The sequence below is a fragment of the Brachionichthys hirsutus genome, chromosome 18, assembly GCF_040956055.1.
Source record: "Brachionichthys hirsutus isolate HB-005 chromosome 18, CSIRO-AGI_Bhir_v1, whole genome shotgun sequence".
Lineage (NCBI taxonomy): Eukaryota > Metazoa > Chordata > Actinopteri > Lophiiformes > Brachionichthyidae > Brachionichthys > Brachionichthys hirsutus.
This window is the reverse complement of record NC_090914.1, coordinates 7,476,622-7,740,526: the sequence shown is the minus strand read 5'-3', so window position 1 is coordinate 7,740,526 and position 263,905 is coordinate 7,476,622. Positions and strand designations below refer to the sequence as shown.

At 44.1% G+C, this 263,905-nt stretch overlaps 5 protein-coding genes across 9 annotated transcripts in view; 3 read left to right on the top strand and 2 right to left on the bottom strand.

The window, feature by feature from the left end:
* The first annotated feature begins 22,103 nt into the window (after nt 1-22,103).
* Nucleotides 22,104-23,270, top strand: ptafr (platelet-activating factor receptor). The gene has a single exon (XM_068752348.1). It carries the CDS (start codon nt 22,104-22,106, stop codon nt 23,268-23,270), a length of 1,167 nt encoding a protein of 388 aa, XP_068608449.1.
* A 37,825-nt stretch (nt 23,271-61,095) lies between these two features.
* pacrg (PARK2 co-regulated) lies at nt 61,096-145,840 on the top strand. The gene is made up of 5 exons (XM_068752268.1): nt 61,096-61,239; nt 73,401-73,535; nt 104,998-105,169; nt 108,504-108,653; nt 145,381-145,840. Exons 1-5 carry the CDS (start codon nt 61,171-61,173, stop codon nt 145,539-145,541), a joined length of 687 nt encoding a protein of 228 aa, XP_068608369.1. The 5' UTR covers nt 61,096-61,170; the 3' UTR covers nt 145,542-145,840.
* Nucleotides 145,841-154,828: 8,988 nt separating this feature from the next.
* Nucleotides 154,829-204,804, top strand: qkia (QKI, KH domain containing, RNA binding a). 5 transcript variants are annotated; one of them, XM_068751737.1, is made up of 8 exons: nt 154,829-155,269; nt 172,572-172,714; nt 178,787-178,903; nt 182,627-182,770; nt 197,363-197,450; nt 199,214-199,513; nt 201,103-201,177; nt 202,463-204,804. In XM_068751737.1, the coding sequence occupies exons 1-8, from the start codon at nt 155,125-155,127 to the stop codon at nt 202,477-202,479; spliced, it is 1,029 nt and encodes a 342-aa protein (XP_068607838.1). In that variant the 5' UTR covers nt 154,829-155,124; the 3' UTR covers nt 202,480-204,804. The 5 variants fall into 5 exon arrangements, with proteins under 5 accessions (XP_068607838.1, XP_068607836.1, XP_068607839.1 ...); XM_068751735.1 differs by having other exon boundaries at nt 199,214-199,654; XM_068751738.1 differs by lacking the exon at nt 202,463-204,804 and having other exon boundaries at nt 199,238-199,513; nt 201,103-201,959.
* A 51,795-nt stretch (nt 204,805-256,599) lies between these two features.
* ctsl.1 (cathepsin L.1) lies at nt 256,600-259,166 on the bottom strand. The gene is made up of 9 exons (XM_068751786.1): nt 259,120-259,166; nt 258,773-258,873; nt 258,422-258,564; nt 258,111-258,308; nt 257,834-258,025; nt 257,453-257,618; nt 257,267-257,372; nt 256,975-257,078; nt 256,600-256,860 (listed from the first exon to the last, which is right to left on the bottom strand). Exons 2-8 carry the CDS (start codon nt 258,870-258,872, stop codon nt 256,979-256,981), a joined length of 1,005 nt encoding a protein of 334 aa, XP_068607887.1. The 5' UTR covers nt 258,873; nt 259,120-259,166; the 3' UTR covers nt 256,600-256,860; nt 256,975-256,978.
* A 4,461-nt stretch (nt 259,167-263,627) lies between these two features.
* vgll2b (vestigial-like family member 2b) overlaps nt 263,628-263,905 on the bottom strand; it is a 4,465-nt gene continuing 4,187 nt past the window's right edge. Inside the window, exon 4 of the mRNA XM_068751758.1 lies at nt 263,628-263,905. This exon is cut by the window's right edge and continues 789 nt beyond it. The gene's annotated coding sequence lies outside the window, so the exon portion shown is untranslated.

The window sequence follows — 263,905 nt, the reverse complement described above, 5'->3', positions numbered from 1 at the left end:
GCCTCGTCTACTGCAGCACCATGTTCAAAGATCGCCTCTCTGACGTTAGAGCCCACGCCACAAAGAGACTACTGTAGTTTTCCTTTACATTAAATAACATCTACTGCAGTAAAACATCAACCGACGCAGTAAATCGTATTTCTTTTTATCTGCCTGTGGTTACATGATGTACAACAAGGTACAACCTCAGCAAAGGGTCGCATATCGTTGAAGCCCACACTGCTCGCCCCCGCAATTCATTAAATGTCTTGTGTAAACAGAGCAGCGAGCTTTGAAAGTCAATATGGGAAGAATTAGTTTATGAAACACAGGTTGTGAACTTGTTTAGCTGTATTATTTTAATTATTCATTTATTTCATGAGGTCTGGTGGTTAGTAATATTCTCAGTGAAGTGCGAGACTTAAAAGGACGCATACAAACATTTTAAAGATAGCTACAGTGTTCAATTCAGTAAAGCTTGTCACGCTGCAGCCACCGAGGGAGGCTCCTTCATCAAGGATCGCTACATTTTATTTCCATTCGTCTTTAACGTGTTTTCTGTTTATCCAAACGTCGATATTGGAGTCATTTCAATTAGTATGAGTACACAAGTATAGTATTGATTGCCATATTTGTATTGCTGCATCCCTCGAAATAGTTCAGGCTATATAAAAAAAACACTCCAAATAGTAATAGAGTAAATTCAGGTGTTACTTTAAGGTGCACGACAAACGTCAACTGTCCCTCTCGCATCTTGCGAGAACATGGCGTCGCGGTCCTGCAGCACCAAAATCACATTACCTTGTGAGTTAGATGGATATTGACGATCGCACAAAAACCGAAAGAGTATTTGAGGAAAAACCTCTGCGGTCTGCTGAACGCGACTTTGTGAGTTTCATTTAAAAAACAAAACAAAACAAATAACAGGGACTGGCCGAACGAGAGGGAAGGAAGGACAAAGAAAAGAAACCAAACAAACTAGAAGTTTAAGTTGAAGAAGTCCATCTCTTGCTTTCTGTCTCACACACTCGCTCACACACACACACACACACACACTCACACACACACACAACCGAAGGTTACAATCATACACCATATCATTAGGGCTTTAGCCACTCGCTTCCTGCCTGTTGCCTTCAGTACATTCTGTTCTCTCCATGAAAGAGAAGGAAGGAAAGAAAAAAATTCCCCCTCTATTGCACTTGACGTTACGTTGGAACTTCTGGGTTTGAAGCTCTTCTGCCTCATAAACCATAGTTAATAACGGGCCCTCGTCCAATCAAAATGGCCCAACCACATCTTTAGGTGGAAATATCATTGCCAGTTTGTGTACCTAGATGTGTGACCAACGCTGTGTGTGTGTGAGGAGGGACGATCGCAGTGGATTGATACTGGCACCGGACTGGAAGCCACAGGATGAAGACCTGACTCTCGGCCTGTATTTTTCCATTTTTATAAGAAAGAAAAAAAAAGCCCAGCATCTCAATGTTCGGTTAGCAGTTTCCTCTCCTGTCATGTTAATTATTTTCACCTTTTTTTTAGTTTTTACTTCTGGAAAAAAAGTCAAGAAATTAAAGTCTGTGTTTGCATTTCAGCAAAAAAATAAATAATGTAAAGGGATCATCAGAGGGAACTGAAAGGAGATGGGAATTCCTACAAGGAAACGACACAGAGTATTAATATTCAAGCATTGTGAAACAGCAGCACATCATATTGTTGTATTTTGCAGAATAATAGTTTTGAATAAATCAAACACAATATTGCTGTAAAGACAAAGACAATCCTCTTTTAGGGCAGCGATACTCGATGTGTAGCTATTCCATAATGACATTCGGCTGCTTCCACTTTCTTCTTTTCATTAAAATAGACAAAGTAGAATTGAAATCGAGTCGTTACTTCAGTTTTGCTCCTTGTTTCAGTTGTAATTGTCTGCCTTTTGTTGAAAGTCGAGTTGCTCTGGATATAAATAAAAAGAATATATATATATATACATATACTTCATATCAATTAATGAAGAGGCTTATTGATGCAACAAAAGCAAACACAGACCAAGCAGGTTATATCAAATCATAGAGAACATCCATCCATTTTCTACATCTCCTTATCCCTACTTATCAGGGTCACGGGGTCAGACCAGAGGGGTCGACGGTGAGGCTTCGCGTGAGCGATATCTGTAAGACAAATATTTATGTGGACATCGTGGCCAGATTATCTCGTGCTTGTCTTGAAACACTCTTCTGTAACCCAGACTCTTTCTTCGACCCCCCCCCCCCCGCCCCATCCTCCTGTCCTTTTGATTCTCGTTGCTGGGGCTTAAAGCCAATGCCCTACTTGTGTGAGAGGGCATGATAACTAGAGGAGGGAGAGGGGGATGAGAAGTAGCAGAGAGGTTTACAGAGAGGGTAAGTCGGACATGGCAGGGTCAGGAAGGAATTCCAGTGACTCGGCTTTCATTCCGGCACCACGGTTCTCCACATACACTAAGTTCTGGCTTGTCTGTTTACGGCCTTATTGCGGCTCTAACTTTGAAGAGGTTGAATTACACACAAAGCCCTCAGAGCTTTGTGGCTTGGTTTGGTAGCATAACAGCAAATTAGGGCAAGTTCTTGATTGACTATCAGCCTTAGACTGAGGATTACACGGAGCAGTCATGATTGATGTGGCCAAGAAACAGCAGAGGAAAGAGGCCGGTAGACACTCTATTCGAAAAATGGCTCCGGAAAGGAGCCGTCGGCCGGTCGCTTCTCATTTCCCAGGTGTCTGCATGTGATCCGTTATGAAACCAGATACCCAGTTCCTCGGATGGATTGATTATCCAAGGCGTGACTCGGTCTGAAACATGTTGGCGAGGTCCTGATGTCGCTGATCTCAGGCCTTCGTATCGATCGGGTTATAGATTTGGATCATGCGAGGCCTTATCAAAATGCTCAAAGTCTGTCTGGAGTCTAAAGGCTTTGACCCTTTCATTGATCCTTGGCTGTACTGAATATATATTATTTATTTTCTTCAAACTCTCTTCAAACATTTGAACATCAGTCTTCATTTAATAGTTTTGACCTGGGCAAAACACATCTGCTAATCAGTGATTTCTATTATATTAGTTTGAACATATTGGTTAACACACGTCCATTGTCAGACCATTAATGGCCATCGAAAAACTTTACTATGATCAATAAATTTTACTCCAACAATTTACTCTAAAACGATTTACTACATGCATGTAATACTCTATAAATATATCAGCCTTTCAGATACAAGTTAGAAAATGCTCATTATTGATCGAGACAGAAAGATTGATGCCCCGTGTGACGTCCAGCGTGTCCTCAGCCTTCTGCACTCTGTGTCTGGGATCAGAGGTCGCCGGGGCAAACAGAAACCAGGTTCTGATTAGAGGAGGCCGCGTCTTGTTTTGTACCGGGACTCGGACAGACAGAGCTGAGCTGAGCTGCGTCAGCAGAACTCGTGCAGATAACAAGAAGCGCATCAGATACGTCTGAACTATACACATCCCTCCAAAGCAGCTACCATCACCCCCCCCTCCAAAAAACAACAATAAAACTTTATGTGACATGAAAGAGTCTGCAAAAGCTATGGCGGCTGTGCACGACTGCTGCTGCAGGAATGTGCACGTGCGTCACTCCATAGTGATAAGAGAACGTGAAAACAGTCGTTCGAGTCAACACCGGGTAACTAACCGCCTGCGTGGATAAGTGTGAGTCAGGCAGAGCGGCGGCGAGGCCGACAGACAAAGGTGAAGAGAGAGATAAAGGGTGATTAGTAGAGGAAGACGACAGACGGATGACTTAAATCTGGTGGATGTAAAAAAAATAAATGCTTTTCTCATCCATTAAAAATACTAAAAATAAAAATTGACAGCCTTATAGATCACTGAAGGTTCAAGCCTATTCTCCCCCACTGCAAAACAAACGCCACACTCCATTTGCAGTGGGACGATTGCACACGGCCACACACTGCGTGTGAGGCGCATCATTGACCACCGACACCGAGAGCCTCCCACAGACACTCCGAAGCTGTGGGGAATGGAACTACACACCAGGTGCCACCAAGCGCACAAATGCATTAGCAGGCGTGGAGAAGCGGCGAGCTGAGATTTATGGCGGAACCGCTACCTCGCATCCGCTCCTCACACACTAATCCCAGGTGGACGGGGTCGGACAGCGTGGAGGTGGAAACCAAGAAGAGTTCTCAGCTTATCGGTCTACAGGAGTCGGTGATTTTCAAATACAATTGGGGGGGGCGCAACTAATTGTAGCTGGCGAGGCGAGACACGCCGTCTCTCTAATAAACCTCTGCTACGAGACATTTGGCTTATAAATGTCAATCGCTGAGGCTGAATCAAACAAGCAAACAAATAAAACTTTAAAAGAACTTTGAAGAACTTGTGAAGCTCTTTTCGGGACAAGCAGCCGAGGCGATTAACCTGCAGCGCGGCGTTTCAGCGACGCCTATTGCTACGTGTCCTTTTGTATCCCAGTCTCTTTTCATGTCACGCGTTGATTTATACGGATTTCGTTCCTTCACGAGTGGAGTTCTCACGGTGTTCGAGAGGTGTGGAAGCGCCGCTCGAGCAGTAAATACCCACCGTCAAGGAAAGAATCTGCGCCTTTGTTGATGTCACTGGAGGCACATTCATTATGACTCATCCAAATATTCGTGTCACGTCATGGGATCACTGCCATGAACTTAGCAGCAGTTAACCGGCTACTCGTGTTAGCACTGTAATGGATGTGAAAAAAAAAAAGGTCTATATTTATCTGGTTAAGTATAACTTGTTTGTTTGGCTGCGCACTGCTGCACTGCTGGGGGGGGGGAGCGCAGGGTTGATGGAGGAAGAGGCGCAGCAATCAAACCCAACCCAGTCCACCAAGTATCTGAAAATGTTCAGTCACGCGAGATGTGCATCCTCCCTTTAACAAAACCGTTTTGGAACAGGCATTGCACCGAGCGGAGCCTGGCTCCGAGTATCCGTCCAACCTGTGAGGCAAAAAGACGCCATAGAAACGCAAAATGACTGAACTGTTCTGATCGATAGCCGACCCAAATGAAAACGCGCTGCTGAACATGCAACTTCCAGCTCATGCACGCTCTGTAAGCTTATGGCGCCATGCCCCCCATTGGTTCGTTCAGTGTAAACAAACAAAGGCTGGCAAAGACGAGAGTCTTGGTTGCAGAGCTACTGCACAAAATGGCCAATGTCACCTCTTGTCCTCATCATCCTGGCCCCGCCCGTATTCTGCAACTGCATTCCATCAGTTTCCTTCCCTCTGCCCTTCTTCCTCATTCCCCTGCCTTCCTGTTGCACCTCTCTGTCCTTCTGACTGTACCTTAGAGAGGAAGAGGATGGGAGGTGATCAATCATTCCTGTGATGATGGATCGTGCCTTTTACCAGGCTGGCTCCTCCCCAACGGCTCAAACCCACCGCCAAGAAGCGCTTCCAATCCAAGCTCTCAACACAACCCTTCAACCTTCTGCCCGACATTCTCATTCACTGCTTTCCCATTCCAACACAGAGGACACACACACACACACACACATTGGCAGTGCTTGGAAGTACCTCATCAGCTTGAGCCTTGGCATTAGCTGCCTGCTGCGGCTGAATGGAGACGTCTGAGACTCTCTGATGAGGAAGAAACAGAGCAGAGATTGAGACAGAGGCAGCGGATTAGCCAAAGTAAATGTGCGGAGAAAAATGCATGCAATAACGTGAAGAAATATTTTTTTTTATTCTAAAAAGGTACCAGGAGAAAAAAACAGACACGGAGGAAAAAGAAAGAAAGGGATGAAGGGGTGAATCAGAGCAGGGTCGATTACTGCAGCAGGAATGCAGCACAGGATGGAGGATGGAGGGAGGCAGAGAGCAGGGGAGGGTAGAAGAATGAAGGCATATGTCTGGAGAGAGAGAGAGAGCAGGAGCAGAATCAGCTGAGCAGGCAAAAAAGCAGTGCGATCCCAGGTGGAGCGACAAAAGAACGCCACCGTGAACCGTCACGACACCCTCGTTTTAAAAATCAATCAGATTCTAGGGTACTCAATCGATCTGCGAGAAGCTCCCAACGCCTTTAAAATGAATTCTCATCTCAAGATAAGATAAGATTCGAGATTTGTCTTTTCTGCGCAGACATAACCGATAGCCACCTTTAAATATAAGGACATGACAGGGCGCTGGTGATAGAAGCTCCTTTTCCTGCTTCGCTGCTGGATGACATGGTTTCTGTTCGAGATGAATTCAGCACAAGCAGGATGTGAACAAGCATCCGGAATAATAAACGCATGCAAATGTGGCTCTGGGAAGACGCACAAAACACGCCTTGGCTACATATTGACCTTGGGACTCCAGTGTGAACAGACAGCACGGTAAATACTGGTACGACAGACGTGCTCCGCCGGCGGCGATTAACCTATGCCACATGATCGCATCCCCATGAAGGGTCATACGTGTGATACACAAGATAAAGCATACAATACACAGTACAGTATATATACTGGATATCTGTGCGCCACTCTGTGACTACAGCTACAAGAAAGGAAGTGTGGCGCCGGTGTTTGCACCCAAAAGGAAACACACACACACACACGAAATATCAGAGGAGGGGGCGGAAGAGGGCCGGGAGGTGATCTAGAGCAGAAGAATAGAGCGGGAAGAGAGGAAAAAGAATCAATAATAGTCATGTGACTCTCTCTGATGCTCTCAAATAGCAGGAACAGGAAACTCCGGGTGTGAGAAAGTACTTCTTGTTCGTCTCGGTTCTTTCTTAATATCACAAAGAGGCGGCTAAATAAAAATGAATCATTCAATCTGTTGGGAAATGGACCGAAGCGCCAGTCAGGACTTACATTTCAGATTTTCATCCTTCAGTCGGAAGCTCCTTTTCCAAAGTGTCCATCCTGGGAAAACAAAAAGAAACACCAGGATGAGTAAAACTGGACTCGCATGTCGTCTCAGCATCAGGACACACAGACACACACTTCCTGCCATCTAGCAGCATCATTATGCTTTGGCAGACCCACAATGCCCTCAGTGTAGGGGAGGTCGTTAGCAGACAAGCTAACGGGCTACGGACGAGCTAACTGCTCAGATATGGAGCACAGTCAGAGGATCATGCATGAGCAGACAAGCGGCGCTTGGCAGCGGCAACAGAAGGCCCCATTCACTTCACACACACAAACACCCTCATCATAATCATCTTAGTGGGCCCTCATCTGCTTCAAAACATGTGCATGGCTACACACACACACACACACACACACAGCATTCCACTACAGTAGCATTCCATATGTTTGGTTAAGCAGAGAATCCAGATTTAAGACTGGAGTCTGGACTGAATTTAAAGGATGAAGGGTTGGGGTGTGTGTGCGTGGGGGGGGGGGGGGGGGGGATGTTAAGGACAAATATAACATTCCAATGAACTGTAAGAAGCAAGAAATCCCGCTGGTACCCGAAATATACAACATACTGCACAGTATGAGTGGAGACGAGCCATCCTTTATGCCAAGATGTGCACAAAACAAAAAGGTAAACTGGAGCATATTCGCTTTCCAATCATCCAGATATCTGCTAATTCTCACATCTAAGCAACTGGAAGTAAAAGAAACCAAAAAAGGATACAAATAAATAAATAAAGCATTAAAATAACTGCTGTCTTTCATGTTGGATGGATCATCTATTTTTCTCCAAGGGGTATGAAATAATGAAATAAACTCGGGCGGCTCAAGTGTACTCTTGTAGCTCTGATCCACGTCGGACGCTGCCGACTGGCAGAAAGAATCCAGACATCTCCTCTTCCCAGGAAGGATGAAGCCCCGCTGCGTCTCCCGAAGCACCGTCGTGTTAAATTTACGAGTTCAGGAGCGTGACACACGGCACACAGGTTCCGCTGCAACATCCGTCATCGTCCCGCAACACAAAGCTTCTACGACTCAGTAAATCTAGCATGTAATTCCCCATTCAAAGTATTTTTGGGGGGGTTTGGGGGGAGCACTGCACGATCAATAAACGAAGATTTAATGACCGTGTAATAAACAGCGGACAGAGTCACAGCTAGTCGTTCATCCAGACCGGCCAGGACAGCTGTCGCCCGCTCATCCCTCGCTCCCACTCTCACACAAAAGCATATCAGGGGGAGGAAGGCTAATCACACAACTCGCCCCCGAATCAACAGTTGTCATCTCATCTCACAACTATTTATCCCAAAGAAGGAGTTATTTCCGGGTCATCCGAAGGCCGAAATCAAGCAATGGATGACGAGTGTGTGGACAATCCAACAACAGACATACAGCAGTAAAAAAAAAGTTAGTTTAAAAAAAAAACATTCCTATAATGTGAGGAAACCAGAGAATAGGTTTCCTCACATTCAACAAGGTGGAAAATATCTGGCATCCATTGAAGTGGATGCATTCAAATGCAGCGTGGAAAAAAGGCGTGTCAAAAGAAATCGTGTCAGGTAGAAACAAGGGAGCATGAAAGACGGAGGGGAGAAGAGAGATACAGGTCTCGTTTGCATGGGAGCCCATTTCCTGTGTGTGATTATCAGAGGAGTGTGTGTGTGTGTGTGTGTGTGTGTGTGTGTGTGTGTCGGTGGCAGTGAGGGGTCCGGCGTTGTTTTGTCTGCTCACAGAGGAAAGGAATGCCCAAATCAAACACGGTGAACAGGACGCCTGGAGAGAGGAGGAAAACGCCGATGCCCTTTTTTTTTTTACACAGAGAACATAAAAAGTCACCAGAACGAACTCACGAAAGAAAAGAGGGAACGTCAGAGGATGGACAGAGGTGGATTTTTCATTCCCTGCTTCTGTAGACTACAAACGACATTCCGCCCTGTGCTCATTGCATTCCAGCCAAGCGGCAAAATGGAGGAGGAATGTTTTGTGCGAGCTGACGAGCTGTCAGACGGATAACAATTATCCTCTTAAACTTCGCCGTGAACCTGCAGAACCCGTCCTGACTTTCAAAGACCGGTGGCGCTCCCAGCCCTCCCCTCTTCCACCAACGACAGCCGAGGCCTTTCACACGCACTCCTGCTGACTATGCAGAGTAGCGTGGACTCGTTGGCATTTACGCAACATCACGACAACACGACATCAACGCACGTCGCAGAACACGCCTGAAGAGAATGCAAAATGCAAGCGGGCTTTCAAACAGACTATTTTATCTAGACCGGGTTTACCTCCAGATCCCGATTACATGCCGTGCTAGAATTTACCCAGACAGGTTTGCAAGAGCCAAACTTCTGCCCCTGGTGATACTGGAATCCGGATTAAGGCCCTTTATTAATTTACAGCAGGACAAGACTGCCGTTTCCCAGTCTCAAAGTTCAGTTTGGAATCACTTCCCTGTGCTGTGCGAGCTGGACCCTGCCCAGGCAGCGCCGGGCCGTTCCTGGAGTGGCGGAGCAGAATTGATGTGGCCGCTATTGTTTCCTTTTAAGGTCAAATGTGCCGTCAGTGCGAGGTAAAAACGGAGGAGCAGGAGCAGCTGGCTGGCAGGAGAGATAAAACTAATTTAGCTGCATTCTTCGGCTCAGTCCACACCTACAGAGTGAAAGAGGAAAGGGAGGCAGGGGAAACCGATGCCGTGACTGAGAGCCGAAGAGGATTTAAGACAAGAAGCGATGGGAGAAGGAACCGGAGGTAAAACGGGAAGAGTTATAAGAAGCTTAGATGGAGAGAGAAATGAAAAGGAGGTAAAAACTAAAGCCGGCGTGGATGTCCAAGTGGGTGGGCGTCTGCGTTTGCCACGGGGCTCTGGTGTGGCCTCGTTTGCCCTGGTAGTCAAAACACACAACCATGTGTGTGTTTGTCAAGGCCGCGAGAGGAGGGGATACACTGATATACATACATGCAAGCATGTCCGACCGCACAGAACGGTCTGAGAAACAGTGTTCCAAATGCGCCTGAGCAGCAAACGCAGAGTCGAGGTGTGGGCTTAACGTTGCAGCTGAAAGAAGAGGTGGTCCCGGCTTCAGGAAAGGAGGAGCCGGCCGAAGGTTGGAGGATAAAATATGCCTGGTATTCCCAAAATGCTCCGCAGCACACAAATAAACCACTCAGGAGTGTTTAATATTCCTCTGAGGTTCCTCCATGTCCACATGGGTACCTTTTTTTTTACTAAAGCCAGAGCAAAATAGAACCGAAGCAGTGAAAAGGGAAGAATGGCTACCGGAAACTAGCCCGGAAGTCGGGGTCTGGACAAACTAATGTCAAGCTTGCTAATGCATGGACAGATGGACGGACGATGGAGGGGATGCAACAAAGATATCAGCTGCAAAGGGCTCGCTGAAGGAAGCAAAGAACGGTCAAAAGACCAGAGACACGAAGTCAAGCAGAAACGAAACAGACGAGGACGGGAAGCGAGCGATGGGCAGGCCACCGTGGAGTCCGAGCATTCCTCTCTCTGAGAACATGTATATTTTCTGATCACAAGAAAAATAATCTACAGAAGGAATTTAATTTTGAGAGCCGCCCTGTAGATCCTAGGATTAGAGCAGGTCAGACAGGAGTCTGCGTATCCCCGTTACAGTCGAGGCAGCGGGAATACGGCGATCCAGGGCCGGACTGCCGGCGTCACGAATGAATCCTAACCCTAATCCAACAAGTCAGAGTTCCACTACACAATCTTTGTTGTTGCTGTTACGTTCCTCTGGTGACGGGAACTCCAACGTCGAGCACAAAGCCTCCACGAGAAGCTCGAATTTGAAGGACGGGCAACATTCCCAAGATTTTTTTGCTCATCCGCCATTTTAACGATGTGGTGGGATTTTTGTTTATACCGTTAAAGTCTGCCACAGGTGTTGGTTTGAGTCGAGATTTATTGACTCGCATCGCTTCCATGCTCCCCTGAGGCCTCCGCTCTTTGAGCATCTGCTTTTGTAGCAATCCCTTTTGCATCTCCTTTAATTTGCCTCATTTGAGGCGGTTGCCTCGTCCGCGACTTCCGACCAGGATCAAAACACGGGAGACTTGAGATGTGACGGAACACGAGACAGACCGCGGGGCTTTTATGTCGTCTCTTTGGGCCTCACCCAGAAACAGACGCAATCAATGCCATTTTCAAAAAGTTTCAGAGATAAAAAGGACGAAACGTGGAAAGTTTTGCTCATCGGGCAAACATCTGTTCGCTGGAGACCTCGCGATGAACCCGCTGGACCGGTGTCGCCACGGCGATCTCCTGCCAGCCGCCGTCACATCAGTCAGCAGCCCGTCTGACTGCAAATAACAGGCTGAGGCTTTAGAAATTCTAGGGGACAGAAGCTGTAACCGTAATGCTGCAGAGGAGAGGTTGAAAAAGACATATTACTCCGTGCATATAAAACACTTCCCAATTGTAGCGATGGTACCCAAGACATACAAACCCCGCTGCTGGCTGAAGGACTTTGGCTCGACACATTTAGCCTTTTCTGGATTTGCGGAGGCTGTGGACTCGATGGAGGTTTGCACATCTGTGTGAATTTGTAGGTGGCATCGTGTGGGATTCTTTTAAGCTCCAGCCGAGCAAGGCATGTGTAGTCTACTCCGTCCTCCACAGCCAGCGTCGCTGGCCTGACGGGACGCGTGATGTTCACGTTACACCAAACCCGCACCTCTTGATCTTCTTCCGTCTGGCTGCTCAGTCAGATCGAGGAGGAAGAAAGCATTTTGAACCAGACTGGAATGGCTCCTGAAATATGCCAAATATGCCCCTGACCCCCGCCCTCCTATTCCTGAAGATGTAGGGCTGCCCCCCCCCCCCCACACCCCACCCCCCCCAAACCACGCAGCACTAAATACTTTAGATCACAGATGACCCACTCCCACAGAAAAAAGCTTTAGGACATTAATAACACGAGTTTCCACCCAGCTGACCCAGACATGCCTTTTAGGGGTAAGCGGTTTAGATTTCTCTTTTCATTAACTTCCAAAAATACCCCTGGACCAGGCAGGGCAAGGGGGGAGTGACAGGAATAGGGAGGTGGGAAGGGGAGGGTCTCGACTTTAGAGAGGCGAGATAACAATCGCAAGGGGAGAGGGGAAATATTGACCTGTACAGGAGAACAGCTAAAAAAATAAATGCGGCTGAGGAATTTACAAGAAATGTCTTTAACTTCAGTTCTCCTCCGCCTTACACCATCCCCCCCCCCTCCCTCCGCCCAGTCTCCCGCCTCGCTGTTCCTCCCACATGCTTTTGAAGTCAGTTTTCCCCTTACACTTCTTTCCACTTTTCTTCCAGGATCGACAAGGTAGCCATTTTTGGTAAAAAAAAAAAAAGCAACAGAACAAGAGCACCGGGGTCTGTAAAACAACTTAATGGAGGCTGAAACATCCAACAGAAACTTCAATCCCACGCAAGCACCGGCTGGAAAGAAGGCAAATCCCAAACTGAAGAGAAGGCGATGGTTCCAGGTCAACCATACAGCGCATGCATGTAAAACACAAACATGTGGACTGGCCCACATTGAGTGATCCAAACTGCAGCCATGTGGGGGCAGCCGGGCTGCAGATTAAACATTAGACGCCTTGTCATATCAGGGTATACCGAAATGCACACAAATACAAACTCAGCAGGAGTCCTGAAGGAGCAGGATTCAAATAAAGCGACATTACGCGTGGAAGGGAGTGGGTGTCAGAGAAATAAACAGCTGGATTCCAGACAGGAATCATTATTTACATCCAGGAATCTAAAAATCGGCCATTACTGTCTGAGACGCTCAAACTTCAAAAGGTGACTCACGCGGGAAAGCTTTGAGTCAAGTCTGAAGGCTGAATTAACTCACCGACATTTAGTGGAAACAGAAGTGGAAGCGGCGGCAAAAATGAACAAACATGCAAACAATTAATTAAAAAGTGCCCTAAATAAAATTCATTACACTCATCACTTCTAAAGACGAGGTGTAAACTATGTCTCTGCTCCCGTGTGACCAACAATGACGGGAAAGCCAGAAAACAGGAAGCGTCCGTGCTGATAATTCCACCAAGCATTTGTACCTTATGCTACGCTCGCCTTTATCCTCTCAGTTGGAATGCCATTATAAAGACAGATCAATTGTAATGACCAGAAGAATGTGCAATAAAAAGGAAAAGGATGCATCATTCAGATGCAGCTGTCGGGAGGGAGCAGCGCTCCGATATGGGATCTGATGAAAGAAAAATGTGCTGCAAGATATCCTCAGATCCTAACTTCATGATTCACTCGGAGTTTCGGGGACTTTTTTCTAGAGGGATCAAATATAAAAGGGCAGGATGCAGCGATTTCTGAAATGCATTCTGTGACTACCTGAGGCAGGAAATGACACAGATGGTCCTCACGTACCGACGTACTCATTTAACAACGACTCGGGCTTTCTGAAATTTAAGAGTCCGTGTTTATTGACAAGAAATCACTTTTACGACAAGCAGAATGTACTTTTTTGTTCCCCACTTTCATGTCCATTTTATCTGCCTTCTGGGTTACGGGTGTCGCTGGAGCCTATCCCAGCTTTTATATGAGCGAGAGGCGGGAAATAAACCGGAAGCGTCGCCAGCGCGTGGCGGGGTAGAGGGATCAATCGATGACAAAATAATTTAGAGCATCTGGAATGAGGAGGGCAAACGCGCTTCAAGGTCACCAAAGCGGAGGATTCTTTCACACGCATGCAGAAGTTGCGTGAAACGAATGCACACGTCTGTATCCAGGGGGGGGGGTGCACTCCCGCCCGCAACCCGATGAGCGATCGACACTCTCAGACCCTCGTATCTGACGACGGATCAACGTGGCTGACAACATCACTCGGGGGGGGGGGGAGTGCTTTGGCATGCACAGACAGCAAAGTCACGTATGCACGAAAGGTTCAAGTAGCGTGAACTCCAGCTGAAACCAGAGCCCTCCCTCCCTCCCTCGTCTCTGGGCGGCCACCGGTATGGAAAGCTGGCAGGGAGGAGAGGAGAGGGAGAACCCAAAGAGGAGGTGATGATGGAGAAAGGAGATCTTTACTGTAAAGAAATAAATACAAAAGTTCCTTGGTAAATGAAACCCTTTACCACTTGACTGACGGATTAAACAGCCATTTGGGCTCTTTCCATCTCCATTAAACAGACACTCCAGAGACACTCGCTCTCATTTCAAAAGACACAGCGTCTTTATGGCATCAAGCCATCCATCTTCCTGCAGGTCTGCTAACAGACAGCATCTCCAGCTGCTCTGCGGATCGTCGGCATCGGCCTCCGTCCCGGATACTGAGCCCATTATTGCGTTATCACAAAACACACACACACACACACACAGACACACACACAGCCTCACAAAAGAGACAGACCGCTCGGCTGTGTGTGGGCTTTAATACCAGACCATGATTCATCTGTACTATTTAAAGCAGGCCCGGGGTCTTCCACTAAAAATAACTCACACCAGGTTCTGTCTGGGCCAAACGTCACAGAAGCCTTTTTGTCCTTTCCCATTTCACATCCGGTCGCATCGTGTGACGTCAACACCCACCCGTTGCAGCATGACACTGATGTGACAGTCCTGTGCTAACAGAAGGGGCTATGCGTGTGAACCTTGTTGGGCGACGTGACGGTAAAACAACCGCCGACGGGCTGGGTCCGACATTCCCGGTGGTTTGATTCTCCCAGGCAGAAAATCGCAATATTTTAATTTAATCCCCCGAGCAGTCATTCAGCCATTCCATAATCCCCAGGTTCAGTGCTTAGTCTGATAATTACCCTTATTGGACAGCCATAATGATTAGTCTCTGGTTTCACCCAAACAGTGGAGGCCGTTTCACCGGGCGGTCGTTCTGCAGAGTGGGAAACCAATCATGCGTGGCTCAGCCCGGGTTATAAAAGAAGAGAGAGGGGTATGATTAGTCTTTGCTCCCGGATGGGAGGAACGGCTCAAACTCCATCTTTGCGTAACTTTCACTCATCGGCATCGAGATCTCTTTAAATATCACAGAAGCATCAACGTTGATGATTAGCTCCGAGCCATCATACTCAGTTACCGGGATGTGCAAGTCAAAAGGGATGCATCCACTCGGAATGATCCGTTCCCGGGGCCAACGCAAACCAAACGCAGCCTGGGAAATAACTCCCCAAGACTGTAAACGCACGAATCAAGCAGTAATCAGAGAAAACGTAGACGTCCCGCTCATCACTCCCGTTTAACTTTCCTTTTACATTTCTCACAACATTTCCAAACTGACAGCATGAATTGCAGACACCCCCCCCGAAAATACCGTAGGAAACACTTTTCTCCTCTACACTGCCGTGACAAGCAGCCATGCATGTGTCTGAGCAGGCAGAAAGCGGCTTCGGGGCGGCAAACGATGGCAGCTCAACTGGCATAATCCACAGCTGGCTGGGAGGCCGAGACTTACTGGCAAAGTCAGACATTTTTTTTTGGTCTCCTTCATGTCTGAGACAGGTCAAGGCAGGTCCCCCCCAATCGCCTCCCCTCCCCGGCTCCTCTTTGGGGGCCTCACCTGGCAGATTAGTATTCCTAAACTACAGCTACAACTTTTTGCTTTTCACACACACACACACACTCTCCCTTTAACATTTGGGTGAAGAAACACAGGCCACGTATTGTTTAGACTACTGGTGCCATACATGCATGTGTAGCTTTTACACATTCCACCTCATGGGGAGGATAACAAACATACAAAAACGTTCAAAATGAACAGCATGCTCTTTTTGGACTATTTGTTGGCACGAGCAATCAAAGCGAGGCTGTCGCTTCTGATCAGGAGTTGATTTTTTGATGTGACGACTTCAATTAATGTGAAACATTTTTGTAAAATATCTGTCAAGGTCGCTTTTTGTGGTCGAAAGTAGCAGAAATATTAAAGTCAAATGAACACAGACGATTCATTGATCCTAACATCCTTTGCGTTATTCCTTGATTAATTAATGATGCAAGTATAAATTAACCTTTCAATTTTCAATGCAACGCTAATTGACTTTTATGTCATCCACCCAGAAAACTGACCTCCGTACTCGGATCATGTGCACGATCGATTTATGATGGCAGTTTCACATTTGCTACATTTAGTGATCAAGCTTTCATTCTTATCCAGAATCAATATCGTTGCAATTTTAAAGTCAAATTGCAACGATAATGAAAATGCATCAATTTCATTAGTGCCCACCTCCGGACTGGCTATGTTATGTTGCTCTGATGTAATAACAACAACAGAATATATCTCATTGCAACAGACAATATTACTTTGGGCTTTTGCAAACTTCAGTTAATCCGCTGCTTCGGTATTTCAAACTGCACCTTCCTGGGGCACCAGTACTTCATTCCGGGGGGCTTATGCCCCCACGAAGGGCGGTTCTAGGAGCGCCTCTGCTTCACCCCCATGTTCTGGACGACACAACAAACCGTGATGTTCGTTCAAGCGGCAGCCTGCGTGGAAAAGGCCTGGTGGAAGTGCGCAGACAGAACCGGAACGCAAACACGGAACACGCAGCCGAACGCGCTCTGCGACAAACGCTGCGTCGCGTCCACGAAACGCGCCGGACATGATAAAAAAAAGCACCCAGCAGTGGACGAGGAGGAGGAGGAGGAGGAGGCAGAGGAAGAGCAGGTTTGAAAACTTGCCGCAGTCCCAACTCGAGAAGCCGCTGCGTGGATCCTTCAACGCGTAAAGTGGAACTTTACCTTTAATTGGTCCGCCGCCGGGCCCCCACAACGCTTTTACATCCACAACTTCACAACGGCTTCAACTCATGCGGAGTCGCTGCGGCGGCGGAGACAAGTTCATCCGCATATCCTCGGAGCGACCGGAGGCTTGGAGGAGGCGGATGGGAATGCGCGGTTTGGGTTTCCACCGTCCCTAAAGCGCACTCGTCGGTTCTTTCCACTCGGATGTTCCCCTCCCTTGCTCGGCTGAGATCAAACCATCGCATTCCATCGCGTCCTTAACAATGAAAGAAGGTGGGCTTTCCTTCTCTGCAGCCGGAGGACCCTCCCCCCCCGGGATGACTCTGCCCGGCCTGACCGCAGAGAGCACGCCCTTCCCGGCTGCGAGGTCCCGCCTCCCTTCGCTCCACATCCCGGGTCTGGCCGGTGAAGAGGAGTCCTCAATGCAGGCGCGCAAACTTTACGCGCATCTTTCTGTGCAGACACAACCTCCCCAGCAATATGATTTATTGCTTTATTGTACAATAATGTCCACAGTTACACAACAGTATATGTAGTATAGTAAGTTATATATGTATGTACAAGTAGAATTAAATACAACATGTTACACTTCACACTCAATATATATCAATGTTACAGTCAAAGTGAGCTAAAGAGGTGAAAATGTTCCAAATATGAATTTATTTTCCAGTAGCATGCGTCTCAAAAGCTCATTAAGATGGGCTGAATAGGATTTATGCCTCTGAGAACTATATATATGTTTCGCTAGAAGCAGCACAAATGTGTAGAAGCCCTTGAAAATGACACGTAAACTACTTCAGACCCTTCTCAAGACTCAAGTGGTTTCAGTAAAAATGATTAAAACTCTCAAGCTCAATTTCAGCCCAAAGTGAACAATGCAGGAAAATACAATATATATCTTTGCAAAACATTTCAACAATAAACCAATAAAAGATTAAATACAACAGAACAATAAACAAACTATTACAAGAGGGTATAATGACACTATTTTTGGGACTGTCTCTGTTGTATTGTCAAAAATGCTACTCAAGAAACACATCGGCAGCACATTCCTGAGCTCCGTGAAAGGGAACAATTCCGTTATTGGATGTTAACAGCCTCCAGGACGCCACCGCAGGAAATCCAGGTGTATGTGAATACACGTCAGGTATGTTTCTTAATGCATCTTAGAGACACAGCAGCTGTAGAATATGAGCGTGTTCCTCATTTTCCAGAGTTGCTAGTCTGTTCTAGACATTAAAACAACTCTTGATCTACGACGAAGCAAAGCACGACAATCCCTTTGGGAAATATAAAGAGTGAGTTGGGATATGGATACAGACAGACATGGAAGATACCTCTTTTTTTTATGTGTCGTTCTTGTCTCGTGGGAACCCCAGACGGCTGACTCATGCGCAGAAAACATCTTATCATTTTTGAGAACCGCCTTCATGAATCAAATTTTATGAATGAAAATGCACGACGAATGAAAATGTTCTGTTTCAATTTTTTCCTTCCAGCAAACTAATCTCCAATAATCCTGTGTAGATTACCAAAATTTAGAATCAAGTTTTGACGTGGGGACTTTATGTCTTAGTTCGGAAATACTCAGGATACCATGCAAGAGTGGGAAAGAGCTTCAAATCCTTTGATTCGGATACAAAATAACATGTCCTGTATTATACTGAGGTACAGATGCCTCGGCCTGTCTAGCTCACCCTTTTATGTCCCTCTCTTTCTCACTGCAGGGGGGGGCATTCCTCAAAAATCAGACTCTGGCATGCTGTAAACCTGCCAAGGAAAAAAAAAAAAGAGAGAGAGAGAGACACCTACTCCCTCTGATGCGGCTGGAACCCTCTGCCAGACAAGGCGGGCAGCCGAGCACAACCTGTAATCAGTTCTCAGCCTCATGTTTGATCCCCGTTCTTCATCACGAGTGGCCTGAGCGTGCAGCCGCATCCGAGCCTTCCACAAAACAAGCTGCAAAGGCCGTTTCATGTCATCCAGACGCTGTGAATCAAGCAGAGGTTAAAAGGCAACTGTAAAAATGGTGTTAATGATCCCAGAAGAGCTCCGCGCAGGCAGGTCCCACCCTTCCTGCCTCCCCGAGGAACCCGGGACGCCGACCTCCGATGATAGCTCCTCCACAACGCTCAAATTGTGACTCAGTTTGGTCAGTTTATTGCTGTGTGGACATAGTGGGGGTAGTTAGCATCCAAATAGGGAGATCGTTCTCTCAGAGTGGGTGGAGAACAAACAGAGTTGAAATATAGTGTTAAATATTTTTGATTAAATGCATGAGATTAACAGCAACTCAACTCCGAATGAATGATCTGCTGGGTGAACTACAGATAGCGAGCAGCTAGTTTAATGTGTGACTCAGCCAGTTTTCAGTCATAATGAAAGATCATAATGAAAGATTTAACCCCCAAACAAACATGTGCTAGGAAGTATGCTAACACTTAGCAATGCATTCATTCAGCATCATGTTGTGAGAATGTTTAAGATGTCTCTTTTTAAAAAAAAACATTAACATGGAATATTTAATCACTTGCTAAAATGATTATACGTCCAGCACCGTGCTTTAGAACCAAACCACATCTCACATGAGCTGCTCTTCTTTTTCGTTGCTGGGATAAATCGCAACTCATTTGCTGTGGAATCTTTTGAATCCACACCCAAATCGTGCAGCAGCATTGAGAATGTTTTTTTTTTTTTTTTTTTAAATAGTGTGTACTCAGCAATGGGAAAGAACTTCTAGCAGTCACGCAGGAACCAAACCACCAAAGAGCTCTGCTGTCCCACTGCCAAGCCATAATAACAGCAATGAGGCTGGGGAGGCTCGTTAACCTTAATCCAAGAATTATACTGTGGCACCAGAGAGAGGAGGTTGTGTCATTTGCTTGTATGTAGGAGCTGGAATTAAACGTTTACCACAGGGGGAGGCTGAGGCTGCTGTAAACCATTGCAGAAAGTGAAAGTGATAGTTGGTGTGGTTCTCAAGATTGTGCAAGGATCCTCACCTGGATTAAAATCACTTGTTTGAGAAATCCTTTTCTATTTATTAGCCTTTTCTTCCCTCTTGTGGTTAAAATGCATCGGTGCTTACTGGCTTCAGTGGCTGAAAAGAAGAAGTTTTATTCTCTGACTCTTAATGGGGCACATGAGACATTTAAATTAGACAGGTGGAGGCCTGTTACAAATTTGAGAGTATCTTCCACCCGGGAGGATGGAGTTTTCTTCATCCTTAAATATCAGTAACACATTTTTATCAATGTGACCCCAATAAAGAAAATCGTAGGCCAACTTTTTGTGTCACTTACGGTGTAGAAGTCCCAAAAACTCTGAAAGGCCAAGTGTATAAAATATAATAGACTGGGTTTTAAAGGGTTAATAATTTATAGTCAGTGACTTTTTAACCTGACGTCACTGATGAACACCAACGAAGCTGGGACTGCGTCATGACCTACAAAGCCTGCAGATGTTCCATTTAAGATGTGAAGGTGGAGACACGCTGGTCTGGAAGAGAGAAAGATACATTGTTCTGATTGAAGCAGGAAGTAAAGGAAACAATGTTGCAGGAGACTCATGGAGCCCTTTGGACCGTTTGAGCTTCACTACGGAGGAAACAAAGTAACTAAAGGAGCTGAGCTGCTGCAGAACGTTATAGATACATTCTGAGGTGTCAGAAGTAGGTCACACACACACACACACACACACACACACACACACCTACACACACACACACACCTATACACACACGTTTTACACAGTTAAAACAGCCTGGGGTTAAAATGACACCAATGAGTGCAATACTTTTTTAGCACATTGAAAACAAATCATCATGATCATTTTATGCTCAATTGTACTCATCAAATTAGGAAAAGTCATAAAAAAGTGAACTATTATTATTATTTCAGAGTCAAATTGACCCCGAGGATAACAGGAGGGGGACAGAATGACAGAATTGTCGAGTCTCTTATTTTATAAGTCCAAGGATGGACACACTCACAGCGACGATTATTTTAAGCTGAGCTGCATTGCTGGATAAAAGTTCTGAGTGCAAAAAAAACCAAAGCATGTAATCTGATATTTGTGTGAGTTGTGCAATGTTGCGGCTGGGAGAGGCAGTCAGGGATTTATCATCGATCTGAAACCGGATGCACCAGCTTGTGATTCATTTTTGAAATATTTACCTTCCACTTCTTTAGTGGTCACATAATATATCATACTACATATCAATACATTATGTTAAAGACGGAATGGGAGTTTATGGACGGGAAGCGCATTTTAGCGCGAGGACAGATTCTTATATATTCATCCTCACACTTGTGCGTGTGTGTGCGGTGTTGTATGCACCCACTTTTTTAAAGATGCGGACAGTGCACTGCGCACCAGGGTGTCCCTCAGAATGAAAACAAGTGATCAGGGCATATTAATGACGTTAATTAAAAAACAAACAAACATAAGTATTGATCATCATTCAGGTTGACAGTCACAAACCGTGACTCTCCAAGATGACTTGTCTTATTGGACCGGAGATGAGTTGTTTATTTCCCCTCTCATGATCCAAGTAGCTCCTGTTGCGATAATAGATAGAAGATAGAAAGCCTTTATTGTCCTTGCATAGTGGCTACACAATGAGATTAGGAATTAGGAGATTAGGAATTAGGAGATTAATGACTTCATATCATCGCGATGCGAGGCAATGGAATTAATTCCTTCAAATATTCGATAATTGATTTCTAGCTGCAACCTGAAGAAAAACAGGCCTCAGACCTGTTGAGACCTCCCTGTCTGAGCAGACGAGCCGTGAAACTCCAATATTGCTTCAAAGTGGGCATCTTTTCTCATTTTGACAATCAGGAACCAACGCGCCCGAGACAGGGATGTGCCGGTTTGCGTCACGTGGGGGTTTCCCTGCAAGAAGGTTACCTCCTTCTTCATTTTGAGCACACACACCCACACCCACAAACATATATATGGTAGTTGTGCAGCTGCTGAGGTTTTATTCTGTGACTTGTTAGAGAAGAAGAAGCATTCTGGTAGGTAGACAATGTTCTCAGACTGAGGCTGGTTCATCAGATTGAATATTAGCGCTCTATTAATACTAATCAGACTCATTGTTTGTTTGTTTTTTGCTCGAGGCTGGGACACTGTATGAATAGTAAAACATGATGTTAGAGCTTTGTGAATCTTTTTTTGTCTTTTTAATAGCTGTTAAAGTTGTACGAGTTGGGGTGAGGCAACAAAGGAAGGGTGAAGTTGAAGTGTCATACTTCACATGCAAACCAGTTGACTGGTAACGATTGATAGTGAAGTGCAGGCGTGTAAGTCACCCGGTTGTGAACCAGCTGTCGAGTAATCTGCAAGTAATTGCTTTTTGTTTTCCTATTTTAAACAGTGTCCCGGTTTCTTCACAGTTAGGGTTGTAATAAATGAGATTACGGTCTTTACGTTGTGATCACATTTTAGACTGATGCTGATGTGTTTTTTCTCAAACAGACAGAAATGCGGGCCTCAATGACGGGGAACGTTTCCATGAAAGGAACTGGTGGTCTAGGTGCATCGGCTATGAATGAGGCAGGCTTCCTGGACTCAGAATTTCGTTATGTCCTCTTTCCTGTCATCTATGGCATCATCTTCATCCTGGGCCTTTTCGCTAACGTCTACGTACTTTTTGTCTTGCGTTGGCTGCGTGAGGCTAAGGCCATGGGCGAAATCCGAATCTACATGACAAACCTGACCATCGCTGATCTCCTTTTTGTGTGCGCCCTTCCCTTTTGGATTGGCTATTACAGTCGCCACGGTAACTGGATCTACGCCGACTTCATGTGTCGGCTGACTGGCTCCTTCTTCTTTATCAACACCTACTGCTCCATCCTCTTCCTCGGAGCCATCAGCGTCAACCGGTACTGGGCCGTCACCAAGCCTCTGGATGCGGCCTCATCCGACCACAGACGCCGTGGGATCATCGTGAGTGTTGCCATTTGGGCGTTGACCATAGCGATGGCTGTTCCTCATCTGATAGTCTCAGGGATCAACACCGATGAAAACAACGTCACCCGTTGTTTCGAGGGGTACCAGAATGAGACTGATTCAGAGAAGACAATGGTGGCCACCACGCATTTTACAATAATTGGATTATTTTTTGTCGTCTTTTTTCTTGTTGTGATATGTAATTCCCTCATTGCTCGAGCATTACTGTCTGAAAAACCTGTGGGAGAATTGCACCCTGATCAGGCTGTATCGGTAAGGTCCAACAGATCGTCGATGCCTGAAAGGTCCAGGGCTGTGAAGCACAGGGCTCTGCAGATGTTGTGGGCCGTGGTCGGGGTGTTCGTTCTCTGCTTCGTGCCCCACCATGTGATTCAAGGCCCTTGGGTGCTGGCGGTGTTGCAGATCGAGGAAGGATGGGGCCACATGGTTTGGGACCAGAGCACTCGCCAGGCACTCAACGACGCACATCAGATCACCTTGGCACTCATGGGCCTCAACTGCATTTTGGATCCAGTAGTTTATTGTTTCGCGACAAGGAAGTTTAGACGGTTCATCATTGCCCACTTGAAAAAGTTGGGAAAACGAGAGGGCTGTTCCCATACGGTCACCTCGAGCCTCTCCATGGATAGCAGGAATCACAGCCAGAGATTTCAGGAACATCTGTTTAATGCAGACTGATCTGACCGCATGTTATACATCTATAAGAACATTTCCTTGTGTTGACTGGTGAAAACTCAAACTGTGTTCTACCTGAAACTTGTGGCTTGTGTTATTTAGTAGCTCCAGATTCTTGCAGTTTTTTTACTTTGCAACAGGAACTGTCTCAGTTGCGCCAGTCTTCCTGCTCTTCCGGTCTTGTGTGTGAAAACAGAAGTTTTTCAAGCAGAAGTACAAAAAGATCTGACTGAGTATTCTGTTGGAGTTAAAAACATCAAATTCCCTGACTTGTATTGCTCTAGTATTGGACCTAGTCAACTCCTTTTGGGCATCTCATTAGATTACACTCACAGTTAAATAAGTCAATAGCGTGAGACACAAACATTCAGGGTAGACTCGCGTACAGATCTTCCCCCGTCATACTGATGGGGTTCAGATCAGTGTAGATCTGCTCAGTGCTGGCGGAATTCATGTAGAAGTCTCCGTCACCGTCCGTTTTTGGAAAACATTCCCTGGTGTGGAGAAATATGAGACGAGACGGTCGGACATAGAAAATGTCAGAACCAACTCAATCAGCATAAATGACTTTTCTTCCTGCACAGACTTACTTTGGCGGTGTTCCTGTTCCGGTGAAGCCTTTAGAGACAACAAAGAAGTCACCTACAGATCATATGCACTCAAATTCCGAGAGGAAATGGTCTTTGTTACTGATTACCATTAGCTGCAGCGTCGAGGGCGGTGTTACCAAATCTCCAATAACCCAGGACAAGAATGGCGAAGCAGATGATCAGAGCGAGGAAAGACAGGGAGAAGCCAGCTATTCCTAAATGCTGAACCACGGCTGTAAATCCAGCAGCTAACACAGAATGACAAGGGAACTTTTATTTGTATTTTCCAATATCGTTTGCTTAACAAAAATGCCATTATGGAAATGCTAATGTATAATTGTAAATTTGTCGCCAGTGACATTATTGTGTTTTAGTTAAAAAAAAAACACACCTAAGGAACTATTGCTTGATTTGACATTAAAATTGTCACAAATTTTACATTTGTATGCTTAAAAAAAGAATTATCACCGCTTGCAAAGACTATGTGTTTCAAATCTGGTTTGTTTTTTATTTTATTTTTATCTTAATAGGCTCATGAATCCTAAAAACTCTTTAGGCTTAAACTTAAATTAAAATTCAAGGTAAAGGTTTGAACATTTTGATATGAGAACACAGAATAGGGAAAACACGTTGAAAGCCTACATCACACTTCTATAGCAGTTTAAACGTCAACTTGAAAGCAATGTCACATTGATCATCAAGCATTAAGCTAATATAATATACATTTAATATAATATATATAGTGTATATCTTCACACAGATGTCAGTGGGACTTTAGATTCTTCATTTTTCATTTTACCTTCTGTAGTTGTAAAGTTAGTTGTTTCCTGGAAGGAAATATTACTTGAAAGAGCCGTTGCAGCCGCTAACATGCAAGAAGCAGAAATAAATGACAAATCATATTTGAACCCCACACAATTGATTCTGTTTTTACCTTCACTAATAAAAAAATATCCTTACCTGCCCTCTCATATAAAGACAACAGGAGAAACCAGCTGAACAACATGCTGTTTAGAGATGAACAAAAGTCAAATGGCATATTCACTTCAGGGTTCGGGCTAGAATGAATGGAGGCTGTAAGCACAGGTAAGGGAGGAGGAAGTGTGGGACAGGGAAACATAAAGAAACAGAAGTTTTAAGTTCCCTTTTCCAAATATAAAACCAAACAGATCTAAAATTATTGTTATCAGACAACACAGTCTTGTATAGCTCTCTGTTTGAAATAAATACAACTCTTTAGCCTTTCTAGGGTCAAAGGTCATGGTCAAAGTAAGAAATAAAACAAAATTAAACCGAAACCAAAAAAAACAACAAAGTAATCATTAGAATCATAATCAAACAATTCAGTCTGTAGCATTTAAAATCCGTCAATCGATTCATGACCTGCAGAGAAACAGCTAAACCAGACTGCACACAAATTCGGCTTTGCGATAGACCTTGCGATGATTGGTCAGCCGAAAGCAAACTGGCGTGGAAGCAAGCAATGCATGATATGTTGTACCTAAGCACCAAACGGAGCAGCACTCCTAATCTCATTGTATATCCACTATGCAACGACAATAAAGGCTTTCTACTCTATTCGATTTCTATTCTATTGTATACAAACAGTGGTCTGCGGTCGTCACTCGTCATCATATCTAAGCAAATTTATCCACCAGGTGGCAAAAAACGGAAGAAGAAAAGAAACACGGTAAATATTTAATGTTGTTTTGTGGGACATTGCTGTGACTCGGTTGATAGAACGGTTATTTGTGCGTCGGGCCCAACATGTGACCTTATAGTCACTGGTTATGACATAATGCGCCTCCTGCAGCAGCCTGGATGACACGCAGTACATCAACCTATCCAGTAGGTGGCGCGCGATACTCACATTTTCCAGTCTCTTCTGTCGGATTGAAGCCTCTCAATGCAGATTGAACAGCAGCCCGACTGATCCATAGCATGACGCTGCAGCTGCTTGGGATGAACGGCTGCACGTCAGGAGCCGACCAAGTTTATGAACCAAGGAAGAGTTGATCAGAGATTTTATTGAAGAAGATTGGAAATTACAGCAGAGATGTACAAATTATGTGTGCTTTAAAAAAAAAAAAAACGGTGATATTATTTAGTTATATCACAATTTAATTAATTCAAATTCACATAATTTTTTATTTTTCAAGGTTGATGCCCTCTAAATTAATTCTTGCTTCTGCGTGAAGCACAATAACACAGTCATTGTCAATAACATTGTGACGGCCTGCGGCTCTGAGGTGGTTTTTAGTTGATAATTTAATTGCTGTTGCCCCCATTCTGTTTGTCTTTGTTCTCTGTGGGGGGGGGGGTTACAGCCACTTTGCTGGGAGGAAAACACATCATTGTGTAGCTGAGTGGGGAAACTGTGCATCCAATCAGAGTTTCCCTCTTGGAGACAGTTGTTACTAATCCCCCAAATGAAACATGATGTGTGTGTGTGTGAGCATCATTCTTTGATTCTCTCTCGCTGCTAAATAATAAGGACATTGAGAACAGCAACGGCGGTGACACGAGCTATTGCAATAAGACAACGCAGGACAGGCGGCACTCGTCTCCAGATGGGTTCTTCCTGTGCCAGGCAGGAAATGGCACCGCGCTCCCACACCATCATATTTCATTTTAGAAGAGAACAGCAATGATCACTTCACTTCATCTTCGGCACATCCATCCCCCCCCAATGAGTTAGGAGTAAATTCACTTCAATATTTCTGCTCTCTTCTCTGCGTGGATCCCACTTGGGTTCTTGTCAACATTGGCGAGAGATACTGGCCGTTCCAACTTGCCGCAAAGCGCTTCCTCCGCCTGCTGCGGCGTCTCTCTGAGCGGAAAAGACGATTCCATCACAGCTGACCACACACACGCAGACGTGTGCAGCTGCACGGCGTGCGTGTTCATATATAAACACACTTTAACGTGCATGGAGAAAACACAAACTCTCTCTCCATCCTGACACACTAACCTTTCCATGATATTTTAATTAAAAGTTCACTGATTTGACTCATGAAGATCACTTTACTCATCCGCTGCCGAGGAGGTTTTGAACTCACTGGACCAGAGCGAACCGAGTGTAGATTCTGTGCAACATTGGAGAAGTTCTCACCCACCAGGCGGAATTTAATTCATTTGGTTGAATTATATGCTTGTTTGTTAGATGGGTCACAATATGGTGTAAAAAACAACAGCAGCAGAGTTTGGATCCCTCATCCAGAGAAAACAGACATGCAACAAATGGACAGAAATAACAACAGGGACAAGCAAAGGAGAACTCTTGAAGTGCATGTAGTGTGTGTGTGTGTGTGTGTGTGTGTGTGTGTGTGTCTACATCATCCCTGGGCAGATGATGTGCTCAGTTCTGCTGTGTAGGCCCTGTGTTGAACAGATGTCGTGGATGCTGATACTCTCCCTGTTCTGAACGGGAACAAATTATAGGGACACGCACGCACACACACACACACACACACACTCCAAATTTAACCTTCAGATTACAGATGGCCCCTATCAGCGGCTGCCGGCTGGATTTACAAGATGTAAATATTGAGATGTTAATCCAGCACGGGACAGAGGGGTTGTAACATGGGGCGGGACGGGCAACAGATGGCAGATATGTGTGTGCTAGAAAGAATATTAAGCACGCTGAGGCTCTGACATTGGGATTATGGTAGTCTGTTCCACAAATGGAAATAGTTTTGTTCTCCGTTTGAAATGCAGGTGGATTTTACCCCTCAATGTGAAACTCCCCCCCACTTCTCACCCCATATTTGCCCACACTGTTCCGTGTGGCACCCTGTGGTGAGTGATATCAAAGAGAACCAAAGAAATGCAAACCGGCAAAGAGGAAAAAAGGGGAAACGGTGTTGTCATGTAAATGAGACCTCATTTAATCCTTTGAATTGCGGAGGGCAGAAGCCAATCAAACTGGCATGCTACGACACAGTGTGCCATCCTGGGGAACATCCTTTTTTATTTCACCTCCTCCCGTACTCCTGTCTCATACATCTGTTTTGTCCTTGCCGTAATTTCATCTCTGTGCATGTCATTAGCAAGCTGGCGCCTAATGAATTTCTTATCTCTCTGAATTCAGTGACTATTTTGATAACGCTCATTGTGTTCAGTTTTAATATTCCCCACATCGTCTGTTGGGGAGAAAGAGAAGAGGGAAGGGGAAAGGAACAGAAAGAGGAGAGGCAAAAACAAGCAAGACAGAAGCAGTGGCAAAGACGGTTGTTGCATTTGTGTCATCCTGTATTTAAGCTTAAAATGTGAGCATGAAATAAAGTATTGAAATGTATGAGTGTGTGAGACGTGGAGGTGGATGGCGGTAGAGATTGACAGAAAGAGGAAAGGAGAAAATGGAGAAGCGGAAAAGGAAGAGCTGATTGGAAACGGATTCGGGGAGAGAGAGAGAGAGGCGGAGGAAGCTTAGAGATGATTAAACAAGGAGGGCAAAAAGGATGGAGGCCGATCGAAGGACGGAGGGGCGGCAGATGGGCCTGTTCTGGTCTGGTACTAATGTTCCCCAGAAGAATTAAAGTCCAAAAAGAGGTTAGCAGGCACTCACTGGCTCGTACAGACATGCTGCCCGGTGTAGGTGTTAGCCAGGGCCCCTGTAAACATCAGAAACCCCCTACTGGCTTTACCTCGACAGTAGTTAGTGACCCATGCAATCCTCCACACACCGACATGAGCTCCTGTAGCAGCGCCCGGTCGGTACAAAGTGTCACCTCGCTAAATACACACACACACACACACACACACACACACACACACACACGGACACACACAGACACGCAACTCAACACAAGTGTTGAAAACATTCTTCGCTGAACAATAGCTTTGCACATCATGCGATGTTTAACATGTGACCATTCACAGTAGGGTGCAAATAAAGGTTGCTCACTCCGAGTTGAAATATAAAATAAAGACTCGTATCTGTCTTAATGTGGCTCAAAGGTTGCATAACTTTCTGAGCTTCGCTGGCAAATTCTGTCTATTTATTCAAGTAAACTTGGCACAAAGGAAGCAAATCTGTTACAAGTTATTCTGAGAACCAACCTACGCCTGCATCTGATTCCTTCCTTCTGATGAAATGTGACTTTTTCTACAAATATGAAAGAAAGGGATTTGTTGCAGAGCTGTTAATCCACCGATGCTCCTTCTAGTAAAAATACTGAAGTGTAGCTTTGTGCATTTTAGCTAAACACAGCATCTGATGTTCGCTGTATGGTTCTCTAATGCAGAACTGCAAGGGTCAGTGGGTTTAAATACCAGCGCTTTAGTTAGTGTCAAACAAATTGGGCTCTTGTGATCTGACTGCTCCGAAGGAAATAAAGGAAGAAACTGTAATTCCAAGATAAATACATGGGCAGCGAAGAGAGGTGACGCTTTTACATGTGCAAAAGTAAATCTCTCCTCACGGTCAGAAATATGAAAGGTATGACGTGTGTGACAGTTCTAACCTGAGACGATGTTTAATGAGGCAGAAGCAGACAAGTTAAGGCCCGGTAACAGGCCTGCAATTACTACTTTTAAAAGTTTCTTTCTTTACACATGCAGTTTGTGTATATTTTGTCCTCTTGCGAAAAGCGCTTCCGCACCTCAACAAATCAGTTTTGCGCCGGAAGCTCAGGCAGCCATTGTGCATGGGGTAGCAGATCTACACAAGGAACCGGAAGCATCATTACACTCCCAGTCTTATCACAGCGCACGCAGCCAGAAGGCAGCCACTGCGCTCGGTGCTGCAGAGCTTGCCAACTGTCCACATGTCCTGGGTCGGGCTGAAGTGGGCTCGTCCTGCGGAGAGATGCTTAACTGCCTGAGCAGGAACATCAGGAAAACAATTCTGCAAGCTGTCCCCACACATATGGCCCTGTTTTTCATTAGGGGGGGGGGCGTTGACAGTGGAAAAGAGAGGAGGTTGCATGAATGCTTTGAAATTTCGCGTGAAAAATGTGATGGAGAGACAGCGTCTGGCCTGAAAAAGAAAGAAAGACAGAGCGAAGAGACAGATAACCAGAGTGGGAAGAAATGAGTAATTGAGTGAGATCGAGAGAAAGAGGTTGAGAGGGTGTGAAATGCAAGAAGAGAGTTTAATGTGTTTTTTCGGCAGTGTCGTGCCGTCACAGAAATGTGTTTACCAGCCCCTGCTTTGCCATTAGTGACACTCAGGCGCTCCCGTTGAAGAAACCAAATAGGTTCATAACTGCCTCGCGTCTCCTCCAAATGTCCCTGTAGCTCGCCGTCTGTTGGACTGCGTCAGTCCGTATGTCTCCTCTCCTCACTTCATCCACCGCCCCACTTCTCCTCCCTTTTGTTCTTGTTCCTTTGCCCCCTCACGCTCACACTCTCGCCCAGTAAGAACCGCCGCCTGCGGTCGTGACAGAAGGCTGACCCAGAAGTGCCACTGTGCAATGAGGGATAGAGGGCTGGAGAGCATGCAAAGGAGAGAGAGAGCAGGTCAGATGCAGACACCGTGTCTCGTAGGGCCGCCTCCGAGTGACAGATGTGGACATCTTGTACGCTCCAACAATGAAATAGTGCACAGAGGACCATCATGGCAGAGCAAGTTTGCCCATCTCGCCTTTGACAAGCCAAAACCAGCCTATGCCAATAGGATTCGTAATTTCCAAAGTTTCTACAAAGAAGTTGCGCTTGAGAAGTCAACACAAAACATTGCCGTGATGATTTGGATGATTTCAGTCAATAGATGGGGAATTGTAGGGCGAATGAAATACGAGAAAAAGTGAGAAAAAGGAAAACTCTGTTCTGTGGGCATACCTGTATTTAATTATGCATGAGCGTTTTTCAGTGCAAGTTAACAAAGTCTTTGCATGCATGTCTAAATGTATGCGTTTGAGTCTTGGGAGCAGCTTGTGAATGCGATCTTGGGAGGAAAAGCTACTGGAGGTAATCTTGCAGCCTACAGCTGAAAAAAGCTTCCCACCTGGAGCCTGGACCACCATCAATCGACCAAATGTCCTTCAAGCACGGAAGCACAGAAGGGGAGAATGACAGAGCGGGTGTGTTTGAAGAGCCATGACGTAATGCAATAATGAGAATGCTAACAGTACAGTATGCATCAACGGATTTGTTCTATCTTCAATACCCGACTGCACTGAGGTGCTTCATGGAGGTCTGCGCTCTCCGAGTACTTTTTTTTTGAGTAAAACCTTTAATGGAGCTCACCTACATGAGGTTTGGTACCCTCTCCTGGTAGGATAACTGCAAGTACAGCAGTAGTATCCTGTGAAACTAAATTTCTTTACAGATCTCTTTTAACTCTGCCTCCTTGAATGCACCACTGGATGAACGTGAATAAAATTCTTAATCATTTCCACCAGCATTGCTTTAGATGCAGTCGGTAACACATCAAATGGCCTCACTGTGTGAGTTTGTATGCATACGTATGTGTGAACGTCTGTCTGTCTGGTCCTAGCCTAATGGGCCTTCATCCCTTCCACTGCTGACAGAAAATCAATGACCCACTCAGTAGGTCCAATACTGCTACCTCCATGCACAGACAGAGAGAGAGAGAGGGGAAGAATGACGGGTGGTGGACATTTGACCCACTGTAAACACTATGGATTCATGTCAGTGGATTATGACAGACTTGTCACACATCTCTTCTCACCAAATCTTGATTTCCATCTCTCTCTGGGATCTCATCCTCGCACATAACCAATGCAGAACTTAAATTAGCACACCACATGGCACTTGTATTTCTGAAAAGCATCACGTCAGAGACTTCCACGATATTCCACAATTGAGCGGTGCTAATCGACCTGCTAACTATTAGATGAGAACTTTGGAAAAATGAGGGAAAATGATAGAAGGTTAACAGAATGAAATCGTATAAGATTGTGTCGTGGCTCATGGTGCAGTCTGACAGATAAACGTGGATCTTCCTGTATCTGAAACAAGGAACATGGGATGGGACGTGTGGCATTCTGCAGGGAAGGTTTGAGGTATAAAGATTATACCCCTGAAATTAACTTGATGAAGACAATTCCGGGATCAGGAACAAACCAGGCGAAGGTGAAAACTAAATGAATGAGGCAGTAACTCCTTCGGAAACCTCGGCCTCTCACTGCTGTGTGGATTTCCCAGCAAAATACTGGATCACAGGGTAATCTCGCTTTAATACACAAATCCCCAACCCCAATCCAATCAAACCTAATACCCTCGCTGGACTGGACCAGGCAGACCAGGGCCCACCTACTCCCCATCCCTCACATCGTCTTATCCAACATCTATCGCTCTATCGCTCCATGTTTGATTATCCTTGTCGGGCTGCGCGTGCGAGATGTTGCTAAGGAAAAACTTCTATCTGAATAACTTTTAATGAAAAAAAAAAGGTGCAAACTCAATAATAAAAATAGAGCTTGAATGTATTCATATAAATGAATGCACATTCTAAATTAAAGAACTGCAGCAAGAGAGAGAATATGTGTGATTCTAATGCCCAGTCAGTGTTTAATGCAGGCCCAGAGGGTTTTAATCCAGATTATCAGGCCTACAGAGTCACTGAGTCGCCCTCTCAGCTTCGCATAGTCATCTGCTTAGTGCTCAACACACACACACACACACACACACACACACACACACACACACACACACACACACACTTTCAAGCTTTCAGCCCTTGCTCACACACACACATGCACACACCCAAGGTGCAGCGTCTCTTTTCGACCGTCCTCTAGGGGGTGCTGTGTATCCAGACAGGAAGCCTCGGTGCACTCTCCTCACAGATGCTGCTCCCCCCTGCTGCGCAAAGACCTCCGATCAACCGCACTCCGCTTGACCCACTTCAACACATTCACAACGTTTTTATTGCATCGTTTGACATTATATGATGCCTTCTCCCAGGAGATCAGTGCAGACGTGGTTACGCGTATGCTACTGATGCTGGACTAAAAGCACACAGCTGGGGATCCATCCACCTTACAGACAGCTGCTCCGTCATATACTTCTGTGTGATTGGCCAGTTGGTGCAGATTCATTTCAGTGTGTTTAATCCCATGATGGAGATTGATTCTTGTGGCAGGCTCGCCCCACTAACACATCCCTTGACAGGCAGTCTGATTGGATCACAAACAGTCATTTTGCATGGTCAGAAATCCAGGAGGGACTGCAGCCTCTCCTCCATCTCCTCTCTATAGCAACACCGTCTTCCCTTTAGCTCTAATCTTCACCTTGATCTTGCAGCTTTATTCTCCCTGTTTTGGATTCTCTCTGCATGTTTCTGGGCACTCTGTAAATTAGGCTGAAAATGGAAGATTAACCTCTGGGAATGAGAAGCCTCTTATTAATGCGGCCTGTACGTCTCACACCCATTCTCCTTTCGGTAAACTACTGCGTTACAATATTATTTAATCAGCTGGAAAGCAGAGACTCTGGGTGGCCAACCCTCTATGAGCCCGTGAGTTTCAAACATGGAGGATCATGTTCATTAAGAGACTGTGATGCAGAAGCTGTTGGGTTTGCGAGTGCATGGATTATGAGAACTTTGAAGTGGGGGGGGGGGGGGATTTGCAGCGGGTTTGCTTTTAACGGTGTCATGGAAGCCTGTCCTGTTTTGTTCCATCGGCTGGTCTTTATTATTGAGATTTAGAGAGTGAAAGGAATACGTCCAGAGTTGTGACATGTTCTTATTTGAATATGTATTCTGAACAACGCCCAGCCGGCACCTTACCCATTTAAAGTTTGGGAATAGGTTGATTTTATTTGGGCTTCAAGACCTCTGCTCATTTTGGTTGGAAAATACAACTGCAGCGCGGCAGCTTTCCTGAGGGAAACATCAGGGAACCAGCCATTAATTGGTTTGATTGCTCTTTTGCTGCTACTCCCAGGTCAGACAACTGATTTGCATGGGAAGATTGCTATAAGTCTCCACCAGAGATTCCTCTGGCGTCACCCTACCCAGGCACGGTTCACCATCTTATGGGACTGTTACTCCACCTCCATGATAGGGTGGGGGATATGGGCCGTTGCTGTGCCTGTACAATATTACATGTTGATTTATTCTGACTTCATTCTTATTTTGTGTTACATGATGGTTAAGCAAATGGCTGGATGGATGAACGGACTCATTAGCATGCTAACATGCTCATTATTCTAACAGGGTCCATTACCTATACCTGTCATTATGAGTGTGTTAGCATGCTGATATCAGCATTCAGATAAAAGCATAATTGTGAACTGTTTGTTTTGCTAAACGCCTAAAGCAGAGCTTTCACCTTATTATTTGTGTCTATCTTGATAAGAGTCCAGGTGATGAAGATGAGTGAAGAAACACATTATATTTGTGTCAAACAAAACATGAATTCGGTGACTTGCAAGGAGGAGCTCTGTGTTTGACAGAAACTCAAAGCTAACTCAAAAATGAGGCCATCAGCGAACAAAGCTATCACGCTTTCTTTAAGCGAAAGGAAAAGTATCTTCCTTTAATGTGAGCATTTAGCACACGCAGCACAATCGCTGCCATCTGGACTGGTGGCACCACACCGCTGGCATCCAGAGATACTGAGCTGCATGCCCTGATTAATAAAGTGGCATCAGCTGCAGATACTCCCCACAATGGGTGAGGAAAGGAGGGGAGGCGAGCCTGGAAGATGCACGGACACACACACACACACACACACACACACACACAGTAGAGGAGATTAGTTAACCGCTAATCTACAGCATGTTTGTGTTCCATTCATTCATTCATCTTTTACTGCTTTTCCGCTTTGCGGGTCACAGGAGTTGCTATCCCAGCTTGCTATGGGCGAATGGCGGGGTACACCCCGAATCCTTCGCCAGTGCATCGCAGGGCCACACGGAGACAGACAATCGCTCACTTTTCTGACACTCAAGGACAATTTGATCACCACTTGCACATCCACATTCACCTCCAACTAAAACCTGCAAGAAATCAAATTCCAGGACAATTTCCAGCAGGAATCTCTTGTGAGATTCCACTTGCCACTAAATACTAACATGGATCGAGATGACTTTGGTGTCAGCAGCAGCAGTGATGTCATAAGCTTTCCTCCTCGTGTCAAGCACCTCAGAACCATCTATCTGTTTGACCTTTATCCAGGTCCCAGGCCCGTCGTAGACACATCGTTTTTCTGCATTTCCTTCCTGCTCAACAAGCCGGCTCTGACAAAGAGTTTTGGGAGTTTGTGAGACAGAGAGAGAGAGAGAGCGAGAGGATGGGAGAAACTTAGGAAGACGCAGAGATAGAGAGGAAGAGGCGCTGCCCCTGAGTGCATTCACGTAAGATCCGAGGCCACCTGAGAGCAATGGAGCACGGAGTAGTGAAGATGAGAGAAAATTAAGAGACAAAAGCACTTCCCTGGTGTAATTATGCTCTCATTTCATGGCCAAGTATCCACATGCTGTGCCTCGCATGCAGAGATACTCATTAGATCTATTGCACGGCAGAAATGTAACTGACATCTGCCTGTAGAGGGCATGGGTGCATGCAAAGTGAAGGTAAAATGGCAAAAATAAGTTCAGGTGCCGACGTCCAAACAGCTTCTTCACGATAAAGATGTGCTTTTTTGCCAGACTGAAAATCCTGTTTCGTTTTATTTATATACAGTACAGTTATGGCATGCCGTTCAGGAACTTATTATATATATATATCAAAAGTGCTGGAATATATGGACCGAACTATGAAAAGTCTGAGAATATGGACCGAACTCTGGAATATATATACGAAAAGTCTGAGAATATGGACCGAACTATGAAAAGTCTGAGAATATGGACCGAACTCTGGAATATATATACGAAAAGTCTGAGAATATGGACCGAACTATGAAAAGTCTGAGAATATGGACCGAACTCTGGAATATATATACGAAAAGTCTGAGAATATGGACCGAACTATGAAAAGTCTGAGAATATGGACCGAACTCTGGAATATATATTTTGATATATATATTCAGACATTTTCATAAATATATTCAGACATTTTCATATATATATTCAGACATTTTCATAAATATATTCAGACATTTTCATATATATATTCAGACATTTTCATAAATATATTCAGACATTTTCATAAATATATTCAGACATTTTCATAAATATATTCAGACATTTTCATATATATATTCAGACATTTTCATATATATATTCAGACATTTTCATAAATATATTCAGACTTTTTTCGGTGCACGGGAATATATATTTGAAAGCCGCGGTGTAGTGGTTGGGGTTCCGCGCTCACACCCCAGTCGCGCCCGTTCGGTTCCCGGTCGGGCAGCCAGATCGATCTTGTGTCATAAATGTAGTCAGCTCGAAATCTAGTGCCGGCAATCCTCAATGCGGAGATAATGAACGCCCTGAAACGAATCCGCAAGGGCTTTTTTGAAACGCTCCTCTTAGACAGGATGTTTGACTGTATTTGTAGTGTGATGCATGCTGTGGGTGTCCGTCTGACGCGCGACAAGTCACGTGATGGCTGGCGTGCCGACAGCTGATCGTCACGCCCCCTCGCTGGTCAAACTGTTCTGACCTGATACGGCACTTGACAGGTCACGTGACGGGGTCGAGGCTGCCTGCCCCGGAACATGCATAGCGCCGTTCTGGCTTTATACGGCGCTATGCATGTTCCGCCGTATAAAGCCAGAACGGCTTTATGCACGGCGATATGCATGTTCCGGGGCAGGCAGCCTCGACCCCATCACGCGACCCGTCAAGTGCCGTATAAAGCCAGAACGGCGCTATGCATGTTCCGGGGCAGGCAGCCTCGACCCCATCACGGACACTTATAGCATGTATTACAGTACAAGTACAATCAAACATCATATCTAAGAGGAGCATTTCAAAAAAGCCCTCGCAGATCTGTTTCAGGGCGTTCATTATCTCCTCATTGAGAATTGCCGGCACTAGATTTCGAGCTGACTCGCTCAGTGATGACGCAAGATCGCAGCTGCGCCGTGATGATGATGAATATATTTATTAGATAGAATGTATTTATTAGATAGAATGTTAGAGTACACGTACAGTCAGACAGCAGCATGTCTTACAGTACAAATATCCTGTCGAAGTGGAGGATTTTAAAAAAGCGCCCGTGGATTTGTTTCCGTTGAAAGTCATAAACTAGTTTGCCCGACCGGGAATCGAACAGGGGCAACAGGGGTGTGAGTGCGGAGCCCTAACCGCTACACCGCGGCTTTCAAATATATATTCCCGTGCACCGAAAAAAGTCTGAATATATTTATGAAAATGTCTGAATATATATATGAAAATGTCTGAATATATATATGAAAATGTCTGAATATATTTATGAAAATGTCTGAATATATATATGAAAATGTCTGAATATATTTATGAAAATGTCTGAATATATATATCAAAATATATATTCCATAGTTCGGTCCATATTCTCAGACTTTTCGTATATATATTCCAGAGTTCGGTCCATATTCTCAGACTTTTCATAGTTCGGTCCATATTCTCAGACTTTTCGTATATATATTCCAGAGTTCGGTCCATATTCTCAGACTTTTCATAGTTCGGTCCATATTCTCAGACTTTTCGTATATATATTCCAGAGTTCGGTCCATATTCTCAGACTTTTCATAGTTCGGTCCATATATTCCAGCACTTTTGATATATATATATAATAAGTTCCTGAACGGCATGCCATATACAGTATATATATATATATATATATATATATATCTGTGTCTGCGTTCAGCTTTGTCGTGTCATTCAGTATTTGCACTTTCAATAACTCGGAGTTCACGCTTCAGTCTAGACTCAGTTTTCACTGAGTTTTCTTACTTTTGTGAGCGGTATCTTTCATGCATGTGTCTGCATCTGTGCTTCGGTCTGCTGAGCATATGCGCCATTTTCCAAAAGACACGCCACATCCGGATGGTAAGTGAAGCTATTCCCCATTCCCAGACAAAATAATTAAAAACATATGGAAGAAGATAAATAGTTAGGCTTCTCCTTTCCTTCTCACCTCTTTTTAAAGTGAGAAATCATGAGAGAAAATGTTTGATTATTTCAGGAGGATTTCAGCTCTCCTGGAAACAATGCTTTATTTCGACTCCATCAGATAGTCCAATTGTCTTGTACAAATTGTTGTGAGCTTGACAGCAAGGGGAGGGGGGGAATTCAAAAATAAATTTGGTCTGCTAATTAAACAATTTGTGGGCAGTAAACATTGACTTTGACCTAATAGATCTATGGTCCATGAATAAAAATGCAGTAACTGAAACCCAGAGCTTTTACTTTTGTTCATACCATGCTGATATATTTATAGAATAAATGTTAATAATAATGGTTTCAGAAATTGTGTATCCTGTTTTGTGTCAGTAATCTTGCCTTGTTTTTGTTTTCCGTTCTTTCAAAGAGGTCACATCTCATTTCTAAAGCATGACACACACACATACACACACAATCAAAAAAACTCCTAGTGTATCTCCATGCTATTACAGCAGCAGCATCCTGATGCTCGGATCAATGTTGCAACAAATAGCAGTGATGTGTCTGACTGTGAACTCTGTCATGCCCTCCCTGATGCACTGCTGTGGAGGACTGGGATGCTAATAGAGTTAAATCTTCACACTCATTACTGCAGCGGGGACTCACTTCATTAACAGCTCCCTGCTAATGTGCCTCCACTTCTTGTGCTTTTGTGTGTTTGCCAGCGTCGGTGTGAAGCATTAATAGACAGGCGGCTAGATGGACAGATGGAAAAAGACACGGCCACTGCTTATATCAATCAATCAATCAAATCTTTATTGCAGACAACGGCGTCAACGGAATAATCAGGACATCAAACTCCTTTTGTGTGGTCAGCTTCATCCGCATCTCGACTGTCTAAGCGTCTTTGTCAGAGTTTCTGCGTGGCCTTCATGCAGATCTCTTTCTTTGTCACTAATAAAGATTGAAGGGATTTGCAGGAAATAAGCCAGGAGTAATAGGTTTTACTCAAAGTAATCTCATAATTATACTTCATAGGAATTATAAGGACACTAATGGTCACTCTATAAAGGAGTTTCTTTCCTCAGCAGGGCCCCACGAGTGGTTCTTACAACACAAGGAGTTTTTACTGGGGAACACACACACACACACACACACTCCTCTCTCACCAGTGCCTAAGAATCTGACAATTAATGGGCCGGTAAATGAGATTGTTACTGATGTGTGGTTGGGAGGCGAGCGAAGGGTGTGGAGAGGTGATGGAGGGAGACAGGGGGGAAGACACATAATGGGGGAGTGGAGGCGTAAAGATTTTATGATTCAAATTAGAAACTTTTAAATTATTTATTTATTCAAATTGAGCTGGCAGGCTTGGAATTCGACTTATATGTACCCCGGCACAACAGCTGCAGCAACATGAAGTATAAAATCTTGTGTTTGCATGAATTTTTTATGCTATTTAATAAAAAGCTTAACAATTAATTCCGCAGTCATGAATAATAAATATGATAGAATATTAAAAACATGGTAAGTATTCAAATTGCACTCTTAACAGACATATGCATAAGCTTCCCCTCCTCAGCTGTTATCTGCTTCAGATAAAAAATTCTATTAAAGTCCCCATGCAGCGGCATGTGCGGCTGCACACAGCAAGAGCCAACAAAACTAAGCTTCAAATCATTTCAGTGTTTCATGGCTCCCTATCCGACGGCTGATCATTTTCCTGCTTCTATAGCCCAAATATTCCCCATTAGGCCACGACTGTATACTACAATTGGTCAAAAAACAAACAAACAAAAACCCATACAGATGCTGGTTCGTTTATGTAATACACGCACAAGGTTTTTTGGATGTGTGGCTGGCGAGGCCTGCTGCTTTTATATCACCGTATCTGCCAGTGGTCTGTGAGACAGCTCACAACAAATGCCTTCAATCTGCTGTCTAATCGCGGCTAAAACCGGGGGAACACTAACACGCTGGCATCATGCAGCAGATGACGGTGAGTCTGCTCTGCTCTCGCAGGGCTCCGCCGGTCTGTTCCAAAGTCGAGGAATAGAGCAGAAAATCCCCCCACTCAAGTTTAGCTTCTTAAAAGTGAAAGTCATCAGCAAAAAATTAAGCCCAATAATTTAGAGGAGCTGACGGTTCATATTTCACAAATAGCAATTATATAAAAAACAAATTTCAAGCGCTGTAATTTAGGATGAAAAACAGGCATAAAACAGTCTTTGGAATAATTTCTCCCACTGGTTTTGTCATTATTCCCAGAAAGATGGCAGCGTTCATTTGGCGTTCCATTTACAATGTGTTCCTGCTGCGACTGAAAATACAGTTCATTTACATGCAGTTATCATGGGGGAGAAAAATGAATGGGAGCCGCACATGCATAATACATTGAATATTTGAACTGACTGGAACCATGTTTTATCTATAGGGCCAAGCCTTTGGTGTAAAACTGCTTCTCTAACATCAGCCTTGCAGCACACAATTGTCACTTAAATGATGTTATGACAAGGAAAGACGTCTAACCGGGAGCAGGATCAATTGGATATGGTGCAAATAGTAATTGAGGTCGAATCAATATGCATCATGTTCTTTGTTTTAGATGACTATTCCTTAAAGTGAGTAAGTGAAGCATGATGGCACATTTAAAACGTTGCCTTCACCCCCCCCCCCCACACACGGCTTTGAGAGTGGAACGCCTTCAGCCGAACAATCTGACCCGTTGAGCGAGGCGGCGCCGTGACCTTTTCAGACACGGCCGTATGGCGTGCTGCTCGTTTGACATGTACTGTATACAACTGAATGCTGGTTGAATAGGCCGAGTCTGAATAAATCGCGACCTTATTCCTGATCATCTAATGCCGTTTTCTGAATCCACTTGTAGGAGATCCCAAATTAAAGGACTGATCTTCATAGGTTTTGGTGGGAATGGTGGGATAAGTTCGGCGGAATTGCAGAATGGAAAAGGTAATATATGGCTGGATGATAAGCGAGCGCGGAGGAAATAACGGCTCCAGGCTCTGATTTAAAGTCCTGATATAGAGACAGGAGCAAGGGAGGAGAGACTCTGAGCTAACTGGCTGTTAGCCACAGACATGCTGTTGGTCATTTCCATAATATAATGACATATTGGTGGGATTAAGGACAGTTGACTGACAGATTGCACCTGATTTTAAACTGCAATGACAGCTCATTCAAGAGTGACATCGTTACCAGCAGACAAACCTTACAGGTATCATTTCTTCATCTGTCAGTTTCTTCTATTTCCTCTCCTGCCACCCCTCTAGATAATAGTTCCTGTCCCATTCTGTCCACAGAGACGGAGCAGAATTTGATCTGACATCCTACAAACACCCCGTGACGACCAAATGAACAGAAATGAGGAGACAAATAGTTCGGTCCGAACCTAAATGTCTGCTTTAACGACGGGTTTGGTGAGGTGTCATGTTCACTTCCTCAGCCCTCAACGGTTTCTCACCATTTCCCTCCCTGTCTCTGCTGGATAATAAATGATGTGACACTATTTCAGCATGCTGTGTGTGTGTGTGTGTGAGTGTGTCTACATGTATGACGCAAAGTTGATTGATGGATGGATAGATGATGACGGGGCTGTGATGCAAGAGTTGTCATGGATTTTTCTATTTCTTTTGTTTGATTTGAAATTGACGAGAGAGACTCCCATCAGAGCCCCAAAACACGACACAACTATCTCCACAGGCTACGTGGTATTTGTCCTAATGGTTATCCTCTAACAGAAGGAAATATAAAGTGGCCAAGCGGGGAACGAAAGAAAGAAAGGAGGAGAAAAAAAAAGGGCACCTCTTCTTTCAACCAACAGGCAAGCACAGCAGCCAATCACAGCTCTGCTTATCACAGCGACACAAAGGGTAAATGTTAAAGCGGCGTTAGCTTCATACGACGTGTCGCTGAAAACGCATCAGGAGACATCCCATTCCAGCCATCTCCCTCCGTCTGAGTTTCCCCTCTTCTCCCCCCCCCCCCCCCCCCCATACTCCTCCCAAACTAACACACATGCACACACACAAACCAATACTCATTACAGCCATCCTCATTGTCCAGGAAGTGGAAGCGATGGCTTTTTTTCTTGTTATTTCCATCACCTCCTCTAAGATAATACTCATTTATCCCACAGGGTGTTTACACAAGCCATTCAGGTTAAGTGACTCGCTGAGAGGAATGACAGACAGCAGCTTTCCTTTATTCAGGGGGAAATTGGATTCATCAACCACTGCTTAATGGTTGCATTTACCCCACTCCAGCACTTTAGTGGGTGTTTGTGGTGTATTTAACTGTGTGTTTGCTCAAATGTATACCCGAATAAGCACCTAGACCTTATAATCTAAATAAGGCAAAAGGGCATTAGATGAATATGCTATTGGTTTTTGCTATCGGTGCTCAGCAACCATAAAACCTGAAGCCTTGGCTTGTAAAAATTATTCTGTATTCACCGTCAGATATTACAGTTATTTACAGCCCTATAAACACTATGTTAATATGGAGTCTCAGTGGAGTGACAGCCGTCGAGGTCATTCTAATGCACTTTAATTTGAGCTGCTCTGGAGGTTATTGTAGAGGGGCAAGCATCGGAGGCAACTTTCACCTCAATGCCATCAGCAACATGGTCCTTGAATCCAGGCGTTATTAGCTTTTGACTGAACTCCTATTGATATCGGCTTCATTGAACTCTGGTCGCCTGAATCCAAATAGGTCGGTGATATTGTAGCATTTAAAATGCCCAGGAATGGAGTGCTTATCTTTCTGGTTAAGTGAAAATGCTGCGAGCAGGTTTGTAAGGTTAAATAAGTAGGTGGTGTTACTCAATTTGAATGAACTCATGAAATCATGTACGGCATGATGCAGCAAACGGCCTGATGAGGAGGAGGAGGCATGAGCTCCTTCTGTATTTTCTAGTTTACTTCAATAAAAGAAAAGTTTAACTGGAGGATTACCAGTGAACTTCATACACATTACTTTGTATTTCGTAGCACTCAACATAATCTGGATGTATTGTCTAGAAATTATTAAGAAATTATTAAAGGGAATAACTGCCTTTAAAGGGTTAATAGGCCTCCCCTTATTCTTCCTAACATGCACGCATTTCAAACGGTGAGCCAATTCATTCCTGTTTGCTGCACTGGTAGACAGGCTCTCTCATTGTAATACGTTTCCATGGGACAACAAACCATTGCCAGCGCGTTCCTTGTTTCTGATTTATGAAGCATTTAAAAGGTTGCAGGGGGAGAACAAAAAGACAAAAGGCCCCCGACTAAATAAAGCGGGGCTCAACCGAGCTCTGAGAGCCAACGTCAGAGAGGGAGGAAGTGAGAGAGGACTCGTGATTAACTTTCATTTCCTATGCCTTATTATTCCTTCCTTCCGCAAATGAAATTTCAGAGGAGGAGATAAATCTTCCAGCACTGGGTGCACACCTTAATGTCCAGGAATAGCTGCTGCTCACCACCGTTCAGCTTATCGCTTTAATTCCAGAGCAAAACTAGCTGTCTATAGCTTGACCTGGCGATATGAACCCCCCCCCCCCCAGTAAGGGTTTGCATGAAGTGATCAATAGAGTTGAAAACATGAATGATAAAGCCTTTAAATCACTGTACACAATTCAAATGAAGTGCATTATAAATAAATGAACGCGACTCTTTGACCACATAAGCAGAAGAGAATAAGCAAACATCCACTTGTAGTTTCTTGCTGCTTTCTTGCTGCTTGCATCCTTGTTACTAACGGGGTCAAGCACAGAAGACAGTTATTTTTCCACAACCTTCTGTGTTTCATGTGAGTTTCAAATCTTTGCTCTTGTTTTCGAGGGAACAGCAGAAATACATAATCTGCATTATGGTTGGGAAGCAAACCTGCAATCATCCACACTGGAGTGACGCACGCTGTCGAGCCGCTTCACATCAGACAAGACTCAAATTATTAGCACAATCATTACATTGCGCAAATCGAGATTGTGCATGATGCATTAGCACAATCATTAGCATAATTAATGTTCTAATGACTTGTTTATCCAAACAGGCTGATATGATAAAAAACAAATTAAACTACAACAGCCTAGATTTTTATCGTTTCATTGTATAACTTTTCACAATTTTTTTTTAAACACTGTACCTTCAAAGGAATGCACATCCTTCTGTTCTTGCTACCACGCTATTAATTCTGAATGCCAGCATGGCCCTGCTTGGGTCTCAATAGTATTAAGAGAAGAAAGCATTTGATTAGGATGCGATTGCAAATGTGAAAATGATAATGAAGGCACAGTGAAGAATTAAACAGGACAGCCACCGTGGGCCTTGGGAAATTCTGTGGTCCATTTTTTGTGTGTGTGAGAGATGCTGGAAATCCATTTGCTCAGTTTCACGAGGACAGTCATATTCCCCAGATATCATTGATATTCTATTTTTTTTTGCCTGAGATGGAGCCATTTGCTCGGTTTCTCTGCCAACTGCAGTCCACCCACCAGTTAAATTTATGCCCATGCTTTGAGACCATGGAGACCAGCGCACCAGGCATGTGTCCCTTGTTAGAACCTTTGAATTATCGGCTTTTTTTTAACCCTTCTCTGCGCTGCACATACAGCACACAGTTTACACGCTCGCTCATAATGTAGTGTACCTCCGCAGTGGGAGGGAAGCTAATACCAACAGGAGCTTTAATTGAATGTGTGGTGATACATTCTGCTGAGCATAATTCCAACGTAATTACAGGTATGATACAGAGCTGATCACCATTAACGGTGCAGGCGCTAATTATTCTTAGCATGTATAGAATGTAGGTAAAAATGATTGACAGACAGCGGTGAATATAAAAGAAAATCTCCCCCTTAATCAGTTTATTTTGCATTTGATGGTTTAATTTCATGTGAGAGTGCAGCGATAGACTGATGGCGTTCCATGTTTCTCATGCATTTATGCCTCTCTTGAATTGAATTGTGTGTGAATTTTTTCCCCCTGCTGCCGCTTGGTTAGGGTTAGGGTCTCCCCCAATTTACCTCACTGAACCACGCAATTCATCTTTCCTCTCTCCTCTCCTTTTAATCCTTTTAATTAGCTAAAATTATCTAATTTTATAATGAAAATGAAAATTGAGATAAAATATGAATAAAACAAATGACAGCAGCTTGCAGCAAAACACCCGCGTCGATCAAAAAGAAGGAACTGCTAATTAAATTAAACCCTTGTGCAACTCGCAAAAGGACATAATACTTGCCCTCAGGGTTTGTTCCTGTTAAACGGCCAAAGACAAAAAAAAACATTTGAGGATCCACTGTGAAACCTGTCATATATAGGCCCAATCCTCCACCGAGATTCATGAGTTACTTTTGTGTAAATCTTCCAGCAAACAAACAACAAATAAACACTAAATGCAAATACAACCTCCTTGGGTGAGAGAATAACGACCATACCTCTCTGTGACGGTACTAATTTAAAGACACATAAGTCTTGTTGGTTGTTTACTTGAGTTCAGTTTCCCTGCAGCGATGGGGGATTATTACTCATCATTTTCATTTGACAGTTTTCAGTTAAAGCTTCAGATATTAATGTTAATCTGGTGGCCCTTGAGTTGCTTCCCCATTGGATGCACAAGCGTATTTAGCGATTTAAATTGAACAAAATGTCTCCGTCAGCGGAATGGCCCAAAAAGACACCACACAAATGACAGAAGTGACAATGAAGTGGATCGTTCCTCTTACATGTGGACGGATGAATACATTCTGACATACAAAGGCATCAAAGGACACAAAAAAGGCCTTTTCAGAGGAAGCAGAGGTGTGACTGACGACATTAACGCCGGCTGCGCTCCATTTAATGTCCCGGTAAAAACCATGCCAACGTGCAGGCTTAGTAGCATGAAACGGAAACACCTAAATGTAATTGAGCCATCACTGCTATTAACTACATCGGCGCTTCCTGCCATGATGGACCAGAAACGTCTGCCTGTAATTTGGCCTGTAAATTACACTCCTACACCGTGCTAAGCGATCTGTGTGGGGTTTTCTTTCTGTGCATGCACCCTCCCTCTCTTTTCTGTATCTGTCACCTCTGTCACGTCATTTCATATTTGCTTTTCAACCACAAAAACAAAACAAAAGCACGATGCTTTTCGTAGCGCTTTAACCTCGCTTCTGATGATCGCAGAGGTCGTCGACTGTCCTGTAATCGAGGCTGATGGTTTTATTTTGTGTGCCTACGCCACCGGTTCCTCTACAGAGGGCAAACATCTTTCAACTAATGATCTACTTTAAATTTATTTTAATTAGGTGTATTTAAATAGCTCTGAGCAATAATTAACTAGCCAGGGCATCAAAGTGGGAGTCAGGGAGTGAGTAAGGCTTTTCTGTTGTTGTTTTCTTCCTGCAGCGTGCTCCGTCAGCCGAGGCGCTGTGCCAAAGCTGCATTAAACAGGAGCTTGTACTTTCTACTCCTCTTCTCCTCCTCTGAACATTTCCACAGGGACGAGGGGCTGCCTCTGGAAGCTGCTCGCTGCCGACGTGACAACAAACAACCCACCGTGGGACAGGTGCCGGAATGAAAGAGTGGGAGTACAAATCGACAGTCAAAGAGAAAACATGGTGATGGGGGGGGGGGGGAAGGAAAGTAGAGAAGGAACGTAATGAAGGAGGGAAGGGGGAGGAAGACGAGAGGGGAGAGGGACGAACGTGGACGGCTGCTTCCAGGGCACAGCTCAAGATGGTGTTTGAAGTGCTCCGGGGGTCTCTTCCCTTTATTGTCTCTCTTAATGAGCTTTTTATGTTCTTGTGTATTTTTACACACCATGCGATGCTGAACGCCTCCTAATGGATCCGTTCTTTTTTACCCGGCTATTCACCACTGCATGTAAATTTAATTATGAGCATCTGCTTCGTGAAGAGGACTAATTAGCAGATAGGGGCTTGAACATCAGGTCAGAGGCTCTCGTCCCCCTTGCAGCGCCTGTGTCCTCACGCTTTGCCCTTTATCTCTCCGGTAGATACCACGCTGCTGTTTCAGACTCTACTGCAGTCATGCTTCCGGGTTTCCAGTATTTATAGTATGGTTACAGCAGAATAAAAGCAGTCTGCGTGACTCAAAATAAGCTCAGGACTGTTGAAGACTATCGGGAAAAAGCTCTCAGAGAAACGACAAGTAATATTCTTAATTCAAAGGCCCAGCTGAGCTTTCATAAAAACAACGGGGCTATAATTAGAGCAGAACGGTGAATGCTGATGATGGCGAGTGAATAACTCGCTAAGGGGGTTTCGGAGAAAAGACAGGCTTTCGGAAACTACAAAAGAAACAATTAAGTTTGCTTTTAAATATTCTGTGTGATTTCAAACGCTATTCTCACAGCCGGAAGCTTCTCCCGGGGCTAAATATCACCTATAATGATGCAGCTGCACAGTGTAGGATGGATATATTAAAGTTAAAGTATTTTTCTGTATCCTCAGTTTGCCATAACTTAAAAGAAACCCCAGTGACACACAAAAATGTTGCACAAAAATCTGATCCGAGGTTATTTGTCTTCTCCAGATTGGCAAAGCCCGCTTGGGCATGAAAACCATGATTGATTTATCCATTTGTTCTGTGGTATTTAAAAGCACATCGGAAGAACAAATATGCTCTCTGTTCCTCTGGTCCATGAAATGATGTTCAAATGCAGTCGGCCTTAACGTCTCCTTGGCATAAGACGGAACGCTTCGGCTTCCCTTATCAACGACTAACCTTTAATTGATCGGTGATTATTGGCTAACTACATTTTGCTCTGTGTGTGGACTTTCTGAATATGATGTGATGTTTTAATGAGAAGCAGAGTGACGGCTCGGAGAAAAGTTGCTGCAGGAGTCACGGTCTTTCCTACCTCGGCGAAGGACATGAGCGTTTCATGGAGGTCAGTACTTACGTGGTCCTTTGGGGGTCAGTGACCCTACCCCCCCCCCTGCGTTTCATATATTTGCGTCTGCTGCGTTCCAAGACTAAATGTCTGACATCTATTAAGGAGATGAAGACTGATGGTGGAAGAAGATGAAACAGAAGACAACATGGACGACCCCTAAGGCCTTGTTTCATTTAGTCCTCTGGTCACAGGGGACGCCGCTGACTGACGGCAGAGGTGACTTGTCTGTCGGCTCGGCTGATTGCTGCGCTGACTGACTCCCCTCCTCTCCCGCCGTCCTTCTCGTTCCCGGCTCTGACTTTTCTCATCTCTGTATCTCCCCTTTCACCTTGCCTCTATCTCTCCTCCCTTCCCTCTCATGGATAGCTGTCATCTCAAAAGCTTTAGTTTTCCAATAAACATGATAATGTCGGGATAAAGAAACAAGACATTGTTACACAAGGACATTCTGTTTCTTGTCTTTTCAGCGGTGGGTCAGAGCTTTAGCTCTGCAGGTTTTACTTCTTTGCACAAATGCTGCCAGCAGTTCAGGTCAGCTGCATTTTGGCAGGGAGCAGGTCTACAGAGGAATTTATTTCCCAACAACAGCAGCGCATTTTTATTATTTTTTAGCTTGAAGAGAGGCATTTTTCAAATGAAATCTACTGTAAGGTTGAAATGGATGTGTTGGTAAAGGCAACGCCAAACAACTGCCACCCATTGATATTTGTGTTGTTAGAAGCTACAGCGCTAAACCATATCTTCCCTCATTATTTAATATCATGTACAAAAGAAAAGCGAGGTGAAATACCTGCAGCTTGTAAAACCTGCTTGCATAGTAACATCTGTTTGGTGGAGTTTTGTCACCTGACAGCCTTCAAGCTACTTGCCTGGAATAATGCGACCCCACCTCACTGGCCTTTTTCTTTTTCTTTTAAAGGCAGTATAATCGTTTCCACTCTGATGCTATTACAGGGTCAAAGCAATATGGTGTGCCAGGGTGAGGGAAAACTCAATATATCACCCCCAAGCTGCAGAAGAGGAGCAGGAAGCACCCAGAACAAGTTAGTTGGTATTTAAAAATTATGTCCTCATAAAAGAGATGATTGCAACGTTTCTGTGCAATGGGACGAAACATCGGTGAGGCTGGGGAACTTTTAGAAGCAGTCACAACGACACTGTAGCTGGCAGCCTATCTTCTAAATTGCTAATAAAAGAAGTGTTTGTAGGCTTAATGTTTTATTTGTTTTATTGGGAAGGAATCGCGTGACATTAGGTTTTTTTCTTCCCTTTGTAAACATAACATAAGGCCTCCAAAAGTAGAAAAGGGGCAGAATGAGAAAAGGAAAGCGGAGGGCATAAACAAGTCGGGTCTGGCTGAGTGAGCAAGCTAATTAACTCGGAAAACTATAAAAATGTAAATTGCAATTTGCTACCGTGGGCATCTAATTAAAGCCACTGGAATGTTAAGGACCAAATTGAATTTCCTGAAGAAAAGAAAAATATATGATTTTACCACATTGTCGGGTATTGATTGCTTACAGTGGCCTTCCTCGCAGCCGCGGGGAGGAAGGAGAGGGCGGAGGCGGGATACGAGGAGGGAAAGCAAAGGGAGGCGCAAAGATGACGCGCAGCAAGGGGTGGGAAAACGCTCGTGTGGAGAAAGCTGGAGAAATAGCTATGGTGAAGTAAGAGCTGCAAAAACAAAGCAGTTTGGTAGAGACAACAAAACAAAATTGGCCGCTAGAGACGGAGAATCTAATTAGAGCCAATCGGCCTCCGAATACTCTACAGGTGCACAACACAGACAGTTACATGATACTTGGAGGAATTATACGAAAGGAAGATTGACTGGGACCTGCTTCAAAACCCTCATAAGATTCACCACGATCATCCACGGCCCTGGAGTTAATTGTGTTTGCATAATTGGTGTGTGCACGCATGGTGACATGGCACAAGTATTGTACAAGCAAAAAAATGCTGGTGGTTCTGCTTGTCCTGTCATGTCCTCTGGGTGATTAGTGTGCACTAAGCATTTGTGCTGGCCTGAGTGGGTACAGGCAGGTAAATCGCTGCTCCCCGTGATTCAGTGCCGAGGTGCCAAGCAGCATTTTAAATGCCAATCCATTTCTCAATCCAAATCGGAAGTGCATGAGAAATATTAAACTTGACAGGAGCTAGCATGCTACGACACACACTTTATATATATATAAGTTTTCATGATATCAGATGGGTGCAGGACGGCTGACGATTGGAAAGCTTTTATTGAATGAATAAACTATAATCACCGGCCAGCTGGATGATTTGTTTTTCTCCATACATAAAGCTAACAAGTGGGATTCTGGAGCTGCACTTTTATTTTCACGGCTTTGCATATGTTCACGTCTCTACTCTCTCTCTCCTTTCTCCTCCTCATTCACATCGATATATGAAACAGGATCCATCCACTGATCAAATGCACTTTACTGCTCCCCAAAGCTAAAAAAGATCATTTTGTTTATATGCTGTCCATTCTGTCTGCAGAGAGAAGAATTGATCTCATTTTCAGCGTCTGGCAAGTCTAGACAGCTCATTGTGGGGCCAAGAGAGCAGATGATAAGAAGGGAATCTCTGATTGACAAATTTACAAGCCATCATAAATCCTTCCTTTTCTTCTTTTCCTTGTTTCGACGATTGCAGTTTGTTAACCCAGTAAAAATGTTATATGTGCAAAGGAAGCGAATGGTCTGTCTGTTCCTGACATGAGTTACGACCTGCAGTAAACAATCTTGCAAAAGGCAATAAATTGACTGAATCAGGATGGCAGTTCCAATAACGCATTAACAATAATCGCTAGGTAGCTGTGGGTGTACTGAGTGTCGAATGAGTGTGTGTGGGTCTGTGTGGATGTACCCTAATTCTAGCCATTTCTTTGGACAGGCAGATTTATTACATTCTCATTAAATGTACAAGTAAATAAAAAAAAATTAAAAATGTATTACTCCTTAGCTTAGTTAATGTTTGGTAAGTGCAGGATGGTTAAAAAAAAAGAAATCTGGTAAAATAATCCTATCCAAAACAACAACACAAGCGATTAACTCCTGTTACGGGTAGCATCTATAGAGTGGATATTGCACCAGTTTACAGTATTGTCAAATATTCTTGTTATTTTGTCCACCCCCTGTTCGAGATTTTAAACGGCTGCCAGAGAATTTGCAGACTCCTCTGCCTTTGTACTATTGTGTCAACCTGAACTGCATGAAAGGAAACTTCATCAGTCAAACAGTCTGCTTGCAGGTCTTGTGAAAAGATACTGTACTTTGAGAAAAAGTTGTATAAAGACTTCTGTGTCTCCAGAGGGAGTAAAGAAATCTGACAAACTGCCTCAAGTGATGTCACTTGCATCGCTGTCAATGGGAGCTGAAGATGACAATTTTGATAATGAAAGTTATTAAAAAAGGAACCAGATCGTTTTATTTTCCTCATCTCTCCTCGAGGCTCAAGGCTTAACACACCTGACTCTTCATTGGCCATGACTGTACAGTTGCAGACAATGAAGGTGTTATATATTAGTTACTAAGGACGGGAGCACAAGAGACAGTCTCTAAGTGCTGTCTCGTATTTATATTAATTCAAAGTCATAAAAATGTGTTGTGCTAATATTGCATCCTTCCTTTATTACAGATGATTCACATGTTGCAGCAAAACCTACACACATTGATCTCAAGTAAAGCACCGAGCGAGAAAACCACAGCGAGGATGTTACAGTTTTTGGATCATCCATAGACTTTAATATTTTCCCGTCTCTGCCGGCTGTGGCGCCAAGGGGCTTATTTTTTTACCAAGCGCGCAACAACTACTGTACATTTTCATTGCCTTCAGAACAAAATCATTTATTACAACAAACAGCCGATTAATAAGAATTCAATATGAGCCCAGAAGTGTTTTGTGCAAAACATTAATGAATTTTTAAAAACCTCTTAGGTGAAACAAATTGAAAAACCATGTGTGCGCATGCATTTGGCTATGTTTTATAATTGTATTCTTTGTTGTTTACATGGTTGAAATAAATAATAACTAAAACTAACTAAAGTAAGAGAGCTGCAGATGCTAGAGACATTTTTTTTTTCATTTTCTAACCGCTTATTCCGCTATCGGGTCGCGGGCCAAGCTGGAGCCAATCCCGGCAGTCAATGGGCGAGAGGCAGGGGACACCCTGGACAAGTCGCCAGTTCATCGCAGGGCAACACAGAGACATACAACCAGCCACACACACACTCACACCTACGGGCAATTTAGTGTCACCAATCAGCCTAGGCTGCATGTCTTTGGTGGTGGGAGGAAGCCGGAGAACCCTGAGAGAACCCACGCAGACACGGGGAGAACATGCAAACTCCTCACAGAATGGCCACAAGCCGGAGACGAAACTGCGACCATCTCGCTGTGAGGCAACAGTGCTCACCACTGCGCCACCGAGCCGCCCATGCTAGAGACATGATACGTGTTATATGATATGTAACTGAAATGTTTTTTGCATATAGTGTTTATGATAAAATTGTTGTGAACATGTGAGTGGGCTGAGAAAAACCAGGTCCCTCTGGAGTGGCACAGCCATTAAAGCCATATTTATTACTGCAGACATGTGTGATGTGAGTTAAACACGTATTGATGTATCATGGGTGTGTGTTTCATATTACCAGCCTCATTTCCTTTTATTTGACCTCCGTGGGGCTTTGGACTGCCCTGTGTGCAGAATCAGAATGAATAAGTTAATAATGTCTGTGTCTTTTCACTCCTTTTCCTATCAGAAGTGACATTTTAAGTCGTCACAAATTACATCCGTAAATAAAAGATGGACTCTGCATAAATGCATTCGACATCAGAGAAAGCACGTGCACACACACACGCATACAACTTCACTGTAGGGGATCAGAGTCCATGACACAACCATACATGCCATGTGTGTTGCAAATTAGACCCCCCCCAGTTGGCTTGCAGGAAGACTGTAGAGCCTTGGTACAAAAGGACACAATGAGGTGGCTGCTCAGCTTGGCTGGTCAGGCGTAGCCGGAACAGGAAGAGAGATTATCTCCCAGAGGGTCTCTGTTGGTGTGTGTTTGTGTGTATGAGACACAAACTCCTTCCTTTTCTGCTCTGGAACGCCAACTGGGCCACAAGTGTAATATATGGCAACAAATGTCCTGGAACATAAAACCTGCGATAAACGAGGGACGCCTGAATCTGACTTGGAACACAGCATCAGTGTTTAGTTTCCTTTCTTTTGCTTTGAGTTTTAAGGCTAGACTGATCTCCTCCTGTCATTCCTCATCAGGTTCCTTAGATCCTTGACTCCTCCTCTGCGTCCCTCTCGTGCTTCTCTGATCACCATCACCTGTCTTCTGCTTTTCCCCCACTTCCCCTTGGATTTATTTTGAGTTCTACTTTATGATATAGCCTCGACTTTATGACATCTGTGAATCACAACTACTTGTTGCAGACCTGAATTTTGAACAAGCTCCAATCCTTTTTTTTTTTTTTTACCATATTTGCTCTTTATGTACATATTTTGTGTCTGATCAATGACTAGTCTGTTTGTGTGTGCATGCATGGTATGTATGTATGTATATTATGCAAATATAATAAAGACAGAAGGCTTAACGGCACCGAATGTAGGAGTTTACCTTTCATTATGGATAATAGCCAGGCTTTTTCCATCAGAGCCTGCAAGACTAACATACTTTACTAACTAGATCTTCATGATCCCGAATATACATCTTTGAGCAGCGTATAGACAGACAGACAAAGAGCGAGGCAGACAGACACGACATGCATCCGGAGGGGAGAGTGGTATTCTGTGAGGATTGATAGACTCCATATTGTGAGCTAATGATCTCCCTTGGGCGCTGGGGAGAAACGATGAAACCAGCCTGCATGACACTGTCACAATCCCGAAGTCGCTCTGCCACCTTCATCTCTCAGTCTTTCTTCTCCCTATCTTTCTCCCCCTCTGTCTGCGTCTCAACTCCTCTTTGTCTTTTCTCTCAGGGAAATGCATCGATTCACCTTTGTTTGTACTGTCACCCACACATATTCAACTGTCACAGCGAGGAGAGCCGTTCAACCAATTTATGGAGCTGATTTAGAGTAAGAGGCAAGCGCTGTCCCCGTTTCCTAAAAATGAAAGTCAACAAAATCTATTCTCATTTTGTTCAGTCTGGCTGAAAATTGCCAGAAATGTCGGTGGGATGTGTTTAGGAGCTACTGAAGATGATGATTCGGAATAGGTGTGAGATAGCATGATTTGCTACTGCAAGCACAATGACTGTATTCAGCGGCTGCGTCCATGGAAGAGTTTAATCAGCCCATGTGAACCGATTCTCTTTGCTGTTGTTGTCTCCACTTCAAAACAACACGAGGCAGGCGAGGTGGTAAAGACGCAAAAGTCTGGGTTCGAGTGCAGGTAGAATATATCTGCCAGTAAATAGAGAAGTTTTTCTGCTGAACAAATGTAGTTTTTAATGTACTCAGAGATGACTGTACCAGTTAACTCGGCTATGACTGTTCTGTGTGGGTTCTGTGTGGGTTCTGTCAGTCCCGGCTCTGCAGATTGTGACACCTCGCCATGTTTGGCGAATTTCCACTTTTCCCATGAGAGAAGGTAAATTTGGAGTTTGCTAAGCTTCACCTCGGTTCTCAATCAAATGCATGCAGCGAGATCTTCGTTTTGATTGCCTTCATGCCTCGATATTTTTGACTTGTTTCCTTTAGAGATAGAGACTGAGGGAGGGGGGGCGGAGTGGGCGAGCCACAGCTGGTGAATGGACCGAGATGGGGCAAAATATGGGCTGAATGATTGTGTGTTTGCTTCGGAATTGCTGGAACCTCGACTGTTTGAATTTCACTGCTGTTTAAACCTGGATTGACAAAGAGAATGCCGCATTTCAAAAGATTTATGCATCAAGGCTACTTGTTGAATGTACAAAACGCTCTCTGACTCACCGTGCCATTTTCTGATAATGACTCGATTTCCTGGGTGTTTGTTTTTTACTTGCATTATCAAAGGGGGAACAAGTGAAAAGTGCAAATCTCAGAAGAAAAATAACATTGATTGAAGGCCCACGGGACTAGGAATCACTTAGCGAGTCAAATTCACCCCGGCAGCTTAATCTTGATGCACGCAGATGGCAGCTTGTTTTCTTGTTTGTGCCAATATAATAATGGAATTTGTATGTGGAAAAAATTGTATTGTTTTTTTTTGTATTGCAAAGGGAAATTACACGTACAAGTAAAAAAAAAAAAGATTTAGCATTGTTGCATCAACTATTTCATTGTAGTCATGAATGTTATTGTGGCAGCAATAAGGTTTTATAGGATTTTTACAGTCACACAATCATCTGGGATTTGACAGCGACATTATGATCAATACCAACCCAATCGTTCCTGCTTGGATTTCAAACATGATTTCCCAGATTAAAAGAGCTTGCAATTCTGTATAAAGTCTTCCACCTACAAAGGATTTCAATTTGCAATCCCCAAAAAATTCTAAAGCAAATAAAAAATAATAATGCAAACACTTGAGTATTTAGCACTGTAATAAATGGTTGTGATTAATTTATTTTCTGAACAGTGAATCCTGTTTAGGAAGGCTGCAGCCTGCTGATATTCCAGCTGATATTGGGCAGGAGGTGAGGTACACCCTCATTCTGCTGAAACAATAAAAGTAATTTTCCCTTTGCATTAAAAGAGCTAGTGAGGCATACTTGCTTTATAATTACAACTCTAGTGTGATTTCACTGCAGTGCCCCAAACCACCATATCTGCCACAGCCTCTTTCCTCAATGAATGTCAGATCACACCGTGTGGCCTACGCCGAGAGAGACGATTATATTTCCAACACTGCAGGGACACTCATTTCCTTTCTTTGAATCTCTTTTCCTCTTTTGTTTTTTTTTGACAGCGTTCATCTTGTGCTTTTTGCCTTTTATGTGTGGCGACATCGCATGCTTTCACACTCCATCTTCCATGCTGGCTCTCAGTATCCCCAACGTGGAGAACTCTGCCTGTTTCATCTGATTGTGGAAACAGTGTGTTAATATTGCCTGCTTATACCCATTGGGTGGGATAATGGCAGCCATCAGTCACTGATGCAGCACAAAAACTGACATTTCACCCTCCTTGTGCTGACAAACAGCATATACCTCCCACTGCTCTGTCACTCTTTTCTTCTTACAAGCACTCCTTTTTTCCCCTCCATCTCTCCATTTGGTTTCATATTTTGTCATTTGTCACCATACCCGGTATTCTCCCTGCTCAAACATGGTTCACTTTTTTGAGCAGGTGTCATCAAAGGTCACGGCCTCTGAGGGATGTTGTTGCAGAGATGGAAATAGCACTTGATTCTAAAAGCTTTACAACTGATCAGTTTACTGATGCATAAATTATGCAGTCAAGGCCGATACTGAGAGACACATTAAGAGTCACGGCTACGATTACAACTCAATCATCCTCCAGGGAATTCTTATTACAGGTCACTGAAGGAATAGTTGGCAGGACAAATGGCAGCTATGTGACCATGTGCATATGTTTTCTCATCTCACTTTCTTTTCCGTGTTTAGTCCAAGAAACCAACATCTTGACCAACTGGACTCAAAATATTTAAATATTTAATTTAATCAGAAAGCTTACGACAAACCAAACCTCGGAACCAATTGTGTTCGACGATCCCCTGTAATGTCTTAAATCTGCAAACATAAAAAGCTTTAAAGCACCCACATCTGATTTGAGGTTATGTAGAAGGCAAATAATTTAAAGAACTGATGTAAACATTGAAAATGAAGACAGAACCACGGCAACAAAGATTTCTTTCTCTCAGTAATGAATCAGTATCAGTCATGCCCGTTGTTCTCTCCCAGAAATAAACTGCAGAGGCTTATTTTTTTTTATAATTGCTTTGGCTGGGGTTGGAGCCCAGCAGTAAGCCTGGCAAAACAACACAATGACCAGTCGGTCCACTCGACTGAACTCAGAACAGAAGCCTGAAAAATGATCTTTAGTTTAGGATACAATTCTATTTTCTACAATATCTCCTGAAAATGCAGCACAGCCCGAGACAATGAATTCAATGAAATATTGTTCCTTTTATAATGTAATTCAGAAGCTGTCTGACCCCCACCCCCCCCCCCCCCACCCTCTCTCACCTTCCATCATTTCTTGTTAATCTGATGAAGAGGTTTAATAGTGCAGCAAGGTGAACTGTTGAAAAGCCCCGTGCTTTCCATTGTACCGTTCTGGCCCACGGTTCAGAATCGCTCTCAACGCTGTACACATTGTGAATAAAACACAATAAAATACGCATGTCTGCTTCTTTTCTACAAGTATATCCTGTACAGCAACATGTGCACTATGCTGGAGGAAAGCACAAAGATGTTTAGATACAGTCTATAACATAGAGCTGTCTTTTATTTGTCACAGTACACTTTTGCTTCATGTTTGAGGTGTTGTGCAAAAGAACTTTTCTGTCGAATGCTACAATAGAGCCCCACAAAAGTGCAATTTTCTCAAATGTGTCACAAAATGCCATTTTTATCGGAGCATGCACTTTGAGATGTAAGCTTTTCCCAATAAACCCACATATTCTGGTGCAGATTTGTCTGCCCTTTCACCTCCCTGCCTCCTGGGAGATTAGAGCAGTAATCAACAGGTTATTCACTTTAAGACAGACAGCAATTGCCTTTTCACAGTTAAGCGCCTCAAGCGGTTCTCAACCTGCAGTTTTTCAATGGGTATTTTGGGTTTGCTTGAGAATCTCAGCAATTGGCTTACAAATGACAGATTTTTGATCAAAGATGTGATATTTTGCCGTTTTCATGCACACACAGCTTCACACACATTGTGACATCGTGTGGTGCATGGAAGATTTCCATAGACTTTATGTGGTGTGAGAAAAAGATGACTGCTGTGGAGTCCATCGGTTGCAGTAGGTGGCGTTGCTGAGAATCGGTGATCTGCCTGCACTCAATCCCAAATAAAGTGGCAGCAAGACAAAGCCACCCAGCTGCAGGGTCAGGGCACCAGAGAATATGGGTGCTCTCCCTTCACATGTGACAAATACGATGTGACATGTCAGTGCATGCTCGAGAACATTGCCCCCCCCTTCACTCATAATGGTGAGTGTTTGCCCCTTGGTTTTTTTCTCTTGTGCACAAACACACACGGAGAGAGGAACAGACTCAAATATATATATAAAAAAACTACTCTCTCTCTCTCTCTACACAGTGACTACAGAAACACACTCCTGCCTGAAAACACACACGCATGCACACACACACGCACACACTCACACATCACTCTTCTCTCTCTGTGAATGTCATCAAAAGCAACCCTACATAAAAGTAACAGCTCGATTCTATTCTTCCCGGTCCTCTCTTTTCCTCCTCTCTGTCCTTGGAAGTGCTTTGCAGTTACTCACATCATCCCACCTCTCTAACTCCTCTCCCACCACCACAGTTAAGTGCATTTGCAGGCACTTTCAGATAGGCTGTCATATATTTTTGAAAGGCTTTCCTAAGCACATCCGGACAGATTGAAGGCCCATTTACCCAGAGGCCGTACGGGGCATACTTTTGTTCTGTGGCTTTTTGGTGTAATTTTTCCTTCTTGACTCACAACACTGAAATAAAACATTCTTATTTTTGGAATACAATTCTCTTTCCATCTCTCTCATTTAGCATGACTTTCTTACTGCATTAACAAAATATTTGATAGGTCAAAGACATCTGTGCATCCCATAATTTTGGTTAGTGTATGGATTGCAAGCATTACCTAACTTTACATCTCTCTACGTCATCATAGTAGCTTGTGTGACTCAGCATCATTTAATACTACTATATAAAATTATAAATATATATATATAGCTCAGTATAAAAAGAAACATACTAATTTATGAATGGGAATAACATAATTTTTGATATGTAGTTAATGTTAATAACTACTGTAAACCCAACATTGAGGACAAATACATAAAACAAGCGGACATAAAACGTAAAATAAATAGAAATGCAGTCATTGTTGGGAATCAACACACACGCACAAAAAATTGTATTCCCTCCTTTGGTAAGAGTAATTTAACCTGCACATTTGCTCATCTCCACGCAGGATCTAGGAATGCTGGGAAACGCTAATAATATTTAAAGTTAATCACCATCTGTTCCCTGAGCCTATACCAATACGGCCGGCAAACGTTGCAATTAACAGAGCCAAGATGTCAGGACCGCTAGAGAGTCAGACGGCCAGCCTCCTGCTCCAGGAGACGAGAGGCAGATGTTGTGTGAGCAGAGACGACTTTGTCCCTCTTTCCTCTCCTTCCATCTGCCCATATGAGATGGGATCCCCTGTATCATCTTTACTTAGGCGAATCTGCTTTGAAATATATCTGTTTAATAATGCCTGTCTCTCTTTATGTTAATGTTTTTGCACACAGCAGAGATGAATCAGTCAGGTGAGTAAGTGGCACCAGTCCTTTTCTGGGAAGAAAGCTACTCGCATCTGCCCTGCCTTCAACTATTTTTCGCTGCAGGGATATTCTGTTTGTGTGTGCGTGTCTGTCTGTCTGTGTTTGTATCTGGGATTAACTTTTACCGATGACTGCATTTCTCTAGAGTAGAAATTAAACTGTCCAAAGCCTTGCACAGATGTTTTCACTTATTGGGACCGATCAGATTAAATGTAATCTAATCAGGTGATGTATAGGCGCTGTTGCCTCACAGCAAGAAGGTACCGGGGTCTGTGTGGAGCTTTCATGGTCCGCATGGGATTTCTCCAGTTTTCTTCCACCTCCAAAAACATGCAATTAAGGTGATTGGGCACACCAAATTGTCCGTAAATTGCTGGCTGGTGTGAATGCAAGCCTGAATACACGTTACAGTTGCTTGTCTTTTCATGTGATGAACTTATGTCCAATTCCAGAGTGTACCTTGCCAGATGGAAAGGGCAAGTGGTTTTAGAAAATGTACGTTTGTGTGGTCACGTTGCAGTGAACATGCAGTCTGGCTTTAAACACTATTCCACTGATAGTGGGGGGGGATGATCCCCTACAGCAAAACAATCCATGTCCGCTCTCCCTACAGCCTAATGGCCTGGACTAATGGCTGCTTGTCGCATTTCATCATAATTGGGGGCATGCGACTCTCTCCTGCTGGTCCTCCTTGGATCCTCTGCCTTGTAGCTACTGGTTTCTGCAACTAATGATATCCTAATTGTCGTTTTTCCTCACAGTGGACAAAGTTTGTCAAGCCTGATGGTGGCCCCGTATATTATCTGGAGATAAACTGGGGACACAGTGATGATGAAGGAACAGCGTGGATGCAGAATATATAATACAAATTCATCAAAAATATGGAGTATTGTGGAGCCTGTCATTTGATTATTTATCTACCTGTCAAACCACCTGGTTATTCACAATGCAACATTAGCTGTGCAAAATGCAAATGTATTTAAACTGGGCTACTCAGTTTAAATACATTTTGTATTTGATACCTCATTCCTGCAAAGTCTAAACAGACTTTGGAAAACCCAAAGTCCAGTTTGCATCCCAAACTTCACCCTCACAGGAGTGAGATAGTGTAGGGCTGTTTGAACAATCATTTCTCAGTCGAGCTGAATTCATGCTGACGCTCCTGTTTGCTTTCTGAGAATTCCCCTCTGCCTCTTTTTAATCCTCTGAGGGAAAGTAGAGAGAGAGAGAGAGAGAGAGGGAGAAAGAGACCAGCATCGAATGCTGACAGGGACATAACTTGCCTCCCCTGCACACCTTGTTTACGGCCTCCCTCGCCGCTTCTCTGCCCTCCTCTTTCAATGGAGCCATAAAAAACAAATAGGAGCTTTTAGAGAAACTGCCTGCACTGAAGATTAATAACAGTTGCACCAGTTTCCCGAAGAAAACTCCAGAGGCAAAAAAAAAAAAAATGATATTGAGATTAAAAGAGCCACATTCCTAAATTGGAATGATTCAGAGCTCAGGCTGTCTCTAACCAATTTATTTAGAATCAAGACCTTGTTATTTCTGCCAGACCGGGAGTCTCACTAATAACTTCCCTCTGATAATCTGCTGCATGAGGGGAGAGTGTGCGATCGATCATTTTGTGTCTGAGATGGAAGTGGCTGTGGAGCAGAAATACACAAAAAGTCTTGCCATCGTGCGTACTGTCAAGCCATTTATTGAATCTCTGTTAAACTTGACGGGGACACAACATTGTACAGCTATAATCTCATATGCTTTTTTTATTTTTTATTATAAAAGCAATAACAGAATTCTTTACACACTCCTCATGACGCATGTTCTGACCTGGGATTGCGATGGCAACGGGGAAACACACGTCTCCGTCGAAACCAAACCGAAGCGTCTCAGATATCGCTCGACAGACACCACTTAAAAACGACGTACGTGTCGCGTGGAAAGCGAATATTGATCAATTCCGTTTCGATTCGATTCACCTGCGGACATGTCAAGAAAAAATACGGAACTGAGGGCGGAGGGCTTCACCGTTCGCTCCACAATGAAGAACTCTGTGGTGAGCGGCGTGGTTACTCTGCAGCGTGAAGCTAGCAAACGTTAGCTTTAGCAACATTCTGCACGTCGCTGATGGATTCCAGCGGGGGGTCGTGGGCTTTGTCGAATGCCAACTCGGTCGTAAATAACCCCGATATAAGTATATTACGCTGCGTAATGATACGGAAAATATCGGAGTAGAAAGAGAGAGCTTCCTCTCCGTGGACAACTTTGGGCGAGACGGCGGAAACTGCCGCACACTCGATTCGCTCGCTTTCCGGTATGTCGTAAAAACAATTTGTAAACAAACCGAAAACAGCTGAGTCTGGTCGTAAAGTCCCGAGAACGTCCCCTGTGGTCTGAAATATTGTATTGTTCCTGTGTTCTGAATAGATGTGTGTGCAGCTCTATTTGTCTTGGTTATTTTTGACACAAGTATGGGGATTTGAGTCTTTTGGAATTGTGAAAATTATTTCTAAATGCTTAAATAAACTTTTTAGAACCACTTTTAACACGGTAATGATATGAATGATATGATACTAAAATGATATTGAAACGAAATGCTCATGTCTTCTTTTATAACATGTTGATGGTATCACATTAATATCAGTGGGAAATAATTTATAAACTGATATTCTTATTGGGTAGTTGCAATTGGATGATAACTATTCATGACTTGAGTTTTGTATTTGTTTTCCGGCTATTTCTGAACTTATTTTGCAACTAAAAGATACTTCCTAGTCCTGGATTTGTAAAGTTGACATCCAGCTGAACTAGAGAATTAAAAACGTTCTGTCAAGACCTCCTTCGGAGACCCGTCCGGCCTGCATATTTTCTGTCATCCAATAGTAGAGAATGAATCAACTACAAATCTTATTAGCATAAAGCATCCAGCTGTATTTGCATTGATGGTGGTCCAGTCTTGAGCTGTATTCATGGTGCTGAAAAATGGCTTCTGCAAAGGGTTTTTGTTATTAGATCTGGTCTGCTTGTACTCGTCTTCAATCTGCAGAGCTGCACCGATCTGTTGACAACAGGAAATACTTGGGCATGAAACTGCTGCTGTTTTTCTACGACAGGGATTGCCTTGGGATGCAAAAGAGGCCGTCGGAGCTATCATTGACCTCATCCTCCTTCTTTGAAGGTCATAAACAAATCTTCTGTCAAGAGCTTTCACAGGGAAGGCTCCTGCAAAGCCCTTTAATATTCACTGTCTCCCCAGAGGATCTGATAGGTTTGATACATGGAGGATGCTCTAACACTGCGACTCTGCTGGCTAAATCCTCAACAAAAACCATTACAGTTTTTAGAGGTTTACTTCTGTGTGGCGCCTTATACATTTTCCTAACCCTGCTGTCGTTGCCGTACCGCTACAGTGAGGGTGGCTTTACGGAGAGCTGTGATTTGTCGGTAATAGCAAGGCCATTTCGAGCCACGGAAGGGTATCAGGGCTTGAATCATAGGCTTATTATGCTTTAAAGTATTTGTGGTCATAGAAATTGAACCAATAGCAAATACCCCCCCCCCCCCCAACACACACACTATCTTTTGAATGATTCATCACCCAGCATTTAAAGATGCTGCACCTGAATCTAGCAGGTCTGCTTGAATAAACCATCAGCAATTGCAAACTCATATGCAAGACACATGGCGTTGTCACCAATACACAACTAATCGGCGCCATTCAAACTATGGTTTCATTGTACCTGTGTTAGTCAAAAGGTTATACCCGGGTGAACCAGAAATCGAGAGTCAAAGGAATGAAAACCTTTTTTTCCTGATAACTGTCACAGCCTGTGTTTTTTCATGCATTAACCTCTCCTGCAATCAGTTCATTCCTGTCACCTGTGCTCCCGTCATCACCTGCAACTCATCTCCCATCAGCCTGTACTCTACTTACTCTCTGTTTATGCCACTCCTCACTGGCTCCCTGGTGGTACCGACTAATAAAGCTCACGTTCGGGTTCTCACCTGCCTTGGTCTGTGACAGGTAATATTATAACTACAGATAATTAATAATGATATCAGATGGCATTGGTCCAGGGTTAAGAACTTAGATAATGGGAATTAATTTGACATCGTCATGGCGACATCAGTTTTCACTCGAACCAGGCTGCAATTCTTAAACAGTATTAAATTTCAAAAAGTCTTCCCATGTGAGAACTTGAGAATATTTCTGAATGGCAGGAAGGGGCTTCATTTAATTTACAGACTCCTGAGGAAGTAGAATCTGTTACCTGAGATCGTCATCATGTGCCGTGTGGGTATCATAACACATCTTGCAACCATTTTCTCATTTTATGCTTTGACAAAGACGGCCTCTGATGATATTTTCAAGGTATTAAGTAGGAGAGACGATGACTGTAGTCTGTGTAGGATCAGTAGTCTTTTGTGCTGTACGCTGCACGTGGAATCCACAACAGGAGTACATGGATGTGGATCCCTTTCAGACAGTGTATTGCACAGTTCATCTGAGGGGGCAAATCAATACAAACTATACCTGATCCCAACCTCAACTTTCATGTGGTGAGATTTTGAAGATTGCACAGCTGATGGACTGGTGTTATGACAGCATGCTCCCCTCATTTACTGTTTGCGTTGTCTCTGGGATAAAAATTGAGCTGGCAAACGCCCGCTACAACCCCACCAAACACATTTCCACCCGCACCACTGTCATCCCTGGCTCACCCCACTAACCCCGGGGGGCAGATGGAGACTCCATGCTTTCAGACGTGACCTCCATATCTTATTTCATTCTTCCCCATAGCATCATCATTATATAATTGAACCGATGTGTCAACTCCACATGCTGTCTCCCTCTCTGTCCTTATCTTTCTCTGTCCTTCGCGCTCTCTTTCTGTACAGAACCCTCTTTCAACCATGTTTTGCTCAGACTGTCTGAGAGTCATTGGTCTTTATCTCTATCCACATCACAAAATACACCATCTATTAAAATTAAACACGTTTCAGTGATCAGTTAATCCTTTAATGGTATAATTTACGAAAAAAATGGTTTTACCATTAATACAGATTATTAGTACTTTTTCTTTTTTAAATTATAGCTTCTTTTAAAATGATTTATTAATGTTCTCTATCCATTGAAACACTTAAGTATTGAGAAATCACCACAAACTGCAAGGATAAAAGGTTTGCTATAGAAATGAGGCCATTGACGGTTATAATGGATAGCAGGCAGTTGTTGATGGAGATTGAATCCTTGAAAGCTTTTAAGGAGATCAATCCGTCTATTTATTACTTTCACTCGCAGTCAAAATTATTCTTTCCCATTCCTCCAAACACATTTGCCTGACACAGGAACTAATAATGTACCCAGATGCATAAATTGGTCATGAAGAAGTCTGGAATATTCACTCTTTGTGTTGCACTTGAATCGCACACATGCATGTTATGATTTGTTGTCCAGTGCCACGCTGTAGTGTACTCTCTTCTAGCCCTCCTCCAATGGCATTTTCCAACATGCAAACAAACTATCCTAAAACTGCTTTTCCAAACCCGTCTTTGCTCCTGCTTCATCACAAGAGGCCTCTAGTCCATCCTGGTATATCGCTATTGTTTGAGGAAGAATTGAGTCACGGTAAAACAGGTTAAATTTGCTCTAAAGGCCTCCTGCCATTTCCATTACTATCGACCAATCCCAAAGCCTAAAGGTATGATTGGATGCAGCATTGGCTGACTTGAAAATCATATGGTTTCCTCCCAAAATTTGGACTTTGTTGACTTTGGCTGCTCAGTCTGTACTTTAAACGCATTGGAAAATGACTGAACCAAATTGAAGCACAATTTGAGCCTTTAAAAAACATTCTGTGAAAGGAATCGCAGGAATCGAGTTAGTATTGGGTATTGGTACTCAGTACCTCTGATACTGAATACCAACACCCAGCAGTAATGAACAACAACGTAGGGATACTTTAATTGCATGCTTGATTTCACATGGCTGTCGGCATATTAAAAGTATAATTGAACATTAGGACATATTTTATCGTTACTAGTTAACATCCCCTTACTCACATTAAACAGCAAGTTTCCTGTAAATAATTGGGAATGGCCATAAAATAAATTTGCTTGTTATTTTACTCCATTGGATTCCCAGAAAATGGAATTTGGAAGGAAAATGGAAGCTTTATTGTATAATATCCATCCATCTTCAAAAACACCAAAAACGAAACCAAACTTGTTGAATGTTTAAAAAAGAGAAAAGGGAAACAGTTCTTTACAATCTTGACAACTCTATACATGTTGTTGAAATGGAGATATCAATTGAGAAAAATTACAATTTCCTGTCAGCTGATGTGTTTTCAGACCATTTTATTTTACTAGCTGTCAAGCTCATTTCATTTAAGTATGCCACAAATAAAATGCGAGACAGTTCCGCATGTATTAATAATTGGCAGCCTACTCGTCACATTGGGATAAACGTTGTTGTTTTTGCATTTCTCTAAGTGAAATAATCTTGATGAGAATCTAGAAGTAGATTGCGTAGCTGTAAATTCTGATGTCGCTGCAAATAAACATAAGAACAGTCTTTCAGTATTTAAAGTGTTTGTCATTAAGGAACTGAAACCTGTTACAAATAATTCACGCTGCCCTGATGTCCTCGGAAAAATGGAAAACTAAATGACGCAATTAAGTATATTAAATTAACGGAGCATTAGTCATTTATTCATCCGTCCTTCGTCACATTACCCTGACTTGTCCTTGCTCGAAGAGATCAGGTCGTTCTTGATTGCCCGTGTTATCCACTTCTCTACAGGGTCATATGTGGCAGCTCGCATACTGCTTACATCAACATAATAGGAGCCAGTAACAGAAAAATCTATTTATCTGACAGACAATGTTATTCCATTCTAATAAGGCAAAATAGTGGCCTTTATTTCACTGGCCCACACTGAAAATCCTTTAAAATCACCATCAGTGCAATAACACTAGTCTGACCTTTTTTGAAAATTGCTGACCAGCACAGACACCAAAATTGGCCGAATGCCCATAATCCCTCAAGGACAATAACCAAGTCCACGATGCCTTAGTAACTCAGTACATGGTAAATGCAGCCTTATAATAAATGTTAGGAAATATGTTTGTTGGAATAAAAACAAACAGTTTCTGTCTGAATATTAGAGTAACGTTTTCTCTGAAGAGAATAGAGTTCAGAGCAAAACTGCAGTTTTTCCATAATTCTGTACACTGTATTTACTATAATATACATTGCAGCCAACATCACAGATGAAGCGCCGGGTCTGTGGAGAATGTTAAGAAAGCAAAGCTGCAAAACCTCAGAGAATTGAAGCAGTGTATTTGTTCCCTTCAGAATTCCACTGAGGATTATTCTGCTATTTAGCAAATGTCTTGCATCAAAGTGGTCCCAGTTGAAGGTGTGCTGGAGGCAACGGCTCTGCTGCAGCAATCTGGTGAAGACAGGGACTAGGGAATGGCTGCAAGGCAAATTTACTCCGATACTGTCAGAAATGATCCACATCACTGCCTGGCATCCCTCTGCTGCAGCCACCTCTGCTCATTACCCGTGCCGCCCGGAAGCACCGAGCAAAAGTCTGCTAACGAGTGTTTGACCAACATGTTGTGCTGTAGGAGATGGAGACAGACAACCTATTTGTGTATCTCTCTCTCTGTCTCATTCTAACACACTCTTCTAGTTTTTTTTTTTTTGCTTCTCTCCTCCGTCTCCCTCCTACTCCTTTTAAGATGAGAGGAGAACAAAGGGAGAGAAAAAAGAAAAGCAATATACGTAACCTCTTGTCCCTAATCGCCCGAGCACGTCTGGCCTCAGATGTGGCTCTGCCTGCTTTTTGAAGGCCCTCGTCTCCCTTTGATTTCAGCCAAGTGGCTCAACACAGTGACAGATGCTCAACTTTCCACCTGTCACCCTGACACTCGTCTTTTTAGAGCTGGTGATTATAAGTGACTTTGTTTGGATTGTCTGTCCGGCTGTCTGAATAAGGTTGTGACATTGGCACTGATGTGAGAATGTAAGCGTCAGAGACAGATGAAGGAAAATCCCCTGACAAATAGACCCTACTGTTTTTGCTGCATCTTTACACGAACAGTTTAGACATTTAAGTTGATGCTCTGATCCTGAGAGATCTAATTATTAGTCTCAGGGTCACCGTCACATTACCTTGCAAACATTCCTCTGAGATGGGCCACAAAGACATTTCAATCCAATGAGGGTTCTCCAAGCCTTGCTTTGCTTCTGAGAGGCGATTCATTGGTAGATGGAAGAATATTGGGGATTAAATATAATTTAATAATTTAAGCTTAAATAGACGTGTACTCATTTTATGATTGAAATGAATCTATTGTTTTTTAATTTCCAGACTGAACTTCGTAGGCCATATTTAACTTCATCTTCTTCTTAACTGCTTAAGTCTTAACAATAACTAATGGAATCCTTTTAATCATTGATTGGATGTGGCCTGTTTTTCTGAGATATTAACATCAACCGTAAGCTATTAACAATGAGAATAAAGACTGACTGACTACTATTGTAGCATTCCCTCACTTCACAATTGCTCATTTCATTTACGCAGCTCCTAGGCTTGTCGTTGCTGTTTTGGAACTGGCGTTTCAGTCCAATCTCTATGATGCATAGAGGATTAGATTGTAGGTGCGTGGTGAAGGCAAGAGTGATTTTCATACAGATCCTGCTCACTGAACAAAAGCTCGGGGTGGCGGACACAAAGTGATTTGAGCATGTCTTTGCTTTAACTCGTACTTGTTTGCTTGCTTTGTGGCTGTGGGAATGTGTGTGCCTCCCTGTGGCTAAACTAAAATTGTCTCCTCTCTGTCTGACAGATCTGCTGTAGCATGTACAACGTGAGATTTGAGGCATTGCAGAAGTTGCTTTTTAGCTTGGGACAAAAGAAAAAATCGTTTTTCCTCTCAAGCTAATCTATCAGTCAGAACGTTATCCTCAAAGGAGTTCTCAGTTACGGGTTCATGTGTGTAAATCTCCTGTCTAAAATCTCTGCTGGGAGCTTCCCTTAGTGCAGTCAACACATTTTGGATTAGGAGAATAGGTAAAATAAAACATATGTGTTTGTCTTCTGTCACTTGTGGCACATGCTGAGTCATGTAGACTGTGCAACGGGACGCTCAGTGCAGGGATATAGCCCTCAGTGTGCTTCCCCTCATTTTAATTTATGTAAAGGTCAAATTAAAGATCGGGCCAGGAGTTGTTCTTTGCACCGTTTCTGTGTGAGCATCATTTTTAACAGATGGTCCCACAGGTATCCAGACTGATTTCCAGGAATAGAAGTCAGACTGAGCACGATAAGAGCAACGACCAGGGGTTCGTTTCCTAATGCATACTAATCACCTTGATAATGGTAATACCCCCCCGCCTATACCTCTTGCCATGTTCAGACTGCTTATCTGCTGATCAGATTGTGTGTGAGACTCAGATGCATTTTTGGGTGGTAGAGGGCGATGATGAAGACAGTCCTTCTCCCTCCTTTTCCATCATTGTTCCTGTCTGTGGAGAAATCAATGGCCTATACCGCTCCCTGTGTGTCCTCCTGCTATTCTTTACCCTGTGAGCTGGTGGCTGCCAAATCAAACCATCTCAAAGTGACACTGTTGTAAAGTGAATTGTAAATACGTTCACCGGCTGATCACTCTCGCCACATGGGTATAAGTGGACCTCACCGAGAAGATGAAAAATACTGAAGGCACGCTCACTCCTTCTCTTAACCTCCTTTTACCGTCCTCTTTCTTCCTTGCTCGGTTTTGCTGCTATCGTCACGCAGCAAACGCTTTCTTTCACATCCCATTAACATCTTCCCATGCCTCTGCGGTTCCTTTAAGTGATGGGGTTAAACTAGAGGAGATGGAAAACAATGGGACGCAATGCTCCAAGTTTCTTTTTGATGCTCTTTCACGTTAAACCTCTTGCACACCGTTCAACAGCAGATTGCTGTCAGCTGTTTCATCCTTGTGGCTTTTGTAGTCACACGAGGTGTGCAGTGTCGCCTTTGCCTCGTGGCATCGTCATTTTCCATGATAAACATCTCTGTCCTTGGGCTTGGTTGAAGCGAAAGCCTCTGACACAGTGACAACTGCAAAGCGCACATCTACGGTCCTGTGAGCTCTGAACAAAAGACTTTGTTACCTTTCATCAGTCTGTGGTTTCCCTCTCCAGTGAGAGCTCTTTATTCATTTGTTCTCATCCGACTTCTCCGCTCAGATCAAGGACAATTTCTGCTCATAATGAAATTTGCTCCCAGACTGATTGCTCTCTTGTTTGTTAGGTCACCAAACAGTAATGGAGTGCTACACAAATATAAAACAATTTAAGGAATGAGTAAGCAAATATATGCAGCCTTTCAGCCCTAAATACCTCCATTATGTTCTTCGTCTCGTGTTCATTGAGATGCATTTTGTGATAAAGCATGCTTCTCCAGCCATGCGGGCCTACGCCTGTGGCCTGATGTGCAAGCTGACCTTATCAAGAAAGCCTCGGCCTGTCGATTCCATCAACTGAGACTCACCCACCCCACTCTCCAACTGAGAAAAGCGAGCAAATGCAGAGAGCGAGGAAGCAATCGGATGACTTTCCTTTTCACTGTTACAGTAAGCAGCAGGTGATGGAACACAAATGTTGCACTAAAAATGCAGTGTAACAAAACGCAATTCCACCTTGACAAATAGGAGGCAGAAGGAGATGGATAAAAATGACGAGCAAGATTATCACGGACCTTATTTGAGGAAATGCAGCCGTGATGGCTTCTCACCAGACATCTGTCACCGATTGTTTTGGGGTGGCGGCATGGAGGCAGAGAGGTGGGGCGATGCGAGAGAGAGAGCGAGAGAGAGAGAGAGAGCGCACTGGAGCTGGAGGCCCAGGCCCGGTGATGGATCACCTACATGCTGCAGTGGCCCCGGCACGCTGAACTCACCCTCAGAATTGATGAGCCACACCTCTTGTTTCCCCCATCTCTCTGTTGCTGTCATATCTATTACTCCTCCATCACCCTCCTCCGTTCTCCATCCTCTTGATTTCATCGCCGTCTTCTTTCTCATTTCATTTTGTCCAGTCTGTTCTAGCTGTCTTTCTCTGGTCTAACTCCCCCCCCTCCACTTTTACCCCAACTCTTCACTCCATCTCTTTTAATTTCTGTTTTTCCATTTTCTTTCGTCGCACCTTTTGACTTCCTGCTCTAAAGAATCAGGTGGGGGAGCCATATCTCTAAGGGTGGAGGGAGCATCTCTTTTCCGTAGTGACACCTTTTTATAAATGACAGCTGCGCTGCTGGTGCTCAATCACCTCTGCGGGGGTTTGCCGATGGGAGGGGGGTTCAGCAAGAGCGCGAGTGCATGCATGGCTCATGTTGGTGTGCTATTGCCTCTCTGGGTCTGGCAGCAGTCGGGTTTACCGTGGAGCTAGTTGGACTGGACAACAGTATTAGGGAGGAAACAGATCTGGAGGCAGAGTAAAGGCGAAGGAGAGAAACGACAGCCCAGAGCCCCGTGTTACAGTACTGCCTTGTTATGACTCCCTGATGTGTGCACCAGGGGCACACGAAACAGACACTTCCTCCCTTTATTGCCTTACACCACCTCCATCTCTGCTCTGTAGTCTGTCGCCTCTCAGGCTTGCTTTATGGCCTCCACTGAGGTGTGTGATGTTATCTGCTTGTATATAGGTCTATGTTATAGTCTCTTTTTCACTGTCAGTGTTTGTGTTTACGCTGGGATTTTAGAACAGGGATGAATTTTTGATCGCACAGTCGGTGTGCTGCACAGCTTGCTTCCGCTTCTGCCACATGCAAGAAAAAAAACACCCGGTACCTCTGCGTATACGCTCACCAACAAACGCTGGTAGATTAGCGGATTACTGGATGTGTCTGGTGCATGAGCAGAGCCTAAAAATGATTTGATACGCGACGGAATCAGCAGTCGTGGAAACGGTGTTAACACAATTGCGTGCTCACCCATGCAAAATTGAAATTAGGGACATTATTGTCCACAACATGGATACTGTGTCCTTATTGGAATTCTGTTCCCTGCCCATGAATCAATGCAGTTTCTCAGAAGGCTACAAAACAGAAGAAAGACATGGTTTGTGTTCTGCTGCTCTAAAATGAAACATGTCAGTGACTTTTACTTTGGGATTCAACATAGACCTTTTTATCACGACTTGTCATCCTTAAGCTGCGCGGAAAACTGCATAGTGGAGGAACGGGCTTCTGTGTTCTGACTGCAGTTCATGCAAACCCTCAAGAAAATATACCATTGTGCCTGAATGCAGGGAGGTGGATGCTTGCCGCATCCATGAACGCTGTCTGTTGAAGTGACTGTCATGTCATCATTCCCGGCCATAAAAGCTGCTCAGCCAGTCAAAGCAGTCTGGGTTCATTTTCTCCATTGCTGCCCAGTCGGAGCTATTTTTAGCCTTCCTGTGCAGTGTGGCTCAACTGCTATCGTAGCTACCTGGTTATGAGGGCTTTATCGCTTCTGCGGGCTGGAGCAATGCTGATCTCCCAAGCTTTACAGCTTCCTCTAGCTACGGCTGCAAAAGGTCTTTTGGCATGGAAAAAAGAAATGTGTAGGCAGGACTATTGCATCTGATCTTAATTAAATAATATAAGGGATTTAATCCTTGTACCAATTTATACTTTGTGACCGATGAGATAAGACAGAAGCAATGATCTACAGCGGGAAACTAACACTTTTATACTATTTATAGCATTTGTAAGTCAAACAAATAATCAATTAATTAAATTCTAATGTGGGAAATTAAAAATCAAGAGCAATCTCTTCTTTAGAAGTGGACATAACTTTACATGACAGTGAATGAACAATGTATTTTCCTGCATATCATTCAACACACCACAGTCACTTAAATTATACAGAAAAATAATAGAGCCAAAATAAAAGATAGCAGCAGTTGTATAAATTCAAATTTGTTGTGATAAATGTGGATAATACAAGCTCCTTTTGTTGTGTTTTGCATGCAATGTTACTCAGACATTTTGCTCAGCAATCCTTTTCCTCCAGGTATGCAAACCTGTGCCGGTTAATTAAGAATAATATTATTCAGTATTCCCTATGTGACAGACAAATGCGCCAAACAGATTCACTTGAAATGACTGCGCTGCAATCTCGTGGTGCATTAGGGCTGTTTGAATGCAGAGCGTGTTTGCAGACACTCAAGAGTCCCTCATAATAGTTTCTCCTCTGTTCTTCTTCCTCTTGGGCCTGACTGTAGCGGCACCAGTTACACCCTGTTACACATAAAAATAAAAACATGTGTCTTTATTCCTTGGTGGGAGTTTTAGTTACATTTATAACTCTGAGCTTTTTTTGTTTATTCATGACTCCAGATAAGAAGAAAATGCACATGCTGTTTAGTAGCATCATAATAATACACTTAAACCCTTTGAAATCTTGTAGCACACCGATCGTGTGTGGGCCTGCCAAAGATAACACATCCCAGCCTTAACGTTGCTCAGCCTGTGGGCTGCTGCGGCGAAATGCTGTTACTCAGCTGGTGGTAATCTGAGGATTAATGACAGCAACTCATCTGCCAGTCATGCGGTCGCCCGACACAGATGGCAGAGAATGCACTCAAGGGACACGGACAGGGAAAAGATTTGCTCCAACGTTCTGTCATTCGCCCACTACAAAATGCTGTTGCAGGGATCTAATGTTTTCAGTCAATTACACAAGTAATACAGTCAAAGTCATTGTGAAAAAATATCTAAATATGCTAAAGAAATTGATCATCTTAATACAGTCAAAGTCATTGTGAAAAAATATCTAAATATGCTAAAGAAATTGATCATCTTCTGTTTGTGCCATCCATCTGTCAAACCATTATTCGTTTATTGACTGCCTCCAAAGCAACATTCTGCTGTCACCGATGCGATCGGCATCCTATTGATTTTCAGTGGCCACACAAATGCACTTATATTCAGTTTGGAGGTAAAGAAAAGATGATCCTAACCATAGCCTTTGCACTGCCTCTGGCTACACACACACACACACACACACACGCACACACTATCTGTGTTGTTTCTTCTTCAGAAGGCACGAGTCACCAGGAATTATTTCAAGGGAAAGGCAGTTTGGGAAATTAAATTCTTCTGGAAGAAAACAGTCATTTCTGATTTATAATTATAACCCCCCCCCTCCCCCGTGTCCAACCAGGTGGTGGGTCCCCCGGCTGCAGGTGCCTTTCGGGAGCGACCTACCAAAGCAACCAACTTCCGCAAGTTTTACGAACGTGGAGACTTTCCAATGGCATTGATGCATGACAGCAGAGGAAACCGCATTGCCTGGAAGGTAAGAGTGCTGCCCTTTGATAACCACTGCCTTTTCTTTCACACGCTATTAATAAATGGCCTTCGCTTCTAGATTTGCCATCAGGGGTTGTAGTTGTCGGTGCTCTCAAGTCTCAATACCCTGAAATAACCTTTAGGAACAAAGCTTCAGCTGCAGCAAAAACTATTGGGACCTAATTAAAAGCTTCCAGAGCAACAAAAAAAACCCCCAAACAAACAAATATAAGTCACTCACAGTCAGACGGAACTCTGGGATGATCCTTATACGCAACCGAATGTCTGAATTCATCCTTACTGTCAAGTAGCTGTGGTGGTTGAATTTGAAGACTTGGTGGTAGACAAACACAATTCATCATCGTCATTATCAAGTTGCTTGATGCCGATAATGACAGTTCCTCAGTTCCTCACGTCTCCACAGGTCCAGTGAGGGCTGTTATCCTGTAGGAGGCAGTGCAGATTAGCTCGCCTGAAGGCCCCACCTGCCTCATAGCGCCAGTCGCAGCCTCTATCAATCAAAAGCTCCACATAGTCGCAGTAAAACGCGGCGAGTATTTGTATATGCATTTGTGCTTGTCCTCTATGTGTGTGTATTTCAACACACAGGCCTCCACAGAACCATTAGGCTCCCGACTGCCTCAGTGTGTGGGATGGATCCATAATCACCACATTGCTTTTTTTATTTTTTTCCAGTTTCCATTATGCTGCTGGCTATTCTATAACTTTACAGCAACCCCTGCTAATGACATTTAATCACAGTAAACAAACGACAAATGAATCAAACAAATTTCCAATTTCCTCTCTTTTTCCTATTTCAAAGAGAAGTGTGTGTGTGTGTGTGTGTGTGTGTGTGTGTGTGTGTGTGTGTGTGTGTGTGTTCAAGCTTGCGTCTGTCTTCAGGTGGAAACATTCTAAAAGCTCCCTCTTTCTTACCGTGAAATATTTATGCTAAATATTTGTCTTTGAAAATTATCATGTGTTTCTTACAGGCTATTCAAAATCAGTTCACAAATGGGATGAGGTCTATTAAAGGATGGTACTTATTAATTTCCCTTTTTTATTTGTACACGTGATGATCTTTAAAAAACATCTTCAACAAAAGAGGAGCGTATGGTTCAAGCCCTTTGTGGTTCTATGGGATCGCCCTACAGCCCATGTGGAGATGAGCTTTTTTTCATCAGACTATGTACCGGTATTTATTTTTGTTCAAAGCGGTCCATGCAGAGATGTTAGGTACTTGCCATGTGCTTCGGTTGTATGGGTTTATATGGGCCTGCAGTGCAGCAGGGAGTGCAAACATGAGGGGGGTAGAGGGGGCTGCCATATGTTGACACTAAGAAGCCCTCAGGGCACAGGTTCTAGACTGTGGCTCAGGATCAGCCCCGGTCTGAGAGCTCAGTCCCCTAGCAAATAGAAAGTTGGAAAGAAAAATAAAGGGTGTGTTGATCTGGAGTACTTAAGCATACAGTGAGTGTGTGTGTGTGTGTGTGTGTGCGCACTGTATTAGTGTGTTAGTTTGACTGCCTGCTTTAATGAGAATTTGTATTCAAATCAGGAGTTCTCCCGATGATGGCAGTGCCCATGCATGTTTGTGCAGCAGCATGCAGCTGATAGAAGCCTGAACAGAATTACAGGCCTGATTGATTGATCGATCGATCATTACGACCACGTTCTGGTCCTGATGCACCCATCGTGGGAGAACACTGAGCACATCCAGAGTGAATGTAAAACGCTGGAGGATTTCCTGGGACTGTGTTGAATTGACTGTGCTGCTGAGTAATTGAGGAGATGCTAGCATGCAGCTTTAAATAGCCTTTGACGTGTTTTGTCAACGTATCATACATCGTTAGCAAATGCAATTTGTTAGCAGAAGCAAAGCGAAACCTTCATTAGTGAAATTTAAAACCAACATCCACCCGTGCCTCGGTTTAGGTGTGCCTTTTCATTCAATTTGATTTGCTCCGTCTCCTAATTTAACAGTTTGCACCCATCATACTGGTCATAATGACCATAAAAACTTTAGATGGAATTTTTCTTTTGTTTTGGAATATGTTCCACTATTATCTTATAGATTAGATTTGTTTCGCATGAGAAAATATTTGATTAAAACAAAATTATATATTTCTTATTCAAGAGATTGCACTACTATCGAGCATATATCATGGATAAATCAGACATTTACACTTCTGTAGGCTTTGCTGTCTGTTTCTTTATTTTTCATTTCCATTAATTAGCTTTACATCCACAGAATTACAATTACAAATAATTATATTATTTTCATGTAATTTTGGCATTTATTATAATACAAAATAACTACCAACAACACACACAGGAATGAATAATTGTATATGTTTTCTATTGCTTTTGTTTTACGTGCCGCTGTTCCATAGTGGACAATCTCTTCAGCAGCGGCGTGACTCCGGTAGGACCTGGAAGCGCTACTGAGCTGGCTGCATTGTGTCTCTTCAAAAAAAGATAAGTCAAAAAAAGTCAAAAATAGGTTATCTAGCTTTTCTCCATTCTGTGAAAAGGCTTGGTGGTCCAGCTAGAAACCTCTTGTGGTCTGGATGTGGCCCGTGGAGCACTAATTGGTGCCCCGTGCTCTGGATTAAGAGGAAGAATGTGTAGTACGCAAGTGTGGTCTAAATAACAACAAATTATCAGTCTAAGGACATCTGAGTGTCTGTACTTGTGTGCTGGTGTATGTGTTGCTTTATAGTGTGTGTTTGAGCCTATGCGCACAGAGAAAATGCAAGTGTGCTAAATGTCAAGGGCAAGTTGAAAAAGGAAAGGTTGTATCTGAAAGGTAATTTGGCTCTCCAGAGGTAAAAGCCTCAGCTGTAATGGCGCTCAGGTAAAAGCTTTACACGTATGGGGAACATGTGCTGCGGATAGATAAGAGGAGAGCAAGTTCCCATCCCTGTCTATGTCTATTTGTAATCCTGCGTGTTTGTGTGCTTGTGTGTGTGTGTGTGTGTGTGTGTGCATTTCTGTGTGTGTATTTGGGCCCTGCAATAAAGTAGAAGCCAAAGGCCTGGAACAGCTCCGTAATCTACTGTGGTCCTCAGTACCAAAAAAAAGGAGAGATAGCAAGAGAGGGGGAGACAAAACGAGGGGAGGAGAGAGACAGAGTCAGACAGAGAGGAGGGAGCGAAAGAGAGAGGCAGCTCCACAGGGACTCGGCAATCAGGAGACATGGCAGCCGCTTGGCTCTCAGTTATAATAGATGAGTCGAGGTCTTTTTGCGTTCCCTGTGGGCCTTGGTTTGGCTCTACAATCTCTACCCTCTGCCGTGTTATGCAGGACTACAGCCACACATCACGACGCACATCCTGCTCACATGTACTACACACACACACACACACCGCCTAAACAGCTGTATTTATTTCATTTAATTGATCAGCCATCCGCTTCATCTTGTCCCTTGATCCTCTGTTCATCTCTGTGTCTCCTGTACGCCTCAGGTTGTTGTTTTGTCCTCCTTTATAAATCCTGCCTGTCTGCTTCTGTCAGCTTCCATTCTTCCACCCCCCAACGGCTCATGTATTTAATTCCCCCCCCCCCCCTTGTCCTTATACCGGTTATGTCTTGGTGCAGAAGGAAAAGCCATTTAATAAAAATGTCAATGCAAACCTGATTTCTACTCGTCCACTGTCACTACACCGACCCGGCCATCAGAGGGGGCACATCGATGGGTTGGGGTAGAGTGGGGGGGTGCAATCAATTAATCTGATCAAGCGCTTTAGGAAATGGAGAGCGTAAGCGCTCCGAGGGGATGGATATCCATCTCCTTGGGATGATTGAATTACGCACAGAGTGAGAGTTGGAGAAGAGGGAGGGGCTGGAGAGATGAGGAGGTTAGGGTGACCGAGGATGAGAAAGCGTGTGCTTGAGAGACGCGACGGGAGTAAGCGCTGCTGGTATGAGAGGATGAAAGATTAAGAGATGGGGAAGGAAAAAGAGCAAACGCAAAAGAGTGGTGAAAGAGAGATGAGGTCATTGCAGGAACATCAATGAAGAGGAGCCCTATTTTTCCACACCTTATGGATGACAACCCCTTCTTTTGACAGCTATATTACACAGCATGGGTCCATCCCTTTGCTTTAGAGTTAATTCACAGCTGCTCTTAACAAAAGCCTCATTTATTTTATTCTTACAGTATTAGAATGGTCCAGTAGTATGAGGGATTCTATGGCAATGGCCTGTAGTAGAATAATGTCACAGTCTAAACTGAATATGTTATAATGTCATTCTACCTACCTTGATATCTTTTCTGCACAATCCTAGTCATAGTAAGATTAGTCATAGTAAATGAGAACCAGGAGCCACCTGAGGTGTTTCTGTCATCTTTTCTTTGGAGGTTATCTATAATGACCCCCCCCTCCCCAATGGAGTGGTTGCACCAGCCAACAACAGAGAAATGGTCACATTTTATTCATGTCTTAGAAATGTCATTATTTATGAAGGTATAGCCAAAGGCACATTACCATTACCATAGCACCTTCACAACATCTGCTTGACGGCTATGCCTCACCAAGTGAGTTTCTCCATTGTTTTGTTAAGTTGTACAATATTGTGCATCATATTGCGTAGAAATGCACCGCTCCTTTCAGATGCCACACTATTGCAGAAAATAGCCCATTCTTCTTCTGCTGAATGCAAGGCATTCTTTCCTTCCTAGCCTATGTGAATCTCTTTTCTGCTGTGAGCACTTGAGCTTTGTCGGGGAACTTTTGAATAGACAGAATAAAATGGGGTTAACCATGCGCTTTCTATGGCTGCATGTCTGAAAGCTGGATGCTCTGGGGGGATAGTTTTATGTCATAAGGAAAAAGATGAAACCCAATAAGAGGGGAGAATATGAACAAGTTCCCCCGGGCATTTCTGTGAGTGGAGAGAGAGGAAAAAAGGAAGGAGGTCAGATTAGAGAAGTGGAAAAAGCACCAAGCATTCTTGCTGAAAGAAGAAAGATGAGAAGAGAAGGATGAATGGAGAAAGGAGGTGGAAAGAAAAGGCTTCCAACAAACAACACTGGCTAGCCACCAAGGCCTGTATGGACTGCCTCCCTGGAGGAAGAGAATTGTGAAACGACTGCTGGGAAGGAGCCCGATGAGCGATGCCGCTGGTGCGACTGCAAGACTGCCGTTACTGTTGTAATGGAGACATCCAGCAGAGAGAGCTTGACTGCAGTTCTTGAACCGCTGCACCACCTGCCACCATCAGCCATTATGCAAAGCAGAGGAACACCACACGAAACTGATGATGGTTGGATCAGCCTGTGGGCCTTCCATTCTTGCTATGGTATGCAAAAGATAATTGCAAAAAATAGATTTTTTGAAAGAGAAAACGGAGAATCACTGGAGAAGCTTTTATTTTTGAAAATTAATCCCCAATATATATGGTCCTTTTCCTACCATCACACTGTTACTTCCTGCACTGATCTCCAAGCTCATGCAATTCCTCTGAAGATCCACGACTGTCGAGTGGAGCTGAGATGACCTCCAACCTCGGCTCCCCTGTGCAGATGGTGACTAAAACCAATGGACACATTCGCTCATAGGAAAACACTGGAGTGTGATTCCTTGTAGGCAGATGAAAAAAAATCTGTAGGCAGCTGGGAGTGAAAAAGTGAGCCCCAAGTTTAACATTTTAGAAAGACATTCTCTATTGACATAAATGCTGCAGCATTACCTATAGGCCTCCAGCTCCACCATGAGGAATCTGGGAGTTACGTTTGATCAGGATTTGTCCTTTAATTCCCAGACTAAAAAAAAATGATCGGACTGCCTTCTTTCATATGCATAATATCTCATAAATTCAGTACATTCTGTCTGAAACAAAGGGAGAAAAATTAGAAGTAATTCAGGAGTCGTGGAGGCTCTCTGTTCGCCATTTTTCTTTCACAGTTATTAATCCAATATTCATGGTATGATAATGATCACATTTTGTACCTCGTTATACCGTGACCTCCAATCCTCTGCGTATAACTAATTGCAATCTTTCTATTACAGCTGTTGAAGTTGTCGCTGTTCCTCAGTCCGTCTCTCCTTGGGACAACGTTTGTTGTGATTTGGCACGATATCAGAGGAACTGACTTGACTTGAAATCGCAGTGAAGCACAGGCAGGATTTTGTGGAAGGGGCTGCTAAATTAGACAGAGAACAAGACAAAGAGGGACGTGGCTCGTATCCAAAGGCTACAAATGATGTCCCTGAAGGCAGCACCTACTCCAGCCACCCCCTCCCTCCCACAAAATAAGCCAGGGTTCAATTGATTGGCAGTTGTATTTGGGGGGTCCAGCTCAAGATGGAGCCTTTAATTAACTTAATGGACCGAATGCAGCTGTGTGTGAACCAAGGAGGAATAGAAATAGATAGAGGGGAAAAGAAATGAAAGCTAGTATAACGAGTAAAGCAGGATTAATGGCAGACCACCTCTACTGTCAGTCAGGATGGACAGGACGGACCCAAGGAGCGATAAAGTTGGACTAATTGGGACAATGTCCTCTCCTGTTCCCTGCATCCTACACCAGTATTTACTTTCTTCACCGATGACCCTTTCATTTCAGAGACATTCTGCATGTTTCCTCGTCGTTTTCTGATTGAGGTCAACCACCAGCAGAGTTTGGTGTCTGTGTTGATCTCAGCGGGACATCTCTGGGAGCCCCATACGCTTCTTTGATCTATAGCAATCATCCCCGAAGTACCGAATCCCAGACTGCCCGACCCCGCTTTCTGTGCAGTGCTGACCGCCCTCCACTATCTACCCACCCAGAAACATTCTCATTCCTACCCACTCATCCATTATGTCAAAGGTTAATTGGTTTGGAAATGATTCCACTCATTCGGACCATTAATGCTGTTATCATGCTTTTATTTGAAAAGAAAGAAAAACGACCCCCCTCATGCACTCAAGCCTTATTTAAAATAAGGGGGGGGGGGGGAGAAACCAATTTAATCTTCTTTTTTTCTTGCTCTGGCCCAGGCTTGTCCCCACAAGTCTTTTCTTTTAAATTATGGCAGAATTTCATTACCTTGAAAGCTTTTCTGCCCCCTCCCTTTGCCCCCCTCCCTGCCGCCAATACTTTGAATGAATCAGGACTAATGTCTTTTTTGTAACCTCAAGGTTGGAATATTTGGATCCATGGAAGTGCTCAAGGGTCCCTGTGATTAATGCACTGTACAAAGTACCTTGAAAAAAATGCGGTGGCTGATGACTACAGAGTGATCAGTTGTACATACACACACACACACACACACACACACAGATATGCAGACGCACAACTGCATCTGTAGTTGTGGATAGAGGTGCCCCTGCCCTTGATGTAGATCATGGGAGACATTCATATTCAAAGGGTTACCTAGAGGCCCCCCTCAACACCGCTACACATTGCTTTGTTTCCCAATGGGTTTTTTTGGGGGGCTTTTCTCTCTGCCGCATGTTGCGTCTTTACTTAGACAAGCATTATTGGACACAAGCTGGTTATCACTTCCCTTAGAGCTGCTTAAAGAGTGATGGATTTTCATCGGTGCGTATCAGCCCCCATTAAAAACAAATGTCCAAGTGTTCTGCAGTGCAGCAATATCGGTTGTCATTTACTTATTGTTGCGATGAACTGGCGGCTTGTCCGGGGTGTCCCCTGCCTCTCGCCCATTGACTGCTGGGATTGGCTCCAGCTTGGCCTGCGACCCGATAACGGAATAAGCGGTTAGAAAATGAAATGAAATTTACTTATTGTATTGAACACCAGCAAATGAATGAATTACCTCTAAATGTATCCAGAATATAAAAAAACAACCCAGTGGTCGATTGCTATTGTGGTCTTGATGCTTTTTGCTGACACGGCAAGAATGTCTGATGATAATGCTGTCCATGCCCTATTGATCAGATACACAGAGGCCTCTGTATTGAGGTTGTTTGCAGAGCAGCAGATGCCATCTGCACATTTGTTAATTATTTACATTCAGTTCCACAAAACTGATCGATAGTTGATTGAGCCCAGAGCTGTTGGAGACAAAAACCTTCGAAACGAAGGGATACGGTTTAAATTCAGTCAGTATTATTTTCTCATCCTACATTAAGGTGTGTATTTTTGAAATTGTGTATGTTTATATAATTCAAATGGAAGAAAGCAGTACTGTACATTGAATGGTAGTTTCCAATCTCTTGCAGCAGTAATAATCCTACATGTTGATTTATGAAGGTAAAAATAATCGCTGTTCTCTTGATTGAAGTGCCATTTAGAGTAACAGGTGGTTGACTAGAAAATTGGCTTCTAAAAATAATTGATAATAATCACCTGGTTCACACATGGCAAAGGACAAAACACTGCTATTTTACAGAGTTTTTACCAATGATAAAAATTGTATTGGGGGTTCAGAAAAAATTGTTTATCGTTAAAAATAAAATGTGCTATTTGCAACATGCTGACAGACGCTGTGATGGCAAAATTGCAGCAATCATCGGTAAGCTGTTCCTGGACCATCATCTCTGATGATGAGGCTGAGACTGCAGCTCTGTCGGCCACAGACGAATCAGCTTCAGGGATGACTGAACAAACCAGCAGCAAAAACATCTAGACAACAGATTGAGTTCAATTCAAATTCTGTCAAATTCTGGACCTCCATCAAATCATGTGAATCAGTGACTTCAAAAAAGGTCTTTGCTACATAGTTTCTACTTTCCAAGATGTTTAGCAGGGAAGATATAAATGAGACCCTTGTGTATCTGAGTTTGTATTCATTCTGCATCTGTGTGTGCTTCTGTGTCTCCCTGAATGATTGAGTGACAGGAACAGATGAATATATGTAGTGTAGCGAGCCGACAGTTGACTAATCTGTGGAGGAACAGCTCGGAGGATGGATTGAATGCGCCTCGATCTAACTGTTAATGCGACGTGTCACTCGGTACTGTACATTATAAGGAGACACTCATTTCATTGTTTCTATTTCCATTTGCCAGTTTGAGCTGCAGATGTGCCATTGTTAACGTGGCAATGACTAATCTGCCTGGGCGTTCCACCGCCACACCTCGTATTGGTTTTGGTATTCGCTTATCTCGCTCCAGCCTGTCACTGATAAGAGAAAAGGAATCCAGGGAAGCGTATGCATGGGGGAGCTGGGAAAATAAGAAAAAGGGAAAGTAAAATAGTAGTTGTAAAATGGTGGCTATATCAGAGGTGTTTCTTTCAGTATGTGGTCCAACCCAGCCCAAATCATCCCAGTTGGATCCAGGCTGGGTGACTGTGAAGGTCAAGGCATCCTTCACTCGCCTTCTTTGTCAGATAACCCTTATGTTGCCTGGAACATAAGGGTTATCTGACACACCATCACACCTCCTGCTCTAATTCTCATGGTGGGAACCACAAATGCTTATTCTATATGTTCCCCTTCTCTGTTCTTCTGAAAGACACGGTCATAAGAAACAGTCTCGGGTTTAGGCCCATCATAACAAAGCACAGATGCACAGAAAAAGGAAGACCTAAAGACATGATAAAAGCGACTACATTGTCATTGTCTTATTTCACAGAGCAGATAAACAGGCTCAGATTTGCCCTCCTCTTTTAGGGCCTCAAGCTCGAACAAAGTCTTGAGAAAAAAATAATATATTGGGAACATCAATCCTTCAGCAGCTCAAGCAGGGTAGACACTTGTGCTTTGATTTGTGTAAGTGTGTGCAAATAAAGTGCATGCACGCACATTGCACAAAGCACCAGCCTATATTTCTCATCATAAAGAGGAAGGTTCTGTAATTTGTGTTCAGATGGATGAATAATGATAGAGGCACGCAGCATGGTACCGGCCATGACTCCATCTTCAATCTGAGCCTGACCTGACCCAGCAGTATTGCTAAATCTGACTAGTTACATGACGGGTGCTCTGGCTCGCCTCGCCTCGCTGAGACAACCTCTGGTCGCAATCTGGGTGTCTCTGTCAGCCGGAGAAGCCCCCAGAATCGCTGAGGTGGTGAATTTTCCTCTCCTCCCTCCTCAATCTCTTCCTTCCACAGATCAGCATTTTGTCTTTGCTGTAACACAGTCACGTTCCCATGGACCTGAGGCTTCGTCAACACATGAAATAGTAAACTTTAGATCCCCCCTTCCCCGCCCACCCCCCCAAAAAAATCACTTCCTTACTGCCAATTAGCAGCAATCCCACTTCACAGTGTTACATTAGTTGACCTGATGCTGATAAACTGAATACAACAGGAAGGAAGGAAAGAAAAGTTTGACAAGAAATAAGAGAATTATGCGAAAGTAAGAGAATAAAACACATACACACAGAGATACACACTAACACGCACGTACGCACACAAGGACTTGATTAAGTGGTCTTTTAAATGCGCGAGTGGGTGCAATTCAGCAGCTCTTTAGTCTCAGGAGGGCCTGTCTCAATTACCCTAATGAGTCAGAGTGACTCTGGCTTCATAGGAGGGCTGTGGGAGACGAGGAGCCCTGCAAGACCATGCGCGTGCGTGTGTGTGTGTGTGTGTGAGAGAGAGGGATGCAGGATGTGGATGCTCTGTAAAGTTAAATAAAGTGTGCTGGTTTCCCCAATGCTGCTGGTCTGACACAGTGACCTCCCACTGTGCACATCACTTTCTCATCTGGGCTGTCAGAGAACAGCCGTTAACCCCATTGTGCCCTGACCCTTAGCTTTGGCTAAACCAATACATATTTTCAATAAAGGCCTAGGAGGATGCTTTTGTCACAATATGCCAGCCTTCCTCATTCATTTTTTTTTTTTGCCTTCTCAAGAATATAATCATTTTGTACCCAGTAAAGAAAAGAGAAAAAATGCATTTGAAATGTCGCAATTTTCCTTGTGCAATGCCGTTGGCTTTCCTCTTCCTGACACAAGGTAATTGAAAGTGCCACTGCGCTGTTTATTAAACCAACAAACATGTCACAAACTACCGTGGAAGCTATCGGTACAGTGTGATCATCACTATTACTCCCCTGTATCCAGCTTTCCACTTCACATGACATTCTAGTTGCAATTCAGTGCAGCCACGCAACGCCCTGTGGCCTCTCAGAAATACGTCGCTGTAAGGGCACAAGACTTTCTATCTACTTTCACTTCTTCCCTGTATAGACATTGCATTCTGGTCATTTTATCTAACGTCTGTTTCAAGTACAATACAATATCCTTTACTGCATTTAAAGAGGATACCCATTCACATATATGCTCCCAAATGCTGGGCAGATTTTCCTGTGGATTTACCAGTGGACCTTATTTTTTTTTACATTTATTTGTTCATGCTACCCAACTTGAAACATTAATGTCCTCTTCTTTTCTCAAACTTTGTTTTTACCTCCCATATGTGTTGCCCCAGACAGTGTCATAGTTGGGCCAACGTCTTCATTGATAGCCCTGTCAACGTTCACTTTCAATTGCTGCAAAACAACCAAAAACATTTGTCATTCTTTCCAGGCCACTGAGTGAAATATGACTCATCGGCTTCAGAAATGTTGAAATTGAAAAAGCGCGTGCCTTTGTCTCAAATCTCCTCCCTCCTCCGCTTTCCTTGATGCTTCCAGTCATACAGAAGAAATGGCTTCCATTTACACACTCCTAACGGCCTCTCTTAATGGCTCTTTGTGATAGAAGTTATAAATGGTAGGATTAATGTTAATCCGTCAGACGGGGGGGGGGAAGAATTCTGCACTTGAAACAGCCAATCCAAAAGGCGTAACCATCTCGCTGACTACCAGAATGCGCCTCCTCTTGTAAGGAAATAATGAAAAGTTGTATGCCAAGTCTGAGAGTGATTAAGCTCATTGCCATTAAGTTAGGTTCTGAACTGCAATACAGCCGGCAGAGCTTGGCTTTATGTGCTAAAAAGTCAATAGCCAGGAGTGCCGCGTCTCCCTTGTCAGCCCTGACGGAAGACCAACGACGAGCCCGGCTCCTATTTGTCTTCCTGAGTGAGATTTCTAATAACTGTAATGGCTGTGGCAATAAATTACCACTAGCCTGTCACAGAGAACATAGTGCAGCATTTAAATCTAACAAAGATCCCCCCCCCCCCCCCCCCTCCTTCTCTTACTTTGATTTTATTCTTAAAACGTAATCGCGCTCTCATTCCCTGAACGAGTACTGGACGTATAATTCCAAATAGCCAAAAACCAGTGGAGAGCTTACTGGACTAAATAAAATCACCGCCTCGTCTCTTTCCCCGACCCTGAAATAAAACGCATCTCTTGTAGATTTTCTATGTAAAGTGCTTCACACTATATTGCCAGTTAACTATTTGAATTATTCAGCAACGTCCTAGCGACATCGATGACCTGCCTGCCGAACTCTCACTTATAGCGAAATAACAAATTAAAGCGGATAGCCGAGATGTCATCTTACCCTTGACCTCATCATTATTTGCCCTCACACAAGCTATTGTTTTTCCATCCCCTCCCATGGCTTTGAATGCAGCTCCTCTGTGAGATGAGCGTGCTCAGTAATTGGAGCAGTGGGAGGCGATTTGCTCCCGTCCTTCCCTTCGGGAAGCTGCATTTTGCTGGTGGACAGTCCATGGAGCAATGGCATTTGTCAGACAGGGGGGGGGGCGCGATTTCATCTGTTTCCACCCGTAACTGAAAGTGAGGACGCAATGGGTGGTGATGGAGACTTTAACGCGGCTCCCAAAACTACAGGCGCATGCTACTGTACAATGGTGGCAAATACCACACACTGTGCTCAGTCTTCAAATAGTCGCGATTTACAAGTGACGCATTTCTCGACATTGTGGCACTGTGCTGATGCTGCTCCAAGACCTGCGGTTTACAGATGGATGGTAGATGCCGTGCCTTTGGGAGAGGGTGATGCGTTGAAATAAAAGCTTCCTAACATGAACGATTCGCCCCTAAGCAACAGGCGAGAGATTCCAGTCTTTTTCACTTTGGCTTGTTATTCCTGTAGCTCCCTGAGGTAACTTGTATGAGTTTCTGTTTTCACATCTTTCTGTGACTGACCAGAAAAAGAGCAGAAACACCATCCAAAGGTCAGATTTAAAGATGCTAACGTTGAAATGTAGGCATGCTTTAGTGAAGTGTACTTTTACAGTGTTCGGCGTATTCAGACCTGTTTTCAACGGCGCTCGAAACCAATCTGATCTGCTTCGCTAGCAATCAAGGCTTCTTAGCGAGGTGCCATGAAACAAAGACAGCATGCAGTGTGCAGGTGTGCAGGCATGATAAGCAAACTCTGACTTTCAAACTTCCAGCTATCTACTTACCAAAACCAATTATGTTTTCAATCCGAAGGTGCACCCTGATGCCGTTCCCTTCAGACCACAATAGCAGACAGAGGAGTTCTCAGGAAGAGCAATGGGTGGCCAGTGCTCCCCTGAATGTGGGGAATGACGAGCTGTGTTATTTGTACCCACAAATTGATGTTCTTTGTGGCCATGGGTCGGTGTAATCTGTGGGTTGGGCGGCGCAGGCATCGTGTCAGGCATGGCAGCTGTTCTGCCTTTCTTCCTACGCTGCAGTAAAGGGTTTCCTTTCAAGGAGCCGACTGCATCTCCATTCAGCTGGGCAGAATGGAGTCACTGTCGTTCGTCCTCTGATAACACTGGACTGAATGTCAGCTGAGCCTTTATATTCTCGTTGTCTGGAATTAAGAACCGTGTTAATTGTTTTATGTTTACATTTTTAAAAAGTTTAACACAATTCAGGTGCTGTGCTTTTATTTATATCCATATTTCATATTTTGGATCATTCTCTTAAGCACAGAATTCTTTGAGTAAGTAGTTTGAAAATATTTGTGTTTGTCTGTATTTAATGAAACCCTTATTTAAAGAAAGGGTCTTTATGAAATAAATGTGGTGGCTACATGAGCAATGACAATATACCTACATACTAATGTATGCTAGTTACCATTGGAGCAACTTGAAGTAATCCTCGTATATGACAATGCTTTAAGGGTGGAGCAGAGTCATTAAATGCAATCGCTGCTACTACTAAAGTTATAATGATGCACTGTGTGTGTGCAACCCCTGAACAAGATTGATCAATAAGTCACTGCAATGAAGTGGCACATCGATTACACCAATGGCAGGGCATTTACAGGTTTAATCTGTATAATGAGTGTAACCTTTTACTTTCAGCCACCTGCTTTTCTGCCCGGCATGAACCTGTCCAAGGTAGCAGGGACCAGAGAAGGGGTGGGAAGAAGACAAGACGAATGTCTGTGCACGTGCATGTTGTTGGGGGTTGGAGGTTGGGGTGGAAGGATGTGGTTGATTATCAGAGAACATGAGGATGATGATACAGAAAACGTGGGGATGACAGAAGCAAGAAGATTAAAAGTGAACAGTTTATGTGACGTTTGTGTCACAACTGTAGCGTCAGATCGCAATGCAAAGGCCGGATGATCATCATCAAGCATTTGTATGCTGGAGACAGACCACCAGTGATTAATGCATGACATGGGCAACTCAAGACTCTTCTGTCTTTAGCATTTATAGTGTGTCCTCTGCCTCTCACTTTCACAATCCCTTCCTAGCGTGCACAGCTTTTTTTCCCCTGCTCCTTCCATTGTGATAAAAGCGGCGTCCTCTCTCTGAACCACATTGATAAATGTGACTCACAACACTACTTGTTTCTTCTTGCCATAAAGTAATTGAAATACTCTCCTTTCAGTTATTTCTCACTCTGCTTACTAAAACTATATCTCAGCCATTATTACTTTTTCCGTCCTCTTTTGAAATTTAACACGACTGCCAATCAACATAGGACAAACTGCCAATTAACCTACAGGCTTATCAGCGAGACGCAGACTTGGTAAAGACGGAAGCTGAATTTGCTTTTTAGAAATGCCGTGTTTCACTCGTTACCACAAGTGTCCACATTGAGCCTTCTTTGCCTAGCTGACTCAGCAGAAAACTCAGCGTCAGATGGGATAGAGTAAAGGTATGTTGCACATCAAATGTTCGACACAGTCCCTGCAACTGGAAACTGGCCATCTTTATGATCGGGGAGGGGTACGCAGAGCCTTCATGAAAGGACTTCTCCTCATTTAAGACAATGATATTGATATTTTTGGGTGGGTTCTCTTTGGGTTATTTAAAATCATATATTTTGTCTATTTACAATCTCAGCAGATGCTACATGTCTAAATCATAGTACAACAGTTTAATGACTGATAATCTATGAGAAGCTCCACCATAATTCTCGTCTAGTGTCATTACAAAAGTGATCCATGTCAACAATGAGCAAAAACAGAAATCAGCCAGGAACGACCCTTTAAAAGATTAGGCCTATAATATGAAATGTTGTCGACCGAGTCACGGTAAATGATCTTTTCTACAGATGGTTTCAGAAAATATCTCTGGGCCATAAAGTGCTGTGAGCATGTTGTCAAGGGAATATTACTGCAGTGTTATGATGGGTTTTTATTTTGTCATCTTCATCCCCAGGGGAAGGAGCACCACTCACAACACTGCTGCATACAGAAATGCTTTGACATACGTGCTGCAATGGACACGCAGGCGAACACAGGGAAGACGATGGCGTTTCACCAGCATGTTAGGGATGGGTTCCGAGCTCGGTGCTTTGATGCGTACCGCCCACATTACGTCTGAGCTGAACAGTAGTGATTCATATTAAATCACTCAGTCAAACGGCGTCTGACGGCGCATCTGCGACGGAGAGGAGGAGGAAGGTCAGATTTGTCCAGAGTTGATAACCGTAGCGACGACTGGCTTGTGCCGTCCTATAATGCGCTCATGTTTTCCATTCTCCCAAAATTCCAGTTTGCCGATTGTATAAATGCCATATCAATATCATAAAGTAATTTTGTACCGATCACTTGAAGAGCGACGGGAAATGCAAAGGTAACTACCGGTCGGTATCAACTAATCAATTAGATAATTTAGTAAGTTGTTTGAAATGCTGACTTTGAATACAAAAGGGTGCGGTTTGGTGATTTATCATGTCAAAAGTCAATCTAACCAACCCTATATGCTGTACACACACGCACACACACACACACACACACACACACACACACACACACACACACAGCCATCATCACCTTCAGAAAGCTGAGTACCTGCAGTAGACCCAGCCAAGTTGCATGGTGTTTTCGCCAGTCCATTCCCGCCCCCCCCCCCCACACACACACACATCCCTTCCCTGCTCTCTTCCCCTCTCGTCATCTCTTTGACTCCCAAGGACAAGGAGACCCACTGTACAATGGGACACCATTTATCACTGCAGGAACAATTACTGGAGACATTTCATTGTCAGAAAATTTCAAGCCACCATCTCTCTCTCGCTCTCTATCTTCCTCATCCTGCTCTCTTCCTGTCTCCCTTTCCTGCCCTCCTGTGAGCCCTTTTTTTCCTCCTTCCTCTTCTCTGTCTCTTTGCTTGACTCCCAATGAGCTCTATTGCGGGTCAGACTCCCATTAAGCTAAAAACTCATTGCTATAGATTACAACACAGGCGGGGAGCACTGTATTCTATCTTATCTGAAGCCACTGACAGACTTTCCTTCTTCTGTTTCGAACAATGGGGGTCCTCTTTTGCCAAAGGAAATGCATGGAAAATTGCCTTTGGTACTGTCTCTGCAGCCCTGTGCTTTAATCAAGCCTTTCAGAATGGAGCAGTATGAAGACCAAGGAACAGAGTCACTCGTCCAATCACCGTTTGATCTCCCATGTGGTTGGGTCGTAGCAAAGCATTCGTTTGTTTCCTCAAATGTGTGTTTCCATGTTTGCGCAACAGCACTTTGGATAGCAAATGCTGAGTACTCATTAGTGGCTCAGTGCTGCAGGCGTCTACCATTACAGCAGGGGAATTAACCATCCATCTACAATCGCCTTGCATTGCATTTAGCTCTGGATGGATTTTGTGTTTTGCTTCCATGCTGCTTCAGCTTATTCACAAATATGTGAATCTTTCTCCTTTCTTTTTAATTTTACCACATTCATTTACACCCAATTTTTGCACCTTGTTTGTGCCACATCAGCACAAAGTAGAAACGGTCTCTGTGTTCTAATTTATCCGCTCACATAAACAATGTTATGTTTAAATTTGTAATGTTTGGGTCTGTAGCAAAGAGGGCAAACAACCTCTACCCTGGCGAGTGCTAAGCTATCCTTGAGCAATCAGAAGGTCAAGAAATTATGTACAGTTGTGTTTCAAGAGCGAGCTAGTAGAAGCACCACGAAGCATTGTTTGAGGAACTATCAGATTCTTAAAGCATCTTTTTTGCTGTGGTTCGCATTTCATAGTGTACTAATAGTGAGAAAAGTCAAATGCACATCCAGCCGTGAACTGACTGGGGTTTTTTTTTTCTTTTGAGAGAGAGTCACTTGGCTCTATGAAGCAGCTGGTTTCTGCAGCAGCCAGACACCCTTGGGGACGCTCAGATACTTCTGTGGGTCTGTCTCTGTAATAACAAAGTACCAACATGGGTTTACAAGACCCGGCACATAGAAGGATCCGTGGATGTGGTATTCCTGTGCAAGTTGGAGATTGAACCGACTGTCTGTCCTGGTGTTTACACAAAATACCACAAAAAAAACCCATAATTGAGTACAGGCTGTCTGTTCTGCTTTCAGCATCCAACACACAGTACTTTTACTCAAGTGGAAATATCCAGTGCTGTTCAGAGAAGCGGTCTTAACCTTGAGGCAAATTTAATAGTGAAGTTACCAGACGGTGAAGACTTTGTTGCAGTCCTTCCGTCCTCATAGCTCTTTTAATTTCCATCTCGGCAACTGAATCCAGGAATAGACACAAACCGCAGACAAGGCATACAGTTTAATATCACTGAGAGGCCTCGAACAGTGATTTAGAGCCACTAAATTGATGAACCACCTAATCAACTTTGCATATTTGATGTGAAGCACTCTCCAGAATGGGCTGGGCTTTCAAATGTAAATTTTGCCTGCAAACTTAAATCATTTAGTGCATTTTACTCGAAGTGTGTCTTTGACTGCCGTAAATCACAAGGTTGATGCAGCCATTAGCAAATTGGCTCTGCGGTAGATGTAAGAATGCAGGGAGAGAGAGAGAGGCAGAGGGAGCGAGTGCAGCAGCAGTCTTTTATAATCAACAGTTACAGTTTCAGACCTCGAGTAGCTAGACACTGCGGCACATGGGCACCCATAAACTTCTGGCTGTATGCATTACAACAATAAGCTTATTGATTGGCTAGCCGTGACAACAACTGGAGGGTATTGGCTCCAAGTGATGCATGCCACAATCACATTTGAAGGGTCTGGTACTCACAGCCGTCTCTGTGGGGCCATGAGATGCATGCGACAGAGTGTGTGTGTCCTTCATGCGTCACAGTTTGCAGCACACCCTCGCCGTCTGTCTCTGTTCGCCATCTCATCCCCACGCCATTTGTCTCTCTCTCTCTCTCTTACACACACACACACACACTTTTCAAGTCGCCGGCCTTTGCTTTTCTCTTTGGTTATATTTGGAGAGTTATTGTATTTGGATAAGTGCAGGCTTCAGTATGTGTACCCTTTTCAGAAACATTCATTCGACGGCATGGCTCGGGCTTTGGTGAACACAAAGAGAGAGACAAGAGGAGGAGGAATGGGGCCAATTAGAGGCCTGGAGCTAGCTCTGACTTCTGATATTGGTCAGGGCCAGTCTACGGTGTGTGTGTGTATGTGTGGGAGGAATCTCTTCAGGTTCTGCACGAGAGGTGATGAGAGAAAAAGAAAGACCATGCAAGATGTCCATTATTTCTATTTTTGTGTCCAACATTCCCGGAAGCCGGATGAAATATGAATCATTGAAATGATGGGTCATTCCCGTTTCCTCTGGAGATCAGATATGAAAGAAAAAGGTGGATTCTGTGAACTGTATGTTTAGCCTTGATATATATTGTAGGCGCCGTGAAAGCATGACATATGAGGAAACCAAATTTGCAGGATGGCCTTGCTTGACTTCCTTTAGGCTCAAATAATATAACTGAGCTTTTGATGCAAATGTTTGATGTATTTTCTATTGCATAAACAGATGAGGTCAGTTTATTAACCCGAGATTGTGTTGTTACCTTTGGGAGTACTGCTTGAGAGAGCAGTATCTTCAAAAATGACAAACTGAGAAAACATTCTTTGTGTTTTTCTGTCTGTAATTGTAAGCAACAAAAAACATAAATAAACAAATTGAAGCCCTAGTACCTCCAGAAAATGCATCAGTAGAACAACGGAACTGACAGATTAAAGTGAAGTTACCGCACTTGTGATCGGTGCAAAACATGTGAATTCTACAAAAATGACAAATACTGCAAAAAAAAGGGTCTCCCTCAGCAGAATCTCACAACAATTAACCAGAAAAGAGGACAAGCGTGGGATCGCTCTCAAGCAAACAGACATGACCGACAATCACTAAGAGCCACGGATACGGCAGCAGATGCAACAAACACTGTTAGGCTACAGAAATGAAAGAACTGCCACTTTAACAGCTGTATATAATATCAGCGCGCAGGCAGCACAGAGATAAATGGCACAAATAATACAGGCTCCACAGATGCACATTTTAATGCAAAGAGAACACACACACCAGTGTGCACACCTACTGATGCATGAATCAAATCATCATCCTTAATGAAGGAAAGAATAATTACTGTAACTGTTCCTTCAGCTGATGAAAGTATACTTTGCACATTAGATTTTTTTTCAATGATCCTTTTGGGAAAGCCCAGCTTTTACATTTGAAGCATTTCCTGTCTTCATGGTTTCGAGCAAAAAAAAAAAAAAAATAGAATTCAGGTGGGCTTCGAGCTCTTTAGATATCTGTCGTTTAAATCTCCGTTATTTGTATTATTTTTTGTCTTAAGTAATCTCTTCCAGACACACCTAATGTTATACAATAAGTCTTTAATTACCGGTATTTCTTAAACTAGGCCACTAGAATGTAAAGGAGATTAAAAGAGAAAACCATATAGAAATCATATTGCGGACATTTTTCTAATCAATTTGTACAGCCCAACTTTGAATTCTGTGCGATCAAAGTTTGGAGATCAAAAAACTCAAGTGGAAGCAGCGTTACCTAACCTCCGGCTTCAGGAAATGTTGCTCAAGCCTTGCAATTACTCCTCTGCGATGCATATAAATCTTCAATGAAGGGTTTTTAAACAGGATGACCAGCAGTGACTGTCATCTTTAAAGAAGCTCCTTTACTCTTGTGGGCGGCTGCAGCTTCCCGTTCACTTGTATGCACATCATCCTTGAATTCACACTCTATATATCTTTATATGCTTATATGTAAAATATCTTTAAAAAAAAAAACCCCACCACGTTCCTGCTAATTAACAGGACGGTAAACACAACGGCTCCCATTAGCTGTGACGGCTGCTGCATGCTTCCCCAGGCAGTTTCTTGTAGACGGGGGGGGGGGGCTCTCTGCACTGCACAATAATGCTAATTAGCCCCCTCTATTGCAAGCCCTTCATCTTCCTTCTCTGTCTTCAAAGTCAGGTAGGAGACCCTCTTCCATGGCGTCCTAAGGCCCCGGCCTATTTCTATCTGTCGGTAGTTTAATCTACCCACGCTTTTAGTTTTGAAATATTACGGGGGGCGCTCATCAGGCTTATGTCACAAAGTAAAAATGGACATGTCCTCTTGACCTTTTGATTGTCTTGATGCACCAAGTGCCAGGGCGAAGCAGAAGCAGTAAGTGGGTTTATCAGGCTTACGGTGACGAACTCATCATTGTATAAGCCGAAGACGAGGAACCGGTATAGCTATCCTTACGATCTGTGTTAAAGGCTTTGTGTGGTGTGGAACCTCTTTATTTCAGAGGAGAGCATATGACAGTAATCCGAGCTGCAAATAATAGAACACCATGTCATAAATCCTCTCAGAAAACTAAGGCAGTTAGACTCATATTTGCTCATTCTGTCACGGCGTGCACTGTTTTTCTGCTCTGCGAGGCATGTCTCCATTCTTTTTTTTTTTTTTTTGTAATAAGACTGAAACTAATAATAGTCAGCTTTAGCTCATGTTTCGACTAAGTGAAGCCTGCCCCTTACGAAGCTACAGTCAGGAACGTTATCCAGTAGCTGTCAAATTTTGTCCCTGTATTACGAAGAAGAGAGCAAAATTAACTGTGATTTAATTAAATCTGGACTGAGGGCACGGGAGGACAGAAAATTAGCAGAAAAAAGAAGAGCAGTTAATAAAGTGCCATGACTAAGTATATGTGTTTTGTTATTGTTTGGCCAGTCGTGAAATGAATTTTTTTTACCTTTGGGTGGGGAGAACAGCGGTAGGCGATGTGGCCGGCTGCTGGTCTTAGACAGGCGGGAGTTAGACATGCCAATCTGCTGACCTCTTTCAGTCTGCCAGCCTGCAGAGAGCTTCAGGGCTCCCTGCAAGTCCCCTCTGCTAATGCAGCGCTCCGGCAGAGGAGCTAATTAAAACGGGGCTAAATTAACACGTACAAATGCTAGCCTGTGTCTCCTATTTCAATCTGTTCTTTCTGTACCCCAGTGCACAAACAAACGCCATGCCATCACTCCTCCTTTCCCTTTCCTCATCACCCTATATTTCACTGAGGCTGCGTCCTGCAGGAGCATGTGTCTTATGGGTTTTATGGCAATTACACTCCTGTGCTCTCTCTCTCTCTCTCTCTCTCTGTTTTGTTTTCCATTTATGTGTTTATTTAAATGCCATTCAATGTGCGGTAATTCTATTAATTCCTGAAAAGGTCAGGGTCACAGGTGATTGGCTTTGGGCCGACTCGCTTGTAAAGCCCATAACACGAAAAGCGTTCTATACATATGGAGGGCTAATTAAATGGGGCAACGCTGCAACCTTTTAGGGAGACAATTAAAACAAAGCAAAACCTAGTAGTACTAATAAGAGGTCTGGATTTTAATCAGTTTTGCAGTATGTAGTTATACTATAATGTTCCTCTTTCTGCTCAGCGGAGATCTGAATTACATTTTTATTAATGTGCTAGGGGAGCAGAAGCTACTTGCTGATTCCAGGCCCAGAGAAACGGGTAGGTTTGTGTCAGAAAGGACATCAGATAAACCAAATGGATGGAAAAATAAACTGAGGAGCACAAAAGAAGATGATTTCTGATGTAGGTGTTAAAACTGTCTTAAAAATCATTCACTTTGCACCACCAATGTGGAGATACTCCACAACCGACACCATTAATGTGTCTGTTCGGTGATACTCGGCGTTTCAGGACACCCAACCCAGTAATATTATGCTGTTTAAAAGTCACGTATTCAACCAGAGCTGCAACCTGTTCCAGTTTTTGCCTTTATGTTTAACTAAATGAGTTTTCAGGCTCTGCCACTGTTCTTTTCCCTCCATCATCCACCTCTCTGCGGATAGTGCTGATTATGGTTAATTATGTTGATGAATGGTAGAGCTGAGGGTGCTCCATCAGCATTTTATAATCTGTCTTGTCGCTTTGCTCTTTATCGCGACGAAGCGGCGGCCGTGCAAGGAAAGTGCAAACAGTGCTGCTGCTTGGAACTCGTACATGTCAGACTTATATTCTCACTGGAACTGACAAACAATCAAGTCTCTCTTCTGAACGGTAGAAGGAATCCACATATCCATTAGATGTGATGCAAGTGGCAGTGGATGTTACTGGAGCAAAAGATCAAATGTGCACATGCGTGCTGGGAAACGGCTCACAATTCAGACAAGAAGCTCAATTTGTCCGCAAATATGGCAGCGTGTCTTTTGCCTGTTTAGTTGTGGCTCACCGAATGTAAGGTACCTTATAGTTTAAGGAGCGTTACTTATTTTTAATAGAAGCTATGACAGTTTGTTTGTTTTACTGTGAGTTAAGTAGGATAGATTTAGGGGGTTTCACTTGACACTTTAGTTGTGTAATAATACCGTAGAGGGGAAACACTGCATCTGAAATACACTATACAATATACTCTTAGCATCTCATTTTGTGCTAACAAAAACATATATTGCTAAATTATGGGTGATTGATGGGCAAGCAAGCCATGTTACACTTCTGCTGGCATTGCTCTTGAATGTGCACTTTAATATTCAAGCAGGGATTATGCCCCATCCCCAACCCGCCTCTCCTTTAATTGGCTTAGATGAATATCTAGAGAGCTAAAGCCCAGTGTAAGCCACGCAGTCAGTCGAGTGCTGTTATTGAATTTACATGAATGCTGTGGATGCTAATTGTGTGTCATAAACAACCTTTAAATCACAGCCCTGTATATGATGGATACTCTATCCACTGTGTAGTGTTTATTTAAAGAAAGCGAGGGCAAGGAAGAGGCAGTTGGTGTGAGAAAATTGCCTGAAATTCAATATGCTGTGCAATTACCATGTGTAATAGGCTGTAAAATCCTAATATCTATTCAGCCGCTTGGAAAAGGCGCAAGAAATGGCCTGACCACTTAGCCCACTTTCTCTGGCCCCTTCCTGCCTATGACAGACGGCCCTGTCTGGAGAGCAGAAAGAAATTATAAAAGCCATATTTCATTCTAAGGTGCCTCCGTGTATCCTCGTTCTTTCTGTTTAACAGACTTTCCCCCCCATTTCCTTATCCATCGGATTCCTACAGAGCCATTTTGATGATTACCTTGGGTGAATCATCAGGGGTGGTCGGGACGTTATCCCGGTGACAAAATACACTCTGTGGATGTTCTCTTGTTTTGTCACTCCGTGGAAGGACGAGCATTTTGAATCAGCTGTAAGTGAACTGGGAGTTTGGGACCTGTTGTGCTTCATATTGACATTGTTACAGCGGCATCGGCGAACGTTTAACCAGAGGTGTACAATGTAAGAGCTTCAGAAGGCAGCGGTTTCACAAATATAAAACACACATTTATGTCATGTAAAATGGAAAGCAAACAAGGATAAATAATAATTGATGATAATATTTTCAGAAAATCGCCAAATTAAATTACAGGACTATACTATAAAGCTGTGCATATTAAGAAGCTGAAATAATCTAACATTTAATGATGCACACCAGCTCAGTATTCCATTACAGAGCTGCAGTGATAAGACATCGTCCATCGGGTTCAGTCTGTCGCCATGTTCGTAATGCCTCCACCAAAGGGGGCATGTAGAGATGCCCTTCATCCATCAGTCCGTCCATCTGTTCATTCACATGTTCATAGCAGGTTTGAAATGCAATACGGATTATCCACAGCTCCTTAATGCCTGCTAACATTTTTCCCACATCTTTTCAGGGTGAGAGACACTTGGCACCTCATGTTCAAACTGATTGGAAACTTCTGCGGTCAATTTGAAAACCTTCTATTCATTTAGAATCCCTCTCTAATCCCAAAAGTCATGCAGTTTCTCAGATCAACATGTGGCCAGGTACTCGGTCTCTACACACAGAACGTATTCATTTACAACATATGGCACTGGGGTGATTGACAATGCATATTAATAAATATATGTGTGAGCTGGGATATTTCATTTTAGTCTGTTTCGATTTGAAGGGACTGTCGGGTTCAGTCCAGCCTAAAATAGTATTTTATTTAATTCCCCTTTGAGGATTCTATGTTCTTATGCCATGAAAGAGATTTATTTATAATGTAAATGAGGAGAGATACAGCACACCATATCTTTGTGTAATATAGGCATTTTATTTTTGTCAGTTTGACTTTATTATTCATTTTAAAGGCTAAAGCCAGTGTGTTGGGTTGTTTAATGTGTTTTTCTTTCGAATAGAAGTTCTTCCATTTTTAAATGATTGGTAAACTCAGTTCGGCTTAAAGAACGCTCTGTTCAATTCTCCTTTGAGGATGTTTTTAGAGACTGAAACTATTGTTTTTACAATGCAAATTTAGAGATGAAGAGGTTTTCGCATTGTTTATGCTGTAAAAAAATAATGTTGACTTCCTGGACCTCTTGCAATTTCAGTCAGCTGCCCCAGCTATTTAGGATTTGTTTTTGCAACATGAATTACAGTCATGTGTACCATTTAATTTCCTCCACACTTGCTACTACTGTACCTCTTCACCCTAATTCCTCCCTGACAAAAAATTCAATATGGGTATTTGATGATGAGGAGCACTATTTACCTTCCTCAAATCACTCTCGCTGGTGTGATACGTGACGATGCCTCCAAGGAGTGAAGGATGTGCTACTTGCTGCCTTCCTTGACTCCCACCTTTACCAAAATGCTCTACCTGGTAATTCATATCTAAGAAAAAAGAGCAGTTGCCACCCCTGCTGGTAGATTCCCGACATTCCATGGCACCCTTCCAATCTCTGACTTTGCTCCATGTGGGTCGGAGAGGCTTAAAGATACATGTCTTGTATTTCCTTTTGTAATTACATCCGCTTCACTGAAATGTTTCTTGTAGACACACACACACAACCATAATCCTTGTGCACCATCGTTGGGTAAAAGCTATTTTCTTACATCCAGAAGAACAACATTAAATGGAGGAAAGGCCTTTTGTCCTCCCAGTACATATATCATCCTTGCCATCTAATGTAATGCCACCCACCACCTGCTCTAATGGATCCCTTACCCCAGCTCTGTACCCCTCTAGTAATTTGCCTTTCTAATAGAAATGGGAATATTTAATGATTTTAGCAGACTGCTGAAGTGTAGATAAGAAATACTGTTTTTAGGAAAGTTATATCATTAATAACTCAATATTATAGTAAGGTCAAGTTATCTCTGCTTTGATTCTTGCGGCGATTATTTGCTTTAAAACACCTCTAAGCACCGCCAAATGAAACACTTCAGTTATGTTCAGTATTAGTTCCAACACTCACCCAAATCTCTGATGTAAACCGTGACGAACAGAAAATAGATTTAAAATGATCTGGATGGGATTCATTTCCGTAAAGAAGGTTGGATATTACAATATTGCACGGCCTGCGTTTCATCCCATGTAGTTCTAGTTTGTATAATCATCCTATGGATTCAGTCCTTTTCTCAAACACCTTGAGTGAAAGCGTTAAACCACGCAAACCCCATGAATATGTGCTTAAACCTGTTTCTATCTTCATATGCATCACACAAATCCATTATCATGTCTGGTCCATCAGCTACACGGATGGCCGCCACTCGTAACTCGACATCACCTGGCAAAGAGCTTTACTCTAACATCAATGTTTAATCTCACCAGAGAGGGTCAAAGATCCGCCGTATGCTGATGCACCACAAACATGTGTCCCATGCCTCTATTCCTGGCATGACTAGAGGCATATTCATGCCCCACCTGAGCGGTGGCGCCGGTAGCTCCAGAGTCCAGGCCCCCTTTGATCTGCGGGCCAGAACACAGGATAAGAGTTATCCACCGGCAACAACAAGAACATCCCATTAGGAGCTGGACATATCCTTGACAGACGCTCTTTGCCGCCGCCGCTGCTGCTGCTACGACTTTGCCCTGAAATCACGCTGCCTACTGATGCTGCTGATTCTCTATGCTTTGCCACGGTTCAGGGTGGGCATTACCGGTTCAGCATGCTCCACATAAAATCTCAGGCATGGGTTCACTTGTCGAATTTCAAATGTTGAAAATAGTTTCTCTCTGATTTATTTTTATTTAATTACAGAGTTTTCACCCTGTGGTGTTTCTGCTGGGGTTCTTGCTGATTGCCCCGGTTGAACAAGGTGCCTCTGCAGAATTAAGATTTTTGATCGAAGCATGCAACAAGAAGAATCTTATTGAATGGACACTAATTCTAAGGTCCACCTAAGGTTGTATGTTGTGACCAACTAAACAACCCTTGCTTTCGGTACCCGCTCAGTTAATATAGTGCTTGGTTTTTCGTGTCTGGGTCACTGTAGAAACATGTTGAACTTCCAGAAAGAGGGTCTTTTCCTCAAGGTAGATATAACGGGCTCATTTTAATGTATGGAAAACACACCAGTCCTTAGTTTCAGCCAGTTACACACCACTGAAAAAATAGTTCTGAACATATTAACCTTTACATTTCAAGTATGGAGAAAGTCAGATTTGCCAATCATACGGCATTGTATTTAATGTCAATAAACCGTCTTGCACACTGTAATTTGTGGAAAACACTTGTATATCTGTGTGTTTGTGTGTTTTGCACAAATAATAGGATTAGTAGGTTTCTTTTAAAGCCGCCTTGTTATCTTAAATGGACAGTATATTTGTCTTGGTCTTGATTTTAGCTTCATGCACAAAACTGCGCTCATTCATCACATGCTCATATAAACTGAACGTATATGTTTTAACATTTGTGTGGATTTACAATTTTGTGTGAAGCCAATGAGGAAAACTGTATGCAAAAAAAACCCATGCTGGTAGTCATGGTGTTTACCTGCTGATAAAACATCAGCCCTCTCATCTTTCCTCTGGCTTTGACTTGTTCAGCTCACATGAACAATCCGACTTATATCTATTTGTGTGTACAATAGGAATGAATGCTTGTGTGGACACACATGTGCCTTCTGGTTCCGTCACAAACAACCACTGATGGATGGGCCCTTTCCATTTTAAACAGGGAGAAAACACATGCCCCCAGGGACCCTTGTGTGTAGAAGTACTTTGAAGTGTCCACATTTAATTCTTCTGTATGATAAATGAGAGGAGCGCTGCAGTTGTAGCCTGTGAGGAAAAGCTCAGCTCTCTCGACGAGGGGAGCGGTAAAAAAATCAGCTGATAAGCTGATTCTGTCTCTTGCTCCCGTTTGTTGTTCTGCTCCCTGCAGACCCCCACAGCCAGATAACAAATGCATCCTATCAATCAAACCCATCAATGGCTGGCTGCAGATTAGGGAGTGTGATTGTGGGCCTGATTGGAGGGAAAACGTTGATTTACACCTCTGTCTCTCTGACTTGATTACACTCTGCTTGTGTGGTGTCAAGCTTGTCTACGGAGCTGTAATCACTGGAAGCTAAGAGCAGAAGCTGTGGCTTCTAGGTAGACAAGACACATGGGCAATCACACCGGCAGCGGTAGCTGAAAAGCTCTTACTTAATGTCTCGATCATTGGAAATAGCTCTATCTCACAATGTGAGCGCATGCACATGCAAACTGCACATATGATGATGGCATTGAAGGGAGGCGGAGAGCATGTCTAGATCTTAAGGTAAAGACTTTTAAAATATGTCGCTAACTATTCACTGAACTGTTTTTACCATGTTTTATATGAAGAGTCAGGAAAACATGATCATTAATCACAAACAGAGCCCCCTGTGCAAAACCTTAGCTTCAATTGGTGTTTTATTTCTGGACACATTCCGGGTCCATTCCGACCAGCTGGCATGACTGTGTGCCAAATAAAATTCTTTTCATTTCATTGTGCGTGGTTGTGGTGTGGACATGTGTGAATGCGAGACGCAGGCTCACGTAAAATTCATCACTCACTGTGTCCTGTGTTTGAACTAGACTCTCTAAAAATGGTCTCATCCAGCGTGTGTTGGGTATCATTTCGATTGACACCATGTACTCTGTGAGTAATGCCTTGAATTGTGCAAACCTGCATGCTTGTTAGATGGAAACAGCTGTCAGGGGAGATAGCGATCCCTCACCCCCTCACTCCCCTCACATCCCCTCACTCATCGTTCCCCTATTCCAGTCTTGTTATTGTGACCCTAAGGAAAATCAGAATGTTATTTTTTCTTTAATATTTCTGCCTCTTAATCGCACATGCATGTGGTGACTGAGCTTTGGCAATACTGTGGATTTGGAAAAAAGATGGGATTAGGATGTAGAAATTATTCTGTATTCTTTATGCTACATGTGCAAAATATTAAAGTACAATGGGTCGTGGACGTACGACAATTGGTTCCGAGCGTTTTGTCGTATGCTGACTCGTTTTTCCGGGTCGCTACCAAAAACTAAAATATCAGGGAACAACGATGCCACAAGTTTGACTGTGATTATGCAAATCTAAAAAATAATTTGATCACAGAAAATGTTGGCCAATTAAGTTTCCGCTTTACGGGAGATTCGTTTAGCGACGAAAACATTTAGCGACTGAGTCTTTGTCGCTAAGTGTGGACCACCTGTATTCCACAGTAAAATCACAGCTTGCTGTCGATTCTATGTTGTTCCTTTTCCGGCCACAGATTTAGTTTCAGTGACTGACACGGTTCCTTAGAACAACATGCTTGCTTATTCTGTGAAGTCAGGATTACACAGATGAGTGATAGGAATTCTGATGTGGTATGCATTGCTATTTTCAGTGCTTGTTGGCTCCTGCCTTTGCACATTTTAGTGCATCTCTTTCCTGAGTGTAAATATCTCTTAGATTTATTACACTCGCTCGACATGCTATCATTAGTAAATTCTGCTTTCCCTTTGGCCTTCTACATTCATTATGCACATTTTCCGAACTGCAGAACTAATCAATGTTTGTTTGGCCACAGTGACTGTGTAATGAATGACTCATAGCATGAGTTGCACCAATGGGAAGACAGTTTCTCCCTCAAAACCTGAAATGACAGCAGCTCGTTTGCCAGCTCGTCCAAATACAGAAACCTGTACTTGTGTTAGCAGAAACCCGGTCAAGTCATTACGGCATTATCAAATAATTGAAATTGATCGATGAGATATTAGTGAAAGGGGGAAGATTGTACCCCAAGAAGCAAGAAAGTAAAGAGTCCAGTTAGGATTTAAGAGCAGGCGTCCGTCCATCCGTCCGGTCCCCGTGTGATATTCCCTCCATCCCTGGAGTCACACGTAGTCACGCATCACACACATATCATGTCCACTCACGCATATACCCGCCCCCCCATGCACACACATGCCAAATCGCATCATATTGTGTGTTTAAAGTGGCAACCTGCTGCCCCCCCCCCCCCCCCCGTGCCTGTCAGGTCTTTCTGATGCTGATGTTTAATGCACAGAGCCTAGCCTCATCTACTCTGCTGTTGCTGCCGTGCGTCTGCTGCTGTTGTAGCGTTGACCAGAGGAGACGTGCAGGTCTGTGTCCAAGGGCTAATTTCTGCTACTTAGCCAATAGTCTTTCCGTGCTCCACTCTCATTGACTTCCCAGACTCCTGGGGGGGGGGGGGGGGAGAAATTCCCATAGGCACACAAACAAACCTAGGCGGACAATCGATAGCGGATGCAAGAGTTACTGCTCGCCATAGACGCTGATTAAGATTCCTTGGTAAGGTGTGTGTCTGCATGCATGTGTGCGTTATGCAACAGCAAGACTGCATGACAGTTTTTGCTTATTGTTCCCATCCTTAAGCGCTAACTGGAATCTCAAGCCAGTCCCCGTGTGCATCTTTGATAGTTATCGATTTATAGAAATTCAAGTCAAATAATTATTTTTTCTAAACATCAATCAATATCTGAGGCTTAAAAGAAACACTCATCTAGCGTTGTGTGTCTCTATCTGCCTTCGACTGCCACTACCTAGTAAGCAATCTGCACATTAGTGTCACCTCACCCTCTCTTGCCCCTTGTTCCCACTCTGCACTCCAGCTCTGCAGGCCCATGTTTGCTTTTTGTTCTCTTCTTCAACCTGACTCACAATGGTGATCTTGGCCAAGTGCAGGAAAAGGTCAAGGTTGGCCAGCAAATTGCCTCAAAGCAATCAACCACGTCTGTCAGCACTAACGGTGTGAGCTCTCTGTCTCTGTTGCCATCTTTCCATCCCTCCATCACTCCATCTGTCCATTTATTTCTCTCATGCTATCCGTCTCGACGTTCACCTGGTGGGTAGGTTGTGCGTCGAGGAGGACCGGCGGCGGAAGAGGCAGTGGAATTCTGCCCTTCCTTGAAGTCTTGGCTCTCGGGACACAAAGGTACCGAGTACCGTGGCCTGGGTGTCATTTTAGCTCCGAGCAGTGACCCAACATGATGCTTAAGTGCACATATTCACGCAGGTGTGTGTGTGTGCGTGTGTATGGAGAGTGTGGGCTATTTGCCTCCGCACCAAATCTAGGACACAACACAAAAGGTGTTACTTGAATGCATCGGACAGTTTCCACACATTCAACCAGACGACAGCAGACGCCACACGTGACCTGTAGCCGGACGGCTGTCGGATGATGCCCATTTGTGTGCATCTTTCTGCACGTCCTTGTGAATGGTATAAACAGCTGGTGATATTTTCAGCCACAGGTTAACACCTGCCGCTGTATCATGATTTCCTCAACAGCTGGCCCCTGCTATTGTGCGTGGGTGTTGGTGGGTGAGTGAGCGAGCATGAATGTGCATACTGCAAGGGTTATAAATGGCTGCAAGAGGGAGCTTTAGCCTTAGATATTGTTCAAAGGCAAGGACAAACAAAGACGAAGGGCAGAGAATGAGAAGCAGCTTTATTGCAAGAGCTGATTTCCACAAGAACACTAGGAATGTTCTTTTGCTATAAAGGTTTATGCACTTTTATATGACTGAATGCACAGGTCAAAGTGTGAATGTGAGTGAGTTAGAGGGAGCTTTAGTAGGTAGGGAGAGACGTTCCACCGGTAAACAAAGAAGAATGTTCCAATAAATGCCCTTGAGCAAAGGACAGGAACTCTAACCTCTCCCTCCCTTTGTGGGCCTCTTTGGATAGAAAGCAGTCTGTAATATAAATGTAAATTTTTGTCCTCAGGTGGAGATTGAGAAGCTCGACTACCATCACTACCTACCTCTGTTCTTCGATGGGTTATGTGAGACCGTTCATCCGTACGACTTCTTTGCCCGTCAAGGAATCCACGACTTGCTGGATCACGGAGGCTCCAAGATCCTGCCCGTCATTCCACAGCTCATCATCCCTATCACGAGTAAGTGTGGGGGTCGATCTCACCTTTCACACATCGCACGCAAACGCCGCCTTTCCCGAGTGACCCCGTGTGAGCTGCTGTCATTTTCCCCAATCACTGTGTTTGTCTGGTAATGAGGGGGAAAATGATATTATCTTACAAGTTAATTATATATGTGAAATTTAAATAGGTGTGTCTTGATGTTCTTATTGCGTGGATCACTATCAGTGCAATTGGCAGCAATTAAAATACAACTATTCGAATAACGGCAGCAAACTGGTCCTATTTGTCTTACTTATTACGATGCATTTTACTAACCTTGGTGTAAGTGCGATTATTATGTGTGATTGACATACAAGGAATCCTCACAGTGGGAATGGAATTTCAACATTAATAATGACATCAATATTATTTCATGAATTGAAAATCAGAATGTTAAAACACACAGGAGGTGTCTTTAAAGGCATCCTTTGTTATCGTGTTTCTCAAATTAATGTAGCTTGAAAATAGATCAAAATGACAATTTTGTCAGCTATTATGAGTAAACAAAAACAATATCCATTATAAGCTACATCTATAGTTGCATATATTATTATTAATAATTACAAAGTGGAGCACCCCCCCCCCCCCCTCCCTCATGATGTTACAGCTGCAGTCAACCAAAATAGAAATACATACTTTACCAGCAATAGACTCACCTGTCTTACATTCTCCTGCTCCAACAAATTCTGACATCACCATTCAGCCAATCGTGTGACAAGTCCTAATTTGGCTTCAGTGTAATACCGTTCCTATTATTACATTAACCCTCCGCGCGACGCGTCCTTGTTTTTGGATTTGGTGCAAGACGGTGGCTCTAAATAAAAACACAATTGATAATCTGCCATGTGGCTGCATTTAAACATGCCATCGTCTCCTTACCTTTTCCTTAGAGACACACGCACACACACACACACACACACACACACACAGAGATAAGTTGAAGTGGACACACAGGTTGGAGTTGTCAAAAATAGACTTGGAATTCATACTGAAGGGAACAGAAATGGTTTCCTGTGTGCAAAACAGGAGGAGGATTAAAGCACAGGGAAGTTAGAGCGATGCAGAACTTGACTTTGTTGAACATTTTACACACACACACTGTCTTTTGTTAGGCGCCACTGCTAAGTAGAGTGTCAGCTTCAAAGTAGGAGCCTTTAAGTGGTGCCTAGTGAGCCTTGGATAGTGTTCATGGGCAGTTGTGAGTGTGTATGTGTGTGTGTGTGTGTGTGTGCAGGCGTGTGCATGAGTTTACATGAAATGTGTTCCCTGCCTATTTGCGGGTGCTGGACGTTGATGGAGGCAGAGGACACAGAGACACAATGGCACAGTGACGGACGCTGGCACCGCCTGCTACCACACCACGTGCATCACTCGGCACACATATTCAGCTAACTTACCGTGTATTTAATTACAATACAATAAAGATATTGTTTCACAGAAGGTTAGAATTGATGCTATGGACAGAGTGACAGGACCTCTCACTGACTGCGAGTGTAGTTTATAAATCAAAACCCTTCTGCAGTTTTTTTTTTGCCAATTGCCTTTAGGAAGCCAGAAAAAAAAGGTGTGGGCTATGCTTCTCATGAAAATACACACTTTGCGCTGATAATGGAATTTTAAATGGCCTGTTCCTTATTAACATCATAGTTTATTAAAAATCCAACCTGTTTTGCCATCAACAAAGAAAACCCCCCGCTGCAGAATAATTACTTTCCTACGTAGCAAAGAGGAAGAAGGGATGCGAGGAAAGAAGAAATTGGATTGTCGTCTATGCGCTAAAACGGCAAGATATATATTTTCCTCGCCTGGCGTTAATACATCTTCTATGTGGCTGGCAGGCTCTTATCTGCTGAGTGACTGAGTCACGTCAGGCCCTGGTGAATTTTGATGATGACTGCAGGTCACCCAATGAGAATGCACAATGAAGAAGGCTCTGGCTTACGTTATACCAAGGAGCTCTGCTTACAATGAACGTATTCCCACTTTAGATGACTTGTGTAAGAAAGACTGCATTATATGTGGAAAATGAAGCAAACGGAAAGTGAAATAAACAAAACCATGATTTGGAAACACTTGTAAAAGTTAATATGAGACACTGATATTTCTCTAAGTATATTACAAAACTGTTTAGCTTAATGCTATTGTGGTGTCTAGAGAAGAAAGGGTAAAATGTTACTTTAAACGTGAGAATGATTCCGAGCCATGGCTTTATTAAGCCTCAGACGATTGGCATAACATTTGTTCAGCCTTGAACTGAAAGGAGACTTTCATTCCAAATCAATTCTCCGTTATGTCTTCACAGGAACATGTCCTTCTCATCTGGGAGGTATATTTATACAATAAACGGGAACAATTCACAGCTAAACGCTTGAACTTGTCAGCCCACCTCTGAAATTTCACAGGAAACTGAATGCAAGAAAACGGCTGTTTTATTTTCATCCTGAATATGCGTCCCAGCATGAATAGCTCATTCCTATATCCAGGTTTGTCCCAACACAGGTTTTTATACCAGCATTGATATATCAGGCAATCAGCAGCCTTCTTCATTTATTTATTTAATTTCTGCAAGCATGGCCATGAATAATTGAACAGTTCCACGGTCCAAATGTCACAGCAGGGAAAATTGTTTGCGCTGGCTGGTAATTAGAATTTCATTGTTTGTTATGTAGGTTTGAAATTCCTGTCTCTCCACATTCCACGTTATCTCAGTGATGGTTGATACAGTATCTCTGCGCTCGTCTGCCTGGGGGAGACACGAAGGCAAAGATAGAGAGATGGCATGAAGCACAATGCTTTCGCTCATTCAGCATCATCTCTACCGCCGGTCCTCTCACAAACACGCACACGCACACGCACACGCACACGCACACGCACACGCACACGCACACGCACACGCACACGCACACGCACAGAATCTGTTTAAACTGGTCCCACATGCGTGCACAAAAGATCTCTCTCGCCCTTTGTCTCTTCCACCATCACTGCCTTTTGTTCTCTCCATCAGTTGTGCAGCTGTAGGACAAGTGGCCCGGTGATTGGCTCTTACTTACTCCTGCATCCCCCTTGCATTTGAAGTCACTGATTGCAAATCAAAGCCGAGCTACAATGGAACTCTTTTCAAGAGGAGCAAGAGGGGTCGAGATGTGTACATATTTTAGATGTACTACAAATTCTGCTCTGAATTACCATATAGTTGCAGATCACTCAGTATTGACTGTAGCCCTACCTGCCCGACCAGAAGACCGTTAAACCTTGACCCTGTTTTTTCTCGACGTTCACTCTTCTTTAACCTGAGTTATGTCCTGCTTTGCAGACGCCCTGAACACCAGGAACCGTAAGGTGATCTGCACCACCCTGAAAGCCTTGCAGCACCTGGTGGTGTCTGCGGACATGGTGGGCCAGGCGCTGGTCCCGTACTACAGGCAGATCCTGCCCATTTTCAACATCTTCAAGAATGTGAACAGTGAGTTCTGAAAATGAAAGCAATTGGCTGTTAATTCGAGGACAGACGGCGTGTAAGTGTGCAGCGTGACCCTCTTTTAGCAGCGCAGTCATTGTGTGAGGACATCCATTTGTGTTATCAATCATTTTTGTGCTGCTGCTGCTGCACGATGTCAGCACTGACTGTGAAAGGCGGTGGCAGCTTTGCTTGTGTGGCATGTAGCTGGCTGTCGGGTTAGAACACAGGATTTTACAGAGATGATCAGGTTCTTGAAATGCTACCTGGATGCTTCGTGCCTCTTTTAATTTGCCTTTGAGTCCAGACAGAAAGCACCCTCTTCTAAACCTCGTATTTTTTTCCCTCTGGATCAAATATATGCAGCACCTGTCCGTTCTTCATGTTTCCACTTAGACATCCGCTTGACAACGAAGCTCCTTTTTGTCCTTTCTGCTGCCAGTCAAGGTGCATTGTGCGGGGCTGCTTAGGACACTCTGTCCTTGTGCTCTGTGAAAGCCTCCACCTGGGTGACACCAGGACCTGGGGATATTGGCATCAGATAGGCAGCCCTCTTTGTGTGGCCGTGTCAAAGCACTTAGCATGGCGTGACACGATGTCGTCCTATTGAAGACTTAGAGGAGGGCCATTCTTGAATCTGGCTCTCCACACAGTCAGTAGGATGTGGAGAGGGACATTGTGGATCAATCATTTAAACACAGGCTTTAGCAGGTGAAAAAGCAAGACTTTAGTCCCTTAATCAATGTCCAATTTGAATCCCTTGTCTTTTTAATTTGCCGACATTATTTGTTGCTATTTTCTGAAGCCTGAAAAAAAGGAGGACGATTGCTGATGAAGATTGTGGAGAAAGACAAAGGATGAAAAAGAAGAGCCCGTCCTTATTAGCGCATGACCATATGCAAATCTCCTCTGTAAATTAGCTGTCAAATCAATCCCCTAAACGAGTGTGAAGCGTGCGTTCCTCTGCCGCGGCGCAGGCTCAGCAGTCGGCCAGTGAACCCTGCTAGGAATAGTTTTGTCCCTGCCGAGACGCTGCTGTGCCTGACTGTCTACCTGCCCGCCCACGTCTGTCCTCCTCTGGCGGGCATTGATTAAACCTGAGCCAACCTCTTACCTGGCAGACAATATTCCTGCTATTGACCTCTCCCAGCGAGCGACCGGACTGGGCCGGAGAGGGGGTCCGCGCATCTGCCCGGTCTGCTGCACAACAACGGTGCGTCCTGTCACACCAATTACTCGCCATGCAGTAGAGTTTCTTTCTTTTTTTACAACTTTGGTTAACAGTTAAGGTTGAGTGATGGAAATAAAGCCAACACATATTGATATTTAAATAGATAAGAAGGTGTTTCCATAAGTGCAACATTTCTTTGTAGTATTTTCTCCTATTCCTATCTGGAGCTTTCATTTTAGAGCCAACTGATGTCCTCCAACACCCACTATCTGCTAACACTGGAAGATACTGCCTCAAATGGCGAGAATAAATGTTTTTCACACACACAATGATGTGCGACCTGTAAATCTGGGAACTTCTGTCTAATATGCAGATATTTCAGGGTGTTGCACAGTCTCGCTCTCTCCCTCTGAATTTCTCCTTATTTATGTGGCTTGTTTTTTTTTGTTTTTTGTTTTTATCTATCAATGCTTTCCTTGAAGTCAATCTATTATCTAATATTGCTTATATGCACCTCCAGCTGCATCCCACACTCGTTTGGCTGTCTCAAGCAGAGCCGTGAGCAGACAGACGATCATTGTGTTTAATTCACCAGAGGACACAGAGGAGCATTTAGTTGTGTGTGGTCACACCTCCGAGACTGTAACCCACAGAGCTTGCATGGCATCCCCCTTATCTTCTGGACAACAACCAGACCCCTGTCCAGTGTGTGTCTGTATTTGTGTGACTGTGTCCTGAATAGATCTGTTGTGTCCAATGTGCAGCTGTTGACTTCAGTGTCAGCTTTTTCTCTCTGTCTCTTTCTGTTCACTGCTGTTCACGCGCGCGCGCACGTGCACACACACACACACACACACTGACAGCTTCCCTCTATCCTTGTCTCCCTAGTTGTTGGAGCTGTGAATCAATAGGCCAGCAGCCACTGCTGTAGAGTCAGGGTTATGCTAAGACATCACCAGCAGCTCATCGTAGGACAGATCCCCGAGGCTGTGTTCACACGCTCCCTCTGTGCCGTTCCCACTCTGAGACGGGGTTGTGACCTGTTAAATTGGTCCGTTTACAGGCCTTATCTTCGTCTTTTTTTCCCCCCCTGGGTCAGAGCTGAACATCTCTAAAATGGACCCTCTGATATCCGTTCAGACGGACAGAGCACTGGACCTCTGACTTTCCACGGGCCACGTGCTCAGCCTGTCTGGGACAAAGGCCTCCAAAGAAGGAACAACTCCATTGTTCCATGAGGGGGAAAAAAAGAAAAGAAGCCTGTTCGACTCCAGGAGGCCATTTTCACTACTGCCACAGTAATGTGTCATTTTGAAGCACACAATAATGAGCATTCACATCGTATCACCGTCCTTGATGTCCCCCTTTGTCTCCTCTATCAGCTCCCTTGCCTTTTGTTTGCTTTGTTCCTTTTTGCCCGTGTGTGTCGTGCGTGTGCGTGTCTATGTGGCAACGTTGCGTACAGTGTTGAAATTCCTCCAATGCGATTTGCATGGCTCTCTTGTTTTCGTCCTGTGATGAATCTTATCCCTAATGGAATGCTACAACGTTCCTTATAAAGGAGCGCTGTGCTCCCTCATTCAGCTGATTCCTCTTCTGGGCCTGAAAGTAGGGAACTCCTGTACTGTACATCATTTGAGGAAGACAAAAGGAGTTTGAGGAACTTCTCTTTTATGCCATTGGCGTAAACTCCACACGCTTCACGGACAGTTTTCTGGGGTCTTCCGTTGGGATCAGATACTAAACGTATTCCGTGGATCAGGTAACGGCCAGGCAGAACCGACTTGGACTAAATATGTTATTAATATATACAGTGTTTTTCCATGAGACTCATTCATTCAGTTCCGTAGTCGCATTGGAATCGAATTTGGTTCCAGCGCCCAAAGGTACCTTTTTCTTCTGGTATTTTACTCCCTCTGTAATAGCAGAAATGTAATTTCAGTTGTAAAAAGAAGTCATCATGTACAGTATAACGCTGACATTACTTCAAAGGAAGGCGTTGTTCAAAGTCCCGGGAGCTGCCTGAGTAACTCTGAGCACTTTACACACCTGAATAATGGCACGAAAATGATGAAACTCATGGAATATTAGCTCAGCATTGGACTAAAAATCTCATTAACTGTCTAAAGGAACATTAAAAGAAACTATAGAGGGCAGCGATCGACTTTTCCAAAGAGCGGAGCCGCTAGCATTGTGTCACATGATATATGAATTATATAATGGTATTAATATTTGTCCATAAATGCTATATTCACATTATACTGCTTTCAAGTCGAGCTGCAGACATAGTGTTCAGTGAATATAGCCCGGATTTCTCCTGCTAGTTTTCAAAAGTTTGAGGTTTCAGTCCCAGAAAATGTCATTCTCACACACACAGATGTAGTTCTCAGGTGAACGGGGCGTCACATAAGTGACCTTTCGGCCGTCCATTGAGCAAAGACGTTACACGCTGAAGCTTTGTTATATTGTCTCTTCCAGCAGGTGCTTTTCACGCTTTCCTGGCCGACTCTACGGTCTCCATTGAGTTTAAAGAAGTGTAGCATGGGTGACGGGGTCACGGGGTGACAGGGGTCACCTTGCTGTCCCCTTTTCTCTTTACAATCCAAGTTTCTCTCTCTCACCCAGAGGCATTTTTTTTAAGTACTGACATTTGCCACAGGTGGTTTAATGTGAATCCTGAGTAGATGAGTCGATAGCGCTGATGAGCTGAGCGCCCGCCACGCAGTGAGGTACACGGCTTCCGACGATGTTTCTGACATCTTGTTTTTATAAAAAAATATTTTTCTTTTTGACAGGTCTAGCCCGTTGACGTATGCGCTACATCACCGTGAAGTTGCGGCATTGTTTACAATACAAGGGATAAACAAGAGCCATTTGCACAATGCTTTTCAGATTCTATGTGGCCACACGTGCGTTGTGTGTGTGTGTGTGTGTGTGTGTGTGCATATAGTTGATGTTTGCCTGCAGGCCTCCTCTGGCATTCATTTGAGCCTGAATTGTTGTTGTTTTCCTAATGATTTTCTCTGCTTATCTGAAAGGTGTAGGTCCTTAAACTCCTATTCATCACTGACAGGCTCTCTCTCTCGCTCTCTCGCTTGCTCTCTCTCTCTCACACACACACACGCTGATACAAATATTCCTCACACACATTGTGGTGCTCTGCTTCCTTTGACCTCTTTTATCTTCCTGGTAGGAATGTGGCCAGTTATGATAAGGTCACACACGCTTGCTTTGCTCAGCCCACACGCCCACACACACACACACACACACACACACGCACACACACACACACACACGTAGAGGCTCTGATAGCGGTGGCTCTCGGTCTTCCATTCCTGGGTGACTGGTGAGGTTTTTGTCTTTGTGAGAGATGTAGTGCTGCAGCGATGCACTCTGTCTTCCCTGTGGGCCTGCTTTAGATGTGTATCACATGACACACACACACACACACACACACGCAGAGCTTTTGTTGGATGTCTCTATGAATAAAGCAGCTCAGTTATAGTTGATAGATGAGTAGAAATAAATAGGAAACTGTTTGACCACATAACCCTTCCTTGATAAAAAATAAAAAAGAGAGAGACTCGTATCTAATGCCCCCCCCCCCCAATTCTATTCCAACAGACAGCCAAGCGTATGCTAGTGTACTTAGCCACCTGTGCTCCGGGCCCACAATGCAACCTGGCGCTCTTGTTTACTGCCAGAACGCTGCGTATATGGTGTTGAAATAAATTCCTGGGGATTCCCATTCATAAACATTTGTTTTATTTAATGACCTTTTGCAGCTGCCGTTGTGAAAAATGTATTCACTGCCATGCTTCCTTTGTGTACACAGCGACACAATAGAGAGGACCATGCCTACACACACACACACACACACACACATTATCCCACGTCCCTGCATGCAATCCATCATCTCCACAGACACACAGAGCTCCTTGTCTCTGTGGACGACAGAGCACACACCTCATCCTCAGCCCCCCCCCCCCCCATCTCCTCTTCAGTGTACCGCCCTCAAACAGAAGATATCTATCTATCTATCAAGCAATCACAGACTGGCGAGACCCCTCTGCCATTAAAATGCAGAATGAGAAGGAGAAACAGACAGAAGACAGAGAGATGGAAGGAAAGGTAGCATGTGTGAGTGAGAGATGAAATCCAGGTAATGCAGAGCTTGTCTGTTCTTACGCGTTCCACCGTTAGCATGCTTCACAGCACATAATGACATTTCCTTCCACCTGAACTTTAAGAGAAGGCTGCAGAAAATAGCAGAGATATATTTTTACATCAACGCCGTCCACACCTCCCACAATCTTCCCCCCACCCCAGACTTCAGCCGCCTGTGGGCATGCCCACCTGGCTCTGTTAATTTCTATTGTCAGCAGGTCTGAGGGGGGGAGGGGGGGGAGCAGCCAATCAGATTTGAGCGCCAGCCCTTGGGTCTGCAGTCGCCGTGTGGCTCCAATTTAAAGGTCAGCTGATAAGAAGTGCATTTCATGCATAATCTGGGATGCTCTTGGGGAAGAGACACAGACTGCTCAACGATACACACGTGCACATGCGCACACACACACACACACACACACACACATTCATGCGACAGATCTATCACATCATCAGTATCTTGACGCTCTAAAACTTTTGACTGCCGTGAGGGACATGTCTCACACTTCATTTTGCCCGTGTTGCCCCTTCAGATAGAAAACATACTTTAGAGAATTCCTCAGAAGAAACTTTTCTTTGTTTTTTGTTGATTCCTCCATTAATTTATTTGTATCTTTTGCTATGTGCAGCACTTAGGGCTATTGAGCTATCCACTCTTTAAATGGCACAGCACCCTGAGGCTAGCAGTATGTTTAATTTAAAACAGTGTTTGCCATCTTGGCACAAGCAATCTGCATCTTAAACAAAGCCGCAGTGTCTCGGCACCTTGCTGGCTTCTCTCCACATCTATGCTGCTGATCATCAGTGTTAGGTTATTTCTTTGTTTGTGCTTCCATCAGTTCCTAATATCACATCATTTGGCAGAAATGTTTCTCAATGCTTTACTTAAAAGCTTTTTTTTTTTTTGTGAATCCTCCAATTTGTTCTTCGTAGGAGTTGTTCTGATTCTTAAGCGCTCTCACAGGATGCCGTGAAAGAGAAATGTGGCATTTTCTTCCCCTGCAGGGGGTCTTGTACAAATGAACAGTAGTGTTAAATGACAAATCCTGAGGCAACACAAGGTAAGCATATGGTGAATATCAAGCTTTCAGATGATCAGCCATCATTCTTATTAGTAATCTGCAGATGACCACGGTTGTATTTTTCAAATCAGACATCCACACTCTCGGCGGGGCTTCAACTCACTTTCCCTCTAATTCAAGTAAGACTCAATTAACTAATTGGATGAGTTATGAAAGTCTTTTTCCACTTTCAATCTCAATGAGATTAACACAGTCTGTAATTAATGAATTTGGGGCATGATTCACAGGATTGTTCAGTGCTCTGGGGGCCTGACATTTGTAACACAATTATGCTGTTGTTGAAAGTAGACAATGGCGTGAGATAAATTGTGTGAGCATTAGCTGCGTTTGCCAAAGACAGGTGATTGTCCCTGTCTAAATGTGGATCATCTGAGTGGGCTGTTTAGCTAATGTCGGTAATGTCAGACATCTCACAGGCAATATCTTTATGAGATATATATTTATATGCTTCCTTGTGTATGAATCTCTGTCCTTACGCACGCCTATAGTGTGTCATGACTTTCTTGTAGCGAGACGGGAGCTCTCCTGCAGCCTCTCACCACATCATCGTGTTTGACATCTCCACAGGCAGCCAGCAACAGAATGCTGGTGTGCGTGCCGCCGCGTGTCCAGCCAGCTTTAGATCACAATTCGCACCCTGTGCCAGGTTGCCTGTCAGCTTCCATAAGCAGCCACATCTTCACAACATGGCCGTCTGCTTGAAAGCAAGGTAGCCGATATTTTTGCAAAGCAAATGAGACATAGGACTTCTACAATCTCCCTTACTTGTTGCCCCCCCCCCCCCCCCCCCCCCACATGACAAGGACACGCATAATAAACAACACAGATAACTTTTTATCATCAGGATACAGTCCTACCTCCTCCTGTTCATCAGATGTTGGCAGAAACACAAGATAATGGAAGAGTAAAATAATTGAATGCAGCTAGAATAATGTTTTTTTCTTTTCTTCGTTTTTAAATTTGCATCTAAAGAGAATATGATGTTTGCAATTTTGACTGTCTTGGATTGTTAGTCGATTCCTTTGTCGGTCACAACGCCTGCACACCTGGCAATTCTGGAGTCTGACTCCTGTCTGTCTGCGCCTTTAGAAAACCAACCCCTTCACCCCCCAACCCCCATTACTGCCCCTTCTCAGTGTGTTTCCTTGATGGTGGTAATCTTATCTCCTCCATTCTCACATTGGCATGCCAGTACGCTGCAGTCACAGTCGTCACTATCGCTAATGGATGTAATTGAACACTCGCCGAACATTCTAATGCATGCTATTTCTCAAGAACCCCCGCCCCACCCCACTGACGTTTCCCAAGTCAAGTCTTGGCCCTTATCTGAACATTGTTTTGCTTGCTAATGTTTCCATCTGTTTCCACTGCTCATATTACCATCTCCATCACAAATTGTAATATATACATATATACAATATGTTGTATCCAGAGTTAAGCGCAAAAAAAGTGTTTGCTGTGGGGGGGGATATGTGGATGCTTTTTATTAAAATATGGCAACATGGATTTAGGAACATGCAAACTAGACAAATTGGAAATGCTGATTAACACATATGACAAATCTCGGGATGCATTATCAACCCAAAAATGAAATGTTAGAAATTTTTCACATGCATGCATGCACCTAAAGGTCTCTTGGAATTTTTACCTGTGCATAAAATGCTCAAAGCAGTTTAGCTTTTCAGTGCCACAACAATGCTAATGCTTGAAATTAATTGAATAAAAAAAGATTAATATTTAAATAGACTCCCGGCAATGCCCCGTATTATAATTTAAAATGCAAATTGTACATTGTTTGCATAATTAATACAATGCAACTTCATCTGTAAATGATGTTGGTGCCACACGAGTCGACTCGTATCAGGACCTGATTGTGGGTGTTTGTGCGTGTTTGTGTGTGTGTAGAAGAGCACACACTTTCTGGTGTGCAAACATTGAGAAAACTCCCACAGCACTGTCTGATTTACTCTCAGGATCTGTTCTGTCACACTGGCAGGCATGCATGGGTACACACATTTGCACACACAGTCTATGCCCTTCAGAAACAACAACATGGCTATAAATATCAATATGTCCACTTCAAGCCTGCATGTGGAATGGCCAGTATGCATCACATATAACCCATGAAAACCCCGCCAATGCTGATCATTGAACAGTTTCATTCCATTTGTTTATCAGTTTTCAATAATAACCGGTTTCTGGTGAGGACATGCACAAACTGTTCATCATAATCAGTTTAGGGCTGCAGGATTTAGCAGACAGCCTTGAATCTTGAACGAAAGGAAGACATTTAATGCTTCATCCTGCGACAGGAGCAAAATGATGAACTCTGTCTTACTTTCAGTGACAACAAAGTATTTTGCATTTTGCCTCCTCTGACTTTTCTTTTTAATTCTGTCTAGACTCATCTCTTTCTGCGTGGTTGTCAGTTTGTATACAGTGTAGCCTACACGCTAAGAGTCTTGACCTTTTTGTTCTGTACTGCACACCAGCCATAACACCGTTCTAGTGTTAACGTCACTAAGATGAATAATTCACCTGCTAGATTTGATAACGCTTATATCGTCCTCACCCCCCAAGCCCACCCCTTGGCCATCTGGGGCACTTTATAAACTCCCAAAGGATTGTGAACCCAGGATTCTTTCTCCTCCTCCCACCTCCGTTCCTCTCCGCTACCACCTCTCTTCAAATATTCAGTCAGTGTGACTGTAGTCGCACATCCCTGGCATCCCCGTGGCTTTCACTCCGTCTCATCCCTCTCCCTCTATATGTCCTGCTGCTCTTCGCAAGTCTCACTTTGCACAAAGAGGTAACAAGGAAATGGAATGAGGCCACGAGCCCCCCTCCTCCATCCATAGATGGTCTTACATTTAAAAATACTGTATCCTCTTGCTGCTTTGAAAAGAGCTTCAATGATAACCAGTTACTGTTCAGGGTGAACTCTGTCTTAGGTAGATGCGTTTCCTTTCCTTGTTATATTAACAGTTCTACTTGGATTCCAGCAGATGCCCTCAGCCGACACAGCCACACATTTTTCTGATGTTTCTTTCACAAAAAATGCACAAAGACTGAAATGCGAGATGCTCTTTGAGCGTTTTGTGTATCAGGGTTCTGTTGGCGGTCGATATGCTAGTCACTCAGGATGACGTGTAGGTTGGTGTCGAGAGTGTTGATGCGTGTGGATGTGTTCCAGGACAATTGCAGCATCCGTGTCCAAATCTTAAAGGCCACAAACCAAAACGACAGATTTTCTCAATCAGCCTTTTTCTGTAGGACCGTTGCACAATTACACAAACCGTTCCAGCTAAGTCACGACGGTTTTTGTCTTGCCTCACTGGTTTGAAATTAATATTGAGAAATCGGGTATGCAGTTGTGTCCTGGAGACCACAAGGATCCAGGACTCTTTCAGGGAGTTGTGTATATAATGTATATGTCAATGGTGGCACATGTGCACAAGCTCATAATATGAACTTGTGTCACGAGCACGAGAGTTGGCCCCGGCAGGGTCACCATCACCCTTGCCTGTTTGTCGTCACAGCTTTTGTTCCCGACAGCCTTACTATTCTGGGCAGAGAAATGTCATCGCCCCCTCGTCTGGTTTATGTGTCATGAGGAGTCGCAAGAGTCTCTGGGGCTAATTTCTAGGAGTCTGGAATGTTTTCTTATCTACCAATATTGGAAGCTAATATAAAACTTATTGTACGAGTGATTGTTTATGACAAGTTTGGACTTCCATAGCATGTGTCTGTGTTTTTTGGCTTGTTCTGTGATCCCCTCCCTTTATCTTTCTTTCTGAGCCCCTAACTATTGAAGGCAGACCAGAGGGTGGTTCATGGAAAACTGATCCGAGCACCATAAGTTATGTGCCCCCTCACCCTGCACAGTGTGATCAAGCGACCCCACCCCCCCCTCTCACTGGCAAATACAGAGAGACGTTACTTGACACTGTGTGTGCTGTGATATGTAACACACAGCTGCTTTGGAATGGCTGGAAAACAACTCATCTCCAGACTGAGACACTTGAGCCCCATTTTTGCTGTAGCATCTGTTTGGAAGGGATCTTCTCATCTCGTTTGCTTTTTTATGGGGTTCAAAAGTAGCTGTTTCTAAATGTTTTGGCACAAACTCCATTGCAGTTCACTGATTGGTCGAAGCCCAGCATGCACAGAGGATCCTGGTTATCATAAATTCAAAAGCAGTTTTCACACGGCGTCCGTCTATCCTGGGGACAATTCTGTGTGGACGGAAACCTGCAGAAAAACAGGGAAACAAGTCGAGTCACAACCACACAGTGAAAAAGCTGCTGTAGGATGTAAAGGGTTATCTATGTCCGTGCAACTTCAAATCTCTTGACTCCAAGAAGGACGCTTTCAAGAATGTAGTTGAACTGATGATGAATGCGAGCCACATAACATTGATTGGATGTAAAAAAAAAATGTAAGTCATCTTTACTTGTGACTCTCTTGATATTTTTAGGCCAACAACCCATAAAAAAGCTGCTGTGCATATTGATTAAGCCAGCGGTATCCTCACCGACAGGACAGCTCAGAATCATTCCGAGTATATAAATGATTAATGTTGTCGCAACAGCCAGAATTGATTGGGTTGCATGATAGCAAAGGAATCCATGCTCCCATGTTTGTGACAGTGTGTGTGTGTGTGTGTGTGCTCATGCTTGCAGTCACCGCAGGGTTGGCTTTTATTAAAGAGTCCCAATGAGTGAGCGTCATCATGAGCCAGCTCGGCTATTGATTATCTATAAAGAGCACTCAGTGGAGACGTGCTCTGATCCATAGATAATGCGTTTCACAGGGAGGCTCAACTTAGCCTGATTCCCAATCACCTGATTGAATCATCTCAAATTTTGTTGCGTTATTCAAATAGTTCTGGTAGCTGTCCTGCAGGCCGGAGAGTTGACGAAGCCAATCAGATCGACACATGGAGATCGTTGTCATTCGACTTGTAATTAGCAGATTGTCTTTGTATTTATGCCTTTTTCTGTAAGTATTCTGATCCTAAGCAAACTGTAACCTGATCATTGCTGTCTGAGGAGGATATCAAACAGCCAGTCATGTTTTCAATAGTGTCGATGAAGGGGAAAGCAAATCCTCCCACAGACGTCGCCTCACAAGAAGACAATTAGACAGATTAACGGACTAGTAATGAAACGGTCGTTCAATCTGAACATCTGAACAGCTCGGCCGCCGCACCAATAAGACCTCTGCATTGAAGTACCGACGGTTTGTACATGCTTCCACATAGCACTAAAAATATGATACGCATAATTTATTGCTCTTCATTTGATTTTTCAATGCTGCTGCAGCCGACCCAACAGCTGACTCATTTTTCCGCCTGCGGCTTTGAATTGCTTTGTTCCTAGGATTGCTCCAAGCTTCGCCTTTCAACAGCATTTAGTTGGTCTACGTTTGTGGAAAAGTAATTGGAAAGAGCAACCAAGCAAAGACAGACTGCATCAGTCGGGGGGGATTATAAAGTAATCCACCTACAGTTCTTGAATTTCTGCACAATTAGAGAGCCATAGCAACAGATCATACATATCAATCATTCCATAACATAAACGATGAACAGAGAGATGGTTTCCATAATGAATTCTCATGATTCCTAGGAAATCATGGTGGTATTGTATCTGTGCTTGCCTGCACTGAGCATGCTGGGAAAGCGCTGCAGCTCCACTGGGAATGGCTCAAAAACACAGACGATGCGTAAATACAGTCTGATACAGAGGTATTCTTCAGGTGGAGAGATCGAGTGATCCATTCAGATTGACGCACAGCGCCTCCTTGACAAATCACGACAGTGTATAGTGCTTTCGCAAGACACACACACACACACACACGATCGCACGTCTTGGACAGTTCATTTCAATGCAAATAAGTATTTGCCCCTCTACTGGGAGGCGAGTTTTGCATTTTCTCCTCCCTATCATATGGCAGATCTAGATTGCATAGCAAGTGCTCAGGCGGAACCAAGAAGCCTGAGCGCGCACGCCGCTCTGCTTGCTTGAACTGATTTTATTGACTTTTATGTTAGGGACGAGGCACTTGTTATTCTGCCTTGTTTGTGTTTGCACTTTGAGATGCGGTTGTGCTCATGAGATATGATTTTATTTTTATTTTTTGGCGTTGTCTTAAATGTGCTTTGGTTTAAGTTTCATATATGTCCATTATTGTTATGCTGATAGATGATACGGTCTGCTGGATACCTGCAGCATTTCAGATGAGGTGAGATTCTTCTGCCCTCCCAGTCGGCATTTGTCCGTAAAATAATTCATCTGATAGATTACAGCCAATTAAATGTGTATCGGTATCTACAATTAATTAACACGGCAACTTCTTGATAGAAGTAGGTCTGACCACGCACCGGCTATGAATGTGAAATTGACCCAAATACATCCAGATGAGTTTCCATTTTTTTGCCTCTTCTTCCCAGCCTTCATTGAACTGCACCGTCTTTCACATTGATTCCCTTTGAAATGTGAATTGCCGTGTTAGTGTGCAGAAGTTAGGTGTTTCTGTGCATGCAAAAAGCACACGTTCATGCATACATATGTGAGTTATGGTACACGTTAAAATGTGACTCTCTATACCTGTGTGTACCTCACCGCTAGTGTGTGCATGTGAGTTTAAAGCTGATGGAATGGGTTTGCAGAAGAGACGGGCAGCGGCCCTGAAGGATTGACACCATGTGACAGCAGACTGATTAGCCACCGCTATAATTTAGAGGCCTCTGTTAATGCTTTTATGTGGAAGACATTTACCGGCTGAATAGAGCAGATTCAGAAAAAAAAATGTTCTTTCAACAACATAATACGGGCAAACAACCTTTTCCCCAACTGACATGTCTTTTGCAAATGTGTGTAGGCCCCTGCCTAGCAGTTCAGTTCCCCTTCCCTTTTAGATCTGGGAGAATACTAGCAAGATCATATTTCTTCCCTGTCACCTTCTTTTTTCTCGTCCTCTCTCTTTTCTGCTCACTTTTCTTCTACCTTTACGTTGAACCTTATTTAGGAGGTTTGATGGGCGAACAGCTGACCCCTAACCCTGAATCAGGCATTAGAGGAACAGTCTGGCATCAGCCTTTATCTCACTTGGACAGGATCAGAGCAACACGGCTGGCAAAGAGGGTTTCAGGAAGGAAGATATTTAGGGTGTGACATGTTTCAGTCAGCTGTGTGTTTTCAAGAATTTGAAAGTGCCTTTTCAAACAGCGTACTACCGACTCTTTATCTTGTCAAGAGCGCTGTTTGCCTCTTCTATTCTTTTTTTTTTTTTGGAACTTTTTATTTTTTAACAAAACATCATCTGAGGCAAGACATTAATAAGCAAATAATAAAGAAAAATAATAATTCTAAATGCATTAATTTTGAGGGTCTCAAGTCGATGCACTTCTTTGGGCACCCAGAAACTCTTGTGGAAAGTTTGAAGTAGTAGAGATGAAGGGTCCTCGTGATTGGCCAGTCAGACGGACAGATTCCTCGCATTATAGTAAGATGGAGGAGGGGAGGGTGTGAGCTAGGGACACACACAAATTGACAAAAGAGGGAGAGAATGTAACTGATGAAGTGGAAAAAGAGGAAGAAGTTAAAACCAGCTGCTGTTCATGTTCTGAGCATGTGAAGAAAGTAGCTCTGTGTGTGTGCGTGCGTGCGTGCGTGTGTGTTCATGCATTTCTAAGCAATCAGAGCTCCTTGCAGCTATGTTATTTCCACAGTTGTAGAACACATTTTAAAAGATCAAAGCATTTAGCTGTGTGAGTACCGGCAACAAGCCAGCTTCTCCCCTACACACACACACGCACACACACACACACACACACACATCCTAGTTCATCCAGCCTTTACCTTGCACATCTGTGGGGTTTTACAACACAGAAGTCACCCAAACATTCCACCTGGAATTGACCGCCACCAGGTTCTGAGATAAGCTGAGCGCAGTTGAAGCCCTTCAGCTCTGGTATCCTGAGCAGCAGCCACCGCAGCAGAGTGGTATCAGCTCAACCGCAGCAGCCCCCCCCCCCCCCCCCCCCCGGGTGCACTTTGACAGAAATAATTGAGGTAGGGAGGTGGTGGGAGGTTAATGAAGCACTCCCAACACACAGCTGACCTTTCCCCAGCCCCTGCCAAATCATTGCAGCACAGTTTTTTGGACATTTTTAAATGAAAGACTTTAAATAATGTATCTAACTATAGCTCCCGGAAGGCCCTTCATTAGGGGGGGGGGTGACATCCCCCTCCCCCCCAGCTTTTCATATATATCGCCTCACATTCAGTCCAAGAATATCACTGTCAATTTATCTTTCTCCCTACTGATGACTTCAGAAGGGAAGTGAGACTCTCGCGCTTTCTCTGTGTGTGTGTGTGTGTGTGTGTGTGTGTGTGGGGGGGGGGGGGGGGGGGGGGGCATTAGCCACATTAAATATTGATCTCCAGTTTGGCCCACACCTACCTGCGCCACAACCGACTGGTATCAGAGCACAAGATGTGATTATGCTGGGGGGGAGGAGGGGCGAGTTACTGTAAATGCCTTAAAACGTTTAAAAAAAAATACTCTTTAATAGATATACGAGTATCCTTGCGTAGAATATATAAGTCAAACCCAGCACAACAAAGTCACCCTGTTGCTCGGTGGGATCATATGAGGCTTGTCATTTCACTTTAAGCACGATTCATCAGGCCTGTTTTGATGTGACATCCGTTAATGTTATACGATATCGATATTAGCAGAGATGCTATCAGATATAATGTGTGAGATACTGCAGAAGCACAGCCTTCCCAAAGTAAGTCAGTAAGTCAGTAAGGAAATATCAACTTGTCTCAGACACTTCTTATAATTTGAGTAGCGTCTATACAGTTTATTGTCTGGCCTTGTGTGATCTAAAATGATCCGTGTCTGTCAGTAGCTCTCGGCTCAACCGGAACAGAACCTCAAGGAAATCAACAATCCATATTCAGCTGTTTGACAACCATGAACAATATTTTGCATGTACAATAAAATCATTTCCTTTGTAGGTGTGTAGCAAGATATAAATGAATGTTAGAGGCGGGGGATTATTTTTCTAACTGAGTGGAAGCAGGAGTGAAAGCAAACCTGATGTGGAAGCAAATGAAGGAGATGTCAGCGACATAAGATGATTCTATGTCTCAGAACCTTTTCCATGACAACCATCTGCATGAAACTATATTATGTAAGCATATATAGAGCTTATGCATATAGCTTCAGAGCCATTCTAAATATGCTAGTCTGCTATTTTTATTATGTATTTTTCAGTGCATCCATACGGGCAGGCGAGCAGGTCAATGCACTCTTTTCTTTTTTTTTATACAAACCGTATTTTTGGTAGGGAATAGAAAGCCTTTATTGTCATGGCATAGTAGCTACACAATGAGATTAGGACATGTCACTTATTGGGTACCAGAAGGCTTCCTAAGTGCAGATATTAAACTAGATTTGCTTTGTGACTGTAGATTTGTCGCAGTGTCCACTGTGCATTTTCTTCCCAGACTTCTTTTGTGTTGTTTTGCAACTACTTTGGCCTTTTGTCGGTTGTTTGCTCATTATTACTATTCTACCATGTGGCATCGGCACCAGGAATCTTTTATCTGCCTCATTAGACGGGTACTTTTTCCTCTCCCTGAATAAATCTGTTTCTTCACCACTGCTCATCATATTTAGTGCTGCTCCTTTTCTCTGGTCTTTCTCTTGCTGCTCTCTTGCTATTTTAAAAGTTCTTTATTACCTGGAAACGAGGGCAGATTTATGCCTTTGTCCGGAACAGAGGCAGGCATGGTTTACAGCGTGCGCTGAGAGACATGAGTTGTGAGCTGCATTACTTTGCAGGGCGATTGGGACAAGAAGAGAAGGTGCATCTTTCTTGGTTGTCTGTTCGCTTGTGCTGTAGTGGATGCAGGCAGACATATTCAAGAGCGACTGCTTCATTAACTTTCAGGGTCCATGGCCGGGGTCTGTCTGTGTCTGCTGTGTCATTCACCTTGAAAGACTGCAGCTCTTGTTCTTCTCTTTTTCTGGCTCTGAGTTTATGTCTCGTTCTTTCTGTTCTCTTCTCCTTTTGAAGGTGAGGATTCTTATCAATGCCTGAAGATGCCATGAGAGATGCATTGAGTTCTGGATGAATTGCCTTGTATTAAGATTATAATTATCTTCCTGCATGGCAGACTGTAAATGAGAAATAAATGACTTATTTATGTTTGACTTGGGGAACTTTACATAACCCGTGACGGTATAATTTCAAATAATGAAGTAAAGATAAGGTGCCAATGAATGTTATGAAAAGGCAGGTTGAGTGTGCTTTGAAACTAAACACACTCGTAAAACAAACATTTAAAAAAGTAAATGACTTTATTCTCAATAATGCAACTTTTTTATCTCATCTGGTTTTACAGAGATACCTAGAGATCCATCTGATATGTACTCGCTTACTTTTTTGGTTCTATTTCATTAGCTAGGTCCCTTTATTCCAGGCAACTAAACGTTTTTTGGGTGATTTAATCTCAATTTGCACCCACCAACATTCATAAACCAGGATCGATGCACAGCACAAATGAGCGGTGTGAGGCATTTATAGATTATTTTCTTAAACCTCCAGATCTGCTCACAGATTTATGAGCCACGCCTATTAAATACTAAACATTTTTAATGATTAAGGTGTTAAAACTTGATTGACGAGTGGATCAATACTGAGCTGCTAATTGTTGAGATACTCGCTGGAGATTCTTTAGGTGCCATCTGACTGTCTGAACGACAGACGACTCTGCGTGCATTTACTGTATGCGCACTGATGTTTGTGTGTTTTGTTTGTCTGGCCCGGCCGTCCTTCTCTGCAGATGACATCCCTCCCTTCACTAGCTTGTTTGTTTAGCACAATGGCAGCCTTATATATTGCTGCTGGTGCCTCTTTTTTGTTGTTGTTGTTGTTGCCACTCACATTAAGAATTAGCTTTTTGTTAACTGACTGCTGTAAAATTTGCTAATCCCTTTATGAGGGGAGAGGGTGAGGCGGAATTTGTCAACAATTGTTTGCTAATGAATCGCGCTTGCATCATTGGTATTCATGTATTATTGTGAGTACAGTTGGGTGCATTTGTGTTGGGGAGAGAGTTTGGCTAGTTTCAACCCTGCTAGGGTCCTAGTGGACTAAGCTGCTTTTGACCGAATAAGCTCATTAGAATTCCGCGCTAATTACAACACACTCCATTTGACTGTCACCGGATGGAACGACAGGTCCCAACCGCCACCGGCTTCCCGTAGAGGCAGAGGAAGGTAGAGCGTGGAGGATAATTGCTTGGAAGATGGAGAACACAGGAGGCTGTACAAAGGAAAAGAGGCAGTATTATGATTGGCACGATGGGATGTAGAGAAAAGAAAATGGAGCGAGAGAGAGGGAGAGAGAGAGAGAGAGACTGTAGATTAGCCGGGCCGCTGTAGTGCGTTTTCTCAGACTTGTCGAGGCTAAACTGAGGGCAGCAGGGAGTGGGGCCGATATGTCAGAATCTCCCTGGCAACCAATCCTTCAGCCCACACACACACACACACTGTTGAGGCTGTGTCGGCGTGTTTGCATCCCTGTTCAGATTAAATCTAAGGCAGACATAGAAAATTTATAACGTCTCCGTTTCTCACATGTTGAAAATGGGACCGACTTTTCCTGGATCACTCTGATACTCTTCTTCTTTTTCCTTCTTCTTTCTCCCTCCATCTCCTTCCATCCCTGCCTGTTTCTCTGCACCGTGCACGTGCCCATCTAAGTATTTCTATTTGGTTTTTTTCTTCTACTAAGCACAGAGCCAGCAGATAAATTCCATCACTTGTTTCCATTAGGCGCATGTTGTTGTTCTCTGCTCTTGCTCGTACACAGATGTGCTCACTAGTGTGTTTTGTGTGATCTCCTGCACTGTCTGGGGGTAAAGAGCGCTCCCTAGGGACGCACGTTCCTCGACCGCTCTTATTCCCTTCCCTTTGTTTTTACCCCTCGCAGCGCAGCAGAACGTGAAAGGGAATTATTGGATTATGTTGATTTGTTCTCTGTCTCAATATGAAGCATCTCACTAATCCCACTGCGGTGCCATCGCCAGTCCTTCATTCACTTCAGAGCCAGCAGCGCCAGAGGCCTCACTCATTAACCAGGCTTTTATAGGAGGCAGCGATCCGTCCCTCGGGCCTCAGCCTGCGTGGAGGGGACACGGTCTGGATTGTTTACATGTCTTCTCGTGTGCTTGTCTTCCTGTATGAGCTCATGTGTATATTTGGCAGGACATGTCTTTTGCTTCGAAGATGATGTTTGTGTTTGATGTCTAGCTTACTCCAGGGCTGTGTTTGCCGCCCCCCTGGGCAGCAGCTGGTGGGTGTGCAGAACCCAGCAGAACTGAGATGAGTGGGTTAGCCCCTGGCACAGAGCTGCACCTTGGGACCAGTAGCTGCTGGCGCCAGCCATCTTTGGCACCGATTAATCTCTGGGTCCTCCAAAGGCTGAGCCCCTCGGGACAGATGCACGCTGGCAGATGTGTGCAAATTTGTGTGGCAAAACTGTTAGGATGTTACTCGTGTGTTTTGTGCTCTTGTCAAATTGCGTAACCATCAATGTGTGTGTGTGTGTGTATTAAATGTGTGATGCGTTTTCTGTCGAGAGCAGCTTGTCCTTGGAAGACGCCCTGGTAGGACGGGACAGAGACGGTGTCCTCTACTGGGATGACAGTTAATTGGACTCCCGTCAGCATTTGGCTGTCTTCCTCGCTTCTAACTTCCCTCACTGTCTTCCACAGTGGAATGCTCTCTTTGACTCTGTCTGTCCTTCCATCTTTCCACCCCCCCCCCCCCCCCCCCCCCCCCCATACTCATCCCTCCTTCTTAATGTGAGAAATAGCAGAGGAATTGATTGATGGTCGCAGCCGCGCATCTTCCCGCTCTCCTCAAATGTATTATTCTCTCAAACACTCACATGCCGATGGCCCCCTGGAGGGTTAGGTTGTCCAGCCACACACACACACACACACACACACACACCGATGTTAGATGTTGATGCATTATCACATCAAATTGATCCACACAACGTAGGGCACACGTACACACAATAACAGACAGTGTCAACTCATGCATAATGCATATTCTCAAACCGGCGTAATATGTAGTCACACACGCACATTCATTTAAGCGTACGCTGACAGAGGAATCAGGATTTGCTGGAGGACCCTGGCCTGACTCAGCGTTTCAGCTTCATGTTTAGCCGTGACATAGTTTTAACACTGAGCCGCAATGGGGCAATTTGAGCTTGCTGAGAAATACACAGCTGCTGAGGTGAAAACATTGCATCGCTCAAACAGACAACTTCTCAGGAATTTGCTCGGCAAATGAAGCAACGTTGCATCTGTTCAAGTTGAATTGATAGTAAGCTGAAATCCCACACTTTTTTTTTTTTTGCCCAGCTGGTGGGGCTTCTAGCCACAGCTTTCAGAAAGAACAACTGTGAGGGTGTGAAGGAATATCGTTGCAGTTCTTGAAAAGAGAAATAATCTGAAGCACAGTCATTATATAATCTGCACTCCATATCTGCTCATTAAAGCCACAAAAAGAAATGAACTCTATTTTGTAGTGGTCCCAAAGGTGTGCGTCACATAATTGGTCTTTTCAATTTGCCTATTTTAACATTTGAAGCTATTCTTAGATGGTTGTGATGTTATTTTGCTTACATTGAAGGTATGATCCTTTAATTTAGTCTGAAAATCGCTGCTTCGTGACTCAAAATATCCCTTCAGCCATTAAAATTGCTCTTGCCAAATCATTCCCCTCGCATTTATCACTGACCAGCTCGTCTTCCTTCAAGTCAGATTCCTGATAACTACCTTTTTATCAGCTTAAGCCTCCCTCAGATGTCGGCTTCTCAGATGTCTGCTCGAGGAACTGAGGTGAATTGAAGTTGATATGAAAATGTGTCACCCATGCTCGGTTTAAATTCTTAGTCGGTACATGCAACAATGCCGTCATCCTGTCTCCCGATTTAGGAAGACTAGTTTGAATGACAGGTGTGTTTAACTGGTGCATTACAACGCAATGCTGTACGCAATGATTAGTAGCTACCGTAAATAAATACATCAAGCATTTCAAACAGTCCAGGCCTTTCTGTTTGATTTGTAGTTTATGCAATAATCATAAACATTATAATCTCATTTCTGCACAAACATCTTATCATTAAACCCACCATTAAAGGACGGAACATAAAAGCATCATGAAAGGCTAAAGTGAAATTGTTAGATTAAGAAATATTGTTTCACTCACTCATAACAAACATCGAAAAAGAAAATTGAAAAGATCCCAATTAGTTTGCAAATTACATCAATTAAACCGCGTGGCCGTACACGACGGAAACCAAAACACCCTTAGTTCTCTTGTCAGTTTTTCATCTACACACACACACACACACAAGCCCATATTACAAAGTGCCCAGGGATGGCAGGCTTTCTCTTTTAAAAGACTGTTATGGAACGCCCCATTACAGTGCAGAAAGTTTCACCCTCAATTATATGGAGAATATATAGTAGTCAAGCTGCTAATGAAAATGGAGGAGTGTATCTACTCTAGCAAACAGCTTCCTCCGAAAGATGGGGAAGTAATCTATTCTCTTTACGAGGAGCAACACTTTTTCCCCACTGATTGCCAAACCTTTAATGAAGAACTTGCAAACCTGGGGAGGGGGGGTGTAAGGGCTTCAGACAACATATTGGATTTGACTCTAAAGTAGAAGTCAACCAAGCAGCAGGTGCATGCACTGTGTGTGTGTTTGTTTATTGTTGATGGCGTCTTCATATTTTCTCAGTGCCCTGTGTAGACGTGATTTAACCCTCATGCCCGCTTCGATTAAGGAAGACGCAAAAGATATGCAAGCAGATTCAAGCAAAATGAAGGTGGAAGCAAACGGAGCCATTGCTTATGAATGACTTTGACACCTTGTGTGTGCGCGTGTGTACGCATGTAGCCTGCCAAGTGGAACCAACTATGTTTCTGGTGTATTTATCTTGTATTTAGCTCTCATTGGAACTCTATCTTTAATGATAACTCAGCAAATTGTTGGAAACAAAATGTCAATGCCATTACTGTCACTTGTGGTTGCAGTGATGAGAGTGTGACTTCAAATCTTGGTGTTCGTGGAACATTAAACTTCCCACAAGCCAGCGAAATGCCTCAGATATAACCCATTGCCCTCGGACGTGTTTTAAAAGAGACATAATGGTGTGGTGGTTAAGTGGCCTTAAATGCCATCATTTCTCTGTATCTTCTCGAGGTCTAGTAACTAAAAAGCAGTTGAGTGTGTACGGAATTTAAAAGGAATGAAGTGGAACGCGGGAATATAAATAGCAAGAAGCAAAGAGAATGATGAAGAGACAGTGGGAAATGACAAAAAGATGACTCAAAGAGACACCACAAGGTCAAAGGAAGTGTCTTCATGGCGTCTCCCTTCCAGTTAGCCAGCCAAAGTATCAGCAAGCATGTTCCAGCGTGTCTATTGTCTAGTTGTGGATGGATGGCAGTGACGGGCAGTTCTCCTGCCGGACTCAAAGCTGGGCAACTCCTCAACTTTGCTGGTCTCATAAGCCTGGCTTTCCACACTTCCCTTTCTACCTGCAACGTCTGCCAAGCTCTCCAAGCTGGGTTCAGGATTGCTCAGCACAACACACACACTCCCAGTACACAGAGTACACACAGTACACACACACACACACAGAGAGAGAAAAGTTTTATGTAGTTTTACATCAGGATGGGAATCCGTCCTTCCCTGACAGCCGTATCACCCGAAGATGGAGGGGGGAAGCCTGCAGAAAGACGAGAGTGTGTGAATCCACATGCTGTTGCGTTTCTTTTGTGGATCTGTGCACGTTTGAACTTTTCAAGGGCAGGACAGCGAGGAGTGATCAGCCACTCTGTAAATGTCAGTGGATCTGAACAGCCCGAGCCCAGACATCCTTTTGCCGTCGCCTGCCACTCACTGTGTTTCTGTCTGGCTGTTTATTTTCCTCTCTCGTTTCCTTCCCGCTCCTCCATATCCTGTTTGCTCCCACTCTTTTATTACTGTTTGCTCCCACTCTTTTATTATTGTCTTTTACCTCAGCCTCACCATTGCCTGCAGGAAAATAGCACATTACACAATGCTGGTTTTAGCTCCTGCCTGTCTCCATCTGTTCTTCTCCCTTACTCGGATTCCTCCTCAGTTGATACCGTCATTCCCACTGCCAAGCTTTATTTCTTCTTAATGTATTAACCTACCATTATTATTGCCTCGCTGGTAATTAGATTTTTTTCTCCCATCGAAGGCTTTGTTGTTTCATTTCATTCTACAGAACCATCTTCAATTTCCTGGTGAATTATCAAGGGACGGTTACTTCATTTAATTTGTACGGAAATTAATTTGTCAATGTGAGGAATAGGATACTTGCTAATCTGGTTTGCCCAGCTTGTACTCCCCCCAGCATTAGGCCTACCCTGACTCTCTATCCAGCGTGCAGGAATACATGAGCTGGTGGAGGACAGGCAGAGTAAGAACCCAAAGACAAATGAAACAATAATAGTCAGCATTTTACGACCAAAGAGACACGGAAAAGGGGAAGTGAGAAAGACAGAGGAAGAGGATAATCACAATGCCGAGAGGTAGGGTGATAGAATGTCTGCCTTTATTGAGCAGGCCATAGTGGAACTGTTGCAGCCTGCAGGCCTTTTCTAGCCCATCTTATCATGTATTGATATTTTAGCAAATAAAGTGATTGTTCTGCATAAGTGAGGAGTTGTTTACTGCTCTTCATCCTCACAACAACACAAACGTAAAACTATTTTAGTACCAATTAAACAACTGAGATTTAACAGCTGCTGATTGATGATTATTTTTTCCACTAGCTGTTTTTAAGGGGAAACAACCTATTTTTTATCCATCCTATGCTGAGGCTTTACATTTAATGGATGGTATAACTCAGTCACAAGAGATAAACATATTGTACTTTATTTGGCAGTCTATGCTTTTGGTCATGCAATACAGATGCATAAAAACATCTATGAAGCCTGAGTTAGCTTGGACAAACTCAATTATTAAAAAAAAAAAAAACAGAATATTATGCCTCACAATTTCTCAAAAAACGAGAAATAAGAAAAAGTTGAATATTTCTGAACCCCCCTACTCAGTCCCATCCCCCGAGGCTTTCTCCACACTCCGGCAGACTGTCTGTCTGTTGTGTGTTTGTGTGAGATATGGACTTGGATGCACACTGCGCCACCGCCCACTCCACGCATTCCTCTGTAGTTTGCCCACTTCTCTTAGATGTTGAACAAATTGATTTGGCCGTTGATCATTTGAGGGACATATTTTAGAACTTTCTGACTGGCTCCTCTCCATTTCCCACTCATACCCCCCCCCCCCCCCCTGCATCTGCCTCTCTCCTACTCAAATCCATATCCAGCTGCCGCTCTGCAGAATACCGCTGAAGGAGGCCCGTGGGTCTTGTAGTTCCAGGCTCTGTCTCCGAGTCTGATTGCACTGTAGCAGAACTGCGGTGTTGCCTTTCTCCTCGGGGAACCACACAAAGTGCCCGGGCACGGCTGGGAGTCAGCGATAGGGAGACAGAGAGGATCCATCTGTAACAGAATCTTTGTTTGGAGAAAAGACAAACATTCTTCAGTTCTCTGATTGCAGTGGATGTAGTCTGAAGCAACTTTGTGTATTCAGGTTTTGTCAGTAAGCTTTGACAAGAAAGAGACAAATCTTTGCAGCAACGCATCCCACTCACACATGTTGCTTTATGCAAATGAGTGAACTCTTCCAGGCGTTGCCCTCTATTTTACCACTCTCATATAGATTTAAAGGAATTTGTACAAGGACTGAAATCCATGACCGCATAAAATCTATATCTGTATACTAATAATGAATGTTCAAGGAAAGCTTGGACACGAACTAATAAAGCATTCATCACAGGGACAGGAGCTGAGGCACGGTTGCAGGCACATTTCCATTTGTTATTAATATAAATGATCTTCTGCATGAATGAGTAATCAACTCTTCTAAGACGCTCTCATTTGTGCGAGAAAATCAAAAAAAATTCCCACAAGAGTAATCTTAAAAAGGACAAAATCCAGTTCTCAAAACTTACAAGTCATTGATTTACAATTTGGCACAATATGTTATATATGTAGGGCATTTGTTCATTGGTTCTGTCTCCATGCTAAGATTGGAAACGAAACCTCCAGGTGAGACGGTTTGCTAAGGCGTCTGTATGGTGGGCAGATGATTTAACGTGTAATTCTGTGAGGACATTCCTCTGTGATCACAGCTGGGATGGGGCAAAAAAGATATCGAGGGAGAGACGAGTGGAGGAGGCCGCCCTCGTCGGGTTGATGGGACGCGAGCCCAGGTAATAATGTGCACACAAACCTGAACACACAGACTCATCCAGCACATTGAATGTGCTGCAGGTTGTTTGAGAGTGTGAGTGTGATGCTGTCGGGTTGCTGTGGAGGCTGCAGGGCAAAGCAAGCCAAGTCTTCCTCCAGCACTAAGTCAGCCACTGATCTCATTTCTCTTCAGATGGACTCCTAACACACTCCCATCAGGGGAGAAATATATATTCCCTCCGTCTCTTTTCCTCACACATTCCTGCACCGGTGACCTTTTCACTTTAGTCATCTCCCGCTCTCCTATTTTTTCTCCGTGGCTTACTTTATTTTCTCACTCCCGTCTTCTTTTCGCTGCGTCTATATTATCCTCCTCCACCCCAATATCTTCCTCATTCTCTCACACACTCAATTTTTCTCTGTGTCGCAAATTCCCTCTCTCCTCCATCCCATCGCTTCATCCTGTGTCACACCACACACCATTACCTTTGATCAATCATGGCCAACAGGTGCTGTAAATTGTGTCCTCTGGCGACCGGCTACTGCAGCGTCTCCCACATGCATCCATTCCCTGTCCTGCCTCCACCCTTGCTCTTTGTCCTCTTCCTCACCACATACCGGCAACTCTTGCCCCAGCTTTTCAGTGAAGCAAAACTGCCCATGTCTCACTGCTCATAACTTATCCCCCCCCCTCCCCCCTCGCCATCGTGTCATATTTGCAACTTGGCTAGTCTGAGACAAATAGCGCCACAGCCAGAAAAGAGTCAAATAAATGGTCCCTTCTCTACCGGCCTAATGGTCCTGCCCTCCACTTGGCTAGGGGACAGCACAAAGCCGGGGGACTACACAGACACAGCCATCAGCCTCTAATGAGAAAAGCCTATAAGCTTCAACTAGCCATGACATGAATGCATCACACACACACACACACTTCATGTCGTCTTTCAACAATATCCCCCCCCCCCCCCAACTAGTACTGTGTGTGTGTGCGCGCGCGTGTGATTTGTGATTGTGTAGGAATCACTCTGTGATTTATGGATGTTGTGAAAGTGCATTATGGTTAAAGTAGTTCATATCCCAAAGCCCAAATCAAGTCACATACATAAATACACAAGGAGCCCGTCACCTGCAGGTGTCGGATGGATATTGGAAAATAACTGTTCAGCATATTTGAAATGCATTTCAGGAAAAGACAGCAGAATTAATAGCTCATCATAGTGTGTTGCCTTCCTTTTTATTCCTCACGACAGCATGCCGATATTCTCAAGGTAAAGGAAGATTACATGAGCACATGAGTTCCCTTGTATAATGACTTTGGGTCTTTCCTTCCCACGTAAAGTGATATTTGTCATAAATTCATCTCCTGTCTTGCTCTTTTTTATGCAGTCATGTTATCCTGGTAGATGAGTGGCTTCAATATGCCATTACAGAATCACTGATCACATCTGATTTCTTTTTTTTTTTATTAAAAGCCTGCGAGTCTAATGGGAAAATGTGCCTGAAATATGTGTGCTGTCTTTTTTTAACCCCTCGCCATTCCTTTATGAATTTTGAATGCACAATTTTAAGATGCAAATTAAAAACAGATTAATGGGTGATTTGTATAGTTATTCAGCAAGTAAGAGCAGCCTGTTAATAAATGGCTCAAGCTGTGCAGTGGCCGTTTTTTAGTTGTGTTCGTCCATTCAGGGTTTATTATTAGCTACTGGATTTGTACTGGATTTCAAATAAATCATATTCTTGTTCACATGTTTGTGGGATGTCAATCCAATCCAAGTCAGGTGGGAATGCAAAACATGATGTTCATTTGAAATAAGCCTGAATAAAAACAAAATGTAAGCTGTCTAAGGTTTGGTTCAGATGTTTTTAACATTATGTACCATCTGACTGCCTTGAAAATAAATAGTGGTCTCCTGTCTACTTGTTACTATTACAGTTAATCGCAGGTAAACGTTAAAACTCAGTGTGGAAAAAACATTATCTTAAATAAAGCTAACCAAGAAGGCCCGTCAGAGAGCATATTGCCAGTGGAATGCTCAGCTATACAGATGTCGATAATATATATTATCATCCCTGAAGTAGATACAAATGGACATGAGTTAAAATGATATGACAGTGTGAACTTGTGCAGCTGAAGCATCAGCATCCAGTTGTGTTTATACACGCACAAGAGCTGCAGGTCTAGCAAAGGTGCAACGTGCATTTCATCTAAATTCACAGGCGAGCGTATTTAGAATACCTACACCTGCATATTGCTGCCCTTTCCCAATACACAAAATCCTTTGTGAATTTTCACTGTGATTATGTCCCACTTCAACAGCATTTAATGGGTGCTTTCTAAGATCAAAGGTTTGACTATAATCCTGCTGACAGAAAACTTGGAACAGAAAACATGTACAGGAAATATCTTGTGTCAGTTCAAACTCCATGCTTGTGGCGAGACTGACAGATATGATGATTGAGACTGGGATGTCTCCATCAGCTGTGTTGTGTGCTTCCATTGCATCGCCCATACTGAACCCCTAAAGACTCGTCCATGAAACATTTCATGGACGGAAGCTTCTTTGGTCAATACAAACCACTGTGATAAACATTTAAAGGAAATAAAACCCAGTCTGGAAACTGAGTGAAAGTGAAAACGTCTCCCACCATACAACAGTCACAAGAGGACATTTCCTGAAGAGACTGATGGTGTTATTCCTACTCAAAGGATATTGCTCCAACGGAGACGGAGAACTTTACAAAATAAATCTATTCTGCTGTGTATTTATTTGAGTACAATAAGACATTTTTGTACCATCATACATGCTGACTCTGACTGTGTCCTCTGTCTGTCTCACACCGATTTGGCTCTTCCAATCGCCTTGATCATGGAGACTGTTGTCATCTCCTCTCCTCCAGCGTAATGAGTCAGTGTGTGATGTTGGATGGCTGCTGACAGTATGAGTCACATGGGGGTGGTACTGCTGTCCCAGCATATCTCAATTCCACCCCCCCCCCCGCCCCTTGCTCTATTGTCCCATCCCTCCTCTCCTCTCTCTTTCTGTCTCTCCCCCTTCTTCTGTTTGGACTGCACCTCCCCTAGTGAGTAGGGACATCTGCTAATGATAATCAACACACTGTATATGATGACACACGAGTATATAGAACCCCCACATGCACGTTTGGTCCTGTTCTGCCCCCCATAGAATCCATGATGTTTCTACCGGTCACATGTCTTGTGGTCTTTTGAGAAAAAAAAAACGATGCAAACAAATATAAAAGCTGGTGAAAAAAGGGAGAGAGCTGGCAGAAGGCATTGCATGTGCTTGTGCAACAGAGATCTGTGGTGAGGCTCGGGCGGCTGCAGGCTTTTGGGTCGTACGCCGTCTTAACCTTTGTGCAATATTTAGATTTCTAAATCACAAGTACATCTAAGACATGACTTTGAGGCAGAAAAACGTGCCCCTGGCCTCGATGACGCGGCAATTTCAGCTGACGAATTTGTGAGAAAGAATAGAAATGCTAAAGATAAAGACAGACACCTTGGTCTGTTTTATGTAAATACCACACTTAAACACTCCTGCTTAAAGAGGCCCGGGTGCTCGTAAACCTTGACAGACCCTTGGGCCGTGCCGCCGCCTGTAAAACACTGACTGTTTATGGATGCTTGTACCTGCATCCTCCCAACCATAAACACTTTTCTTTGTCCTTCCGGGATAGAGTCGATGAAGAGGAGAGGAAGAAGAAATGATTGTGTCACCTCAGCCAAAGTTTCACTAATGAAAATGAGAAAATTCTCAAATGGAAACAAAGCACATAAATATCTTGGACAATGGTGCTTACTGTGAGGATGAACCTGAAGTTGGCAAAATAATGCTTTCAGGACAAGGTTGGATAAATAAAATTAGTAGATTTTTGCTATGTATTTGCTATTTGTTGCCCCCCCCCCCCCCAGTAGCTGCTGCCTTCAGTCTAGCCATAGCCTCTTCAGTGCTCTTTCTTTCATGACTGCGGATGGACAAACATGCTGTCCTCTTGGTGCCATTGTCATTGTTGAGCCAAAGTTCTTTTAATCATACCCCCCGTGATTTTACTAGCCCCCACCATCCATAGGCATACACTCCAGCCAATTGCATTAAAGAGATAAATAACCTTCCCAAGAAAAGTGCTGCGAGGAGGCTGACTGGCTGACTGGACGCTGGAATGCTCATCATCCATTTGGTGCAGTAAGCAACAGAGAGGAGGGTGGCGGGGGGGGGGGCTTTTAGTGGAAGGTTTTTTAGGGGTGATATTGTGATTGGTAGTGGGGGGTGATGTCATGTCATCCATCTTGGGGAGCCACTTCATTAGGCTAATGGAAGGGCTGGACCGCTCACTGTTCATTCCTGTACGTGAATGTGTGTGTGTGTGTGTGTGTGTGTGTGTGTGTGTCCTTCGACTGACGGCGGTTTCCAAGGCTAAAGTGGTTATGAAGGCTAAAGCGACTTTATTAGCTCGGCACATTGCCCATCTCCGCGTATGGCCGCACTTAGCCAGTATTTTCACACAGTGGAGTAATGGCACTGTTTTTGTGAGAGGATATAATGCTGCAGCGTCTGACGAGCTAAAGCGCACCTTCTTCCATTGATGTTTAAACTACAGTCACATTGCCTTCAATGACTTGACAAAAATGTGAAGCACAAAGAGGGTACTCGCCGCGGTTGAGGGTAATATCAGTGACAGACTTTGATTTGTCTCTGACTTAAATTAGTGTGTCACTTCAAATGTTCCTCTTGTGACGAGTAAGGAGGACAAACGGAGCCGGTCTTTGAATTTGCTTCGCTGCTCGGCCTCCCCTCTCTCTCACTCTGTCAATCTACCCCCCTGGTCTTCTTCTCTCTCTCTCTCTCTCTCTCTGTCTCTCCATCTATGTCAGCTTCTCCACCTGAATCCCCTGTGATTTTCTGTCTGAGCGTGTGCCGTTTTTTACGAGCGAGCCCCGTAATTCCAGTCGTGCCTTTGTTGTCCAGGTCACTCCACCTCCATTTTATCCATTCCTTTCTTATTTTTCCGATGTGAAATGACACCTGTCTCTGCCTTTCTTGGTAACACCCTGGAGCCGATCCTGATCATGTTAACGCTTTGTCTTTTTTTTCGGTTTCCCAAAATGATGGCGCTCGTGACCTTGACTTGCTCGATTAATATCTTTCTAAATTAATTTCAGGTTTCTGAAGCCCAAGTATGAATTAGATAATATACCTAGATTGTTGCGGCGCTGTTGTCTCTAACTGCTTGTAGGTACGAAATGGCCTGTGATGAGCTGGCGACTTGTCCGTAGCGCACTCCGCCTGGACATTGGTTGGATCGACACAGATTAAGTTAAAGCTACACCTTCGTTTGAGTTCAGCGCTTTATCTTGATTTTGTAGGCTGAGGATAACAAAGTGAAAAAGATGCAGTGATTTTTGTTTTTTTTTGATTCTCAAACTTCTAATTAAATTCATCATAAGGTCCCTCCATAATGAAACGACAACATCTCCACAGGACATTAATCCGATATTACATAACTAATTATTTACACTGTTTAGAGTATATATATCTTTTATTTGTGACTCATATAGGGGGAGGTGTTAATGGAACCGTAAAGCCACACTGTGTCAAAACCTTCAATCAGCAGCCTCCATTTCCCAAGAGCCACAGTACAAATAAGTTAACTAACTTAAACTGTTGGTGTTTGTGTGTTAAGATGCGTAAACGACATTCATCTAATGTGCCTGTTTCATGGTTGTACGGACCTGCTGTCAGAGCAGGACACCAGCCAAGTTGTTCTTCTGGTACTGAAGGTCCCAAGACACCCTGCATGGGAATAAAAGTATTCCCTTCTTGTATATTTATTACTCCTGACAGCAATTAATTTGACATCCCCACATTCAAAGTTCCAGGGAATGAATGGCGTTGTGACATTTCCCGTCAAATGCAAGTCGGGGTGAGGCAACGCCGGCACTCTGATGGATTGGAGGATTGACGGAAATGAGAAGACAGGCTTTCTGATGGCTGTAAACATTCATCATCCTGATGTGATGGGAGATTGTCTTGTGAGGGTGTCTAGTATCGCCCGACTGAACCTGTGGGTCACAGGTTACAGGCAGCGTCTCAGTGGAAGGGATTATAAAATGACGTGTTTTAACTTTGATGTGTCGAAAAGCCTTTTGACCACTGACCGAATGCAGACATGTATTGCTGATTTGTTAGCATTGGGAAGTTTCATTCGTTCACCTGCATCCATGTTGCATGGCTTCACATCGCAGCGAGAGCTCTGTGTATATACGATACGTACCCTACATGCATTGGTGGGTCTTTGTCTTTCAAAGTGCAGCCCTTGTTTAGCTTGTGTGGCCTTTAACGCCTGTCCCTGGTGCAGATCGATTTTATGCCTAGCCAGCTAACCTTGAGGTAAGCTGGCCTAATGAGATCCACATCTGACGCCATTGACTCCTGACACCTGACAGGACTGCCCCCCCCCACCCAGGGGAGAGTCAGAACAAGTGGAGTGCGAAAGGCTAGGTCCTCTGGGGTGGGATGTACTCTTAAAATACTTGATCTTTCTCTAGCAATACACATGCATACTTACTAAACCAAAAAAAACAAAAACAAAATCATGTAATACAATTTGGAAGTAATTAAAAACTATCCGCCTCTCCAAGCCCCCGGTGATAAATGGATGTACCTGTGAACATAAAATTATAGGACTCTTTTGCTCAGAGCTGTGACAAGCATACTGAAGTTGATTCACTGATGCATGTATCAGGATACAATTGGATGAGATGAGGCTGGGATAACCATTATCACAGCGGTGGTAATTGAAACAATAATGGCTATGGTAACGGCTTGGAAAATAGCACTGATCCATCATCTAAGATGAGCCGTCTTTGTGCATTAATGCCATGACTAAATAGTGCAAACAGATATTGCACTCGGCCATGGCTAGGGCAAGTTGGCTAATTGGAAAAGAAATGAGCAAGATGAGAGTTTTTGTGAGGCATGGATGAGTGACTCTCTTACCGCTTCGGTGGAGCTTTGGATCCCTCCCACAGTCTGCCTGGGATTTCTAAGGGCTTGGATTTGGAGTTGTTGACTGCGAAGCGGGCCAAGCTCATCGATAGGAATCTAACAGTTTTAGCCCCCGGACAGCCAAGGAGCATCCTCAGCAGGTTCGGTCTCTGTCCCAGGCTCGTCGACTCCTTCCTGCTCCGGGTTTCTGTGTATACTGATTTGCTGATGCCCAACTTTCGCCGTGTTGAAATGGCACAGAGCTAGCGTGCACTGAGCACTGCTGGGCTGGATGAACGCGTGGAAAATGAGATCACTGACTTACAGCAAAAGGTTAGATTTCAGTGAGCATGAGCTGTTAGATAATGTCTGGTGCAGGGTTTGGGTTTTAATAAACTACTGCCGGCCTATTTATTTGGTGCTTTTCTGCTCTCCACCTCTTGTGAATATCCATGCATACACCCCCGCCAACCCACACACACACACACAAACGTATATGTGTGTGTTTATTGTGATGCGTCTAAAGCTGCAGCCCTCTTTGTGGCAAACTGTGTTAAGCTGAAATGTTGTTATTGATTACCCATGAAAGTTGAGATGGAAAAGCCCCGCTGTGTGTGTGGGTGTGTGTAGTTGTGTGTGTGTGTGTGTGTGTGTGTGTGTGTGTGTGCCGGCTGTGTCAGCCTCTGGGTTATCCATTAGGGAAGAGGCGGCTGGGAGCTTTGACGGAGGGAAATAGCAGTGTGAGGAAAGGAACAACGTTTGGGGCCAAGGTGGAAAGTAACAAAGCAATAATTCTGTAGTCGAGTACAGTTTTGAGTACTGGTACTTCACTTTAGTTACTCTGTTTGGTAAGGCTTGCTGGTTCTGCTCCAGACTGTTTATTCCATAACATTCTCCTTTGCGATGAAGATGCTGCTAGTATCGTGCATATGATGAAAACCTGCAGATGATCTAACAAAACACTGTTAATACTTCAATATTCAAGGTCACACATGCACAGTGCACACACACACACACACACACAGCACAATATTATGTCTCACTTAGCCTTCCTGCCTTTCCAGTGACAACTGTTGTTATGCACAGACACATAAATACCCCCTCTTCCCTCTGTCACACACACACACACACACACACACACACACGCCTCTCTCTCTTTATGAGAGACCTGCCTGGCGCCCAACTGTGAGGCCCCTTTAATTAGAGCCCTGCTGTTAAGCACAGGCCTCCTCCTGTGGTCAGATCCACTCTCTGCCACCTCCTCACACCTCCTCAGCCTCTGTCACACACTCACCACCACAATACCACCCTGTCTCCATCCTCGTGGCATGCAGTAGCTTCATATATCTGAATCACATGATTGTATTTAATTGGTGTCAGCGAGTTTATTTATTTAGAGACGGAAATTGCAGCATTTTCCTTTCTGTGTCTTCATGTAGTTATCAACTGTTTCCAAACAGAATATCAGAACACATAATACTTCATTCATTCTAACGAATTAACATTTAATTCATAAATACAATCCGTTGTTGAAGAAAACATTCAAAATTAACTTTATATAACCTGACAGGACTGGAAAAATTGTCCAGAATTTTTTTTTTTTACTACACTTAAGTCGCTTTAACAGCAGAGGAAACACGGACAAAAATAGGATCCCATACAAACAGCAGCTTCGCAAATTTAAGGAATGAAAACTCAACTGCTTGCATTGCACCCTTAGCTGTGCAGCCACATTTGACTTCTACCTAAGGTATTCCTGGAACTCTAGTTCCTCCTTCCCACTCATTATCTACATTCCTCTATTTCCATTTTTTAAGCAAGGCCAAGTTCCCCGTATGAAAGCCCAGGTCTCCCGCACGTTGATTTTCTCGTGCATCTGGAGGCTCTGATCAAAGACCTTTTGTATTGTGACCTATTGTGGGCCTCCTGTCTAAGCTGCTTTCATAAGGAACTCCTACCAACAGGGATAAGTTCATTTGAAGCAAAATTATGTTCAAACAGCTCTGGAATGTTGAGCTGAATTTCCCAAAGTTGCTCCAGTGTGTGTGTCACCCGGTCCCTGGCGGTGGAGGGGATTTATCCATACAAGACTCGCATTGTCGAACGCCGACCTCAGCCAGAACTGTTTAGAGGGCAGTCACAGTTCAGCTCCACGCGCCCAACGACGCCACGCTTCAAATCTACCGTCTATACAGTCAAACTAGTTCGGTGGGATTGCTGAGCGCTGCCAGCAGTTGGTGATCCTTGTCTTCAGCTTGATGTGCAAAGACAGGTTGCTTAGGAGAGGAGGTGGGGGAGGCAGGGGGGTGGGGGCTACAGCTGTTGCGTGGAGGATTGGTCTGCTGTAGCAGAAATCACAGCAGTGCCTGGGTCGGTCGGATGGATGGATGGATAGCACCTCATGTAGCAAATGTTACGTCTGTATCGGCCCTTCCTCTTCCTCTTCCTCAGAGGAACAGACAGCTGACTCCTGCTTGGTCCATTTTCCTTCTTTTTTTTTATTATAATTGTTTTGAAAGATTTCTCTGCCTGCCCAGGGTTGTGGATATTGCCAAAAGCATCGATGAAAAAAGAAAGAAAAAATGACAGGGAGGGTAGAAAAGAAGAAGATTGAGAAAGAGAAGTTATTTTGCTGAGGGACGTTTGCAGAGGCAGCTTTTAGCGTCCTGGCCCCCTCCTCCACCCTCCCCTCCCCTCTGCTCCTCCCTAAACGTACTCCGGGCTTTTTCTGCTCTTTAAATATTGAGAACCGTCATAAATTCCTCCGGCCTGTTTCTTTTGATGCTCCTGGCCTCCCATGTGCTCAGCAATAGAAATTCACTTGGAAGTTCTGAAATGCTCAGTAAAGCAACAGCAACACTTTCTTGCAGCCCCCCCCCCCCCCCCCCCCAGTAACCGGGTCTTTGCCGGTTCCCATGCCGCAACTCTTCTCCGAATCCCTGCCTCCTCTAGTCTGAAGGCCAAGCTCTCCCTCTGGGCTGGCTTGGGATGCTCATTTTCGCTCTAACGGTGGCTCTCGACAGGCCTGGCTTCTTAACCCGCGCTAACAGGCGTGTCCACACACAAACACACACTCCATGCAGCTGAAACCGACTGGAAGCTGCATGGGCCCTGCCGGTTCCTGTCACTTTGCCCTTTACTTTTCGCCGCTCTCCCTCCCCATCCACACAACGCAGCCTCCTGCATTCCCGTTCCTCGCTGATTGCTTTGCCTTTTCTTTTATTGCTCAGATGGTGCATTCTAGATGCTATTTAAGTTTCCGCTAAGAAGTAGTAAGGAGCAGACGGCTGCACTGTAGACGGGTCCAGAATAAAACACGGCCTGGGTTTAGACAGCGAGAGCTTCCTCTTAAGAGCTGCAGCTATTGTTGCTTCCTTTAAGGGGGGGGGGGGGTAAACTGCTGCTGAATAAAACTGGAGCTGTTAAAGTTGCACAGCATGTAGGCGCTAAGCAGTGGTCAAAAGAAGGCTGGAGAACTGCCCGCCCCATCGCTTTTAAGTAAAACAGGAGAGTGAATCCTGTGCAGAAAGTAGAACAGACTAACAGCCCAGTTTATGGGACTGGCTCTCGTTGTCTTTAAATGAAGAGATCGTGGCTGGAAAGGCCGGGAGAGAGACGGAAGGTTGAGTCCATCAAATAAGATGAGACACTGGAAGAGATTTAAAGTAAAGGGTAGAGTAGAAGGGAGACGTTTAGATTCCTTCTCTCTTTGGGTCCAAGTTTGGATGCGTGACTTACAAATGTTGGTGTGAGCGGGGGGGGGGCATTTCTGTGTCCTGTCCCTGTCCCTATGGTGATTAGCAGGCCCCGTCACAGTCCAGCAGTTCGTGCCATATTTAAAATCAAATCATGGCGATCATGATATTCATTTTTAAGTCATTTTGCCCGCCTACTAGAGTCCCCTTCACACCACAGGTACACTTCATGATGCACCCTCCTCTGCTCCTGCCACACATATCGATGTGTGTGTGTGTGTGTGTGTGTCCATGCCACACACTTGTCACATTCCTCTCTGTTTACCTCCCTCTAAAAATCTGTTTTGAGCCTCCCAGTGCGGCTGCATGAGATTCTCTCTCTCTCTCTCTCTCTCTCTCTCTCTGTGTGTGTGTGTTAAAGCATGCCTGCCTGTGAAAGAGAAGAAAATGGAAGGAAGGAACAATTTAGGATACGGCTTTTTTGTAAGCCGTGTTACTCTGTGCTGTCTGTAGCGTCTCGTACGCGGTCTGTTCGAAGCGGCGCCATTCGTCCGCTCCGCCATTTTGTACTAAAGGTATGAACATGAAACAGAGGGACATTGTTCCTCCATCATTAGGCCAGCAGCGGAAGTAATAACAGAGTTAAATCAACAGGATGCTGCGTTTCACATCATTTCTCTTGTGCTTCTGGAATACAAGCTGTTGTTTTCTATTCTGAAATACTTGTTGTTGTTGTTGTTTTTTTGCTTTTTCTGTTTGGGATATTTTTATGCGGTTGTGTTTGCTCACTGTAGCAGATTTTGATGCTAGTGTGAATCCACACACATTCCTACCTGTTGGGCATCACTCCAGGCCACTGCCCATGGCTAGTGTGCATCAATGCAGCTTTGTGCAACTGCAGAGCCGTCAGTAACTCGGCTGTCCTTTACGCTGCGCTCGGCTCGGCAGGCTGCCTCATTAAACTTTCAGCTCAACAGTTAAAAACTCTTCTGCCTTTCAGTCCCAACCGGCTGCAGCAAGACGAGCAGATTAAATTCAGTCCATCCGTTCGGCTTGCAAGGATGGCATTTGCAGCAAATCTAGCGAACGTGGCCACATGGAGCATTGTGATCGACCTCGCGCTCTGGAATGACCTGGGTTGATTTAAAATAAGTTACATTTCTTTATTTTGTTTCATCCTATTTGTCTACTTGTCTTTTCTCACTCTCCTAGTCAACTCTGGAGATGGCATCGACTACAGCCAGCGAAAGAGAGAGAACATCGGCGACCTGATCCAGGAGACTCTGGAGATGTTTGAGCACTACGGAGGACCGGATGCCTTCATAAATATTAAATACATGGTACCCACCTACCAGTCGTGCATGATGAACTGAGGAGGGTTTCACACTGCCTAGTTACTTCTCTTCTTTACCTGCCACATCTAAACAAAACTATTATCTATGCATTTTTAATCTTTATATCCTTAAAATCTCATTAGATAGCTGTTGAGGCTCCTATATGGCACATTTTTCAAGCAGACATTTCTGTATTTGTGAAAATGGTAGAATGTGAATTGTGAAATTATATAGTTTGTGCTAGTTAAATCCTGAAGCATGATGTAAAATACATTAAACTCGTTCTGAAACATTAAACATCTTAACGCTTAAAAATAAAAATGTGCTAATGCAGCTTTAGGGCATATTGTAAGTGTGCAGTCTTTGTTGTGTCGTCCCGTGACGTCCGTGTTGCACAGATTGCGTCCTGTTTATCAAACAGCCGGGATGCTGCTGTATTATTTTGTACCACTGTTCTCATTCTGTCACAAACGAAACCAGAGACAGAGCCTGTCTAAACATGCAGGGAATGACGACCGACAGCATTCCACTGCACACACACACACACACACACACACGCACACGCACACGCACACGCACACGCACACGCACACATTTAAACAACATCCTTTGAACTCAAGTGCCCCACAGTAATCTTAGTGTTGTGGGTGTGCATCTTGATGTGTGTGTTGCCTGTAACCAACTTTGTGTTCTCACTGTGCAAGAGGTCTCTCCTGCCATGGAGCCACAGTGGAAACGTCTTACCAGAGACTGTGAGTTTCATCAACCCCGTTTCCACTGCTCACACTTGTGCATATATCGTACATATACAGCACGGCCTCGTAACCCACAGGGGAAACATAACAGAATTGATTTCTGACCCTCTTGCACCATCTCTTATATTGTAAGTCATGTCCCAAGCAAATGCAACATTGCAGGCCTGCAGAGGAATTCATTCTCAACGAAAAGACAGCTTTCATAATGCTCATATTTCAACCTCGGTTCATCTTTGAAAAGAACGTTGCTGAATAGTTCCATGCTGTTGAAGCCAGCCACGCTGCACTCTGCCTGCTGCTTGATCTGCGCGGCGAAAGACGAAATCACGACGCAATGGGGTTCCTTTCCAGCACAAAACACACATATTTCGACTTAGCAACTTCAGCTGCATAATAACACAAACACGACAATGGTGCAGCGCGCGAGATCCAGATCTACAGAGGGCCAAATGTCTCTGCTCTCGCTCGATGAGTTGATTGAACCCTCAACAGCCTGCGGCTCGGTCGAACTGTATCAGTGATGTCCTGCTGTCCCGCTTCACCTGCCCAATTTTACTGAGCCACAGGTTAGCAGCTATAGCGTGAGACAAGAGCAAGGTTTTTCAGCTGAAGAGCACATGAAAAAATGATATAGTAAAACACGGTGAGCATTTCTGTTAAGCTTCAAATATTGTTTTCCAGGACTGGCTGGCTTTTTCTTTTTCTTTTTGTACAGCTCTCTATTTGTTCATCATTACCCTTAACGTCAACGGAGTGTACAAAGTCATACAAGTCATAGCCAACAGAAATCGTACAGAGTTCATTACACTTCTCCAACCTTAAAAGCTCCAGGCAGTCTGATTGCTTTGGCTCAGTTAGGTCACACTACAGAAGTTAATGGGCATTAAATGCTAACTTGTGTCTGTTTCAACCTCTTCACTGCCCCACTGAAGCTCATTAAGAAAGGTGATAGTCTGGAAAGCAACGTCGGAGGGTATATTCCAATCCAAGATTTGCACCCACATGGCTGGGCTTAAACACAAAGACACACATACTGTATAATAATGCCATAACAGTACCAAACGACACCGAGCTGTAAATTACTCATGCAAGTAATGGACTGAACTGTGAAATGAACAGGAATGAAGGCAGCCGGTGAGGTTATTTGGCCGATCAAAGGCATCAACGCTTCAGTGGACAAGATCGACAAGCTGGAAAGACGAAGCATGACACCGCTTGCATTTCCGCCTTATCGTTCCTCGTGCTCCGACATGTAGCGAAAACAAATCTGGCATAGAGGAGAAATTGTCCTGATCATCATATTCTAACCTTTTTTCCCCATAGTCGTATCGAGCAATTGATCATTTTGTGATTGTAGGTGCCTGGACATGCATAAGGAAATAAATTGCATCCTACTCTGTGTATTTCCTCCAGTTATCGAGCACAGGTTGTAACACCACGCTCTACTTCCACACAGCAGATTGTATCTGTTGCAGATAAAGTCACGTTATTATTTTCAGCCGAGAGGATTTCTAAGGTGTTTTTTTTCCCCTCTTAAATTCCTGTCTATTGTGACAGATCTGCCTGATGACGCGTGAGGGCGATGCTGGAGATTTGACATGTTCAGCGATTTCACAACGTCTCTGTGCGTGTCTGTTTGGTCCCCCCCCCCCCCCCCGATAGATGCTGATCTGTTTGGAAACATTTTGGCCTCGTCATTCAAGCTAAAATACTACATTTCCAATTCCAATGTCCAATTAATCTGAAGTGCGACGCTCCTTGCAAACTGGATTAAAAATCAAAAACTTTATAAACTCCATGTTTAATATAATTTGGAAATTTATTATTGTGACCTCAACCACTAACCGCTCTGGGAGCAGCATTCCTGCACACCTGACTTTGTCCTTACAAGGTTGAAATAACACTCCCTAATCCAAGACCTGGCCTCACCCTCACTCTCTGCTGCAACTGGACTCCGTAGGTCAACCCACGACGATGCGGGGCGTTCGGGTACTCACTCAGCTCCTGGGGTTATTATTAGCTAGGAGCTATCTCAGCTTCTCACAACAGCTGCCACTGCTCTGCAGCCAGCCAAAGCTCCTGCTGAGGAACACATGCCAGCCATTTCAGTGATGGAAACGCTAAGCGTGGCAACATCATGGGACGACTTGTACACGGGATCCACCCAGCCTCGCTTGATCAACACACACAGACGAGAGTTTACATGCGTGTGCAGCGTCTGCTCTGGGTTGAGCAGCTATGTCGAATTGAGCAGTGATTTTCTGAAAGCTCGCTCCACAGAGCTCAACTTTGTCCCCGTGCATCTCTTTCTCGCCATATCACAGTGGGGGCACGCCAACAAAGGCTTTTGAATTGCAGTGAGGCTTACAGTCAGAACTGCGCAAACGCACCGACAGTATTCTGTTGACTGAAGGGAAAAAAAGAGAGAAACGGCTAACGGAAAAGACGATTATGGGAGAGGAAAGGCGTCGAGGAGTGTTTGTGGTGTGTGTGCGTTGGAGAGAGGGAACCTGTTGAGTGAAGAGTAACACAGATGCATCGAGCATGAGTTCTGAGAGAGACTGTCAGTCCGAGATGCATCCAGGGAGAGAGAACTGAAGGGAAGGAGGGCCTGTGTGGGTTACGTCAAGATGGATGTATCGAGGGAAGCGTGTCGCCTGACAGAGAGTGCTGTCTAGCTTCGACCAGAACCGAGCTTTAAGGGCAGTCGGCTGCAAAGAGAGGAGTAAGAGACCAAAGACAACAAGGAGGTGGGAAGGAGCAACGGATCCCACCGATTGGTTGTCTGATCTGAAGAGAATTGAGGCAGCAACTGGCCCTTAACATCCCTGCACTGCTTTATTGGAAAAGACGAGCTAAATGTGAATGTTCTGGGTTGAAAATCAAATGCACCATGTGTGTTGGTCCCACTTAACACGATCAAAGTTGAGTTTTTGTGTGCCGCGTTCCAGCCCTGTGGACGGCGGGTGATTTATTTGGCAGTCAGGATGTTGTCATCTGTCTTCCCCTTATCACTTCCTTCCCTCTTGTCCTCTTGTCCCTTCTTCTGCTTGGCTGTCTCCCTTATTCCAATGTTATAGTCTCCAAAGGCAGATTGTTAGGACCAGCAGTGGGGGGTGGGGGTGGGGGGTTGTGCTGTGCAACAGAAATAAATGCCCCCCTGGGAAGGATCTGTCTTGTTCTTGTCTGCCTCGCGGACTTCATGCTCATCCGGGGAGCTACTGAGCATGCGTGAGACGGGACGGCACAATGGAGATTTAGTTTTCTGCCTGTCCATATGCCAGGTTTCTGTTTCACAGGCTTAGTTCAAAAGTGCAGAAAAGAAGCAGACATATGATCAGTGAGCATTTTCACCGTCACATTTAGTCTCTGTTCTTCGCCCTCCTCTTCCTCTCCTGCAGGTCTTCCCTTGCTACGGGCTGCCAGCCACACACAACCAGGCAAATGAGCAACTAAACAGATTTGGGCATCTTCATTAGGAGCAGGAATGGATCCACTGTGTTAACAATTGGCTGAGTCGTCTGCAGCATCGGCAGGACTTCCTCAAGCCTTATTGACACCGGCGGGTTCTCCGCAAGAGGAGGATGAGGAGGAGGGACAACAGAGGAAGAGGTGTCTCCAGCCTGTTTTTGGTGCATCTTACTGTAACATGCCAGATTCCAAGTGTTTCCTTGCGTTGAGTGATGATGAGCAGGTTTGAGGTGGGAGTTTGAATGTGATGTTTTCCGATCAGTCTGTTCCATCTATCACCATCCAACCCCCCCCCCCCCCCCCACCTGTCTAAGCAACAACAGGGATTTCCATCACCAGACTGCCAAACCACTGGAGAATCTAGACGACAACGCCCAAGGTGACCTTTAGCAAAGTACAGGATGAACAGCTGAGGTCATAAGGATGGAATTGGTTATTGGAAACGCCGGAATGTCTCTGCTTCAGGTTGAATTGTGTACACCCTTTATTATGTGTAGTCAATCTGTCATGGCTAGGCTACGTTCCCCTCTCTTGTTTCCAAATGGTTCTACAGCCACAAGTAAGCCAAGAATGCTGGGCAAGAAACTTCAGCATTACTGAAACAAGGTCAGAAATGGATTTCATGTGTTCATAGCCCTGTGTGTCAGCGTGTCGGTGTCAGATATTACATGATCGCTAGAAGTCTATACCTCCAATACCAGACCATCCTCGGGCATAGCTGCAATAAGACCAAAGGGGATGTGGATGTTTCTGGGTCCAGTACAACCAGTTGCGCACATTAATACAGGAATGACCTGTCTTCGCTGTCCCGGCCTGTCAGCTGTGGAATTCCCCACCAGCTCTGCAGCATTCTCAGTATCCTCCATTGAATTTTGTCTCAGACTTACTTTTACCGTATGTTTTCTTTTCTGTAACAAATATATATATTTTTAAACATATTTAAAATAAGTAACTTGAGTTTCCTTTATTGAGTAAAGCACTGTAACAGTGTCTTTTTTAAGGTTTTATTTCTATAAAGCTATGACTATTATTATTAATTGCATCTACACTAGCTGAATCTGAATCAGGTACTTCTTCACCCATATTAAGACTCCAAAACGAGGAGAAAGTGGCAAAATCTCATTTTCTGTGTTTGCTCGTTTTTTATTGTCACACAATGCGTTTTAATACATTCTGCACTCGCTGGTTGTATTTGCTCTCATCTCTTCTGTACTCGCACATCGTTCCACCTTATTGTCGACAGTTCTTCCTTTCGGTGATTCAAGACAAATAAATAATGTCCATTCACTGACAATAACAAATACGCTGCACGTTACATTCAATACAGGCTCACACAAACGAGCATGAGTGCAGCGGCGCGTGAACACGCAAACACGAACAGGGAATTTGTCACGTCGCGGTTATGATACGAGTTAAAATGAATAATAGGTGCATTATGTATTTATCTGTGTTTGCTCAGTATATGTGCTGTGGTTGCTGGGAGGAAATTTATTTCTGTTTCACACCTTCCTCAAAATGTAAATGACCCAGATTCTGCCAGCTTGTTTCACCCAGAGTCCCCGAACTCCTAAGTCAAAAGAAGAAGGGGACGATGTTGGTCCTGCCTGCCTGCCTGCATGTAGGCATGTTATCTGAGCCCGTGGGCCTCCGTTTGCCTCCTCCAGAGCTACGGCCCTTATCTCAGGCTGCCTTGCCTCGACAGAGGCAACGTCTCCCACTCTTTCCTGCAGCTATGGCCCCCCCGAGGCAGGCTACAACCAGCCACAGCACCCGTAACGAAGGCCCACTCTCTGTGAACATACATTCAGTGTAAAACCCAGGGCGCACTCCAGGCTCGTTGTGAGTGAGCTAACAGTCTCTCTTCAAAAGGGGCTAAAAGCCTGTTCATTAATTATCTGGATCCTTGTTAATTGGATTAATTGTTGAATAGAAACTGTGTTATTAAAAATGATGAAAACACAAGGGCAGGGGGAGCAAAGGGGAGGGGGGGGGGGGGGTAATATAGTTTCTGTTTACTCTCAGGCTGTCAGACGACACAAACGTGCGCGAGCTCTAACACACACATTTAGGCAAGCCCTGTTTGCCTATGTCCACGTCTTTCTCTTCTTCTATAGTCTGTCCTTGTATTTCACACACATATCATCACGCACACAGGAGCCGTGACCCAAGCGAGAAGAATGCGCGGAAGGAAAGGTGCAAATTACCATGCGCATCGTCGAGATAAGAACTAAACCCATTTTCAAAGCTCAAAAATAAATGCCAGATTCTTTTTTGATGCAAGACGTCTGTGACTTTTTCCCATCGGTTATATTCAAAGATAAAGTGAGCAACTGAAAGAGAAACATAAAGTCAACACCATGAAGAATTTAGCTATCACTAAATCACGTGAAAAATGTGGTTTCTCATTTCCTCTGCCTATCTGCACGTTCTTATCAGGATCTGACTTCAGAGGATGTTTTATTATTCTGGCTTTAAGTTAGCGCACTGATGTTGGGGGACCATTTAGAAAGATGACAGGGCTAATATCAAATGTCCTGCATAATTGGTGGAGGTGCAAATAACAAGCTATTACACCTAAACCTCATTATCTGCATTCCCCTATGGTCACTGTTTGAAATTATGATAATCAATGCCAAACACCACACACACACACACACACACATGAGAAGAATTCTTAGCCAAGAGGCTTTTCTGTAACCGGTCATCCTTTGCAGGGTTTCAGGTGGTCAACACTTTGTCACGAGGAAACGCACACAACCAAGAAAACAAAGTTTGCCTTCTGAGTCAAAACAACCGTACTGAAAAATGTTGAGTCGAAATGCCTTAATTTAACTGTTTAGTAACTTGTTCCGGGGTTTGCCGAGTTGCAGATATTGTTCCACTTTAAACAGCCACGACAAAGAGAAAGAGATACGCCATGTAAAGGAAACAAGAGGGGATTTATTCAAAACAACATAACTTAAATAAGGAAAAATGAGTGATCTAAAATAATCAAACAGAAGGAACAACCAAAACGAAACACATCATTGGGCTGCGGGCTGGCACATCTGTAAGGGGAGAGAGAAGAGAGAGGAGTGTCACTGGCCATTGCAGTTTATTCCCGCAACAATGAGGCCAGGTGTCGCCAATGACCCTGATCACATCAGGAGCGACGCCCTGCCCACAGGGGTCATCACTAGAGTAACATGACTACTGTAACCTATAGCAGAATGTGCCATTAGAAGAGAGCACAAAGGGATCATCAGGAATTAGCATGACTTTTTCCAAGAACTGATGCAAAGAGGCTAGTTCAAATGGGAAAGTCTGAGGCAGCAATGATTGTTAGTGGCAACATTTGGATAGCTGATACGCATTTAACCTAACCATTATGCTATCAAAAAGCACTGTGAGTGAGCTGAAACAAGAAATATATGATATAAAAGAAGAGCAAAGAAGTGTAAGATAATTCCACCTTAACGGAAAGTGTATTGACTTGATGTTTGTTGACATATGCAACAAGAAAGCAGGCGATGCAAAATGAGACACTTCCCATGACATGATAAGGATATAATAGTGTGTATACGCTTTCAGCAGGAGTTCATATTTAATTGGTTTCCTGTTTAAAAGTCGTATTTTCTTCTTTTTCCAGAATAATTAGCAATGCTAACTTTAGCCAAGCTAACAGTAAGGCTATTTATTTACCTACTCTCGATTCCACGTTACGATCAATAAAGCCCATTTCCCCCCCCAGAATTATTCTGCAGCAGCTTCGACATAGTTTAAATATATTCTGAAACTACACTTTAACTAGCAGGAGACATTTACGAAACATTCCGTAACTCATAAACAGACGAGAGGCAAAGCGTCCCTGTCGCCATGCCGGTTCCCGTGACACGTCATCACGTTTAAGCGTAAATCCGACACGTCATCATCTGCCGCTGAGCCGCGACGCTTTGATACATTGTTGCATTTTTGACCTACATTCCGCACATCCGGTCAACGCTTTGATAAATTGTTGCATTTTTGACCTACATTCCGTCCGCCCTGTCAACGTTGTTACATTTTTGACCTAAATACTTAAACGTAATTAGAATGCTCAGAATTGAGATATTATTTTTTATTAGATATATGCTATGATATGACAGTAATATATTTATATTATGCATCTGTGGTCTAATTTATTTTTAATTTATTGTTATTTTGCATCTGTGGTGTAATTTATTTTATTTTTATTACTTTGCATCAATTGAGTAATTTAATATTAGTTTTACTTGTATTGTTAAATGTCGATGATTTATGTACTAAGGACTTTCAATGGAAACAAGACCGCAAGTCTTTTTTGAAACGCTCCTCTTAGACAGGATGCTTGACTGTACTTGTACTGTAATACATGCTATTGGTTGACTGTACTTGTACTCTAACATTCTATCTAATAAATAAATTCATCATCATCATTGCCAGTTTCTCCCTTGCACCGGTCTCAAGCCCGGGTAAACGCAGAGAGTTGCGTCAGGAATAATTGCACCAGTCCCCAGAATGACTCCAGCGCGTGTAAGGCCGATGCGATCAGCCATCAGAGCTGCTTGTGTTTCCATGTGGTCACTGAAAAGCTGTTTTCACGCTGAATCAACAACAGGAAGGGCCCTGGTAATGATCTTGTGCAACAAACAGGCTGTGTAATAGACCGGCTTCACGCTTCAAACGGGATTGCTGTATGGTTTTGTGATCCTTCTACACCACTACTGTGCTACGGTTTGTGACAATGTAGGTCTGGGGGGAAAGAAAAAAAACAATTAAATAGTTTGAGTTGTATCTATATAACCTGGACATGAAAACCTCCCCTTTTATACAAAATACTCTCCGAAGAGAGTCAAAGGCGTGACAGCAGCGTGATATTAATAATGGACGGCTACAACGCTGCCATTAGTGATCAAAAGGGAAACAAGTAGACGTGTGATATTTTGTTTTGACAACATTTCAAGGCAGGACGCGTTCCGGCGCACTGCGCGCCATTGGCTGAAATATCTGCCAATCGTCCACCTCTAAGAGAACAGCTGACCAATAGCTGTCGAGGAGGACGGAGCCTTTCCGGTGGAACGGTCCCGCACCCACAGTGGAGGAATCGAACGTCCCCGAGCGCACACGGCGTAGAGGAGAGTCCGGGCGCGCACGTCTCCGGGAGGAAGATAACGGTTTTGTTTTGCCCCCCCTCAGCACGCAAACAGCAATAACAGTCCACATCTGTATCTCAAGGGGGGGTTACGGAGTCTTTAGATCAAAGGAGGAGGGATTGGGAGCCGCAAGTTATTTTTGTCCTTTTTCTTTTTTTTTTTTTTTTTACATTTTCTTTTCTCTCATTTTCCAAAAGGCGGATTCTGCGTTTCGCGGTGGTTTTGCTCTCCTCTCACGCCGCAAAGATGATGGTCGGAGAGGTCGAAGTGAAGGAGCGACCGAGGCCGAGCCCCGACTATTTGATGCAGTTGTTGAACGAGAAGAAGCTCATGACGAGTTTGCCGAATCTCTGCGGCATCTTTACGCACCTGGAGCGGCTTCTCGACGAAGGTAAGACGCGCGTGGGATGTGCCCACGACGCGGTCGCCCTTCGTGCGTCCGTGTTTCTACCTAATATTACGCGCAGTGGCAACTTCCATTGAGCGAGTCCTCCAAGTTGCTGCGCTCCCGACTTTGTGGAGACACCACAAAAACTTTCTCTCATGTGGGGGGGGGAATAAATCATCCATCTGCTTCAGCATGTAAAAGAAGAAGAAGAAGAAGAAGAAGGAACACCCACGCGTGGATTACCGAAGCGCACGTTCGCGTTATCAGACGCGAATCTCTATGCGTTTTGACGCGGCCTGATTCCACATGTTCCACAGCAGTTTAGCTCGCGTTAGCCACAATCCACGGCTAGCGGAGTCTGCGTTCCGTTGCGCTCCACTGGAATCAACGCGTCGACGTCAAACTAAATACTTTACAAGTCAAGCGTAAAGGATAAAGTGCGACTATCGCGTCCCGTGTCGGATCGCCACGGCCCCGTGGGTCGTCGATGCCCACGGTCCCGTGGTGGAATGTGTGCTTGTTGCCCCAAACAATGGCCGGGGGGGGGGGGGGCGGCGGCGGCGGCGCACGAAGACTGTTTTATCCGGATAACTTTTTCATTCCGAGCTCTGCGCCTTTACGCGGCTGAACCGGGGCTTTCGTCCCTCGTTTATACTTCCGTCCCCCTTTCGGTCTTCCAAACCAAGACTGCGTCGTCGTCGGGCCGATATCCAAAGGGGAACGTCTGGGTGGATTTTCCACCGTTTTTTTTTTTTTTTGCGCTGGCGGCGACGCAAGTGGAGCGTGGTTTATTCGCCATTCTTGTCGATAATATCAAGAACGCGAGCTGGTCCTATCGGAAGGGTGAACCTCTGATTTTATCAAAGTGATCTCGGGGACGCGAGAGCGCGCCCCCCGCCAGCATACCGCCCCCATGCCGTGCGTAAAGCTGGGCTTGGACCCCACCACGCCGGTACAGAGTGTATCTCGTCCTGACCGCCGCTGGGGGTGAATCCGTGATTCCTTAGAGATAACAAAGGGCGTGAGGAGCCGCTCGCAGCTCGTAGTTTCGGTTGCGCGTCTCGGTGAGCGCGCGCTCAAGTATGTCGTTGCGGAACCGGTCTGCAAACATTTGTGCTGCTTCCTTGAATAGTGATAACAAGCTGCTGTACGTCATATTCCCCTTCGTGCACCAAAGTACAATTTAAAGAATGCAAGAAAATACATTTAGAATACATAAAAGTAAAGTAAAATCTGACCACTGGCTGCGCCGGACGGCGCGGGCATGTTATAGTTCAGGGCTCATAATCGGTTAACCAACACATCGCTCTGTGTTTTTAGAAGTGTGAGTCATATATTCCTTCTTTTTCCTCCAAGTTTAAGAAGTCGCCACACCCCGATGGACGCTTTACTGAAGGTGCATTTTAGAGCGTTCTCTCTTTTTTAAACTCCAGGAGAGTGCACTGCTTTTTTAGACTTATTTGGGAATGATGGCTGTGCTCGTGTCTTCATTGAGGGCTATGTCAGGTTTTCCTTTTCATTCCCACCCGCCTTTGTCAAACCCCCCCCCCCCCCCCCATAGTCACAGACCACAACAATTGTCCGGACAGGAAAGAAACGGGATCGTAGATCCTTCCTTTATCCCACAGTTAAGCCATGCTGCCAATGGAACGCCGCCTGAGCCAGGCCACCTAAAGCCAGGCACAGTTTTTAGTCGATTTTAAAATGGCTAAACTTATTTCTACTTGGATATTGAGCTATAAGAGTGTCTATTTTATGCCGCGCTGACGGTGACCTTCTAAACCAGCAAAGGGCTGAATGCATGTCTAAAGAATAGGAGCGGAGAGACGGCGCGTTCTGCAGACATCTTGTGTTCTAAGTATGACGTATGCGGTTTAATAAAGTTAATCCAATGACACAGACACATGCTAAGTACTTTGGCATTGTAAATGCTAATTTGGACCCGTGGGAATTTTTGTCGGCACATGTATATTGCGAGTTGTCTGAAAGGCACCGAGCGCTCTCATTGTTTATTTTATGAAGGAAATGTTCCCCACATGTCTTTTGATATTTTCCACCGTTCGGTTTTGTGGCCTCGACAGAACTCCTTTTGAGGATCAAACATCTATTCTGTAATGACGCTTTTGTCACATAGGAAACTGATGGAAACACTCCCACATTTGGTGTTTAATTAATGCCATGTCAGGACGCTCTTTACCTTCAAACTTTCACCACCACCGTTCTCCGTGCCGCCGAGGCCGACTCCCCGTCGGGGCTGCCGTTTGCGTCGCTTGCCCCTTCGGATGAGGTCGAGGTCATCTCCTGCCGAGCCGCGACCCAACCAGAGTAAAACCAGATGCGTAATTATGTCTGGGATTTTTATTCAAATATACACGAACATAAGAATGGTCCGCAAATGACTGGGCTGTTTTAAATGTGTTGACAGATTTCCTCTATTCCAGAAGCCCAGTGAAAAGATGTATAAATCTTTAATGCATGAATACTAGACATGAAATAAGGATTTTTATGGTTGTAAAGTTCCTGCTTCGTCTGTAACGCTCAGTCTGATTATCTGTGATCATGTGGTGTGAGTTAGTTCTGCTTCATCTCACTGGCTGACATGTAACCGGGACTTCTCAGAGCTCTTCTCTTGTGTCCCGTTGAGCACACGTATTAAGTAAAAAATCCAACCAGTCCGATAGGAACGCTCCAAACTCCCCCCCCCCCCCCCTCAAATGTTCCAGCTCTCAAGAGTAACCCCGTCCCGACAGCTGCACATTGCCCACCCGGTGTTATGTGTAAGTCTGCACAGCTGTTTCCACGGGGGTAGAAAGCCGACACCACCCTTCGGTCTCATGGCTACCCCCGCCCCGCTTCAGTGCCGTGGATTCTCCCTGTTATGTTCCAAATGTGTGTTGTCGTACCTCAAGGTCACTCCGGCCCCCGAGTGACGGTCCTCTTTTTGAAAGCCTCTTGTGTTGCAGTCGTTTGTCTCCCCCGAGGTGACGCCTGCTACGGAGGTTTTAGTTATTTATTTCTTTTTATGATCTGCCAGCCAACACAGAGCTTTAAGTTGTTATATTTTCTCTTGGCAGGAGGAGACGGCCCATATAACATCTAGAGATGTTGCCTCGTAGTGAAGTACAGGCGCTGTTGTTGGGTAATGCAGTGTAGGAGAAAGGGAGTTTTTTTTTTCCTGTTGCCATGAAGAAGTGTCTTTGTGGTAGAGAAAAATCAAATTGATCAAAACGACTTTTTCCAGGCTCATCTGTGTTCTGTCGTGTCACACCGATTGTTTCCTTCCTCCTTTGCATATACACTTTTGTGTCTGCAAGCGCTGTGATTTAAAAAAGTGCCTTCCCAGGAGAGCCGTCACTATCGGGAGGACAAATAGTGTGCTGCCCGTGTAGACGACTGCTCCTCCGGGACGATCTGTTTAGAGAGCGGACTTTGATAAATAGGAGGATAGTTTTAGTTTCCTACTTGATGTCCCGTATCTCCGTTCGTCTGTCTGCATGCTTCGCTCTCTTTTTTTTTCACCTCTTCTGCGCCTGTATATCTGGATGCTGTGCCCCCCCCCCACAAACCAGGTGGACCACTCTCCTTTCCACAGACCAGCACTAACCTCTGGCATGCAATCAATTTAGCATCTAACAAGATTGAGCACTGCTCGCAAAGTAAAGTACAGCTCAAAGCCGTGAGAGAGCGCCGATGGCGCCTGAAGTGAAGAGAGAACTCGGGGTGTTGGGCCGGGACCGCTGTCACAGGCAGAAACCTGTTAATCCCCCCCCCCCCCCCCCCTCGTCCCAACTCCCTCTCCCCACATTTCCTCCCAGAGCACCATTTATAAGCTGGAATTTAATTAACCGCAAGCCATTCTGTGAGTTGGTTTACTGCGCCGCCGCCGCCGGGGGAGAGCAGAATTGCAGGCTTCGTGGTGTCTTTCTGCGGCCGCCTCTCCGTTGCCCTTTTGTGGTCCCTGTTTCTTCAGCTCCTCTTCCTTTTGTAATGAATTAGATGGCAGCCCAACTTTGACAGGGCGTGGCGGTCGTGGCGGTGCTCTGCATTCCCTCGCCTGTCGGCCTTCAGACACACCTGCTGCATGATCCAGTAGCGCCTCTACGCCGGCCCCCCGGACCTATCTTGCTCCCCTGGCCCCACTCCAGCCACAGCAATGCCCCCCCCCCCCCCACAGCAGGTACTATATGATAAAGCCATCCACAGACAGCTACAGGCTCTTATCTCGGGCTTCAATCCCTTGAGTGCTGGGCGTCCTTATCGCCGCCGCCTTCGCCTGGCCTCCTGTCTCCGGGCCGCGGCCGTCTGATCTGCCTCGATGATGCCAAAACTAAGCGTCTTCCTCGCTTTCGCTGCCGGCTGTATGAAAGCACGCGTACGGGGCGGTTTGTCTCTTTCTCTATTCGTTGTTCAAGCCTTAAAGCAGAGCAATCGCATTCAAATGAACAGCGGACAAGGTGACGCAGTCATAGTGAGTTCTACTGATGGCAACGTGGTTTCGGTTTGTTTTTGACAAGTGTCATTAAAGACAAAGATTAGTGGGGGCGGTGCCGTAGTAATTATGCCATAATAATTAGTGATAGTAAGTAATGGCTTCCTGACACATACTTGTTCGTTCATTCTATTCAATTCCTGGCTCCACCCATTACTCCCTAACCATACTTAAGTCACCTTGAAGAATTAACGTTTATTTCAGACAGAAGATGATATAGAAGCAAAATGTTGATTTTTCTTTTGATCAACAGGAAATGTGTGTAGAGAGCTCTGCTCGACACACCTAACCCTAACCCCATTCCTCCTTACAAAGAAGACAGTATTTTTCATACACGAACTACGCCCCGTTACATTCTCGGAGTGCTTCAAATCGCTCTCCCACTCCCCTCGCAACCGGCTGCTTCCCCTTATCGCCTCAGCCGCTGTCTTTCCGTCTACAGTTTGGAATCCCACAACCTTCACTCCAGGATCTGACGATCGGCTTTTCCAGGAGTCAGACCGGCATCATTTGTCACCATCTCCTCTTTTCATTTCCCATTTTTATCACAGAAAGGTGGAAAAATATGAAGTGAATGCCTCCTCTGTTCCTCTCCTACGCCCTCGCCCCTCTGCACTCAGATTCCTTTCTGAGAAGGAATGTCGACCTGGCAGCCGGCTGAGGAATGTCACCGGAGCACAGTCGGAACACTTGACCCCCCCCCCCGGCCTGGCGTTTTGTTTTCCTCGCACACTCATCTCGTGTTTTAGCTCCGTTTAATGTGAGTAGCATCCACGTTCGAGGCGAAAGAAACGCCCGCTTCGCCGTTAACATCCAGGAGCGTTGAATGCGTCGTTTATCTTGAGCTTGCACTAGCAGGCACCGTTCCACTAATTACTAATAGCATCAGTAATTCAATAACCCGGCGTTGCCAGTCTCCGCCGCATGTGCGCTTGCAGAAATGGTTTGGAAAGAACTGCTATCGCATTTACGGCTTCGGATTGTCAATCGTGCTTTGTTTCCAGTTTACCTTGGGCAGCCATTGTGCGACCGCCTTTGTTTCCTGAAAGCAGATGATGTCTCGCAAAGATTTTTCACTGTGCTGTTGTTGGACGCCGTCGCCCCTTTAGGGTTTCCACGATCTTGCTTTCAGAGAAATTGATGTGGTGTGAAAATCTCGAGCACGTGTTAAACATCCGCCTTGGAGGAGTTTCTCCAAACGGAGAGGATAAAAAAGAAAAGAAGTCAGTGCGGAGAGTCGCTAACATTTCCTTCACTTAGATTCGTTTTTTGAAGTAGAGAATATTCAATCCATCTCGGTCGGAGTCGACAGTCATCTTAGCATCAGTATTACTAAGATCCCCCCCCCCCCCTCAGTTGATGGAGACAGAAGATGCCTATGTGCGGTGAATGAGGTCATCTTGTTGGTCATGAGGAAGGCCTCTAACCCCCTTCCCCTGCTCCCTGTCACCCCCCCCCCCCCCCCCCCCCAGTAATTGACGCACAATGGCTTTTTGTGCTTTAATGAGCCAGAGGGACACACTGGGTCATTCTGACCACGTCCCCATGGTAATCTGGACAAAAGTACGTCTTTGAAATCAACCCAGTACATGGCAATGTAATTGTACGTTTGCATTTATCACTAGTTTCATTGTCAGTACTACTACTACTACTGTACTTCAGTACTGCATGCTCTGTTGTCTGCGCTGCTGAGCAATGAGCCGCTCGTATAGTAAAGCTTCTTTTCATATGAACAGGGGAATGTTAAGACGCTTAACACTTACCAACACGTCACACACGTCTACTCGCCTCCTCGAGGATCAATACAATAGCGGGGGATGTGGCGCATACTGATGACTCTGCAAAACAAGACTACAGGGTTTATAAGGGTTTGTCGTTGGGGCAGCAATAATATACAGAAAATAAATTACTTGACCTTTATCCCCCCTCCCCCATGGCTTTAATTCTGATCAGCGGGTCTTGACCTCTGGTTGCGCCTCTGACTTCAGAAGAGATGCCGTTGACACATTGAGGTGAACAACTGTCTTCCAGGGGATGGACTTGTCTCGCTCGCTCTGTCCCTTCTAATCCGTCTGTCCTTCCTCGTTCTGCTTTCCTGGAGAGTAATTGTCTGGCAGGAGTTGAAGGTGTTTCTGAAGGGAACTCGTCCGGCAGCCTTATTTTTATTGAGCGTCTGACACTTTTGATGAACCGGACCTCCGTTATATCCTCACCTCTCTTCCTCATCACCATGGGTGTAATGCTTCTCCCCCGGTGTGTACAAACACACACACACACACACACACACACACAGTTGACTACTTCCTTGCCATCTTAAACATGCCCTCTCATCTGTTTATTCCATATTCTCTTCTGTCATTGTCGTCATGTTTTCCAAAGGAGTATCCGCTTCCCCCCCCCCCCCCCAGGGAGCATCAACTCCTCCTTCTCAGTCCTTCCTTTTTTTTTACCTGTTTATTTTAGTATAACTTCAGAAACAGTCACCCCCCCCCTCGTCTTCGTCCTTTCTTCTTTGTAGTTTCCCTCGGCTTCGTTCTCTACTCGTATGTGAGTATGTGTGGCAAAACCCCAGCCTTGGGGCTACATTGCCTCTTTCATGGGAGGACCAGCGGTGACATTAAGGGCCCGCTCCGTGGTCTGTCGCTTTGCATCAGCTCAGCTCCCACTGTCTGTGTGCTCAGGACCCCCGGTATGTGCTTGGCTCTCTCTTTGATCGCCCCCCCCCCGGGCTCAAAATGTTGGTCGGCACGGAACAACATGCCCGCTCCCGCTGGATGGAATTGTGCGTGTCTATGCACCGGCTTATCTTTTTAATTCCTCCCACCGTCGAGGCAGATGTTTAAGGATTTAAGCAGACTGGAGGACTTGTTAACGACGGCTGATTCCGTGCCCCTCTCTCCTCCCTTTACCACGCAATGAACGGGTTGTCAGAGAACCTCTGACCCGATTGTTTTAAAATAAATTCTCTAAATGGAACATTCAGCACGACGTGGCAGACGAAACGGATCACATGGATGATCTCCAGGACCAGTCAACCAGACCAAACACTCAGCAAAAGTGCAGATCTGTCGCTCTTCAGACAGAAAGGCGTAGGCCATGGGGGGGGGGTCTTTACAGAGTCTTGTTGCTGTCAATCTTAACATGTGGAAGTGCGTCAGACCCAAAGAACTCTTCTGAATCTCTCAGAGATTGACGGGTCTGTTTGATGTTAATGGACAACCTGGATGTACCACTTTTACTTGCAATTACACTCGCTGTCGATCTGTCCTGGAATACTCCACTACGCTGACGTCCCGGCGACGCAACGCGCCCTTCCAGACGTGTCGCACATGTCTTGTATGCATTTATTTGTATTTTACAGAACAAGCTGTTGGAAGTGGGAAGATTCCGGTCCTGATAAATGAGCACGGCGAGCCGTCGCGTAGACACAACAACGCTGCAGCTGTGATTAGTCTGTCTTCTGTCTGTTGGAGTTTAACTTCACATGGTTGCTACAAGCCCCAGCAGGCCTGCTGCCGGATGGTCTCACACGTCCACGCACACGCACACACACACAAAATACATCACTTCATGTTTCACAAGGTGTGAATTTCATTTAGGTTGGTTAGGCCCTATCTTAGCCAGACGTAGCTATTAGCTACCAATAGCTATTTATTGATAAGAGATGACACTGAGGTCGCTTTGCCTTGCTATTCCTCGCTTCCACCTGAGGGGGGGGGCATGGGGCGATAACGGGATACGATCTTTCTGCATCTGCTCCAAAACGGCTGGACAGAGTTCAATGAATTAAGAACACAAGCAGTACAAATGTGAAGCATCCGTCGAGTTGAATCGATGCCTCTCTGGCAAAGTCTTACCAACAGCTGAATATGATCGTTCCCTAAAAGGTAGAAGCTATTGCAAGGCTGTTGTATTAGATTGCATTGGATTACAACAAGGTTTTCTTTTTTTAATGGTTTTGATAAACTCAACTGAAGCGTGTATTAAAGCAAAGATTGTATCAGTAGCAAAATTGGGCTGGGCACACACCCATTTCCGTTCAATTCCATTTACGGTAGTTTAAATCAACTTTCAGCCTTGTGATTGAGTTTCTAAAAAGAGAAACTGATGAGGCGGTCCATCATCCCGTCTCCTCGCCACCTGCTGAACGCCTCTAACATAAAGCATCTCTGACATTCTGGATACTGCTCTTCTGGCAGGCTCCCGCTGCTCCCATCTGTTTCTCTCCAGAACCACTGAAGTCTCACTGCTGTAGAACTTATACTTCTTCTCTTGTGTTTAGCTGATGGAAACGGCCCACCCGACCGCTGCCATTGTTCCATCCGCGTTTCTGTTGGTATGCTTGATAATCCCACCAAAGGGCACTCGTGCCCTCCTGTGAACTTGGACCAGATGGTTTGTGAGCTGAGCGCTGTGCTCTCCTTGGCTCGTAAGGGTGGAGACAGGAACTTCGGGGACCTTATCTTCTCCGGCCACACTGCCGAGCTGGAGCCTTTCCTTCCTCGTCCTTTTCTTGTTTGCTTCCTCTCCTGACAGCCGGCCGTTTCCTGACATTGTGGCATGACGTGCGGGGCAGCTGTGTGATTGTGTAGGCCAAGTTAAGATGTGTACAATAGATTAATATCGCCCAGAACTGGAGGACGTCTGATCGGTGGTCTGAAGTCCAAGTTTACAGGCAGTAATTCTGACTGGAATTACTTTGCTCTACCATCTTTTCTGTTGGTAGAGCAAGGAAAATAGATTCTCCATTCATAGACCAGAGGAAATGGTTGTAAAGCAGCGGCAGGCCAAAACAAAATGGGGCTGACGACTGCTCTTCCAATCCACAGACGTACACCCCTATTAACATGCATCCTGTTATTCCTTCCATCTCTTATCTTGTATTGTCGGGCTCACAGCGTGCATCCTGCGCTTCGTTTTACGCAGCATCCCCCTGCATCATTGTGGTGTGTGCGTATTCCTGTGATGGTGCAGAAAGATGTGTGTTTGCCGAAGTTAGCTCGTGGCCTCGTGGATGAAAGTTCTGCTGGATACGCTGTTGGTGTGTCCTTAGAACAAAGGTAGAGGGAGAGAACACTGCTTTCATTTTTCCTTTTTCTTTTTTGCAGGTAAAGTTTGTGACTTAAGTTCCCTCGAGATGCAGAAGAAATGTTTCCTTGCAAACTGTGGTTTTCTGCAACCGCTCCCTCCGTAGCTGAGTATCCCTTCTCAGATCTCGACCACCAAACCGAGACGCTCTGCAACATCCGCCCATGTAGATGGTGGATGTGAAATGTCTGACATTGATCACATCAATAAAAACATCCTGTTTAGTATTAATTTAGCTTTATTAACTCTACAAGTTATGTGACTTGAGTAGATTTTGTTAACTAATGCTTCAGAACTAAAATCCCTGGCAGTAATATCCTGTTAATGTTTATAAAAAAACCTTGCAGACAAAGAAATCTGCTATTTAATATTTTTTCCATATATTTTCAATCGACAACCCGAGACAGAAAATGGAAAGCCTTGAAGTTCATAGAGTGGAAATATCTACCCATAAAATGAACCTGCTTTATGTAATAATCCAGTCAGTGAAAAGAGATTGAGTTCTTTTAAGTGTTATATATTAAGATAGATACGTTCATTTCCCCCACAAGTAAGCTTCAAGTAAATTAAAATGGCATCGTTCTGGAAAGTAGAATTTTTTTTTTTTTAAAGTTGGACTTTCAGCTCCAGAGCTCTGTGAAGCAATGTTGAGTAAACGTTTTAATTTCAATCTTTTGAATATTATCCAACTTGGATGATTTTACATGAATATGTGGGGCAAATAGAGTTAGTTGCAGCAGCTACCAGGCTCACAGTATATCAATAATATATTTGCTCGTCATTATGCCATGAACATTTTCTTATTCAAAGGAGACTAAGTCTCCATCACACCCCGCCTGCCTGTCAAACGGCACGATGGACCCCACCGACACAAATCCAGCTACGAAAGGAGGGAGTGGACGTCCAACTAGTTCACCAATTATCACAAACGATGTCCCCCCACCCCCAATAAAATCCCAGTGCGTGTCCCAATTCATGACTAATTCATTCAAGAATAATTGCGCCGATCCCCTGCAGTGACCTCCACGTGTTCTATCCAGTCGGTGGGTCGAAGCCCGCTTTATTCATACGCCTTATTGCGTTCTTTTAATCACACTTCCTGCTTCAACAAGAAAAAGCTAAAGCTTCTGTTTATTTGAAGACGTCCGCGACGCGAAGGGCTATTGTGATCGCAGCCCAGCTGATGCGGGAGGTTTCTTTCCTTTGAGCAGGATTTGTTGAACCAGCTTTCAACACTTCAATCCTAAAGCTGGCCGGTTAAATAAGTGCTGCGGTGGCTTCCAATTTAACGCTACATATCGCTCTCCTGTAGGTGGTAAAAGGCAGTAGTAAAAAACGCCTCTCTGGTATTTCAGCAGGAGCCTGACGCTGCGTCTTTGTGCGTCAGATTGGCTGCTTTTAAAACGGCAACCAAGAGGAGGTGGAAGAATCTCCACGGAACTCCAGTTTGTGCTCTGCTGAACTAGAATGTATTTGTATTTGTAATCATTTTCAGTATTATGGCGCTTCCTCTTAATCACCGTTCAAACGCTCCCCAGTGCTCCCAGTTGAGGATCTGCATCGATGGGAGTGCGGAAAAGAAAGAAAACGGTTGCTACAGCTGCCTGCTTTGTTCTCTTGCCTTGGGTTACCTTCCTCCAAGTTTAAGTGTGTGTGTAAGAGTGCACGCACCCACAAGTTTCGCACTGTACGCCCCCCCCCCCATTACAAAGAGTAATGAATGTTGGCCCCTTGCGGCACAACCATTAAGACTAAGCCATTATGGTTCAGTATTGAGCCAGCCCTGCCAGTTTCACCTCACTCTGATAGACCCCACAGTGTGCACAGAGCTGGCCCATTGAGCTGACAGCATGCCCCCCCCCCCCCACCAACAAGAAAACGGTCCCATAAAGCAGTTACACATCATCAAATGTGATGATCACTTGTTCTAATTTTAGTGAGACAGGGTCTCATCCCGCTGTGATGCAGGGAAAAGACGCTGCAACCTTTTCTTTGGCCATCATGCAAATTAGTTATCCTTCAATTTGATCTACTGCGACTGATTGGCTGTGGCAGAGTCCATTTGTTTTATGTTTCCTTCGTATTTATTTTGCCACTTTTGGCCTTCCTCTTTGCTGTTGTGAATAATCGGCACGGGGTTAATCCTGAGGAACTGCGTCAGGTTGGGGTTAACCCCGATCTGATCTGTCACCGCTGATGCTGGAGTTTAAAAATCACGGTCAGAAGTAACGTTAGTTTTGCAGACTCGAGTTGGCCTGCAATGGCATTTTCTCTACGTACAGAAAATGCTCTTTACTTTCCAGTGTTGTGGGTCGCTTTTCTTTTCCTTTATTGCTCTCGCTGCTTAAATCTCCCTCCCTCCCACGTTCCTCCCTCTTACTGTACGCAGTCACAGCGACAGCCACAGAAAACGTTGCATGAGCTCACCGGTTCTGATTAATGGCTTTGCTGATTGGTGTTCTTGGCCATCGCCACACCTACACATTTTGCTTTTAGCGTACACATTCTCAGGGGCTCAGTCAGAATGGAGAAAGAGGATGTGGTAAACTCCTCTCTGATTTCTGCTTTAATAAGAACCTTGAATTTGATCGGAGAAAGTTAAAACAATTCATTTGCGTTTGTGAGATTCTCCATAAAAATTGCCATGAATGGGGTTTTATACTTTTTTTATAGATTTATACTTAAATGTGTTCCGCCCCTAAAGTAAAAGAGTGAGAATAATCTCGATTTTTAGATGGCGTTTTTATCTTCAAATGAAATATATTTGACCAGCGTCGAGGGAAGGCCTTGGGTTGATGTGTAAAGGAGAGCAACCAGTGATTTTCTCCATCCCCTTTGGAATCTCGTGGCAGCAGCTAATAGAGGAAGGCAGAGAAGCGACGTTGAGCCATTTCCTTCTTCTTTCCTGCCGTATTTGTTTTGCTGATTTTTCTCTAAGGCTGTTCCCCTGCTTGCATGCGGGGCGTTATATCGCTCTCAGTTCTCTCTCTGGAGAGCCTTGCTTAGAAACACACAAAAAGGTCATTAGCCCCTGTGTGTGGGTTTAATGCTTGCATTCGTATATATACATGACATGTTCTTAAAATTCTATCTGGGCATTGTTAGAACAAATATTACACGGGGCTTGCCTCAGAAACTTGTGTTGCTCCAAGTGTGTGTGAGAGCATTTTATTGGTCTATAATGCATCAACCGTCCTTTCCCAATTTGGTTGAAAGAGTCCTCGGCTTGCTGTTTGTCCATGAGATGAGTAAGCATGTTTTGTTTTTTGTGGCTCAGAGGGGAGGATCCAGAAACCTCGTTATGCCGTTCATTTATTAAGTGGCAGGTAAATGAAAGGCCGGATGCAGGAGCCTTTCATTCAGCCCGCCTTCAGAGAATACCCCCGTCCACAACTTAAATCTCTCCCCCTGGACGTATCATGTCCATCTAGAGCCATTTATGCCCTTCAGCTGTGCTGATATCATGTTAAGGTGGAGGAAAAGTGCGGATGAGGCTTAGGTGATGCTATTTTTCATTAGTGTTAAGTCTGTCTGTAATACTCACATTGAGTGTCCACGGAGAACTTGTTTCTCACTCTACATTTTGGCAGTGAATTCATCTCGTGTTTGTGTGACTCGTAAGAGAAAAGCAACACGATGTTTTGCTCAGTCTGCACCAAACGTCTAGACAAAACCAAGTTGCCGCGACAACAGTCATTGACGTGTCTCCCAGCGGTTTTTGGCCTTAGACAGAGTTTCCTCTTGGAATATCCGTGGCGGTAAACACAGACATGCTTTTCATTCTTCCTCTGCTTCCTGTGAATCGGTGGGAAGAGGCTGCTTGGATACCACAGGGAGAGCACTTGCGTGTTAACAGACGCACTCGGGTGGTTCTGTTTCAAACGAGTGCTTGATGAAGTGATTTCCAAAGCCGCGGCATTTCGTCAGTGAGGTTGAAGGTTGTGCATCCCGAATGTTTTTTTTTTTTTTCTCCGACGTAGTCCTGCTTCTCCGGTGCAGGAATCCACTTCCTGCACCATAGTCCCTTGTTTTAAAGGAGAAGCCAAACTCCAAGCCAGGCGTCGGTGCTTCTGGTCACATGATGTGGGCCGTCAATCTTCCCATGCAAACACTAAGGATCAGACATTCCTGGTATTTTCCACGTCAACACTGAACTGCGCAATTATGCATGTCCTAACTATTCTCATTAGCTGCCCTGGAATACTCTGTGCAGGAACGTCAAAGGCTGTGCAGGGGTAGGCCTACTTTTCAAATCAAAGATTAGGAAGAAAAAATACAACCGAAGCAGAGGGAAACATTCCCCCCCCCCCCCCCCCCCCAGAAAGAGGGAGGGGGGAGAGAGAGGCAGCTGTGAGTTGATGATAAGACTCAGAAATGCATACGTTTTCATGGCTCAGTCACCCACACCAATGCACACTAGACTCCTGCTCGCTGCATTAAAAGAAGCCGCCGTCTTTCATGTGCTTGGCCTGCCAAACCTCTAAACTGTTGAAGTGGAGTGTCGTCTTGGATAAAGTTGTCTCTGCCATGAATAAAGGGCAGGAATGCATTAAACGCCCAAATCCTCCCGCTTGCAACGGGCACCCAGCCGCTGTGACTTCTTCAGTGCACAGCTTAAAAGTGAAAAGGCTTGTTTCACTCGGCTCTGGCACATTTTGGATCTCTGTGTGCTGCAGTTTTTTTGGACACAACTACTGTATTTTTTTACTTCTATATTTATCTGCACATCATAGCCGCTTGTTTTCGCCACCTGTTTAAATCGCCGAACGCGGATGTCCAAACGGGAAAGAAGTAAACGCATGCCAGATATGATCGGCTTAACTCCGTGTATCAAGTCATTTAAAGCTGCTTTTCTCTGGCTAAACTAATCACACCGATTACCCACTCATTTGCTCAATCTCTCTTTCTCTCTCACACACACACACATGTGGACATGATCTGCATGGCGAGGCAACATTTTGAGGACAATGGTTATTGAGCGGGTCTATTTTGAAGGGCTGCCATTGATTTGAAAAGGGGCTGCTTCTGCACAGTCATGCTTTCAGTAGAGCTTTCGGCCGTGACTCGGTACATGCCGCTTGATCATTTGTCATGGCGATAACTCGGGGGTTTAAACGGCATCTTTCAAGGACGCCAATTGACTTTCACCTTTGACATCTTGCCACCACACCGATCCTTGACCCTTGACCCTTCATTGCCGATCACAGAGGAAGATGGGGAGAATCGTCCGTTCAGCCGCAGCCGTAGCCTGTGACATTTACTTTCCCCCCCCCTGCAAATTTGAGAATGAAAGGGCAGACGTTGAGAGAAACCAGAGAAGGATAAAATTAAATGTGCATTAGCTTAAATTGAGGCGGAAAAGATCAGCGGCCGTCGGCTGGACTGCGACTGAACGCTGCTTGCTCAGCACCTCGGTTCCCCGTCTCTGTTGCAAACATCTTTCTTCCACTCTGCCCTCCAACGACTCTCCAGATTGATTTCTGTCTCTTCCTGACAGATGTCTGGGCAAAGCACGAAAAAGAGATATTGTGGTGTGTGTGTGTGTGTGTGTGTGTGTGGAAACCACTCCACACACACACACACAGGTAAATAGACTGCTGCTGTCGGTGTGCGGTTTGCTGAGTCAGGCTTCGAATGACACAAACTAATCTGAGCGAGGGATAAAGGGGGCAAGTAGGAGTTTCAGGATCTGTTTCTGCCCCCTCATTTAACCGTTGGTCATACATTCTCCAGATATTTGCCATCCGAGGCCAAGCTTCGAGAAAAGTTCTCATCTGATCGCCCACTCTTGCTTTCCCCCAATTAATAGCCTCCCTTTTGCTTTTGTGTCTGTTTGCTCCAAAGATTGTGGCCCTCAGCCTCACCCTTTCCCCCCTCTTTCTCACAGAACCGTTATGCTGCTGTCGACAGCTAGACAAACGATTTTGTCGGCTGTGCGAGGCAGGGGGTAATTTCTAGGCGAGCGCGGCGTTTCAGAACGGACTAGCCACACTGAAATTAGAGGTTGTCAAATGCCGCACGTCTCCGCTGACGGCCCAGCACGGCCCCTTTATGTTAATGTGGCATTTTAGCGAGAGGAAATTGGGAGGTGGGTGAATGTTGGCAGTTGTTGGGTGCAGCATTGTTCCGTGTGCACTTTTAATTTTATGTCATTATTTAAGGAATGAATGTGCTTCGATTGGAATAGCTTGCAGTATATTTTCTGGCTCTGAGCTGCGGCGTGTTCCAGCGAGGAGGACTTTGAGTCGTCTCCGTGCATCGTTGCTGGTTCCTGCACGCATGCTTAGCTGCCGGTGGTCTGTTAAATGCAGTAGTCCTTCTCAGTTTGCTAAGGAAAGCACCAGGAAACAGACGCTTTAACTACGGCTCCGAGTTTTTATAGAATACCATTAAGCAGTGATGCTCGGTGTCAAATATATCAACACTGAGTATGTGGAAATAATTATTCAAGGTGACGGTGTCAGGGATGAAATCTGTCATGATGTGGTTAAAGCACTTACAATTTCAAATGGAGGGTTTGTTTCGACACACAACAAATAGTGGAATTTGATGTCCTTTTTTTTTTGTATTCCCATGACTCCCGGTGTTGCTTCCTGCCTGATCCCCCTCCTTGTATGACGTGTCGCTTCAAACCCATCCCTACATAAAGCCAGCATGTGGCTTCACGTCACTGGTCTCAATTACGGCTGATGCAATCTCTCCTCTCGGCTCGATGCCACAGGGATGAATTCATCTTCGGGAAGCGCTGGGAGTGAGTGTATGGACCAGAGTACTGAGGTCATGTTATTTGGGATGGGATCACCCTGGGCGGCGTCTCCTGGCTCGTTTGTGCGGATCCGATCTGTCCCGCAGGTGTTTTCCATGCAGCTGCTGGCCAGATGTTGCTGCGTATTGTCAGTTTCTACGAGGCCATCACTCACACACGTTTATCATTCTGCCGTTTTATACAGGACACGCTTCACGCCGAGCGGGATTTCCCCGCAAACTGATTCCAGCGCTTTATTTTACACAAAAGGTCCAACACATTCCACACTTAAACCTCGATTGCCGTTGAGGCTTAGAATTGGGCGTGGTTTCCCCAGCTGGGGTTGAATGTAGATTTTCATACACTTCTCTACTGATGACTAACCTTTATTGCTAACATGGGACGATTCCAGCATGCAACTCGGATGCACTGTGCTGTACAGACGCACGGCATGGAGGAAGATGAACGCTTCCCACCTGCAGCTCTCAGAGCGTCATGTCTGAATGACAGATCGAGGTCCAATAGCTTTATCTCAGTTAACAGATCATAAGCTATAGATCTGAACAGGGCCGTCCCAAAGATGATTTAATTAGCTAGGAGTGCTGGCCAGAAGAGCTGGGCATTGACCCCAAAATGCACCCAGGCACGTTTATAAAAAAATAAATAAAAAAGATTTGTCTGCTAAATTTTATTTCCCACAGGCATTTCGAAGCATCCCTGTCATTTAGAGTATAATATATTCATACTCTGAAAACAAACACACACACACACACACACACTTTTGCATCTAAATAATAAACAATACTCGAGGCGTTCTACCGTTCTTTCTCTTTTTTCTGCACAACAGGGATTTATTTGCGACATTAAGGCTTTGCCCAGAAGACAAAATCAATATGACGGTGATGTATTAAATACAAAGTAAAGTAAATGTTTGATTGCTCTGTTCTCCGTTGCTTACCCTTGCCCGTGTCTGTGTGTTTCAGAGATCAACAGAGTGCGTAAAGACATGTACAGCGACACAGTGAATGGCCTTGTGGAGAGACACCCCCTGGAGCTGCCGGAGCCCATGGGCCCCATCGTCCACCTGCAGGAAAAACTGTTTGTGCCTGTCAAAGAGTACCCTGACGTGAGTGGTTTGGTTCACACACCTCGTGCTGATGCAGCTCCCCCACACTGTGGCAAACGGCGTCTTAACAATGTAATTCTAAATGGTAAAACCCTTTTGAACTTGAGAACTTTGTTCTGCAAAATGTTTCTGTCAAAGGCTAAATCTGATGCATTACACTCTGGAATTGTCCGTCTGTGGACACGCACGCCCACGCCGTCCCATCGCCGCGGGCCGTGCGTCTTTCTAATGTGTCATCGCTGGAATGATGGCTGCTGGTAGCTCAGCAATCTGTCGGCACCGAGGACATGTTGTTTCACTCATTCCTCTGTTCGACATTCACACTCCTTAATGCTTTCCTCGTGGACTCCACTCTTAGTTCCCTGCTCTCCTTTTTCTTTTTCTCATTCATGAAGTATAATCGTTTGCCCATATTCTAGAAGTCATTTGTGGCCGTGAATCTTATTCTTCGGGGACATCTTAGACGCCACATTTGCGCTGAATTCTTAATATTTATATGAAGGAGCATTTCACTTGGCAGACACGGCATTCCGATTCCATTTATGTCTGCACTGTTGTGGATAATCCTAAAATTGAAACCGGTTAGCGGCTGCAAAGACATGGAAAATTCAAATGCTCCTCACCATAGTATCGTATATTCTTTTTCTTTCCGATTAGCAGTTTTTGCTTGCCGTGATTTGCTGTTACTATGTCAATTTAATTAGGCTTCCCCCTGGTGGCTGAAATGACTCACTGACCTTAGTGGAGCCGGGTAGAAACGTTCATGGTGAACCTTAAAAGCCAGCGAGTTCCCTTAGACATTGTTTTAAGTTCCGCACACACACACCCCGACTACCAAATGTGGTAATTGTATTTGCGGGAGACAGAAACGTGTCGCACGCATGTTATATAGATGTGATGCTGAGGGAAATCAGCAGCAGGTCTATAAAGGCAGCTATTGTTGTTCTGTGCCCCCCCCCCCCCCCCCATCCACATGATTCCCGCTCTAGATTCATGCCTTGCCCTTTTGCTGAGGTCGCACACACTCATAGTGGATTTCTTTGTCTCCTGCTCTGGTATTACCGGTCGATAATTCCATCTTCCTGCGCCTGGACGCATCACGCCAGTTCTACCAGAATGTAACCCGCCCTGTCATCACGCTTCCACTCCGATTCCCTTCAGCGTGGACCGTGTGTGTGTGTGTGTGTGTGTGTGCACGCGCTAGCCTGCACGCCCCACATCTGTTCATAACCGCGTTGGCGTTTTCCAGCCTGCACATCCCCTCTGTCGACCCGCACGCCCTCCCGCCAATCTTCAAAGCCAGCCATTTCCTGATGTCGTTAGCGGTGCAGAGCGCCGTGAAGCGTCGGCGTGGGGACTGCATCGTGACTGACAGCCGAGTCGCAGGCTATCTGATAACTTCAGCCTTCAATTAAATGCTATCTGTGGCGCCGCTTTTCTCTCCAACGCGTACCCACACACCCGTCAATACTGACGGCTCGGCATGTCACTTCTGCTGACCTTTGTGCATCTGATAGGATAGGTGACATCTCTTTTCAGTCGGACTTGCCGCTTTATTTCCTGTGACTTTGTGCTTACGAATTTCCTCTTTTTAATCCCCTCCACCCAAAAGAAAAAGAAAGATTTGGACTTTTATTTAAAACAAGGAAATGGAACATTTGGCATCCATTTCCCGGTCAAATGGCTCCAGTAGTCGAGAGGTCTGCGTTGCCTCCAGTGGTGGAAACGTGACACTGACGACGATGCTGCGTGTTGAGACCCCGGACTTTTCGGTCTTTTTTTTTTCTATTGTCTGTGTAACTTAGTCATCCAGGTCCAGATAAATCAAGACAAAAACAAGCGCCAACTGGACTCGTGTTTTACTGCTGTAAAATCATCCAGTTCCTGCAGAGGAAAAGTCATGACATGTGTTCCCATGGGGGTGTCCACACTGAGCACACTGCCCCACCCCACACCGGTAGAGGGGCGGGATGAAGGGCTTTGATGCCTCCAGCTACCAACAATGTCTGAGGATGATCATTAAATCAACAGATTCTTTTCTAGTTAGATTTAATGAGGAGGGTGATTGGGAAGATAATCTGAACTGCGTTCTCCATATACTGATGAAGTACACTAGCGTTAGCTGTGCATGCTATTTATATGTGGCGGCACTAATTCGGGTGATTTGTCGGACATTACCAGCCCGTGCTTGATCCGGCGGGGTCCTTTCTCACCCGCCTCTGCAGTCGTTAAGCCGAGAGGTGAACGCCCGGCGAAGGACGGGGGGAAGCGGGTTGACCGCACCAGCATCAAAGGCTGCGGCAGAGATTTAGTGTCACCTTGTTGCATTTATGTGCTCATAGATCAGATCCAACGGATACCGGATTACAGTCACCAACTTGTGTTAAGATGGGGGGGGGGGCACAAGGATAAACAGTGCGGGCTTCTCCGACCTTCTTGAGGACAGACCTGTTTGAGGATGATTGGCTGTCACTGGTCGGGCTGTTGAAATTCAGATCATGTATGAGCTCACCATGGTGACGCATGATGGATAATCAGATGATGCGCGTGTGACTTTAGCGCCTTGACCGATATAACTCTGTTAGGTTTGGTATTGGGCAGAGGAGCAGTCAGAAGCGTGGGGGGGGGCGCGTGCGATGGCATCACATGGCTAACATTAGCCGGAAATTTCATCGACATTTTCCTCTGTGCTGTCAAACGGAAGTCGTCCTTGAGCGATTGAATTTCACGGACCTTTAGTACGTTGTGGGAGGGACCACATTTTATTTTAGCATCTAAAAGTTCACTTCTCCTTGCTTCCTTTGTCTCGTCTTCCAAACTTCCAGACGACATCAGTCTTGACTCTTTCAGTCTCTCCGTCTTCCTTCTTCTCCATTTCTTCCCTGCCTGCAACCTAAAAATAAAACCAAACAGGATTATCAAAGGGGCCACGGATTAGACGCTAAATGCTGGATCTTTTGACTGGAGCGCTTTGAAGTCTCGCGCTTTGAGGCAAAAAATGTCGCCCATGGAATCTAAGTCTAATTTCCCCTCCGTCACCCCTGCCTCAGCGCCGCTGTCCCTCCTGTTGATCAAGCATGGAAGCTGTTGTAGGTTAGGAACCTGTGTTCCCTTCCCTCGTGTGTGTGTGTGTGTGTGTGTGGGGGGGGGGGGGGGGGGGCACAAAACCAAAGTAAAATAAGGTAAACGCTCATTATTGGTTTACATTTTGTTGTTGTAAATATCAAGGAATTGAACGTGTTTCCTCTTTGTGCTGTGATAGATCACATTTAGGAGGAAAATAAAGAAACTGTAGAAAGTTAAAGAGGAAAAAGAAGCCTGCTTGGATTCAAACACGCTACTTGGTGGTGAAATGAGGCAGAGGATGGAGTTTTACTGGTACGAATGGTCAGCTGTTGTCTTGGACCATTTCCCAGTGATTGAGAGGAAGAGGAGGAGACGACGGCGCGGTATAACCGTGAATTCCACCTTGCGAACTGAACGAACCGTTTCTCATTTCCATAAGCCGAGCAAGGCCGGCTAATAAGTGATCGGTATTCTCCTCCCGTCCCGGCGTTGCTCTCCGATAAGCTCTGTGCGCACACAGCCAGAGCCCTCAGCATGATCTCATTTCCTGTCTCCTCGCCGCCCTAAACAAACGACGTCAAAGCCACAATTGTCCCGAGTCTCTGAGCTTCGTTGGCGGAACTGTTCTTGATTCTCAATTGTTCACGCGTAAAACAAAGCGGCAACGCGTGCACTCGAAAACGTGGCCGTCCGGTCCTGTGCGCCGAGGACGTCTGCGAGAGTTCGCTCCACACGCTCGTACTCATTAAACGCACAGCGGGCCGCGCACGCAGATGTGCTGCGGCGCAACCCATCTGTGGAGTAGCGATAACCGGGGCTAAACAAAGGCCTTTTAATGTCAGTGTAAGCCCTTGTCCTGAAGGGGGGGCTTAATGGGAATGTGCAAGAGGGTGCACATCTGTCTCTTTCCATGTTTGCACGCTAACAATAGTTGTATGCACTGGATGTGTGTTTCTTTGCATGCACCCATGTGTGTTTGTTTGGGTGGAAAAAAAGATAAAATGAGACCAAAAACAAAGACGGGAGGAAAGCAGTTGTCCACCAAAGTCCCGGCGTCTCTAATCCCCGAATGCTGTAAATGAGAAGAGAGTGCAGTAAAGACAAAAAAAAAAAAACGTACACACTGGCGAAGCCCAGGGTAAATTAAAGCGAGCTTGTCGATGTGCATGCGTCTCATTGTGCAACTGTTTTGTTCAAACCCAGAATTGCTTTTTTGCGGTTTCTCCTCCTGAGGCCATCAAGCAGAATTTAACAAGATGCAATCTGTCTTTTATTTTTTATTTTTTTGATTATCTATTGTTGAGGGCAAACGCATTTCCTTGCGAATACGAAGTGTGGGAAAAGTCCAGCCATCAAACGCCACAGCGTCGTAGGCATGATTTGTGTGTAGAAGGCCTCAGCTGTAGGAGCCCGTGGAGGTGATGGGAGGGAATGCAGAATAAGTAGCTCGCGTTGTGCGTTGGTGCTGAGAAGGTGAAGAGCAGCTGGCACAGCACTCAATCTATTGTTTCTCCTTTTGGGCTGTGATGAATGGAATTCCAGGCACGCTCGAAGACGACTCACCCGCTTGGCCTGCCGTTGTCTCTGCGTCCTCGTGGCTTCCACAGAAAGAATGTCAAACGGCCGGTGCTGAGCAGGAAGCGAGAGCGCACGGGGAACCGAGCGCATCATACATTTCAGAAGGCCAATAATGTATTGGGTTGATTTCTATTGTTCCTTAAATGCTTCCTTCAATGCTGCGTGTGAATGCAAGTTGCTTCGACACATGCAGCGTCGCGCGTTTGTCTCGGGGAGATGCCTTTCGCGGTCAGAGGCAGCGTAGCATCAGCTTCCGAGTCAGGAGGGCAGACGATCAAATACTAAACTCACTTCGTATCATGCCAGGGTTTTCCTGCGGGCTCCATGCTGAGCCTGATGTATCGTTACCGCTTTATTAATTCATCGATTGTACAGATTGAATACATTCACGGTGTCCTGTTTTTGGGAGCTGTCACATACAAATAATCAGATGTAAGCAGGTTATCGCGCCTGGAGGTCTATTTAGAACGCAGAACGCTGTTAGGTTGTGTCCCGGCTTTATGCAGAAGCTACTGTTATAACACAGCATCACCATAATAACCAGAGCTGCTGGGCATTGTGAGGGGGGGGTGGGGGGGGCTATTTGGGAACTCACCCATTGAGGCCCTGCTCCAGTTTTCTTGAATCATTTTAGGCAGTCGGTTGTTTTGTGCATCATGCTTGCAACCTGTGGTTGCGTGCTGTGACCCCCCCCCCCCCCCCCCCCTCGGGGTTTGTTGGGTGGGTTGGACAGACCAAAGCTACAGGCAAGCCCACTGAAGAAGACAAAGCAAACATCCTGAGGTTTAGCTGTCCTCATCAGCATTACTTATCATAGTTTCAGGAAAATACGCCGGCACCATATCCAATCTGTAATCCCCCCCCCCCTTAACTACACGGGGCTTCTCCCATGGCCTTTTGTATTTCGGTGCAGTGAAGTACGTTAAACCGATGCGACTGTACTTGAGAGTCGTCGTCTCTCTGTTTTTATTTTTGGCTCATTTGTGCTGGATTATTTTAACACATTTTCCCTTTATCCTTTGGAAGCCAATTTCAAGTGGGGTGGATTACTTTGGTAAACACGTTTCCTCTTGGTACAAAGCTAGAAAGTCACACACCAGTAAAGGGAATGGGGGGGGGGGGCTTGGTAAGAAAAATGTGTCGAGCACCCTGCTGCACCTCTTCACTCAATTTTCTGCTTGTTTTCTACCCATTGGTTTCACCCACTGTTACTCCCTGTTGTGCATTTTCTAGTGAGATTTTGGTGCTAAATACAGAGACGGTGCTAAATACTGATTGGAAATGACACTCAAATTAAAAATGAACCCGCTCTTGTCGTATGTAGCAAACGGGATTTCTCCTATATTAGGATGTAAAGGACATACGCCTAATTGAATTCTGTCGCTCCTTAACCTCTGCTGACTGGCTTCTTTCTTTCTGTCCCTGCAGTATAACTTTGTCGGGAGAATCCTTGGCCCTCGGGGACTGACTGCCAAACAGTTGGAAGCAGAGACCGGATGCAAGATCATGGTGCGAGGCAAGAGCTCCATGAGGGACAAGAAGAAGGTACGCTTTTATTTATTGATGCCACTGTTAGGCATGAATTAAGATTCCACTCGACACAAACCTGGGACTATTGTCACACAAAGACGCCCCACCAGCAGTGCAGTATTGGCGCGCCCGTACCGTCCAGACAAAGCAGATAATCCAGCAATGGAAACAACCGTCTTGGTTGGCTCTGACTCATGACATATTTTCTCCAGACCTTCCAAATATCCCAAATCTCTTCTGTCAGCAACTTCCCCCCCCTGCTTCCGAGAACAACACAAGTTCCGATTCAGTGCGGGAGCATAAATTATGGATCCGGAAAACGGACCAGAAGTGACTCAACAGTGACACACGCACTTAATTTGAGCAGAATCGCCATTGCGTTTCTGTTTGTGCGCTGCTTGTATGGAAGTTGTTTGATAAATTCCACTTTCACAGACGGATAATGAGGATGCTGTCGAAAAAAAAATCTCATTTAAGTCAGTTTCGGTATTCCGCAGTTCAGCCTCGGGCCGCCTTCAACGCACGTAACCCCCCCCCCCCCCCCAGGGCTGGCGACCGAGGACAGAGGCAGAGAGGCTGGCGTCTAGCTCTTGTGATAGGCTGTTAGATCTATCTTTATCAGAGGGAAAAAGGTCCAAAGCTTATAATTCTAGCCATGCCCGCCACGAAGCCCGGACCAGCGGCTCCCCGCCGCCCCGCCGCCGCATTTTCCACCTCGGTATTTCCAGCTTGATGCCCTGTGGCAGCAGAGGAAGCCACAGGAGCAGCTCAGCCAGTGTGTTTATTCAGGATCCATTAGCGGCAGCGTTTTTATGCTCTCAATAATTCAGCTGGTTGCTCCCTCCTGGGCCGCGCCGCCTGGCAGGGAGTCGGCTCGCTGGAGCGCCGCAATGAGAGAGAGAGAAATGAAGAACAATTGCAGGAGAAGAAAGGCAGATGGAGTAGAAAAGAGAGAAACCGATGAGGGGTAAAAAAAAAAACAATGCGACGCACCACACTGGAGCCAAACGCGACCCGATGACGTGTCTGATGGCCAGCTCTGTGCTCGCCACTATTTTCGCACACCTCCCCAGCCCTTTCCCAGCGTTGCTGATTTCCCTTCATCATTTCCTGCGCTCTATTTTGCGGTGATTATTTTGACTGCAGTCCTTTTATTCTTCCCGTGTGTGTCACAGAATACTGATCCCACCACCCTGTTTAAGCAAATGTTTTAGATGCTGCCAGACGGGAGACGGCTTCTTTTATTATACATTTTCTGTTTCTATTGAAAGATAAATGAGCATCTGCTAACTGTTCCAGCTGCTTTAAAAATGTAAGCACACAGAGAAAAATGCTACTGTGTTGTTTTTAATCACTGTATAAGTCTCACGGGAACCTTACTGGTTAAATACCACCAGCCTTTACTTTAATTAATACATGAATGTTTTTTCTAGTTTTAAATATTAGATTAATAGATATAAATAATCAAGCAATAAGTCACGCTATATCCATCCTGTTGTTGGTGCTTTGAACTGAGGCATTAAAGCTGAGAGGTATGAAGTCCAGCAGGCAAACAGGTGTTCGCACCATGTCAGTCAGGCGACCCCCCCCCCCCCCTCCCTTCTATTCTTAGATATTGTCTCTCGATGCGGGGGCCGTGCTATTTATTCATGCAACATATTTTACCAAAATGGATTGCCCCTCTGGTGTGTGGTTATCGTAACGGAATTTGACGTTGGCGAGTACGGACAATTCTATTCCAAGGGCTTCTCGGTATTTTCCGCTCCCCTCCCCTCCCCTCTCTTCTCTTGCCCTCCTCCTCCACCACCCGTTGACGTGTTTGTCATGCTGTCACTTTATCTCAGAGGGCACACTGTGACCTTGTTCACAGGCGGCCATGCTGGTGCCCGTGTGTGTGTGTGTGCGCGTGCGCGCGAGCGCCCTTGTTTGTTTTTTGCCTTTGGTATGATCTAACCAAATCAGAATCTTTCGGGGTGTTTTTGGATGGACCTGCATTCACCCAGGAACATGCGATTGACCTACTTTTTGAGTCCATGCCGGATAACACTGTCACTAACCCTATATTTAATTCCACCATGTGTTTTTCCACTCAGGCGAAGCCCCCCATGTTCTGTTAGCGTCCCCTCCAGAAAATACAGAGTCGAGTTCTGTTCACCGTGTTTGCTAATAAGCCCCAAGCAAGCAACCATGATGACATAATGGCCTGAATGCTGAACCCCCCCCCCCCATGTTGAAAAGAGGAATACGAGAGTGGAATATTGAACTTTTGTGTGTGTGTGTGTTAAGAGCAGCGCCATGGCAACAGGTCTCTGGAGTAGAGCAGGTAGGTGGCACTCGGTTGTAAGCTGTGTGCCTGTCGGTGCCCCCTCTCACTTTGTGGTGCCTGTTCAGTGCATTGAATTCATGTTGGATGGACCCCCCCCCCCCCCCCCCCCCCACACACACACACACACACACACACACACACACACACACACACACACACACACACAGACACACTCAGTGCGCCACAATGCATTGTTTGCAATTGCACGCCCTCAGAGTGGCTCCCTGCTCCCGCCGATCTGAAGTCGTGGTGTTTTGTACGAGCGGGGGATTAAGAACACGCCTTCATCAAACGTCTGCTCAGACCTGCACGCGCAGCGGGCGGCGAGCGTGCTCGGTTGCAGCAGACTATCTGAGGCGAGGCAGATTCGGAAACGCTTTGAGCCGCATATCCGTTCTGCATTCACCTTTTTGTCCTCGCAGAATCACATGCTGCCACTGCACCGTTTCAAATGTCTTAATGTGGCGCCGCACATCAGAGCGTCTGAGGTTATGCCTTCTGCAGACAACTTAGACCTCAACTCCTCACTTCGGGGGAGGGGGGGGGAAATCAGCTTTCAAACAGCGGGTTTTGGTTGTACGTTGACATGAGATACACCCTCAAAAGCTTTTCGGAGAGTCTGGTGGCGCTGCTGCTGACGGTAAATGCGGCGAGGAGAGGTGAGACGGAAATAGCAATGCTAAATGGAGAAGCATGGTTTAAAACAAATCTGCATGTAGGGCTATTCCATATTTGTCTGTACACAAGCCATTATACCTTTTTCTAAAAAAAGAGACTGGGTGATTGGGGCATTTGCATTGCACAGAATTTAGCAACTTTAGCCTCGGCCGTACCAATTCTGAAAGTTCCCGATAAAACAGTGATGACTTGGCTATTGAGAGGTTCTAAATATGGCCCATTTTGCCTTTTGGGTTACTGCTAATGCTGCAATTTGGTGCCCGCTAAATGCTTTAGAGTTGCCCTTTCAGGAGAGGTAACAGCTCAGACAGAGCAATTCTTACCCAGATAGACAGTCGGACGCACACTTCTGCACTCACTCTGAGGGTACTTCCACGTGTCTTCTAACGATCCTCCGACTGAAGTCGGTGTGGCATTAAGAAACATTCAAATGCACCGATCTCTGATCCTTTCACCCATCCATCCTTTGCTGCTATTTCCTGCCGCGGGGCGAGCTGTCGCCTTTGTCTCTGCAAAGAGGGCTGCCCTTTGAAAGCCAAAAGCTAAACAGCAGCCCACTGGGCCGCTCCTGTCACGCTGCTGCACTTCACGGGGCCGACATCGCCCTCTTCGTATGCCTGGTTCTCGCCTCCGCTTCTTCTGACGTGCGGCATTACCGCACCGGCACGCCAACATACCCACACCGCCACACTCGCTCGCCGTCACTCTCATTCTCTTTCCATCTCTTTTTCTAGGAGGAACAGAACAGAGGGAAGCCAAACTGGGAACACCTAAATGAAGACCTTCACGTCTTGATCACAGTGGAAGATTCACAGGCCAGAGCTGAGATCAAGATGAGGAGAGCAGTGGAGGAGGTCAAGAAGCTCCTGGTGCCTGCTGTGAGTACGCAACGCAACATGCATGTCTCAGTAGCTATTTCATGGTGACGTCTTCGGACTTTCTGGGGATGATGACACAAAGTACGTTTTTTTTCTGTGTTTTTTTTTTTTTTACTTATTTGGTAATCCTGAGCAAAGCCTTGCCATGTTCAACATTCCTTTTCGAAACTGCAGGATAACATGCATACATATGGCTCGCTCCCGCTACCCCACAGTTAGCATTCTGTTGACTTCCATATATAGACCACGGGAACAGGTTGGCTGCACCGCTAGCGGAATGGAAAAACACGGCGAGCTGCAGCCCGCCTCCCGTAGCTGCCACATTTCATCTCTGCTTCCCGTCTGCCCCAACTTCCTCACACTCCGCACCACCGCCGGTCACTGCTGATATTTGCTTCCTGGCATACAATCGGCCCCCCCCCCCTGGCTGTTGACCAGGTGGACGGGCAGTCGAAGGCCCAGGTTTGCCATCGGGTGTAAACTCAGGACTTCAACTGTGAAAATGGGGCAGTACCAGGCTCAGCAATCAATCGTCGCATTTAAATTCACATCATCCCGGATTGGAAACCAAAGACTGTCCTGAAAAGGGTCGTGTGTACGTGGTCACATGCCAACGCAGGCTAACTATATTGTGGCTGCACCTCTACCTCTTGAGTTCTAGTGTTTCTTTTCGTTTGGCTCATCTCAGCTGCACCGGTTATGGATGTAAGATCTGACACAAGGTGCCATCATGCCAGGTTGTCTCCTGTCAGATGTGATTCTCCCCCTTCATCCGTCTCAGCCCGGCCTGACAATGTGGAAAGCACTTCAATTCCTGTCCTCTTGTTTGAGGATTACTTGTCTCTCTTCGGCCCGCCTGTCACTTCCTCAGGCAGCCTTTTTGCTCCCGAGTGCAGCCAGCGGCGTTCAGATCTCCACAGCCTCTATGCATGCACAGAAGATTTTTGCCTGGTAATGCATGCGCCCACAACTAGAGGGTGAAGCCACCTCTGGAAGCCGGAGTAAAGAGTGGTGCAGGATGAATCACCGTTAAAACGCGTGGAGTCTCGTGCACAACGGAAAGCTCTTTCGGCGTCTGCTAAGTCGATGACTGCTCTTGGCAGCTAAAACACATTCCCCACAAATATAGCCTCTCCACCTTTCCACAAGTCTCGATGCATGTTGCAGCGCACGAGATGCACCGAAGACGATCTGTCGATGCCGAGACTACACCGTGTTTCAGGTTGAAGAGAAGCTCTGTCTGCTTGCATTTTGTCAAAAACACAAAAAAGTTCTTTTGAGGCATTCATGAAATCCACCTCATAAGAAATTACACAATACCCTTAATTTAACTAAGAGCTTTATTGAGACAATTAATGATCCGTTCCAATTCACAAGAGGCCGTTTTCCTTCAGGCAAAGGCATTCGTTCATTTGAATGTAATAAAAAAGACCCCTCCATTTGACAGGCATGACTTGTTTTTCTTCTAATTTGTTTCAGTACTTTGATTGTCGAGGCATAAAATATTTCCCCTTTTTCCCACACCTAATTTAATATCAATGGCAAATTTGTCCCATCCCTTTCAGACGCCATCTGAATATCAAGGTGATTAATGCAGCATATAATCAGCTAATATTTGCTTTTAAATATTAGATTTTCGAGCTTTTTATCGTTCAAAAAGGTCAAGCAAAGGTTTCTCTTGTAGATCACGTTAGCAGACTCTGAATCCACTGAGCGGTTTGACTTTGTTCCTGGGATTTTGCAAATGTAAATGTCAGTGGCACAGTTTCTGTCGAGCAGAATAAACGTCCAGCCATTCTGTCCTTGGATGCTTGCTGGGAGAGCCGGTTGTCAACCGACGAATCCCGTCGGGCTCTTTATTTTTTCATTTTGCTGCACATGTCTTGAGTGGGTGGGCGGCAAAGGCTGCCTGGCAGTAATGCCCTTCATCATGCTAGACTCGATTGGATTAAAGTGTGGACGCACAGGGGATGCATTGTTATAATGAAGGGCATCTTATCCACATTTGGCACCATCAAATCTTCTTTATTAAACTGTACGGGACACAAAATGGGCTCACGCTTTTTGTTTCCTTTCAATGCGCAGGCTTTACTTGTCATTGAAGAAGAGGGGGCGAATGGAATGATGACTGAAAATGGGTTTAAATACAAGTTTAAAGATTTATAATAATTTAGCTGTTAAATTAATCAAGTCTAATTATTGACGCACGAGGTTTAGATGTGTAAAAACTATATTAAACCAGCAAAGAGGAACTCAGTGTTGAGATATTCAGGGTTTTTTTTTTCTTCTTGTATATAGAACATTATTGATCGCGATGTTGTGACTTTGACAGATACATTTATCTGCTTGAATCTCTTCTATTTCAGCGGTTCTGTTTGTTGAGCAGTTGTTTTACATCCTGTCGAGTTGCTACTTCCTCTGATTGACATTTGGATAACCTCCCCCGTGGTTTAAGGGTTTTACAGCGGTTCCTCTCTGCCCACTACAGCACCCTTTTGCTCCCCAGTTCTGTGAACTCTTCACCTTTCCGTGAACCGGGAGCAGGAGGAACATAAGCGAGCTAAGAGGAGGAGGAGAGAGATGGGTCGGGGAGCTTGATGGAGCTATTCTTTCAAGTGTGGATTTACTCCACTGATCCTGCCCTAGCGCGCGCGCACACACAGACACACACACCGATAGACGTGCCCACAAAAATTCTTCCACATGCATGCACACACTCCCATTCAAATGCTTCTCTCATCCTTTGAGTCCTGGGTTAAGACCTTCGATGGGGTTGACTGCAGAGCCCCGCTGCACTTTAAGTCACCCCCACACTCGAGTGCTCGTAGGGCTGCATGCATGAACCCTGGCTGGCCCGTTCCACTCCACCTTTTTTTTTTTGTCATCAGTGGAGCTAGATGGCAACGCGATGCGTTTATTTAAAGATGAGTTACAGCAGACGCCGTCCAAGGATGCCACAATGTCAAAGGATTTCACCCTCACAAATCTGAATCCAGATGTGTGCTCTGCTCCCGACGGGTGATTATTTTATCTTCTGTGCAGCATGCATCACCAGGTGTCTGCTTGTGGAGTTACGTTGCATAGGAATGCACAACATTCCATATAGAGTACGGGTGGAGCGGAATTGGAATAGGGGCGAAGGGGTTTATGTTTTCAGAGCATTTTGGATAAGAGGCTTTTAAGGTGGCGCTATTGGGCTTGAAGGCCTTTAAATACCTTCCTTGGCATTTGAGGTGTCCATGCTGTCAAGTGTAGGTGATGAGCAACAGTCTGGTCATTCAGTATGATTGCTTGTATACAGTAGATTTATTACCCTACTACAGGAGGGCATCAGATGCGAGGCTGGTGGCGTTTGTATCCACCCACGCGTTTGTGTATAAGCGCTTTGTGTATTTATGCACATTTTCTTCTGTGTGTGTTATTGTTGGGTATCTATGCTGGACAGTTTTGTGGATCTAATAATTTCTCAGTGGTCCCCTCGGGTCACAGTGCTGTTTGAAGGGCTTATGGAAAAATGATAGACGGGCAGAAAATGGGAAAGGGCACCTATGGGGTCTTGTCCTGTTGTCTAGGTAACCTTTAGCACTCACACCCGAAGAAACCTTTTTCTATGAGATGTGCTTCAATTTTTTTAAGGCACTTGTGCCCAGTCTGACTTGAGGCAGTTGTTTCACTTTGGGGGGGGAATAAAGGATGCATTTTCTTTCAAAGTAGTAAATGTGGCTGGAAGCTTATCTTCTGTCTCTTCTCAAGAACAATAGATGGGTGCTGTTGAGCATTCTGATCCAGAAAAGCATATCCTGCAACCAGAACCATTCAGGCACATTTCAAAGTAAACCCCTAAACTAGCAAAAAAAATAAAATACACAACTGTGACTACTTTACCTTGGTAACCGGCCCACGGTACGGCGTATCATGATTTCAGGGAGATAAAATTGGTATGTTTTGCAGCTGCAACTCTGTTCAATTCAAATGTTTTACTCTGGGGAGTTGGTGAGCCGAGTCTGACTTTTTTTGTACATTTTAATATTTGATATCCTGGGAGTGGTGAAAAATGTTTGAAGATCTTAAACCAGCGATTCTAAGAACTGAAGCAGTGCCTTGCTCTTTAAATTGAGATTGGCTGAGAAAGGAAGCTCAAGACGAGCGCCACGGCTCGACATTTGATTCAGTTCAGTCCGACCCTCGTGCTCCAGCGTACTGCTCCTTCCGACTCCACCCTTCTCCTGCTCTCTCGCTATAATTCAGCTTTCATGTTTGTCTCAACGGTGTCACTTTGGTCCTTCCAAGTTCCTCTAATGGGCAAACCTTGGACACGCATGCCTTTCTTTTCTCCCGAGCCTTCTGTGATGCCGCATCTTTCATTTTCCTCCTCAGTTCTCTCCACTATGGGACCCTCTTTAAAGAAAGACATTCAGGCGATGGCGTTCTTATAAGAACCGGGCAGATGGACCTTAATGGATGCCGAGTTTGGTGATCTGCAGGCTTGTTGTCTTGACTCACCAGCATGCATCTGACTTGGCAGAAAGCTCCAGTGGCAGCGCCATCAGAACCGCTCAGACAGGAAAGGCCCAAACACAGAGCGAAGATGATGCACGGCGAGCGGAGTTGGATCTGAACAGTGGACGTCTACTAGGCAGCAGTGTACGGAATTCACAATCAAACACCCCTTTCTTTCTCTTTCTCTCGCTCTGAGTCTCTCCTCTCTTACTTTGTCAGCAGTGTTTGACACATGAGTACAAAACGCCATCTGGCTGCATCCATCCATGTGTGCCTCCCCAATTAATGATGTTTGTTCTCTGTTAGACCGACCTAACACTATCATTCTCCCCTTATTTACTCTTAATCCAAGTCTTCACACGCACACACACACATCCATGCATGCACCATTTCCAGCCATATCCATAAGCACAAGCGCTTTGTTCTCATTGAGCCGTGCCCGCTGACTTTGACTGTGCTTGATGCACATTTCATTAACCCTTTAAAGGGCAATCGGAGGCGCTGGTCTGCTTTGGTCTGTTTTGAGCCTGCCAGTATGTGCCAGGGGTGAACTCTCTCTCCAGTTCCTGATGGTGAAAAATAGCTGTTGAAGCAAACCAGCTGCAACAATTTACAGTCCAGTCGCAGAGTAAATTAGGTGAGGCACATGCCACCTTATGCTATCAAGGCTATATCTACTAATTTTACATAGGTGTGCATATAAATATCAAGAATCAGGGTAGCTTCTTACGAGCAAAACCAAGTATGCTTAGAGGCCTTGCAGTCCCGTAGAAGGTGGATAGTTTTAGTTGACCCGGCAGGCTCTGTGTCCCTGCAGGCCGTTATTACCTTCATCAGGCTAATGAAGTAGCTGGATTGGATCATATTAACCTCCTGATCTGCACCTCCCAGGACACCACAGTTACAACTGGCTGGACTGCACTATTCATTGCTCTCATTATTAATGTGTGTGTTAGCCGGAGAACGGCGAGCCCATCCCACCTGCATGCAGACGCCGTATCTCCCACATGAATGTTAATCATCTTTTTAATTGGCTTCCTTGACTTGGTGACCTCTACTTGAGATGGCAAAACGGCAGCGCAGTGCTGCTATTCTCTTTCCCGTCTTTGCTTGTAATGTGTCTTTTTTTTACGCTTCCTTTCTCAGTGAAACAACACAGATTGGATCAGGGTTGGAGGCAGCGCGACCTTTGATTCTCACTTATCCTCTTGTCCGTTTTCATCATTGTCCAGCTTCACATGATCAAGTTTTCTCTACCGATTTTCCTGGATCTGGCCTCATGTGGCACATTACTACGTTTTTAAAAAGGGACTTCAACCTGTAGCCAGGACAGCAAACAAGAAAACCTTGTGAGGTATAAATCGTGTTTGATTCACGATCTTGAGGGGGGTATTGAGTATTGAGTAGCGTTGTACAGTTTCATGGTATAACAGTTGTGCTGTCAAGAGATTATAAAATGTTATCGCTTAATTAATTATGATTTGTAATTAATTTCTCCAATTAATCTCTTAATCTCACTGAAATTGCTGAGGCCTCAACTTGAGGTATTTTCATTTAAATTCCTTACGTTGTGGCAGATCAAAAAATTGATATATATATTAAAAAATAGCTTTATAAAGTAATTTATTGATTATAACACACTTGAACAGATGCAGTCCTAGCCATTTACATCCTGCTGTATTGGCGACTAGTCCTAAATGCTGCCTGCAACATGTAGTTTCGACCGCCAGGGGGACTATTGCTGTGTTCTTTTGTCAATCTCCAAATTTTACTTTCCTTGTAGTGTGAAAGTAAAAATAAAACCTCATATCCATATAAATTGCTGTAAGTTAACACATCTTTTCTGAGCAATTCAAGTATTTAACACTGAACTTTTTGCTTTTCCTCTGTTCCAGATAATAAAAAATAATGGACCCATCAATCACAGTGCTCTAAATTAGCACATCAAAAATAACATTGTTCATCATCTATCTGCAGTAGCCTAAAGGCCACCGCATCCTGTTAACAACACAAAGGTTGCAAACCACAGAACAAGCTGGAGCGGTCGGCCTCTACTCAGCCAGTCACCCGATAAAGCATGACTGAGTCGCTGATGCATAATAAATATATACATAAGCACCTTCCAGCAGATTGGATGGAGAGGATGTGCCAAAAACAGTTCAGTAATTTGTTTGGATGTTATTTTAGTGATTCCCAAATTGCATTCATTCTTGTAGCCTCAGTTTATTTTCTATACTACACCCAGTAACGGCCAAGCCTTTGTTCATCTTTGCCTAAAGGTTCCTCCTCCTCCTTCTCCATCTACCCATTCCTTCTCATCTCCAGGTCTGTTGAAGGATAGACAGGTGGTCTTCGTCCTCATCCTATTTCGTTTCCTGGCCCCGACAACTGAAAGGCAGGCAGGCTTCCTCAGCCAAATTACGCCTGGAGACCGGCCCACTCTACCTCCCTAGATTTCGCTGCAAAATGCATTTAAAAAAATCCACAGCAGGTGTGATCAGATATAAACGCATGCCATTTATAATGATGCTAATTAGTAACAGTGAGATTACAATGATTTCAAGTGTTCCGCCAAGACAGAAACTTCTGATTGCACTGGCGTGGTGAACATGCAGGCATATGGTTGACATGACAAAAAGGAAATTGGCGATGTGGATTTGAAACTTAGTCCGTTTGATGTTCCGTCTGCCATCAGGAGTCTGCTCGCTGAGCCAGCCACGGGAAATGGTGACGATTCTGGAAAGAAAAGATTAATTGCAGTGACGACTGTGCTGAATAGCATCTGTCATTCATCTTCTTTGCCTTTCCTCGTTAGTTCTGTCTGTCCGTCCTTAACAGGCTCAATGATGGAGACAAAAGGGAACAAAAACAATGTAAGAACGGTGGTGCATATATGTATTAACGCCACGGACAATAAATAAGTCAATTAAGTTAGGCGATTGTCGCTGTAAACTCCGCCTGCAGTGACGTGCACCTGAACGAGGTACGTACGCAGCTGTCGAGTGAGGATTAATCGCAAACGAAAGAAACGTTATTCATTGTGCTGAACCAAACCTCCGCAGCAATTAGCGCTTTCTCTCTCATTCTCTCTTGAGCTCTGGCTTTTCTTATTTCTCCTTGAAACATCATCCTGTTGCTAATCCGTCAGTTTCATGTCTACCCTCTGAGGGGAATTAGTCTTGTTTCTTCTCTTGTCTCATTCATTTAGATTTTTTCCAAGTCAGCCGAGATCCCTCGTGAAAGTGCATTCTGCGTACACAGGCCCTCTGCACTACTTAGAAAATTGCCTTGGCCACTTGTGCTGTCCTTTTAATTTCAGTTCACACATGCACTTGGTCCCTAAACACTCAAGCCTCTCACACCATTGTAGAATAACCTCCTTTCTAATCCACCTGGTCGTGCCAGGCTCATCCCGGGGGGGGGGGGGGGGGTACGCAGGAAGACAAGGCGGGTAACGCAGCGAGCTGAGAAGCCAGGGCAGTTTTAATCTGCCCCCGGTCCTGCAGTGGTGAGGAGAAGGACCCTGCAAGCCCCTAGCCAATCGCTGCCTTTCTTTGAAGGTTTTTCTAATCCCCTTCCAGAGAGGCAGATGTGGGAGGACAGTAAGGAAGCTGTGGTTGGCGCTCTACATCCTCCGAAGGTCCAAACGATGGTCGACATGCCATTGTTTCTCCTCCACATCTCTGTTTCTCATGCACACACACACTCCAGACATAATCCATCCACGGGAGTTTCTGAACTTCCCGGGGTGGGGCTTACCGGAGCCACGCTTCAACACGTGCAAAGTGGGAGCTCGCGTGCGCGCACACACACAAACACACCGCTTTCATCTAGTGCTCTCTCTCTCTCGCAACTGTATCTCCCTGTTTAGACAGGAAAATAGGATTTTGTAGAGCTCAGCGTTTAGAGAGCCCAAAGGTTGCTCGTCAAATTCGGCCCCTGCAGTCTGTGATGTCTCGCTTTGCCAGCCGTTGCTCAAGTTGTTTCGAACTCCATTCTTCTAGTCCCACCAGCCGAGGGCTTTGCCTCCCCTATGGCATTTCTTTTTTATCATTTGCTTTGTTTATCAGTCTCTTGTTTGAAAGTAGTGATGCTTCTATTTTATATAATCAGCTTTGCATAGAGGCTAAACGGCTTGTTGACTGAATCATGACCTGACACTTGACTGAAAATAGTCTGTCTACATAGAGCTGGATAAACTAAGGACACCTCAGAGAAACTAGCGACAAAATGTTGTGTCGCCGTTTGTGTGTCTAGGTAGATCCATCCACATGGTTTCAGGTTTGAATCCACGCCTTTCAGGAGGTACTTGGATCCCTGTTTCACGAGAAGGCGCCATTGATCAGCTCTGAGTCAGGATCTCTGAATGATGCAAATCCCCTAGCAGTATTTAAGTCTCCCAAATCATCCCTGGCCAAATCCCCTCAAGATATGCCCTGCTCCGATTGGATGGCATTAAAGGATCGCAGCGACAGAACAATACGCCGCCTGGCAGCCTCACGGAATGAGGGATAAAGGGAGTGACAGTGGAAATAGAAATAGATTGGGAATATGAGCAGGGAAGACGGGAAAGAGATTTTTATTCTCCTTTTTTTTTGGTCGGCAAGGGAACAAGTGATGATGATGATGGGAGGAAAGGCCTGGAGAAAACAGCTGTTTGTTGGATAGTTCAATATAGCGAGGATTGAATGATCCCTCCAGCTCTTAGCCTGTAACTTCATCTGTTTGTCAGAAGCATTGCAGGCCAGCGTGCTTCTATAATATATCTAAATCTTGTTGTTAAAATCTGTATATATTTTTCGAGTTTATTTATATGACATTTAATCCCCTCTCCAAGCTGTTGCGTTACATGGAATACCAGCCTGAGCCTGGGGATAAACACGATCACTGTTTTTCCCCTTGTACATTTGGAAATGGTTTTGATGGCGGGGGGAAAACCTTTTTCTTTCTTTCAGTTCTAGACGGTGCATCGAGTCAAAATGTTTTTTTTTTTTCCCCTCCTTCTTCCAGTTTGTTCCTTTGACTCTGTATTTGTTAGTTGATGGGGGGGGGGGGGGGGGGGCACAGAGCTCCCAGGCTGCCATCTTCACTCCAGCACAGTGAAAGGTTGTTTAAAAATCCCCGTGGACGTAAATGCCGGCGTGCATCCTGCATCAGAATAACCCCAGAGAAGGCTCTCCTCATTAATATTTATACTTTCTTAAAACAAATAACACCCCGAGTGACCACCTTTGCTGGCGTGTGGCACCTACGCGATAAGTCGTTGCCACTTATTATCTTTAAGATGCACAGAGTAGAAAAGAAGAAGTTTAGCTCCTGACTTTGTTAATGTGCCACATTGTACCACAGAAAAGCTGTGTGACTGACAGTAACGGGGCGGAGCCGCCTTGATGTGTGTGTAATAATCCGTCTGAAGTCGGGTTCACTCCTATGCTCATGAGCTCGTGTGTTGGCGGTTTAGCATGACTAATGGCGCACGTCGCTGACAGAGCTGTCTGGGACTGAAGACGGAGAAAGCAGAGGAGAAATAAAGAGGCTTTGCAGGAGTGTGGCGAAGGCAGAAGACAGCCGGAGGAGTTGCTGGAGATTGCGTTTCCTAGTCTTTTGGGGGGCGGGGGGGGGGGGGGGGGGGGTACAATTGAGGCACGATTCCCTTGGCAGATACGTTGGCAAAAGCTGAGGAGCAAGACTGAAGAAAGAAAATTTCCTTTGAGAATTCAGCCGTATTTATTCCACAGCACCTTTTACTCCATGAAAGAACAGCAAAGATGTATACGTGTTTGTGTAGCGCCTCGCTTTGTATTCCTGTGGCTGACTGATATATAGTCATGGCTTTGAAATATCAGAAGGTGTTTTTTTACATGCTTTATGATTTATATTCATGTTCAGGCAAACATGGGAATCCGCCCTGCGCACGTGCACACACACACACACACCCACCCAATCTCCACGGTTGCTTTAGGTGACCTCAGTGGATTGAACTTCCTTGTCGCTGATGTGTTTAATGTGGCGTCGTTGTGAAGCTTCTGAGCGCTCATTCCTCCTCCTCTCTAACGGTTTGCTATCTGGATTTGTTGATGAGTCGTCCTGGCAGCATGGCGACAGTAATCATTGTCCTCCAGATGTTAGTTTGGAAAGGAAACGAAAGGGAGGAGAGGGATGAGGGGAACGTTAGAAAAACCAGCTGCCGCCGCCACCCCTCCACTTCAAGTCATCTACCTCAACCCAGCATGCCACCCCCCCGACCCCCCCACCCCCCCTTGCATCCTCTGTCTGTGTCTCAGGAGGCAGCCGGGCCAGACTCTGTTTACCGCTGAGGTAATTGGTGTAGTTTGGCGAGAGCCCGACCCTGCTAAGGTCTAAGGTGCGCGCGTGTGTGTGTGTGTGTGTGTGTGTGTGCGCGCGCACACCCTTTGTGTGCATACTGTCTGTCTGTGATGACTGGCAGTGAGGCCAGGGAAGGAAAGCAGGCCTGAGCCGGTGTCAGCCCACGAGGGAACGGACAAATTGGTTTTCACTACGCCGTCTGTCTTTTCTGGTCTCATATTCTCCAGCCATCACTTTCTTCGTCCTCAGACTCGACTATCATTCACATCTTCTCCTGTTCTTGCCCCGTCCTTACTGTCAACCCTTCTTTCTATTGCTTCACTTGCTGCTTCGGACGTGAACAAATTCATCCATCCCGATCCGGGCGCCTGTTGTTGGTGTGTCAGACGGAGAGTGAGGTTACGACCCTGCAAACGCTCCGGCAGCCTCTCATTTGGTGCTTTCTGTCTTGCCACGAGCTCATAGTGTAAAATGTGAAACAGAAACTCCGTCTGTAACGCTTCAAGTCAGCTGCAGTTTGTTTTCATGAACACACGAACACGAGGCAGCATCCAGAAGAGACTCGCCAAAGAATGAAGCATAACCAGAATCCAGAATGCATCGCGTGACCTCATCGCAGGGTTCTCCGGTCGCGACGGTGGGATACGGCTCACCTACTTTTGCTCATCGCACTCCCGTGTCTCCTCGCCATCCTCCTCCTCATTTCCCTCCCTCCCCTCGTCCCTCTGCCTTGCTCCTCCCTGATAGCTTTTACCGCTCTGCTGATTTCACAAATAGGCCTCATTGATTGAATCTGATTCTTGTGGATAGAGCAGCTTTATTGAGTGGCTTTTTCACTGATGGACAGGAGTCTCTGTGTGTGTGTGTGTGTGTGTGTGTGTGTGTGTGTGTGTGTGTATTTGCTCCATGCACGGCTGCATGCATGTTAGCGATGATGAAAACTTCCTTTCTGCATCCCTTTCTTTTCGATAACATGGCTATTCCCTCTCCTGGGTATTCAGCCAGATCATTACCGATCCGCACGTCCTCAGAGAAAGTTTCATAATGTGTGACGCATGATGACTGAGGAGTCTGTTCACTGTGGCGGCACCTTGAGCAAGGCACCGTTAAACTACTCTCCATAGTGCTGTTAAACTCACTCAGGGCCGCGTGATTTAAGTCCATCCAAGTCCGCTCCAGCGATGCCGCCAGCATTGTCTTCATGGCTGAAGAAATCCATCTGGGTGTCCGGGCTTTACCTCACCAACTTCCTTGGTGAATTGGGGCCACGTCGGCCGCATAGGGGGGGGTATACACAATTCACAAACATCACACACTGTCCCAGCAGCAGCATCTGCGCCGTCTCCTCTCTTGCTGCCCTCTATTTTGTGTCTCGCCTCTCAACGGGCGGCGTGCCACCTATGTGGAGTTGGATGGATGGTGGTAACCTCTTTCCGCGTGCCCATTTAACCCCCAGCGACCAGACAGATCCATCATCATCCCACAAACACGCCTGAGCAGCGCTAATAGCCAATCTCACCAAAACAACCGTCCTCCCCGCGCCGTCCCCATACGGCCTCCGCTATGCACAGTCTCATCTTCTCGTCTTATGATATTGGATAGGGGTTCTGCAAGCAGCAAAAATAAAGTGCAACACCCCCCCTCCCGCTCCCCCCCGCCATGATGTGCATTTGACAAAGCAGTGTTCTTGTTTGGTGGAGTCTTTCGCTTTTTCCTTCCCACATTCGTCTATTTTGTCTCGCGAGTCGACTTGGGCCCCAGAGAACCGCTGGGAGAGTTTTTAGAGAGACTCTGGCACATGCAAAAAGAGGAGATAAAAGGTCTGAGTTCATTTGTGACGTAAATAAGACGAGGAGCAGATGATAATGAAAAGCTGGTGCCGTTTACGTTGCACCATTTCAGGTGCGGTTGTTGGCTGTGTTAAGGCTGCCTCATTGACGTGCACAAGTGTTTACGTTGAGTTCAGTGCGTGTAATTGGTAGTGATTTTGTTCCTCCATCGGGCAGGGATTGCTCGCCCAATACCAGCCGTGCTGGCTGCTGACCCCGGGCCGCGTTCAATTAGCCTCGTGCGGTTATTGTTGTCGACGCAGCATGTCAAAGGCGCCCTTCTTCACCTCCGATACTGTTCGAGGGAACAAAATAGACTAGCAACTTTGCAAGAGCGGCCTCGGTGTGCCTTTGAGTCGGCGTCACCAGGCGTTACTAGCGGGAGAAGTGTTGCAGCGCTAAAAGAAGAAAAGGCTCTTACTTTTTTACTTCGAGACTTCCTCATTTAAAGCAGAGGATTTCTTTGCTTCGTTAATTGGCAGCTCTGCGGTACACTAAACACGGCACAGCCGGACGCGCTGTAACCTCTCCGAATCCACTGCCATTTAGTCAAGGGAGACCAGCCTCTGTCACTTTGTCTCTTGCTCAACCCAGCGCTCTCTGGCCATGTTGAAGACTGGTCTCCAGGGAGGGTTTAGCTCTGAGCCCTTGCTCATTTTTTTCCCCTTTTCTTTCTCTCGCCATTCTCTCCTTATTGTCGCATGAATAGATCCGCAGACTGTCGTTGAAGTTGGAGAAAGACTCTGGGCAGAGATGGAATGTGCAAATCGGAGGAGGTTTCAGATGGAAGCGCACTTGAGTACTTGAGCCACTTTTCTCACAATCTCTTTCAGGAATTGTGAATAAGCATCGCAAGCCTTGAAGGGCGAATCTGAAGCAACTGTCCTTCTGTTTGGAGCCGTTTCACCTTCCAATCCAAGAGGCTTGTTCTCCAGTTCTAGCCGACTGGTGTAGAGAACGGATATTTAAACTCTTCTGAGACACGGTGACCGTCGTAAAGGTCACGCCTCCACAGTAGAGCCAAAACGCACTCTGGGTTGTTGGAGTCGTGGTTTGATTGCTTTCTGTGAAAAACAGAAGTCCATTTCAGCCTTCGGGGATCGTCAAGACCCGTACGAATGAGAATCTACACCGACGCACCATCATCGTGACTTCGTGTTTTAGCAAGAAAAAGCACGACAACAGTTCACTTGAGAGGGTTTGATGTCAGGAGGGCCTGTCTATGCACCTTTCAGCTTGGAGGGCCGTTCGCATCGGGCCCTGCTCAAATCCTGATGTACAACCTGGAAACTCACAGGGGGCATTCGTGTTGTCATGGTTATTGAGTGTTTGGTGCCTTCGGGGGAAATGGAGTTTCAGAGGGGGGAGGTAAAGGAGGGCTTACAGAAAAGAAAATGGGGAGGAATGGATGGGTGTGTGAAAGGGGAGGGGAGCTATCTAAATTGCTTTCCATGAATAATTTTGGCCTCCTAATTTGACAATAATGACAGTCGCTGCTGCTTTTGTATTTATTTATCCAAACATTAATTGACAGGACTGACATTAGCCAGGGCGGTTACAGCACATTTGATTGCGCACAAGGGAGCAAAAGAAAATTACAGTAATTATCATTCTGTTATGGATTATGAATATGCATTCCCACACTTAATGTCGCTGTCAGCGTTTTAGCTGTTGTCATGGCACTCTACCATGACAACAGCACTTAAGCTTATCTCCATCTCTGTTTCCTTAAACCCAATCCATCGGCGCTTGCAGAGAACAGACGACATTTAGCGGCTCCGCTGTCGGTTTCCTTTGTTTTTTTATTTTGCAGCATCCAAGGCTTGCTATAAACTGAAATGGGAATCACGCGCCTGTGTTCGATCGGCCTCAGATCAGTGGCATTAGTGCACGGCGTTTCGCTCGCACTGATCCTTAAAGTTTCTGTTTCTCCCAGGCGGAGGGAGAAGACAATCTGAAGAAGATGCAGCTGATGGAGCTAGCGATCCTCAATGGGACGTACAGAGACAACAATATCAAAACGCGTAAGTGAGCAGCCACGGAGCCACAATTCATGCATTTTCACTGCACAGATCAGACGTAATTAAAGACTAAAGCGACGACTTTAAATCCGTGTTTGCCGTTAACCGATGATGTTAATATTGAATGCGTTTAAGTGGACTGAACTCAATTTGTCCCCTGCCCAGCTGATGACATCACTGACTTCTACCTGCATGCCTGTATTATTACTTAAATGACCTCGTTTTAATTTAAGGATATTAATTCTGTAATAATGATGCGTATTATTTGTATCCCTGTAAAGAGCCTGCTGCGTGCTCCTTTTTTGTGTTCTCTTTAAATGCTTCGGCTCTAGAATGTCTCAAACTTAAGAAAAGCGAATGAATATAAAATGACTACACTATGCAGTCGACTGCAGCGCAGCAGGCATGTTATGGCAGAATCTCTTTGCAAATGTTGTAATAATATGGACACTAATGGAGACGCGTCTGCAGAATTCAGAGTCGTCATCACAGTGGAGACGAGACAGAAAGCGGTTCCTCTGTGGACGTGAAACACTGACAAATAGACCAAAGTCTGTGTGCAGATTGTGAATCCGATTTGTAAGCAATTTAAATGTGCCCGTTTTCTTTCTCAGCTGACCCCAGGTGGGCTGGAGTCAGATTCCTTGTGTATTATCTGTGTGCACTAGCAGACCTTACCTCTCTTAAGCTCTCCAAACAGGTCATGTTTACCTTCCCGAACCACGAGTAGGACGACTTCATTCTGCTCAACCCTCTGCTCTTCATTCATTCATCCCTCCATCCATCCCCCTCCCCCCAGTCCAGATGCTATTACTCTATATCACTTGCTGTTGGTGGATTCTAAACCTTAGGCACATTTTTTTTTGTGTCCCACTTTCTCAACTCTGCATGTTGGTCACTATCGCGCATATGCATCAAGTTTGTCTCCTCAAGCGCCAAATGTATGTAAACGCATAATCGGATTTGTGATTTGAATTCTGTAGCTCAAACCTTTTTTGTTCCAAAGGGAATTTGCAAATCAAGTTCTGAAACCAAACTCTGTGATTTGTGTCACTTTTTAGTTTTCGACATTTAAACTAAAATGATAAGCTCTAACGAGCAACGGTTCCAGCTTTGTCCTGCTCAATGGGATGCTTTTGTGGCACGGTCACAGCACATGCTGACGCAGAACCACTTTAAAAATGATTTTTGTGCATTTATTTTTATGTCATCCAACTGGACTGCTGACTGTGCTGCAGATCAACATTTAGTTGAAGTTGCTAACAACACCGTAGTCTTTTAATATTCAGGCCAAATTTAATTTACATTTGTGCAGACCTGTTACGCGCCTCTGCTCCACATAGTCAGCAGCTCAATTTCTGTTGCCCTGCTTATTGTTGTTTTATCCTCATCTTTCCAGTACATGAATTGTAGCTGTCATGGTGATTTGTTTGCTTTAAATGCATTGGGATGACTGCGGCAGCATCTTTGTGTTTGTTTGGGTGTGTTTTGTTTTTTTGCTACACTTTTTTTATTTTATTTTTGGACTGTTTCTTTGCCATAGATGCTTTTGTGGTTCACCGCCATGATCATTGCATGGACTAATTTTCCCTTTTGCCTCCCTCCTCCTCTTCCTTCTTCCCCTCCTCTTCCTCTCACTTCTTCTTTTTCCTCCTCTTTTATTTTCACCTTTCATCATTCATCTGTGATTATGATCGACCACACAACACTATGATCTTTTTCCTCTTTCTTTCTACTTCTGTCCTTTGCTCTCTTGCTTATGGCAGCCACCCTTGCATTCTCTCTTGCAGCAGCGGCAGCAGCCGCTCAGGGCCCCCGTCTCATAGCGGCCCCAACAGGTCAGGTGTTGCCTCCCCAGGCCCTCCGGCCCCCGACACCAGCTGGGGCACCCCTCATGAACCTCCTCCGGCCCGCTCAGATGGCTGCCATTCTTCCCAATGGCACACCCACCTTGGTGCCTCCCACACCAGATGGCGGGCTTATCTACACCACCCCTTACGATTACCCATACGCCCTGGCACCCGCCTCCCTGCTGGAGTACCCCATCGAGCACAGTGGGGTTCTAGGTAAGAGAGCCTGGGGGAGCATGGGTGTGGCAGGTACAGCGTTCAACTTTAGCCAGCCTGGACAGGAGGGCAGCTTGTTTTACCCCGGGGCAGGGATGCTGGACGCGGCATCCATGAGCCACAGTCAGGACTTGTTGAAAGGTAAATATGTCGTATCAACTTGAGGATCAAAACAGACAAACTCAGTGTGGATGTGCTGAAGAAGCTCTGGGTAATCGGATTACCAGTCGTGTGGCTCGTGTGGACACTGCAGTAAAATAAGAGACAGAAATAACTGTGAGGGCTCGGCTCTCCTAGGGTTCACTTTTGCAATTTAAACTAGGGTTACTTCACTGTTCTTTAGTTACACTCTGGCCAAACATTTAATGCTCTCAGGTTTACCTTGCCTCTCTTCTGCAAGGTTTCTATTGGAGGGCTTGCCTCGGTGTGAAAGGAGGCCTGCTGACAGAAACACACTCGTAGCCCGCTCTTTAACCCTTTCATGCACTGGCCGGGAGGCATATTCAGTCTAGCAGCAGATCCCTTCGGATTTCTGCAGCTTTTAAAATCATTTCTGTGTGCGGTTCTCTGCAGGCAGGCCTTGATGCCCGCAGATAGTCCCTCTCTCACTCCCACTGGGGCTGTTCATTAAATTCTCCCAGTCTTCCCATTTTCTTCTCCTAATCCTCCTAATTCTCAATGGTGCTTTAAGATCAACATGTATGCAACCAAAGAGACAATTGAACACCTATTGGTGAAATGGCGTCTGATACGATCACATTGGGGTTAGACAGGTGCAGAACAGAGATGGGAAACTGACTGGCTTTAACCCTCTTTAACATGCAGGGTTACACCAGCTTAGTGCATTTACTCACACTATTGATTGGTGCCTTCAGCAACACAGGGACCCGTGTAACACACTTGCTCTCATGCTAACACACACATTCGACTCAGCTGTTCTCGCTACTGTATCTAGCCACCGTTGGGCTAATCTTAGAAAAAGGAATGTCAGGCCATCTGCTTCTTTAGAATAGAGTAGGTGGCTGCGTCATCACAGGCCTAAAAAAAAAAGAAATCACTCGACGATTGTAAATCCCTGTTGCCTCTTCCTCAGTGGGAAGGCTTGGTTTATTTGTCTTGACCTGTAGAGAAAATGAGCGAGGGAGAGGCAGGTGGCTTCCGCCACAATTCTATTACCATCAGAGCTGTATTAGATTTCGATCCCGAAAGAGACAAGTTTCTCCGAATCCCAGAGGAGGAATCATTTTTATCCCCGGAAGCCTGTACCCCATTTCAAACCCCACTCCTGCAGAGTCCTCCATATAACTCGGAGCACTGTGCAATTCTATAACTGATATTATGCATAAAAAAAAATACTAAGTAAAAAAAAAAAAAGGTGTTGAATTATTTCTACTGTTTTCCCTACACTCATTAGAAGGTGTGTGATGTGTGTGTGTATATGTACTATAACCTGTATTACGTTGCCATTCTGTATTGTACTATCCGAGCATACGATAACGGTTAAAATGTGAATGTTACTGTAAAGATGACTGTTTTTCCCCCTGCTCAACGTGAATGGATTCTAACCCTGTGGACCTGTTGCGATCTAGGTGCAATGGCTACTAAAGTGAGACGGCATGACACGCGGGTCCATCCTTACCAAAGGATTGTGACCGCTGACAGAGGTCAGTGTAGTCTCCTAGCTACTCTCTATTGACTGATGAATTTCAATGCTTGTTATGCCTATTACGCCTCGATGCCTTAGTTGGGAAATGAGTATATTGTCTGTATTGTATTGTATTATTTTTGTTTCCCACCCCCCACACACACCAGTTAAATGGTGGTTTGTGCTCTGCACATTTTGTTTACATTCAGTGCCTAACATATAGGATGTTTAGGGACTGTGTTTATGTCAAAGCTTAAGCAGAAGTGATCATAGCAGCGTTTGGTTTGTGCAGCAGCGAGGCCAGGAGAGGTAGCACTGTACATTTCGGGCAGTGTTACGGGTGCATAATGACATTCCTCTGATGTGAGATTAGAGCCTAAAATGCGACACGCTTGTCCCCATACATGATTTATCTCTTTGGCTCATAAGGAGCAAAATATAATAAAAAGAGGCATTTCTATACTGTATATGAGACACAGCAGGCAAAAAGAAATATGAGCAGCCATGCTGCTACCAGGCATCATTTCACCTTGAGATTTAAACTTATTTAGCATTTTTTTTATTTTTCTAGGGATGAGAGACACACACAGAAATTATCTCCAGCATTTTGCAATTTGATCGAAATGAAAGCTAACAACATTTTTTTTTTTTTTTTTTTTACTATTTCAGTTGTACATTGAGGTACTGTCATTTTATATTTGAACATTTTATATCAAATGTATTTATGGTTCTTGTGTATATTTATATTATTAAAAAAATAAATATATATATATATATATATACTGTTAAATAAAGAGAATCGGAAAACATCGATTCATCTATTCATTGCACATTTACCGCTAGTCAGTGACCCACCGCGTACCGGTGGTCACCGGAAGTCTCCTGCCCACTAATCACACTGTTTTTAACTTGCACTCCAATTACTAGACAGACACTAAAACACTAGATGTTTTTTTTGTTTTTTTTTATCGTTTGTCTGTTTTTGACCTCTTTGCTTCATTATTTTTTGTTGTTCGTGGGGCAATGTGTGCTTAAAATAAACCACCGAGCTACCTGGTTCCGGGGTGGGGGTCTTTGTAACCGGGGTCATGACAGGGTCATGATGTTGATAAGATTAGCCGGCTTCATCTCACATCGGCAGGGGATTTAGCAGCATGGGAGGTGTGTGTGTGGGGGGGGGTCACATAGTAGATTGCATTCATTTTATTGTTAAAATGATGTCATTCCAGTCTCTTCTTGCTGACACTAATATCCTTTCTATCTTTTTTTTCTGTTTGTTTTGTTTTTGTTTTCTAACCACCTAGCCGCCACCGGCAACTAACACATGACCTTCTGACCTCTGAACTCTTCACCCAATGACGAGCCGCCCCAAGCCTGCCTGCTGATCAGTTAACTGGTAATTGCCTTTTGCTAGCCTCTCGGACGCAAGTGAGAGAGAGAGAGAGAGAGAGGCGCCTGTCCATACAGCTACCCTAACACGTTCTGGCAAAACAAAATTAGAAACCAACGCAGAATCTTCACAGAAACGCAACAAAACCCAACATGTTGTGTAATATTCATTTTTTCCCCTCTGTTCATTGAGTTTGATTCCCATTCTTTCTCTTTCTTTTTCTTCATGAATCATACGATGGGTGGATGTGCTGTGGTATTCCTCATAAACCTGCACTGAATTAAATAGCAATAAAGACCCCTACCCGAACCGGCCCACCCCACCCTCCTGTAATCGCTCCAATTCGGTGGCCTCACCCGTATGAATCAAAGTTCAAAAACGCAAACCATGTGTTTTCAGAATGACACCCCCCCCCCTCAAATGTAAGAGCCCCTAGAGCTGCTGTCATCCTGTCGAGGTCACCCACCCCCCTGCTAGAGAAAAAGAAACAGAAGGAATGAGAACATACACTCACATTAACTTGTTTAATTTCTGTCATGTTTCACATGTGCAGTTGTTGAGCTCTGATGTCACTCTGAGCTCTGATGTCGTTCTGAGCTGACACATTCTGGGTGTGCACTTCCAAACAGCTTTGTGTCTGTTGTTAAAAAGCATGGCTGAAATGTTTGCAAAGGAAGCTTTTAATCAATTGTGTTTCTGTCCTTTTTTTTTTATGCTTTTGAGTCATTTTCTCCTTGATTTTGTTTTTCTGTCCTTTATGTTTGACTAATTAGCTTTGCTTAAATTGACTAGCCAAAATAAGCCAGACTTCACCTCTGGAAAACGAAATGCAATCGAATGTTTGAAGCGGGCTGCAGAAAGTAAACCACGAAGGGCAAGATGGGAAGGTCTTTATTTGTGGTGATGAGGCTCTATGAACGTGTGTGTGTGTGTGTGTGTTTATTTGATTTAATACTACAATGAAAGCAGGGTGTGTTGAGGCTTTGGGGCAGTGCTTAGCTATTGATCATTGCTTAGCCATTGATCATTACTGTGCCCCATCCACACTACATCCATTATACAGTGCCTGATGTATTTAGAAAAAAAAAATATCTCAATTAGTTAGCCGAGCTTTGATCAAAAATATTAAAAAGTATTAAGTGTGCATATTTAGCCAAAGTGTTTTCCAGTCAATTGTATCTGCAGTTATGCATCTGTCTCATAGAGGGCTCTGTGATTTTAGAGATGGGTAAGGTGTGGATTTGTGGTGCCTGCCTTGAGCTGGAGCAGACAGCCAAGTCACTAGATGATTTTTCACCCATTAATTCTATGTTTTTTTCTGAAGGCGAGAATGCAGATAAATAACACTAAATCAACACGCTGCTCAATGTCAGCCCATTGCTAAGGGGAAAGGTATTTGCCACGATGCCTGGCTTCCATATTGAGTTGTATCATCAGCCACGTTGCCAAAAGAGTGTCTGTCGTCTGTCTTTATTTTAATTTTTATTATTGTTTTAGTTGGTATTTTTTCTCAATATTGACCATTTCCAGATGCATTTTAAGAAATTTAACCCGGCTAACTTTTAGTTGAGACGTCACGGGGTGGGAATTTGTGGAAACTTAGTGGTGGAACGTTCAATTTGGACACGAGGCAAATTATCCAAAAGTGCATCCACAATGTGTCATATTTAGCTTCTGAGCCCACAAACCTTTGTTAAACTCTCTCAAGAAAAAATAGGATGTGAAAGCCATGCCTGCCTGTTCAAATTGCTTTATACATACGTCTTATATATATATATATATATATATAAATGTAGATATAGTATATATATATATATATATAAATGTAGATATCTGTCATTGCATATAAAAAAGAGGAGAACAAAACAGATAATTTTACAGGGTGCTGGAGAAGAGGAAAAAAAAATCTATTTTTGGCAATTTTAGCTTTTGATACTTGCATTTACAAAATCAGAAAAAAATAAAAATATATATAAGACGGCATAGGGGGAGAAAAAAAACCGAGTGGGTGAGGAAAAAGTGCTGTTACCTTTTTGGATATGATTAGAAAGAAGATGAAGACCAAACCAGTCATAACCCTTGAAAAGCTAGCGAGGATCAGAAGCGATAGACGCCTAGAGAGTTTTAAAAGGATCAAATCAAAGTGCCTTATCAACTGTGGTTTCTTTTTTCTGAGTATTCCACTTGTGTTCAGTAATATCCAGCACCCACCAAGGTGGCGCAGAGAGGAATGGCAAGTGTTTGATGCTCTGAATAGTCGAGCAGGGTAGCTCCCACCGTAGCGTGGCGCTACCCAAGTTATTCTATGCAAAAAGAATAGCAGTCGTTCTGACCAGCTAAAATATGTGCCATGGTTTTGTCTTCCTGAAATTGATTTGATGTTTGTTCCTTGACTCGATGGCCCTTTACTCTGCTGTATGTGCAGGACTTGTTTTGGGTTTTTTATTACTGTGACTGACTTCCGAGAACAAATTGAACTGCCAAAAGCAATGCAGTAGTCTGCCAGAAGATATTTTGATCACAGGCTGAGAAGAATACATATTTAAAAACACAGTAAATAGACACTACCGCGCAAAAGTTGGGGGTCACCCAGGTCTTTTGCATTGCTTATCTAACCAGCTGTGCTAACATGATTGCACGGGGTCTTCTACTCATCCATTAGCCTTCTACACCAGTAGAACACTGGAGTGATAGTTTCTGGAAATGGGCCTCGATGCAACAAAAACCAGACATTTGCAGCTAGAATAGTCATTTACCACATTGGCACATATAGAGTGTATTTCTGATTAGTTTAAAGTTATCATTGAAAAACACACAGCTTTTCTTTAAAAACAAATAAGGACATTTCTAAGTGACCCCAAACTTTTGAACGGTAGTGTATGAGGGAGTCACCTCCCCCTATATCTGTCAATTAAACGAATCATCAGCACAATCCTATAATAAAGGACAAATGCTGGATTAAAAAAAAGAAATAAGCGACACTTATTTCCACCAAATACTTCTCAGTTACTGCAAACATCTGACAGTTTACTGCAGGAATCAACTCCATAATATGAAATTGAGGAATTCTCAGATCCCAGTCCTGTACTTGGCAGTTTCTATTATTCATAGCTCCATCATGCTGTTACACCGAAAGGTCAGTGAAATCTCCTTTATTCAGTGTTATTATTTTAAATTTAATGCAATATTAATGCGAGAGCAAGCGATGGCTATTCAGCATTTGACAGTATTAGAGAATTCCCTCTGCAATGTTACAACTTGCTGTGTCATTGTGAAAGGCTGGATAAGTCCATCAGGTGAAAGGTTCTCTCTATACCTACCATATTCTCTCTGGCCTGTCTACTACATGTATGATAATGTAATTAACAGCAGCCATTGTTACAGGTTTATAATGTATTTTTCTAATCTCATTTTATATGTATATTAATCATGTTTCTGAGTGTTTATCCTTTTTTAAATGAAACCCACTGACCCCCCACCCCCTCCTCTCTTTTACTTCTTGAATACTTGTCTCTTGTGGGGAGCATTGCCTTTTCCCTGTTATATTTTGTTTTCTTGCCAACTCCCAGCTTGTTTAACTCATTAGCAACTTTATTAGTTTTCTTGTCATTTTCATGGTGTATGCTGTTATTTTTCTTATTAACCTCTTGGCATTTATTTTAATAAAACATTCTTAGTAAGAATTTTACTAACTTGCTGATATTTTGTCTTGTGTTTTTAACCAGTTTCTTGAATGTATTGCCCTGGTCTGGTTCACGGACTAACCATTAAAACCGGTGTCTGGCCTCCACTTGCACTGACTGACCTGGTAGGAAACACTTGGTAGTGACCGTGTGCGTTGGCTCTACGCCCGTCACGCCGCACACACGTCCTAACTGGAACGTGCACTGCCGTTCACGCGCTCAGCTCTCACCTCTGTGCTGGAGAAACCTGCTCGCACCTTCCATCCCCGCCGTCCGTCGCTCAGTCCAAGCGCTGCTGCCGTGTCTCTTAATTGCCCTATCCTTCTTTACCATTGCCCCACCCCGCCTCTAATGAGGGCGCTGGGGGTGCAAACTGCACGATACTTAAGGTCTAACTTCTGGGTGAACTGTTTCCTCGTAATAAAAGCTCTTCTGATTCTACAAAATGGTAAAAAAAAAAAAAAAAAGAACGCTAAAATCCCTGTAGATGATCTGTTTCCTGTCTTTCCTCGCCGTTTGTTAGTGCAGGATGCCGCTGCACGTCAGTCATCTCAAAGATTAACTGTGAAGTACGCAGAGAAGGACGTCTCGATTCATCTCGCATTATAGATGCAGTGAGTTATTTACCGCAGGAAGTCGGGGCAGTTGGGACACTAAATCTGCCCCTGTTGTTTTCGCGCCTGGTTAACAGTGTTAACCGCTCTCACCAGCTGCTGTCCGTTTGGTGAACGGCTTATTGATATAATGGCTAATACTCGGCCATTTGGGCGCAGCCATAATACTTTGACACACCAGTACCCTATGCCAGTATGAAGTACTTTGGGATCAAAATAACCTTGATATTCCTTCAAGTGTGTCATGCAAATGAAGCTCTCAGCTAGCCAGTATTATTATTTTTGTGGGGGGGGGTAACTTTTGCCTTGATTCGTCTGGAAAACCGCCAACATGTTCGTTCTACTGATGTCAGTGCTCATCCGATTGTTCCCTCCATTCTCCCTCCTTCACTAATACAAGTGTTGACATTGACACACAAACAGCAGATTAACTTCATTGATCCCGATTATTACTTTAACCCACTGAATGATGCCTCCAGACCCCCCCCCCCCCCACCACCCCTTTCTTTTAATCTGCACAACAAAAGCAACTTGGCCTAAATGTTTTAAATTCCTTCATGTCTCGGCTGCAAAGAACAAGGATTAAAAGTGTCTAACATCAAACTTAACATTTCCCTCTGGAATTAACACGCTGTGTCTGATCTGAAAACAGTTGTTTCCACCTGCTTGTATTCCAGCGCCTAGAGACAGATTGGTTTACTGGCTTCTGACCCCTCCCTTTAATGCATTTTAAATGTATCAGCCATTGTTTGGTTTAGTTTTTATTAATTCATGTAATGTCTCCTTTTTTAATGTTTTTGGCTCCTTTGTGCAGTAGCGAGCAACTTGAGTTCAAATCCGTCCATTAGCAGTTTATATAAGCCCTGCCCTTTTTTTAATGTCAGTTTGTCAGCGACTCGCAACCGCTGAGTAGTGCGTCTGCATTTAAAAAGTGCCTTCTTTATCCTGAGATTGAGAAATTCTATTTTTGTACTCAGTCACTCAAGTGCCACTATTCTGTCTCCCTCTATTTCAATAAAAGCTTTTTTGGTGAGCACAAAAATCAATAAACAACAACATTCTTGTGCTTATTTCTTAAAATAGACACTGGGAAAGTTTGGCCAATTTTTTTTTTTTTTTAATCGGCTTACATTTCCCTTTTGTTAACCTTTGCTCTGAATTCGATCACCAGGGAACTTTTGGTTGGATGGTATGCAATAAGTCTCTTTGCATCCTGCTGCCATTTCCGGCAGCATTTTTCGTGCCTTCTCCAGATCTGTCACGGGGCATTCGCTGCATTTAACTACTAACGGCCTTTTCACCTGTCGAGCCTTTATTTGTCTTCTGTTTAACAAACATTCCTCCAATGAGTTAAACAGCAGGTTAACCAACCTGTCTTGGTCTCAGCGACGTAGCACTCAGGTGTTTAAAAGGCCATCAGATCAAATAATAGGATACATTTTACCCCCACTGGACTTTATTTTTCTTTTATTTGTTGACTGTGATAAAACAAGTTTTTCCTAGAGTTATACTAGTGTGGTGTAAACTAAGTTCCTCATCCATATAGTGGTGCACTAAAATCTGTGAGATTTCTTTGTGGAGTTATAAGTTTCTATGTGGATTAGCCTTTATGTGTTTGTGTTACCGTGTTTTATAGCAGGTTAGATTCAGAATTCTGAATAGGGTGTAAAACATGTAATACCAGATTTTGTTGCTCACACCAAAAAAAAAAAAAGAAAAAAATGTCATGTGTGCAATAAAGAATCTTATTTACAAGCTTCCTCTGACTGCTCTACCTCGGCTGGTCCTTTGCTTCTTTGTCGGTGAAATCGTTTGCCTGGATTTGACTTTGCCGTTTAAAGGTAAGTGTGTTGCATCCCCAGGAAATAAAATGCAAACGTTCAACACTGGAGAAAAAATAACTCAAGAGAAACAGTTGGGGCCGTGAAAACGGTCTTAGCGCAGCTTTGCCCCAACATAGAGAGCGCTCAAAGATGCCCCGTCACATTACCCAAAGGGGGATCAAGCCCTCTGTTGGATTTCGATGCGTTGCTGGTGAAATGTTGACCTTCCTTTTTTTTTTTTGGGGGGGGGGGGGGGGGGTCATAGCAAATGCTTTCTCTAAATAGACAGTGATTGGAGGTGAAATCCTTTCCTGGCTTTAGTCATTTTAAAGGGAACAAATGGGACATAAATCTTCAGCGTTCCGATCGATCCCTCCGCACATCCTCTAGCAAACATGCATGACAGATGACGCAAAGTACTGTTTGTCATGCTTCTGCTGAGCACGGATGCCGTTTAGCAGCAGATCTATATGAAAATAAAGACTGACGATAAGCCTGCACAGTAACATGCATCACACTGTGAGGGCATGTTAACCAGGACGCCTGGACATCGACACATCAAGAAGAAAATAATCTCATGATGAAATTTACATGAGAATGTGTTTTGACTCCTGTCACTGGACCTTACATTTATTCAGGAGGATTTGGACCCGGGTTCTGATGGTAAAGATGAACTGCATACAGGTCTGAGCAACAAGTGTTTACCCAGGCAAAAAAACAAAGTAAAAGTGGTTTGGTCAGCTTCATCACACGCACTTTGGCAACAGGAGGAGACTCCACTTCAGTACTAGGACATTTACAGGACATGTTTATTTTCACACCTCAAGTTGTGACATGAGATCCTTCCCATGCGGGATTTTAAAACCATGCATCAAAATGTGTGGCCAAATAAAGGGATTATTCCAAATCAATATCCTGCCAGAGGTCACATCTAGAAATGCTACAGATTAATTTTATTAATGCAAAACAAAAAAAAAAAACACTCAACAGTGGGCTCAATGTTTCTCCCACTTCTTGGTGTCATTAAGAGACGTTTCAGTCTGATCACCAAACACGTGTCAGCTCTGGGGGGGGGGGGGGTCGGGTTGGTGGAGACGTGCTGTAATTAAATGAACTGTCCAGTGCGCCCCCGGGATCGGCTCCAAGCCTCGACGCAGGCAAAGCATAAGCACTTTCAGAAAACGGATAGAGACAGTAATGGCTACCTGACACTTGAACGGGTGATTATCACTTCCTTCCCTGTCAAACTGATGAGTCGCTACTGCATTTACAGAAGTACACAAGTACACAACTCTTATGGATTTCCTGATGGCCCGTGAGGAGGAGGAGGAGGAGGAGAGGGCCCGGCTATTACGCGTAAAGTAAAGTAGTGCAGATGTATGGCCACAATTACATTCCCATTCCTTATTCCAGTGCGTAAAAAGGAGGACTTTGAAATGGACCTCATTACGCCTCGCGAGAAATAGAAATCTTCCTCCCGGAGGATGGCGCCGCTGATGCTGCTGTCGAATCGGACAGTGGGGAGTACCGGTTCGGGGGGGGGGGGGGGGGGAGGCTTTAATGTCATGCAGGAAGCAGGGAGCAGAGAAATGGAAGGGAGGGTGGCTCTGGCCCCCGGGAAGATGCATCAAAGGAGCATTTGTCGCAGAGACCAGCTGGGAGACTAATCACAGAGTGGTGTGTGCGCGTGTGCGTGTGTGCGTGTTGCATCAGTAGTGACAGATGAAGCAGCTTCCTCTGGAATGAATGTAGGGCATTCATCACAGTGCAGCTGTTTCTCTGTGGGTCCCGCTGCGTGCGCGCGCGTGCGCGTGTCGTCTTATTGCGCACAGTTGCTGCGGGGTTTTAAGTTTAGATTTCTGAATGGAACTCAATTGTTTCTCGGACACCTGTGTCGACGGACGCGCCGGAGCAGCTGCGTTTTGCGCGCAGCTGCGCTACAAAGACGCGCCGATTTATTCTGCGCTCCAGAGGCTGTTTGTCCATCAGGAATCCGCAGCATTAGAAGTCACGACGATTCTGTCCTCTTCCAAATTGTGGGGCCGTCAGTGACGTCACATCCGCTTCGACAGAGCGGTGAGTCTTTACCTCCTGTCTCGAGGTTGCTGTCGAGCATTGAGCGACCCTGACACGTGTGCGTCATCCGGGCTTTAGTGCGGCACCTCCTGCTGACAGGGAATGTGTAACAGGTGCGGCTGTGACGTCATATCTGAATGAAGTCTTGCATTGTTGAAGTCATTTAAGAGATTTCAGATATTAATGTATTTAATGTCACTGCTGAGATCTCCATCAACCCATTGCTTGAATTCAGTTAACATACCAAGCTGAAGTTAACCAGTGCTAATTCCTGTGTGTGTGTGTGTGTGTGTGCTCTTCTGCATTGTGTGTACAGGTTTGTTTTCTCAGGATTCACTTTGAAATAGCACAGTTCTGTTAGTGTGTGTGTGTGTGTGTGCACGTGTGCGTGTGTGTTCACCCTGGGAAATGAAAATGCTGACCCAATTTAATACACCTGTGTCTCGCTGCACTCTGGCCCAGCACTCAATCACACACACACACACACACACACGCACACAGATTCCAGTGGAGTGCATCTCTCCAATGACATATAATCCTCCATCGCCGCCTATGTGATACAGATAAATTCAGCCAATTCAAATATAGAAACAGTTTTTTTCACTCCAAATTCAGGAAATAAAAATCAAGGCTGAACAGGATGCTTAAGCCCTGACATGCCAGTAGATTTGGTTAGTTCTAAACATAATTAAAGCAGGCTGCAGATCATGTTCAGATATGTGTTTCAAATATCTACTCATATTTTAAAAATGATTGTTGTGGGTTTTTTTTTTTAAATAAGCCTATTCCTCAATTCCTCAAGATGTACCTGAGTACAGAGGATACATCTGATAACAGTGAGATTATTTGTTTTCAAATTTATGTTTGTTTTAAATGTCTGCTGTTAAGGATGTACATCCATTCTGGGTGTGTTTCCCCTCAGGCAGAGCTCCCAGCATGCCTTGAAGTCACGGCAAGCCGCTCTGTGCGGCGCGGCCTCACACTGAGCGGAAAGGCGGTAATGAACTTCCTGCCATACAACTTCCAAATATACACACAGACATAATGTCATCCCTGAGGCATGGAGAGACATCACATTAGCATGAAGCAGTTGTTGTTTTTAGAGTGTGTGTGTGTGTGTGTGCATGTATTTATAGTGTGTCTGTGATTAATCCAGGCAGAAATAAGTTTTAAACATTTCAAAATACTTTTGTTCTGTTTAATTTCTTTATACTTAAATGTCATCTTACGTCCAAAACCGATTTTAATGTCAACATTCTGGCCTGGATTGGATGGTGCTTTTGGCGCACGCACACACACACACACACACACATGCTAACTTTTCCTCCTCAGCCAACCTTTGCCATAGAAAATAAACTTCAGAGTTTCTCCATTAGCTATAAGGTCAAATATTAAAGTTGAACCTCCACCTATTTATTTTTATAGTATGATTATATGGGCTACCTTTTATTATGTGCACACTTTACGAATGGAATCGAGGGTGAAGCCATGTTGTCATGACATTTCACGCCTCGTTGAAAAGACGCTGAACGGGCCGAACCTCTTGCAGGGTTTTGGTTTTTTATTTTCATGTCCTGCAGGAGCAAAAAAATATGGATAGATCACACCAACCCTTTGTCTACTTTCTGCTCTTTATGTGACAGACCATCTCAATGAGGCTGCAGTCGTTTCAGCTGTCAGAAAACACTTCTCACTAAATATTTGCTCTTCATTCGTTCCCAGACGCTCTTCAGACCTCCTCACACCAGATCTCAACCTCTAGTCCGTCCTCGCCCTACAGTTGTTGTGCTTCGGCCTCAGGTTGCCATGGTTGCTCTCTCTGATCCCCCCTGCAAACCATCCCTGGGCCCACCCCACTGCTCTGATCCAAGACATTACATCACTAATTGAAGCGGACAGCTGCATCATTTCCCCAGCCTGATGTAACATAGCGCCAGGCTGTCACTGTTATTCACTGCTCTACAACTCAGTGAGAACAAGGAAAGCTTATATAACACCACCCTCGTTATTACTGAGATCACACACTCAGCCTTAGTGTGATGAAGACTAGTGACTAGGGTCTTCATCAATAAGGCTGTAAGCAGGTGATTGTGTAGTAATCAGTTAAACAAGGCTCTTCTTGCATCTTGCTGTTTTGCTAATGCTATCTCAATGTAAGAAACTGCATTACATGCATGTCTGTGAGACATAAAGCCAATGGGACACGTGTCAACCCTGATCCAGATGCATGTCCTCCACAACGAGGAGTCCTTCTCCCTGGCGCTGAGGTCATCATTTGGTGCCCAGCTTCATTGGGCTCTTTGACCCTGGACTGTGCCACCCCCTGCAGCTGGCAGGTCTGAAGTGGCGGTCAAATCCCGACCACCAGCTCCTGGTTATCCTGCTCTTCTTCCGCCTCTTCTTCCAGACTTGGCCTGTAATACTTTCCTGTAAATGTACAGAGCGTCCTGTACATTGCCTTCACGTGAACCAGCCTTTGAATCAGAGATTACTGCTTTTACATTATGAAAGGGTTAATGATTTGAAGGGATTAGTCAACCTTGTTCGTTTTTTTCCCCCCATAATCATTGGCAGCAGTGCATCTGCTCGCAATCCTCTTGACCTCCTGACTATACAACATATTCTCTTTATTATAAAGATGATACGAGCAGCTCTCAGGAAAGGCTTCTTTTTTCTTCTTCTGCATAATTCTCACCACTCCGTCCTTTGTGTGGATGAGTAATGTATCTGCAGCCTGCTGGGATTCCGTCTGCAGTATATAAGGCTGGATTATAATAAATAAATAAAAAAACTACAGATATGGGATTTGGGAAAGGGTTATTGCACGTGTGATTCAAAAATGTATTTATTGATGTCCAAGGTCATAATGTGATGCATTCCTGGTATGGACTTTGAACAAACTGAACATAACTAGCCAACAGTGGTGTGTGTTCATTGAAAGGTGTGAAGTCAGCACACATATGAGCTGACCATGAATGCACAATTAAACAAGAGCATGTAGACAAAATAGAATAAGCAGAAAACAACAACATGCACTCTCACAATACCAGGGCATTTCTACTGAGTTATGTCCAATACAGTTTATCCCAAACCTGCACCCTCTCTCACACACACACACACACTTAGGCCCGGGGCAACTTTTCATTAGTGTGTCAAACTCATTAAAATAGGTTCTTCCTAATCTAAATCCAATAATTTGTGCACTTCTCCCTCCCTTCAGTGGCATCATGAATTCCTCTATTTAACCAAATACTGTACGAGAAGATTCATTATCTCCTGTTTGGACAGGGATTATGCTGACTGGACAGCTTAGAGCAGGACATATCACAACCCTTAATAAAATCACTTTTCTCTTACCTAAATCTCAACGTTTTCATCTCAATTTCACCCCCCATTAGATCAACAGTCTTTTGTTACTAAAACCTGATGAAATGTTTTTCATGTTAGATTTATTATCATATTGAATTTCCGTGCTTACGTAACTGTGACCTTCCCACTAATGTCAAAAATATCACGCAAATGTGTATTTCCTTTTTGCACTTTCTGCAGGTTATGGCGCTTAACAAAAAAAAACATGCTTAGTTCTGTTTCTGTATACAAAACGCAGCTGACCTTGGACACAAAAGAAGTGGGTCAGGTGGGCTCTGTTTAATAAATGAGCCCCCAGAAGCAGTTGGAACATATTTTTGTTAGTTTCTATTCACAGTGACACGAGAGTAAAAGTGTATTTCTACAATGGAATCATATCCTTCAACGTCTGAGCCTCATCATTCAGCGCTTAAGTATTCAGTATTGTAGTACGTTTTGTTTATGAACACCATTTTTACTTTGTCAGCCAGGGACACAAGCAATGCCACCAAGGTATTTTGTGCAATCAGTCATTTTTTTGTGGTTAGCCATCACTATTCTTCACAAGCAGGTTTAGAAGAAAATGATACCTGCTATTGGAAGCAGAGCCCTGGAGAAGGACTGTGTTTAGATGTCTCAGATTAAGTCAGGAGATTTGGCACTGATTACCTGAAGAGCAGCACAAAAAGGCAGTGCAAGAATGTTTCATGGTCATCTATTATACATGCAGAAACGAGTCTGGAGGGATGCAAAACGGCTGCATGAGGCCTTCGCATAGTTCAGAGGCGCAGAAGCCGTGCATCTGTCCATCCGTCACCACGCTCTTCCTCTTCTTCCTCTTCCTCAGCGGTTTAATGATCACAGACTTCGACCACAGTCGCAGTCCTTTGCATTTCAAACCCCTGTTCATTTCCTGCTGCTGTTTATGTGGCACTGAAGGCAGCTTTTATGAACTTATATGTCTTCTTGTTGTCAGCACCATTTGACAAATCATTGTCAGCTGAATTGGCTGTCGGAGTGACTGTCAGCCGCAGCACTTTGCAGAAATACCCCCCCCCCGCACACACACACACTAATGCTGCCTCTGTTTCTGTATTATTTTTTCTTGTATGCCATTATGTTAAATAATTGACTCCATGGTGTCTGAGTGCAATCGTGTTGATGCATGTATTTGGATTTCCTGTGTATTTGAATTTTAACTAGTGAAAGACATTGTTGATGTGGGTAAACACAAGTTGTGCAATGCACACAGACAGACGTGCAATGCAGGGTCAAATGGGAACATGGGAAACACTGTGCAGTTATTTTAAGGCGGCACACACACACGCACACACACACACACACCGATCCAATTGAGTTCCATTAGGTGTCAAGGCTTCTGAGGTGAACAGGCAGTGAGAGTATGTCTGCTTCAGTCATCATTAATGTTAATTTACAGACAAAACTCCTCTCTCCCAAAGCTCAGGAGGACTGGAGCGTAATTTAAAAATCTTTAAAACAAATACATAAAATATGACCTGTTCCGAAAGAGAATCAATATTGCATGTTTGTCTGGAGGAAAGCTGCTGATGCATTTGCTGTGCTGACTTTTCCAATTTCTACATCTGAGATTACCATCGCTTTCGAGTATGCTGCTCATTTTGAAAAACAGAATTTGATTCAGTCGCTGCTCTAGCTGTATGCCCCGAGGCTCTGTGAGAGAAGGAAAGTGTATTAATGAAATGAGAGGCAGACAGTGTTATTTAAATCACCTCAACAGCATAACCTGAGGCCTCTTGCAGGCTCTCTGCTGCTTTCCAGACCTGTTTTCGTACCTCAGCCAACCAAACAAATTTAATCATATCCACTTAATCATAACTCAGTCAAAAGACAACCAGCCTGAAACACGCTGGGATCATCTTCATCACACTGAAGGGGTGCACCGAATCCTCGAGGGAACACAACGCTTCCCATTGAACAGGATAAAGCATGAGGGTTACTGATCTGTCACAGCTTACATCGCTCTGTGGCCCAGTGCAAAAAGTAAAAGGTACAATTTCTCAAGGAAAAAAACCTTTTTGTGTCTTTCTGTGGCGGATGCTGCATTCTGAGGCTTCAGAAGCTACCTGCTCTCCCAGAACAATTAAGCAGAGCCTCTTTACAGTATCTCTGTCCAATTAATTTTAATATTTAAACAGCCATGCAGAGATTTCTGAACCCGCTAACGCAAGATTAGAGTAAACGCAATTAAATATTGATGGCCATAAATAAACATTCTAATTTGGAGAGCTGCCATGGTGCGCAGTAAATCATTAGAAAAAATGGTTTCAGCAGTAAGGCTATGCTTATTAGCTGAGCAAATGTTGAACTGGATGGGTTCGGGAGAGGAGGTGAGAGGAAGGACGGACGATTACTGTTGAAGGACTTCACGGGGGGTAAGTGGGGAGAAAAACGAGAGGATAAACTGCAGGTGGTTCTGTCCTCAGTGAAGTACATCGTCATGTCTCTGAGATATGCATCCGGAAACGTAGACTTGGTTATACAGATACAAAATGCTCAGAATGAAGTTTGGTTTCTTTGTGCTTTGGTTTGCTCGCGTTTTAATTACGGGTTATGTTTGATGTGTTTATTCGTTGTCAGCGTGGACGGACGTATTCCACACGACCAGCTGGTGATGTGTTTCTATACATAACGCAATTGGATGTTTCAGGTACACTTCATATAGATGGAATAAACACATCTTTCAACTAGGAGGCACATTGTCTTCCACTCCCACGGCATTTGGCGACATCTCCTCATTTGCATCGCCTTTTATCCGGGTGTAGTTATTGCTTGTTGAACATGCACACGAGAATGGAGTGCGTTGATATTTTAGACTTCTACAAGAGATCGGGTTGTGCTCGAAATCACGTTGTCATTTTAGCTAAGATTGATCTCATCATGATCTGAAAAGCATTCTAAGAATGCAGCTTTGTAGAAAGAGTGTGGACTGATCATGTCCATTGAAGGAGTACATCAAGACTTGAACATTTTCTGATATATTATTCTGAACTATGCAATGTCCCAGATGGTTCCCCTATATATATTTTTGTGGTTGAAAGTAAAAGAGATGTTGGTAGTTTTTATTTTTGAAACAATTCTCTCTTGGAGAACCCGAAGAGAATCCACGCGATTTGGATTTGAACCTGTGACCTTCTTGCTGTGAGGCAACAGCGCAACCCACTGCACCACCGTGCTGACCCATGTCTTTATGCTCCCTTTAGTCGAGCGGGTCTGAAGGAATACACAGTAATGATTTACGTGCTTTTGAAACCAGATAAGAACAACAATGGCCTCTTACTCAAGCTTCACTGACCTGCAGAGCTCCACCATGGTGAGAGTTTATCACACTAAAGTCCTCTGTGACATGAAAATGCTCCCATTTTGATCTTTTGAGCTCCTGGAATAATTTTGTTTCATCCAAAAAAGACTGGACAATGTTAGAAAGCTTCCAGATAGAAAACAAGTCCTTGAGAGGCTGCCCACATGCTCAGCTCTGACTGACAGTGAATCATTCATGGAGAGCGGAAAACATGATGAGAGTTTGATTAAGGACAGGCGGAGACGGGCTCCAGCGTTAAATCAGTCCAGAATGGGAACTGGTGGGGCCAGAACATTGCGAGAATCCACTGCTTTATAGCTGCTGAAGGTCGTGACGCACACCGTGTAGCTGTGTTTGCAATTTAATTCAGAATCACGCACACGTAGAGATTATCTATAATTATTGCTCACACAAATTTTTCTGGAGTGTTCCATTAATGCAACGTGTCATCACACCTGTGCCACCAATATGCAAATGCAGACTCAAAGATGTGCATGCACACAACAACCCCCCCCCCCCCCCCCCCCCACACACACACACACCTTCAAGCTCATGAATTTATAAGACGTTGTGTATGCCAAGCAGATCCGACTAACATGACAGCCTCCTGACAGCGCTCGTACACAGACAGCCTGCTCTGCTCTGTGTTTTAGATATACAGTGTACTTTGAAAGTTATTCAAAAACGAGGGGGGTGGGGAGGCGGAAACACTGCATGAATAAATCGAAATCAAACATTCGCTGGTGTTGGTTTTGGCACTTTGAGCGGCGATATGGGGGGAAAATGTCAGGAGGTATGGCAACGGGCAGCAGCCTCTGTCTGAGCGCCAGGTGGTGATGCGTGAACCGGCAGAAAGGAGACGTGACGCAGTGGACTCTGTTGGTCGGTGGAGAGGACCAGATGCTGCAAGAAGGGTCCCTGAATGCACCACCTGTCAGAGGTCTGGGCAGCCACACATACACACACAGGACAATACTTGCTCATTCATGTGGTTGAATGAAGGCATAAATTGACATATGTGGTTATAAAGCAGGGGAAGTCCTGAGGTGAGATATTGAGAGATCTCCAAATTCATTTTGACTGGACTTTTAAAACCATAAAACCTGCCAGATCTGGCACATAGATACCATAACAGATGCAGAAACTAAAATGACAGAAGTATCCTGTGGGATGAGCGGACAATAAAAATACATTTAAGTGTGACATTTTGGAAAAGTGAAGTAAAGTAATAATAATTGTAACACACTGAAGATTGCTCACCATCCACAGGGAAATGTGTGAGGGATCTTGAACTGGTTGATCACCCAAATGTAATTATTCTTTTGAGAGTTTTAGCTTTATAAAACATAAGCTGCATGCTAAGGTCATCTGCTTGTTTTCTTATTGTGAGTTAAATTTTAAAACACAAAACACAATGGCCATCCCATTTGGAATATAATCTTTTACTTGACATCGCTCCCATATTTCCTCTCCATCGCTGTCTCACTTTCTCCATCTGTCTCTTTGCATTTCCCGAGGGAAAAGCCGGACATTGGGCAAAGTGTTTTTTTTGGATTCGGCTTGGGAAGCAAAGGCAAAAGGCGGAGAGGGGAGGAAAAAAGACTTCCATTCACAGCGCCATAATACTCTATTCATGAAGCCCCATGTGCTTTTATTATTTAAAGCATTCGCCCTGCATAGAGAGCTCCATCCTGTCTCATTGTGATGCCATCATCTGAGGAGCTATTTCCACAGAAGCAAAAAAATAGGCCTATTTGTGAAACGCTGATTACCTAAAAATGGGACCACAGGGATGGATGAATGGAAAGCCAGATTCCACAGGCGTCCACGTCCCATTGGTGGATTACTTTTTTCGTTCTTCTGTTTTTCCTCATCTTAACTTTGCTTGAGATCACTACACCAGTTTCGGCTACCACTTGTCAGAAAAATGCATCTCTAATGCATTAATATTCAGATTGAAAAATATAATTGTAATTTGCAATTTCTGTGTGTAATTGGGGGGGAAAAAATTGGCTGACTTGTCACTTTGCAGGAAATGTGCTGTGTTGACAGCTAAAAGAAAAAAAACTAAAAGGATGCCAGTAATGAGCTTTTTTTCTGCGTGATTTGTGGGAGTTTTCATCCTACCTTTTTGTTGACTTGACGCTTGGGTCTATTGTTATCGATTTTATAATAACACGAAATGAACATTCACCTCAGACGCCGAGAGATGCATCCGTCAACGAAGGCAACCAAGAATGCGTGCAGAAGCAGACAAATACCCGCACACTGCATTAGAAAGCACTGAGAGGGTTAATAGTTACCTGTCACATCTGCAGTGTATGTGCAATCAGAGCGATGGTGCTAACTACTAGCAATCAGGGCAAATTCATCAGAGCGGCGTTTTCCTGGAAGGCAGCACGTTGTAATTATGCAGGCATCAGTCTTTGCAGCAGCCACCAGCGCTCGTTGTAATTTTGCTAATTTACATTTGAATGCTTCAAAGAACATATCATTTGAATCCCTTCATCTTTATGGTAATATGTTAGCATTGACTGTCGCACCTTTAATACTCACCCTTAACTCAACACATTGGTGAAAGATATGCTGAAGGAACACTCTGTCGGCAGCAATGGTGCAGGAATGGAAAGTCTGAGCACTCTGTACGTTTTTCAAATAATCCCACTCTAGAGTAGATCATACTCCCCCCCCCCCCCCCCCCCACTCTGCCTCCTTTTCCTGTCTGAGGCCCTCTTAATGACTAACCTGTCAGGATTAGCATCTCTTCCTGTTTCACACTGTGGTATCCAGCTTCCTCCTCATCCCCTAATGAACATCCAGGGCTCCAAGCACGGAGCAGACAGGGCGGAGACGGATGAAAAGCGTGCAGAGCTTCACATTTCAGGCGTCCACACCACCCGCCTCGAACCAAGCCCGGCTCTTCTTTCCTCTTCTCACCCCCCTCTTAACGTCTTCTTTCGTCTCCAGCTTGGTAAAGACAACTTAATTAATCACAGTACAGCTCTAATGACTTGACCAGCCAGGGTATATTGATCCCTGGGGTATCTAAAACCCTCTTCTGAGCTCAGAGATCAAACTTCTTGAGGAAAAAGTGGGAAGGAATATCACACCGAAACCTTTTTTATCCCGAAGATCGGGAGGTCAGCTGAAAAGACACCGAAGCCACTGCGGCAAATATGCATATTAGACAGGAAGCAAATCCTCATCTTCATCCTCCGCCCACTCCGCTTCTCTTCTTCTCTTGCCACAGTTCGTGTCACATTTTTGGAAATAACAATTATTTCAGGGAGTGTTATTCGTGTTATATTTCAGGTTGTCTTAAATCAGAAGAGGCGCTTACAGCTTATTAAAGTGTTGTTACTGCACCACCGCTAAGGCTGCTGGGAGAACTTGGCAGCCTTCTTCGGGGCTGGATCACGCGGATCTTTTTGTGGGCTGAGGTTAGATTAGGCATTGAGCTGAAAGGCTAATTTGATGCCACATTACAGCTGTGAAATTACAGCACTGCTTGCCTCCCATTTAGGGATATGAGCCGGACAACTCCCTCTGCACTTCCCAGAAATCAGTTATGTAAATTCATAAAATATCGGCCGCGTACGATTACAGCATCAGAAATGGAGGAGCAGAAAGAATTCAATTATGAATTCTCAAATGTTAACCTGGAACATGTTAGACCTTTATCTGTACCGCATCAGGTCAAAGAGGTTCTGCAGGAAATCATTCAAAAAAGCGTGCAACACTCCAGAAACAATGTGCTAATCTGTGTGTGAGTCTGATAAGGCCATTATTAACCGCTGCTACTCCAGCAGTCGTTTCTGACTAACCTGTTGATTAATCCTCTTTCACCGTGTCTCTGCCCCCTTGGGAAATGAAGCCGAGCGCAGCAGCCCCTTTGTTTTCCACAGACAAACCTTTCACTTTGAAGGACTTTGTTTAACTGATTGGCTGCTCGCATTGTTCCCAATCAAACGTGAACAACCGAGCTTTAAATCTGAGGTAAGCGGCGCTGCACACAGTCTGTGATTATCATCAGGCAAACAAGAAATGCAAAAAAGGAGAATAAAAAATCCTGCAAAGGTAGAAACCGCCCATTTTCCTTCCAAAACCTCAAAGTTCTTTGATTCGTTTGGTTTTTAGTGAACAGCAAAGAGCCACCGGTAATACCATAAAGGTGAGGGGTCAGTGGACGGACTTCATAGTTACTGGGTCCATATTAACCTGATAACAAGTGGAACCCATCATCGCTGCCAAATGCATGAGCAACAAGGCATCAATTCCAGCTCTGAGGATCTCCAGGTTAAATCTGCTGTAGCCTGCGGACTTTTTAACCCTCCGTAGTCTTTGAGAAAGGCCTCCGTGGGCCGACCGACCATTTCATCACCCAGCTGCACGTATTACTTCTGATCCATAAAGCTTGAGACAGATTTTATTTAAGGTGTCCGGTGTTCTCTCGTCTGTGTTTCCCTGTACTGCTGTGTTACACGGTGACAGAGTGACTGCCTGCCTGACCGGAGATGCCAGCAGATTTAAGCCGAGGGGACACTCTCTCCGTCTCTGATCCACACACCACAAAGCACCCACACAATGGAGTTAGTGAAGTCTATCTGCCATAAACTAAATCCCCCTCGCTCTCCACAGCTCCCTCCATCCCCTCTCAACGGCCCTGCCCTCCTTCTTAGTCTCTCTCTCTCTCTTTCTCTCTCACACACACACACTGAAATGCTCTTTAGTTTTGCTGAAAGCCCAAGTGCAAAAACAGCGCCCCTCTCCCCCTCATCCCATCCCTCTCCCTTGCTCTCATGCCGATGCATTGCGTGGGATTATGCGTTGAAGGCTGTGCACCCCCCCCCCCCCCCCCCCCCTGCTGCACCAGGCCGTGTGCCACCGGCCCGTGTCTGCATGGCTGACTGTATTAAACATAAGCAGCTTTACTTGATAGGGCTCTATCCAGCTTTAATTACCACAAACTCACCAAGTCTGTGGACGGCGCTCCTCACTCCCCACTTTCTGGAGGACAAACACGGCAAAAAGCCACTCGTGTAATTCTGCCAGCGCCGATATGAAAATAGGGCCATGGCGGCGATGTGACATCGGCACTCCTGATGATTCACATTTAGCATCGCTGCAATCATTGGCTGTAATACTGGCTATGATGATGATGATGATGATGTTACAGCAGTCGTTGTCACAGGGGAGCTGCCTGGAGGTAAGCGTCACCGGATATTTCATACATCTGCAATATACTGATCTGATAATGTGTGCACAGCGTGTTAGCGTAGCACAGAACTAAATAGCTGTCTGCATCCAAAGTGAATTTGACATTTCACAACTAATCTAGTCCAAGTTTCTGACAATTGTGTCTCAGAACATATTGTTCTGGAAAAGCAGCTTAGACAAGCAACACAAAGATTTGATTCATCTTTTTACGGAAGTCTGTCCAGTCAGGAACGAGGAAAACCAGTGGAAACTGAAGGGTCTAAAGGGAATACCAGAGCTTGGCCTATTCCTGATTGAAAGTTCCATGAAAGAAAGGCCCTGAGAAAAGATTTTGCTAAGAGAATTCCAACAGAATTGTGGTTCCGCTGGGCAATGAAGAAATTCTGATCCCGTGTCCTGATGTTTCTGATGGAGTTTGTTTTTTAATGGCTCCTTCATCATGAAAATTGAGAGCTGACTGGTTTAGGTGTGCAATGTGGCCATTAGAGCTTTATGCTGTCTGATGTGACGGCCTGACCTAATTACCCACCAACAGGTTGGATGGAGGCGCAGCTGAGTCCCGGCATCCACTCCAACATCGTCGGTCCTGTTAGTTCATCTCCGACGCTGCTCTGTGAGAAGCAGAGGGGGATTTGGAGGGTGGACGGTAAACGACTGGTTTAGCGACAATCTCCAGAGGAAATGTGTGATTTAATGAGTTAATATTGACTTCATGTTTTACCTCTAACTGCAACCAAAGCCAAAAAAAAAAGATCATTAAATCCTGTTTGAAAAGGACAGGAAGTATCAAACAGCGTGAGAGCTGATTCTTTTAATGAATTTGACATTTTCTCAGACTGATATTTAATATTAAGCCGACATGGCAGGAAGGCAACCTCCTCCTGATAAACTGAAGTTAGACTGACTTGACATTATTAACTCTGCAACTGCTAATCAGATTTATTAATTACCAGAGGAGTTGCAGTGTTATTCCAGACCGTTCCAGTCCACCCTGCTGTTAAATTGAATTTTTATTTGGTTTAGTTTTCTTCACTGACAAAATGATTTTGCCAAAAATAGTGGAGGTTTTTTTTAGAGACAGAGAATTATATAGAGGTACAATAGATAGAGCAAGACAGAGATAGTTCTAGTTTTTAATTGTGAAAATGGTTTTGAAAAAGGTAGCGAGAGAAAGAGAGAGCTAGAGAGAAATATATAGAGAGAAATAGAGATAGAGATACAGCATACATTTTTTTTGTATGATTACAAATGTGAAATTTGTTCATTTTGAGGTGAAAACAACAACAAGCCTCCTGCAGATTTAACCCACATTGTTCAACAACAGAGTCAATGAAGCCATCTGGCATCCTAATGTTTAAAACATATAGCCATCGGACATAAGAGTAAAGAGAGTTTCTCCATCAGGTATTCCGGTTATAAATTACACGTCCATGAGGGATGATTCCTCTTGGCATGCTTCAAATATGCTTGAGTTCCTGCGCTGACCACATGTGAAAAAAAATACTTATACAAGCAGGCAAAGAGAAAAGATTTCACATCACATAAGTTATTGATGAGCCTTAGAGTGATGCATGATACCTCATGTGGAGGTTTTAGACGCTTTCTTGCTGTACTTACCCCATTCATTCTCAATGTTGCTCCCATCCTTACCCCTCTATGTCATTTGCCCATGACAGTTTTATCTTTATGTTGTCTATCCCAGGTCTTAGACACTCCTCATTTTTAGAAAGGAGTGCAAATGTCTTCCTTGATGCAATCAAACAGATGTATGTTCATTTATTTCACTTTGTCAGCAGGAAACTTTAAAGATTGAAGGAAAAGTTAATTAACAGCAAACAGCTTTTTTCTGCATGTCACCGCTTTATGCTTTACAAGGCCGTCTGGAGGCTGGAGCCCAACCCGAATAAAAAGCGGTAAGACTCAAGTAGCAGTTTGGAATCACAGTTTCACCCATGTTGCATGGTCGAAATGTTGTGGGAGGGAACCCATGAAAACATAAGAAGAACAAAGTCCAAACAGAAAGGTCGGGATTCAAACTAGAAACCTTTCCAGGCAACAGCGCTGCCACCTTGTTGGCCTACAAGTCAAATTGTAGGAATAAATAAACACATTCAAGTATAAGGATGCAGAACACAGCGCTGGTCCATGGGCTTCACACCCCAGGGCAGTGGAGCTCATCTCTTGTCTCCCTGAGGATTTCCTGACCCTGCCATTCATTCAACTCCTGTTTCCGCTCCCCAGTTGAGACCCGCTGTCTTCCAGAGTCAATATCAAGAAATGCTTCTATCCCATTTCACCTTTTTTCAGTCCCCCCCCTTGCACCACCTCCACTTTTCCTCGCCTCCTCGTGACTGTTTGCATTCCACCCCGTCTCATCCGCATATCACCTTCAAAGAAAAGAGAAATTCAATATGAATTGCTATCATTACTGCGAGGACAAGCTGAGAGAGAAAGAAAGAGAGTGAGAAACAGAAAGAGATAAAGAGAGGAGAAAAAAAGAGGTGGGAGGTGGAATCGGATAAAATCTATATTCACTCCCTCTAATGTGCCAGCATTAGCCACAAAGGCCAAGCTCCTCTTTACAGAACTGTCTAAACGAGGGCGCGACTAAAAGCCCAAAGAGCCTTTCAGCCGGGCTTCACCACAGCTATCCTATCAATACAGTATCGCCAGAGGCTCAGAAAGTAAAAAACTGCAACAATAAAGGGGGAAACACGCAAGCACCCCGAGGCCAAGTGTAAGTCAGACATATGCAGTTGCTGTATTCTTGTTTCTAATAGCATGTGAGTATCCGGCCTGCATCCATCATTGATTACTCAATTACTTGAGTTGGGAACAGAAGAAATACTGGAGCATTAAGCGAGCAGTTTATTCCTGAAATTACACACAGACAGAAGGAAAATGGGTCGAGGCAGACAACGAAATGATGGGGCTACTATGATGAAGAGGGACGCGCACGCATTAGCGCAAGCTGCAGGAAAACAGTAAAGGAAGGAAAGCAAGGGAAAGAACAGCCATATATGGGAAATAGTGCATCATTGTCGTGTCATAAAAGAGGTGATGTTCTGTATGTTCTTCATAAATGAGAACGTTTATGGAGATTCAGCACGGCGAGAGTTGTTCGCTGTCTAAATGATGACACTGTGTCTCTCGGATGTCGCAGTATTAAAATAAATGTCAGTCCAGAGGTTAAATTTGAAAGGAAATGTCTCTAAAGCAGGGATTATTATTATGCTGCGGTATTGTATTCCTTTTTATTTTAAACTATTAATAAAGTAACCAGGGAAAGACTTTCCAACACTGCACATAGATGAAAAGTGTGGCTGTGAAAAATGTATTTAATGCAGCCTCCTTGAGCCAATTGACTTTGATGGCCATGTGGTCTGGATTTGATCAGTAACTGGCATCAGTTTTTTTTTTAAAAGTACAACTTTAATTTGGTTGATCATGACGTTGCATTCGTGTTAATTCATCTTGTAGGTTGAGCCTGTGGCTCATTGGTCGGACATTCACCAGAAACGCTAAAGGGGAAAGGAAGAGACACGTGTCTGCATCGCTGCCACCTTCTGTATGTGAAACACTAAATGACTGCAGTACAAGTCTGAGAAGAGCTCCCGACCCTTTTCACTCACTCATCTTAACTGGTCACGACTTCATTTCATATTGATCTCTTATTAAGAATCCAAATAATGCCATATTTAACTAAAAGTCTATTCACTAAGAGTATATTTACTATTGGCATTGCACTGAGAATATCTTGATCAAGCGCCACTTGCAACAAGGTGCAGATGGCTGCTGTGGTATTAAAAACAATCTAGTGACAGGGCAGCTGTAGAATGGGTCAATGGTTCTGTGATGCTGTTTTCGATCTACAACAGATGGGCCTTGCAGCAGCTCTGGAAATCCCCTAGTGTCCCCACACACACAAAAAAATTATAAATAAAAATCACCGCTGAACTCTCTGTCTCTACTTTACATCCAGGAACTGGATTCTTTTTTGTATTTCTTTGAATAACTTATTTTAAAAAAGCTATGTGTGTGTGTTCCATCCTGCTGCAGAACCAACCCATCATCCTCTACATATAGATAATCGACATAAAAGCTTGTTCAAACCGAATACCCTATTTTGAAGTTTGTCGAAGCCAACTGATGCTCACAGCATCCTCTGCCATCTGATAAACTCGGTCGATGTGAATAGGCACCGCCTGCACTGCTCTTACAGCCATTAGGTCCACTGATGGCTCTATAGGGTCACATAACATCAAAACCAGCATGAGGCTCTTTTATGGTACCAGCTGCACCCTATGGTGCCAAAACAGTTCCCTCTTGTTCCCCATATTCCGAGACAATAATTTGTCCATACACGCTGCGCAGTATTATTCCAAAGGCGCCGTGTCAGCCTTTGGGTGAGGAAAGATTGAAAATCCATGTCAGGATAGAACGGAGAATTCATCCAGAGCCCAACATGCTGTGTGAACATGGCAACTTGACCTCCCAAGAACAAAACCCGCATGGCGAGTCCTGAGATTGGTCATTTTCAATCGATGAAAATGTCATCAGGGACAAACCTATTTTCCTCAGCTCTCTTGTAGATAAATATTGTCCAATCCTACCCTGTCAATCCCGCTTTGCTATCAAACGGTGACCCCCCCCCCCCCCCCCCCCCATTCTCCCTCAGCACCACACATGGACATACTCCTTCACCGTATCACGGGTTTCATCATAAGTGAAACACAAAAATCCAAAAGAGGTTTCTCCGCCGGTGGTGGTGTTTGTGTCAGATATGGATTTGTCAAGAGGATGATGAATTACATGTTTTGTAATGAAACCCTGTCAATCTTCTCAATCCTGCTTCTGGCTGACACGAGCCGAAACATACAAAATCAATGACACAAAACTCACGCACACACGAATCAGACAAATGGTGACAGAGATGGATGTAAAGGCAGACTGAGACGTGGTTTCCCATCGAAAGCTTCAGCAACTTCACTTGTAATGGCCTGCAATTGCCGCTTTTCACCCCAGTGCACCCAGTGCAGCAGGGGGGGGTCTATTGTCAGAGGATTTCAGGGCTCTAAAACCCCACAAACAACTTGATATTTTGTGCTGAATGGAATTTGAGACAAAGCGCTGCAGCTGCTTATTGGATCGATACACGAATAACGTTCACCGGTGAATAGAAAAGAAAGTGCTGCAATTGATGAGGGACGCAGGTCGACAGCGGTGGAGTCACGTTTGTGTTTGTGAGCCTTCTGTCTTTCAGAGGCTGATTGCATCCCGTCAGCGATGGCTGTTGCATCAGACTGACACGAAGACACATCTCCTTCAAGCCTCGCTCAAGTCAAGGCTTTGAATCAAAAGAAATTCAATCAAAATACATCTCATAGTTTACACTGTCCGGTGTGTTTGAAATGACATCAACTGCGCTACTTCTTGGCTGCGTACGTTTTATGTGAGAGGAAACCATTTTGATTTAGACTTCTGGTGGGATAGGAGGACACATAAAGGCAGGGCCTCAGCTGGAGCTCCACAATGGTCCTATGTATCACTCACAACATGGACCAGTGCCCTGTGTGTGTGTGTGTGTGTGTGTGTGTGCGTGTGCCCATGCAGCTTGCATGATTCTAGGCGTTTATGTGTGTGTGTGTATGCGTACGTCAGGCAGGTGGCCATCACTGGCAGAGTCGCTCTCTCTCTCTCTCTCCTAGGAAGCGTCTGAATATAGAGGCCTGTTGTTAATGGAGGGTCTGTCTCTCTGTTCCCCCACATCCGAGAGTCCATCCAGCCCTCCACGGGCACCCGCTTCAGAGGGTGTGCTGGCAAGACATCCAGACCCCTCACACTGGGACCGCTCTTCCTGTCGAACACCAGGGTGTCAGATCAAAGTCTGAGCCAAAAGGAAGAATAGGAGAAGGTCAGGGGAGTGTGTAGACGGAGGAAATGGTGTCAGGATGCACAGCTGAAGAAAACATCAGCATTTTTAGGGAGGAATATAATATTAGGGGAAGCTAATTTTGTCAATCCGACACAGGGCGGCCTTTGTTTAAACAATAAAGTTGTCTCTTTTGACTGTGGAATGAATAAAAGACTATATTTTATAGAGAAGCTAATTAATTATCCTTACAAATGGACAGAAATCCTAATTTAGGTAAAGACAAATAACAGTAATCAAATAACATGGCTAATTTCAGCCGCCTGCTTTTCTATAAATGTCTACACGTAGATGAGAATATCTATCAGTTAATCCTTTTAGGGTTATTTTGTTTTTGTGTCGTGTGATTTCATCATTTGGATGTCCGTTGAATCATCGGCTCGCACCGTTTTTCCTCTCAGACTTCAGCTGAAGAATGTAGAACTTAAACTTTAAAAAGAAAATGCTCTTTCAACCCTCAACCTACCCCCCCCCCCCCCCCCAAGAGCACATGAAATACATTCAAAAAGATGACAAGGAATAGAATAGAAAGATGTGGAAATAATGTCCAATTCAGGGATGGCAGCTGTGGTGAATCAGCAGTGATTATCCCTCAGAGCTTGTTACCCCCCCGCTGCTGCAGAATGGGTCACAGGCCGACTCGTTTGGAGGAGTAGCCCTTCTTATAAGTAAACACCATCAAAACCTACAAGCACATATTCAATTATTCTTAGATCAAAGAGATCCTGAAAGAGTGAGGCTGTCTGCACACTCCACCTTTCCCGTCCTGATCGCGGGTCTGCCACTGCTCTCATCACATCTTATTGGTCTTTAAGTGCAAGAACACTAATTATTTTGTGTGTTGGCAGGGTATCAGTTTTCAGGCATTTTTATTCAAAAATTCCCAGCATGAAACTATTTGTGGTCTCTTGAAATGGGGCGCTACTGTTTGGGCATTCAATGCAAAGCATTGCAGTGCACTGTGGGAAGTCTGGCCAGGGAGGGCATCAGAGAAAGTATTAGGATATCAACAATGACAGCCACATGGTACTTTAATTTGTAAGCTTCTGTGCAAGTTAGTTTCCCAGACCACGCAGGGAAAAAAAAAAAGCTCTCTCAGGCCAAATTTTTAATTAAGAATCTAGCCAGAGGGCTTATTGTTTTTCACTGTGTGGCTGAAAACGAGTTGAAACTTTTCCATGTTACCTTCATTATGCCAGCCTTCTGCACCTGTTTGCAAATTGCTCTGGAACACTTTCCTTTTTTTTCCAATTTAGATAATCAGATTGAATCAACCAATATGCCCATAAGATTTGTCACAGACAGTTCATTCTGTCGTCTCTGGACATTCGGCGAAATTATAATAAGGAAATGAAATATAGCTAAACATTGCTACCAATACTCGACCCGCATTGACAAATCGTATGTGAAGATTAGATCACAGGAAATTGATTGTGTATTTACTGTATGTAATGGATTAGTCCAACAGGCTGAGGTTGTTAGCTGTTGCTCAGTCAGAGAGCTGATTATGCTCTGGTTGTTATGGCGACTTTTGTAAAATGAGTCGTTTACCAGAAACACATTTGGAAATATTAAAAACAGCAAATGCTAAATGAGCAAAGCAGAAAACATTTATAAATGTTTTCACTTCCAATCCGCCGGCCTGAAGTTTTCCTCTCCTTTCTCCCTCATACTTCCTCTGCCAACTGCCACCATAGGAAACACTCATGCCAAAGGATGATCCTACTAATAAGTTATTTTCTAAACCCAAACGTATATCACAATTGTTCCCATTCAGTATCACCATGTTTGTAGATAACGTTCCTGACTTTCCAGTGAAAACCATGTCATCTGAAAAGTATTAATTGGATGAATCCAGTGAAACAAAATGATTTTTTCTCTTCGGCTATAAAGTTGTGCAAATTGAAAGTGCTCGAGCTAAACATCAAATGTGCACTTGAGCAATTGTACTTTAGATCCCGCCGATGCTTTTGTGAAGGAAATAAAATAGCTTGGCTAGGTAATAATGCGTTCGTCTTGTTGATCCTCTGTCCCTTTGTGTTTGCAGCTCCGTCTCCCCTAAACGTCTCACCTCGCTCCTTTGACGATTTCTCCTCATTAAACTCTCCACCCATTTCACTGACAGTTTATTGCGCACTTCTCTGGCTAATCAGAATCTCCTGCTGTTTGAGTGAGGTTTAACAGTGTTATGCAATATTGTTTCATAACACTAATCATTAAGTTCAATTGATTGGCACATTAATCAGATCAGTTAATTGGACAAGCACATGAATCAGACATGTGTTTTTAGATTGGACATCATTACCCGCTAAAATACTGTACACCATGCAAAAGTGTGAATCTGTAATTTCATGGACATTTCCCAGAAAGGCCAAGTTCCTTATAATTAAGCTTTAATTGGAAGTGTATGCTGACAATTAGAGGTGGGAGTTAGAAGGGCAAAGTTAATCTCAGAGAATATAAAATTAGGTTGAGTAGAAGATGTGAGATTCAGTTGTTGTTGTTGTTGTTGTTTTGCATGGTCTACATCAGCGGTTTGTCCAGACAGCTTTATTTAGACAGTTAGCAACATCATTAGCAAGAGTCTCGAGCAGCGTCTGATCTCTTCACCTCTCGGCAGTCGTGCCCTACATCATTTCCTGCAGACTGCTAAATTTGGACAAGTCCCTGTGGTATTTCGTAAGTTCATTAGTAAGGAGCCGTGACAGCAAATTACGCTTTCCAAAATGAAAAATAAAAAAATCTGAGAGAACACAATGAGTTAAATTCTGCCTTTACATTTTTGCCACAGGATCTTTCCACAGTTTTGATGTGTTACACAACTATTAGCTCAACAATGTGATAAAATTGTCGTATCAGCTGTACTTTGTGTTTAGTGCTAATTGAATCTTATTTAATTAGCTTTGTGCAGTTCTGGATATTCTAGGTATATGATGCATTGCTGCATGGCTAAGTTGTTAAAGTCACAAAGCTACAGTCTTTTCTTCTCAAGTTTGGAACGATCAGCATTTCTCTGCAGAGGGTTGGCCCTCTGCCCAGTGGTAAACTCCATGCCCTGCAGAAATAGCTGGATCAATTGATAAATGCTCAGCATCCACAGCTGCAGTGATCTGAACTACATTCAGCAACAATTCAAACATGTGCTATCCCCGCCCGCCCCGAAAAGGTTCCATTGATTCATCGGCGCGTGCTTCCTCCTATTACTGTGTTATTGGGCCGTGTGTACAAACAAACTGAAACCAGAGCCCACAGCGCTTTAATTAAAAGAAAGATTTCAAATAGAAAATACTACCCTCACGATATCTGAAACCAGAATGCCCATCTTGAACCCCTCATCCACAGGAGTGGTGACAATGTAGGAACATTAAGCTATTCTGTGAACAAAATAAAAAAATATAGCAATTTAGGATAACTACAATAAAGCTGTGATTTGCAGTATTGATCCCGCCGGCTTCATTTGAGCGTGTGCTTCTAACATAACTTTATCAGTGCAATGATCCACCCACTGGTTCATACACGGGATTTAATGATCCTAAAAGACCTGTAGACGTGAAGAGAAATGCACGATGAGCAAAAGCCTGATCTTCAGCAACATGTCACACTTCTGAAACCCTGGGCAGAACGATTTGGAGAATGCAGCGCTGTTTTTGGTCACTTTCATTCGGCTCTCCTGTCATCATCTGTGCTGGTAATGCATCATTATCAGCCACTTGATTCTCAGCACCTTGTGGATCTTGGTTTATTTATGGAAAGCAACATGGTTCTCCTGCCAGGGGGGACACGCCTTTGAAAGGTGTGGCCGTTCTTACAAACATGTGCATGCAGGAAGGGAGGAGCGAGGGGGACTCGTTTGGTAGACGACATGCAAACAGCATTTAGCATAAATACAGGCCTGTTGCTTGACTGATTGCTTCATTCAGCTGCAGTCGGGAACCACACACAGATATAAAGTACAGTGTACACTGAGACATAACCACAGGTGCTTTAATTAGAAACTAAATAATGAAGCAGGATGGACGAGTGAGCCTGAAGCAGAATAAAGGGACTAGTGGCCAGACTGCGGGGAGAACCAAATGTTTCTTAATCATAGCTTTGTGCCTTGGAGCATGGAAAGTTTTAATGAATGATTGAAAAGCAATCATAAATGGTGGTACATTAATACTGCAGGAGAGCAGATGACCTTTTCCTTTGAAGTGAGTGAAAAATGACATTCCGGCTGAACATTTTGATGACTTTTTTTTTCCCCCCTTCTACCTATTACATGTTTTCCCTCCTCCTATACAGTTGCCAATCGTTTTCAATTAAATTGTCCACCTGAATTATTCACTTACTTTTCTTAATCTCTCTCTCTCTCTCTCTTGCCTTGTGGCAAAAAGTGATTTTGTTTTTTTCCCCTCCCGATGTCATTTCCCGTTTAATAGAAGTTTATTTTTGTTCGGCTGTGTTAGGAATTAAATGGAGATTTTTATGGGTTGAGGTGCACGCTGCTATGGTTGAGCACTCCTTCATTCAAACGCTCTCTACCTTGAAGGTGAATAGTCCAGTGCCTATGTGAACTCCTTAAATTGAGTTGTAAGAGTTCTCCTTTGTTGTTGTTGAAGGTAAGACTCCAGACTTGCCCTTGAGAAACTGTTTGCTCCTTGTGAATTATAGATGCATTCAGGCTGCATAAGCCAGTTCACTTAGACGGATGTATTTTCTCAGGAGACATTAAAGCTTATGTGATGAGTGTTATCGGCATTAAAGAAGACAATGTCACGGCCGTTTATATGATTCATTACACAAAAAAATCCAAATGAAAACCAGGTCGTTTGACGCAACTGCTCCGGTAATGTCATCAGAAAAATAACACGACCTAGCCCTCTTATATTTCATGACTCAAGCGTGACTCATGGCAGCTGACGGATCAGAAATCTTAGAAACTTCCTAAGCGAAGCCTTGTCGTTCTGGGCTTTAGATTCTGCGGCATTAGAGCCTCTAATGAGGGAGAGCCCAGAGATCTGTGAACCGTGTACCCACAACATGAAAAGACGAGCGGAGAACAACCCATCCCAGAATAAAATAATAATGAAGGTTTTTGCGCTTGAAACTCTTCCTTTGGAATGACCCAACATTCTCTGGGAAACGAGGCAGTCTTTCACATCAAAACAAAAAGATGTGCTTTTGTTGCACCCAAAATAATTCCCAGATGACACCCCCCCCCCCCCCCCCCCACGAAGGACTGACATGGCCCTTGGATGTTCTCAGCTGACTGTTGTTGCATTTGTGGACATGCATGTACATCATAATTGACCTAAATTAGAATGTGCATCTGTCAGTCTTCAGGCCTGTGCTGATGGCTTGTCGTTCATGGTTAGATAAGCAAATGGTCATTCGCTGTGTGTTTTCTTGTTGTGTTCAACCGTGCTTGCAGCTACGGTGCATCAGCCTATGCCTAAAGCTAGTTGCCACCCTCTGCTGTAGATTGGCATTGCTGTGGAAGTGACTTAACTCAATCAGGGTTTCCATATTATCTCATTAAAGGATTCCTGACTGGGAAGTTGATACCTTGCATACCCCAGCCGATCGCGTAATGCACGTACTGCAGTTTTGAACAAAATTAGTGGCCGATTTACCACTTGCTGCTGACTTTGGACATAAATAAACAAAGGCAAGCTTCTCATGTTTGCTATCAACCATCTGATTTGCTGGCAGGCATGGTGGCTGTCTGGCAATTCTTAGTAGTTGGCTATTATTAGAGGCTTGCTTGCTGACAAACACAAACTCCTCTTGGCTGAACATTTAAGGCAGATTTTTCATTATCTCCATGAGTGGAAACTCAGCAAAGGGTCTTTAACATGCATATGAAATCAATCGAAACTATATATGATATAATGCTTATTCTATGACATCTAGAATATATTTTAAATATAATAAAACATTCTCTCAAATGATCCACATTTGAAAAATGCTGCTGATGCAAATCTAGAATCTGCCAATGTTTATCATAATAAGTTAAATCGATGAGGTTTGCACACTTTATCAAAAATTGTTCGCTAATGACTGTATTGGGTGAAGATTTGCACAGCATCCCAACGTCTGTTGTGCAATTGAGGTTTTTGATCACCTGTGCTGACGTTTGCCGTTGCTTTCTTTCTCCTCACACTTCTAACTCTATATGTTTTATCTCTTCCTCTAAAGTAACTGTTGCTTTTATTTGTCGAGCATCTCCCCGTGGAGTAAATTGCAATTTGAACCTGTGGTTTTAGTGGAAAGAACAAACCAGTGCCGATATTGTACAGCCATAAAACAAGACAGACGAGATTCACAACCTTATTAGCAAAAAGCATATCCGACTTGGCCAGAGAGCTGCGTTATGACAAGCGTATATCACAGATGGCAAACTACGTGGGGTGATTTTAAGAAGTGGAATGATAAAAGAAGTAAAACGAAAAAACTTAAGTGCATTTGCTCTGTGTCGAGTTACAGAAATAACAGAGGGAAAAGAAAAGACAAAGAAGTGATGCATGAAGAAACAAGAAGGAAGGAGGACTTGGAGCAAACGCTGAGCCCAAAAGATCAAGCTGTTACACTAAAACGTGCGGGAGCTTATTGTCGACGCAGCAGGAGGTCGTTGGAGGGAAAAATCACAGCAGGGAATATCACACTGTCACAAAACTCCACAGGTCAACAACCTTCCGCTCCACCACCTTTGCACAGCCTTAGTTTTTATTTCCTCGTGTTGCTGCTACGACATGATTCTATGGGGAACTGCTGTGTCGTCATGAGGAGCTGACCGTGGTACCAGCGTGGTCAGGGCGGTACCTGAAATTGGAAAGAGGATTAGTTGGCCCAGTGGAGAGAGAGATAGAGGGGTCTCCTGCAGGAGATAACCTGCTGGTCAGCAAGCCGGCCAGCCCTGCTCCATCTGTCAGTCGCCCGCTCGACCCGCTGGGAGCTCTGGTAAATCTCTCTACCTCCCATAGCGCCCAGAGATTATGTCATTCAGTTTGTTTCCACTGTACATCAGGAGTGACGGAGTTCCAATGGTATCGAAATGACTGGGAAAAACCTGAGGAAAACATCACATGGATCTTTTCTGGATTAAAGAAGACACTGGCTGCGTTTACACGGACACAATTTATTTAATCCGATCAGAGTTCGGGTTAAAATTATAAATCGGATGCACTGTGTTCATGGACCCTAAAAATATTGATCCAATTAGGACTTGCGATTTCAAGCATCACACTTTCGATCGGAATAAATAATTTTGACATGTGCAATTTTACCAAATATACCGGAAATAGTAGGAGAAGAAAAAGCCCTAGCGACTTCCGTTGTAAACAAAACATCGCTCCGCCCGTTTCTGCTTGAAACATTAGCGTTATTTTGCGCTGTCACTTTCCTCCTTTAATCGCTACGGCAACATGTTTGTCTCAGATATTGAGCAGCTCTGTCTTTCGCTCGCTCTGCTTCAATCCGATTAAATGTGTCCATGTAAACGCAGCCACTGTGATGAATTTGCAGTGGATGCGGATGGAAATTAAATTGACGAATTGACCGATTGCTGCTGCTTGTCAAAAACCAGTGTCTGCAAAAAAAAAAAGAAGCCGCTCGGCTCAAACAATAATCGCTGAATGCCACTTCTGCAGTAACCTTCACAGGGAAGCAGGGTGCATAATGCTACTCTAGGGTTTCACACACTGCAGTGGCTGCCAGTAAATCTGCATTACTTTGCGTTGTTGCAATGATTATAATAGCCTATGTTAAACTCCATTGCATGCTGTATTTAATGTTCAATTCAACCCAGATTTCTCTGGAATCTTTGAAGATTTCCCCAAGTCTTCAATCGCACCAGTTCTGTCACACAGTTTCTGTTTTGTATCTCATCCATACTCAAGTCAGGTACCAAAGAACAAAAGATGATCCCCCCCCCCCCCCCCCCCTATTCAGAACGAGTCTGCGTTTTGTTTTTACTGCTGAATCCCTCTGACAGCTGTTGTGGGTTCCTGTCAAGAAGCACTGTTTACTTTTTGCATTCCTCAGTCTCAGTCACACTAACAAGGAGTGAATAAACAGAAGGTAGAGAAGAAACAATCACTCCGGAAATGCCGCTGCCCAAGAGAGCCGGCAGAATTTGAGAGTGAGGGTAGGTTAAACTTCATGACATGATTTTTTTTTTTTTTTCTTCTTGGTTGGTTTCTCCTTCATACGCTATACGATGCAGAAGCATTGAGGAAAGATTATACAGCAGGGTTGATGGGGAGAGAAGTAGTTCGGCAATGGCTCAGTTTTCACTCATGTTGCCGCCTTTTTTGCTCAGTGCAGAGATTTGCTGCCTGTCGCCAACAACAACAGATGTCAAAATCATGTTTTCCTAAAAGTTTATAACTGCTATGTGCTTATTGCAGCCATCTTAGTACAAAGCCAATTGTGTTTGATTGACTGTGACTGTGATTGGCAGAAACTTGGCGCTATTGCTTGGCTACTCATGTTATCACGTTGGTGGAGCCCAGCTAGCCTGCAGCAGCAACAGCAAGCAGGGATATTGGCTCCTGAGTAGCTGGCGTTGAGCCTCTTTCAGACAGGCAATTCCAGAGGAGCAATTGTCTGGTTTAATTGCTCCGAAAAAGAAAGACAGAGAGGCGGTGAAACTAACAAGCTGTCTACAGAATCAGCCATTTACAGACTCTGTGATAAAAACAGATTTTTTACTCTTTTGTTTTTCCTCTCTCGCTCCTTCCCAATTGCTCGCTCTCTTTATTTTCTTTCTCTCGTTGTTCCAGTTTTTTTGTAAAATATTCACGGGAGGATTATTGAGCTTTTTCTTTTTTCTTTACTTTCAATTACGATTTGCATAGAGAATAGACACAATTGTTTCACTAACTCTCAGGCTGATTTTATAGGTCAGTGCAACTCATCACCTGCCTCATTTCTAAACCAAAGGTGTTGAAATCCTTCATTCTGACAAACACATCTGGGTGTCATTTCCTGTTCTCCAATTTAGTGCAGTAATTCATGAAGAAGCAGAAAACGTGTTCATTTTGAGATGCTTATAACTCATCAAAAATATTTTTAGCATAATCCAGCTAATTTCCTACTTGGCCCATTTACCTACTTCTACTGCATTTCAATGATGCCTTAAGACAAAACACACTAACTGGACCAGACACAACCTTCACAGTCCATTTATCATCTTCAGCTTTATAGCTTCTGCTTATTTTTTGTGTGATAATTTATCCACTCTGCACAACATTTTAAAAACATAATATCCCACCTCTGTATGTTGTCGTCAAAAGCCAGCCACTGCAGACAGCGACAGCCAGGCATTAGAGGGCAATTTTCTGGTAACAGTTACCTGGATATGAGCGTTGCAAAACCTAAATAATAGAAGCAGACAAAGAACAGGCACCAGAGCGCCAGCCACATGAAACAGGAGCCTTTGATCCTACCACAGATATACTCTTCCCATCTATTGCTGTCACAAAATATCTTCAATTTTACAGAAAGTTATTGATTGTTTTTTCAGAGAATTAATGACCTGTGAAATCTGATTTGGTGTCTCAGCGCTGAACACAAAGGAATATAAAAAAAAATAGGGAGAAAACCGCTTGAGAGCACAAATGTGTGTGCCACACACACATTGGTCCAAAATATTGAATGGTAATGTGAGGGTAAATTCATGCACACTGGTGAAGACAAAGAGGTTGCGTTTCAGTGTGTAGCTGTGTGTGAGATTGTGGACTGGGGTCTATTCCTCTCCCCTCTGCAGTGGCATCCATCCATATTCATAACCTCCCACAGCGATGGCAGTAGAAAGGAGGAAGAAGGGAAGAAGAGAACTGAGAATTTATGTGTGTACATGTTAAAAGAAGTGAGGAATATTATGTGTGCATATCCACATGCATGTTTGTGTCCTCATTGGTCATATTATGCTTTATCTACAATGCCGGACAGGGCTGTTTTAGCAAACATGAATTGGAGTGTAAACTAGAAGCCATAAACAAGGGAACTAATGGCTGCTATTATTATAAATCTTTCAAACACACCATTTGCAGTGCACATGAGTTCCACTTCATGGACTCAGTAACAATATGCAGGGCAATTTAACAGGAATAAGGGAACATATTCAGGTTCATAACCATTAGCACCACAATTAAATTAAAATGGATGTGAAGGTTCACACAAATATGCATAGAATGCATAAAGGCAAGGTCCAAATAATCATTACTGACGTAGCCTTAGATTACTACTTTCCGAAATTCATTTTCGCATTTCCCTAAAGAAATCACACTTTTCCATGAATGTATATATTTTTTTTGTTCAGGGGGATTATTGTCATAATAAAAAAAATCTGCAAGCGGCGTCAAATGGCCATTGGAATGCTGCAATGTATGAATGGAGGTCAAATGGAGGTCAAAAGGTCAAAAGACAGTCAAAAGGTGAGTGACACTACAGCAGTCTGACTTGTGTGAAACTTTGGCATACACCCCATTTAAAGTTTTTAAGGATATGGCACCAGTTGTAAGCAGGTATATAATCAAACTAGATAGATTCTACTTTAATATGCATAAAAAGCTAATTAGTGAATGTTTTTTTCACGTGGCGTTCTGCTTAATGCCGAGTGACCTGGAAAGCATCATTTCTGCATGTGTAAAACCAACATGCAGGAGCAACTATCTAATTCAAGCATTTACGAAGCTGGCACTTGAAGTTGAATGTCTTCATTCACTTTCAGAGGGAGAATCCAATTCGTGTACAGTATGTTCACAGCTCATCGTAACTATTAGCTACCTCCGCTTGCCTAATTACTGTCATTCATCCTGCTCTTGGAAGCAGCTGCTACCAAATAGCTGTCTTCTCTTATGCATGCAATTATACATGTGCGTGCACGCACGCACACACGCACTCTGCACAGGCAAAGTCACTCAATTAGAAAAACATGATGGTGAAATGGGCTGAGTTGGGCATGCATTATTCTCAGTGATTTTCTGCCAATAGCGTGCGTCAGTACTTATTCCCAAGCTACAAGGTTGCATTAAGTCTGTGTTGGGGGAAATGCAGGAATCTATTTAAAGATGTCTGACAGCATGGTGATGACATTTTATTACCTACTGCTCAGTGGCCAGTGAGAGTCTCACCCGAGAACTCAACTGTGCCATTTTGGATCCTGAATGTTTCTTCTCATCCGTCTTCTGATCCCTTTGCAGCTCCTTCAAATCATCCTGCGCCTATGTCTCTCGACCTTCTCTTTCCACGCCTTAATCCAACTGTCATTCTTACTTCACTTCTCTCCTGCCCGAATCATCCAACCCCTCGCTCTGTTTTGGACCTCTCACTGCATCTCCAACAACAAGCGCCTTTTATCGGTCATATGATCCCACCATACTCTGTCTTCTTCCACAAACCATTTCCTCTCATGACAACCGGCTAATTAGGTGTCACCACAGATCGTGAAAGGTAAACAGACAGCAGATAAGGCAAAGTCATGAATCTGTCAAGTCCCTGACTTTTGGCTAGAGAGGAGGCGGATTGGAAGAAATGGAGTTGAGGAAGACGGAGGTCAACTGGAAGGATGATGGACAGATGAAAGGATCGAGAGGAATTTGGAGGTTTGAGGATTGAAATAAATGCAGGTTAGAATGAGAAGATGAGAGAAGCACAGATAGGTGCTTAGACATTGGAGGTGAGAAAGTGATACGAGAAGCAATGCTCGTCACTCCTTGTGTTTGTGTGCATATGCATGAGAACACACACACACACACATGGCAGGTACTTCCTGATAGATTGAGCTGTGCCCTGCTTTGACATCCTAGCAGGCCTTGAGATGAATGAGTTGACCTATAAGGGAAAAAGAAAGAAGACAAAAGAAGAACAAACTAAAACATATTTTCCTTTAAAACTTTGGGTTTCACAGCGTGTTTGTTAAAACCTATGGCTAGACTAGAAACACACAGAGCTTTAGTTTTGTATGACACATGCATGTGCGTGACCCGACTCTCATGCTGCATGTCTGGATTTGTGGTCGACTCCAAGTCTTTACCTTACACTAAACATTACCAGAGACAAATCTGAGCTGCTCCGGCTCCACCCGGGACCTGACAACAATCCATCACGTCTCAGCAGATGCTTCAGCAGTGACTGTCCTGTCGCTGCCAGTCTGACACAGCAGCCAGGAGAATGACTAGTTGGCAAGAACTCAAGAATATGGTTTCAGTATAGAGCAGAGAGCTCACAACAGACTGACCCCCCCGCTACTGTATATCCGTCGGTTCAGTCGTGAAATGTTAACATGGTATAATCAGTCTCACAAATATTCAGTAATGAAATTAATTTCTCATTAAGGCAATTTGGAAGGACAGCATCCAATGAATCATTCTCATTATCTTCGTCGTTTAGTGGTCCGTCGCCTTTCCTTGTATCAATACTTAAAGTCATTGCCGTGCTATAAAGAAAAGCAACCTGTTTTCATCCTATTTTGAACAATTACTTGTTCAAAAAAGGTGTGAGAAAAAGAAAATGTCTGGAGAAGAGATTTTTCTTCATATACATGGGAGTTAATCCGACTTTTGCTTTGCTTTTGATTTGTGGGAAGTCAAACTGCCTCAAACACACAGCGTATCATGCATCGCACAAAACCAGGATATTGATCACTTGATCAATCCGAATGCAGGGAATGTTCGTAATGCAGGGAAACTTGCTCTTCTTTCAGAATCCATTCAAAGATAAGGATTTGATGGCGACTCTAATTCTGCTAACTCTGTGAGTAATGGGCCAGTTAGTAGACAAAGTCCTCAAAGTCCTCTGCAGGACTTTCTATATTAGTCTAAAAGTGCTTATCCTCCTAAAGCACCCTTGTAAGACGGGATCTTTGAAGCGACACCATTTCCAGACCTGGACGGATGTTAATAAGACAGAAAGCGCCTGCACACACTTGAATGCACTCGCACATTTTGCAAACTCAAATCCTCCCAGCTACACACACGCAGTCTACGGTAATCTCAGGGGAACGTCACTCAAACAACTGAGGAGAAACAGGAGCTGATTACTGTTGTACTCCAGTAATGAGGTGGCCACAGTGATGCCTGTTGAGCTGATGTTTTAAGAGCTTTAAAGGACTGTTGAGTCACTGATAAGAGCTGCGTCTGCGTCCTATGATGACATACACTCGTATATGCCGTGATATGATGCGAGCCAATGAGATAAACATCTAAAGAGTAGTAACCTATAAAAATGTGACATGCACCATTTGAGTCTCGCAAATGAGAGGACCGATCCTCCTTGGATGGAAATGTTCGTCGGTTCAACGTACTTCAGTCACAGAGGTCCCCAGAGGCCAACAATGCCGATGGGCTAGTTTTGAGTGTTGCCAAGTGCTTGAGTTACACACAAACATTTAATTTAGTGTGTATGCAGAGGCAGCATTATGCTGTCTGAAGGCTACAAACGCATTATTGCTGGAAGTTTAGACGGTTTAAGTGTGATTTTTACAAGCAATGTTCCAAAAGAGCCACGGCTGGTGCTTTAGTCTATCCTTAGTCCATCACTATTATAGATAATGCTACGCAGCTCTCCTAAGGGCTCCATTAGTATCTCCTTAACTTCACACTACACCTCTTAAGTACATTTGGTTTCTGTGAAAGTCATCTTTTTCTTTCCCCCTCCTGTCTGGCTCCAGCGTTGTGATAGAATATTTATTTATCAGTTTTACGTCATATTTTCCTGATGAAGAAATCATGCACCTCCATGAAGACCAGTCTTTGTTGAAATAAAAGTTTGAGAAAGCTTTCATATTCAACAACTAACTAAAGATGTGACCTTTAATTTCTAGCAGTCTCAGTTCAGACACGGTACTCAAGACATCAAGGCGTAGGACAAAATTACTACATGTGTGGGTGAGGTGGTTTTTTTTTTCTCATCATGTCAAACGTGGAAAAAGAAAAGCGAAGAGATAATCATGTTAACCTTTTCCTTTGTTGAGTCTCTTCTGACACTGCAACGTGTTCCTTGGTATCTTGTGTCCACTTACCTCATTGAGAGACGAACGTCTGCTGTCATTATAGAGGATGTTCGTGACTGCAGCACCTGGAGTAGACACAGAGGATTATGTGACTGTTATATTTTTATATGTCTGGAATTTAATAGTTACCAGGTACTTCATTTCCCTCATACGTTCCAAAGTAATTGATTCTTTATTCACTTAGAATATAGGAATTGTGTTTACAGTGTCTGAATTAAATTATCTGCTCTCACAAAACTGTGTGAATTGAAACCAGTGTAGGAAATGATTGAAAATTAAAGTTATTCTTTTTTGTACTGTGTTGTACCCCGTGTATAAAATTTATTATTGTACCAGCACAGTGAGGCTGACTGTGGCCTGCAACAGTTAGCATTCGTAACGTGGTTAACAATTACCCAGAATTCCAACATAGCTACCCCAGAGGGACCGTGTCTGAATTCAACCACAGAACTAATGTTACAATTACTAGATTGGATATAATAGCTAGTTGTATGATCCTGCGTATACCGTATGTGTTTGTGGTCCTTAATCCTTTGTCAACAAACTGATGGTGATGGTAATCGCTCTTAATTGTTATTTTTATTATTTTTAAATTGAGGTTGAATGTCAGACCAGTGGAGCTCAGGGATCAGGCCATATCTGAATAATTCAACCGATGGAACCATTCTACTAATATAAAGAATGTTTTATTGATCAAGCATGAACCTAGCACCCAATGCATTTGTTTTATTAATTTAATATTATTTATTCATCTTTTTAATAATGAACAGAAGTCCAGTGCTGTTAGCACTTGTAAATCAGACAAAGATCAGCTCTCACAAATGCATGATGGTTGTCCTCATTTTGTCTGGTTGCAACTGTAATCAGTCATGGAGAACATTCAGGGGACAGAAGCAGAAAAAACCTTCAACGCTTGCCAAATGTAAACACACACACACACACACTTGTACTTTAATCCCAGCCTGGGTAGAGGTCTTGGAGACAGGAGCGTGTGTGATGATGGATGTGTTGTATCTACTTCCTCTCTAGACAGCTGGTCTGCAGTGTGGACAGAGGGATGGGGAAGGCCAACGGTCAACACACATTTATCCCATATTTTAATTCACTATTAAGTGTGTGTGTGTGTGTGTGTGTTTGGCTGCTGTCTCTAACCATAGCTCCTCTGGTGGAGGATTTCAGGCCACATTCTCCCTTCCCATCTGCCCCAGCACTGCCTCTGCATCCCTCAGCTTGCTGTACTGACAGGCAGAGTTGCTACGGTGATGGATGACGGTGCGCTAAGTTTCAGTGTCAGAGTCCTGCACCTCTGATGCCAACTGTGTCAGTCGCTGTCAAAGACTTCCCGTCAGGTCAGATATACTCTTCGTCCCACCCTCCTTTTAATCTAAAGCTTCATCTTCATCCGAAGCTCTGTCGTGTCTCCTTTATTTCGATCACAAATGGGAACAAAGCTGGACTGGATTGTCAAATTTACCAGAAATAGGTTGTCAAGCTCATGAACGAGAAAAAAAAAAAAAAACTCTTATTCTGATTCAACCTTTCTCCTGCAAAAAAAAAAGTATTATCTGCAGCATCGACTTGATGATTAACTCCTTCCAAGCCGTTCAGTTGAAAACTCTATTCAAACTTTGAAGCCTTCAAGATATGACATTTATTTTACACAAACAGTATATTTCATGCAATTTGCAGAATTTCTCAGATGTTAAATGTATTAGAATGCAGAGGAGATGGAAAAATCTTCTTGATAAATTGCACTCAATCCCAAAGTTAGAACTCCGCGGCCATAATTTTAAATAGCAGTGTAAGGTCATTTGTGCTGGCTCTACTCTTGGTGCATGGAAGCATACAGATTGGCAGTTTTAGCTTATGTCTACTTCGGCTTTATTAGGTTGAATGGGATTTAAAAACAGCTCCAGATTTCTTCATTAGTTAGCATTCATAGCTGTGCAGGAGGCTTTGAGGGAAAACATGTTTCCAGTTTGTCCTGAAGCTGCACATTAAACCAAACAATCTCCGATTCCATCTTGACCCCTTTACGACTGTGATTTTTGGTGAGTTAATTGAATGCATATTTTACAAGATATGTTTTTTCAACAAAGGCTCCATTATAAGTAAATGGAAAAATCTGGATTTTCTTTTTTTGTATCCAGACAGGTATCCAGATCCCTCTCAAGATTTGATGGAATCTTAAGTTAGACCTAGACCCAGTCAAATTCCATAAACATCAGTTATGCAATAAAAAATGTATGCTGCTACTATATGCAAAGTATTGGACAATCTATCTGCATGCACTGTTTATCACTTTAAATTTGTGTTGTTTTAGTCTTCATATTACTTGAATTTTATGTGGTTGCTAAACACCAGACGGAGCAGCGCTCCTAATCTCATTGTGTAGCCACTATGCAAGGACAATAAAGGCTTTCTATTTCTATTTCTATTCTATTCTATTCTATAATAATCAACAGGAACAGGAATTAAGGAACACATTTTGATGCTCCATTGACTGCAATGTTAAAGGGAAATTCCAAGTGATCCATAATCCAGGATCTCTCCTGGATCATCACCAAAATTGTTTCTGGTAACATTTCCAACATTTCCTGAAAATGTCATTCAGATCCGTCCGTAACATTTTGAGTTATCTTGCTAACAGACAGACAGACAGACCAACGGCGGTGGATTACATAACCTCGGAGGTAATTAACATAGTTTCTAAATTGACCCGATGATGAGAAATATATCCAGACTCACCGAACTCAAAGAGCACAATCTGCCAGTTATTGTTGCAGAGTTGTTATCCAACGCCCCCAGCTGCTCCTCTGTCTGAGGACATTCTAAAACAAATCCATTCCTGACCGTTTTCCTGTTTACTGAACTAACGGCGGTAATTCAGGTTACAGGACAAGAGTCAGAGGCAAACAGTAAACAGCTGCTGCTGCTTAGAGGTCGTTCCCGGCCGCCCTGATACCAGGCACGCCAAGTTGGAGATGTTAAGGAAGTATTGTTGCAATGTTGACATTTAGTTTTGTTTATCTTTCCTGTGCACGCATCGACTTCACATGCTTACAGAAAGAAGCAGTATTGTTGAATCTAGAATAAAGAGGAATATCATGTTCATAAAAAGAAATCATGAAATTATATATACCGGTACATCCCATTGCTACTATTACCATTACTGCTACACATTTGTGTCCTTTATCGACATGTGCAGCGTGCCACCAAAACTAAATAATAATGTAATTGTCATGTAAAATACTGCTACAAATATCACTGTTGCATCAAGCACACTAAAATATTTCTTGGGAAATCTACTGGCTCGACAATTTCAGCTTGTACCAACTTTATTTCATCCATTAAACCAGAAACTCCATTCAAACCTTTTCATCTTCCATGTGCTTGATTGGACTTTTATTCAACTTTAAAATTCCAACTTTAATTAAAGCATTCCCCGCTCTTATGAGTCTGCATGCAGCGCCTCCGCCACTGAAGCCAGACGTACAGTAAAGCAGCGCAGTTTAGCTCCCAGCTTATAGCACGCTTTGCATCCTTCAACCTCTCACGGCTTTTATATGGGCCCCTTCAGCTCTCCTTCAGACAAATTAATTCAGCAATAGAGTTTGGTGTGAGCTTTTCACCAAAGCTAAAACCATTCCACATCTTTCACACAACTCTACTTTGGCATCAGCTCCCACATATTTACCATTCCCGCCTGCAATGTCTTCGGAACTTTTCTTTTGCGGTCATAGCATACAGATTCAATTTGTGCCAGCATGTAAAAGTGAGTGAATTTCTAAGAAGGCAAAAGCATACCTACCGGTACATTAGTGAATGTGTGGTCGCGCATTCATTATGCAGCTTCATTACTAAGTGTCCTTAAGAGTGACCTTCATCTCACACCCTGCGTTTTAAACAGCGGCCCTTTGAAATGAGGTTTATTTAAAGCACTCGTGAGCTTTGTCTGTGAATGTAATTAGCCAATTAGTCTGTTCCTTATTAGGGACGAGCAGCAGTCGTGCATCTCTGCTACCAGGGACTAGTTAGTGCGATCTAATGAGCCTTTAGCTTCCAACCAGGAGTCCTGTCAAGCATTATTAATAAAGAGGCTATTTGTGCAGGTCTTCCAGTTAAAATCATGTTACTATACCAGAGAGCCATGCTAATTAAGATTTATCTGCTAGTTCCACGCATGAGGTTACACAATACAACCACGACCACAAATAAAGGTAAAAGAAAACACTTCTTGTTCTACTTTCATTATTCAACATGTTTTTGTATTTTTATGATTTCCTCTCCACAATATAACAAGCAGCGATGTTTTCTACTATCTCCTATAAATGTTCCTCAGGCTTTTTTTTTATTATTATTTTTATATTATGCCCACATTTTCCCAAACCATTGTATTACACCATTAAACTGTCAGTGGGAACAACAAAGAGCAAGGACATTTGGAATTGCTTATTCTTTACATGTCAAAGAGCAGTATATATTTAGGATTCTACTCTGCATGCTTGTATTGCGCTGTAATCACAACAGCCTTGATATGCGAGTGGCAAAAGCAATTTGTGACTGGTAGGTTTTAGAGTTGTAGATCTCTGAGCTATGAATGGATCAAAAATTACAGTGGATGAATAAAGAAAAAGAAACTGTCGTCACCACGTTTGAGCGTTAAGATTTGGAAATTTTATAAACCAAGGGGTTTTAAATCTCGAGTTTAAAAGCAATCTCAAATGGGATCGTCTTCCGCCCGCCCACAACCCTGCAAAGGGTGCAGTAACTGAACCTCATTGATATGACAGCAGGGATGTTACATATGTTTAAAGATTATTGCACGTACTGAAGGGACATGTTTAGTTTAATTACCTCCGCCAGGAAGGCTTTGTTTTTGCCGTCAATTATCTGTCCGTTAGTAGCACAACTCAAAAGGTTACAGACGGATATTGATGACGTTTACAGCAAATTTTGGGAATGTTACCCGGAACAAATGATAACATTTTAGTGATGATTCAGAAGAGATCCTGGATTATGGATCAATTTGAAATGTTTGTTAATATTGCAGTCAATGGAGCCTCGAAGTTTGTTCCTTAATACCTCGGTTGATTATTGACCGATGTTTACGGAATTTGGCACAGTCTTGTAGGCTGTGGATCTCTATCTCACCACCAAATTTTACATGCTGCAATCCATTATGTGTGCACACATAATGGATTGCAGCATGTCTGTTTCAATTGGCTTCACTGAAATGCAAATCACTTTTTTTCCCCCACTGACTTCCCAGATAAAGTAAGGTAAGGCAGATGTTTGTGAACATTCTGTTTGTTTCCCCGTGAATACCTTGACTCCCTTAAAAGTCAAGCACTTCTGAAAGTTGATGAGCCGGGAAAACAAACCTTGTGAAACAGCCACGGTAAATTATAAATCAGTTGTGCCTTCTTGTAAATTTGGCATTCAAGCCAAGACGTTTTCTCTTCCCTTCCTTGTAAGAATTGTCTCCAAAATCTATCTTACCTGCTAGTTTCTTAGTAGTTTGAACAGACTGTCTCAATTGATTCCACCCTTTGCAAGAAATCTATGAAAGAAGACCTAATTTTGTCAAAGGTAAACATGCCAAACAGCAAACCTAAGTTGGGCTCTATCTTTCCCTGCAGGTCTTTCCCTGCTGCACCTGTAAAGTGCCCTGAGATAACTTTCTGTTCTGATCTGGCGCTTTTGAAATAAAATTGAATTGAATTGAATTAATTGTAGCAGGAGTGACCTGGTTCAATGAACTTTATACCCTCTTCCTACTGGATGTGAAGCCACTCGAGCCTCTCCCGAATCACAGCAACCATATGGAAATGCTGCAAAAAGGCAGTCAAGACCCCGGCTTATCTCACACAACTCTGTAAACCACCTGGGACTCTTTACAGTCTGAAATGTGACTGCTGCCTCTCATTCCCCCCCCGCGCAGCACAGGCATGAGTGATGCCGTCTCTGCAACGTCTTTGACTGGCAGAGTAAATACTGGTACCGCAACAGCCATGCTGGGAGACAAACTACAAGCAGACACACCACAACTGTGACATTGTACAGCAGGAGGGATAAAGGTTTGACAGTGTTAGCAGAGATTTGTGAGCACAGTGATGATAACAGACTTAGGAGGCAGAGATAGTATCAGAGATTCTCGATGTATTGTTTGAATATGACAGTAAAGAATGAGATCTAGGTTGGAAAACGTTGAAAAAGGATTAATTGAGCCGGTGCTTGTGAAGCCCGGAATGTAATGTTGTTTAAGGAAACAAAAAAAAACTTTGGGAAAAAGTGAGAGGCCGCGCAAACAGAGAGAGATAAAGGAAGATTGACAGGCCAAAAGGGAGACCACAGAAATGTACATACCGCCAGGCGGATATTGTCATTCTGTGCAGCAGCCCAGCGCCAATGTGCTGATTATGAGAGCATCATTTGAGACTGACATTCTTGTTTCTATAGTACCGCACGACAAACAAATTCCCAGCCTCCATCTTTCTCTCCCTGCGTTCTCCTCCTGAGCTCAAACAATAGTCGGCTGATGAAGACTGAATGATTGGAAGGAGAACGAAGCGAAACGTGAAAGGCTAACAGAAATAGACACATTTGGAGAGGCTTGTGATGCGGGGAGTGCACAACAACAGACATACTGTTGAGAGAGAGCGGAGGAGCTGTGGCGAACACGGCCTCAATGCGGCTGCAATTAAGGGAGCGATTTTGTGCCAGAGAATATGCAAATGTATCCTTTGTGTGAGCAGTTGATTGGCTACTGCACTGCACGCCAGACAGGAAGGAAGGGAGAGGGAAGGATGCCGCCGTCTAGCACAACGTCCATCACAGGCCTCATTTAGCTACAGTATTACAGTTGCAGCATCGCAGGAAAAGGAGTCAGACTTTTGTTCGGCTGCTTCTCTTTACAGCAGCATGTGCATCCAAGTGATGCAAGAAACGCTCGTCTGCTCAGTTAGAAAGCTCCAGATACAGACATTAGGACAAAGATACTCATCAATATGCTGAGCCTCAAGCCACTTAAGACAAGGTTGGAATTTTGGACCTGGGGGATTATGGGAATATTGGAGGAGTTGAATCTACATGAGAGAAAACTGAATAATTGCATTATTTCTACTGCACTTCATTTTGTCCAGACTAATCCAAGATATATAATTGGTTGCATTTCACAGAGACATTTACAATTAAAAGCCTTTTTTTTACTGTGTATATATGCACAAGACTGAATTGAATACATGGCGGAATGGTTGCCTTTTGAACAGTATCAATATAAATAGTTACCACTTGATTGTTTTCTTCCATTTTATACATGAATCTCATTGCATCAAAATAGAGACATCAAAAACAAGTATGCATAGGCTAAAATGTTCCCTGATCCAATGGTCCATAATGCCAGAACTTGTGTTTTCATTTAGCATTTTGCCTTACCAGCCTTGCACGCAATTAGACACTCTTTTGGGAAAAGTAGAGGAAAATCATGTCAAGGCAGCATCAACTCGTGAGCAGCAGGAGTGTGGCTGGTGATTAGCTTCCCTTGTGCAGTTTGCACACCTGTCCATAATTATAATTCACAGCATGCGCTTAAACAATGACACGACGCAGACCCGCCAGCGTGTGTGAATTTGTGCATAGCACCTTTATTACTCTAAGCTAAAAGACTGATAAAAGCTGGTGTCGCCTATCATTTCAATCATTTCATGAAATCGCAATGCAAATTCAAGTTCATCTCATTACATCTGTTCACTTTGTTTGGCTGATTCCATGAGGAGCTTTAACTGCTTTGCAAAGGTAAACAGCTGGTGAGAACAAGAAACGTAGAAATTGTACTGATTTACAGACCTGGCAAACTTAGGGAAATACTTAACATGATATTAATAATATGAACACAATATTCCATAATTAGTGCACTATAGTGCTGCTAAAAATATTTTTCAAAGATTTGAAGCTCTGCATGTTGGGAAAAGTGAGTTTCTATCACTAATGCTGATCATGTAGGCTTGGCGTCTAGTTTTTTTTTTTTTTTTTATCTATCAAAATGGCCACAAATACAATGTGGCCCCTATCTTTCCAATCTCAGACAACTTTTTTAAGTTTAAATTTTAATTTAACAGCTGCAATTACAATTTGAGTAAAGGAGCTTTTGCTCCAATCTATAATTAATCACTAATGTAAAAAACAGAAGCACAAATTAGAGTTGTAATAAAGATAATTGACTAAAGTCTGATCCCAATTCAAAATGGGATGATCAGGTCTGTTAGAATTATTATCAGCTCTTCATAAATGAGTACAATTCAGGTCAATTTCACCTGCATATATTATTAATTAGCTTTTTCAAAAAAAAATTTAAGAGTTTTAACTCATTTCTACCTTATTTTTATCAATAGCATCGAGTTCTTATTACAAACCGTTACCTGGTAATTACGTCAAATCACCACCCATCTAATGCAGTTTCACCAAAAACTGATCATTACAGTATTCATGAAGTAGGATTTATATCAATCCATTTACTAATGATATTCAAGATTCTTAAACTTTGGTAAATAATTAAATTTAGTAGTTTTACTTGACACAGATGCAAAACAGGATCGGAGTGATTAACCATCAGAAATGACACTTTGATGAATTAGCTGTGTGGCCGCTTGTAAATAGGTCTGTTTAACTTATTATATAAAGCCAGTACACTGACCACCTAAGTTCATTTCTCCGTCTCTGAGCGATGATGTCAGAAGCAGTTGGGTGGAGCGACTGGCTCGGCGGCTCCATCACCATCTGGTCCCCAGGAGGAGAGGACCCAGCAGGCCTCTCGCAATGCACGCCCACTCACTAGCACACAACACACGCGCACAACTTTACTCCGAAACAAAGCCAAGTTCCTGCAGTAGCCTTGCATGAGCACGCAGACACACGCCAACACACATGCTGGCACCAGTAGGTTCACAAGCACACAAGTACAGGGACATGCAGACTTTGCCACCCACTCTCTCTGCAACGTGCACTCCATCTGTTCACTGTACCACTCTCTCCATGGATTCAGATGGCAAATATATGACGTGAATTACCAGGACCATGCACCCACAAACACGCCATGCACCCACAAACACGCCAGTAATTCTTGTATATAATTGTATCTAGAAAGTATTTAGCCAGTACATAATGCAATATTTTATTACAGACGAGAAATCGGTTAGTTCTCCAGGTAGCTGACAGCAAATGTGCTCCAAATTTACAGGTGCTCCATTTTGTGCGATATTAAACATCAATATTTATAATAAATATTTCATATCAATATTTATTTTGGATTTAGAATATGAGTTGGACAAAGCTGCCTCTTGGCTGCCCATCATTCTATTCTCTCTGTTGGTTGCGTGTGCGGAAATAATTTCCTTCGATTAATAAAGCATCTTAATCTCAATCATAAAAACAAAACATTCAATTTCAGGGTTTTATTGAAGTATTACAGACATTTTTTGCTGTTTTTTAATATTTTAATAACCAAATAATCATAAATGTATTCTTGATTGGTCATGAAATGAATGAAAACAAAGGTATTCACCAGAAACATGCAGGCACTGCTTAAGGTCATTAAAAAAAAACACCCTGCGGAGTGTTGGAGCACATACAAAGATCCATGAACACAAAATCCTACTTTGCTCAGAACAGAACCTCAGGCAGTAACATCCGCACATGTGTAAACACCACTAAGACATAATATATTAACAAAGAAATGTTGACATACTTGTGTAAAATAATGTCCCAGAGCAATTTGATGCAACTCTCCAACCAAAGTGAAAGCAGACTCCAGCGGAGCTCAGCCCACCGTACGAAGAGCTGAGCGCTCACGCTGCTCACTGTGGCTTAAACATCACTGATGGCTGTTTCACCCTCCGACTCACTAAATTAACTCAAAATCCATTTACCACCATTGCAGCTTTAAGCTCTTCAGTTTTCTCTGGGTCTTCAGTGGTTTCTGCTAATTGAGTTTCTAGTAATTACCACAAGGCTAATGCATTGTAAGAGCCTTCTAAATCGGGGTAAAGATTTTTGTTTCAGACTACAAGTGCTCGTAGTGATCGTACGCAACGGAATGTAAGAGAAGCTTCGGGATGCATGCGGAAAAGCGGCATGGACCGGCCGCAGAGCTTTGTGCAAAAGCAGTTTACGACACAAGGATGGGATGATCGTCTCTCAACCCCCTCCTCCACATTCGCTTAATCTGTCACTTTGATTCCGAGTGCCAAGCAGAGGTAACCTGGCTGGCATGCTGCAATGGGCTCTTTGATCTGTGCTGGTTAATTTGACAACAGTGAGTGGGCTGACACCGGTTGGATGAATCGACTTGGAGCGAAACAAATCGCTTCAGTACCTGGAGTTACCCATTTCGTGATAGAAAATACAATAAAAATAGGGCGGGGGGGGGGTCATAAAACTTTTCTGAATAGTGAGGGGATTGTGTGCACAGTTCCTCTGGCCTTTCATTGGCTCACTACTTTTTTTGTTTTTGTCAGACTTTGTTGTGAGATTTTGTGGGAGAGCTCACAAGAGACGCCAGTAAACACGCCACTTGCTTACCCTCATGAAGTTGCCAGAGACCTTCAGTCCCTCTGTGGACTCCTTTAATTAGGCCCTAATTGTTTTATTAGCTCTGACTATCGATGAAGGAGGAAATGCAGGGAGAGAAAAAGGTCAGACAAGAAGAGAGAGCTGAGATAAGAGGGCAGATAAATAAAGTTGGGCCAATAGGGGAGTAGATAACGAACCACGTTAACATGTAGACACGCGTGGGGAGATCTGATTCACACGTGCGTACGATGCGCGCAGCAGTAGCAGGTGGGAGTGAGGCCAACTCCGGTGGGAAAGAGTTGTCAGGTGATATAAAACAGATAAGATGGAACACATACATGAGTATTCTTTCAAGCGCACGCTCTGGGGCGCGCATATAGGCAATTGACCCTTCACCCTGACCCCGGGACAGCAGGGGCTGATGTACGAGGTACGGGGGCAAGCAGAGAGGATGGGCAACAAGAAATGATAAATGAATGAGAGAGGGATGAGCAGAAACTGGACAAAGGAAGAGAGAGGAGAGAAGACCTCAGTAACCTGTAATTCTGAATACCAATAATACTTCCTGTAACCATTTAGAAACTACCTTTGCAAGTTTAGGTCTCTTAATTTTGTTAAACATACATGCAGCTCATACCTGCTTTTTAAATGTCATCAATTAGAACTGGGCTGCAAGAAAATTTCATTTAAGATTTAAGATAATTTGTTTTGCAGACAGCAATCTCACAAGCATCATAGCTGGCATGTGTTGTTCTCATTAGCCTGTGGCTAGTCACTTCCTTTCAGCTTTCATTCCTCCGAGATGTACAACAAAAGAGACTTCAAAGACGCGAATCCGAGTGGATCCGAAGTCCGGGGCACGACACAGAAATAAAACTATCATCTGTTAGGGCCAAAAAGAATAACAGCTGACGTTTTCTTCTCACTGCTGCAAGGCTTCAGCCATTCATACTATAAAAGAATCCCAGTGGGAGTGACGCATTCACACAGGAACATCTGCAGAGGGAACACGCAAGTTAGCGTTCCACTATCTGCTCTTCATCTACCACCCACTCCAAATACTGTAGCAAATGTATAGCTTTAACCTGCATGGGAAAGACAGTTGTTTATCTCAGCATCGACTTGATTGCACACCTTTGCACCGTCGCTGCACCGTCAAGTCTGTCTGAAGCTGCGTGTTTTGTCTACAAGAGCAAGCGTGAATCAATCCATTAGGGGAAACGGGGGGAGTGCTTTCTTTCCTTCTTGCAAGTCGCTCCCCAGCCTCATTAGAACCTATTCAGTCAATCAAGCATGAATCCCTAACACAATAACATGCAAAGTGCTTTGTCTGGGTGTAATTGGCCTTGCCAGAACGGGGTTTTTTATTTTTTTTATTTTTCAAACTGTTAGCTTCTCTCGCCTCTCTCAGTCCGCAGCCAGGAGCCCTGTCCAAGACATGCTTCTGTCTGGGGGGGGAGTGATGGAACCAGGAAATAAAATCAAAGGATAAATACAAGGAAGGAAAGATTAAAGCAAGCCAAATGGAGAGGCGAGCATGCATCATTGCCCTGCGCTCTGGGTTCATTTCAGACATTCAGAAATATAATTTATAATGTGACTGAAGACGTTTTTCATTCAGTTGAGCTCAGCTTCAGTCTCTATGCATTGTGTATGCATTAAGCCAACGTGTGTGTGTGTTTGTGTGTGCGTGTGTGTGTGCGTTTGTGCGCACACACACTGCGCACTTCCTCTGCACAAAGGCTGTGTGCGGTCAGCTAGAACTTTTGCCTGTCACAGCCCCACATGCTCCCCATTACCACGACAAACCCGAACGGCACACACGCAATCACACAGAGAGGCATGATTGGAGACGGATGACGCGTTTGCATCGAGACACGGTGATGGGTGACACGGCTCAGCGACGGTTTCCCTCTGTGACAGTCTTGTGCGTCACGGAGCAATGTGGCGCACCGGTGGAGGGATGTGCAGTCTCAGTGGATATGTGCGCACGAGTCCACGTTTCGTGCGTAAATAATGGTCTAGTCCAAACATATTGTAATGACACGAATCAAAGATATGTTGAAGTCTGGGTCGCAGATTTAAATGTCGCGTCACGGTGCTGCTATTGAACCATCAGCAGTCTAGTACTGCCACCTAGTGACCATAAAGAGGAGCGTCTTTTAGACACTTGATCACCTGCTTCAAATGATGTCACCTTTACCAGAAAACTGTAATAAGTGTCAGGACTCGGGCTAAAAAAAAAAGCAATAAACTAAAATATTCCATTTTAGCCAGACTCCACAGCCAAACCTCATGAAGGCATCTTCCTTTCATCCGCTTCCTTCATCAGATCAATAGCTTTGTTTGTCTCAGCAACGCATCCTGGTGATTTCATTTGTCCCTCTCTGCATGTTGTGAATTAGATGTCCTGTCCTGTCCCGCAGTTATGCTGTGAGTACATTTTTTATTTATTTTTTATTATTAAATTGTCGTTCCCTTGGGAAGGGTACAAAAGATTTTAATTGATTAGCGTTAATGGCCTTTTGTGGAACCACACTGCCTTGTGCTGTTTGAGGAGGATTTAGCAAAACCAATTAATTTGCGTCTTACATACCCTCCTTCTGTTTTCCTTTGTCTCTGTCTGGGAGCTTTTTCATCCTCGCTTCTCCAGTTTTTAAATGCTCTCCTTTATACTCCCAAAAATAAGAGGGATGACGATGATGATAACGTCACTGGATTGTAATCACTCAGGCCTAATTGGATGTGTAATGTCACGCCGTGCTGATAAAACGGAGACGTTTTTCCAGCTTTGCTGTTACAAGACTGACAAAAGATAATACAAATCCCTCTTTCAATTATCTTGGCTGTGCCTCCTTTTGCATCCACGAGGCAGCTCTCGCTGCTTCCGCTGAATCAGCCGAAGGTGGAAAAGGCATGTCAATGTAGCTTCACCTCAGTGTTTCTCCACCTCCCATTAAATATTATCACAACCAGACTAATGTGACATTTGGAATGGAAATGAATGCAAGCACTTCATCTAATTTTATTATTTACACTGGGGCATCTATTGTATGAAATCTGTTTTAATCAAACACAATAGATGCCCCAGTGTAAGTAATGAAATTAGATGAAGTGCTTGCATTCATTTCCATTCCAAATGTCACATTTTACAATGTTTGAATTGATTGTCATGATTTGTCATGAACTATTCAAACTAAATGCATTTAATATTTTCTCTGGTGTCTCTGGTGAAGTCTAACTTCACCAGAGACACGTGATAATTCTCTGTCTGGTTTTTTGATATTTCTTTACCTTGCAGGGGATTAAAAAAAACCTTTTCAAATATCATCAGTGAAATAACGATATGGTAGATGAATATAATATTAATCCCCTGCACTAAAAAATCATCAAATATCAGAGTACATTCAGAAACTCATTAGACAAACATCAAATTTAATTTTACTGTATTTGGAACTTTATTATAAAAACATCTTATTTTATTAAGATACATGCAGTACTTCATTAGAAAAACATCAGAATTTATGAGAGTACATTCAGAACTCCATTGGCAGAACATGGCAATTGTTAAATTACATTCAGAATTCCATTTGTAAGAAATCACATTTTATCAAACTGCATTCAGAACTGTTGGTGCTTCCATGTGGCCCCGTGATCAACTGTAGCCCACCAACCCGGTCGGCTGGGATAGGATCCAGCCCACCCGTGACCCTAGACAGAAAACAGGTTACAGAAAATAAATGAATGAAAGAACACCAAATTTCATAAGAGAACAAAAAAAATATCCAAATGAATGAAGATGCATTAAATAAGCATTCGTCTCACCTCCTCAGACCAGTGGGTAACTGGATGCGGTAGCAATGCCACATTGATTGTCTTTGTTCCTGCTCATCATGATGTATCCCTTATCTCCCCAATTTAGACCCCAGCTGCAGAAATATAAAATTACTCATAATATTCAACCACACAATAATAACCTCCTGCCCGCCTGCATGTAGAACTGACAACCTCAGTTCATGGTAATAGAAAGTTAGAGTTAAAGAGGTTCACAGAAGATTACTGAATCAGAGAGATTGTCCCATAATTGAATTTAAGATCAACGGATTTGAGTGCTCACCTGTTCTTGACCAGCCAATAGTCCTGTCCTTTTTCAGTACCGTAGCCCACAGCCAGTACGCCATGGTCCAAATCTGTGCTGCTGCAGCCTGGCTCATCATACACGCCTAAAAACACACAAATCAAGTGGCATGGATAGGCTAAAAGCATTTCCCATTCTTTCTTAGATTCTCTGGCAGATGCCCACCTGAATGATAGAGCTGGAAGGAAAGCTGAGAAGCATCAATGGCCACAGATACCGGTCCGATGGTGGCCACAGCCTCCTTCAGCGAATCCTCGTCGCCTTCTTTCACATCAACGTAGCCTGTGCATTTGGCACCAATTGTGTCCGGATTGAAACGGCATTTGCGGTCCTAGTGAATGAAAAATATTTCACGGCTCACTACAATTCAACATCAGATTTTAAATCTTATGACAATGGTCTCCATGAGGAGACAGAGGTATGGGTTTTGTCAGTGTTTGGGTTATTATAAGGTTTGTCCACACGATGGCAGCATTGTGGGTCTCCTACATGGAGGACTGAATGGGGTGCTTCTTTTTAGCATGGTAGAACCATGGCTCTCTTTACCACAGCTTCATATGGGTAGGAGTCTTCTGTGTCAATCCCTTCGTTCGCTTTGATATATTTGAAGGCATTGTCCATCAGGCCTCCCATGCAACCCATGTTTCCAAAGTCGCCCGAACAGTCAACCAGCTGCTGCTCACTCAGAGACACCAGTTTCCCAGTCTTCCGGAAGTTCTGACCCTCCAGAGAGCCGGTCTGCAAGATATATAATTTCATGTGAAACAAGACACACAGCTATTTAATGTTTCAGGCATTAACGCAAAGTTAATGTTACACATACTGCACTGAAGGCCCAGCAGGAGCCACACTGCTTCTGATCCTTTATATCAGTAACATATCCTTTATCCCTCCAGTCAACGGTGCTGGGAAGATCGGCTCCTTCGGACAGCCGGAGGAAAGTGGAACCTTTCCGAGGCAGGGAAGCATTGAAGGAGCGCAGACAGCCTCGAGCCACCAAGAGTCTGTACTCTTCATTTTCCTGATAAAGAACAAAATTCAAGATGTCCTTCACTGTGCAGAGCAATTTGCAGCCAAGTGGCAGTAAATGACACCATAAACAGCCACATTTCTTTTGCCTTTGCCTTTGCATACCATGTCAGCGAAGTAGGTCACGTCGAGGCGGTAGGACTTGATGCCTTCATCTGCCATCATGTTGTGCACAAGCACCAGTTTTCGGTTGTCGAGCCAGATCTGCTTGCGGTGGGCTTCCTCTGGTGAGGAGTCGTAGGACTTTCCTGCGGGTCAGCAAAGATAAGATATGAAAACGGTGATACAATTTAAGTCTAATTCCAGCGTTTATTCATCCAAACTTCAATGCTGATCACAATCCCTTTGCTTTTACCGATAGATGGATAAATACCAAATAAAGGGCTCACAGGCAGCATCTTCACAGGAAGCTGAAGATAATCTACTGCAGACAATAAGACAAAATAGTCTGCTCACCAAATTTCAGTTTCCAGGCATGGAATTCCAGGTCCTCCAGGGAAATGCTGGCACAGCTGGCCATGACCAGAAGCGCAGCAGCGATCAATAGCAGCTTCATCCTGTCCAACAGCACAAGCAGAATGATTACCTTGCACTTGCAGGAGACTATAAACGCAGAGACTGAACCCCCTCACTTCTACTGGACTTGTCAAACCCTACTTCCAAGTTTTTCGTCTTTCCTGCAGCTTCCTTTTTCTTTTCTAATACCAGAATGCGTTTTGCATTTGCATCACGCGCCTGCGGTACAGGAAGACCGTGTGGCTGTCTGCATGCCTGTCTTGTCGTCTTTGTGCGAAGCTGCTTACCTGGCTCTGCGCTGGTGGTTTGTGTGATGAAGTTTCAGGTATACAACCACCTGCAGATGATGCCGGGCTTTGACACAGAGGAGTTCTTATATAACTGACTGCAGTTATGACTTGTATTATGTCCAGTCAGGTGCCTGTCAGTAGCTTGTAAAGTGAGATACAACTTGAGAGAGGGAACAGGGGGGGGGGGGAAAGTTCACATAATGCTGCTGTATATGAAATCTTATTTTACAGCCTCAGCAAAACAAGAAAGATCAGGAGATGCCCCAGAACCAATGAGGTTTCTTTTAAGACAGGATCAGCTGATAAACGTATTGTTTGGGACGACACATAAGGAGGAATTATGGTCTGCAGTTCATGCCTTCACAAGAACACCCGCTGATCGCTGGTTTGCTGTCACGCTGTCTGACTGATTCATTAATGTCGAAATGAGCTGACGCGTAGCGTCGACTCCCCTGCTTTGGTTGAAACCTCCTCAAATTTCACAATACTATGCTAGAAAATGTGAACGTGGCACTTCCCAGAAATGGGAGGTTGAAATCCATGATACTGAAAGTGATTGAGCAATTAATGGATGATTGGGTTTATTTGAAGCTTTTACCCCATGTTTCCCTTTCTCGGAAACTCCTTCACATTTTCTGCTTCTTGATTAAACTGTGGTCACAAGAAAAGGAACACAGTTGGGGGAGACACAAGAAGTCAGAAGTCAAATACACAAAACAAAACTGAATAACCAGGAAACAGTAGAAATTGGTGCAGCAAGTTAACTTTATTTATTTTATGTTGATGGCAAAAGTGAATTCTGGGTCTTCTTATATTGTAGAAGCATTTACTTCATGCCATGGTAACCACTGAAGTTACTTATGTTGTAATTGATGCCTGTCCGTTTGTCACAAGGTTTTTGTGTCCTGACAGTACGTACTTAAAACCATAAAGAAGCTGTGAAGAACTGAGGCTGAGAATAAACTCACATTTTATGGAGGTAATTGAACTGAGCTCGTCTCGTGGTTATTTCTCAGATACAGAGCGCCAGTCCTGTTAATGCTAAAGGTTAGCCAGTAAATGACATTTGAAAATTTACTGAAGACTGGAGCACAACTAAAAGCATATTGCAGACTGCTTCTAATATATTACAGAACTACTACTACTACTTGTCAACTTTCTCCACTTCATCCTGTCCTTTGCATCGTCCTCCCCAACACCAGACACTCTCATGTCCTCCCTCACTACGTCCATGTATCTTCTCCTGGGTCGTCCTCTCGCCCTGTTCCCTGGCAGTTCCATCCTCAGCATCCGTCTACCGATATAGTCCCTGTCTCTCCTCTGGACATGTCCGAACCATCAAAGCCTGAGCAGGAACATTTGAAGTACACAGTGTGTGACCTTTGAAATGTCTTTGTGAATAGATTAGAAATCCTGGTAGAAAAAGAGCAGTGATGATGTATGTTTCCTCTGAAAGAGACTTTTGCAATGACAAACTTTCAGTCAGCATGATTCAGATGCAATAAGAAAACTCCCTAAGTTGATCATGGGTTGTGTGTGTTTGTGTACTTGGTACTGAGAAAGAGTTAAAGAAAACTCCTGGAAGGGAGGATAGCTTTTATTCCCTAAGTGGTACGAGATTTCCAGTGTGACCCTGTCTGTGAGAAGGAGCTATAAGATAAGCAAATGGAAACCAGCTAACTTGCAGCCTCCACCACATCCCATACCACATGCTTTGATGCTGTGTCATCCTGTGTTGTCACCTTCAGCTTGAGCGTGACAGTAATTACAGTATGGCTACAGTTCTAAAAGGAAATAACACATCGCTTTTGTGAACTGTACGACAACGGCATCGCAAGTTATGCAAAGTGTCTGTTAACAGATGGAACGTCCTGTTTTATAGAGTTGAGTCATGAAAACGACTTTCCTTATTTCTAAGGCATATTTAAATAGAGTATGAACACTAAACACTCTACAGTTCGGATCAGCTGCATCTAACAATGGTAGTTCATCCGGACTTTATTAAGATCATGAAAAAGGTTTTGAATTTTAATATTCATCCATACGACGTTTGCTGATGTTTTATGAGCCACAGTCTTAGATGTTGAAAGTGGATCTCAGTGTTTCTTTTACTGTTAGAGGTGACTCAGTAAAACCAAACCAAACGCTGAGTCACCGGCCCTCCAGGAAAGTTGATGAAGGTTTACAGTTCATTCACAGGATAACGTTCCCCAAAGAGCTTCTGGTCAATGAACAAACAAATTAAACATTCATTCATTTATTCATTCATTCATTCATTTTCCTAACTACTTAAACCAAAATCTGGGTTGGGGGCTCTACTGGAGCCTGTCCCAGTAGTCTATGGGCGAGAGCTGGGGTACACCCTGGACAAGCCGCCAGTTCATAAGGCCACACAGACGGACAATCACACACACTCACACCTACAGGCAATCTATGTTTTTGGTGGTTGGAGGAAGCCGGACACGGGGAGAACATGCGAACTCCTCAAAGAAAGGTTGCAAGCCGGATTTGAACCTGTGACCTTCGTGCTTTGATCCAACAGCGCCACCGACTGCACCACCGCGCTGCCCACAAATTAAGCAATTGTACATTTTCTACATTTTTGATGTGCCAAATGCAAACACCTTTTTCTGCTTCATAATTTTACCGTAGTTTCTAAGCCTTTTCTAAAAATTGAGAAGAATCTTAAAATGAAATGAAAAAAAAACATATTTGTTTGTTTTTTAGGGATTTTACTGTTTCATCTATTTTTTTTTTCTTTTTGGTGGAAACTCTGATTTAGCAGTGTTATAAACAAACCAGGAGAGGGCAATGTTTCCTTAAAGCTCTGTTAAATTTGTATTGTTAATTGTGGATGATTTATGTACGAAGGACTTTCAACGGAAACAAGACCGCAAGGGCTTTTTTGAAACGCTCCTCTTAGACAGGATGTTTGACTTTATTTGTACTGTAATACATGCTACTATGTGACTGTACTCTAACATTCTATCTAATAAATATATTCATTCATTCAAATATATTCATTCAAACTCTGCTGATACCACATATCTGTTCACAAGCAAGCGCAGATCTCACACATGTAGTTGTAAGTCGGTACTGAAATACAGTAATCCACATTCCTATTCATTTTCATTTATTCCTTTTAACAATTTTAAGAAAGTGACATCAATCAGTCCAGCATCCATTATGTCTAAAGTTGTATGACAGTGAGTTTTTCTCCGTGCAAACTGTAACTGAGTGCGATGATTTGCATGGCTTTTAGTAATGCAGAGTTTATTGACACCTAAGTAACATAATGCGGCAATAGCTGTGGCTGCATGCTCACTGACTATAGTGTGCATCCTGGAAAATCCGGTGTTGAAATTACACCACCAGGCTCAGTGACAATACCAGTGTGAAAAAGCAGTAAGATGTCTGGCATGGGAAGCCAAGAGGGATGCTATGCCTGATACATTCTTCTAATTTAATTACGCTATGTGTTTCCTCAGCTTAAAGCCAATCACATACTTTGGTGCTCTCTTGTGGGGGTCAAACAGCTGAACAGCTACACTGTGATAGCGGCACCAAGCTGGCAAACCTTAGCACATTACGATTGTCAGATCAATAGCAAAGCAACATTGGGTGCATAGCTGGAATGGCTGGCTTCTTCTCTGGTTGCACATTGCTGGCATTCACCCCCCATTCCCACTTTATTAGTGACAAAGTGTGAATGCAAACAGGAATTCAAATGGACGGCCTTTTCAATGAGACTAGTTGCATGGCGTAGGCTTGGCCACATCTGGTTTTATGACAGTACTGCCTCCAGGATTAAGCTACTAAAATAGCCACACACTGATCACTATATAGAGTGTGTGGCTCAAAAACTATTCTAAACCAGATCTTTAGTGTCTACCAGGTGTGTCCTGCCCAACACCGAGGCACATTTTTAAACTATTATTAGATTTTATATGATGCATTTATTTATCTATTTCCATCCAGCTGACAATATCCTTAGAATCGGCAGCTCTGCTAACGCAACTCCAAAAAAGAGGATACAGCAACAAAGCAGCATTTAGAAAGCACAGTGTAAGGCAATAGTCCCATGACTCTGTGACCATAAAAGTCTTCCAGTACAGTGTGGAATCACATTGGTTTCATTATTGTTTCGGTAGTTATTCAAGAAAAAAACATAATTTCCCCTGCAGCAATTTTCTTCAAGATCTAGTTCAGTAACTTCTAATTCTTCCTTTAAATTTGACACCTGAATGATTCAGCGATAGTTTGTTGTTGGTTTAAGTATGCAACATTATTGTTTATTATCTCGGGGTGGGAGTTTTTCTGTGAGCACTATAAAATCACACATTCTTGATCACCCGATCTAGAATATTATTTACATTTGAGATCTGAGCTGGATGTCAGGTAGAACTCAGTTGACATAATAGTTTTTGAACAAGCATTCAAGGCATTGTCCATGAATTTAGAGGGGTTTGGTGGTGTTTTGCTTACACCATCAGAATAGGCCAGTATGTAGTAGACTTTACAGTCTACCATAAAAATATTTATTGACATTAAAATCTTCAAAATCACAAGAATGAAAACTGACACACAAAAAACAATTTTTTTAGAAAGTCCAAATTCAAAACATCCAAGAATGACACATAGAATCTAAATGGAACATCAACATCAAACTGGAGGAACACAATCTTTAAGTCTGCTCAAAACTGAGCTGAACGCATTTTGATATGTTTTTAAGAAATTACTTTTATCATCCACCAAATGTATAGACAGATAACTTGTCAGAAAC

Bases quoted from the DNA above. Each gene is read 5' to 3' on its own strand.
- ptafr (XM_068752348.1), top strand. From the start codon at position 22,104: ATGCGGGCCTCAATGACGGGGAACGTTTCCATGAAAGGAACTGGTGGT.
- pacrg (XM_068752268.1), top strand. From the start codon at position 61,171: ATGTCAAGAAAAAATACGGAACTGAGGGCGGAGGGCTTCACCGTTCGC. The intron at 61,240-73,400 runs GTGAGCGGCGTG...GTGTCCAACCAG, and splicing joins CCACAATGAAGAACTCTGTG to GTGGTGGGTCCCCCGGCTGC. The intron at 105,170-108,503 runs GTAAGTGTGGGG...CCTGCTTTGCAG, and splicing joins GCTCATCATCCCTATCACGA to ACGCCCTGAACACCAGGAAC.
- qkia (XM_068751734.1), top strand. From the start codon at position 155,125: ATGATGGTCGGAGAGGTCGAAGTGAAGGAGCGACCGAGGCCGAGCCCC. The intron at 155,270-172,571 runs GTAAGACGCGCG...TGTGTGTTTCAG, and splicing joins GGAGCGGCTTCTCGACGAAG to AGATCAACAGAGTGCGTAAA. The intron at 182,771-197,362 runs GTGAGTACGCAA...TGTTTCTCCCAG, and splicing joins AGAAGCTCCTGGTGCCTGCT to GCGGAGGGAGAAGACAATCT.
- ctsl.1 (XM_068751786.1), bottom strand. From the start codon at position 258,872: ATGAAGCTGCTATTGATCGCTGCTGCGCTTCTGGTCATGGCCAGCTGT. The intron at 257,373-257,452 runs GTGGGCATCTGC...GTGTGTTTTTAG, and splicing joins CTTCCAGCTCTATCATTCAG to GCGTGTATGATGAGCCAGGC. The intron at 257,079-257,266 runs GTGAGCACTCAA...ATATTTCTGCAG, and splicing joins TATTGGCTGGTCAAGAACAG to CTGGGGTCTAAATTGGGGAG.